At 40.8% G+C, this 215,241-nt stretch overlaps 1 protein-coding gene, 2 long non-coding RNA genes and 1 pseudogene across 17 annotated transcripts, besides 16 other annotated features; 2 read left to right on the top strand and 2 right to left on the bottom strand.

Annotated features, from left to right (window-relative positions):
* Positions 1–11,059: 11,059 nt before the first annotated feature.
* Positions 11,060–154,681, bottom strand: GNG2 (G protein subunit gamma 2). 15 transcript variants are annotated; one of them, XM_047431488.1, is made up of 7 exons: positions 120,065–120,243; positions 103,198–103,238; positions 79,825–82,576; positions 67,727–67,846; positions 40,764–41,074; positions 30,090–30,205; positions 11,060–14,296 (listed from the first exon to the last, which is right to left on the bottom strand). In XM_047431488.1, exons 6-7 carry the CDS (start codon positions 30,174–30,176, stop codon positions 14,168–14,170), a joined length of 216 nt encoding a protein of 71 aa, XP_047287444.1. In that variant the 5' UTR covers positions 30,177–30,205; positions 40,764–41,074; positions 67,727–67,846; positions 79,825–82,576; positions 103,198–103,238; positions 120,065–120,243; the 3' UTR covers positions 11,060–14,167. The 15 variants fall into 15 exon arrangements, with proteins under 15 accessions (XP_047287444.1, XP_047287442.1, XP_016876866.1 ...); XM_047431486.1 differs by lacking the exons at positions 40,764–41,074; positions 67,727–67,846; positions 79,825–82,576; positions 120,065–120,243 and adding exons at positions 106,773–106,973; positions 107,566–108,955; positions 133,477–133,692; XM_017021377.2 differs by lacking the exons at positions 67,727–67,846; positions 79,825–82,576; positions 120,065–120,243 and adding exons at positions 106,773–106,973; positions 133,477–133,692.
* On the top strand, positions 62,284–64,710 carry LOC102723604 (uncharacterized). Its single transcript, NR_126331.1, has 3 exons — positions 62,284–62,306; positions 63,379–63,521; positions 64,348–64,710. It is a non-coding gene; the product is annotated as an uncharacterized LOC102723604 (long non-coding RNA).
* Positions 95,988–96,057: an enhancer, noted in NCBI's record as "active region_8384". NCBI's record gives its function as "activates an Ori minimal core promoter by ATAC-STARR-seq in GM12878 lymphoblastoid cells {active_cell/tissue: GM12878}" and the evidence as "EXISTENCE:reporter gene assay evidence [ECO:0000049][PMID:35858748]".
* Positions 96,308–96,407: a silencer, noted in NCBI's record as "silent region_5742". NCBI's record gives its function as "represses an Ori minimal core promoter by ATAC-STARR-seq in GM12878 lymphoblastoid cells {active_cell/tissue: GM12878}" and the evidence as "EXISTENCE:reporter gene assay evidence [ECO:0000049][PMID:35858748]".
* Positions 114,214–114,433: an enhancer, noted in NCBI's record as "active region_8383". NCBI's record gives its function as "activates an Ori minimal core promoter by ATAC-STARR-seq in GM12878 lymphoblastoid cells {active_cell/tissue: GM12878}" and the evidence as "EXISTENCE:reporter gene assay evidence [ECO:0000049][PMID:35858748]".
* Positions 120,123–120,624: an enhancer, noted in NCBI's record as "H3K4me1 hESC enhancer chr14:52326949-52327450 (GRCh37/hg19 assembly coordinates)". NCBI's record gives its function as "activates a minimal SCP1, AML or CMV promoter by ChIP-STARR-seq in primed H9 embryonic stem cells {active_cell/tissue: H9 hESC(primed)}" and the evidence as "EXISTENCE:reporter gene assay evidence [ECO:0000049][PMID:30033119]".
* Positions 120,127–120,336: an enhancer, noted in NCBI's record as "active region_8382". NCBI's record gives its function as "activates an Ori minimal core promoter by ATAC-STARR-seq in GM12878 lymphoblastoid cells {active_cell/tissue: GM12878}" and the evidence as "EXISTENCE:reporter gene assay evidence [ECO:0000049][PMID:35858748]".
* Positions 120,677–120,756: a silencer, noted in NCBI's record as "silent region_5741". NCBI's record gives its function as "represses an Ori minimal core promoter by ATAC-STARR-seq in GM12878 lymphoblastoid cells {active_cell/tissue: GM12878}" and the evidence as "EXISTENCE:reporter gene assay evidence [ECO:0000049][PMID:35858748]".
* Positions 132,544–132,693: an enhancer, noted in NCBI's record as "active region_8381". NCBI's record gives its function as "activates an Ori minimal core promoter by ATAC-STARR-seq in GM12878 lymphoblastoid cells {active_cell/tissue: GM12878}" and the evidence as "EXISTENCE:reporter gene assay evidence [ECO:0000049][PMID:35858748]".
* Positions 133,255–133,314: an enhancer, noted in NCBI's record as "active region_8380". NCBI's record gives its function as "activates an Ori minimal core promoter by ATAC-STARR-seq in GM12878 lymphoblastoid cells {active_cell/tissue: GM12878}" and the evidence as "EXISTENCE:reporter gene assay evidence [ECO:0000049][PMID:35858748]".
* Positions 133,645–133,744: an enhancer, noted in NCBI's record as "active region_8379". NCBI's record gives its function as "activates an Ori minimal core promoter by ATAC-STARR-seq in GM12878 lymphoblastoid cells {active_cell/tissue: GM12878}" and the evidence as "EXISTENCE:reporter gene assay evidence [ECO:0000049][PMID:35858748]".
* Positions 136,279–136,378: an enhancer, noted in NCBI's record as "active region_8378". NCBI's record gives its function as "activates an Ori minimal core promoter by ATAC-STARR-seq in GM12878 lymphoblastoid cells {active_cell/tissue: GM12878}" and the evidence as "EXISTENCE:reporter gene assay evidence [ECO:0000049][PMID:35858748]".
* Positions 136,399–136,488: an enhancer, noted in NCBI's record as "active region_8377". NCBI's record gives its function as "activates an Ori minimal core promoter by ATAC-STARR-seq in GM12878 lymphoblastoid cells {active_cell/tissue: GM12878}" and the evidence as "EXISTENCE:reporter gene assay evidence [ECO:0000049][PMID:35858748]".
* Positions 136,529–136,668: an enhancer, noted in NCBI's record as "active region_8376". NCBI's record gives its function as "activates an Ori minimal core promoter by ATAC-STARR-seq in GM12878 lymphoblastoid cells {active_cell/tissue: GM12878}" and the evidence as "EXISTENCE:reporter gene assay evidence [ECO:0000049][PMID:35858748]".
* A 1,154-nt stretch (positions 154,682–155,835) lies between the features above and the next one.
* On the bottom strand, positions 155,836–215,039 carry LOC101927598 (uncharacterized). The gene is made up of 8 exons (XR_002957605.2): positions 213,715–215,039; positions 191,040–191,142; positions 170,575–172,234; positions 163,819–165,260; positions 162,573–162,806; positions 160,731–162,022; positions 158,472–158,551; positions 155,836–155,870 (listed from the first exon to the last, which is right to left on the bottom strand). It is a non-coding gene; the product is annotated as an uncharacterized LOC101927598 (long non-coding RNA).
* Positions 164,351–164,852: an enhancer, noted in NCBI's record as "H3K4me1 hESC enhancer chr14:52282721-52283222 (GRCh37/hg19 assembly coordinates)". NCBI's record gives its function as "activates a minimal SCP1, AML or CMV promoter by ChIP-STARR-seq in naive H9 embryonic stem cells {active_cell/tissue: H9 hESC(naive)}" and the evidence as "EXISTENCE:reporter gene assay evidence [ECO:0000049][PMID:30033119]".
* Positions 187,894–188,063: an enhancer, noted in NCBI's record as "experimental_34233 CRE fragment used in MPRA reporter constructs". NCBI's record gives its function as "activates a minimal promoter by MPRAs in K562 erythroleukemia cells, with activity observed for the introgressed 14:52259595 variant allele {active_cell/tissue: K562}" and the evidence as "EXISTENCE:reporter gene assay evidence [ECO:0000049][PMID:34662402]".
* Positions 200,766–200,835: an enhancer, noted in NCBI's record as "active region_8375". NCBI's record gives its function as "activates an Ori minimal core promoter by ATAC-STARR-seq in GM12878 lymphoblastoid cells {active_cell/tissue: GM12878}" and the evidence as "EXISTENCE:reporter gene assay evidence [ECO:0000049][PMID:35858748]".
* Positions 204,644–204,813: a silencer, noted in NCBI's record as "fragment chr14:52242760-52242929 (GRCh37/hg19 assembly coordinates)". NCBI's record gives its function as "represses an EF-1alpha promoter that drives an FKBP-Casp9 reporter gene in an ReSE screen in K562 erythroleukemia cells {active_cell/tissue: K562}" and the evidence as "EXISTENCE:reporter gene assay evidence [ECO:0000049][PMID:32094911]".
* On the top strand, positions 208,759–209,067 carry OR7E159P (olfactory receptor family 7 subfamily E member 159 pseudogene; annotated as a pseudogene).
* Positions 215,040–215,241: the final 202 nt, after the last annotated feature.

Genomic DNA, 215,241 nt, shown 5'->3' with positions numbered 1-215,241 from the left:
CACTGGGCAGGTGGCCCCGAGACGTTGGGACAAGCTCATGTCCCAAGATAGTTTTCTGGCTCCTCTGACAATCTCTGGCCCTAGAGAGAGAAGCATAGGAACATTGAAGCTGGCCAGCTTTCATCAGCCACTGATGCTGCAGCATAAGCATCACAGTTTTCCCTTGGGGGTGTGTACCTCTACTCTTGATTTATGCTCTTTCCTTTGGTTATTTTAGCTTTTCCAGGGATTTTCCATGCCTTCCTCTTTCTCCCTGCCTAAACATGAGTATAAACCCACTTGTTCAATCCCCACCTCTCAGAGAAGCTCCAATTTTGCATTTCTTGGGCTAGCCCCATTCTCTACCTCACAGCCAACATGGCTAAAAGTCAATATTTCACCCTCCACAATAAACCCCCTTGTTCTCTTGCATTTCCCTTGATCCTTTCCCAGCCTAGTGAGTTCCCATCACCCTTTGAATCTCAGTTTTGACTTCAACCATGTGCAGGTTTCCCTGACTTTTCCCCACATCCAACCAAGCCTGGGCACTGTCCACTGTGCACCTTCAGTAGCTTTTTAATGTGGGCCTCTGCAGAGCTCCTCCCCAGCTGGGGCAGGATCCCAAGGGTCTGTCTCTCATTCACTTTGCACCTTCCAGCCTAACATAGATGCTCATGTCAAACCAGTATCGTAGCAGCCTAGAAAGATCATCCCTTTTCCTAGTGGACTACCTTATAGCTGCAGAGCTGCCATGTCCAAACATACTGAAAGAGGTATAAACACACTTCCAGTCACCCCTAACAAAGCTGGAAGCCCAGAGCGGGCCCAACATTTTGTACTAAGTCACCAGGGCAATGGCTACACTCACATCCTATTCACAATTGGCCTCCTCGATGACATTCACCATCTTATGAGGCTGAGAACCCTAACCAGCTATTTACTATTTCATCACACTGAAGACCATAACTTTACTAGTCCAGAGACTCTTGCCCTGGAAGAGCCAAGTTGCAAATCTTTATGCTTCATGGGAGAACTTTCTGGAAAGTCTCAAGTCATCAACAGACAGTTTACATTCCTAGATTCACATTCCCTTGATGTGTCCACCAATCCTAAACTATTATGTCACAATCCTTACCCAATTCTAATCCAACCTCCCTCTCCTACATTAAAAGATCTCCCTTAAACCAGACGTCAGAGTCTTCATAAATAAGACCCTGTTTTCCTCCTATTGAGACTTCCTTATGGTGGAAACTATGCACTCAGCTTTGCCTTATTATCAAGTAATTTGGGGATCCAGCATGCAGCAGGGCATTGCTTACCTAGGCCTTTCCTGCTTACCTAAGGGATTATTACTTTGCATTCAAAGGTTTGCGTTCAAAGGGAGTTTTGTTCTCTCAGCGTCTTCTACAGTGAAGAAGTTCTACATCTTGACGCAGTAATGCCTATGTACTCGAATGAAAATTCGAACAGCCATGGAGACAATAGCCAAAATGCTTTCTTCTCTAGATCAAAATGACCTTCGGCTTCTGGCTGCAAAGAGCATCTGCAGACGAAAGACGCGATGATGTGGCGCCTTCTGAGAACTGACCAGCAGAGGGCGCTCTTGAGAAAGAAGAACGATGTGCAAGATTGTTCCGGTCAGGGATGGCAAATTCCACACAGGAGGCACCACTTAGCTGTAATTATTGTAAAGAATGGTAAAGGCAAGTGGATTTCCACAGAACATGAACCAGAACAGCCATGGAGTGATAGCGGTGCCAATTGCGGGAAACCTAGCGGAGAACCTTCCCAAAGTGGTATTCAGGCTAGGATTTCAAGCCTCTAGTGGGGTTTGGCCTTTTTACCAAGTCTCCTGAAATAACAGAATTTCCCCCAGTAATTCTGAGCCCTGTGGCCTTTAGGACATGCCATCTTGAAGTCGTTCTGAGCTACTTACTCTGGTGTTTCTGAGAAATTATTCTGAAACAGAAGGTCACTCTAAGCCAGAATTGGCAAACTTTTTCTGTAGAAGGCCAGATAATAGATATTTTCACTTTTGTAGGCCATACAGTATCTATGACAATCTTGCAAATAGAAGAACTATTTGGCTGAGTAGCTGGAACTGCAGACGTGCCATTTCACTTGGCTCTGAGTTATCTCATTCTGATTCTGTGGGAACTCAGTGCCTTTCCTTGTCTTTGAGCTATTTTGTAACTGTAAATTGTAGATAACTGATAGCAATGGAACAGAATTCTTGTTTTAGACATGCAACTGAATCCTGTCTAGTGGAAGCTCAACTGACTTGTCTGCCCTTCAGTAAAGAAGCCAGTTTTGCATCCATTTGGAAATTCATTTCAGTATTCCTGATCTTTAAATGTCTCTTTTTAAATTTTTGCTTTGACCAATTGTAACATCACCCTGGTTTCCAAATCTGTTTTAGAAAGCTGTCTTGCGGCATGAACCTTGTAGCTTAAAAGCAGGCACAGAAAACATGAAACTAATGGGTGTGACTGTATTCTAATGAAAATTTATAGACACTGAAATTTGAATTTCCTATAATTTTCATGTCACAAAATATTTTTAAACAATTTTCCATGATTAAAACAGTAAAACCATTATTAGCTAATAGGCCATCTAAAAACCAGCCAAATTTGGCCCATAGGCTGTGGTTTGCCAGTTCCTGCTCTGAGCCAACCCTCGGCACAACTTCTCAACTCCATCTGTAATGCCCATGTCTCTCTGAGAGAATACCTTTATAAATTCTTCTTCCTAGACCGTCTAGAAATAGTTATCCACCAAGAAAGATGAAGGAACCAAAACATCTCTTTCAGGTCCTACCATGTCTATTACTAAGCAAAGTGCTGTTAAAAATTCTGACTGAGTTAAGGGGTTTAATAAAAACACATGATTCTCAAGGGTCAAAATGACTGCCCTTTCTGGTGTGAATACTAACTGCATCATGCGTTTCTTGCCAACGAGGAGTCCCTTTGCTGACTTCGCACCAGATTAAGGGAGAGCGTGAAGGTGGAGCTGGATCTTCTGAGGTTTGGGCCCTCAAAACAACCTTACCGGTTGAGATTCTGGACATGGGACTTAACTCTCTAGCTTCTGTTTCCTATTCTGTAATGTGAGGGGATATTATTATCTGATAAGGCTTTTGGGAGGGTGTTAAGAGCCAAAACACGGTAGGCACTAAATTGATGTTAGCTTTTATTACCCAACAGATAGAGATAAGCCCTAAGAAATGCCATGTCTTTCTGTGAGAAAAGAGGTGCTCTTTAGTGTTAGTGATGGGATGTAATAGGAATGGATTGTAAGATCTTGGAGAACAGGATACAAACTAAGTTCTTCTTTTTTCTGAATTACTTAGCTTAACTCAGTGCCTGGCACCTGAAGTGGTCTCAAAAGTAAGGAAAAACCGGTACTTCAATAGAAAACAATGCATTGTTTATAGTATTACTCTTCCAAGTTATCTAATTCTTTTTTTCTTTCTCTTTTTTGTTTTTAGAAACAGGGTCTTGCTATGTTTCCCAGGCTGGACTGGGCTCAAGCGATCCTCCCGCCTCAGCCCGATCTTCCTGCCTCAGCCTTCTGAGTAGCTGGGACTACAGGCATGAGCCTCAGCACTTGACTCGGAATTATCTAATTCTGATTCTGTGGGAGCTCAGTGCCTTTCCTTGCCTTTGAGCTATTTCGTAACTGTAAATTGTAGATAACTGATAGCAATGCAAAAGAATCCTTGTTTTAGACATGCAACTGAATCATGTCTAGTGGAGGCCTAACTGACTTGTCTCCTCCTTTGTGAAAGAGGCCAATTTTGCACCCATTTGCAAATTCATTTCAGTATTCCTGATCTTTAAATCTCTTTTATTTATTTTTGCTTTGGCCACTGGTAACATCTGCCTTGTTTCCTTATTAATAATGAGTTAGAGAAAATCTTTGACGTGTTCATTTAATACCTATGTGAGAGTCATGATTTCGCTTTTGTTTTTGTGGAAAATTGTCTTTCAATATGCTGTTTAATTATGAAATTGAATTCAGGAACGTTTTCCTAGAAAACATTCGAACGTGGTCCTAGGGAATGACCTAAAACACTTCTATGCTGCCTTTTTGAATCATCTCCTCTTTCCATTTACGGTCTACTCATGACTCTGCCACTACATTTCTATATAATTTTGAATGGCACTTCAACTTTCCCATCTGGAAAGTAGGGAGTGGAACTCAAAGGCATTCTATAAGACAGCAGTTCTCAAACTTCATGGTCTAGGGACTTCTACACTTTTGAAAATTATTGAGGACCTCCTAAAATTATCAGGGCTTTGGCTTATGTGGGTTGTAGCTCTTGTTATTTGCCATATTAGAATTAAAACTGAGAAAATTTAAAAAATATGTATTTATGAGGCTGGGCATGGTGGCTCACGCCTGTAATCCCAGCACTTTGGGAAGCTGGGGTGGGTGGATCACAAGGTCAGGAGTTCGAGACCAGCCTGGCCAACATGGCGAAACCCTGTCTCTACTAAAAAAATTCAAAATAAGCTGGGCATGGTGGCCTGTGCCTGTAATCCCAGTTATTCAGGAGGCTAAGGCAGAATTGCTTGAACCCGGGAGGCAGAGGTTGCATTGAGCTGAGATCATGCCACTGCACTCCAGCCTGGGCAACAGAGCAAGACTCCATCTCAAAAAAAAATGTATTAATTCATTGAAAATAACAATAACAAGCCCATTACATGGTAACATAAATAACATATTCTTATGACAAATAACTATATTTTTCAAAACAAGAAAATATACAGTGGGAACAGTGGCATTGTTTTACATTTCTGCAAATTGCTTTATTGTCTGGCTTAAGAGAAGACAGATTCTTGTATGTGCATTTGCATTCAATTTGTTGTGACGTCAATATGTAGCCTCTAAAATATCCAATTATGTTCATGAAAGAAGGCAAGTAAAAAAGGCAAATAACATCATAATAATATTATGAAAATAGTTTTGACCTTGCAGATTCCCTGAAAGCGGCTCAAGTCCCCTCAAGAGTTACTGGAACACTCTTTGAGAACTGCTGTTATAAAGTAAACCAAGACAACCTAGAGGTGGGAGTAGTGATTTTTTTATGATGGGCATGCCAGTACATCATGCTGGTCCCTTCTTAGAGTGACAATTGGCTTTCCTAAGCATTCCGGAACAGCCTTTCCTTGGGCGCACACATACGCAAGTGTGTGCATGTGTAGCAGCATCTGTTGATCTGTGCTGGGATTCTGTGTTACAAGCTTGAGTGGGACATCGTATATCCCTGGAGTAGGAACAGGAAGTAGATTGACGGTGGGGGAAGGAGATAAGCTCCATTCTTTTTTCCCAAAGAAGCTCTGAGTGAGTCCCTGAAACTGCATTTGCAAGGGCCTTTGTCCTAGAATTCGTTCTTGATCCTTTTCTCAAATCACGGCTTGGAGAGTGAAGTCTCTGGAAGCTTCTACTCTTACTCAGATGACCCTGCTTCTGACCCTTGGAGGGTCACTGGGCTCTAAGATGACAGAAAAGCAGGTATTGGAAGAGTAGTCAGTAAAGGAAGAGAGTTTTCCTTCCTGAAAGTCCTGAAGAAAAAAAAACACTCTGTGCCTTCCCTGTTAGAATCACTCTTCTTGTTCTTCCTTGCACAGGCTCCTTGATACCAGGAAATATTTTCAGTGCAAGATGAACCTGGAAGCTACTGCTGATACTTTCTAGGTACCAAATGACCACTGTGAAGAAAATGTAAATATTGACATGAGCTCACTGATTTCTTCCTTTTAGAGAAGTAACTCAGAGATTTGAAGTTTATAAATAATCCGCTTATTCTATAAATAAGAACAGACTCAGAGCTTTTATTATCACCTCCCTTTTATGTACTTACATTCCAATTTACACCATAAGATAATGGTTAAGAATTAAATCTTTGGAATCGGGACAAACCTAGGTTTATATCCTTGGTCTGCCACTTCATGGTAATGGGAATTTAGAGAAATGTCAACCGTTCTAAACCCTAAATTCCTCATCTATAAAGTAGGGGTGAGTTACTTTGAGATCCCTGCAAAGCAGAGCCTGAGTCAAGGACCTGGATGCAGGTAGTTTATTAAAGGTAGTGTTGAGGGTGATCCCAGAAAGAAGCAATGTAGGAAGAGAGAAAATGAGGCAGATTTAAGTGAGAAAAACAATATGGCATATTATTGGGCTGGTTACTCTTGTGGCTGATTGAGGACTGGGCATCCTCTTAGGGATGCTCAGAGAAATCATATAAAATGCATCCAGAGATGTCCCTCTGAAAGGGTGGGAGCCTGAGACTTTTCTCCAGACTCGTCCCTCATTGGCTGAGGATTGCCCCAGGGGCACCAATTTTCACTGGGAAGAATGAGCTTGCAGAGAACTCTCCACTGCCGCTGTGGCTGAAATCAGCAGTGGATCGTGGATGTGTCATGAGGCACAAAGCTATCTGCTACAGGAGATAAATAATGACCGTGTCCTAGAGTTAGTGTGAAAATTAGATGAAGTGCTGTCTATAAAATGTCTAGCATTGTGCCTTGCTCAAAGGTAAGTACTAAGTAAGCATTCACTTTATTGTTGCGGCTGATGTGATCATTATGATTATTATCATTGTATGTTCATGAGTGAGAGAGATGAGTGAATATATGACTTAGAGGGTTCCAAGAATGACATGTAATCTGCAGTCTATCTCTTCTATGCCAAAGCCTGTATGATGATTTACCAGGACCAATGGCCAATTGTTGTGATTATTAGGGGTCATTACACTACTTTTACTTTCTCACCCTCTTTTTGATGTTTTGTCAAAATTTGGGCTCAAGGAGAAGGCATATTCAGTCAGTTGTTTGTGATGGAAAAAAGGTTGCCATTATGCTAGAGCAGCGCTGTCTAATAGAACCTTCCACGGTGATGGAACTGTTCTCTATATCTGTGCTGTCCAAAGACAATAGCCATTAGCTGCATGTGGCTTTGGGCACTTAAAACATGGCTGGTTCAGCTGAGGAACCAAATTTTTAATTTTATTGAAAGTTGTAGTTAATTTATATCTAAATGTAAATCGCCAAATGCACACACAGGGAAGGGCAATTAGAGATAGTGTTCCCAGTAGATAGTGGAAGGGCCCCTTCCCCTGGGGCTAAAATTAAGGTGATACAGCCAGCAATGTATTTCCTGCAGCCCCTGGGCCTGAAGCCCACGAGATCTGACTTCCAGGTTGGTGCATGGTGGTATCACCCAGGCCAAAGGGCTGCTGGCTGAAGACAATGTCCCCATGATGTTGTGAAGACACGGAGCCAGTAGAGGTTGGAGGGGGAGAGGTGACGACCTCCACTCAGCTTTGGCCCATTGTTTTGTGTGCAGAGCCAATCGCCCACCCCTTTGCAGGGGAGAGCTTCATTCTCAGCTGCCCTACAATGAGGGAAAGATTAAAGAGAAGCCCATCCACCTAGTGTTGTCTACTTCCTAAAGGTTACACTACCCTAGAGACAAGATTCTTGGACGGACGCAGTGGCTAATGACTGTAATCCCAGCATTTTGGGAGGCCGAGGCGGGCGGATCACCTGAGGTCAGGAGTTCGAGACCAGCCTGGCCAACATGGTGAAACCCTATCTCTACCAAAAATACAAAAATTAGCCAGGCGTGGTGGCAGGCACCTATAATCCCAGCTACTCAGGAGTCTGAGGCAGGAGAATCCCTTGAACCCGGGAGGCAGAGGTTGCAGTGAACTGAGATTGTGCCACTGCACTCCAGCCTGGGCAACAAGAGTGAAACTCTGCCTCAAAAAAAAAAAAAAAAGATTATCATTTAAGTATGATTAACTCCAGCATCACCTCCTCTGGCTGGTCATCACTTCTACCCTCCCTTTAGCTTCTGTGTCCTAGAATTGACCACTTTGGTAACTGACTATTCACTTGTCTATTTTCTCCATTAAACCGCAAGCTCCGGAAGGCAGGTGCCATGCCTTCTACCCTAGCACAACGCCTCAAACACAGTCAAATACTCAACAATACTGACAGCAAGGGCAACAGGAGTGGAGAGAGGAGAAAGGTTCATATTTCCTGAAGTCATTCATAGACCTCGTGGAATTCAAGCTAAACCTTGACAGAAAAGCAAGTTTAGTTACTCAAGGAGTTGTGTAATGACATTCCAGAGGGGGTAACATCAGAAGCAAAAGGGGAGACTAGCCAGGCATAGTGGTGGGTGCCTGTAATCCCAGCTACTTGGGAGGCTGATGCAGGAGAATCACTTGAATCCGAGAAGTGGAGGTTGCAGTGAGCTGAGATCACGTCACTGCTCTCCAACCTGGGCAACAGAGCGAGACTCTGTCTAAAAAAAATGTAAAAAGCAGCAGACAGGGAAGTGGGATGAACTCACAGCACACTGAAGGAGACAGGATGAACTGGAAAAGAGGGTTTGGATGGCAAGATGGGATTAGCCAAGTGGGGCCTCTCAAGGGCCTTGAGAGCCAGGTAGTTGAGATTGGACATGATGTGGTTGACAAAGAGCACCATGAACCAGAGAACCTTGGGTTTCTGAACATGGTGAAAGATGAGGTAACATCAATAAATCTGTTAAGATGTGGTTGGCATCAGTTGTTTTTTGCCTTTAACTTTCAATCCTGCCTCCTGTAGCAAAAGGACTTCAATTTCCTTAGAACCACTGTTCTGCCCACATGGCCCAGTGACTCTACCTCTATCCCTAGGTCCAGGGGTGGGCGAGCACAGGAACCAGATCTAGCCAATAGTGTCTTAGGAAGGGTTCCAGGGATATAGCCAGAGGCTTCTGCTAGAGCTGTTGTTATCTTTCTTCCTTGATTACTAAACTGTTGAGATATAAACCTGGGCCTGCTGACACCATCTTGATGCTGCGGGGCAAGAGTCTGAGAATTAAACCAGCACAGAGAATAGCCTAGCCAAGGGATGACAGGGACATTCCATGACATCCTCTAAGCATCTGGATCCAGCTGGGCTTGAAGTGGGACCTATTTTGGGGCATTAGGTTTCTGTCACTTGCAATCAAAGAAGTCCTGACTAATGAATACTCAGGGTCAACTGGGTGAAAGTGGGAGGAGATGAGCATCAGAATGCCCATACCAGCTGGTGTGATGGGAATTCAGACATGAGACACTGAGGGTCTCAACCAGGGCATTTGGGGGCTAGAGAGAAAGGAGGTGAGTTAAGAGGTGAGCAGGAGCTATCTAGCGGTTTCCTTTCTTCGAAGGTTGCCGTCAAGTAGTTTCTAATGGTTCTTTACCACCTCTGCCTTCGTGATGCCCCTTTACCTCTTTCATTTTTCTTTTCTTTTTTTTTTTTTTTTGAGATGGAATCACGCTCTGTCACCCAGGCTGGAGTGCAGTGGCGTGATCTTGGCTCACTACAACCTCTGCTTCCCCGATTCAAGCAATTCTCACGCCTCAGCCTTCCAAGTAGCTGGGATTACAGGTGCCCACCACCACACTTGGCTAATTTTTGTATTTTTAGTAGAGACAGGGTTTCACCGTGTTGGCCAGGCTGAACTTCTGACCTCAAGTGATCCACCTGCCTCAGCCTTCCAAAGCGCTGGGATTATAGGCGTGAGCACTGTGCCCATCCTCTTTCATTTGTTTTTAACCATTTTGTGAGATAAATGAATCAGGCATTCTTGTACCCACTTTAAAGCAGGAGAGGTCAAAGGACTTGCCCAAGGTCGCATGGGAGCGCTGGAGCCTAGTTCTGGTTCTCTAGTGCATGCTAATGCTCGAGCACAGTGTGGACTGAGCTCCCCAGGCCCCGTCTTTCTGTTGCTTCATTGTGGAGATGCAATACCCGGCTCCCGGCTTTTCTTATGACTTCCAGAGAGAAACAGCAGTAGTTCTTGCTGAGGAAAGGCCCAGGAGCCCATGGCCTTCTTCATTAAAATAAATTCTGCCTGAGTCTCCTGGTTCTAAATAGAAGAAAATGTAGATTTGGGGCAGAACCGAAGGGAAAGGGATTTCCCTTGGCAAATTATTTGCAATTTGTGGATTGGAGCTGACCCAGCTCCAATTCCCTCTGTCATTCTAAGTGCCATCTACAATGTGACCAGCTTATTAAAGAATGAGAACTGGAGGCAGTCCTCCCACAGGGGCTCAACAAAACAGGAGCAGAGTCACAGCCCAGCTGCGTCTTCCTCAGTGTAGCATGTCTAGTTGCTGGCTAGATTCTCACCCTTCAGTTACATGTTCATGCCTAGGCAGCCACTTCTGGGGGCTGTGGGAAGAAGAGCGAGAATATTTATGAGTTGTTTGTGCCTTTCCTTTGGCAGTATGAAAAGCTAGCTGTCATAAATACTGTAGTGGTCCTCAGACTATAGCATGTAACAGAATGCACGTTCTTGAGTCACTGCCAGGGATTCTGAGTTCGTGGGTAGCTCAGGATCCGCTTTGTAAAGAGGCATTCCAGGTATTAATACTCCTGGAGCAAGTGGTCCATGGACCACAGTCTGAGAAACACTGATGTCAGTGGAGCACTAGTGTGCAAACTCCAAGTGGCCCCCTTCATCCGTGGTTTAAAGATGCTGCTGTTGCTGGCACAAGTCCCAGGAGATCCAGTGTTTCCTTCTTTACTAACAGGGTCTGTTACTGGCATAATCTGAGGAACATTCAGAAGTCTTTCTCGACTAAGAAGATCTCCAAGGAGCAGCTGCATCTAGAGTTCTAAGGACTTAGCTTCTCCTGTACTCCTTTTAAATCACAGATAGCTACAGAGAACAGCACTTCTGTTGTTCAGTCTTTATTTTTCATAAGGGAAAAAGCCCACTGTGGCATACCTGCAGCAAGTGAAAGTGTAAATACAGCTCCTCTGTCTGCATACTCCACCCTATCAGAGCCCTGGGCTCTCCTCACAGCCCCCACCTTTCTCTGTCCCCAAAGGCTGTACCCAAGATGTACAGACCTAGTAAGAAATGCTTTTAGAGTGTCAAGTGAGTTTTTTCTTCTTTCGGACATCTCTATTAACAAAATCCTAAAGAAAATCAATGGATTCCTATTTCCTCATCCATTCATACCATCAGATCCTTCTCAAATTGACCACAGAATCAGTGGCCGTCACAATGAAATTGACTGCATATGAAATGAATCTGAAAATTCCATTTATTAAAACACATACATTGTCCATGTGGGATGAAAATGTGCACATCACATTCAGGTTTTCCTGCTTTAACATTTCTGTAGTTCTCTCTTTGAAACACACACTCCACAGATCTTATATAGGAAAAATGTGAACAACTTTTGGGCTGCAAAACATTAATGCATACATAACAATTCATCATTGCCAAGAGCAGCTAGAAGCAAATATTAAGGAAGAAAGACAAAGAAGTATAAAAATTCCTAAAGACAGCATGCTTTATTTTCTCAAAATTCCATATGTGACTATGAGCGTATGGAGAAATCGTTTGATTTTTAAATTTATTGTTTTGTCCTTGGTAGGCAATCTCCTTCAAATATTATTAGCAAAATCAAACATAGATCAAAGTATGTATTTGCATCTTCTGATTGAAATTAAACAGTACTTGGTTTCAAATGTTTTAAAAATAACACTTTTTAAACTGGAGTTGATATTGAGGATCATGTAAAATTATTCTTTATAGACTTTGCATTCTAAATATGAAGTTTATTGTTACTACTTATTAGTTAATTCCACGGCAGATTTTCATTTCTATCGAATATATTATATGTAGAAACTAGGGCCTTAAATAATTAAGCTGACTTTTCCTATTAGTTATTCCTTAAGATAAAATTATGCTGGTGAAAATGACTGTTGAATTTCTCAAGAAATTAAGCTCTATAGAGGCATAAGTAATCGAAAGACTTTTTCCCCTGAATAAGTACAAATACCAAGAAGCCAAAACTCATATAAAGATTTTCGTATTATAATTCCATACTGTAAGACATAAAATTATGAAAAAGCCAAAACATTTTCCTTAAAATGCTCCCTAGAAATTGTAATTCCATCTTAATTGCTCCAAAGATCTAGATTTACATGGAAATATAAAGAGTCCTTCTGAGAAAAGGAAATGCTGTGAATAGTGGAAATCGTCTGGGCCTTCTAATGATGCCTCAGTCACCACCAAAGAGTGTTTTATTCATTCATCCGTGTTTTCATGTGACCACATACTCAATTCATGTTTTGGCCCATGTAAAAACTGTGATATGTTTTAGCTTATTCCATAGTGTTACTAAGCTAATTGTACAATGCTGTAGTTTAATAAATACTCTGCTGTTTTTTTCACCCCTAAATCTTCATGGGCGTCCTAACTGTAACAAAAACCCCACAATTTGAACAGAAGAACAGAAGTATCTGGTTACAGAAGTGCATTCATACATTTCACAAATGTTTCAGTATCCTCTTCTCCCCGACCCCAGCATGAGCTTTAATTGGATGTATTTATTCTTTCACCAGCATGCCCATGAAGGAGCTAAGGAAAACATTTACCAAGTCTGTTTCAAAATCTGTCCTTGGCATATCAAACTTTTTCTCTTCCTTTTTCATGCTTTTTTTTTAAAAAAAAAACAGGAGAAAGCGAATAGAGAGGAAAGAGACAATAAAATTAATTGGGAGATGGAGATGATATTTGGGGATTTGAAAGCAAACAAGATGTAAGAGAGGCCCTCTTTGACTGAAAATGACACAGAAAAAGGTGATCAAGTCTTCCAGGGCCTGCTGTTACTGATGGAGACTACAGCTACAATGAAAAATTACTCTCACTACCATATCTTGGGGAAGGAGCGCTCTAGTTGCAAGGAATTTGTAAATAAAGGCCGAGAGACTCTAACAAACAAGATGGAGAACAAAAACAAAGATTCCATTAAAAAATTTGTTAAGTGAAAAACCAAGACCATCTCAGTGGACAAAAGAGCCAGAACTCTTCCTCGTAGAGCCGGCCGTGGGGACCGCACCTGCCGCCCAAAGAGTGGCGATTTGAGGTCCTTCTCCCTGGAGAGTGAATAGCTGGAGTTCTGAGAATGGTCACCTTCTCTGGAGCTGTGGGTTTATTTCTTCTGATACTTGAACAAAGGAGGGCCATGGTTTTCTTGTTAAGAGCACAAAAAAATGTTCTTTTAATCTAGAATGTCCATGATTCAGGGAAAGAGGGAATTTGCTCATACTCATGGCAAAAGCATTTCCCAGCTCATGGTGAATCCTTAACTCTCCTGCTTGGTGACAGCTGTGCTGCCCTGGGTCCTGGATAAACCAAAATGCTTTGGATTCTGGAAAACGTATTGAAGAGGCATTTATACCACTATTAACTAGGAGGTATTTTAGGTGTGGCTAAGGCTCTGAAGTAATCTCAATTTTCAAAATACTGAGATTTTCTTCCCTCTCCGGGGTCTTTTCCCTCTCATTTCCTTTCCCAGCTTTAGAGTAAAACAACAAAACTTCTGAATGGATGTAACATAGGGACATTTTCATGCAATATTACTCAAAAATTGTCACAAATATATGAAAGCACCAGTCACAACACAGGATTTACTTTTACTTGCAGAATCAAAGCTATCATGTACACATGTTAGGAATAGTGAAAAGAGAACACAGACAACCGGCATTTTTTGTCGTTGTTACCATGAGGATACACCACGGGGAACATCTCCCTAAACATTTTGTGTGATCATTCTTGGAGTTCAATCTGATAGACCAGTCCAGCCTTATCTCCACACTACTCTAATGGGGAGGGGTGGAAGGAGGGGTAGAGGAGAAGGAAGAAAGAAAAAGAAAGGCACAGTGACTATACATCAATGCCATTAAACCGAATTGCATCTACACGGGACAGCTCAGCTTATCAAAGGGTATTCTAAAGACAATATTCATTCCAAGAAGGTCACACATATCTTACCTCAGTACAGCTGTCTGTTTTAATTGTTATTTTTCAAAATATGAAGCAGAAACATGAGGATTTTGGGGGGGGGGCTGGGGGATAGCAGAAAAGAAGTGACACCAATTTTATTTTTATATATTCCCCTCCTCCAGGCAGTTCGTCAGAATCAGATCTCTTAAGTCAGGATGTGGATCGGCTTGCATTCTCATAAAGGGGACCAGATCTTTAAACATGCATAGCCTAGAGTTTCCAGAATGGTTCTCCTCGCTCTCTTCAAATGCCGTGGACTAGAAAGGTGCCCACTTCACTAAAAACTCTACATCAATGTCCCAGGAGCCCGGAGGCTCTTCAGGCCCCTCTCAAAGACTTAAAGGATGGCACAGAAAAACTTCTTCTCCCTAAACGGGTTTTCTGAAGCCGGAACAGGGGTCAGGAGGGGGTCTTCCTTGGCATGTGCTTCACAGTAGGCCATCAAATCTGCAGCTGCCTTGGACACCTGGAAAGGGAGACAAAAACAACCAACACTGGAGTCTGGTACAGTCAGTCAAGGCCCAAGGCTTTAGAGCCCAATGTCCTGGCATCAAATCCTTGCTCCATGAAGCAAGATACTCAGCCTCTAAAAGCTTCTGCTTCCTCATCTGCAAAGAAGAAAGTTGACGACACTGACCTTACAGGATTGTTGCCAGCAAGTCTGGGACTAGGTTAAGGTGAGTGAGGCACTTAGGGTGCAGAACCGAAGGAGGCACTCGCTGGCAGGGGCATGCAGGTGTCAACCCTGCACTTCCATAGCCCCGCAGGTGGCTGTCTCCTTCATTTGTTTTTTTTTTTTTTTTTTTTTTTTTTTTGAGATGCAGTCTCGCTCTGTTGCCCAGGCTGGAGTGCAGTGGCTTGATCTTGGCTCACTGCAACCTCTGCCTCCTGGGTTCAAGCAATTATCTTGCCTCAGCCACCCTAGTAGCTGGGACTACAGGTGTGTGCCATGGTGCCTGGCTAATTTTTTGTACTTTTGGTAGAGACAGGGTTTCACCACGTTGGCCAGGCTGGTCTTGAACTCCTGGACTCAAGTGATCCACCTGTCTCGGCTTCCGAAAGTGCTGGGATTACAGACGTGAGCCACTGTGCCCGGCCCTCCTTCACTTTTGTGCTCCGATATCTCATTGCCCCACCCTGGTCCCAGCCCTGGTAACAAGGGTTAAATGAAAAAATCCCTGTAAATCATTTAGTGTCTGGCACATAGCAAGCTTTCCACACAGGCTAGCCATTATTATCATTTTGTAGTCGTGACTCTCTGCTTCAGGAATTGTGCTAGGGATGCCTAAAACCATGTCAATTTCCCTTTTTAAGCAGATGCAGCAGGAGATATATCTATGTATACACACACTATATAGAACATATTTTTATACTTCATATATATTAAAATTTATACCTGTGACTTTAACCAAGCATTGTGCCCTTTAGTGATATTTCACTGGGAGGTCGTCACTGATTCTGGCGATGCTGTCATTTCTTACAACATATTTGTAGCTGCTTGTTATGAGTTCCCTGTAGTACCTTCCTTCAACCATCTTCACCAGAGGAAATTTTTACTACATTAGAGCGTGGATTTAGTTTCAGGAAATAAACTAAAAGTCATCTATAGCTACATCTGGGGACTAGGTAAATGATCAACCTGGGGAATGCCATTTGGGGTCAAATTTTTACATAAAATAACACATTTCCACATGAAAGCAACACCACTGTACTACTACGAACGCCTGTCAAGTAACTACTGAAAGGATATCAAAGCAACTACTGAAAGGATAATCTAATTTAAGATTTGGGTGAATTATATTATTACTAAAGATAGTCACTGCCCCTTCCTACAAGTGGGACATACATGCCCACATGATGACATCAGACTTGCCCAGTGACATAAGCTTGCTCTGGCCAGAGAGATGTGAGCAGAATTTATGTGGATCAATTATGGGCAGAAACTTTAGGAGCCAATGCACAGTTTGCCATGTCCCTTCCTCTATACCACTTCGTCCGACTGAAATAATTTATGAGGAACCCTCTTAATTGATGCAGAGGTTTTAACAAATGGCATAGTGGCAATATCCTTGATTTGTTTCTTGTCCCAGGGCTGAGTTGATTAAAGCTTTGTCACTCCTGCCTCAGCCTCCTGAGTAGCTGGGACTACAGGTGCATGCCACCATGCCTAGCTGGTTTTTCAAAAATGTTCTTGCTATTTTGCCCATGCTGGTCTTGAACGCCTGACCTCAAGCCATCCTCCCGCCTCACCTTCCGGAGTCCTGGGATTACAGGTGTAAGTCACTGTGCCTGGCCTTTTTTACTTAAGGCTACTTCAACTTTATGATTTACTGGTTGGGTAGAGAAATCAGTTTCCTCTTCTCATCCCATAAACCGTTGAATTTTTGGGGTCTCTGTTCCCTTTGCCACAGAACAGATAGAAGCAACATTCTGGACAGAGGCTGCTCCATCTGCCAGCATCCCTGATGAAGGTGACATGGTGTGGAGTGGCAGCTGATTTATGATTGACATATGGTAGGAGTGAGAAGTGTGACTGTGCTATTGCAAACCCCTAAGAATGAAGGGTAGGGCACCTTCTGTTACTACCACAACATCTAGCCAACCCTAATTGACACAAAGAGGTACAGGTATTGGTTTGTGTATTTGTTTCCTCTGGCTGTCTTGAACAAGTCCTCACAAACTGGGTAACTTAAAACAACAGAAATTTATTCTGTTAGAGACTAGCAGTTTGAAATCAAGGCATCAGCTTGGTTGGTCCCTTCTGGAGGGTCTGAGCGAGAATCTGTTCCATGCTTCTCTCCTAGTGCCTGGTGGTTGCTGGCAATCTTTGGTATCCCTTGGCTTATAGACATATCACTCCAATCTCTGTCTCTATTTTCACATGGAATTCTCTCCTGAGTGTCTGTGTCTTTATGTGGCATTCTCCTCTCTGTGTGACCAAATTTCCCATCTCACCAGTTAGAGTTACCCTAATCCAGTATGATTCCTCTTAATTTGATTACATCTACAAATACCCTATTTCCAAGTAAGGCCACATTCTAAGATTCCAGGTGGGCATAAATTTTAGGGGACACTAGTCAACCCAATACATGATATGTATGTAAAAATCAGTCTCACTTTTTAATAGACATTACAGTACTTACAAAAATATTTTTATTTTATCCTTATTTTGTTCCAGACATTGAGTTAAATTTCCTCTTTTGATCTTCACAGTAATCCTGAGGTAAGAATTATTATCCTCTTTTTATAGATGAAAAATTGAGGCTCAGCAGATTATATAAGTTGTTCAATATCATAGAGCAAAGCACACAGCAGAAAAAGAACTTGAACTCGAATGTGTTGCCATTAAGCCACAGCCATCTGCATATAAACTACTCAAATGTGGGCTTTGTTCCAAAGGTTGAAATTGAAATTCTTTATGAAATGCTTCTATGACAAAATGAAAGGAAACAGCCTGTTTATGTCTTAGCTCTCCCACATGAAAACAAAGGACAGACTTTCAGACTGAATTGAGATCACTTTTTTTCTTCATTCTTTCTTCTTGTTTGAGCGATAGTCATTGTTACACCAAACAGGAGCTTAGCTGTTAGGCAGTGGAGACAGTAAATCAGTGATATCTAAAACTCATTTGTTACGAGGAGAAGCAGCACCGTTCATCCCTACCCGTTTGCAACACTCACATACAACTATGTAGCATGAATATTCAAAATCTTTTTATGATACAGGAAGTACTATACTAGGAAAATTTAATAACTTAGAGCTGCTCATATCTTTATATTTGAACATTTGATTCTGAATGGTTTCCTTCTTAAAATATATTATGTGTTTTATCTTGTTTCCTCAACAAGACTGCAATCTCCTGTGGGCAATGCTCCAACAGTGTCAGAATCCCAGCAGTAATTAGAATAATTGCTAATATTTATCAGCCCTTGCTATGTGTCAGAACTGTGCTAACCACTTTACATACGGTATCTTATTTAATCCTTACAACAACATTATGGGTCACAAGCTATTATCATTCTCATCTTAAATATGTGAAGTGGAGGCTTCATTAAGTGTTTGCCCCAGGTCCCACAGCTCCTGAGCTACTGAGTTGTGAGTCTCAATGTCCCTGACTTAATCTTCATGAACATTCCTCCTTTCTAACCTGTGGCTGTCTTCCTTGTCCTGTGCCTTATAATGAGTCACAGCAATCGTGTGCCTAGCAGATCTTTCTGCTTTCTGACAATCCCTGCTAACATTTTGCACACAGCTTCTTCTACATTCGTATGCCTACTTCTTCCATGAAGATTTCCCCAATAACTCCAGAAAATCTCTCCCTTTTCTGTCCTGTTGATTCTTCCTCCAAAGATATCTCAAATTTGGCTCCCTTCCTGTTATATCTATTGCAGCTACCCCAGTTCATACTGCAGTCTTCTCTCTTTGTGATTACTAAAATAACTTTGTAAATAAAGGCAATTAATTTGGATTACCCCAGGGTTCCACAGATCGAATTCGGGGGGTGGTATGTGAACTTCAAATAATACAAAAAATTTACATCTTTATTTTTCACTAACCTCAAATGGAAATTTAACATTTCCTCTCATTATAAATATAGACAACACACTGCAGTAGCCCTAGCAGTACATGTGACTTGGCCACTGATAGATACCAGATACTTTCAATCACATTATATTCATTGCAGACACCTCAACACTGCATTTCTGTTCATCCACCTTATGATTGTAGACCTATTAGATCTTACATAATCAGTTAACAAAGGAGTACCTATGTATAACTACATCACATATATTTTTAAAAATTGATATTTTAAATAATATTATTTAAAATGTTTTACAAAAATATTCTAATGACCCTCATGTCAATATAATTAGTTTCTTTTGTAATTTAAAAACATGATTCTAAGAAGGAGACCATAGGCTTGAGCAGACAGACAAATGAGTCAAGAGCACAAAAATGTTTAATTATCTCAGTTTTAAATGATTTCCTGTGTTCATAACTATGCAGGAGTAGTATTCTCCATACTGTAGCTAGAAAGATATTTTTAAAATACAAGTGGATTCCTATCATTCTCCTATTTAAAACCTTCAATAACTTCTCATTGTAATTTGTAGAAAACCAAAACTTTGTAAAACAGCCTGTGGGTATTGCATGTTTTGGGCCTCCCCCTCTCTCCAATTTCATGTTGTAGCATTCTTCCCTCTCAAATATCTCCTTTACTTTTTGAAAGCTCCAAGTTCTTTTTTGCCTCAGAGTGTCACATATTCAGTATCCTAGAATATTGTTCTCTTCATCTCCTCAATGGGTTGGCTTATCATCTTCCTTCAGAAGTCAGCAGAAATACCACCTCCTTGCAGAACCTTCACTGATCGCCTCATCCACAGTGACTTTCCTGATTATTTTCTCTCAGAGTACTTTCTCACATTCTTCTCTTTCACAGAAATTATAAATTGCTTTCACAGTTTATAATTACGGACATCGTTTGTTTATTTGCCATTTAATATTTGCCTTTCCCTTTAGGCTCTGGGCTCCACGAAGGCAGGAACCACACCTGTGTTATTTACTACCGTATAATCAGTGCCTGACACATATTCAACACTCATAGTAATTGCTGAAGGAGTTCTCAAACATAATCTTCTTCGACAGATATTTCATGCAACGAATATTTACTGAGCATCAAATATGCCAGGTGTAGTCTGGATACTTGCAATAATCAGGGAACAAAATATACAAAGATGCTTGTCCCTGTAGAGTTTATACAGCATTCTATACTTCCAATTTTGGCTATGATGGAGTAATAAGGGCCAACTAAACTCTCCTGCCTTAAATTAAAAACTGGGCAGAATATATGAAGAAATAATTTTTAACTTTTAGACAATAGGCAGCACAGAGGAGTGATCCCTGAGAGAAGGGAGATAAGATAAATTCTACAGTTGCCCCAGCTTACTGCCTGCCACTGCACAGGGAGGGAGTACCCAGACAGAGTTCAGCAATCTCCCTGAGTTGAGGAGAGAATAGCAGAGAAGAAAGAATTACACTAGGGGAGAGAAAGCTCTTAAGGCCTCTGGAGGATTCATCTTGAGCCTTTGGCTGAATACTGATTGGCACATGCATAGGAGAAAACCACTTGAGGCTATGCAAAGAATATCAGGAAGGAGCAAGTAAAACAATCCTGGAGATCACATAGGGCCAGAGTAGAAAGGCTTCCCAGCACACAAGACATTGAGTAGAGTCCTAACAAGGTTATTACTTCATTAGTGATGCCACATAGCCCCAGGTTAAATGTTGTGGACCCACCTATCAAAGTTGAAAAGTTGAAAAGTAAGTCTTGAATAGATCAAAATGTTTCCAAGTAACTTAACTGTTAACTATTGTTAAATACTTTAACAAAAGTAACAATTGTTATTTTTAAACAATTGTTATTTTAACAATTGTTAATATCGTCCACATGATCAAGAAGGTAGAATAAATCAACACAAGATAAAAAGACATACAGAAGATATAAAAAGGCACAAATCAAATATGTAGACATGAAAAAATACAATGAGATGAAAAATACAATGAATAGAATTAGCAGATTTATAGACACGAATATTGTTAAAATAACAATTGTTAATATTGTCCACATGATCAAGAAGGTAGAATAAATCAACACATGATAAAAAGACATATGGAAGATATAAAAAGGCACAAATCAAATATGTAGAGATGAAAAAATACAATGAGGTGAAAAATACAATGAATAAAATTAGCAGATTAGCCACTGTAGAAGAAAGATTAGTGAACTTGAAGATAGCAATAGAAACTATCCAAAATGAAGTGCAGAGAGAAAATAGACTGAAAAAAAAAATGAACAAAACACACTGAGATAGGAGACAACTTCAAATGACTTAATACACATATAATTGGAGTCCCTAAAGAAGCAGAGAGATATGGGGAGTGAAAGATAAAGAAAAAATATTTGAAGATATAATGGCTGAAAAATTTCCAAATTTAATGAAAACTGCAAATCCACAGGTTCAAGTAACTCAAGAAACCCCAAATGAAGAAACATAAATCAAACGACACCAAGGCACAGCATAATCAAATTGCTTATATGGTATTTGAGTGGGAGAATGGTGAGAATAGGCAATGAAACATAGTGGTTATATAGAGAATGTTGGAAGGTAGTAAGTTCATAAGAAAATAAAAAAGTAGATCAGGGTAAAGGGGATTGAGAGAGTGTGTTGGTGATGGTAGGGAGGGGTCTGGGGAACAGGTTGCAATAGTTCAGCTTAATTAAGAAAATAATCTTTTGGTAGAAACTTACAAAATGAAAGTTACAATAAAATAAATGGTGACCCATTGACTTACATTCTAACGAAGCACTCAGAATGCTGTGTTGTGAACAGTACTCTATGGGAGTCAAGGGTAGAAGCAGAGACTACCCTGGAGGCTACTGCTTTATCAAAGTGAAGGGCAACAGGGATTCAGAATAGAGTAATAGCAGTGGAGGTGGGACAAAGTAGTCTAATTCTGGATAAATAGCATTTGAATGTAGAATCACCAGGATTTTCTAATGGATTAGATGCACAGTATGAATAAAAAAGGAAAATTAAGGATAACTCTAAGTTTTTGGACCAAGCAAATGAAAAACGAACTTGCTGTCAGTTGAGCTGGGTAGGGCTATGGCAACAGACTTTTGGGGGTGAAGATCAAGAATGCAGTTTTAGACAGATTGAAATTGAAATGTCTATTAGTGAGATGTATGATGCTGGAGTTTGAGATAAATAATCGGGCTAGAGCTATAAATTTGGTAATCAAGGTCCTAGAGATGGTACACTAAGCCTTGGGAACTAACAAGATCACCAAGAAAGTAGAGCTGAGTAATGAATGAACCCTAGGACCCTTGAATGTAATAAGTTGGAGAGCCTAAGACAAACTAGAGGAGAATTAAAAGGAGTAGCCTGTGAAAGTAGGCATTACTAAGAGGCAAATAAAGAAAGTGTTTCAAGGCACAATGAGTCATCAATCATGTCAAATGCTGCCAAGACATCAAATAAGATGAAAACTAGTAACTATTAAATTTAGCCGTCTGGAGTCATTGGTGATCTTGATGAGAGAAGCTTCAGTGGAATGGTGGGTGTGAAAGCCTCATTGGAATGGGTGTAAGAGTAAATGGGCCTTCTGCTCCTTCTTCTTCCTGGACAATTCAATCTTAAAATGATTAGGTAGGACCAAGCAAGTTAGGATTTTATATTAGCTCAGGGACTCATGATGGGATATCAGAGCTGAAGTAGGATAAGGAGAACATCTACGCAGGGTCCAACCTGGTAAGGAGTATAGGAACCTGAATGAATGTGCAAGGCATCCATGTGGGGAGAGGAGGCCATGGAGTGGAAGCTTGGTTCCCTACAAGACAGTGACCAAACAAGGATAAGGGGAGCCAGGTGTCTCACTGCAGGTGAAGGGAGTTACAAATACGGAAAGTAGAAAACTGGAATGAACCCTGCAGTGTAGGGTAGGAATTGGTGGTGTCAGTGAGAACTTATGGTTACATATACACATACATACAGATATAGAAAGAAATATAAATGGGGGGGGGGAACGGAAGAGAGAGAGACAGACTGATTGTATGACTGTATTATCTAGCTCTATCCACTGAGAGGTCCTGGGGGGCAGCAACACTTCAGCAGTGAGCACATTTGGCATCTAGATCTTGGTTTCTAAATACCATTCTCAAAGGAACCAGGAACCAGTGCTCTTTGGAAAAAAGGATGATTCCAGGACTGGGGCAGGGAAAACAAGGGGAGCTTAGAACATCTTTCTGTGCCAAAAACTGAGAAAGAGCTCAAAGAATGAGGGCAGCATGCCAAAAGGACGCAATAACCACTTTCAGTCTGTGCCAACGGAAACATCAAAATACATGATGATAGTAGCAGACTGTACACCACTGAATAAAAGAGGAAATTCCTTCCCAAATTCCAAATACTTTTTAACTTCAAAAAGAAAACAAATAGGTTTGTGTGGAGAAATCTGGAAAACACATTAGTCAGGTAGTGAAACTTAACATTACCAGTCAGTAACAATTTGAGATAATGTCCCACCAATAGAATACAATGAAATGAATACTCCATTAGTTCTATGATATTAATGCCAAAGTTTTGTTACCTGAATTTAATTATAATTATCTGAAAAACCCAAACTGAGTGACATTCTAAAAAATAAATGGCCTATAATCTCCAAAAGTGTCAAGGTCATGAAGGTCACGGAAGTCTAAAGAACTGTGCCAGACAGGACAACTCAATGCAATAAATGATTCTGAACTTGGTCCTCTCGCTAAAAGGGACATTACTGGGATGATTTGCATACTTAAATGGGATCTCAGGGTTAGAAGGTAGTAATGGGTCAGTGTTAATTTCCTGATTCTGATGATTGTATTATGAGTATGTAGAAGAATGTCCTTACTTGTAGAAAACACACATTACAGTATTCAGAGGTGACAGGACATCTTTTGACAACTTATTCTCAACTGGCTCAGGAGAAAACAAAATTGTTTGCACCACACATGCAACTCTTCTGTAACTTTGAGATTATTTCCAGAATAAAAATGACTTTGCAAAAGAAAAGGAAAAGAGAAATTAGAGATGGTGGATATAGATACTTTTTTCAAAGTCATACTGCAAAAAATGTAAACAATTGAGGCCGTTGCTAGAAGGGGAAGTGGAGGGATTGAGAAAAAAATCAAATTTTATTTAAGATGGAGAAATAACACCATGTTTGTATGATAATGGAAATGATGTAGAGAATCAAAAACTGATGATGCAGGATAGACAGAAGGTGGAAGAATAAACTGCTGGAGGAGGTTTCTTGGTTAGAGAGGTGGGATCTACTGCACAAGTGAAGGACTTCACTTTTGATCACAGCAAGGATCTCCCCAGATTAGCAATTGCTGAAATCCTACTATCCAGCATCCTCACCAAACCAGACCGGGACTGAGAACCGGGAAGTAAGGAGTTGTGGGGGTGGCGGGGTGGGGCAGGTGGTACTCTAGACAGCTTCAATGAAGGCTACCGGACTGTGAGTCTAGGCTCCAAAAAAACAGGAGAATTACTCTAGAAAGACTGCTTGACAATGCCAAGATGAAGCAGTTGTCAGTAAGGATAAAAACCAGATCCCCAAATTTAAACAGAAGGTAGAGATATAATCCATCTTCATTACATCTGAAATTGAGACACATCTTAAAATCGATGTTGCAAAATGCTTGCAAGCCATCAGGCAAAAAATAAGCACAGGCTGTCATTGCCTATACACACGGGAAATTGCCTGTGTATTAAGGGTATCAGTCATAAAATCATGGCTTTAGTTGGGTTGCCCGCATTAATGGAGCCATCTAAGGTTGACTTAACTTTAATTTGTGTTTTGAAAGGATTTCAAAGATTATACTGGATGGAGGCTTGAGATGGGAAGTGTGTATAGAAAAACAATCCAACTGTTTCCTCCTAATCTATACTCACACCACTCTACATACTTCTTTTATGATACCAGATGTGTAGGTTTTCCCACACCAAGCAATTCTCTGGCCCACCTGTGTGTCCTACAATTTAATTCAATTCTGATACTATCTATGTGGAGACAGAAACAGATCCCACAGGTAAGAGCTTAGTCTCACAAGGCTGCCCCTGCCCCATTTCAAATGCCAATAGCAAGCAGTAGGCCCCCAGGTTACTCACAAGTTCTGTCCAACTTGGCTACAAATCAGAGGTTCCCATGACTACCTCTTCAGGTTGGATAATTTGCTAGAGTAGCTCACAGAACCCAAGAAAACAGTTTACTTGCTATTTCCAACTTATTGCAAAGGATATTTTAAAGGATATAAATGAAGAGTTGGATAAAGAGATATATAGGGTGAGGTTGGAATTGGCCTAGAAGGAGGATTGTATTCCATTTTTCCTAATAAAATTGAACACAAGCATTTTAGGGAAGGGATACTCTCAGCTCAAATGCTGGAAAAATACTTAAAATGTCCTAAACCTAGAATATATGTCCTCTCTCTAGTTCCAAGGATGGCGTCTAACTGGACCATTTCTCACTACAGGGTTCCATGAAGTTCAATTTCAATCTATTATCATAATCATCATAAAGATGACTTAATCATTAGAAATGTCCATATTTGGCTCACTAATTTATACATATTTGTCCTCGTTGTGAAAGTCAGTCTGTTCTTTTTATATGTTAAAGTGTTTTAAACAGAAGGCACACTATAAATGCTAGATATTTATGATCATACAATGATATGAAACAATTTATCTTTCTTTAAAATGACTAATTCCATCCTTTTAAAAAATATTTAATTTGACTTCCCCATTACCACAGCTTTATTTGTCCAGTTACATTCATGCTTGGAATCTCCAAGTCCATAAATGTAACTGGGAATGTCATGGGGAATATAGTAATGTTTTGTTATATGACACTCTTAATACACAAATTTAAAGCTGTCTACTGAAAAAAGCTTTTACAAAATGCTTGTGTACCCCAGTACCATGAAAGATGCAAACAAGTAGACAACATGGTCTTTGAAAAGGACTATGTAGTCTAGGTGGAAAAATTTATTTGATGAAGATGAAACTAATTAGTAAATTGATTAGTAAATATGGTCAGAATAGAAAAAGAGATTCATGAACAAGTAGGAACTTGAGCTGACCCCTAAAGGAGGAATAAGATTGGGAGAGGCAAAGAAATAAGAGGGAAGGGTATTCTCAGTCAGAAACCCAGAATAACCAGAGAGGTGACACTTTGCATAGCACACTTTTAGAACGATAAAAGGAATCACTTGGAAAGGTCTGTTGGGAGTATATGGGAGAAATGAGACATTTTTCTGTGGGGTCAATTTATGGAGCAGCCAATTAGTTAAGAAGCAATCATTTTACCCATGCTCTTGCCTTGCATCTTATATCTTTTACTCTTAAATTTACATTATTTTTCATAATATTAATAGCATCTCCTGCCAAAGAGCATCTTTCCAGCTTACAATGATTCCCATTCCCATTCCCATTCCTCTACATGGGCAGGTTAATTCCTAGGGGCTATGTCTGTATAATGGAGTTCAATTTGAATGTCAGTTGATTGAAGCTGGAGAGGGCTCATTCTTGCTGGAACAGAGATGGCACTCTAGGACTACGTGCTATGGAGACTGAAAAGGATTGAATCAAGCCATCTCTTTTTTCATGGAGCTGGAACTATGAGTTGTGATCCTGGGAACCATGGGCAGCCATCTTGTGCCTGCTATATGGACCTGGCAGCTAAAAATCCCTTCTTCCCAGGAAAAGGAAGAGGCAGACACAGAGAGAGGAGCAGAGACAGGTGACGGAGCACTCGCAGTTCTCAATGGCCTTCCAGTTCTCACTTCCACTGCCTATCTAGCCACATTTCTGCTCTTGGATTGAGACATCCTGTATCTTTTATAATCAGTACCTCTTTCTGCTTCAGCTAGCTTGGTTGAGATTCCTATTATTAGAAACTCAAAGAGTCCTAATACAATGATGAATAAACAGATTTACTGAAGCCCTGCTGTCCTTTACTTTTGTGCATGTTCCCTCCTCTTGTGCTCTAAGGACAAGGTTTCTTTCATTTTGTCTTTGGTCAGTGTTAGTGTGAGTCTATTGCTGTTTCATTCATCCAGGTGTCACAGTCCACAGCCCCTCTCTCCCCCTTCCCCTAACTCTCTTCCCAATTTCCTTTTATTTCTCTTTACCCTCTGTCCTTGAATGAAATCCTAACAAAGAAATACAAAGAGGCTGAGAGTATAATTTATATATGCCCGAGGCTTATGAACAGATAATTGGTTCACTTAGCCCAAATCTCCCAGGGTCTGTGATGTAAAGGGATAGAAAACAAGAAGGCTTAAAAAACAAACATGCTATTCATGTAACTATGTTATTCATAGAGTAGGGCTACTCTATGCAGCATAATTTATTCTGGGGGTCACATGAGGGATAAGGCCACCGCCTGCTTAAGGGACCCTCAACAACTTCAATTCCAGCTGTGTCCCCAAATCCTCCTCTTAAGAGTCCTATTCTTTGCCACCTCAGTTGCAGTAGGTTCTGCCAGACGTATATAAAGCCATTTCTATCCTTTATAGCTTGAAGAGGTCACTACTCTCACTGGAAAATCACAAGCCTGGGATCTTCAGAGAGAAGCCCCTTCCTGCTGAAGGATCATGTATGGAAAGTAGGTGGGGAAGCCTGAATGCTCAAAAGCCTTGAAAAGACTTCTAAAGGCAGATAACCAAGCCCTAAACCAGCTAGCTGACAACCGTGTCAACACAGTCAACACTTTATCCAACTGCTCAACTAAAAATAATCTGTCACTTCACCACAGCAAGCCTGCCTGGCTCTGAGGTACAGAACAAATGCTGAAATACAGGATGCTGCTGTATTTCTAACAATGTAAGGTCCAATGACATCAAGTGGGATTCAGAGATTTGAATGTGAAGATCACCTAGGAAGGCAACTACTCACACCCAGTTTATCAGGTTCATGCTTTGCTTCTTTTTTAGTATTGATTTATTTGTGTCTCTTCAAAGGGCAATCAGAGTGTGGTATTGGCTTCTTTCTGATCACATTTGGTAACTATGCTTCTTGGATATCTTGTTTGCGTCAATAATAGGCCTTGTTCAATTTTTTTGTAGTCTTCAACTAGGTCAGGGATTTTTGAGAGCAAGAATCATGTTTTTGTCTATCTCCATCTCTTTAGAACCTAACAAGCCCTTGCAATTTAGAAAGCTCTCAGTAAAGTATTTATTATATAAGTAAATGAATGAACAACTGAACAAACAGCAAAAATCCAACCTTATGATGCGGGTCTAGGAAAACTTTTTAAAGGACCTAATAATTTGATCTGAATCTTTAATGAGTCAATGCAGTCAAGTGTTAAGTAAAGTAAGGTAAGTAAAGCAGCAAGGTAGAGGGGCAAAGGAGACTGGATGTTCTAGGCATTTGAAATTCCCATCAAAAGAATTAAAAGTTGTTCTATATGGCATGCAGAAAAGAGAGCAGGAATGAAGCTGAAGAGATGACAGGGGTCACAGGAACTTTGTATACACTGCTAAAGGGCCTGAATTTTATTTTACTGGTGATGGGGAATCATGAGCTGATTTTCAATAAAGAGGAATGTAATTAGATTTTCTTTTAGAACATTATATTTGGAAGGAATATGGAAGGTAATTGATGGCGGGATGGAGATGTATTGAGATGGAATTGCAGACAGCAAATAGGAGCCCCTTGCAGTCAGTAATTCAGGTGAGGGATGATAAAAGTCTAAACTATTTCTGAAAAGCTCTATTTCTATTATCTTTCTTCTGCTGTCAGTTTTCATCACCCATGAGCACATCATATCCTCCTTCAGGAACAGTAACTGGGGATGCTGAATATTAACAGAAAACATCAACCACAGTAAAGCTTCACAGACTTTTATCATAGTTGGACCACCTCAAAAGTCAAAGTGGTATTTTCCAGAAGGCCCATGGGCAGAACCTCCTCTCCCTCAAAAAGAACTGAATGACCCTTTCTGATTTGACAATCCATGGGCCACCTTACTTCTCTCAGCAGGTATTGTGCCCACCTGTTGCTTTGTGCTTTTTCAGCAAGAGAGTGAAAAAGAAGAAGCAAGAAAAGAGGAGAAGAGGAAGATGGCAAAGGAGCACGGTAAGGTCGCTTTAGTGATCTCAGTCATGAAGAAAGAAGAAGAATTAAGGCTGTTGAAAGAAGAGCAGGAGCTGATTAAATCCTGTGGTCCATTACTAGGCATCAAATTTTACAAAGGAGATTTAGGATAATGGGAAAATGTCCATGGGTATTTGCTCATCTTACTTGTAGAGAAAGAAGAGCTCTCTCTTCACTCTCTAGCACATACCTGATGAGACTTAGCAGAAGTAAACTCCTTCCCATAGGACAGTGGTTCTCAACCTTGGCTATACATCGGAATGAACTGAAAAATTCTTTTTAAAAAATACTGATGCCTGAATCATACCCCAGGAGATTCTAATTTAATTGGTTTGGGTGTGGTTCGGTAATTGGTCCTTTTATAGAGCTCTCTGGGTGTTGGGAACGCACAGATGAGCTGAGAACCATCGCTGTAGACCAGGGGTCAGTGAACTTCCTGTGAAACACCAGAGAATAAATATTTTAGCTTTGTGGGCCATATGGTCTCTGTTACAACCACCCTACTCTGCTGTTTTAGAGTGAAAGCAGCCATAGACAATATGTAAATGAGTGTGTTCTAATAAAACTTTCTTTATAAACATAGGCAGTGGGCTGGCTTTGGCCCATGAGCCAAATTTTATTGACCCTGTCAGACTCCAAAGGACAGCTGGATTGCCCAGGTGCTGAATTAGGTATGGAGAAAATAGGAAAAATATTCTAGTTTTAAAAGGGCATTTGGAAGAAGGTTGTAGTTTTAGCTTAGTACAATGAGATATGTGTCTGAGCTGCATTTCATAGAATTCTTGGGTAAGGCATTTTACTTCTGGGGCAGTAAAGTTTTGATGGTTAACAGAAATTTACTTTGCCACCGTGCCATAGCTATCTATTAATAACGACAGCATATTGGCCAAGGTTTTCATCTGAAAACTACCAACGAAGGGTTTGAATTTAAAGTCTTGGTTCCAGATGAATTAGCCCCAGCTTACAGCAAAGCTGTCAGGTTAGGTCTGGGGAGGGAGAGGAAAAAAAGAAACACATAGACTATGAACTTTCATTAAACCTCTTTGTTGTTTGACTTCTTAGGGAGGCAAGGTGTGACTTTTGTGTTTGCAGGAAAAAAATTCAATAAAGTATAAAGAAGAAAAAACTTATAACGTGCAAGGATAACTAGAAGTGTTAGACCCAAAATACGGACATTTAGCCTTAGAACCTGAACCAGGACAGAAAAAATTAAAAACCAAATAAGAAAAACGTTTCCATGAGGACAGGGAGGGGAACTAGTGCGCTGATATATTTTATGTGTTCTCTAATTTCTCTCACTGGAATTTAACCATGAGCCTGTTTTGCTTTTTTTTTTGTGTTGTGTTGTTAGGTTTTAATTCTACATGGGAAAGAGGATCTAATTCATTCTATTATTTTATGCTGGAGAAGGGAAAGACACGTTAGAAATGAACTTCTGCCTAATCTTTAAGATGCTCTCCTGTCATTACTGGTTTTATCCCTCTCTAGGAAAGAGTGGTCACATGACATGCGCCTTAGACTCACGCTAGATGAAGTGTGGGGTTAGACCATCCTCACCTTTATCCTGTCGATATTGGCTTCCATCTTAAGCTGCTCTACCAGCTTCCTGGCTTGTGCTATGCTGGCGGTGTTGTTGCTGGCCATCGGAGTGCTGGATAGATCTTTCAGAAACACTAGAAAAGAAAACAAAAAGAAGATTGTACCAGAGAATTCATGAGCCAGCAAATGTGCAAGTTCATCGTAACTAGGGGATCTCAAAGCAGTGGCTGTAGCCAGGCCTGGCTTCTCCAGCCCTCTCCATCCTTGGTCGGTATTACCTCTGACTGGCAGGCAGAGCAGAGGATGAGGTTTGATTTTCCAATTCTCCCTACTTCCCCATCCCTTCTTTAGAGAGAAAAAAAACACACACACAAAGAATATTACCAAATGTTCTCCCAGTGGGCTCAAACCCCATCCTTCTGGTTAACTGTGACCACCTCAGCGTATTATACTACAGAGACACTATAGTGGGAGGCTTGGCTTTTCAGTGTCACTTAATCCAGCATTGCTGTAAATAGCCATTCCTCCCCACTCTATTTGAAATTAAAGTTTGAGTCACAACGATCTACTTTACTCATAATTCCTCAGGGACACATCTATCATGCCAAATGGGAGGGATTGCCATGCCTAATCTCTAAATATGACAATTAGTTCACCAGTGTTATTCTAAATGAAGTACAACAAACTTATTAACTGATTTCTTTTATAAATCTGGAACATAAACATTTTGAGAGTAGAGTTCTTGGCTGGGCATGGTGGCCCACATCTGTAATCCCAGCACTCTGAAAGGTCAAGGTGGGAGGATCCCTTGAGGCCAGGGTTTGAGAGTAGAGTTCTGTTCCTAGGCAGATTGCGAGATGGTTTCTTTGTCTCTGCCATACCTCTTTCTCCATGTGTGCTCCCCTCCCCCTTCAAATCCTATCCCACATTCATTTCTCTTCTTATCCTTTCTTGACATACCATCTCACTTTATTATTATTGTTCATCTTGGAAAATACCTTATTTTATTCCCGTTGCTGATGCCCACTTCCCCCACATTCTGAACAAATCTTACTTTGTGTCAAGGTGTCATATGCAATTTTAGGACTACCTGTGTAAATATGCTCCTTGAGATCACTGATATCCTATTGGATAAAGCAAAACCTAAGTGCTTTGATTTGACTAGAGTGCATGACCCATGAAACAGAAACATTAAACACTGCCTCGTCAACACTAATGGAATCTTGTTCTGAAGATATTATATAAAAAATAATGACTTCTGCTAGCTTTGGACAATCTTTTTACCAAAGGATGAAGTAAGATCAGGTTACTTATCTTAAAAAGAAAAAGAACACACAGAAAACCTGGAAAATGAAGAATAACCCGTAACAAATTCTGTACATAGATTTTTTTTAACCTACCAACTAAAATCAACAAATAATTATTGTCTTAATGACCAAAAAGCAAAAGTCTATAAATTATCTCTTTTGGTAGTTATTTCTTGATATCCAGTTCTTCAAGACAAAAGAAGAAATTAGGTATAACTCTCTGTAACATACAAATCCCTTCATGGAGAATATTATGTTGAAGAATACTACAAAATAAGCCACCCAACATCATTTACAGAATAAATTGGAGCATAATTAATTGTTCCCTCAATTTCTTTTCTTTTTTTTTTTTTTTTGAGACGGAGTCTGCCTCTGTCGCCCAAGCTGGAGTGCAGTGGCGCGATCTCGGCTCACTGCAAGCTCCACCACCCAGGTTCATGCCATTCTCCTGCCTCAGCCTCCTGAGAAGCTGGGACTACAGGTGCCCGCCACCACACCTGGCTAATTTTTTGTATTTTTAATAGAGACGGGGTTTCACCATGTTAGCCAGGATGGTCTTGATCTCCTGACCTCGTGATCCGCCCACCTCGGCCTCCCAAAGTGCTGCGATTACAGGCATGAGCCACCACGCCCGGCCATCCCTCAATTTATTTTCAAAGAGTTTGGAGACAATAAAATGAGAGGGAAGATTGAAGGAATTTTTGAAGTCACAGAGATCTCTGAACTCTACTTTTACACATTTGGAGATCAAAGGAAGGAGAATTGCATGGAAAAACAAAATAATAAAAGGAGACTTTAACAAGTATTATTTCATTAGCATGGTTAGAGACCCAATCATCGCAGCCTCACAGGGAAATTACATGCTCCACAATTAAACAAACATCTAACAGCCTAGGAAGACTTCATAGGGCCAAGATAGAGCATTGACTTATTCAGAAGGGTAGCCTAACTCTTCTATTCATCCAATATTGGATGCAGCCACAATCTACAAGCCCCTGGATGCTGTTCTGTGAAGCGAATGTTTCTGCCAAACTGGAATTCATTCATCTGGCTGGAATGCAGACTATCACAGAATTACCAAATTCTTATTGGGACATTTGAGATTCTGGCCAGTGACTCTTCTGCCCTGAATCTACACCAGATTACAGGGTGACCTGTGGCAGAGATCACAACTTGCCTTCTAATCCCTCTTCCTTTCTTCTTCATTAGTAACGACACTTTTTTTCTTAGTGGAGACCACAAGAACCCTGAATTTTAGCTAGGTGTATTTAGCCGAAAGATACATTCCAAGCCTCTCTTGCAGCTAGGTATAGTTACATGACTAAGTTTTGGCCAATGAGATATAAGCAGAAATGTTCTTGAAGGGAAGAGGTATACGCCTTGTCTCTCCTTCCTCCTGCTACTGGCCTGGGAGGCATCTGCATTGATCACAGAAGTCCCTCTTGAACCTCTAGCATGACTGCTACACTAGGGTGAACAGGAAGGATCTGGGTCCTTACTGATTTTGTGGAGCCACCATGCCAACTGTGAGATGGTTACCTTTGATGTGACAGAGAAATAAGTGCCTATCTTATTGATGCCACCATTATTGAGGGGTTCTCTGTCATTAGCCAACAGACCTGCTATTAACTGAGTAAATGACCCATTATTGTCATTCAAGCATCAAGGAAAGTCTGTGTCTCAATGCCTTTTCATGCTCCCTGGGAAAAGCTGTGAGTGGCTTGAGGAGGCTGAGATAGAGAATATATTTGTTCTATTGCTGCTGTAATATATTACTACAAGTTTAGGGGCTTAAACAATAGAAATTTATTATCTTATAATTCTGGAGAGCATTAGTCTCAAATGGGTCTCACTGGGCTAAAGTCAAGGTACAAGCAGGGCTGTGTTCCTTTTTGAGGCTCTGAGAGTTCACTTTCTTTCATTTTCTAGCTTCTGGAGGCTGTCAGCTTTTCTTGGCTCTTGGCCCTTTCCTCCATCTTTAAAGCTGGCAAAGGTGAGTGGAGCCCTTCTCATGTCACATCACTCTGACCTCCTCTGAAGTCACATCTTCCTCTGACTGACTTCTGCCCACCCCTTCCACTTTTAAGGACCCTTGTAACTACATTGCGCCCACACAGATAATCCAGGATAATCTATTTTTAAGTCAGCTGATTAACAACCTTAATTCCATCTGCAACTTTAATTCTTCTCTGCCATGTGACATAATGTATTTCTAGGTTCTGGGAATTGGGACATGAACATCTTTGGGGGGTTGTTATTCTGCCTATCATGGAAGAAGTCCTCTGTATAGGCAGGGAAGGGAAGTAGGGAGGTGGGAAATTGAGATGGGGAAAGAAGAGGCATGGGGCAGTAGTCTAGAAATGCAGGAGGGGAAAACACATTTGAAACCTCAATGGACTTAAGAGAAAAAGTAAACCTAGGCTTTGTTTTGTGCTCCTAGTTTTAGGCAGCTACACCCTGAATGTTCTTGTTTAACTGTATGAACCAGGCAGAGTCGAGCACCACTTTTAGAATCAATTAGTGCATTTTTCCCTTTTTTTTCACATCCAGCTGATTTCTCGTAAAAGCAATGAAAAAATCCCCTCCTGAAGACTGAAAGAATTGTAAAGTACTAGGCCAGCATTCCAAAGAAGTGTTTATTTTCCTAAGAGGTGACAGTGGCATTTGGGTGAAGGGTGAGATTCATGTAAAATGGATACTGGATCCATTTTGGGTTTAGAGTCACGTAGTGGGGGATCTCCACAGGCCAGAAGCTAAAATAGGAGCAAAAGAAGGACACCAGAGAGTCGAATCAACTGGTGAGGGAGTAGGGCTGGAGGAGACACAATGGCATCTAGTGTTGGTGAGGAGGAGAGAGGAAGATGACCGCAACTGGAAACACTGGGGTGGAGCTGGAGCAGCGTGAGATTGTGAATTAAGCCATTTACACCCGTCTCTGAAACTGTACACATTTTGATGCTTCATTCCTTTCCACCCAATGGTTTTTTATTCTTTGTGATCAGTCTCTTCCTTTTTCTTTCTCTTTTAAACTGACCGCAATGTAGAATGTACATCTATATATTCATTGGAATTTGCTGAATTACCTCCTATGTTCTTAAGATATTCTCTTTCTTCCACTTTCTTCATACATCAGACAACATCTGAATATTAGTTGTTAGTTGCTTTTGATTTGCCCACATCTATTTTTCAATCCATGACCGTGGTCCACAATAGACAATCTTCCCCACCTCTACCGTGAATCACAAAATTCCAATTTTGAATACTATGTTGCTGGATCATAATTTTCTGAAGCTCATTTCCTTGTAGACTTTTTGCTCATGTTGTGACTTCTGCAGAATTTGAGGGTCAAGCAAACGAAACATTACACCCCAAGACGTTAAATGCATGCTGTTCTAGAACAAGTATTGGCTTTGTATATGTTAAAAAAGACAACACATGTGCATCCATGCTTTCTAGCTGTTTCCTGAAACGCCAAGTGATGTACCTCTATTCCTGGTTTATCTGAATTTGTTCAAACCTTATAAAGCCAACTATTGCAAACAAAACAAAGAATCTTAAACAAACAAACAAACAAACAACGCAACGTGAGAGGAAGAGGAGAAAACCCATTCCGATGTTTACCTGTGCAAATAAGAGTTTGTCTTCTAAGCTTGAGGTATTTGGACCCTGCATCACACACACACACACATACACATACACATACATGCACACACCCCTCCATTTATGCTAAAAGAAGACCTCTACACTGATTCATTTTTCTTTTTTAAAAAATTGTGATAAAATGCACAATATAAAATTACTATCTTAACCATTTTTAAGCATATAGTTCAGTGGTATTAAATACACGTATACTGTTGTGCAATCATCACCACCATCCATCTCCAGAACTCTTTTTACCTTGCAAAACTGAAACTCTATACCCATCAAACAATAACTTCCAATTCTCCCCTCAACCCCTGGCAGCCACCATTCTACTTTCTGTCTCTATAAATTTGACTACTTTAGGTATCTCATAGAAGTGGAATCATATAGTATTCATCTTTTTGTGACTGGCTTATTTCACTTAGCATAATGTCTCTAAGGTTCATCCACACTTGAGCCTATCAGAATGTCCTTCCTTTTTAAGGCTGAATAATATTCCATTGTATGTATATACCACATTTTCTTTATCCATTCACCTCTTGATGAACACTTTGGTTGGTTCCATGTTTTAGCTACTATGACTACTGTGAATAAGGTAGTCCAAACATCTTTTAAAGACCCTGCTTCCAATTTTGGGGGGTTATACCCAGAAGTTAAATTGCTGGATCATATGGTAACACTTGTTATTTTCCGTTTTTTTTGTTTGTTTGTTTTGTTTTGTTTTCATAGTAGCCATCCTAATGGGTGTGAGATAGTATCTCACTTTGGTTTTTATTTGCATTTCCCTAATGATTAATGAATTGAGCATCTTTTCATGTGTTTATTGGCCATTCATATTTCTTTGCGGAGATACCTATTCAACTCTGTTGCCCATTTTTGCATTGGTTTTTGTTGTTATTGTTGTTGAGTTTTAAGTGTCTCATATTTAGGATATTAATTCTGTATCATATAAGTGGTTTACAAATATTTACTCTTATTCTGTGGACTGTCTTTTCACTCCGTTGAACTGTCCTTTGAAGCACAAAAGTTTTACATTTTATGGAGTCCAATTTGTCTATTTTTGCTTTTGTTACCCATGTCTCTGGTGTTATATACAAATTCAATGTCATGAAGCTTTTGCCCTATGTTTTCTTTTAAGAGTTTTATAGTTTTTAGCTCTTATGTTTAGGCGTTTGATCCATTTTAAGTTCATTTTTGTTCACAGTGTTACGGCCAACTTCATTCTTTTGCCTGTGGATATCCAGTTTTTCCATCATGATTTGTTGAAAAGGTTGGCCTTTATCCACTGAATTATGGCCTGGATGTTTGTGTCCTTTCCCACATTCACATGTGAAAGCTTAACCCTCAATATAATGGTATTTGGAGGTGGAGCCCTTGGGAAGTAATTAGGTCATGAAGGTGGAGTCTGCATAAATTATATTAGTACTCTTATAAAAAGAGAAATGATTTCTTCCTCTCAGCCATGTGAGTAAACAGCAAAAAAACAGCCGTTTCCAAATTAGGAAGAGAACCCTCACCAGGACCTTATCATGCTGACATCTTGATCTTGCACATTTAGCCTTTAGAACTGTGAGAGAGAAATGCTTATTCTTTAAGCCACCTTGTCAATTGCATTTTTTTTTTGATAGCAGCCCAAATTGAGTCAGACAAATTGTCTTGGCACCCTTCTCAAAAATCATTTGACCATATATGTAAGGGTTTATTTCTGTGCTCTTTATGCTATTCCATTGGTCTCTATATATGGATTGTCTGTCTTTATGCCAGTGCTACAGTTTTGACTACCATGGCTTTGTAGTAAATTGTGAAATCAGAAAGTGTTGAGTCTTCCAACTTGTTCTGTTTCAAGAATGCTTTGGCTATTTGGGGTTCTTTGAGAATCTATATGAATTTTAAGACAGATTTTTCTATTCTTACAAAAATATTATTGGGATTTTGAAATGGATTGCAGTGAATTTGTCCATTGCTTTGGCTAGCATTGACATTTTAACACTATTGTCTTCTAATCCATGAACATGAGATGTCTTTTTCCATTTATTTATGTGTTCTTTCAGTAATTTTTTAAAAATTTTTGTTGAATAAGTCTTTTACCTTCCTGGTTAGTTCTTAACTATTTTATTCTTTTTGATGCTACTGTTAATGGAATTTTTTCTTAATTTCCTTTTCAGATTATTCATTGTTAGTGAATAAACATACTACATTCACTGATTCTTACTGGAGAAGAATGCTTTTGTCTTCTACCTTCACATGAGTTTTAAAGTAACTGCATACAAAAAGAAGTCTTCTTGAGGAAAGGATGTTGCACCTTGTGAACATAATGGGGTCAATAAAAAGGGTTGACAGAGTCCCATTAGATGCTTAGGCAGTTTCAACAGGGAAGCACAGACACACATCATATATTCTTTGCTAGTGTCCCTTTTTCATTTTACATGTAACCCAAATTGTGCGGAAGTTTTTTTAAGAGAGAATAAAGGTTTGAATTCATTAACCACTGAAATGGCTTTAAAACAAATATGCTGAGAAAATCATGTAGACAAAGCTTCAAAACATACATACCTCTTAAAGACAAATGACAACAACAACAAAAAACCTTTTGGTTAAAAAGAGGGTGATTCATTTCTACACACTACTCCCCCTCACCCCATCGGCCTAGTCTTTGGTGATGCACTGTGACTTGTGATGCCCTGGAATTTACCTTTGTAGGGCCCACACTGGCTTTGGGGCTGCCAGAGGACCACCCCAGAGGCATGCCCAGCAGTAGACTTCACTTTTTCTAGGAGTTGATGGGGCAGAGGTAAATGGAGTCAGGGTAGGTTCTCTTGGGGAAAATCGATTCCTGAAATCACTTCTGGCATCTCAGAACATTTCTGGAAATCAGCTGGGGTGATGATCAAAGGTTGGATAGTGCTAGAGTGACATTCTTTGGTACAACAAGCTGTTGTGAGCCCAGTAGTTGCCAGCACCTGCCAAGTACTGGGTCACATGGCAACCATGGTATAGCATGGAATACATGTGGTTACACTTCTTTAAATTTGAATGGGAAAATTTTCACACCAAAGGTTGATTCTTTAAGAATTCTATAGCCAAAATGTCTTTTAAAACTTCTAATAATCTAACCGGGTCTGGTGGCACATGCCTGTATCCCAGCTACTTGGGGGCGCTGAGAAGGGAGGATTGTTTGAGTCCAGGAGTTTGAATCCAGCCTGGGCAACACAGTGAGTCCCTGTCTCTAAAAAAAAAAAAAAAAAGAAAGAAAGAAAGAAAGAGAAAAAATAAATAAAATTCTAATAATCAGAAATTCTAATGGGACTCAATCTTTTCTCAAGGTCCCATACTGGACTCACTGGCAGTGGTAACCAACCAGGAAGGTACTGCCTCTTATGAGGCTTTTGGAAATGTGTGGGGTTGGTTAGGGCTATGACAATAACTGGGGGTGCTACTGGCAGTTAGTGTGCAGAAGTGGAGACTCTAACGCCTTGTAGTAGGCCAGTCAACAATGAATTGTGCTGCTCAAAGGCCCATAGTACCCCCAGTGAGAAAAATGAAAGGATACCTAAAAAAATAGCCACAAAGCCATCATGAAAAATCTGCTCAAAGAAAGCACTCCATGTGCAAACTTTCAACTAACTGGGTTTTTATATTCTTATGTCTTATAATCCCTATTATTTTCTCACTGATGATGAATAAGTGTTAAGCATTCATAATTCTCAGCAATATGCTTTATCGATATCTGGTCCCGGCTTATCTAAAACAGAGCAGAGTCTCTTTTATGCAGTCTACTGACAGAATGAGATTATTCCGGGTTATATTTGCCAGTAAGCAAAAAAGATACAAATAGCAAAAATCCCTGGAACAATTATAGGAATTGTGTATAAGAGATTGATAGAATTCTGAAAGAATGCCCTAATTATCCCACCTGAATTCCAGACTGAAGAATAATACAGAAGAAATTTTATTCTTTTCAACTGATGAGAGGATTATAGTCCCCGTCCCACCCAACCAACAAGAAACATGAAAAATAGGCCTGTTATGGAACAATAACCATTAGAGGAGATTTCATTTTCTAAAAACACATTCAGCACTTTAATTTCTTTCAGAAGGAACTTTTCTGTTAAGAAACCATACATTTTCTTGTCATTTAGGCTTAGTAATAAACACACAACCCCTTATTTCTGTGGCACAAAGATAAATAAATGGTTTGTTAATGGGTGGAGAGTGTGTAGGTTAATTGTGGAGGATTCCATCCTTTTCATACTTCAATGGTGTTTTTCAAGGGTGGCATCCAGACAGACTTCCCTAAGGCCTGTAATTTCAATTACAACTGTATGTTTCTCAGGACTGTGTTTTGGTATTTGCAGTAGGTGCTGAGAGATTTTGTTTTGTGTATTTACAAGTTAGGATTACATTGGCAATAAAACAATTTTTCTGTCTAGAATACAAATTGGAGGTTTATAGTCTCTCAGTCACTTAATATTTTTATTATTCTTGTTTGTCAGTCAGCCACATCTTTGGTGATTGTTTATAAGTTGCTTTTGAATTAGCAGACTAATTTCACGATGTTCCAATTTAGAATTTGTCAGAGCTTTTGCAATTAGTCATCTGGATAAATGTCTTTGTTAATTGCTCATACCATAACCCATGTTTAGTTTGGTCATTTTTGCCACTCACTTTTTTTGATCCTTACTCTAATTTATTCTGCAGCAAGTAAGTAATCCATCATCAAATTGATATTATATATACTAACATATGCTATATTATATACTACTAAATGATGTATATATACACACAACATAAAATTGATATTTATATACATTAATTAGATTGGTATATATACTAATATTAGATAATATATACTAAAATACTGTTAATATCCATTCCTCTAAAGGGCTTTCACAAACAGAACTCTAGTGAACTTATCAATAGTGGCTGCAATGTGAATTGTGAATCAAGTAATAATTGCAAAATATCGGCCTGCCAGGTTTCAGGGTCGTTGTTTGTCAGGCACCTTTTTCTATTGCCAGTTCATCACTTTGACCTGAAAATACTAAAATAGCACATTTCAATCTCTACTAATCAGCAAACACTAATTTCTTTTGGCTTCTCAGTCACTAAGCAGATTTTAAATCAATAAAGATTTATTGGGACACTTACTGCTTTTCTCTCAACTCTTACAAGCCCCGGAGGATCTGGGTTGGAATCCACCTTGCACACTCAGTCACTCTTTCCCAATCATGTCTTTCAACAACTGGGAAGTCACAAAGATCTTTTAGGTGTCATGATGCCCTGGTTTCCTCATTCACCTTTGTTCATTTTTGAGCAGCAGTGTGGAGGTTTGAGATGAAGAACAAAAAAGGAGATGAGAATAGAGAGGGTGCGGGCAGGTGTGTGTAGGGTAGATGTCTATACCAACAGGCATGGACTAGCTTGGAGATAAAGGGTATGGAATAATCTTGAGCCCCCCCAAGTTTGCATTTGAAGAGGGTAGGGCAGGGAAGGAACAGGAAGATATCCAACTGTGGATAGCCTCAGGGGGTTCACAGCGGGGCCAGACACAGAGAGCTGGACTCACTCCATGGCGCTGGCTAAGATGAAGAATGAATTTGTCAACAAAACAAAACAAAACAGGAGCCTTCCAAGTGCCTCCCCACTCCGTCCCCACTCCTCTTCTTTTTAGTGCTTCTCATTTCCAGAAATTAGATTTTACAGGCCAAAAGCTTTGTTCTTTCATGGAGGACCAGGAACTCACACTAATACGAAGATTTGCTTATGGACCAAGAGCTCGCCACATGCCAGGAACTGGGCCAAGGGCTTTAACGCATTATCTTGTTTCATTCTCACAACTCAAGGGAAGTGAGCGATGCATCCCTTGTTGAAGGAAATTGAGGCTTAGATTAGGTCAGCACATTCGTCAGAAGGGTGTTTCGGCTGCAGTCTCCCCAGGGAAAGATTTTCTTTCAGTTCTTCTCAATTCACATTTTCAGAGGCACCAGACTGATCCTAATCTGGGGTCTATGGTATATTTGGCCGTTTTCACATACATAACAGCAATTTTATGACCTGTATGGCACAGGGAGAGCAAATGCAAATGAGGACCAGTGTGGAAACCCCAACAACCAAACTTGCTGTGGGGGTCAAGAAGGAAGAAAATAACCCAAGGGAGCAACATATTGACAGAGCAACCTAAAATCCACTCTGGACTATTTCCATGCGGTTTCACTGGGAAGTTGCCACTTACCAAGTGGGAGAGAGACAAAACAACGTATTTCTTCCCTCAAATCAGCATGGGAGCCGTCTATGCTGTGTGGGTGGAGAGTAAGACGCAACATGGCTTCCCTGTCTCACGCAGGTGCCAGAAGCCATCATTTGAAATGACAGCTCTCTGCTTTCCAGTAAACTGCTGGTTTTGAAAACATTAACTTTACAAGATGCAGCCTTCCTCTGGGAAAGAGGGTCATTGGTTAGCTGTTTCTAACAACCCTGACAAAAAACAGAGTCCTCGAAAAATGACTTCAAAGTCATGGATTTCACAAATTTTGTAAAATGAAACGAATAGGCCATGTTGCAACTTTAAAATGACATGTAAGCTTTTAGTTTTTATCTGAGACTTGGATAAGGAAACAGCTTGTATCTATAAATGGGAGCTGGCATTCTTAGACGCTAGGTGGGCTTTGTTCACTCCACGGAAAAAAGATTAATACTTTGAACTGTGGATGTTGGATTTTTTTTTTAATACAGAAGCCCAGACCATGAACCAGTAGGGTTCCAACAAAAGAGAAATAATGAACTAGTTTCCATAAAAATAGCTCTCTTAACCTATGGATGCCTAATACTCTGCAACAGCAGGCAAGGGGGATCTGAAAGGCAGCAGCCTTCTGCCTCCTTGCAGGAAATTATCTATTGGTTAATTAATTTCTTTATTAAAACGAACCACTCACACTGCTTCCATCCTAAATCCTCAGTGTCTCTCAAACCTCAGGCAACCCCTGTAGTTCAGGGAGACTACCCTGGTGGAGCTTCCTTGCCATTGCTTAGATGGTCTCTTAGGCTTCCAAAATCATAACATGAGAAATCCTTTGGTGAACAAAGGATGCTGAGTTCCCCAAATAGGAACTGGACCTCTTCCACCCCCTTGTGTGAAATTCACTGTTTGCCATCACTGTGTTATCTGGGGATATTTCTAGTGGTACAAATGACACTAGGTATAATAGTGAGAAAACATGTGCCAGGAGACAGAAGAGCTGGATTCTAGTCTGCTCTGAAACTCCCAGCTGTTTTACAGTGAGAAAATGATTTCATCTTTTTGGGCCTCAGTTGCTCAGCCTTAAAGTGGGGATAACAACTATTGGATTGTACATGCATGCCTAATGTTTGTGACAGCACATTGTTAATTATGGAGTGCTATACAAGGAGTGGGAATGAACAGAAAACAATGACCACCACTGTTTATTGAGCAACTACTAAACACTGTGACCTAAAACATTACATGCATAATCTCCATTCCTCATAACAAAGAACATGAAGAAAGAATCATGAAATAAGAATGGCAAAGGGAAAAATCTCTGGATACAACCAACTGTGACTCTATTAAGCAAGAACTTCATGAGCAATCCTAAGCGGGGGAAATTTTTTGAGGGAGGGTTGGTGAATCCTTTTTTGGAATTTCTAACTTTCATGAAGAACCTATTAAAGAGATGGTGACTATTCTAAATTGCGGTTTAAAATTCATTAACAAGGATTTACTGCGTGCTTAATGTGTGTGACCCAGAAGTGCATGCACATGTTACAATAAGTTTCTAAAGAAACCAGCCACTGAACGAATGTGAGAGCCTGTGCGTTACCTCACTAATTCTGGAAGACACTTTTCGTTGTTCGTTAAGGCTTCCTGTGGCCACAGAATAAACTTGCAAGCCTAGCACCTGAGGCTTCCATAATTGGCTGCTCCCTTCTCCCCTTCAGGCCTGTATCTTATATGGAAAGACTCAGCAGAGCACCTGTCTCCTTTTATCAGCTTAGTACAAGGAGGGCTGGTAACACACTTGTTTCCCAATTCACTTTTAAAAAATATTATTTCCCAATTCACTTTTTAAAATTATGTATTAGATGACACATTAGTGGGTGCAGCGCACCAGCATGGCACATGTATACATATGTAACTAACCTGCACAATGTGCACATGTACCCTAAAACTTAGAGTATAATAAAAAAAAAAAAAAATTATGTATTTCTTTTGTAAAGAAATACATAGCCATTTTCGGAAAACTGAAAAGCATAGAGATTCAGAAAACAGAAATCTTCTACAACCCTAGCACCTATAGACAACCCAGTTAATCTTTGCAACCATTTTTCAAGTGCTTTTTCCCACCTTGGAGTGCTTACATTTTTGTGTCTGATATCATGCAGGGAAGGAAATATTAACTAATATACATAATCATCTGTGGGGCCCTGCATAAATGCTGACCTTTTGGGAAGATTTCTCATGATCTACACTGCAAGATTTACCATCCTGCTCCATTTCCTTTAGAGAATGAAGTTATTTTAATTTTTCCTCATTATTCAAGTGTCAAACTTTATTTTCCATCTTTTAAGGCTATTATACATCTCTGATAATGTATAGCACAGAGCCACTTTTTAGTCTTTCAATCAATACTGTTTTTAAAATGACTTCTCTAGGTACTTAAAATAAATTGCTATGCCAATATCCCTTTGACAATAAGGAGTAGAGGGAAAATGTAAGACATTAAAGATAAAGGGACAAGCAACCTTTCCTTTTACTTGCTCACCAAGGGCATAGACAGCTATTGCCCATGCTGATAGAGAAATACCCTGGGTTGTGGGGAGGAGAACCAAGAAAAGGGCCCTTTTTACAGAATGGCTGTTTATTTGGGTGAAAGGAGCTTGTTTGAAAAGTTGACTTGATGACCAGGAGTTTATCTTACAGATATTATTTTTTAAAGTCAGTTTTATCAAGATATAATTTATATACATTAAAATTCACAGCTAGGTGTGGTGACTCACGCCTACAATCCCAGCACTTTGGGAGGCTGAGATGAGAGGATCCCTTGTAGCCAGGTGTTCAAGACCAGCCTGGGCAAAAAGACCAACCTGTCTCTACAAAAAAAATTAGCCAGGCATGGTGGCATGCACCCTATAGTCCCAGCTACTCCAGAGGCTGAGACAGAAGGATCGCTGGAGCCAGAAGTCTGAGGCTGCAATGAGCTGTGATCATGCCACTGCGCTCCAGCCTGGGCCACAGAGTGAGGCACTATCTCTAAAAAAATAAGAACTAAAAAAAAAAAATCAATGGAGTAAAAAAAAAAAAAAAGTTAGTGTGCCAATGGAAGAGGTTGACAACTGTGTATATATAGTTCCTAAGCTACCATGATTGCAGAAGCTATTTTAAGAAGCTATTTAGCCACCTCTGCTGCTCACCTTCTTCCTTTTCTAGCGTACCCTCATAGAATGAACATTTTTGAGACCGGTCCCCAGGTACCAAGAGCACTTCCAAGAAAGGAAAGGCTGTGAACTTGACTGACCTTACTTAATGTATACCATGGAGTACACAGAGTTCTTAAATCTAAGTGTTTAGCAGGACCCAGAAGTATCTTGCAGAACCATCTATCCAAAACAGAAATCCCTTTTATAACCACTGATTTAATACACTTTAATCACTTGTGATACAGGTTTAGAAAATTCCTCCCAAAGCATGGAGCCCAGAGTGGCACTGTGTTTTATTTAACAAGTTTGGTCCAGTTCTGGCGGTCCCTGGAGACTCATGAGAGGAAGGACTCTCCAGGATGGGGCTTGATGATTTTTCTAGGAATTAGCAAGTTAGAAAAATGGCTCCTCTGCAAATTTATGCCACTGAGCCTTAAGGAGAGATTAAATATGAGGCATTTAAAAACCCACTGAACCATGACTCTGATTTTGCAAATAAAAAACTTAAGGGACAGAGTGATTATATGAATTGCCTCAGAAAACATCGCTCTCTCTCTCCTGCTCTCTCTCTGGCCATGTGACTTGCCTGCTCCCACTTCACCTTCCGCCATGAGTAAAAGCTCCCTGCAACCTCCCCAAAAACCGAGCAGATGCCGGTGCCAGGCTTCCTACAACGGCCTGCAGAACTGTGAGCCAATTAAACCTCAAAGAAAAGAAAAGAAAGAAAAAGAAAAGAAAGGAGAAAGAAAACATAGCCATAACACAGTGTCAGAACAAAGGACTTAAACCCAGGTTTAAGACACCTGGCTAGATGCACTTTTCACCGTCTTGAATGTTTCTAACATTTTGCCATCCCCCCAAATTGGGAGCATTATTAAGGTTTAGGTTTCTCACTAAGTTGCTTTTCTTCCCTTCCAAATGTAGGGTCACTACTAGAGAAACTCTGTTAGGAGAATGGATGGGTGGGAGTGTGTGAAATAAAAGTAATATCCTACTGTCCCTGTTGACCCCTCCCCTCCCTATGGTGATCACTACTGATGAGGCATTCTGATGCAGTAAGCTTAAAGAAACTGGGCTGGGCTGGGCGTGGTGGCTCACGCCTGTAATCCCAGCACTTTGGGAGGCCGAGGCGGCCGGATCAGGAGGTCAGGAGATCGAGACTATCCTGACTAACACAGTGAAACCCCGTCTCTACTGAAAATACAAAAAAATTAGCGGGGCGTGGTGGCAGGCACCTGTAGTCCCAGCTACTTGGGAGGCGGAGGTAGGAGAACGGCGTGAACTCGGGAGGCAGAGCTTACAGTGAGCCGAGATTGCGCCACTGCACTGCGGCCTGGGCAACAGAGCGAGACTCCGTCTCCAAAAAAAAAAAAAAAAGAAAGAAACTGGGCTGGAATTTCCACCTATTATTTTTGTGCACTGTTTTACAGAGACTAAAAAGCCTGCAAATTTGACTACAAAGGCTCCCTGATTAGTGTGTGAATAGTATTTGCTAAGAACGTCTCTGCACTTTAATAAAATAGGTTTAATGTTGTACAAAGGGAGAAACAGATAATTGTGTGGATCTCCAGGGAGTTTTTTAGAGGACAGCTCTTTTTTATAAATGTGGTATCTTGTGATGAAAATGTGAAGGGAAAGACAGAGGGGCATGGAAGTAGCAGAGACATGAAGATGCTTAATGAACTGACCGGCACCCCGAGGTCTGAACCAATGTTCACATAGAGAACGTGGGAGTCAGTGTGGGGTAACATGGAGGGTACTGAATGCTGAGGCTGAAGGTCTGGCTTTGACTTTCAACTTTGCTGAGTGATCACGGATGAGTCATTTCCCCCCGGGCCTCAGTTTCCCCCTCTGTAAAGTGAGAGTGCTGAGATAAATGACTGCTTGATTCCTTTCTAGTTCTTTGTGCCAGTTCAAGAGGCCGATTGTAGTTTTATTCCTATCACTGCATCAGTGAGTTCCACAGCTCTGGGACTCTCTCAGTAGAGTGAAGTTTCAGCCCATATTCCAAAATGAAATGTACAAGGAAAGTGGATGAATATGCAGAAAAGCTCGAAGACCCCAGTTGGTTGGAAAGGGGATTTTAAGCTTTTCATTCTTGGGTGTCCATTTCCTGGCTTTCAGGATCACTCTCACTGTGACCTGACACTAGTGATTCTTTGACTCTAGCAGGACTTCCATCTACGGAGCTTACTGCCTTTTCTCCGGCCCTCAAAACCCTCATGCCCTCACGTGCTGCTTTACCAGGCCTGGAGTCCGTGGCCTATCATGGAACCACTCCCTTTAAACTCAGCAATCCTGCCTCTTTCTCCATCATACTGGCTGATAAAATCCCCAATCCTGGTCGGATCCAACTCTAAACCTATTCCGGAGCAACTACAGTGCAAAATAAACACACATCATGAAAGCTGGTCTCATTTAAAATTCACAGATATTAACTTCAAGTGGATCCTCAGTGCTATCCAGCTTTCCTTCCACATTTCCTGAGTCACCTTCTCATGATTTTCACACCTTCCCTTCTCAGACCTCTGATACCTCCTTTCTCCTCATCCTCATTCTCAGCTGGTGAGCTCGCTGCTTCTTTCACTATAAAAATGGCAGCAACAAGAAGAGAACGCCCATATTCTCCCATGACCAACTTACCTGCATCTGCATTTCTGTCTGCATAAGCTCTGCCTTCTCTTCCCTTGTGGTAAATGAACACTCCTGCCCCTGTCTTAGGGCAGCCCCTTCACTCGAGCAGCGGCTCTCATTTTCTTTCACTCACCAAAGGACTCGATTCTTGCAGTTTTTTCCTGGTCCTTTCTGGCATCATTAATTTTGTCTCCACCTTACTAAAGCAATGCCATTGGCATATAAACAACTAAAATATCTCCCATCTTAAAAAAATAAAAAGCAACAACAACAAAAATAAAACCTGTCCCTTGATTCTGCTTCCCTGTCCTGGCCAGTATCCTATTTTTCTGCTTTCCTTTATAGACAACTTGAAAGAGTTGCCTATCGTTGCTGTGTCCACTTCCTCTTCTTCAATTTTTCTTATATCCACTATAAATAGTTTCCCCCAGCGCCTTTCCTGCAACGACATTTGTCCAAGTCACCAGCAAATCCAACTTCCAGTTGGCCAAATCCAATGATCACTTCTCAGTCCTAATCTTATTTGACCCCTGTCTTGGTTTGCTGTGGCTGCTGTAACAAATTCCCACAAGCTGATGGCTTCAAACAATGTAAGTTTATTCTATAACAGTTCTAGAAGCTAGAGTTTGAAATCAGCTTCACTGAGCCAAAATCAAGGTGCCAGCAGAGCCATGCTCCTGCCAGAGGCTCTAGGGAAGAGTCCATTTCTTGCCTCTTCCAGCTTCTGATGGCTACTGGCATTCTTTGACTTCTGGCCAATTCACTCCAATCTCTGCTTCTGTGGTCACGTGGCCTTTTCCTTGCCTTTTGTCATCTCCCTCTGTCCTCTCTTATGAGGATACTTAGGACTGGATTTAGGCGCCCCCACCCCACCCCCCAGGATAATCTAGAATAACTGTTCCATATCCAGAGCTTTAACTTAATCACATCTGCAAACATCCTTTTTCCTTATAATTAACATTTATGGATTCTAAGGATTAGGACCCGATACTTTAGAGATTTATTCAGGCCACTACAACCTCCCAGCAGTATTTAACACAATGGATGGCTTCCTTTCTCTTAAACAATTTCTTCACTTGACTTCGGTGATCTGCTCTTTCTTATTTTACCAACCACAATTATTTTTATTTTATTAATTTATTTTAGAGACAGAGTCTCCCTCTGTCCCCCAGGCTGGAGTGCAGTGGTACAATTATGGCTAACTGCAGCCTTGACCTACTGGGCTCAAGTGATCCTCCCACCTCCCAAGTAGCGGGGACCACAGGTGAAAGCCACTACACCCAGCCCAGTCACAATTTTATTTCCTGTTTCTATGAGTTGTTTGACTATTTTAGATAACTCATAAAAGTGGAATCATACAGTATTTATCTTTTTCTGACTGGCTTATTTCACTTAGCGTAATGTCTTCAAGGTTCACCCATGCTGTAGCATGTGAGAGGATTTCCTTCTTTTTAGGGCTAATAATCCATTGTGCATATATACCATATTTTCTTTTCTTTTTTTTTTTTTTTTTTTTTTTTTTGAGACAGAGTCTTGCTCTGTTGCCCAGGCTGGAGTGCAGTGGTGTGATCTTGGCTCACTGCAAGCTCCACCTCCCCGGTTCATGCCATTCTCCTGCCTCAGCCTCCCAAGTAGCTGGGACTATAGGCGCCTGCTACCATGCCCAGCTAATTTTTTCTATTTTTTAGTAGAGACGGGGTTTCACCATGTTAGCCAGGATGGTCTCGATCTCCTGACCTCGTGATCCACCCACCTCGGCTTCCCAAAGTGCTGGGATTACAGGCGTGAGCCACCGCGCCCGGCCCACATTTTCTTTATTCATCCACTGATGGACATTTGGGTTGGTTCCACCTCCTGGCTATAGTGAACAGTGGTGCCGTGAACATGGCTATACAACTATCTCTTTGAGATCCTGCTTTCAATTCTTTTGATACATACCCAGAAGAGGCATTGCTGAATCATATGTTCTATTTTTAACTTTTTTGAGGAACCTCCATACTGTTTTCCAAAGCAGTTGAACCATTTTACGTTCTCACCAGCAGTTCCAATTTATCTACATCCTCACCAATACTTGGTATTTTTTTCTGTTTTTGGATTCTTGTCTTGCTTTCCTGTCATTTCTTTCTCAGTCTCTCTTCTTGGTTTGATTCATCTCCCTGATCCCCAGGTCTCAGAGTGTTTGCACTTTATTCTTGTATGTTGACACTCACCCACCTCAGTGATCTCATTCACTCTCATTGCTGTAAACACTCTTTCCTTGCTTACATCTCCCGATTTTGTATCTTAGTTACACATCCTGGCTCTCACCTCTAGGCCCATATATCCACTGCCTACTCACCCTCTCTATGTGAATGAGCGCCTCTCACTTGACATGTCCCAAACCAAACTCTTCTTTTCCAGACCTGCTCTTCTTACAGTCTTTCCCATATAGCAGTCAATGGCAGCTCAATTTCTTCTGATTGCTCAGATTAAAAACTTTGACAGTCTTCTTACTGCTTCCTTTTGCTTCACATCTCACCTCCAACCTACCAGCAAACCCCTGGACTCTTCCTTCAAAATATAATCAGAATCCAACCCCTTATCCTCGTTCTACTGCTATCACACTAGCCTGGCCACCTATATTTCTGTATTTCTTTTTCTCTCTCTTTCCTGTTCTTTTGTTTTTGTTTTTGAGACAGAGTCTTGCTCTATCACCCAGGTTGGAGTGCACTGGCATGATCTCAGCTCACTGAAACCTCCTGGGATCCCGGGCTCAAGCAATCCTCCCACCTCAGCCTCTCTAGCAGGTGGGACTATAGGCGCATGCCACCACCATGGGTTGGTGCCATCCTCGCACTAATGAGTAAGTTCTCACTCTGAGTTCAGGTGAGATCTGGTTGTTTAAAAGAGTGTGGGGCCTCCTCTCTGTCTTCTCTCTTCTCCTCTTTCTCTCTCTCTCTCTGATGGGCCTGCTCCCCCTTCACCTTCCACCATGATTGGAAGCTTCCTGAGCCCCTCACAAGAAGCAGATACTGGCACCATGCTTCCTTACAGCCTGCAGAACCATAAGCCAATTAAACCTCTTCTCTGTATAAATCACCCCCACTCATGTACTTCTTTACAGCAATGCAAGAATGGAACAACACAAGTGATACATTTAATAGTGAAAGGTCGCCTTCAAGGACTCATATTGTATCTTTCTGTTTTGGAGAGACACTTCTAAGGCAAACAAGAAACCGATTTTGCAGATGAAGAGACAATAGAGAGATCAGGTGACGTGACCAAGGTCAAAGATGATGACCAGGAAGCCGAGTTTTGTGTCTCTGAGAACAAGAGCTTGCACTAAGAAACCCTAGGAAACAAAGTCCTTTTTCACGCTAGTTATTTCCTGTGAAAATGACTAGTTTCCTCTGTAAAGTAGGGCCAAGGATAGAGCTCTCATCTGAAATCATTTTGCTTTGATAGTGAGTATGGATTAGTCAGGCTGCTGGTTACTATGTCCCTCCTCACCAAGAAATGTGGATGGGCCGGACAAGGCTTTTTTGTCACTGGAATAAAGCAAAGCTGATGCTACTAAGAGAAATTAGCATGTTCAGACTATATTTGCACAGTGCATTAACCAAATATGCCAAAAGCAGCACACACAAAGGAATTGGAAGACCAGCTCATGCCTGCTTAGGGCATCGTTTGCTTGGCTGAGAGTTATTCAGTGTCACATGGCTTGAGGCTAACATGAATGGGCCACCTTACAGAGAGGGAGTGGTGATTGGTACTCTGCATAGAAACATTATGGAATTTCTAGAGATAGATGTTTTTATTACCGGTGAACTTAAAATTAAGGTGATATATTTTCTTTTGGCTGACAGGGACAGATAATATCATCCTAGCAAATAGTTTTCTAGAGGCACTGAGCCTCCTATAAACATTTTCATTTATCTGTCTAACTGGCATCAGAGCAGCCTGCGCCACAACTGTTGCCAGCCTCTTCTCTCGACGCCAGCCTCATATTGTCCTTGTGTGTTCCACCCTACCAAGGGTAGAGGGATCAAGAAAGCTCCTGTGGCAAACGGATTCAGTTTTATTTCATCCTTAAAAAAATACTGTAATGTCATGAAAAATCAAGCCAAAACTGAGGAGGAAGGAGAGATAGGCATGACTTTTAGTTTTAACACTTGTCTATTCATTAACCCCACCCACCTCCAATCACTTTTGGCTCTGGGTACATACGGCTTATATTTATGACTAATGCCTGGTATTCTTTCTTTACCTTGGGCCTTGCTTGGAGGAGCAAATCCTGCTGGAGCTGCTAGAGGGTTCTGTGATTTATGGATACCCATTTCAGAAACCCTGTGTGTCCTGAAAGGCTGCTTAGTGCCTCTTGATTCTCAGCATCCTCGCATTCTTTTCACTTCTGCAGCAAATGTTAGATGAGTCATGCAGATATGAACTGCATCCACCATCGGGGGTAGATAGGAATGGGATGAACAGAAACAGTCCGTGGCCCCATTTCAGCAGCTATTTAAAATAGCTGGAAAGGAAACAACAAGCAGCACTGTATCTAAGCCAGGTTACTTGCTGGCTGGCCCTTTAACTGAGGTGACTCCTGATTAAGCAAATGAGTCTGATTCATTTTACAGAGGTCTAATTAATACTTTACCATTAGAGAGTCACTTCAAATTCCCAGGATTTGGTCCTACAAACCCAAAGATCAGTAACCTCGGTTGCTTGGGAAATACTTCTTATTCCTGAGCTTCACATATAGATAAACGACAGAACAGAATCTTTAATAAAAGTCTTTAAAAATGCTTAAAGTTATAGTTCGGTGAGAACAACGAAAGCACATCATTTATTATAGACTACGGCTTAGTTCTCACTAGTTCTTGTGATGGTATGGAGGCTAGAAAATGGCAAACACCCGGCCAGGCGCGGTGGCTCACGCCTGTAAATCACAGAACCCTCTAGGCAGCTCCAGCAGGATTTGCTCCTCCAAGGAAGGCCCAAGGTAAAGAAAGAATACCAGGCATTAGTCATAAATATAAGCCGTATGTACCCGGAGCCAAAAGTGATTGGAGGTGGGTGGGGTTAATGAATAGACAAGTGTTAAAACTAAAAGTCACGTCTCTCTCTCCTTCCTCCTCAGTTTTGGCTTGATTTTTCATGACATTACAGTGTTTTTTTAGGATGAGATAAAACTGAATCCGTTTGCCACAGGAGCTTCCTTGATCCCTCTATCCTTGGTAGGGTGGAACACACAAGGACGATATGAGGTTGGTGTTGAGAGAAGAGGCTGGCAACAGTTGTGGCGCAGGCTGCTCTGATGCCAGTTAGATAAATGAAAATGTTTATAGGAGGCTCAGTGCCTCTAGAAAACTATTTGCTGGGATGATATTATCTGTTCTTGTCAGCCAGAAGAAAATATATCACCTTAATTTTAAGTTCACCGGTAATAAAAACATGAAATTACAGGCGTGAGCCACCGCGCCTGTAATTTCCAGCACTTTGGGAGACCAGGTGGGTGGATCACGAGGTCAGGAGTTCGAGACCAGCTTGGCCAGCATGGTGAAACCCCGTCTCTACTAAAAATACAAAAAAATTAGCCGGGCGTGGTGTTGCACGCCTGTAATCCCAGCTATTGAGAGGCTGAGGCAGGAGAATTGCTTGATTCCAGGAGGTGGAGGTTGCAGTGAGCCACGATCTTGCCACTGCAGTCGAGCCTGGATGACGGAGCGAGACTCAGTCTCCAAAAAAAAAAAAAAAAAAAAAGAGAGAGAGAGAGAAAGGCAAATACCCAATTGAGACTTCAGAGGAGACTTGGTATTTCTAGGAAGTGTTTTGGGGTCATGACAAAAACCTCAGGATTCTAAGTACACAAGGGGATCAGCTCATGTTTTCTTCTCATTTGCCAAACAACAACAACAACAACAACAACAAACCACCAGAAGACTTTATTTTAAAAATTTTCAGCCTTCCTTTACATAACAGAGCACTGTTTCTAAACATCTAGGTAGCCTTATTTAATCTAACTGGGCAATTGAACAGAAATCCTGCCAGCCCTCTGGGCCTACTTTCTTTTCAAATCTCAGTGTCATCAAACGATTTCAGGCTTGCCTATTTAATGTACCAGGCAGTGCTTGGAGCTAGGGATAAAACAGGGAACCAGGCACAGCCCCTATTTTTAGGAAGCTTACACTCCAAAGGTAAAAACAGACCCATAAATAGGGAATTTCAACATGGTGTGATTTGTACTAAGATAGGAGAAAGCCCAGGGTATGGTGGAAACACCTAGAAGAGGCATTTTTTTGTTTTTCAGAGAGAAAGAAAATTTTAGTTTATAGTACTAATGTGAAATATAGCAATCTGTTATATTGAATAAGAATTTTTCTCCAGCTAATAAATACAAAGCTCAGTGCACTCCCTCAGTTAGCAAGGAAGTGATATAAATTGATTTTCGATCCTTGGCAATCTGATGAAGATAAACGGGAATCAGAATTTGAAGCAATGACATCAAGAACCAGACCTGCCTGACTTTTGAGGTCTCCTGTTATTTACTGTTATTCACCCAATGAGTCTTAATTGAAGTAGACCCACTGGCCAAATAACAGTAAATAACAGGAGACCTCAAAAGACCTGACTTTTGAGTAAATAACAGTAAATAACATGAGATCTTGACTTACAAAAGAAAACGTGAATTGGAAGAATTTTAGTACTACTAAATGAGAGAATGGGATCAGAGTAAAGAAGTGTGATGACTGTAATTCAAAATGACATCAGCTTCGGATAAGTAATAGAAATTTGATCCCAGACAAAACTATTTATCATGTTGCTGGACTGACTGTCCACTTAAATGAAATTATCTTACCAAATGGAACTGCTAATGGCGAGGAAAGACAAAACATTGTTGTAGGGCTTTCTCCTTAGTTCAGCTAAAAACGGGGTCCTTGTCACACAACCATGAAAAATTAGGCTTGCAGACACTTTGAAGGGTGAGAAGGACAGGGTGTGTTGGGTGGAAAGAAAAAAAAGGGAAACAGGGACCCTTAGCAAAGCCACAGTCCTGCTAAGACGCTTCCATTCTCACAGACTGAATCCCAGGTTCCACACCGGAAAAGGAAGAGGCCAGGCTCCTCCCCTCTGCAAAATGGCGCCAACTTCCTGAGGCTCCACCCCAGCGTGCACTCTGCCCAGTGCGCAGGCCGGTAGGGAGTCTCTTTATGCTTGGCTGTCTCAACATGAGAAGGCAAGTGCATGTATCAGTGGTCATTTTGGGTTTCTCACCACGTGCTGAGCACCAAAAAGGTGGCCTAGGTTCCTGGCCTTCCTACTCTGACTCCTGAAAAAAATTAGTCCAAAACTCATTCTACAGTCAGATATAAACTCTTTGTTTTTTCTTACACACGAGTCTACTTTTGTCCATAGTTTCTATGACTTGTTTAGAAGGGAAGAGATGGAATATTTGTGAAAGTTAAGATCTAAAATCTGCTTTTTGCTTTGTTCTTCATGACTTTTTTTCCCTAAATAAGCTTAAATGTGCCTTGGTGAAGCTTGGTGTTAGAAGCAAACATAAAGTCAAACTGATGATTTCAGAAGACTTCGGAAGACAGAAAAATGACATCATCAGATTGAGAACTTATTAAATACTGTTTCTTTAAAAATTAAAGTGGACAATTTTTTTAAAAATTGGACACTTTACCGTCTCAATGTCTCTAGAACTCTGTTTTCTCAGTCATTTGCTCAGCTTAAAAAAAAAAGAAAAAAGAAAGAAAGAAAAGAAAACAAATTAAACACAAAAACAACTGATCACTTCCTTGGAGCCTTTTTCTCTTTGGCCCTACTTCATCCTCACCTCTCCAAGTATATTTAAGACTTCAGGCCAGGTGCGGTGGCTCACACCTGTAATCCTAGCACTTAGGGAGGCAGAGGTTGGTGAATCACTTGAGGCCAGGAGTTTGGGACCAGCCTGGCCAACATGGTGAAACCCCATTTCTACTAAAAAAAAAAAAAATTACAAAAATTAGCCGGGCATAGTGGTGCATGCCTATAATCCCAGCTGCTCAGGAGGCTGAGGCAAGAGAGTCACTTGAACCTGGGAGGCGGAGGTTGCAGTAAGCTGAGATGATGCCACTGCACTCCAGCCTGGGTGATAGAGTGAGACCCTGTCTCAAAAAATAATATAAAAGAAAAGACTTCAATGTCAGGTCTTGCATAAGAGAATTTGAGGAGCAGGCCCTCAAGAAGGCAGTATCCTCCGATTTTCAGAGGAGCAGATTCTGAGCGCTTCCTAATTTGTGCACATTTTAATTATCTTTACCTACAATGGCTATACCATGGGTTGGGAAGAGGTTGGCCTCAAAGAGGCCCAGAATCTATTCAGGTCTATTGTCACCTGAATCCTCTGCCATATACTAAGTGGTCAAGTTACTTAAACATCCAGTCTCAGTTTTTCAACTGTAAAATGGGAACATTTTTGAAAAATTTTAACTGACATATATGTTATATTGTATATGTTAATTGTATTATGTGTTATATTATTAATTACATGATTGGATATAATAATTCATGGGGTACACAGTGATATTTTCATACATGTATACAACATGCAATGATCAAATCAAGGTAATTAGCATATCCATCACCTCAAACGTTTATCATTTCTTTGCATTGTGAACATTCAAAAATCCTCTCTTGTAGCTGTTTGAAAATACAAAATCAATCATTGTGAACTTTAGTTACCCTACAGTGCTATGGAACACTGGAACTTATCCCTCCTATGTAGCTGTGATTTTGAATCCTTTATAAAATGAGAGTTAAAGAATATACTTCTTAGGGTTACTGTGGGGATAAAAGAAGATGGTTCATGTCCAGTGCTTAGAATAGTGCCCTGTACACAGCGCAAGCTTAACAACTGCTGTGTGTTATTAGGATGATGAACACAAGAGCAGAGATGACAGGCAGCATTGTCAGACGTGCACGAGGACAGGATGTTTTCTAGATGCTAAGTGAGACCAGTGTTTACCTCCAATTATTTACACTTTCAGTAGGTCCTGGCTTTGGAAAATACCATGCTCAGAACTGTAATATAGTAGTACTGTGTCTCAGTCTATGTATTGCGGCTTGCCTAACAAGTTAAGATGAATCTCATCATGGAATTTTCTCCTTAGAGCAACTTAGCTTGTCAAGGGCTGTTTCTTCCTCAAGGTTCCTCTGCTGAATCTCAGAGCAGAAGTTTGTTGTGGCATTGACTCTCTTCCTCTTCCTTCTTGCCTCTGACCTGCTGTATTATACCTTCAAATAGCAAAGACTCTCACTGAGGTAACACATATTGGCCCAATCTTCCTAAATGTTTTATATTTCAAAACTACCTCTCCCATCCCATTCTTCTCTATTAACTAATCTCAACTCAAATGAATAAGCCTGATGATGTACTACTAATTTCAGGTAAAATGATTGGTAGTGATGACTGATATATAAATAGTACTTCACAATTTAATAGGGGTCTTCCATGTATAGTATGCCATTTTGACTTCATAGCTATTCTGTGATATTTAGGTGGGTGTTATCATTCCTATTTTCAGATTAAGAAACCGGGCTCAAGTGAATTAGCTGGCTTGCTCTAGTCTACAAAACTGTTAAGGGACCTCAGTTAGGAACCCAAAGCTGCTTCTGTGGTCTGTGAAGCCAATCTCAATATGATGTTAGTGGCTTAATTTATAAGGTATGAATGACCAATAGCTTAAGCCTATCAATAAATATGCACATTTAAAGAGAGACCTGAAAAGGATCATAATTTTATAACTACAGAATGAAGACTGGGGTAGGAAGTACAAATTCCAACATCTCTGAGCAGAGAATCTTTCTGAGTTTTGTTGCCCGTTCCTGCTGACCCGCATGATCAGCCCTAGGCAGAGGTGTCCCAGAGTCTGTTGAAGCTAAAGCTGAGTCCACCCCTACCCCAGGGAATCTGGGATCCTTTCCTGTCACAAGCAAGGGTTGTATTCCATTTGTATCTTAAATTCATATACATTTTACATTCTATTCCATGTCTATATACATAGTTTTAAATAAAATAAAGTGAAACTTTTACCATATTAATCTTGGCACATGGTTGCAATTTCTCCATTTAAGAAAGTGCTAAGATAGCATGAAATCCATTTAAGGTCAGCCAAACAAATATTTATTCATTAAATCAAATGAAGAACATATGTCTGTGTGTGTGTGTGTGTGTATTGTGTGTTTGTATATATATGTGTATATGTGTATATATATACACATATATATACACATACACACACACATACATATATTTGCCAATACAGAATATAAAATGTAAACATGTATATATATATATATTTGTGTATGTATGGGGAAAAGTGAACACTAACCATCCAATTTCACAGTTTCAAAAAATGTGAATCTCTACACCAACCCTCTCTTAACCTCTACAGTTCAAATCCAAATCTCAAACTTTCTGATTTGAATTTGCTTATCCCTATGTAATTCTAACTTAAGACCTAAGACCAAAAGGGAATCCTCTTTGAAATGCTCCCTCTCACTCTGGGCACCATCCTGAAGGTTCCAACAGAAAGGGCAACACATCAGCTTATCATGGCAGCAATTCGCCAGTCCACAACAGAAAAAAGCCTTAGACAGGCTCCAAGCATTTCCTGCTTAATGCCTATTTTCTCTGCTCAGTTGTCATTTTTAAATAACGGTATTTTGTGAAAAACAAAACCACCCTGTACGTGGGAAACCATAAAGAAAGTTATTTGCTAGAAAGAACTGCCTTGCTAACAAAACGTATGTTGGCACGTTTAAAGACAGAGCTCCTGGGGCTGCCTTGAGTAAGTCTTGCTGAAAGTGTCTGCATGGCATTATACACAAGGCTTTCCCTTCTCCTCTGCCCCCACCCTGCAGCCTTGGAAATTTGCAGTTGCAATCTTTGACTGGACTCTATTGAGACTTTCCACCCCCGGCTGCTCAGGAAACACATACCAGCAAACAGAATGAAAGGGCCTTTTATAAGCACGAGTCCGTTATGTCTTAAACAGACTCCCACAGAAAGGCTTTTTTGTTTCTTACTCTTTAGGAAAAACTGAGCTCCTTCTGAAAAGTCTTTGGAGAGAGAGAAGAAACCGAAGACAGGGAGAAGGCTCAAGGGAGGAAGATAGGCTAGGGACAAAGGAGGGGCAATGGAAATTGTCAGAGAGGTTGAACTCTACTTTTCTAAGGTAAAAGCGACAGTGTTGGATAGCCTCTGGTAGGGGTAGGGGTCAGGGTGTGGTTGTCAGGGCTAAGAGGGGAGTTGGCTGCTACTACCCCTTGGAGTCTTCCCCCTCGCCAACTACCACCATCCCCAAAAGAGGGAGTCATCCATAGCAAAAAACACTGAGAGACTCTAGTGCTCTGGTCTCCAGAAAAGTTTCAGGAAACTAGATTTTTGCTAAGTAAACTTAATTTCTTGTCTTCTTCTTCTCCTTTTCCTTTTATCTAAAAAGCTACATTTTCTGTTTTACAAGATCCACAAGCAATTTCTTTCCCATGATAGCATCCTAGTTTCTCACAGAAAAAGTAGTTTCTCTCTCTTTTATAAGAAAGCATAATCTCCATTATTTCAGACATCCCCAAATCACAATAGTCTGAATTGTCAGAGTTTTAGCTGTCAGAAGATTACACAAACACGCATATACACACAGAAAGTGGAAGAAATGTAAAAGTCTTATTAGTTCATTCTTTATTAAACATTTAATAACCACTTATAATATAACAGAGTCCAGGTGGTATCATTTATGAAGAAAATGCTAAAGAAAATAGTGCAAAGGAACAAAATGATAGTTTCAGAGATTTGGGTGTATTAAGAAATGAAGAGAAAATGATGCTGTTTATTGCAAATCTGTATGGGTTTAATTAAAACAGAATCTCTGTGATACACTAAGTCAGCTGAAGTTAATGCTTATACATTTTTAATGAATTTTTTCATAATTTGAAAAATCCTTTTCAAGTTTAATTTATGAGGTCTCATGTTGCTTAAGTAGAGCAAAAACCCATTGGCATAAGAGCATCCACCTCTCAGCCTCTGAAGTAATGGCATTGATTTCTCCTGCTTTGTTGTCCTGGCCGCAGGTGTGAAAGCATTATGAAGTAAGCACTAGTTCAATATCCTGTGTGCACCCCATCCTCAGGGGCTTAATTACCTGCCTGTGTCCCAAGGAAGAAGAGAGTCCCTGTGGGCATGAAATAAAGCATTCTATGGTTTGGGCCTTCTTCCAACAATAAAAAGTTGTGCTTTAAAACATGCCTAACACAAAGCAGGTTTGGTAAGAATTGTGGAAATGTCAATTATTGGTTCCCAAACACTATTTTGTTTATATGTTCACTCCAGGGTCTCGAGTATTCTGCCTCTTCTGGAGTCCAGGCTTTAGAAGAGGTGACCTTCTTTCAGGGAATAGTAATAGCAGTTAACACTTCTTACATACCATAATGCAGGCCCTAAGTACTTTACTAGATTAATTCACTGAATTCTCACAACACTATGCGGTGCATACTATCTTATCTCCCATCTTACAGTTTTGGAACGGGAGGCACAGAGAAGTTAAGAAATGTACTTAGTCACATAGCTGGTAGGTGACAGAGCTGGGATTTCAACCCTCACAATCTGGTTCCCAAGTCTGTACCTTTTTTCACTATACAATACAGCCTTTTAGGACACTGAATATGAAAGGACCTCAGAGATGACCTCATCTTAATTCTCTAATTTTATAGGAGAAAGAATGAGATTCAATGAAATTAAGTGACTTATCCAGAGGAATATGATGAGTTCTTGGCAATGTTTGCAGCAGAACCAAAATCACTCTAATCCTAATGAAATGTGTAAACACCACACCCTTCACCCCACCCAAAGAACTCAGGTTCTCCTAAGCAGCCCAGCTCCCATGTTTCCATGGCCCCAACAGTTGCAATTTATTGGGGCTATGGAAATTCATGATGTCTTGGTTGAGAAAGATCAACATCTGTACTGGCAGTAACACAGGTAAAATTCATGGTGAAGGCATCTTCCACTGCCTACATAGAATGAAATGGAAAGAGGGAATAAGAACCATTCAAGGAACATTATTCTAAGAGCTCAAAATCTCCGATGCTCACCTAGACCTTTCCATTTATAAATTCTCTCCAAAGTCAGTCTTTCCAATTGTATCTCATAGTTTCATGGCATTCTGTTCCTATTGTTCAGAGTACTTCTGTATCATAATTTGTAATTATATTCTGCCTTCTGTATCCGTAAAGTCAACCAACCATAGATTGAAAATATTTGGAAAAAATGGATGGTTACGTCTGTACTGAATATGTACAGACTTTTTTCTTGTAATTATTTTCTAAAAATATAGTATAATAACTATTTACTTATATTGTATTAGGTATTATAATTATTATAATTATTATATTGTATTAGGTATTATAAATAATCTAGAGATGATTTAAAGTATAGGGGAGGGTTTGTATAAGTTACATGCAAATACCGTTGTCCCTTGATATCTTCAGGGGATTGGTTTCAGGACCCCTGTGGATACCAAAATCTGAGGATGCTCAAGTCTTGCAGTCAGTCCTGCGTTAGTTCCAGATATGGTCCTCAGTATCTGCAGGTTCTACATCCCACAAATACCATATTTTTGATCCAACATTGGTTGAATTCTCAGATGCAGAACCCTCAGATACAAAGGGCCAGCTCTACAATATCATTTTATACAGGGACTTGAGTATCCATGGATTTTGGTCTCCAAGGGGGTTCCTAGAATCAATCCCCAACAGATACAGAGGGACAACGGTTTATATCTAATTGTGTATGTGTTTAGTTCTGCTCCCCAGCTAGACAGTACACTCCATGACAGGGGCCATATCTATTTTTATTTGCCTATAAATACCTAGAATCTGGTACATAAACAGGTGTTTGGTTAAAATTTGTTAAATAAACTTATACCAAAGCCTCAGCAACAGAGTGTTAAAAGATGATCTCCGTTTTGCCTGATAAACATCTGTTGTTCAGTGCTCATTATCTTTATTCAGTTACTGGACCATATCCATTACTAGGGCGGAACATGTTCAAACAAACAAGTCTCAATCAGCCAAAGCTCAGCTGCCTTACAAATCTACCTTTCATTCAGGGTCCAGGAACCCACTAGCTGGGACTGGTTATGTTGTCAAACCGTAATCATCAAACTAAGGAAAAAGACCAGTCTAAAACATCAAAATTGGGGATACATGTATTACTTTTAAATTCTGAGGGTAACTCATAGTATGTGAGCTGGATTTGCTACAAAACACTTCTTCTGGGGACCTGCTTGAAAGGCTAGATAAAACAATTTTTGTTTGGCATGTGCAAAATTTATATGTAAAGAGCTATGTTTAAAGACTTTAAAGATGTTCAAAAACAAATTATTCTTTTAACATTTTAAGCACTATTCTTACAATCTTGTTTTCACATTATTGCATTAAACACTTCCATTATTATCCACAAAGAAAAGATTTTTTGAGTAATATTAAACACCACTCCAGTTACTTCTGAAATAAAGCAAAGTGTGAATTAATAGAGTTTAAATTAATGAAGACTTTCTCTAAGTTATAAAATTTAGAGTAAAATTATAAAATTTAGAGTAAAATCATTAAAAGTTTTCTAGGCCGGACGCGGTGGCTCATGCCTGTAATGCCAGCACTTTGGGAGGCTGAGGCGGGCAGATCATCTGATGTCAGGAGTTCGAGACCAGCCTGACCAACATGGAGAAACCCCATCTCTACTAAAAATACAAAATTAGCCTGGCGTGGTGGCACATGCCTGTAATCCCAGCTACTCAGGAAGGCTGAGGCAGGAGAATTGCTTGAACCTGGTAGGGGGAGGTTGCGGTGAGCTGAGATCGTACCACTGTACTCTAGCGTGGGCGACAAGAGCAAAACTCAGTCTCAAAACAAAACAAAACAAAATTTTCTAAATTCTATTTCCTTGATGATGATACACAAGAATTTCTCCAAAAACAGTAACACCTTGTTTATTTCAACCCTTTTACAATGAAGGCAGTAAGAAAACAGATGCAAGTTCGTAGTTTATTTTGTGCCTAAGTAATAAATCTGCTTTAGTTTCTATTCTGTAGCTGATCTCCAAGTATAAATTGTCTTATTTTTGTGTTATATAAGTTAGTTTATTTTTTTACTTATTTTCACAGCATTAATTATTGGAAAGAAGGCCTGCAAACACAAGGCAAGTATTCTCTCATGGAGGTCACACCATAGATGTACAACTGTTCTTTTATTTTTAGAAAATATCTTTGTGTAAGTTGGGATAATTTGAAAATGTGGATTCAACCCTTTGCCGTATTTTATCAAGACACAACTGCAAAATCTGCTTTTTTTTTTTCAAATGAAGGAGGTAAAAGTTGACTTTATTTTTTGGAAAAATGCTCTCAGCTGGGACTCATGTCTACATGAGGACAACCAGGAAGCAAAATTGGCCAGAAGCAGCTCTTTGCAGAGTGGAGACAGTGCAGCTCTTTACCACGGGCATGAAGACAGCGTGGTAACATGGTCAAAGCTTGTTAGGTCAGGTCACCACCTCCGCAGGTGTCTTTGACACTGTCTAATAAAAATGCTTTTGGGATGGCTTTCAGCCCACTGTTTTGCCCCTGTTGCTTCTGGTTTATTATCCTGTAGCTTTTGTCTTCACTTTTGAGGGATGTAGTGAGGCTTCTTTATCAGTTTTTTTTTTTTTTTTTGGTTTGTTTTTTGAGATGGAGTCTCTCTCTCTTGCCCAGACTAGAGTGCAGTGACACGATCTCGGCGCAGTGCAACCTCCACTTTCCAAGTTCAAGCAATTCTCCTGCCTCAGCCTCCCGAGTAGCTGGGACTACAGGCGCCCGCCACCATGCCCGGCTAATTTTTGTGTTTTTAGTAGAGACAGGATTTCAACGTGTTGGCCAGGCTGGTCTCAAACCCCTCAGGTGATCCGCCCACCTTGGCCTTCCAAGGTTCTGGGATTACAGGCGTGAGCCACCACACTCAGCCATTTATCAGTTTTTAATACAGTGTTTCTGATGCTTAATAAGAAAATGATCCAAAGTTCAGATTTTCCTTTGTGATTAAAATAATCATGACCTAATATCTCAAAGGAATGATTAAAAAAAAGTCTGATTTTTACTTTCAGGGAACAACACATCTCCCTTGATTAATCCTAAATACCTTTAATCAGAGGTAATTCAGTGTGTGCAAGATTTATGCTATTTGCTGGAAGTTAAGTGATTTAAAAAAAGACATGGTTTTAATAAACTCTGCACTAGGCTAAGGTTCCAACTCACTCCCTGGAGGATGCTACGTCTCACAGGAAGATTACAGAGGCGATTGCAGTATGAAGGCAACCAGCCATGTCGTTGCTGTCTGACAAATGGGATGCGATTTTCTTGTGCTTTACACTTGGGGCTCAGTAAGTACAGCTATGGAAAAATTGTTTCTTCCCTATCCCTCTTCGTGGCAGCGGCTGGGATTCACTGGGAAGTGTGCTGACTGGTGGATATTTTGACTCCAGAACATTTGGGGACTTTTCACTATGATGGAAGAAATTTCAGAAATGAGATATCATTTTGAAAGAGTAGCTTAGGATGTACTTACATGCCTAAGGGCTACCAAAAGTTTAGGGAAAGTCCATTAAATCGCGTTTTTCCTAACTCCTACATCCTCCCCTCTAGCCACAGTCATGCTTTCACCAGGCTCTGCCCACCAGTGCCCAAGCCAGCCCTGAACATGCCTGGCAGTGTAGATAAAATCAGATCTCCATCAATGGGTGAGGTCTGAAATAGATTTTGCTTCCTTAAGTCTCATAGCCAGGGACCTAGGAAACACCTGATCACCCAGATAATGCTACCTTCATCCCACTGTTTTGGCTGGCTCTTCTGCCAGGCCTCAATCTCCAGTGGCCAGACCTTCTTCTCTGAATTTTAATAAATGCTATTAGATGGGAGGCTGCTTCAAAGCTGGCAAATGGCCCTGGAACCCTCACACTATCCACTACCTGACATACCCTGTCCATCACACTGCACCCCTGGATACCTACACCAACCTGGGTATGGTCCACAGCAGCCTGGCACTGCTCCACCACACCGCAGGCAGGTAGGCCTCCCAGCACCTGGCTCTTCTTCTACTTCTGGCTTCCTCCCCCTCAATGGCCACTGTTGAAGCTGCGCCAGCTGCAAATCCGCTGTCCCAGGAGAGAAGTTTAATTGGATTAATTTCCATTTCTTTTTTTTTTTCAGGATTATTTTCGTGGAAAATTTTTAGCACTTTGAGATGTTATAACACTGGCATCCTAGAGACCGAAATATGAAATAACTTAGTACAAAATAGGTCCTCGTGGGAAGCCAATGTGCACGTTTTCCCACCATATTCTGCCAACGGTGCACTATTCTCAACTACTCCATTTATCTCTACGGGGCAAATAATGGATGTGTTCCAGCACCCACTCAATTTCTGTGTTTTCGTCTAGCTGAAATAATAATAGATGTAAAATATGGCTCTCTGTCTAAAATTAGCCTCTGGTTAGACACTATCAGCTACCACTCAACACAAGGAAATTTTACACAGAAATAAAATGATTACATAGGTAGAATGATGCATGATTTCATTTACTCAATCAATAATTCTTTATTCTTTTGGTGCCTACTCTATGTAGTATGTTGTACAGTAAGGGATAAAGAAACAAACAGGAATAGGCTCCTGTTCTCAAGGAGTTTATCTTTGAGGTTGACTTTTTTATTCTTTTATAGTTTTACTGTATAACTGTAATGCCTCCCGTCCTGAAAATGACAGTTATTACAGGTTTAACTCACAGCAAATATTGTTACCTGAAACCTACCACCACAGTCTCAGGAGAACCCACAAACCTGGATGTAGCATTCTGCAGTGTGTCTTTGTCTGGGAACAGAGTACAGCAGCTGTTTCCTAAGTTCTAAACACAGACCCATAATTCACATATGTAGGCAAAAGTGATTCAGGCTAAGTATGTGTTCCTTTCAAAGCACTAATTTAAAGAAATACCACTTTTTTTTCCAAATAGCATTTAGTCACAAAATATTTTAGAAAAATACCAATTTTCTGTTGTGGGGAAATCGTTTAAGGGCTGGGCTGAAATTCAGAGGAAGACTTTTGTTTCTTCTTTTAAATAAAAAGTCACTTTATAAAAGAGAACGGATGGCTTCTAACGTATCATATTTACCCATTTCCCCTCCCTAATTTTCCATTTACCCCAAATTCGATTTGTTTCCTTGCTGCCTCTTTAAGTCCCTCCCATATCCTCAGAGCAGCTTAGGTGTCTTTTGTGAATTCATTTATGCTCTTTGTTCCATTCATCCTATTTAGGGCAGTAACAGTTTACAAGAAGCAAAACACATTATAAGTTAGTCATAATTATTACACTGAAATGCATCCTCTCCCTCATAATGTAGCAGAGGTGTAATATGACAAAATAGAAGTTTCTCAATCCAAAGCTGCCATCCTTATCTATGAACCAGTAAACTGCCCTTCACAGAAGGCCTTGGCTTTTTACCTTTAAGGATGATGCCCTTATTCTAAGAAAAGAACAAAGAAGGTTAGTGGGAGTACAGGGAAGAGACAACTGAATTGATTCATACACTTAAGCTCTAAACGTGGCCAACATCTCTTAGTAGCTGAAGTGAAATGGTAAATACTTTGGGTTACATAGTTTTCTGATAAAGTAAAGGCAAAGCAAATGCCTAAGTAGAAAGAAATGACCCTGAACTTTTAAACTCAAGCAAGCAGTCATGGAGTGACAGGCTTTTTGGCCTTGCCTGATGACAGTGTACATGACAGAAAGGCATGATGGCAGGGCATGTATCATCTTTGTCCATTTCCCCCCAATTGAGACCCCAATCGTACCATCTTCAGGTTTCTTCCAAAGTTATGCGTAAGTGAGTGACTCTCGTCAGCATCAAAGACCAGTATTTGGTCTGTATTACATTTGAAAACACAAAAAAACATAAAGAACTCTTCAAATGAAATCTGATGAAGCTAATAGCCCATGAGGATCAGTTCAACAAGTTGCATCAGCAAAGACCTCTCTTTGTTACCGGATCTACCAGATCCAGGCCGCAAAGGAGCTCCCTTAGACTGCTTTAATTAGGTATTTCACTTACAAATGAATTAATTAATTAGAGATAAGCACCTGAAAGCACATTACTCATGTGGTCTAGTTAAAGCTTTAAATAGATACAAAACTGCCGACACCTCATTACTATTAGGTAATTCTACACGGGACTTAACACCCAAGATGATTTACCAAACCTCGTGCCAAAACAGCATTCATTCTAATCCCTCCCGCACCTTGGGAACCTTAGCACAAGGATCCTTCAAGAAGATTCAGGGAGAAAGGATTAGAGCAGGAGCTATGGTTACTGTGGCCTGTGTTTCTTCATCAGTTTTTCTTTCAGACATAATGAAATGGCCTGAGACGGCAGTCCTTTTCCATTCTACCTTGGTCTGGCTTGTCCGTTTTATGTTGCCTAATAACTCCATTCAATGGCACAGTCATTTCTGGCAGCCTCCAGCTAGAATCAGAGTGGTGGCAGACATACTCAAGAGCCAATATGGAATGACTCCATTCCCCCAAAAACAAGATGATTGCAATTTCAATATCTTCTGCAAAAGTAGATAAAAAGGCAAGCAAGCAAACAAAACACCTTGAACTTTATATTGGATACAGTGACTCCCAGTTTTAAGCACACATGGAAATTCTTACCTACAGATAAAATTTTAGTGATATTCTTCCCATTGTTTTTCATATATATGAAATGAAACATATGTATGAAAAAGGTATTTGGATATATGTAACTTTTATGCATACATTATATATGCAACATATGCATAAATTATATACATGCAACATTTTCATTGTTGGTGGTCAGTTTTAAGGGAGAATATAGAGTACTTTAATCCTAATAATAGAACTTGTAAATGTAACTTAAAGGATGTCACCTCCACTCCCACAGTAACTTCTAGTTTTACAGCAGTACTAAGAGCTCTGTGCTTATTCCTTTATCTAGAGCACAGCTTTTTGATCAGTTGCTCCTCCATACAACCTCTAGACCTCCTCTCTACATCTCTGCTTCTTCCCTGATCTCAAAGGTGATGACAATGGGGGAAAGGACCATTCATCCTGTACTGCCCTCTCATCCTATGATCCCATGGCACCTGTTCTTTCCGCTCTCCCCCATAAACTTATTTGTTTATTTTTAGAGACAGGGTCTCACTCTGTCACCCAGACTGGAGTGCAGTGATACGACCTTAACTCACTGTAACCTCTAACTCCCGGGCTCAAGCAAGCTTTCTGCCTCATCCTCCCAAGTAGTTGGGACTACAGGCACAAGCCACCACACTGGCTAATTTTCTTTTTTAAAAATTTTTGAGAAAGGAGGTCTTGCCATGTTTCCTGTGCTGGTCTCAAACTCCTGGCCCCAAGGGAGCTTACTGCCTCAGTTTCCCAAAGTGTTGGTATTACAGGCATGAGCCACCATACCCGGCCTACTTTTTAATGCTTCTATCATCCTCCAACTTATTAACTTTTAAAAAACATAAACATACATTACAGGTGAAAGAATAAAACAAGGAACACCCACTTACCAACCACCTAGAGTTAACAATGGTCACTTTTGCTTCCCCATCCCTCTGTCTCTCCTGCCATTTGAAACTAGGTAGCAGACATCACGAGACTTCATTCCTGAACACTTCACAGTATCATCCCTTTGAAAGCAGAAACATAAGCTTACAGGTTCAATTAATTAATTTCTAGCCGATTTAGTGAGCTTCAGCAGTTTTACTTAAACATTTGTTTTCATTTTTCTTGGGCTATCTTCCACCTCAAAGAAACAAAACACACACATACACACACACACCCCCACCCCCACCCCCAAAACCAAGCCAGTAGCTGAAATACACGTTGCAGCATAATATCTGATGTAAGGTTTTTATAAGGACTGCCCACACAATGTTGTTCACCTGTGTGGGGCCTTTGGCCTCATATTAGAATCACTGACATCTTAGAAGAAAGCATCCAGGCTGGTAACCTTGTAGGGAATAGCTCTCTCGAGAATGTCAGACTTGGTCAATTATGCAATTGTTTTGGGAATTTTACCCCTGGGCACTTCTGGTTTGTCTGAAGAAGCCCAGCAGTAATGAAAGTGGACAGGACTCCACCCACAGAGGAGTTTTGTCCTGGAGATGGTGTTAGGCATCTCTGGAAAGACCTCTGCTCAACCTTCACCAACCAGGGCAGCCGTAGCAACAGCAGGAAGTGACAGTCTCTTCCTCACCTAACTGGAATCAGTGAGGGTGTAACATTATCAGGACACATTCAGTATTTAGGCTGAGCCACTGGAATTAAGGGATTTTGGGGGTTGGGGTGTGGGGATAGAAGATGGGAGCAGCTCACAGTCCTGCCTAAGGTACAAGGGAATCTTAGTGCTCTCTTCCTTTTCTGGCCATTCTTACTATATCTCCCCCATTCTTTCTTCCCCATCTCCCAAGAATAATGAAAGCTAACATTTATATATGGCTGAGAGGCAGTGCAGCAAAGTGGTCAAGAGCTTGGGCTCTGGGCCACACTGCCCAAGTTTGAGTCTCAGTTCTGCCATTTACTCAATAGGTGATGCTGGGCAAGTTACTTAACCTGTGTGCCTCCATTTCCTCATCTTGAAAGTGGGGATGATAACACCACCACATATTTCCTGGGAGCTTGTGAAGAGTAAATAATATATGTAAAGTACCTAGAACAGTGCCTGACACTATTAGCTATACTTTTTTTCATTTACTAAGCAATTACTTTATATAAAGCCCTTTTCATGATTCAACTCCTTTAATCTAACAATAACAACAAAAAAAAAAAACATAAGAAAAGGCTATCAGGATGGGCATGGTGGCTCACGCCTGTAATCCCAGTGCTTTGGGAGGCCAAAGTAGGCAGATCACTGGAGGCTAGGAGTTTGGAGACCGGTCTGGGAAATATAGTGAGACCCTGTCTCTATAAATGTTTTTTTAAAAAATTAGCCAGGCTTGGTGGCATACACCTGTAGTCTTAGCTACCCAGGAGGCTGAGGTGGGAGGATTACATGAGCCCAAGAGTTAGAGGTTACAGTGAACTATGATAGCACCACTGTACCCCAGCTTGGGTAATAGAGCAAGACTCTGTCTCTTAAAAAAAAAAAAAAGCTATCATTATTCTCATTCCACAGATGAGGAAAATTAAGTTCAGATGAAGTTCACTAAATTTCCAAGATTTCCCAGTCAGTAAGTGGAGGGGCCACGATTTGAACTCAGGCAATGGGTCTCCAAGGTCACATCTTTGGCCATTCAGCTCTGTGGCTTCCCAAGTCAGGACACAAGAACTCCAAGTTACTGGTTAGGGACTATTTCATTCTCATAGGCCTTGATAACCATTCCCTTCCCTACCCCGTAACAGAATTTATTCATATTTTCCCACCCCAAGCACACACATACATACACATGTACATAGGGTATTTATAAGGCTTATTCCATTAAAGCATGGCACCAAGCCACTTTACACTTTGTTTTGCATTGCTGCACATGCCAAAGCCGACCAATGGTACTGACAAGCCCCTGCCCCAGCTTCCAGGGCCCTGACCACACTCCCCTCTCACCCGCCAAGTGCACCACTAGACAAATTCTGAGCTAGGAGCACAGTTCCCAACTGTACACCTCTTTGTTAAATAATGGCTCAAAACTGACGTGAGTAGCAGTGATGCATTTTGGAAGTTCAAAAACTAAAGACAAACGGGAGGAAAGTAGGTTGTTCTGGAAGCTCTGTCAGCTAATTCCATGTAGACAGGTGACCCATATTATGTCAATTAAGTGCTGTTCTAGAGGCATTCTGCCATGGGCTTTTTACATTGAACATTTTAGGGTAATGGGGAGACAGATTAAGGTTTGCTGAATGCACCAGGGCCTTTCCTTTGTAATTCAATTAACAGAACAAGACATGGACTTTTGTTGAAATCCTCCCAGGTGGATGAAAGGCAAAGTGGGGCACAGACTTTTAAGTCCATGAGGGTAAAAGTAGGCTCAGACAAGGCTGTTCAGCTTCTGGAGTGTGTGCCATGTGCAAAGATGGGGCACAGCAGTGTTTGCCCATGAAGCCCAGGTAGACAATGAGGAGCAAAAGGTACATGGCTAATAGAGTCTTGAGACCTCCTGCCCCAGCTGAGATCTCTCGCTTCCTGCCCAGTGGCTGTCACTTTCCCCCTTCCTTCCATCCTGGGCTTTTGAACACTTCCATATCCTGAATTCCTTTTCTCAAAATGCTTCCAGGAAAATGTATCGGTCCTTTATGATTTGGCTTCCAGCTCCTTCTTCAGCCTCATTTCTTGCTGTGACTCCCTCTGACCACATTGGCCTTTTTCAGTTCCTTAGCTAGCCCCCCTCTTTCCTGCCTCAGGGCCTTTGCACACATGCCATTTGTTCATTTGTTTTCTGCCTGTCATGACTCTACCAGCAACTCTCTTAATGACCTCAAATTCATCCTGCAGATCTCCGTTTTCCTGGCTTCCTGGAATACTGCTAATTTCTAGACATAAATACAGTTTCCAAATCTATATTTGTGATTATATTATTGTATATCTTCCCCACTAGACAGGAACCTCCATGTTGGTGCCTGTCTTGGTTCACAATTACATACATAGGGCTTATCATAGCTTCCGCCCCACGCTGGGTACTAAATATTTATTCATTGTTGAATGAATCCATGAATGAATGGATCAATTCCATTCTTTCAGAGTCCTGGTCTCTCAATGCATTTCTTTTCTCAGTTTGTATGCTGCTTAAAGGATCTTGAGTCTGAGGCATCAACCAAAGCAACAGTGGGATTTTCAGAAAGGAATGGTTGTAGGCTGTTGGGAAGAACTGCAAGAAGCCAGGTTTCCACAATCCATTTCTCTTCATTTCTGGCTTTAGTGCCTTCATCAATGCACAGACAGATGTCTGAAGATGTCAGAGTTTAGCTTATTAACAAATGAGCTACACAAACTTCCTCAGTATTCATACTCAAGGGGGAGAAGTCAAATTTGGGCCCTGGAGTTACATGCAGCTCTGAAGTGGGTGCCTCTGCCTACGAATCAGTCACTCACGGGGTCCTTTATGCAATCCCTGATGGTTGCTATGATCTTACAGCAGGCCCTTTATTTTCCTTTTTGGTCTTAAACTCCTCTGCCAAGTACAACACCATGCCTTCCTCAAAATCATAGTAAGGTATACCCAAGTCAAATGAGGCTGATTTTAGAAGGAAGAGGTTATTGGCACTTTTGTCACCATTGGAAAGAGTGTAATTAGGTACAACATTTTTAGCAGATAATTCAGCAATATCTGTTGAATTTTTAATGTTATACCCTTTCACTTGAAAATTCACCTTCTGAAGATTTGCCCTGAAGAATTCTCACACAGCACAAAAAGATCAAAAAGACTTATGCACAAACACGATTCATATTTTATTAAAAGCTGAAGGAAAAAGCTCAATTATCCAACAGTAGAGACTGGCTAGATAATTCTGGTAAAGTTATTCTATTTGCCAGAGTCACTCAATGGAATATTACGTAGCCAGAAAACAGAATGAATTCTATATACTGACATTGAAAGATATCCATAATATACTGTTAAGTGAAAACAATGAGATTCAGAATAGTGCAGTTCTTTATTTTATAATGATAGGTAAATATCTGTTAATAACTATGGTTATATAAGAAGTTTACATGAAAATTTTGATTTCTATATTGTACCCTAGTATTATTTATACTTTATAAGTGTATTTTACTTAAATATAACAATCAAATTTACATTATAAAAGCAAAGGTAAAAAATTGTCTTTAGGCTGGGTGCGGTGGCTCATGCCTTAAAATCCCAGCACTTTGGGAGGCTGAGATGGATAGACCACTGGGTCAGGAGTTCGAGGCCAGCCTGGCCAACATGGTGAAACCCCATCTCTACTAAAAAAAAAAAAAAAAAAAAAAATTAGCTGGGTGTGGTGGCGCACGCCTGTAATCCTAGCCACTAAGGAAGCTGAGGCAGGAGAATTGCTTGAACCCAGGAGGCGGAGGCTGCAGTGAGCCGAGATCGCGCCACTGCCCTCCAGCCTGGGTGACAGAGCGAGACACTCTCTTCTCTCTCTCTCTCTCTATATATATGGATAGATAGATAGATAGATAGATAGATAGATAGATCTTTAAAATATGACAGATCATTTTTATTAACTTGACCAAGAGTCTGTCCTTAGACATAGCACCAGACTTAAAAGAATGCAGCTCTCCATGGTTTCTAGAAAAACTAGGCATTTGGGCCTGTGGTAGCCAGCCTCCAAGATGACCTGCAATAAACCCTGCCCTGGTATTCACATCCTGTGTGACCAACAGAATAGTATAGAAATGATGATATGGTTCTTCTAAAATGACATTACAAAAGACTGTGGCTTCCGTCTTGGGCCCTCTTTCTTGGATCGCTTGCTCTGGGAAAAGCCAGGTCATGAGCAGTCTATGGAGAGGCCCCGACCAAGAGAAACTGAGGCCTCCTGCCTACAGCCATATGAATGAGCTTAGAACCAGATCCTCCAGGCCCACTTAAGCCTCAGATGACAGCTGCCCTGGCTAATACCTTAACTGCATCTTTGTGAGGGCGCCTGAGCCAGAACCATCCTGGATTCCAGATCCACAAAACTATTAGAAGATAGATGTTTGTTGTTTTAAGACATTAAGTTTGGGTTAATGTGTTAAGTAGCTATAGATAACTAATACAGGATCCAGTCAACTCTATAATTTTTAGTGCCTATTTCCCAACCTGCACATATTAACTTTATACTCTAAGCCTAGTCTCACATTGGTTCTGTCTTTATACCAACCTAAATCGGTAAAGACCAGCAACTAAAGTTAGTGTAGGGTATTCTGTTCTCTCCTCAGGAGGATACCACTAATGATGAGGAGAGGGGGACTGAATCCAAGGGACATCACCGGGATCATAGGATCCAGAAATCAAATTTGGTTATCAAACCTTCAAATGAAAATCCTTTGGTTTAAAAAAGACTTCTACCTTTTCTATCTGACCCAATCAAATTGTTACATTATTGAGACAGGCAGTGGTTCAAATTAAATGTCACAGAAGAACACCCTGACAATGAGAAAAGGAGAGAACACTGGGAAAAGCTGTCCATTGTTTCCTTGCTAAAGGCAATCTCTGATGAAAGAGGAATGGACTCCTTTTCAATACAGGTTTAGTTTTGCTGAACACCAAATGCAGAGAGGGAAATGAATTCTCACTGCAGAAATTCTTCTGCTATTACCGTTGTTATACTTCTACTTAAGACCCTTAATTTCAATGCTTTTGAATCCAGCCATAAATATCTGTTCAAATAGTTGTAGGATGATTTATTTTCTGTTTAAAATGGTTTGTACATGTATTTTTATATAACTAAAAAATGTCTGAATGAATCAGCACTTCACAAATCAATGACAGGTCAGAGGAGCATGGCCAGCATGTCTGGAAGGAACCAATTTCTCCCATAGCACCATCAATTCATTGCTAGCTCGGTCCAAGGAGACTTGGCAGTGGCTGTCAGCCTGAATAAAATCCAGGAGCCGTCATGCCTGTGCTGCCAGCGTGGCTTAGTGATAAAGTCACGGAGTCCCTGTAAAAGATTCTCCAGCGGCCGGGCACGGTGGCTCATGCCTGTAATCCCAGCACTTTGGGAGGCCAAGGCAGGCGGATCACGAGGTCAGGAGATCGAGACCATCCTGGCTAACACGGTGAAACCCCGTCTCTACTAAAAATACAAAAAATTAGCCGGGTGTGGTGGCGGGCACCTGTAGTCCCAGCTACTCGGGAGGCTGAGGCAGGAGAATGGCGTGAACTCTGGAGGCGGAGCTTGTAGTAAGCCGAGATTGCGCCACTGCACTCCAGCCTGGGCGAAAGAGCAAGACTCCGTCTCAAAAAAAAAAAAAAAAGAGATTCTCCAGCAGGCTGCATGCAAAATATATTCTACACACATATGTTCTATTTTCGTGATTATAGGGAGATGCCAGTGTGACAGATCAATTGCAAATTCATTTAAAAATACTGTACAATTAATAGCTTTCTCAACCAATGGATATTAAAAGTACATCTCTTATCCTATAATGTATTGAGATTTATAAAATGCTTTTAAAAAGAAATCTTTTCCAATTCAAAGTGTTGGGAATTATTGTTCTAGAGATGCCAATGCAAGGTTAAAAAATTCTTATTCTTCACTAAGATATAATGGCATTCTAATCCAGTTTTACCACTCTGTAAAAGTAAAAACTCAGTAAATTGATTAAACCAAATCATGCTTCAGGAATAAATTTACATTTACAGAATACTAATTTTAAACAAAAAAAGAGAATAGGCTCATTATATATCAGTAAGTATGGTACATAAAATGTATCACAATGTCTTCATTCCTAGTAGGTTTTTTAAAAAAACAAAGCTTAATATGAAATAGTTAAATAAAGAAGGAGGCAGGAGGAAAGGGGCAGGGCCCCTGAGGGTCAGGTGGTAGGAAAGGCAGAGAGTAAAAATTCTTGCCTCATTTGGGAAGCCCAGATTCTAGCAACTTCTGTGCAATAAAGTGATAGCAATAGTCCCCTGAGTTTATTAGCTGAGAAGGGTGAAGAAGGAAAATGCTATCTGTTTCAGTTCTCTGTTGTACCGAAGGGTACCCTGTGTATTAGTCTGTTCTCATGCTGCTAATAAAGACATACCCAAGACTGAGTAATTTATAAAGGAAATGACTCACAGTTCTGCACGGCTGGGGAGGCCTCAGGAAATTTACAATAACGGCATAAGTGGAAGCAAACACATCCTTCTTCACATGGCAGCAGCAAGGAAAAGTGCCGAGTAAAATTGGGGAAAGCCCCTTATAAAACCATCAGATCTTGTGAGAACTCACTAGCTATCATAACAACAGGATGGGGGAAACTTCCCCGATGATTCAATTATTTCCACCTGGTCCCTCCCACAACACGTGGGGATTATGGGAACTACAACTCAAGATGAGATTTGGGTGGGGACACAGCCAAACCATATCACCCTGCCAAAGAATATCCCCTCTGTTGCCATGGTTGACTTCTATGGCAAATTCAGCTTCTGCTCTTTTGGAACTTGTCTTGTCATTCAGACTGAAAGAGTAAAGGTAACTAAGGTGGATCTAAGGTGCCTAAATTTATTTTTATTTTTTCACTGTTAATCTAAAGGTATGGTCAGAAAAGCTCAGCCAAACCATGTAGTGAGGTATTTAGGATGAAAATTTTATTGCAATTTTAACACAGATGATCATTTTTATTTTCAAGATACTTATCTACTGTAGTTTTCGTTTATATGGTAAACAGAAAATATAAACCCCCTTAAAGATTGAAAACCACAGCTATCTCACAATAAAAACGTAAAACAAATATACTTCCACAAATAATTCTTTCAAATATTATTGAATCTTAAGTGTCTAGGAAGCAAGAATAGACTTTTCTCAAGATTGGAGCCACAGTGAAAGGTAAATAGTTATTTGGGACAAACTATTTCCAATCCCTGAGTGATGGGGTGATTCAGGAGCATGGATGCAGCGAGCCAACCAAGTCAGAAGTTGCAGAGAATATAAACTCCTCCATCTCCCACAATTCCTCACACTCACATAACAAGAAACTGACACTAAAAAATATTCAATACAATGGCAAAAGAAAAAATATTTTTAAGTGTAGATATATTTCCATTTACATTTATCTGTCAAGATCTGTCAGAACCTACATATCCAAACCGTAATGTCCTGTGTGTCCCCAGCTGACTGGGCAATCAGGCAGACGTAGCGACTGTTTGAAGATGTCTCATATATCAATGGGCACAAAGTGCTTTCCGAAGAATAATTTTTTAAAGAAATGAAGCTGATCGACAACTTGCTAAGACACAAATATGACACCGAAAACTCAACTTGAATCTCACAATGGGTGTGGACACAAACACCTTTAGTCTTGATGTTGCGCTTGTTTTTGGAGCATGAGTGAGTCAAAAAGCTTGAAGTTTGGTATTAAAATATTTTTAATCATTGCATCTAGTTTCCCTCTTTCTCAACACTAGAGTGAAAGGGGTATATATACAGAGCAGTTACATCAGTCTGTGAAGCCCAGGCCCCTGCACAGATCATGCTGCAGCTGCCTTAGCTGGGAGTGGGTGGGCCAGGGCAGTTCATCCCAACAACATCTCCGTATGGTGCTCTGAGTAACCCCAAGTGAATCCCTCTCTGTAAAGAATTCTAACACATCCTATGCAAGATGGTAAGGCACTTTTACTATTCTTTGCCCCTCCTTTCTCTCTCTTCCTAGGTTCTGAGGCAGAGGCTAAAATTCATTTCCCAGGCTCCCTTGCAGCTACGGTACAGGTACACACTCAGGCTCCTGCCAGACCCTGAACTGGAAGCTGGTAATGTGGAGAATCAGTGATGGTACATGTGGGTGTGATGGCAGCTACTCTGGGCTTTCAGAGACAGCTGTGGCAGCAATTCCAGTGGCAGTTTTTGAGCACCCAGGGTCAGGTGTCGGCTGTGTGAGCTGTGGTGTTTGCATCCAATAGAGGCAGGCGAGGTACCTTCTTAGGATCAGCTCTGTGGTGTGATTTGAGTGTTATTCTGTCTACCCATCCTGCATGTCTGAAGATTCTCTAGCTCTCCTGAGATTCTCTGAGCATTGCATGCCTTTTGAGAAATTCCTTCTATGGTAAAGTTCACCAAAGCTGCTGACTACTGCTTTTATAAGAATGCCCATGGTGGATACAGCTTGGGAACAGAACAAAATTCTCTGAGGTTGGAGTCCTTGTTATTTGCAGCAAAGGTTATTTGATTAGGATTTGGGTCACAGCTACCCTGTCACTGTCTGAGTTCTTCCCAAACCATAGAGTTGGTGGTGGTTTTCATTTTCTGACCTTGCAGGGACACAAGGGAAAATATTGAGTACATCTGTGAAAGTCCCTGCCATCTTCTAAGGATTTATCGTGCAGGTCTATGCTACTCAAATAATGATATTCTTCTTGATCTTAGAGGAAAAAAAGAGAATTGAAAAACTCCAGAAAAGACTGGAAATCGTAGAGGTCTGGAACTGTGTGTGTTCACTGCCATAGGGAAAGTATTTTTTTAAAATAATACAATAACCCAAAAACAGATTTCTTTCTGCCTTGCCCAAGATTTTGAACATCACCAATAATATTTGAGCAGCTGTGAGCACATAAGTCCACGCCCTTGCTCAAACCACATATTAAATATAATCAATTCTTGTTATTCATGGTAGTTATGTTCTATAAATTGCCAAAAACACAGAGCATTGCATCTAGCAAAAATATGGGGTTAGGTTGCTTGGAGCCTCTGTTAAACATTTTGGTCAACCAATCAACATATAACCTTGTTTTCTGTGTGCTTCTGTTTAAAAGACATCTTATTTAATATCTATTGTTGATTCATTAACATTAAACTGGAGGTAAATATAATCACTTGAAATGATTACATATGAAATATATCATTTCAAATATAAAGCATTATATTTCACTGAACTATTGGGTATGTAAATTGCTTGTAGTTTTTACTATTATAAATAGCTCTACTGTAAACAATTTTAAAGAAAGTTTTCATTTTCTTTACCATCATTTCCTGAGGATAAATACCCCAAACAGGTTGAAGAAAGTAAGTATCCCTGATTGCTTATAATAAACTAAGTAGGTCCTTTCAGAAAGTGATGACTAGCTTTCCTGTTTCCACAATAGTTCTCCTGCATTGAATTTTTCTTTCTCCTGCATTGGATTTTATTTTATTTTTCCTTCTTTTTGAGATGAGGTCTCCCTCTGTTACCCAGGTTGGAGTACAGTGGTGCAATCATGGCTCACTGCAGCCTCGACCTGCCAGACTCAAATGATCCTCTGACCTCAGCCTCCAGGGTAGCTGAGACTACAGTTGTGCACTGCCCGGCTAATTTTTTAAATTTTTTGTACAGACAGTGTCTCTCTATGTTGTCCAGGCTGGTCTTGAACTCTTGGATTCAAGCAATCTCCCACCTTCGCCTCCCAAAGTGCTAGGATTATAGGCATGAGCCACCATGCCTAGCCTATTTCTTTAATTTTAATAAATTAATAGATATGACTATATCTCATTTTTGTTTTCGTTTGCATTTACTTAATTACTGGTGAGGTTGAAGAGTTGTTCATACATTGACTCAGTTATTCATTCAATTAATTAACATTTATCAAGCTCCTACTAGGCAGACCAGGAAACCAGGCCTGTGTCAGACACTGTCCCTGCCTTTGGGGGAACCTCTCCTCCACCTGTCTTTACTTTTATACAAACTGCCTGTTAAAATTCAACTATCTGCTTATAGGAGGCTTGTGCCATCTTTTTAGCTTGAATAAGCACTTTATGTAATATAGAAAACAAATATGTACCTATTATATTTTCAATATCTTCCCAATTTACTCTTTTCTTAGTTTTGATGGTTTGGTTAAATAACTATAATTTTTATATAGCCAGAAATAACAGTCATACTCAAAATAAAAATATTTAATAATTAGAAAGATAAAATATCAATATGTGATAAAATCAAAAATATTTAATCAAAATCTATTTAAAATTTCTTTTGTTTGCTGAATTAACTATATCCTAAAATATACATGCTACATTATGGAGAAAATAATTTCCAAAATATTCTGGAAATTTCCAAATCATTGGTCTTTTTTTTTTTTTTTTTTTTTTTTTTTTTACAGATTGTTATTGTGATCTTAGTTGATGTAGCTATCACCTAGCTAAGTGATGCTCCTGTTCAAACCATGTAATAACCACATCAATAACTTCACTGTTATACTGACAGTCTGCTCCTGGGCATACTGCAGGCTCTGCACTACTGGGTTATTATATACCTGGATGCTAATGCCTCCCAGAGGGCCTATGCTCCAACTGACTCTGCCCCTGCACCCCCATTCTCCCCAACCCCCACTTCCAAAACACTGCCACCAATGCCACCTGCTCCACTGCCTGCTTTGTCATCCCTGACAACGTAGAGCAGAGGGAGGGCACTATGCACACCTCCACTCTCACCTCCCGGACCACTCAGTGGCTACTGGGGCTGTCAATATCTATGCTGGCCGTCCTCCCATGTCCACTACCCCGCCATGGTCACTGATGGGTGGCATGATAAGATGCCTTATAATCTCAATAAAGAGATACTTTCTCAGCTGGGCGTGGTGGCTCACATCTGTAATCTCAGCACTTTGGGAGGCCTAGGCAGGCCGACTGCTTGAGCCCAGGAGTTTTGAGATCAGTCTGGGCAACAAAGTGAGACTGCTTCACTACAAAAAATAGAAAAAAAAAAATTAGCTGGGCATGGTGGTGCACACCTGTGGTCCCAGCTACTTTGGGAGGCCGAGCTGGGAGGATTGCTTGAGCCTGGGAGGTTGAGGCTCTGGTAAACCATGATCACACTGCACTCCAGCCTGGGCAACTTTTTTTGTCTCCAAAAACAAGAAAAGAAAAAAAAAAAGAAATACTTTCTCTTTACCAACTGGTATGAAAACATTTCAGTATGTTAACACCCAATATAGCTCTAATGGTGCATGCCAACTCTGGATATCCCAAAACAAATGCTTTATATAAAATGATAATTCAGAAACATAATTCTGGCAGATTTAACACTTACTTAGATAGCAAATCCTAAGCATTCTCAAATATTTTAGATGGTCAATATGGCAGGGTGTGGGAACACACTGGTATCATCCTCAAATTCTCCACATTTGAGCTTTGCATGCATAGACTGAATATCTAACCTAAATAAACAAAACCCAAAGTCAGCTGATGAAAGCATATAAAGGATGGATACATTTACACCATTACTTTTATTCAATCATGACTGTTGAGCTACTCTTTCTGGCAATTAGACGACCAATAGATCCAAAATCTCACTAAGGCCAGCTGGAAAGAACTTTAGGAAAGCAAAGTTTCTCTCTGCTCTGCCCCAGGCCCATTTCTACCCTCTTGCAGAGAACATGGAAAGAAGACACAGAACTGGTTTCTGGGAGTAAAAGTATTGAGTCTGTTAAGAAAAATGTTCCAAAGCTCAGAAAGAAGGCAGAAAGATTACTGTGTGCCCTTCAATGTCATACTAGATCCTAGGTTCATCTGACACTGTAGGAGGACACTTATTTGAATGAAAAAATAACCCCAAAGCTTATGGTTTTATTGCCCTGTGGGACATTAACCAGTGTTGAATATAACTTGGCAATCTCATTTCCACATTTCTTCTTTCATTGATTATATATAATTCAGTCTCGTGTATTCCTGAAACCAGGTTTTTTCACTCAGTGTTTCCTTCAGTGAGTTAATCAAATCTTTTACATGTGCTTGTTACATATTTGTATGAGATTTCATGTTCTTAACTTTTTCAATAAGTATATAAAAATGCTCCAAGTCACTAATCATTAGGGAAATGCAAATAAAAATGGCAATGAGCTATCACCTCACACCTTTCAGAATTAGAATTTAAAAAACAGAAAATAACAAGTACTGGTGAGGATATGGAGAAATTGGAGCCCTTGGGTACTGTTGGGGGGAATGTAAAATGGTTCAGCTGCCATGGAAAACAGTATGATGCTTCCTTAAAAAATTAAAAATACAACTATCATATGATCCAACAATTTCATTTCTGAGTATATACATGAAAGAATTAAAATCAGGGTCTTGAAGACATATTTGTACACTGGTGTTCATAGCAGCATTATTTACATTAGGTAAAAGGTGGAAGCAACCCAAGTGTCCATTGATGGGTGAATGGGGAAACAAAACATGACAAATACTTCCAATGGAATATTATTGCACTGTGAAAAGAATGGAAATTCTGACACATGCTACCATGTGGATGAACTTTAAAGACGTTATGCTAAGTGAAATAAGCCAGTCATAAAAATACAAATACTGTGTGATTCCACTTATATGTATGTAGTCAAATTCATAGAGACAGAAAGCAGAATGCTGACTGCCAGGGACTGGGGGGAGGGCAGAATAGGGAGCTATTGTTTATTTAAAACAGAGTGTCAGGTTTTAAATTTTTAAAAATTTTTTGATAGAGATGGGGGTTTCACTGTGTTGGATTTTCAGTGTTGCCAGACGAAGAGCTCTGTAGATGGATGATGATCATGGTTGAACAACAATGTGAATGCATTTAATGCCACTGAACTGTAGTCTTAAAAATGGTTATGATGGTAAGTTTTATGCTACAGGTATTTTACCATACTTTAAAAAGTTTATTTTCCTTTCTCTATCCTCAATTTTGAACACAAGTCCTAATTCTGTTTAATGTCGGAACTATTATTACTTCAGTTCCATCCCAGCTAGGGATGGCCTAACCCTCAAGGGAGTAGGGCTGGCTCAGAGACTGTGGCATCAGTTAGAGAGTGGCTGGAACCTGGTGGAGGCAAAGCCAGTCAAGAGCTGATGGAGGTAGGGGCGGGGGCTGAAACAGGCAGGGAGAGGGGAAAGGATCAAGTTCTCCAAACAAGCCTTAGAGCAAACTGTTTGTCAGAAAGGGGTCAGGACAAGAAATATGCTGTAGAGACAGGGTGGTGTTAAAAGGGAGAGAATCATACACCAGGACATAGGTCCTTGAAGATCAGGTCAATTCCAGAGTAGAGATGGGGGTCCCAGAAAGCTCAACAAGGCACTATCAGATACAGAGATCTTCTCACAGCTGCTCTTTCTTTCCACTTTTTCCATCTTTCCTCACTGCTGCTGAAGGGAAATACACCAGAATCTTATGGTCTTTATTAATGAGTGGTCTGGATTACCTCAGCATTTGATTTCCACCAAATCCTCATGGTATTGCAGTAGGAGCACTGAAGGGAGAATTGACAATACCCAAGTGCTGTAGCTAGCTGTCAAAGAAAGGGGACAGTGCCTTGGTTCCAGGAGCAGTTGGCCGGGAAGCTCTTCCCTATGGATGGCAGAGACATTCCTCATCTCAGAGGTTGGAACGTTACAGAGTTCGAGGGCTCTGCAATGAGTTGCACATTTGCGTTCAGTGCACATTGTACCATTTTTAGTTATTTTTAATTCAGACAAAGAGCCTTCCCTGGTCCTTTGTGGCTGTTTGTTTGTTCCATTGGGCTTTTGCTGGAGCTGTTATTTAACAGTTTCCTCTTTCTTTCTTTAATAAGTGATCTTTTTTAGCTTTGTTTCATGTTACTTGCTTGTATCTTTCACTTTTTATTAAACAGGGATGAGGAAGCAAGGGAAGAGCTCTGAGAACCATCCCATCATTTCTCCTGGCCAGGTCTGTGGTGTGCCTTCCTACATCCATCCCAATGCTCATCAGAACCATATGTCAGATCCAGCAAAATCAAAATGCAGGGGCTACTTCTACCCTTAAAATTGTTCTTGCAAGTCATTCAAAAGAACCACTAAGAAAGGAAAAAAATAATTCTCTGTCATTTCCTGTATAATTTAAATATCTCATAATCATTTTTAAGCAATAATATTAGCCTCAAAGGCAGCTTGGGGACATGGTTGGAATAATGCCACTCCAAAATTTTTAGAAAATGAGATCTGTAAACTAGTATTCATGTTCTCTAACATATGTAACCACAGGACACAGGCAATTCACTTGAGAAGCCCAGGCCATAGATGGAAAGTAAAATAAATGGGAAACAATACCCAGAGAGCATGAACCCTCTAGAGAACAGTTACGGGGTGTTAAATACATAGCCAGAGGGTTTCTCTGCTGATAGAGCCCCTTTCATACTAGCAGGCCTCCCAGTCATCTCATTTTAAGGCAGAACTTGAAAAGAATGTTAGTACTATGCAGATATTTCCCACTAACTTGCTGTAAAACATTATTCCCTCAAAACATTGTGGGGCACACAGCTGTTATGCCCCTATGGGACCCTGGCTCCAACATGGCAGAGCCAATGACAGTCTGTCTACTTGGCCATCACGTAAGTTCACGTAGCCTCCCATCACATAAGTTCCTTGCCCTCCCAGAACCAGGTGAGAAGGGACCCTACACTACTTGGTAATCTACTAGGAAATGAAGGCAACATTAAACATGGGCTTATGTCCCTGGAAAGCAAATTTGATCATGGATTCACCCATTTAATAACTTTTTCATCAAACTCCTCAACTTATCTCTCCTTTTTTGAAGTTACTGCTAGAATACCAGTTCAACTGGAAATTTGGTTCCATCTGTGGGGCCTACCAAGTGACACTTCTTCATTTTAACATTATCCTTTTTACGTCACAGGTTTACTCCCATGATGCCCCCACCCCGGAATTGTCCAAGATGACAACCTGCCTCCTTAGTTATGGGGGCCATCACTTCTACAGCTGCCTGACATTACAAAGTCTCATTCTTCACCTAGATGATCAAACTAAGGAAACCCATACATTTCCTAACTGTAAGTGAATGACTTGACTCTACCGTATTCAGCCTAGATTGACCTGGACTGTCCAACTCTAGTTAGTGCTAACAAAGCAGGCAGTATACAACATATATTCCTAAATTTCCAAAGGCCAAAGTTCTTCTTCAGCCCTGAGGGCTCTTGGAATATACTCCATGGTAAGTCAACATTCACTCCTGGATTGTGGCTAAAAGGACGCCACCCAAAGAGACTGGCATCTACTCTAATATGATTCTACTGCATAGTAGCATTATTCACTTGTTCCTTTTGTTTCAACACTATTCCTCCTTTACTCACTTTATTATTTGTGATGGCTGTCATCATTATATAATTCATATATTCATCTTTTTTGGCTTTATGTTATGTTCAATAATGACACATTATTCTATTTCCTTATGATTTTAGTTCATGTATTATAATCCTGCCTTATATTCTAGTGTATGACTTTTTGTTTAAAGTGCGTATCTTTTATGTGGCATTTTAAAGTTTATGGCTATAATGATTGTTATATTTTGGCCATCTATCTTTCTTATTTTCGCTATTCCTTATTTTCACTTTATAAATGCCATAGTTATTAATTAAGCACCTTAAATATACTCCCTTCTAAGTAAAATTATTTCTATGTAAATCAAATCTGCACACAAACACATACAAACACAAGTCACTAAAATTATCAAATTCATATTTTGGTGATTTCTAGTTACAGCAATAATAAAACCCAAAGCTCTTAGGCTTCTTTCTATGGGTAAAAAAGAACATTTAGGCTATTGGTTTTAGTTCTTCCTCATCTTATCTCATTCTCAATTTTTGGACTGTTATTTGGAAACTTATACTTTTCTTGGGAGTCAGAAAGACACCTATTCAATTCTGACTCTACAACTTAACAAAGCAAGTCACTTAACCTCTTTGAGACTATTTTCTCATCTGAAACAAGAGGACAATACCACCAGGGTTTTTGAAGACTGAATGAAATAATGTGTTATAAAAAAACTTGATAATTATAGATGTTCTCTAAATATTAGTTCCCTTCCTCTCTTCCTTTTACGTTTTAGATCACAATTTTATTCTGCAACGGGTCTATGGTCTATGCATTGATCCTCCTAGTTAATGTTTTTAGTATCCCATCTTGACAGCAGGACTTCATAAGGTGGCCACAGTGTGAAGAAATTCCTGTTCTGAATCCAAAGTGTAAGGTCATTGACTATTTAGGGTTAGTGGGTATATTAGTCTGTTTTCACACCGCTGATCAAGACATATCCGAGACTGGGCAATTTACAAGAGAAAGAGGTTTAATTGGACTTACAGTTCCACATAGCTGGGGAAGCCTCACAGTCATGGTGGAAGACCAGGATGAGTAAGTCACGTCTTACGTGGATGGCAGCAGGCAAAGAGAGCATGTGCAGGACAACTCCCATTTTTAAGACCATCAGATCTTGTGGGACCCATTCACTATCGCAAGAACAGCACAGGAAAGACCCGCCCCATAATTCAATCATCTCCCACTGGGTCCCTCCCACAACATGTGGGAATTATGGGAGCTACAAGATGAGATTTGGGTGGGGACACATAGCCAAACCATATCAGTGGGATATGTGAAAATCTTTCTCTAGCTTTTCCAAATGAATGACATCTTGCCTGGATAATTTTTTTCCATAAAAAGAGCTGCAGATGTTGTTTCATTTCCTTGGGGAGTTCATGGTCTTAATTTCAGCTACATCTGAAATCAGTACTTGGAATATTATCTGGCCTTTTTTCCAGATGTTTAGGATTTCTTCCTCACTGAAGTTTGAAAATGTTATAAGTAAACATCTTGGCATCTTTCTCTGGATGTAAATTTCCAGATTAACTTCCTAATACATAGGCCACATCTTTAATGAATTCTGGAAATATTGTCTACCTTAAATTGTTGATTCGTTAACATTTATTTATTCTATTAGCTCAAGTACTTTCACCTATTATTTTTAAGTTAAAACACTGTGTTCCATTCTAGAAGTGGATCATTTTGGCCTGGCATTATTTATACATGTTTATTTAAGCTATCCAATTTTTTATTTGATTCTGTAGTTAATAAATATGCTTCCCTAATTAACTATTTAGTAGTTCTCCATGTAAACTCTTCTCTTTACTAGTTCTGGAAATATTCTTAATTGTATGTAATACTGTAATTTTCACTAAATGGCTTTTTATTTCCTGGCTTTAGTTATGTCAGGCAATTTTAAAGTTCATTGTTTTTTTTTTCCTATTCTTTTATAGTTTTGTTATTTGGAATTACAACTTTTAAAAATTAGCTGAATTATTTTAAAAGTTCTTCTTTGTTTTTTGGATACTGAGGCTATGTTATTGAAGATTTTTGTTTGAGAAAATGTCATTGGCATTTGAATGGGTTTACTATGAAGAAGGCTATCTATACTGCTACTTAGGCCATTAATTTCCCAGAAGCAACAGTATTTTTACTTTAAATTCTAGTTTTTAGAAATAAGTACAGAAGTACTGTAGGTTTTGTTAAACTAACGATAAAATTCTTCCAATAAGTGAGACTCCTCTATGTACTTTTATGTACCAATAAGCTTATATCTTGAGGTTTTATCTTCAAATGAGCCTCTGTCCAACAGATAAAATTATACTTAAAAAAAAACTGAAATGTAAATAATTAGTTTCCTCTGTTAGGATTTTACTCTTAACATCATGACTGATCTAGAACTAAAAGAAGAAACATCCTGCCTAACCACACAGAGCTCAAAGTACTGTTTTCCTCCATAATAATAATCCACAATAATATGATCCATTGTAGCAAAGTTGGAATTAAGTCAAGTGGCGCAAAGCTCTGCTTTAACATTTCTTAAGTCAAGCTTATGACATCTGTCCCTGGAGATCTGAATTAGGAACTCCTCAGTATGTTAGTCTGAGAACAAGTTTTAGCATTAAGAAAAGAGAAGCTATTTATTTTTATATTTATCACACACCCAGCCATTTTACCAAATTTCCAACTCCAAACGAAGCAAAAATCTTTATATATCGAGAAATGCACTTTAAAATAAAACTACGATATATTTGAATTGAGAAGCATGTTTTCCAGATGGAAACCGCAAAATATAAAAAAGTCCTTTCCAATAATACATGATTTTAATGCAGTTGTAATTGGAATCTCAATGGTTGTTTTCCCCTTTTTGCAATATAACAAAATGAGTTTAAATTTTATATGGAAAAAATGTCAAACAATAGCAATAAATGTTTAAAAAGAAGAATAAAATGGGACCCAGTTACTTTTCTAGATATTAAAACCTGAAATCAAACTATTATAATGAAGATGGCATCATTGACATTGGAATAGAAAATAAATCCAGGAAATATAATAAAAAGTACAGAAATTGATCCAAATTGATCCAAGTATATGTGGAAACAATATATGACTAAAGTAGTGTTCCAATTCAGTAGATAAAAGAGGGTTTTTAAAGTAAATGATGTCATGGAGTTGGCTGTTTGGAGGAACATATTTATAGCTCACATCATATACAAAATATATTCTAGATGGATTTAATACATAACATGGAGAAATGTTTTTTAAAATATTAGAAGAAGAATAAGGAGGATATTTATATTACCTTGGATAGAGGAAATATGCCTAAGCAAGACAAGAAGCCAAAAAACTATAAAGGAAAACACAGACATATGTGAATAAATACTTTTTAAAAAAAGAAAGAAAAAGAAAAAGTATGACAAAGGATACTATAAGCAAAACAGACAAATGATGGGCTGGGAAAGAAATAACTGCAGCATATAAAGCGGACAAAGTATTACTATCACTAATAAACTAAGGATTCTGTATAAATTGAGGGAAGAGTCAAATAACCTTATAAAAACATGGGCAAAGGATTCAAAACGACATTCACAGAAGAGAAAATGCAAAAGATCAATGAAAACATATGAAAATATGCTCAACTTCACCAGAATTCAAGGGAATGCAAATTAAAATAGAATACCATTCCTCACCCATTAGAGTGGTAATTTCCAGTGATGACTAGGAGATAGAAAACAGGCAGGCTCATATTTACTAATGGGCATCCAAATTGCTACAACCTTTTAAGAAAGAAATCTAGTAATATATATTAAAATGTAAGAGACCTAAGTGCTTTTACTCAACAATCCCCCTGTTTGGGATTCCACCACAGTAAAGCATGGATGTATGACAGGTTAGTTAGAAGAAACACAACCACAACCAAGGAAGACAAAACTAATATCACTCCACAGGCGACAGTGGAGTGAAGATGATATAATCATTAACATGAATCTGTTAGATCCACAACTACAAGCTAGGTGAATTCTGTGACATTTGTCACATAAAAGATAGCTGCACATTAACTTTTATATTTGAAAAATTTCCAGACAACTACCTAATATGCATGCATGTGATTGAACTGTATGCAGTTGCTGATTTCAACTACTTTGGCCTAATAAAATAACAATTTCATAAATTGCAACCCAACATATGTTTATTACACATTTATGAGCATGAAGAAAAACGTGGAATAATACACCCCAAAGCATTAACATTGGTTACATGGGGGAGGAGGGAGGCAAGGGAGAAAGGGGGAAATGAGCTTCTTCCTATATCTTTTTACTTGTAAAAACAAGAGCGTGTTACATTTGTAAATTAAAAATACCTGATAAAGAAAATAAAGAAGCCCAGGCCTGGTGGCTCATGCCTGTAATCCTGGCACTTTGGGAGTAGGCTGAGATTGGAGGATCACTTGAAGTGAGGAGTTCGAGACCAGCCTGGCCAACATGGCAAAACCGTCTCTATAAAAAATTACAAAAATTAGCCAGGCATGATGGCACATGCCTGTAGTCCCAGCAGAGGCAGGAGAACCGCTTGAACCCAGGAGGCAAAGGTTGTAGTGCGCCAAGATCGCGCCATAGCTCTCTACCCTGAGGGACAAAGTGAGACTCTATTTCAAAAAAAAAATAAAATAAAATAAATAAAAGAAAGAAAAAAGACTCTCAGGCTCGATATTGCTTGAAAACATATATCTACATATGTCTACGGTAATGGCCCACTTTATCAAACATAATAAAAAACAATTTACGTCCTTGTCTCTTTCACCAAGATGGTTAAAAATGAGTTGTTTAAAAAAATAGACTTCCAGAATATATTTGCAATGAAACTAGCAAAAATTAAAATTCAGAGAACTGAATGACTGTTCTGTCCAACACTTAACTGTTGACAAGTGGAGCAAGAGGAACTCTTATACTGCTAATGAAGAATAAATTGGTATAACCACTAATGGTCAACCTAATAAGGTGAATATTTGCAATGTTCTATGCCTTAGCAACTGAACTCCAAAGTATACGTCCTAGAAAAACTCCTGAATGTGAACCAGGAGACATGAACAGAATGCACACAGCAGCATCGTGCATCAGAGCAAAAAGGTGGACACAACCCAAATGCCCAACATGTGTAGAATGAATAAAGTGTGTGATATTTCACACAGTGGAAGAATGATACACTAATTATTGCTAGATAGCAGTAAAAATGGGTAAACTACAGCTATGTACATCCACCTGGATGAATCTCAAAACATAATGTTGGTTAAAAATCCAAGCCAAAGAAGAAGCATGATGTCATTTATTTAAAGTTCTAAAACAGGTGAAACTAAACCATATGCAGGGAAGTGATAAATAAAATGTCCAGATTATGGCTTTCTGGGAAGGAAGAAAAAGGAGGATGGAATTGGAGAGAAGCATACAGGAGTTTTTAAAGGTGGTACTTAAAAGATGGGGAATGTATGTGGGTTTGTTCTACTAACAGTCTTTAATATATATATGTATGCACATGTATTCATTATTTTGATGTGTGATATTTTACATATACACACATACATACACATATAGACACAGAAAGAATGCCTTTAGGTCTATGTCTAGCTTTCACAGCTTTATGCCTATGAAGCTACGAAAGACCAGAATATGCAACCCCCAAATGGGAAGGAATTGTTGATCTGAAGGCTACCAAGAAGCAGATGCAAGAAAATTCTTTACCTCCTTCTATTTGCCTTAAAGTAGGACACAGATTTATTAAAGACAAAAAGGTATCCCGCCCCGCACTCCCCTCCTTCTCTACCGGGGAGAACGAAGGCTAATCATTGAGGACAACTTAAGACCCTTATTGGCCTGGAGATGGTATGAGAGGAATCTACATGAACAAGGATTACTAACTTGCCTTTATCTGCCATTTATTTGCCTTCCCCAAAATTGACCCACTTAGAGACTGAAAGTTATTTTCCATTGTCTTGTCACTTCTCTAAAGAATGTACTGTTCTTTGCTGAAGATGCTCTATAAGCTGGAATTCAAAGCCATCTCTTTAGGAACTACTCAATTTCATATACCATGTGTATATGAAATAAACATGTTAATAAACTTGTTTGTTTTTTGCTTTTTAATCTGTCTTTTGTTACAGGGGGCCATTCCAACTAAGAACCTATAAATATTGAAGAAAAACTTATTTTTATTCCCCTACAAAGCCCATCCGCTTATTGAAGAAGCCACTTAACCATCTTCCAGGTATACTTTGTGTTGTAGATTCTTAATACATAACTGAATAAATATATTTCTAGAGTAATACTCAAAGGAATATTGCTGAGAGCCATATTCTTCCAGTGCCAAAGTAAAATGGAAAGTTATCTTATGGAATTTTTTGTTGTATGCCAGAACTGGAGAGAATATAACAGAAAACCCAAGCTAAACACACACTGTGACATAAATATTTCCAAGTCACCTTGGGAAAATAATTTGCCAAGTTATAGCAAAAAGCAAAGGTAATATTTCTGAGTAGAGTTACATTGGTTTTACTTTTACCCTGGGTTAAGAATACCTTTCTTTCACTTTAAGATTTAAACTAAATGACACCAAAACTCCAACCTTGGCTAGTAAGATTTTTGAGGGCAGGGGAAAAAAATGCCTTTTCTCAACCACAAATCTCGTGTACTCAGGAAACACTGATTTGTTGGGAATAGACCAGGTGGAGCTCTATTTCCAGATATTACAATGTTGGTCCTGATTCACAGCAGTTGAGCGGCTAAAAGCATTCTAAATAAGGCAGTGTTTCACCAGGTGAAGGAAGACAATTAGAAAGGGAGGAAGTCTGTCCTTATTCCCATCCTCCACAGCTGCCTGAAACCAAAGTTGTACCCATGACTGAATCACTACTCATTTTGATCTCCCGGCTTCTTTTCCTTTCCAAGGATTATTTTGAGTACTTGGACTTCTATTTTACTCACTCAGTTGTATCTACTGTGGTTAGGAGTTTGATAAATAATCTGATTTAGCTAAGATGCTTTACTGACAGGATATCCTGTATCTAGTTAACTAAGTAAGGCTAGAGGAAAGAGTGATTAGATAATCTGAATGCATGTTATTTTTAAAAAGTAAAGGAAAAGACAAAAAAGCCAAAGTAGCTACAGGGCCTTTATTATCTCCAATAAACCAAAACAGTACGGCACTGAACTACCTTGTATCTGCGAACACAATTTATCTCTAGATGTCACATTTTTATTTTCTAATGCTAGAAAGTTCTACATTGTGCTCAACACCTGGAAATATAGGTGCAGTACAACCAATGAGTTAAAAAGCTTTAAGTTTTCCCTTTAGCAAACAAAAAAAGGGAAATTAAATTAATGGCTGCTCTTGAATATTTATTTTTCCCAAAGTTTTTCAGACTGCTTTTATAAAATAACAGTTTTACTGATATATAATGAAATACCATAAAATTCACTTTGAAGGTATACAATTCAGTGTTTTTAGTATAGTCACAGATTAGACTGTGAATTCTGTACCCATCACCACTATCAAATATCAGAATATTTTCATCACCCCAAAAAAGCAAACCCAAGGACCGGGCATGGTGGCTCACTTTGTGAGGCCGAGGCAGGCGGATCACTTGAGGTCAGGAGTTTGTGACCATCCTGGCCAACATGGTGAAACCCCGTCTCTACTAAAAATACAAAAATTAGCCGGGCGTGGTGGCACACACCTGTAGTCCCAGCTACTTGGGAGGCTGAGGCAGGAGAATTGCTTGAACTCAGGAGTCGGAGGTTGCAGTGAGCAGAGATCGCTCCAATGTACTCCAGCCTAGGCGACAGAGCGAGACTCCATCTCAAAAAAAAAAAAAAAAAAAAAGCGCAAACCCATACCCATTAGCAGTCACTTCTCCTTCCCCTCTTCCCTCTCCCCCAGTCTGAAACCACTAATCTACCTCCTGTCTCTATGGATTTGTCTATTCTGGACATTTCAGTGCCTGGGATCATATAATATGTAGCCTGTTGTGTCTAGTTTCTTTCACCTAGCATAGTGTTTTCAGGGTTCATCCATGTTGTAGCATGTATCAGTACCTTGTTCCTTTTCATGGCTGAATAATCCATTGTATAGATACACCACATTTATGTTGTTTCCTCCAGGTTGCTTGTTTATGATAAGAAACAAAAGCAAGCCTAGGAAGCAGAAAGAACCAGATTCCAGCTGCGTACTCAACCTAAACCAGGGATTAACAAACACAATTACTATTATATCTGCATTTATACCCAATTCTTGTAAACTGCACTACTCCTGGAGGATGTTAATGGAGACGTCAGCTGTGGTAACATGGAATTCTAAAAATTTCTCTTACACTATTAATGAGGAAAGAAGAAAGAAAATGGAATTTTAAAAAATTGAGGCTGAGGTAGGAAGATTACTTGAGCCCAGGTATTCAAGACCAGCCCAGGTAACATAACGAGACCCTATCTCTTCAAAAACATTTAAAAATTAGCCAGGCGTGGTGGTGTGCACCTGTGGTCCTAGCTACTGGGGAGGCTGAGGTGGGAGGATCGCTCAAGCCCAGGAGGTCAAGGCTGCAGTGAGCTATGATCATGTCACTGTACTCCAGCCTGGGTGACAAAGGAAGTCCTTGTCTCAAAACAACAACAACAACAAAAACAAACAAACAAAACGATAATTGAGTAATTGCTACTATAGGTAAGCAGATAAACATATTGTGGTATACCAATACAATAGAATACTACCCAAGAATAAAAAGAATAAATAGTTGATGCATACAGCATGGATGTATCTCAATGTAATTACATTGAGATGGAGATAGAAGGGAGAGATGATCATGGAGCATGAGGAAACTTTTGAATGAATACGTTCATTATCTTGTTGGTGATGATGGTTTCATGGGTGTATGCAGTCAAAATTCATCAAATCATACACTTTGAATATGTGTTATTTATTGTATATCAACTATACCTAAATAAAGCTGCTAAGAAATAATTTTTTAAAGGAGCATAGGCATACTCATCAAATTACATACATCAAATATGTGCAGCTTTTTAAAATCTCAATTATACTTCCATATGGTTGTTTTCAACACGTGTATACATCCTAAAAAGGTATTTGCATGACTACTGTGTGGAAAACACTGCCTTCATTTTGCATATATAATTTCAATTAATTTTATAGCAAGTAAAGTTATTCTCATTTTTCATACTAGGAGACTTAAGGTTGAGAAAGTTCAGTAATTTGCCAAGGTGGTCACAGTCAGTATTACGCTAACTTCAGTTCATTTTAACCCCACAGCCCCAGCTCTTTTCTCTACACCACACTGCCTCTCACTGCTCCTATTATAGACCCAACCCGTCCCAGAACTTCCCAAGTCAGGGAATTTTCCCATCCACAGAAGAGGTTGATGCTTTAGGATAGCATTCCACATTTGTTTTGTCCATCATTTTGTGCTGCCACAAATACCTCCCCAACCAATTTATCTGATTCAGTGGATTTATTCATTTTCAGTGGATCAGAGTGGTTAATCTAGATTAGATCAAGGCAAGTAATCCTGGTCCCTGGGTCAAAGAAATGAAAATAATTCACTTGAGATTCAAAGTAAGCTGCAAAAACACCAAAAATTGGCCACTCAACCCACTAGCCAGGTATTACATTTCTTTGGGATAATAGTCATTTCCTTTGATGTCGGGAGGCCCAAGAAGGTGGCTATCTAAAGCTGCTCTGAGGGGTCCAGCTAGTTTTTGTAGCAAACTTGAACCGTAAGTTGAGGTTGACATCCTGTCTCTGAATAAGGAAAGCATAGGGTGGTTTTCTCTCTCTGTGTAGCTCCTCCAGATCATCTTTCACCACACAAACAACTGAACTCTGTCCAAATACTACCATTGTATCTGGGTCCATTTGAACATGGGCTATAACCTTGACTAAGTAAAATTAATAAAAATGTGAAAGCTGGTTTAAACAAGTTTTTGTAAGTTATCTACGCTTTTTGGAAATACTGCCATTCCTTCATGCAAGACTTCCGTGATGAAGGTTAACTGTGCTGTATATCTTCCATTTGCCTCTCCAAATCCATTCTCCATCCTATTCCACCTGGCTTATACCCCAGGAAACTAAACCGCATGAACTCAGTGGCAGACTTCCTTGCTCTTTGCCTCCCAGTTGGGTTTGGCCAATGAGGAGCATGAGCAGGCGATCAGAATAAGTGGAAGAATCAGTTCAGGTTATTTGTTTCCTGGGGTCTCTGCCTGCAGGATCATTATAATCTGGCTATATCCCTTTCCTGGAGGCCACAGCTCCACTAAGGAGGTCCTCTCCCCACTGTCCTCATACCTCAGGCCAAAGGATAATATAGGAGCCCTGGAAAACTGCATTCTCCCTTGCAGTTTTCCTATACTCTGCCCTTATCCTTGGAAATATTCTTTTTACTAAGTACTCTTGAAATTAACCAGTTTGAGGATGCCAATTGTTTCCAATACAGCTGGCATTTTCTGAGGGCTGAGTATGCCCTATTCAGAATATGAACTTATTCAAAGTTCTCAGTTTATATGAAAACACTGACATTCATGGGATTAATAACAAGCCCAGGCAAAGATTAACAATGGCTAGATGAGGAGTAGAGTGGTCAGACAGCATCCATTCAGCCTCACACCAGTGCTCACTGGCAATTGTGTAAGGTGAAGGCATAGTCACAGAACTTATGAGAACAGTGAATGTGGTAGATACATTACACAGATTTTAAAATGTGAGGAAAGCAAAACATTTTCAGGTTGATATGTCATGCTTCTTCATGCTTATAAATTATATTTCCATGGTGACATCAACCTTTTTTGCATATGGTATTCCACTTCGATTGAAGCTTTAAGCCATTTTTTGGTTGTAATTATAAAATATAAAGAAAGAGATGCTTGCTACAATAAAAACTGCCTAAATGGCAAATCTAAGCTTTCAGAGAGGTACCATCTGTTTTTCCTCATTGAGAGGTATTATCATATATAGTGAAAAATGCTATAAAAGTGAAGTGATGCTTTTTCTGTCATGAATAAATTATAATCCCAAGTAGATTTTGATTACTTAGAGCTTATAGCAAAGACATAAGTCCATTAAGGAAAAGATGGATCTTGATCCTATCTGAGCCCAAAACAAATACTTCCTATCTCCAGAATCACCTCAACTATATCATTCCCATGAAGTGTATCTAAAATAGCTGCTTTAAGATTTATTTTCCTTGATGATTTTTCTTTAATGAAGCCAAAATGTTATTAATATTTAACATGAATCTGTAAAGGTCTTTTAAGTAAAAAGGCTAAAATGTTGAAATATTAATAATGACATTTTGTTTTTTTGTTTGGGGGCGGGGGTGTGTGTGTGTGTGTGTGTTATAGAATACGGCAGGGGATAGAAAACAGAAACCCACTGAATAAATCTAGGCCAGCAAGGTAAAAGCTCTATCCTTGTATTCATTATGGGTATTGATTAGAACTTAAAAGAGTATTTGAAAGAAGGTCTCAAAAGAAAATCTGGAGGACCCTGGCAGCTTTCATTTAATTCTGTATAACATCAGATGGCTCTTAGAAAGCACTCACTTATTTTCCAAATAAGTGGTAATTTCACTCTTTCAACTTTTCCTAACTCAGTGTGACATATCAGTGAATACCATCCTACATTTGTGTCATATTTTACAATTTATACAGTATATTCCTATTCATTATCTCAATTGATATTTACATAGTTCAGATATAGTCAGGGTGAATATTATAACCTCCATTTTACAGATGGGGAAACTAAGGCCTGGAGGTATAAGTCAAAACTCTTTTAGTCACAACTTGAATTAGCTTGGGCAAAACATGGGAATGTATTGGCTCACATGGACTGGATTCATGGACTCCAATTATGACTGGGCTCTCTCCTTCTTTCCCTTCTCTCTCTGACTCTCTCCGCCTCCCCTCTGTGCATTGGACCTGATTCTGTCCACAGACTGAAACACAGCTTTCCATGATTCTTACTGCCTTGGGACCAGAAAGGATGAGACCTCTCCTCTCAACTCGAGTTGGAAAATTCCAGAGGAAGAACCTACTGGCCCCTGCTGATGGCAGGCCCACCCTCTGAACCAACTATCGTGGTCTGGTGATGAAATACTGAGGCTTCCTCAGCATGGGTCAAGTCTCCTCCCCTGTGGTCAGTATTACCTAAACAACCTAAGAAAATCGGAACAGAATAGCCACTGAGGAGACTAGGAGGACAGAGGCAGCCACCTTAACTTGTTTCTACTGCCTTAAATAACTTGTCCAAGGGGCAGAATCAAAACAACTGCCCAGATCTTCGGTCTGCACCCGTCTCCTTCACTTCATAGCCTTTACTGCAGGAGCCACAGAGGTGTAACTGTGCCTCTCTCTTCCTCACAGTTACCATGTGGTCTGGCTCAAGACTAATTGGAAAAGACTTGATTCTGTCACTTTTCAGCTGTGTGACCCTAAGCACATTACTTAACCTCTGGGAACCACAGCTTCCTCCTTTGTAAAATAAACAGTTCCTGCGTTGCAGGGTCATCTAAAGGATAAAGGGAGATAATATACCCCAGATGACTTTGAAAATCATAAAAGAACTACATTAAGGTTTATTACTTAAGTTCCGCATATAAATGTTAACAGAGGCTAAAACTACACATTAACATCCTTCAGCTGTAGTTCTCACTACCACCAGCCCTCTCTGCTAGCATCACTTTGGTTCTGACATTTTTTTTCTTTCAGTTTTAAAAGGCACATTTTAAAAATAAGCATAATAGTGTCTCAAAATGTAAAACTTAGCTCAGAAGAAAAGCTTATGAACAGATGGTTCAATGGCACTTATATTCACCTTTTTGATACAGATTAACCAGGAGATGAAAAAATCTCTGGAAGAGACACAAGAAACTCTCCACAGTGGTTACCTCTAGGCACTGAGGCTACAAGTTGGTGGGAAAAAAACGCTTTTATTTTTCATTTATGCCTGTCCCTACTACTTGAATTTTTAAATATTTCACATATATTGTTTTTTTCTGCATGAATTTCTTTCATGATTAAAAAAACCTAACTAAAATCATAATTGTCACAAAAAAGGATCATATACCAGTTATAGTACACAGTATATAGTGTATGCTAGTTATAGTATACAGTATATAGCAGTTATAGTATATAACTGATATAGTGTCTGGTACATAAAAAGCTTTCAATAAGTTTGTGCTTATTGATCAAACTAGATATCCCTAGTTACCACCTAATCAGCTAAAATAAAATCTAGTTTTCATCTCTACGAATGTATATTTTTCCATGAATCATATTGTAAGAAATGCTCATTACCATCTGCCAAGGATATGATTTTAAACTCATAAATTCACACACCAAACATGAAACCTCCTTTTTAAATTCTCAATTTTAAACACAGTACATGTGGCTACCTCTCAACGCTGTTACTGCTCTTCTTATAAGCTGACTTCCTTATTAACATTGGAGGATGCTGGGCTTCTAGGAAGCATACCATTTTACAGCTGCGGGTTTGCATGATATTTTCTAAGAAATTAAAGGTTACATGGCAGCATATGCCAAAGCTAACAGAGATATTTAAATAGTATTTTTTAAAAATGATGTAAATGGCTAGGAAGTTTGAATGCTATGCACTGGTTAAGTGCTATACTGGTTGCCTAGTTACATCTCTGCAGAAAGGTTAAAATGGTTGTCTCTAAACCTAGAAGAAATTTAAAGTCCTAAAGTTTCATAGTTAAGCCAAGGATTACCTGCAAACCCCTATGCAGTCATGCCTTGAAACAAATCCCCGTCAGGTAATGGTGCTTGGGGATGTCTTAAGGAGACTGTTAATAAAAAGTATTTATATATATGAAATTTGTTACCTTGCTCTCATTTCATTAAAGTTATTACTTCTGGACTGTTCTTTTTTTTCTTTTTTTTTTTCTTTTTTTTTTTTTGAGATGGAGTCTCGCTCTGTCACCCAGGCTGGAGTGCAGTGGCACGATCTCTGCTCACTGCAAGCTCCGCCTCCTGGGTTCAAGCCATTCTCCTGCCTCAGCCTCCCAAGTAGCTGGGACTACAGGCATGTGCCACCATGTCCAGCTAATTTTTTTGTATTTTTAGTAAAGACTGGGTTTCACCGTGTTAGCCAGGATGGTCCCGATCTCCTGACCTCGTGATCCGCCTGCCTCGGCCTCCCAAATGGACTCTCCATTTTATCACTACCAATTGCAGTCTGCTACTATAGGCTATTAAAAAACTTTCCAACCTAGCTGATGCAAATTCTGTCCCACGATAGGTGGAAGAAAGTCCAGTATTTTAAATTTTTAAACTTAAAAACAAATTTTTACTGTGACCAGCTCTGCAAAGTACAGGCCAGTCTACAACGTAGTAACAAAAACTACACATCTTAAGAATAAACAACTAGTATCTTAACTCTCAGAGATGTTCCCCTTTTACCCTTCAAGGGTTTCCTAATTAATTCTACCTTGCAGACACTATGACATCCAAATATCTGTTCCCAGTAATGGAACAGAATAGAACAATTTTATAACAATTTTGGTGTAGAAATTTAACATGAGTGTATTAAAACGGATTCACACTTTTTCCAGAATTTGAAGGTAGGAGGAAACAGTCCTTTTCTTTTTTCCTCTTGAAGTTCAATCGGCATTTTGTTTTAAATTGAGGTAAAATTCACATATAAAATTAACCATCAGCCATTGTAAAGTGTACAATTCAATGGTATTTAGTACATTCACGGTGTTGTGCAGCTATCACTGCTAACTAGTTCCAAGATATTCCATCACCCCGGAAGGAAACCCTGTACCCAGATAAGTAGTTATTTTGATCCTTATTTACATTTACTCTCTAATTTCTCTTTGAAAAAGAATAAAAGAACCTAAGTTTAAATTACAGCATAAGAACTTGATGTGTTTTCATTTCTTCTGCAACTTGTTGATTCACAAAAATTGGTAAAGATTTGAAGCTGAAATGAGGCGAGTCTTAGCAAAATGAAACCAGGATTGAAAGTCCTGGAAGGAAGAAACCCAAAAAGAGATTGAGGAAAAAATCAAAATAATTCACAATTCTGTCCAGGCCCCATCCTTGTCAGAAAGCCAGATTCTACTTCAATGACTGATAGTGCTGAATCTTTTTTGGAAAGAAAAAAAAAAGAATTGAAATAGAATGCTTTGGATCTACCAAGTAGGAAATTTTGGAAGACAGGAAACTATTAAATACGTTAAAAAAAAAAAAAAAAAAAAAAAGTCTTCCAGCTCCTAAAAGTCAAATGCCTATTCTAGGGAAGCTAATTTATTGTTCTTTCAAGTACAATTACAGCTCTCTTTGCTTAGTCCTAATGATTTAGAGAATAAAATTCTCAAAATAAAAGCCACAGAAATGTAAGGGATGAGGCCCCAGGACCTTCAGCTTCCCTGATTTCTCAGTGTGGTTTTGCTACGGATGATGCTGGCAGAGTACTGCAGAAGTAGTGGGGAAAGGCCCAGCAAGCGTCTTTACCCAGATGTAGCAACTTTACATGGGGGTAAGTGGCTCATGCTCCACCGCTGGGAGTCAGGAAGCGCCATGTTCTTAGAACCAAATGAGACTCCAAGACATGATCCACTCCAATCCCCTCCCACTGGGCATTCCAGATAGTCTTCCTAATATTTACCTCTTCTTGAACAGTCTGTGCTGTCTCTTAGGGGGGAAAAGTTCGATTTTGCTCTATGAAAGGCAAGATTAAAGCTAAGAGAGCTCTGTGCTGCATTGGCAAACTTGGATTTTATAACTTCCATGCAGGCTGACTGCTGAAAAAGATTCAGCGAGGTCCTGTGGTCACCTCAGTAACAAAGTTATTAAAGCTTCCATCATCAGAGGCAAAGTGCAGGAGCCTGCTGGTAACACAGGAGAACTGAAAGGGCAGCTAGGGCTTGTGACTATAAACGTGGCTGCTGCTTCTCAGTTCTGAATCTCAGGGTTTTTTTTTTTTTTTTTTTTTCTTTTTTTTTGTCTTTTTAAGCTGGTCTGAACAAACATGCATATATGGCTACAGATTTTCCAAGAGTTGGATTAACCCCCATTTTCAACCCAAATATTATGGGATATGGTCATTATTTGGTTCACTCAAAATTTATATTTTAACAATGCATCAATGTGACAGCTACTTTCTATTAAGAGTCATTTTGTTAGACATCTGGAGTGACCAACTGTCCTGATTTGCCCCGGATTCTCCCAGTTTTAGCACCGATAGTCTTATGTCCCAGGAAAGCCCTGTCTTGGCAAATAAGGGCAGTTTGTTGCCCTGCTGCTAGCTCTAGGTTTGGACTTCAGGTCTGTATTGCTGAAGTGTCTAAAAGTGGATTTTAAGAGGACTTGCTACAACAAAAAAAAGCTGAAAATTTTTAAATCTTCACCATAAATTTCCAGCCATATTCTACTCAAAAGATGATTTTTAAAAAATAACCCAGTGATCTATTTCATACACCCGGCAAGAAATGGTTTCTTACTTTGTGGGGATAACTTAATGTATGGAGGAAATTATACCATACCTAGAAATTGGCTATAATAAATACCACTCTAGTGAGGTTCTGTATTATTATGTTATTTTTTCCTCCAATTTCCACATTTTAAAGCCTAATAAATAATACATAAAATAACAGCCAGACATAACAGCATAAAATAAAAACCTCACATTTCTTTGGTTCTGTTCAAGACCTTGTAATCTGTACACTGTAGGCAAACCCTCCAGAGTTGGAGAAATGACAAAAGCAGCATACTCTCTAGGGGCCATACCTATAGTACCCAAAAGTCTGGGCAAGAAAGGAGCCATTGGACTTCAACCAGTCCCCTTGATCCAATGCCAGACACTTCAAGAAAACCAAAAGTCTTCAGTACCTGGACCTACAAAATGAGAACTGTAGAGTCAAGATGAGAATTGGCTTCATCAAAGTTGGAAACCTTAATGTTTTAATCCTATATAATTAGACATTAGATGGTCTGCTACCTGAAGCATTTCTACCTTTCTGAAGGATTAGTCTCTTTGACTTTGTAGTAGGCAGAATAATAGGCCCCAAATATGTTCAGTCCTAATCCCAGGAACCTGTAAATACATAACCTTACAGATAAAGAGACTTCAAAGATGTGATTAAATGGAGGCCCTGGTGATGAGGAGATTAGCCTGGCTTATCCAGGTATGTTCAATCTTATCACACAGATACTTAAAAAATCAGAGAACCTTTCCTGGCTAAAAATTAAGAAGATGGGACTATGGTAGAAAGACGCATGGAGAGGCAATGCTACTGGCTTTGAAGATGGAGGAAGCTCTAGAAGCTGTAAAAGGCAAGGAAATAAATCCAACCCAGAGAGCCTTCAGAAAGGAACACAGTCTTGTTGATATTTTGCTTTTAGCCCAGTGAAATCCCTATAGAACCTAACCTATAGAATGGTAAGATAATACATTTGTGTTGTTCTAAGCCACTAGGTTTGTAATAATTTGTTACAGCAGCCATAGAAAACTAATACACCTTTAATCACAGTTGCTGTTCAATAATGCCTTGCTGGTATTTTGCTTCTAACCTCAATATTTGACCATTACCTCATGTTTAATTTTTTTCCATGTATATACTTTGAAAACTAAATTTAGCCCTAGACCAAATATACTCAAAATCCCCCTGACAGTACAGAACAATACTTCCTTTTACTTGTCTACTTTGTTTAGCTTCTTGCGTTTGTTAGCACAGAGACTACTTACATAAGGAACTACTGAGCATAACTGAAACCACTGATTTTGTATGAAGGAAAAATGCTTTTAGATGAGTGGAATATGCCAAATAACCTCTTTAAATTTGTGTGCAAAGACACGGTAGTTCACAATGTTCACAACGTCTCCCTAGAGTGCTCTGGATGTCACAATGACTGGAAGATGCCACAGCCTTTTGTGAACCAAGGACAGGGATACCAAAGATGATAATGAAGAATTGTCCCATTGGACGTGCCAGCAAACCCCATTGACAAACTCTGCTTGGATTGATTTGAAAAATTTAAGCATACTTATTAGCATGACAGAAATCAACTCAAAGAACATCAGATGCTTATAAAAGAGTCATTATTAGTAACATTTGATAGAATATGGGATGTCTCAGCCCTCACCTGAAAGACATTAGGTACTTAAATTCAAAAGAACTTGACTATAGGGCAGCAAAAGCTATACATGTATAGGTCAGTACATCTCTGACAGATCACCTCATTTGGAGATATCCAAAGTCCAAATTTGCAGACCTTATAAATATGAGTTGAGGAAAATCGATCCTCTTATCCTAAGGAAGGACTGATACCTAGTAAACATGAAATAAATACCTGCTGAATGCGTAAATGGATGGATGACTAGCTCCAGTAAAGCAAGTCAGGTTATGAGTAGGTTTTATTTTTTTTTAGCATTTGCTGTATCCCCTAAACAGTTATGTAAATAAACAATTAAAAGCCCAACAATTCAGCAAGCACCCATAATCCAATGGGGAAAGAAGAGAAGTAGGTAGAGGTAGAAATGAAACAATCCCAGCCACGAGTTGACAACCATTGAAATTGGGTGATGGGGATGTAGGCGTTCATTATATTATTCTCTCTACTTTGGTACACACTTGGCATTTTTCATAATGAAGTTACATTTTAAAATGGTGGGGGAGGGGAATCTAAGTCATTGACTAGAGAAAACTGTGTATCTTGGAGTGGGCAAACACGTTATCACCTGTCTAGGATTATGGTTATCTTTCAAGTCTAGAACAAGATTCAAATGCTATAGCTAGTTCCAAAAGCTAAGTAAGCTTCTTCAAGATGAAACCCCAATAGCATTAGATTGACCTCTTGTTGTTGTTGTTGCTGCTGCTGCTGCTGGAAAAGCCCTTACAATGTTTACAACCATCTGTTAAGAACAGGGTTTACCTTTCCCTGACCTAATCAGCCTCATCTGAGGCTTTATCTTGCACAGGGTATGCCCTCAATGTCTGCCACCTATTAATCATGTTTGTGCCGTGAGGATACATTCTGTTAAGACAGCAGCCTCAAAGGCTCTCCAACTCAGGTTTTTAGAAGAAAATGAAAAAATTCTGGATGAAAATCAATTTTAACTATCATTAAAGACAGCCATTTTTTCTTTAAATTCTGAAGTCATGTCAATATTGATAAGGACTCTATGACTGTTTCTTTCAATAAAACATCACATGCTTTCATCTATAGACCACTTAACATTTTTTTTCCTCTTTAAGTTCTGGTTAAATTCAAGATTCTAGAAGAAAATATTTTGGAATTCTTACCTCTTCAGTTCCTAAAGCCTGAGGCTCACTGGCAGATCTGGCTGTTGAGAAAGCAGAGAGAAAAACGAATTTTTTAAAAGGAAAAATAACATGATACACAAGAGCTGGATAAGTAGAATGAATGAAGTTTCTGAAACGGGGGTGGGTGGTAATGGCAATATAGTTATAAGGGCAGGAGGTCTCACAGGTTTACATTTCAGAGCCTAGAAATGAACTTTTATTAACTCTCTTTCTTTTAAGAAATAGATTTGTGAAATTGGAGTCCCTTTCTTTGTGAAATCTCCTAGCATGCAAGAAAACATGAAAACACAAAGGCCACTTAGGAACCTAGAGGAAGCAGAGTCCTTGGTGGGAGAGGCTGTATACCGATGGAATGAATAAGAACAATCTTTCCTCCTGACCTAATCTAATTTGCTCCGAGCATGACCAAAGCAGCAGAGACCAACACACTCTTGCTCCAGGTATTAGGGACAGAGTTTGAGTGCATACAGTTTGTGTGTATCTGGCCCTTTAGGAGGGTGGAGGACACGTTGGTGGTTATAAGAGTATCTTTGGCACCCACAGCTTCTATAGGCTGTTTAGAAGTAGAAGACACCTATGCCCTTAGCCACTAATGACCTCTGTGGCTATCAGGCAGAGTGGCCTACGTTTGTCCAGTGCCGAGTGTGGTTCCTACGGGAGAAAGTTCCTGTGTAGATGAGCTTCTTTATTCCTGAAAAGCTTTAGAGCACTCAGCTCAAAGGGAATTGCTAAAGCCTCAAGGAACACTTTCCCATTCCTATTTTGCAGTGTCTGAGAACAAAGAGATATCTCACATCTAGAATAGTATGAATGAGGGTGGAACTCAAATTCGCAAGGGGTTCTAGGGCCAAACGAACATCAGTGTCTCCAGAGGCCTCACATTACTTGAGACTGGCCTGTGTGCTACAATCTCAACCCAACCAATTATATTCCCAGACTACCATAGGGGCCATATGTTTTTAAATGGGCTAAAGTTATTAGAAAACCATTATCTCATGATTAATGACAGCAAAAAGAAAAAAAAAAGCCAAGGGCTAAAAACAACTTATTTTCGGAGAATGAACCCTTGGGTAACAAAGACTAGGTGGGACAGGCAAAATAAGCCTGTTCAAGGGGGTTCTGGGCCCGGCACTCATTTGTTATTGGTGATAGTGGAAGCTGGCACAACTACTCTGGAAAGCCGTCTGGTCCTGTTTATCAAGGGACCCAAATATGTTCTCAGTCATTGTTTTAGTGATGCCACTCCATGACTTTAACCAAAACAAACCCACAATGTGGACAAAGAAGAATTATCAAGGTGTTAAGAAATAGCCTAAATATCAATAATTCAACCTATTAAGTAAAACAGAAACTCCACATGATAAAATTTTAAAACAATGAATACAAGAAATTTAAACGGGCCAGGTGCAGTGGCTCATGTCTGTAATCCCAGCACTTTGGGAAGCCAAGGAGGGAGGAACACTTGTGTCCAGGAGTTTGAGACCAGCCTGGGCAACAGAGCGAGACATATTCTCTACAATAAAAGTCAAAAGTTAGCCAGGCATGGTGATGCACACCTGTGGTCCCATCTACTTGGAAGGCTGAGGTGGGAGGATAGCTTGAGCCCAGGAGAGTGAGGCTATAGTGAGCCATAATCATGCTACTGTACTCTAGCCTGGGTGACAGAGTGAGAGTCTGTCTCGGAAAAAAGAAAAAAATGTTTAAATGATGAAAAAATGCATTTTATATTCTCTTTTTACTTAACTTTATTTTAAAATTAATAAATATTGTTACTTTAAAAAGTAACTTAAAATAAGGTTATTTTATTATAAAGTAAAAAGAATGTAAAATGCATTGTCATTTAAATTTTAAAGTAAAAAATATAAAATATTATATATAGTGTGAACTCAACAATTTTCTAATATACATATTTACATATGTTTTTTCTAATATATATTTTCTATGTCTTAATATATTTTTCTAATATATATGCACTAACATGTATTATATACATAATATAAGTTGTATTATATAACACATTTTCTAGTATAATTATACATAGTATCTTTCTGATACATAAAGACTGGAAGAAAATACATCAAAATCTAAACAATATATTTCCTCTGTTCAACAGAATAACAAAAGTGGCAGAAATTGCTAGATATACCCCAACATCTGCTCTCGTCTTCTTCCATGGTTTTAATAGAATTCTAAGCTAAGCACCTACATATCAATAATAGCTACTTTCCCCAACCTCCCTTGCTGCTAGGTATGCAGTCATGTGACAAAATTCAATGGTACAGCATCAAAAGTGGTATGTGTAACTTCTGGGTCAGGGCCTCCCCTTCCAACTTCTTCCATCCTGCCGGTTATAGCAGAGCCTTTGTGACAAGCCACCTTAGACAATGAAAGCAAGAGAAACCTCATAGGAATGATAGAAAAACAGGATAGAAGGAGCCTGGCTCCCTGCATGATCTTGTGGAGCACAGCTACCTTACCAGTCCTGGGCCATCCACGTCCGGATTGTTACATTAAAAAGAAGTAACTTCTAACTTATGTTAGCCACTGTGAAATCAGGCCACTGTTACATGCAGTTCAACTAACAATTTAATTAACAGATGGAGCCATTTTTATTTTTTCTTTCAAATTTTCAATAATTTCCACATTTTTCAATAATCAGTATGAATTACTTTGATGATCAGAAAAAAACTAAGTTAAGTTTTGTTTACTAATGTTAAGAAAATTAAATATAGAATAAAGTTTGGGAAACATGTATCTTCTTTCCACATATGAGAGGAAAAACGAAATCTATAGTTTAAAAAGTTCTGCTTTAAAATCTGATTGAGGCATATTCTAAGCAGTAAAACTTTAGTCAATGCATTATAATTATTCATTTCAGAGGATACCCGACTTTTTTTTTTTTGAGACAGAGTCTTGCTCTGTCACCCACGCTAGAATGCAGTGGTGTGAACGTGGCTCACTGCAGCCTCAATTTCCTGGGCTCAAGCAATCCTCCTGCATCAGCCTCCCAAGTAGTAGCTGGGACCACAGGTGTGCACCACAACGCCCAGCTAATTTTTTTTATTTTCTGTAGAGACAGGGTGTCTCTACGTTGCCCAAGCTGGTCTCAAACTCAGGGGTCAAGCAATCCTTCTGCCTCAACCTCCTAAAGTGCTGAGATTACAGGCGTAAGCCAAATACACCCAGCCAGACTGTTTTTTTTTTTTTTTTTTGAGACAGAGTCTCGCTCTGTCACCCAGGCTGGAGTGCAGTGGCACAATCTTGGCTAACTGCAACCTCCTCCTCACGGGTTCACGCCATTCTCCTGCCTCAGCTTCCCAAGTAGCTGGGAGTACAGGCGCCCACCACCACGCCCGGCTAATTTTTTGTATTTTTAGTAGAGAAGGGGTTTCACCGTTAGCCAGGATGGTCTTGATCTCCTGACCTCGTGATCCGCCCCACCTCAGCCTTCCAAAGTGCTGGGATTACAGGCGTGAGCCACTGTGCCTGGCCCCAGGCTTCTTAAAGTGAATTTAGAAACAGTCTTAAAAACAGATTTGTGTGTACACTCATACCTTTAATTTAAGGGTGCTATTGGTTCTTCACATGGAATCATACTGGATTTCTCCTACAGTAATTCCACTAGCCCAAGAATTTGGTTTTATTTTCCCCTGGAGTAGTAATAGATTTGGCAGAGCTCACATAACCTCCCTGGTCTCCTTTGTATCCCACAGGCCTGCATTACAAGATGACTGTCCAAGATAAAGGAGTCGTACCTAGTCCATAAAACAGAGAAAAGATATCTTGCTTACTTGGGAATCAGATCTGAAACAATGGCCTCATTAAAACTAGCCTCTAACCAGATTAGAATAATATGCTGAGATCATTTAAACCTGCAATAATGTTCATCAGCAGCATTTGGTGCCTTTTAGAGGATCATTAAAACCTTGTGCATAGGCACACAAGACACTCCACAAGGTTGACCTTAGAGACTTACATGAAGTCATATATCAGAGAAAGAAACTATTTTTCCCCTTTTTCCCAAGAGAATGCCAAATGATCCTTTTCTCCCTTGTGAACCACAATATCCAACACTAATATGGCTAACCTATATTCAATAACAAAGGCAGGATGCCAGGGTTTCTTCACTTCCCTCTCAGAATGACTGTGCCAGTGCATTCTTGAGAAACCCCTTCACTCTCTCCTGCAGTAGGCAAATTGAAGCTAATAGTCAAAGCTCTGAATTCTCAGTTTCTCTCCCCCTCTTGCTTTTGCAGGAACATAAGCAAGCCAACTCAACAGGCCTAATTACCATGGTAACAACATGCACCGTGATTATGAGTGTGTTTGTTTTTTAAAATGACTCACAGATTGTTCCCCCAGAAGCCCCAGACACACAGGTTTCTGGCTGGTTTATAAAATCCATCTGAAGTTTTCTTGCAAATATCTTGTGCCTAGTATCATAACTGGTGTGATGAAGAGAGACTCATCAAATCAAATATGCCTTTCTCCTTAAGGATGAAGAAAAACCCATTTTATTCCTTAAACACTCCAAGATTAATCAATTTAAACTTCAGGTTTATAATGAAATTAATTTGAGTTTGTACACTGGAGATAATTAATCTGTTCCTAATTTAAATAATTAAGGTATTTCATAATGTGATTTTAGAGACCCAAATGAAATAATCAGGTGAAATAAACTGTAGTGAAAACTATAAAATAAAACAGCCTAAATCTGTGGGTACATGACCACATGTAAAGTGTTATAAAAGAATAGATGTCAGTCTTAATACCAAGATGTTTTTAAACAAATCTACAAAACAACAGCATCTATTTTTAAAATGCAAACATGAAAGAGTCCAGACATTTGGAGAACAGTGCACTGCTTCCACTCATCTATTCAATAAATATCATTTTAGACCTTCTATGTACTAAGCACCATTGTTTATAACTGGAACATCACAATAGGGCTTAGGGAAGACTATTTTCTCATGGGAGGCAAAGGCCATGGGCATGGCTCAGCGCGTTATCTTCTCTTAGGAAGCTCCTTTGCTTCACAAGGCACCATTCTGGGTAAGGCTGTCAGTGAGAGGGAACATTACCTAATGATTATACCAGGCCTGCAGTTCAGAGTCCTAACATCGGCATCACAGTGGACTCCCTCAAACAACAACAAAAAATAAAACATATATATGCTAGTAATTTTGATATGTTGATTTCTTCTGTGTGAAGTGGAAATAAACCCTATTTTAAAAGAAATGTAAGTGGAATTTATATAAATCTATTTCGCTTAAATCCCTCGATGCTAACATATAATACATTACACACACACACACACACACACACAAAATAGTCATTTAAAATTATTGTATCCAAATAGCTACTGCACTGTAACCAAGAATATATTTTTTCTCTAGAGTTTGAAGGGAAAACCAGAGAGTTTCAATCCATATAGGCTAGGTTATACTGTGGCAACAACTCAAAAACTCTCTGGCTTATTTGAGCAAAGCTTATCTCTCACTTTCTCTCCATGTCCACTGCGGTTTAGCAGAGATGCTCTTTGTGTTGTCTTGACAGTATGACCCAGGCTTAAGAGTGCAGAGAACACTTCTATCCTTCAACCACTGCACTCACCTGCCGGTTCTTATGGCTTCTTCCAGGAAGTGATGCACCTCACTTCTGTTCACTTCACTGGCCAAGGCAAGGCATGTGGCCACACCTAACCAAAGCAGACTGGGAAGTGGAAGCCTATCCTGAGCTGGAAAGGAAAACTGGAGATATTGATGGCTAAGCACATGGATTCCTGAACAAACAGCACAAACCCAGACTATTACTTCATGAAGTCAAAACGACATCCGACAATAATAGGCTTCCTTAGGGGATGCCTTATTCCAAGGTCTGAGCACCTATGATTAATGTTGGGCCATAACAATCACTTCTGCAGAATTTGGTGCAAATCCCTTGGATAGAATAAAAGATACTCTACTGCAGATTTGTGATAACAATAAGTTATACTAATAATATATTTATTTTGAATAATTACACTACAATTCAGGCACCTTGCTAAATAAACATTTCACATTTATTATGTATTTTTCTCCTGTCAGTTTTGTGAAGTAGATATTATCTTATTTCCCATTATAGATGAAGAAACTGAGGCATAGAAAGCTTAAGCAATTTGCCCAAGTAATTCTGACTCTAAACCAATGTCCTTTAACTGCTACACTCTCCTACATGTTATCTTTGAATGTTACTTTTCTACACTTCAGTATTTTATGATTATTTTAAGATGAATAAGAAAAGACTAGTTGGACCTTTTTTTTTTTGCCTAGGAATTTTCACCTCTACTTAAATTTTTCTTATTTTAATTTTAAAAGACATAGAACTGTTTAATATCAACTTTTTTCCAAAGAAAAAATAAAAATGTCAATGAAATGCCTTAATGCCTATACACAGCAATGTTCCCTAAACACAACCGTCATTCATGAGGTTTAAAAAAACGGCAAAGGACCAATTTAATTCTCCCAAATAAAGCCTTTAAAATGAAAGTGAGGGTTTCGGTTTAAATTTTTTCACAATTTTTCTTATATGGTTCTAACATAGATCAGATAAATACTCTCCTTAAACAGAGCTCTGTTGGCAAAGTCTAGAATTAACTTACTTTCCTGTTTAAAAATGCAAATCTAAGAGTAGGAAGCACTCCATCATTTATTTTAAAAAGTACTCCTACCATTAATGCTTAGTCTGTTATGATGAACATGCACAGAAATACACCTTAGAGACAAGTAGTCAAAACACTGTAATAACAGCAATTCCACTGAAATTTCCCTTTTTCACTATTGCTGCCTCATGTGCATAGCCTCTGAAATATAATGCCAAAGTAGGAAGCAGCAACCATAAAGAGAATGCGACAGTAATGGAACTGTATATGCTGCCTCCGGAGCTGGAAAGTGGAAACTATTTTCTAAATAACTCATAATCAGAAATTCCAGAGATGATCCATTCTTCTTTACAGGTACTGTAATCAACAAAATACCTACCTCTCTAGAGAAAACAAGGTTTTCATTTAAGTCTGACAGATACTATACACAGAATGCTTGGCGTCTCTAGCTCATTACTTGGCCCAGGGTAGATTTTTATATAGACCAAATTGATTTAAATGACCAGTCAGGAAAATGCAATTTAATTATATATATATTTTACAATGCAGAAATGCAGGGCTGGTTGTCTAAATTAAATGCCATTCTTATTGCTTTATAGGACCTGATGTATTTCCTTCTGGAATATTTTGTTTAGAAGGTTATTCTTTACTTTGCCTAGCTTTCTCCAGTCTGTGTTTTTCGCCAGGATTCTTCCTCTGGCCTACCTAGATCATTGCTAACAACAAAAACAAGTTGTTTTTTTTTTCTTAATATTTTCTTTTAGGTTCAGGGGTACACGTGCAGGTTTGTTATATAGCCAAAAACAAGGCTTTTGTTCGTGTTTTTCTCAAAGGGAAATGCATGGAAACTTTGTTCAATTCAATGTTGTATGATATTGCTCAGTTATTTAACCTTTTTAGTCTGGATATCTTCACTTATAAAATGGGAATAATAATAGTGGCCAACTCTATTGACTGCCTACCCACTAACCCCCTCTTCCTTGCTAATAGAACCAGACCCTTTTGCTGGGGTCTGATGACTTTGTTCTTCAGCGAGCCTGGGCTGCTCCATGGCCTCGGGAGGAAACTCTTAAATTAGCCAATCACAGTGGTTCTGTCTGCCTACTTACTCATACATATAGCATGTGAGTTGTGAGTGGAAATTCCACTGGACACAGATTTTCTGTGACTTTAAAAAGAGCCGCGGCAGGGCAAGGTAGCTCAGGCCTGTAATCCCAGCACTTTGGGAGGCCGAGGTGGGTGGATCTATTGTGCTCAGGAGTTCAAGACCAGTCTGGGTAACACGGTGAAACCCCATCTTTACTCAAATACAAAAATTAGCTGGGCATGGTGGCACACACTTGTGGTCCCAGCTACTCAGGAGGCTGAGGTGAAAGGATCAGCCTCCCACCTGCAGGCTGAGGCTGCAATGAGTCATGATCATGCCACTGCACCCCAGCCTGGGTGACAGACCGAGGCCCTGTTTCAACAAACCAGAAAGAGCCACATAAGAAATCTGCTGCACCTTGATATGCCTCTACGTATTGAAATATGCCTATAATTCCAAAATTGTAGACGCCATGTCCACACAGTGAGGGGAAATCAACCTGCTGAAGGTGTCACAGTGGGAGGAAGGGAAGAATCCAGGTTGCTAAGGACATTATCCAGCTACCACATAAGTAACTCTGAAGCTACCCTCCTATCAGAGGTCTTGCGATCAATTTCCTATTGCTTACGCCATTTTAGTAGGACATTCCTTTATCAGCAGCCAGAAATATCCTGATAGAAAAATATTGTCCTTATTTCGTAGGGTTATTTTTAAAACTAGCTAAAGTATCCAGCACAAACTGAATGCCTAACAAATGTTCATTCTCAACTTAATTCTTGACATATGTTAGTCTTCACTTATTCAAATTAGTTAGTGCTTTCTTTACTCTGTGTGGTCTGAATGACTCCTCTAGGAGGCTTTCCCTGGTTCCCCAAAACAGGAATAAGGGCAGAAGTCATTGCTTTCTCCTCTTTATTCAAATAAAGATAATATCAAGTACCTAAGGTTATTTTAAACAATAAGAATGGTATTTAATTCAGACAAGTAGTGTAGTGCTGATTGCAGTGTAGAGAAAAAAATGTAATCAAACAGAGTAGTCTTCCTGACTGTGTAAATCAATTTGAACTAAATAAAATCCAACCCAGATCAAGTAATCAACACAGCAGCCAAGTGTTCTGCATTTGGAGTCTACAAAGTTTATCGAAAAGCTGCTTTCTGTAGGGAAAAAGACATAGTTTGTAGATTACAGAACATGTATGTGAAGAAGGACACATTTCCTCTGAAATCTCACCTCATTCTTATTTCAGAAAGGCACCTGCACCTTCTGCTCAAAACCTTCTCCACAAGCCCCCTTCGCCCCAATATCTTTACATGGCTGAATCCTCAGCATCATTTTGGTCTCAACTCAAATGTCACCTCTTCAGAGAGGCCTTCAGGGATTACTCAACAAAGTAATCTCCCAATTACCCCTGCCAGCATAGGCACAGTCCCACCATTCACCCTGTTTCTACTTCAATCCATCAAAGCACTCACTACTACTTGACATTTTCTTTTATTGTAAGTCATTTCTGTCAATGGTTCCAATCCTGGTTGATTCTGATTTAATTACTCTGAGGTGAGGTTGGGACATGATATTTTTTTCAAACTACCCTCTCAGTGATTTCTAATGTGCAGTTAGACCTAAAAACCACTGGTTTATGTGTTTACTGAGTCTCTCTCAATACTCGAATGTAAGTTTCAAGAAAACAACCGACCAGTTTTGTTCATCCTAGTCTCCCTGGCATCTTGACGAGCACATGGCACATTGCAGACATTAGGACTTTGAACACATCGATTAATTCTATTGTAATTATATTTCTGTATTTGTCTGTTTTCCCCATGAGTTTGTGAGCTCTTAGAGGACAAGTACTATGTCTAGCCCACTCTGCATCAAAAAATGAGTCACTCAAGAATGTTCATTAAATAAATGAATGATAAACAAACTGCATTGTGTGGTATAAGGAAGACAAAGATGAAACCAGATGTGACCGCTGTCCTCAAAGAGCTTGGAGTGTGGTCAAAAAAAAAAATTATGCAGATTGCTGTTATACACACTAGAATGAGCTAGATGCTGTGATGAAAGAACAAAAGATTTCAGAGGAGCATTGTTTTTTTATTGGGGAAAAAAGGGAAGAAACCAAGGGAGGCTTCATGAAAGAGGCAGCATTTGAACTGAGCTTTACAGGACAGATGGAATTTGGTTATTCAGAGAAGTAAGACTGTGGGGACAAAGTGTGGAAGGGGAAGCAGGAACTAACTTATCCTAGGCGGAGAGAAAAGAACTCAAAAAACAAGTCAGCCCAGCTGGAGGTTAGGAGGGCCTCAACTAAGACACCGGCTATAAACATGGAAAAGAGTCAGTATCAAGATATTTTCCCAATCACAATTGCAAGGAGCCATGCAACTTCCTGCAACTAGAGGTGCTTGGTGAGGAAGACAGTGAAGTTGAATTGTCATAACTGAGGTAATGATAAATGGGGTGTCATTAACAATTATGAAATCAGGTGAGGAGCTGGTTTTGAGGAGTGGGAAAGGTGATGGTGAGCACAGTTTTGGACATGTGAGTTTCATTTTCTGTGGGTTGGATGTTCTGGTGAATTTGCAGGCAGCTTGCTGTACAAGCTGAGAGAGGAGGTGAATGATTAGGATGCTTCATCAGATTTGGGACTGACCCACACAGCAACAGTGACTAAAATCACAGGACAGAATTTGATTAGGGAGAGGGAGAAATTAAATGGCCAAAGACTCGTATCTTGAGAACACTCATATTTGGGGAGCAGGAACTGAAGTTAGTGAAGTTGGAGCCCGCAGAGAGGTAGGAGGAGATTTGTTTCATCTACTTCTTAATTACTTTGTGTGCGTATGGAAAAACTAAGCATGTTTACAGGGAAAGAGGAAAGGACCAAGAAAGAGAAGAAACTAAATATGTAGGAAAGACAGAATTATTGTCACAACATAATCCCTTAGAAAGTAAAAGGGAATGGGATAGAGAGTCCAAGTAGAGGGTTTATTCTTGGCTTAAAGGAAAGATGATGTTAATTTGACTTAGGAGGAAGAGGAGAATGAATGATGTGAATGACGCAGATCTTTCTGTCCCCCTACATACCCATATGTTGGAACCTGATCCCCAGTGCAATGGTATTAGGACATGAGGCCACCTTTGGAGGTGATTGGGTCATGAGTATGGAGTCCCATGAATGGGATTAGTGCCCTTATAAGAGAGACTGGAGAGAGCCAGCTGGCCCCTTCTGTCATGTGGGGACACACAGAAAGTGCTGTCCACGGCCTTTGCCAGACATCAAATCTGCCAGTACCTTGATCTTGGACTTTCCAGCCCATAGAAGTGTAAAAAAAAAAAAAGATTTCTGTTGTTTCTGGGTTACCTCATCTTTGGTAATTTGTGACAGCAATTCAAATGATCTAAAATAAAGGAAGACGTGGGGAAATTCTAAGGTGGTAAGAATGAGGTTGAGGAAGTCTGTAATATGTGCCTTCTCAGAAAGACAGAAAGTGAGGTCACTTCTAACGCACAAAGGCAGTAGGGACTTGGTTGAATGGTTTCCATTGAAAATGCACAGGACAGAGTGAAAAGTGAAATAAAAAAGGAAGAAGGAAAGAATTTTGAAAGAACAGCAATGGCCCTGCGGAGATGCAGTGAATCTAGAGTAGAACCAGTCAGCCCAGTTTTCAGCCCCTCTCCTCTACCTCTGAGTGCTGGGTTCCTGGGAAGAGGATCAGGGGAATGCCTGACCCCACACCCGGGCTGGCCAGGGAGCAAGGGAAGGCCAGGGAACAGGGAAGAAGTGGTCAAGAGACTGGTTTTTCAAAGCTTTTTCATTAACAGCTTGACTGTTTACACATATTTGCCAAGAGATAAAGGGGCTGATCCTGTCTTATCTCCAGCCTCTGTATACAGTAGTACCACTTCTAAGAAACATGTTATCACTAAAGTTTGAGAATTGAGCTCCCTTTTTTTTTTTTCAGTGTTTAATGAAGTCCTCTAGAGATTGTCTGAACACTGACTCCCACTAAATACAACTTGTTGTCTTTAACATAAGAATTTTCAAGAACCATATATTTACAGATATCTCTAATACTCTTACCTGAAAATTTAAATCTCTATTCCACAGTGGCATCTTTCACACCTGAACAAGTTTGTACACAGAAACTCCATATTTACATAGGGTACTAAATGTAAACCGTCTACTCTTTTTTTTTAAACAAAATATTTTAGTCTTACAAACAATTTTAAATGTGACAACATATAAAGACTTTGCCCTAATATGAGGTAAGTGAAATGGAGTTGTAACTGGGAGGTGAGGAATTAATGAACTGTTTAACTCTAAATTCCAGGCCTATTTTATTATCCCTTATGAAGAGGTCAATATAGGCTAGGTCACCCCCCAGATCATTTTTAGCTCTACCATTCTAGCATGTCCTAGGCCAGGGACTAAGTCCTTTATAAATTTTTTATTATATTTTTAATTGAAAAATAAAAATTGTGTATATTTATGGGGTACAATGTGATGTTTTGATACATGTATACATTGTGATGATCAAATCAGGCTAATTAACATAGTCATCATCTTGGAGGTGAGGGTGGGAGGGTGGAGACTAAATCTCGACACAGCTCTGCAACTCTCCTCTCCCACCCAGATCTAGTAAAGACAGGCACCTGGCTTCTCCCAGTAATTGTAGAATGAATAGATGTGCACATTAAATAAAATTAGGGGTCATTATTTGCAAACTTCCCTCCACCCCTGGCCCCCAGCACATGGACAAAGTGCATTACAGAAAGTTAACATTAATTATTCAGGAGCTCTTCAAACCATTCAAGGTCAACGTCTGACCCCACATCGTAAAGCTCAGATACTGTTGCTATTCAATAGGGTCCCTGCTAATTGTTCTGCCCAGCTCTCCTCAGCCTCACCATACCCTGCCTCACCAGTTTAAGGATTAGGAGTAAAATCTGTCGTGGAAAAGGAAACAGAGGATTCATTATTTTTAAAAGTGAAATTTTGGTTAGGATCACACTTCATTAGTAGAAACTTGTTGTCTCAGAAACTTGTTGTATTGTTTAACTACTGTAGCCCCTCCCCACAAGTTACTGCTCCCCCTTATAAAGGATTTCAGAGCAATTTAGTACTTTAGTTTCTCCCCTCCCTTTCTGGCCATGATACCTACTGAGCATTTTTCTCTAATGAGGGGACCAGAAAAGCACTGAAGAAACAGCTCTCCAGTGCCTCCGTAGTGGTAGCCTGGTCTGAGATTTGACCAGCAGAATCACTGGTGTGACTGTCTACAATAAAGGTTTGAATTTCACTATCAGGTTCTGGACATCACCAACTAGCAGAAGCTATGCACATTTTCTTACTCTGTCCTTTTGATTTCAAATGTTACTTTTGAGAGGAGTATTTTATTTACGCAGGGATAATACTGTTGTATAAAGGAGGTTAAATACGAAGATTATGATTATTATCTAATGACACATTATGTTAAAAGATCCTGCCATTTGCAAATGTCTCTTCAAAAATTTGATTAAAAATTTGCAAATATTCTCAACACAGTATTTCTGGGGAAAAACATCAGCAAGGAATATGAATAGACATTTTTCTAAGAAGATATACAAATGGCCAATGAGCACAAGAAAAGATGCTCAACATCACTAGTGATTAGGAAAATGCTCATCAAAACCATAAAGAGATACCACTTCATACCTCTTAAAATGGCTATTATCAAAAACATAAATAAAAAACAAAATAAATATTGATGAGAATGTGGAGAAGTTGGAATCCTTGTTCATTGCTGGTGGGAATGTAAAATAGTGCAGCTGCTATGGAAAACAGTATGGCAATTCTTCAAAAATTAAATATATAATTACTGTGTTCCATCATTTTCACTTCTGGGTTCCCAAAAGAAGTAAAAGCAGGGACTCTAACAGATATTTGTACACCCGTGTTCATAGCAGTATTATTTACAATAGCCAAAACATGGCCCGAGTGTCCATCAAAAGAGAATAAACAAAGTATAGTCTATACATTCAATGGAATATTATTCAGCTTAAACAGGAAGGAAATTCTAGCACATGCTACAACATTGATGAATCTTAAAGACATTATGCTAAGTGTATTAAGCCAGTCACAAAAGGACAAATATTGTATGACTTCACATATATGGGATACTTGGTCACATTCATAGAGACAGAAGTAAAATGGGGGTTTCCAGGAGCTGAGAGAAGGAGGGAAAGAGGAGGTATTGATTAATGGGTATAGAATTTCAGTTTTGCAAGATAAAGACAGTTCTATGGATGGACGGTGGTGATGACAGCACATCAATGTACTCGCTACCACAGAACTGCATACTTAAAAAAATAGTTAAAATGGGAAATGTTATGTTATGTATATTTTATCACTATAAAAAAAGTCTCCCTAAACCTGTGAGGCAGTGGTAAAGACCAAGAATATGCTAACTTTTCCTTATGCCACCAAGGAAGAAAAAAATAACATTTCAGTACCTTCTATGTAGAAATCACTCACTTATCCGCACACAAAAGCAAAAACAAAGCAAAACAACAACTTTGATTATGTATTACTAGCCCTTCTTTACAATGAGGAAACTGAGGTTCCTAAGTTAATGTACCAAGGTAAGTAGTAAGAACCAGTAATAGGTTTCAAAGGCAGATCTGCCTGGCTCCAAAGCCTGCGTTCTTTTCACTCCACAGTGTTTTCTCCTACCCACAGAAGTCTTTTATGAACAGGCTTTCTACTTTGACTATACAGCTTTTAGACTTAAAAGTTGGGCCTGCTTTCTGAAGCAGGCTAAACAAAGTCAGTCAAACAAACACATTCACTACATGTCCACCATATGAGGCCCAAGGCTGGCAATGAAATAATGGAGTCATGTTTCCATTCAGCCATTGGCCATATGGCAGAAAAAAAAAAAAAAAGCACAATTAAAATTTCTGTGTTGGTCTACTCCTCAAAAGCCAGTGAATACCCCAGGAAAAATCATTAAGTCTTTCAATATTCCATATGGCCAGAATAAGTGGAAATAGTTTCATTTTACAATGTAGAAGCATATTCATCTTTTTCCTAAACATTCTACCATCATAGTTACTGATCTGCTGTTACTCACTAATGTTCTGCTTCAAGCTGGAATTTAACGATTAAGAAATGTTTTGTGCTGTGCAGAAAATAGGCACCTCTTAGTTGTTTTCAGAAAGATAGCAAGGCCCTCTTGACTCTACTATGCCCGTCGGGCAAGGTTTCATTTTCTTACTCATGTGTGAAACACACACAGAAGACTAATGCAGATTGTCTGTGCCTCCCCAAACAAAGTAGGGTGTTGGCATTATCTAGTGAATACAGCCTGCAGAGGAGTAAGTACCAAAGGGTAAGCCTGTCCTTATCCATGCAGCTCAGGTTGCCAACTTTTTACTTCATTTCATGATGCACAGCTTGATTCTAGAACTCCACTGGGTCATTCTGGATCGAAGATCTATCCTAGGTCTCTTCTCTAAGAAGATGATCTTTACATACTTCCCTTTAAGATGCAAATAGGAAGTGGAACTGCAAAATCCATGTCACGACTTGTTTTGCCCACAAGTTTGATTAAATTCAGTGAATCCTTCAAGGAGTTCCATGGTTTCAATACTAGCAGTACTTTGTCTCTTAGGCATGGTGCAGGTTTACTTTAATGAGCAAAAAACCTCTGAGAAATAGACTTTTTTTTTCTTTAGTAGCTATAAAAGCTTCCCATCTCTCAAAATGTGCTGCTACTCCACAGATTTTGAGAAGCCATATCGATTTCATAAAGATAGCATTAAAAATAGCCCTATAGCTCTTAACAAGTGAGAACGATGATAAAGGAGGAGGCATATACATACATACACTCTCAACTAGCATATTTGGTATCTAAGAACCTATGTTTCAAGAATCTGTGAGTGTCAAAATATTGACTTTTTTTAAATTTTTACTCCACTATAAGCAGTTTTTTCTCTTTCTTTTGAAAAATTATCTCCTTTCATTATAGAAACTCTAGAAGAAAAACCCTTTTATCAATGACTACTTACTGCTTAACTGTACTTTCTGTTGAAGATTAAAAAAGCTTAATTCTTTAAATCGTGCTGCATGAGGGTATTAAACTCCCTAATATATCCTGTCAGAGGAATCTCACAATCTCAGTTCTCATCTGCTAGACCTATTTAGTGTACTTTTACATATCATTCATAAATATGAACAAGTCATAGACCCAGGCTCTCATTAAGAACATCCTTTGCTCAAGAAAATCAAAGAATAAAAATCATGTTCTGGTTTTACTACTTCAGTCTATCTACCAGATATTCGCGTAAGGAAACAACCCAGCTGCACTTTTTTATTTTGTCCCTCACCGAGGCTAACATGCACCTTGACCTAGAGGTGAATAAAATGCATATAAACATAAAATCCATGCATATGCTAGTATCTGATTCTGGACAAGTTACTGGCCTTAAACCCGCCACGCTCCTTTGAACAAGGATGCAACTTTAGGATAAGACCTACTGGCAAATGATAGCTGTGTCTGAGGTTATCCTGAAAGCAGCTGCACAAGCTGAGGGAGGAAGACACTGTTTTTTAATGGTAAATACTGCCCCTCACATACGCAATTCAAGCCTTTGTTGGCAAAATCTAAGTACAAAAGAATTTAACTCCCCCAAAAGCCAAATCACAGCCATTATTTTTGCAAAACAGAAGATATCCCAGTGCAATGTGTAAGAAAGAGAATGCAATTAATATTTTACACCACTCACTCCCCTAAAACAAGGGGACTGCCGGGCTCCGATGACCAGACCACAGCTTCACAGCCCCAGATGGATTTCGACTCAGCCCTGGTTTTCCTCCGAGAGAACTATACAAACAGCTTCTTGTATTTAGCATGTTGGCCTGTTTAGTCATCAAATCTAAGCACTGATGATGAGGTTTTTTTAAATCAAATGTGTCATAAATGTGGTTATTCTCAAAGACCCTTCCAAAAGAATCTAATCATTTCCCCTAGTCCTGAAGCGATGTCTCTATCATCCCTTAGAAATCGGACCTTAAAACCACAAGCGACGGTCGTTTTTCTCAATTAAAAACGAGCAACATGGAAAACGTTTCATTTACCTTAGCTCCCGAGGCTTGGTCCGAGGAGCGTGGTTTTCCCCTCTCCGGAGCTGATCTGTGCAGGCGAGCTCCGGCGCAGCCCAGCCCAGCCCAGCCCAGCCCAGCAGTAGTAGGAGTTGCCCACGGAGCGCGGCGGCAGCGTTGTGAGTATGTGTAGCAGCGGCTGCAGCCCAGGGACTAGTCCCCACCCAGCTTTGTCTTCAATCAACGTTCTTTCTACAGGAAGCAGCGCATCTCCCACTTCCTCCTCTTCTTGGTAGCTGTTAGCGGCTTGCTTCTTTTCCCTCTCATTTCCATTTCAGGGCTTACTCTGGTGGTTTTGTCTGCTCCTGGGCTGCTGACAGTGATTTGACTTTAATCCCCCTTCTCCCTTTGTTCAAGTCCCTCTGGTGCTGTCTGTTCCTTCCTTCCCCTTTTCTCATCCCCCCACGGTCACCTCCACGACAGCTTCCACACACTGCTCAGTCGGCCCCCTTCCTGGCACACTGCCTGCTTTTTTAGCCTGAACCTGGCTTGTTGCTATTGTTGTTCTTGCTGTTGTTGTTTCTACTGCTGCTGCTGTTTTTTTTTGGGTCAACATCCCCTGGCCAGGTTCTGGCCCCCGAGATCCCACACCAGCCTCCACTGTTCCTCCTGATTTACTGTGGTCCCCATCAAGCCAGCTAGCTGGGAGCTTGCAGCTTGCAGCTTGCAGCTTCTCACTGCAGCATTTTTCTCTGTGGCCAACATTTCAGAGGCTTCATTTCTCCAAGGTCCCACTACCACTGAGATCTTACTTAACCCACATGCTCAGAAAAGAATGGCCCTGATAAGTATTCTTATGGGGCACGGGAACTAAACCAAGTTGGCAATGCTACCTATAGGCCTAATAGTGAGGACTATTCCCAAAAGATTCTCATAGATGGGAAGGAATGAGGTGGTGCTGAATGCTGCACATTCCCAACAGAGAAACTGAATACTCCTCTCCCCATTCCACACACACTAGTAGGGCTGAAGGACCCTCATGATCCTCCAGTCCCTTCCCTTCATCTTAGGAGGTAATATCGTAGAACCCACCAGGGTAGAGCCTGCAAGCTGTCTCTGTCTGCCAGAATTTCAATCCAAATTGCCATTAATGACTGTATGAACTTGGGCAAATTATTTAACATCTATGTGCCTCAGTTTCCTCATCTGCAAAACATAGTTGATGATAGTCATGCTCTACATTGGAAATATGAGGATTAAATGAGATGGTATACAAGGTGCTAATAATAGTTCTGGGGATATAGGACGTATTCGGCACATATTAACTCTTATTATTTTTAGAGGATGTTGGGCCTCACATTCAGCAAGTGATTTCGCCAGTCAGCAGCCGAACCCTCACCAGTACTTGGTTTTCCAATTCCTCACTATTAGTATGTTCACAATTGAGCCCAGATGCTTTAATAACAATTTATTCAACGTGTGAGTCATTCTCCCCCTAGTACTAACACAAGGTACTTTGGGGAAGCTACAGATTAAACATGAGATGGGGGAAGGGGAATCCTGTTCTAGTGTCCAGGCAACATTATGGAGTTAAAAACAAAAACAACAACAACAAAAAACACCTCTTCTCAGGAATCAGTGCCTGGAAAGCTAATCTTGCCAGGAAACAGTTAATTCCCCAACTCCTCCTTTTTAATCCAGTTTTGCCTTAATCCTCCAGCAAGTAAACTAACAGGAAATGTTAGAAATCTAGGACTGATGGAGAATAACTCTCCAGTTGAGCCTTCCAAACACATCGTGAGGACCACAGCACGTTAACCTAGAAGGTACAGAATTTAATTTCTATGAAATGTTCTGAGACAGTCCCAAAACACCCTTTGTTTTGATTTGAACAGTTTGCTTATTTTTTCAAGGAAATCTTTCATCAAAAAGGACCCTGATGTCAACTCACTCACACCTGAAAATTACAAAATGGATTGATTTAAGATTGAAAATGAGCAACTAGCTTTGATCCACCAGCAGATAGAAATGCAGTAGTGAGAGGGATTGGGCATGAATCCACCAACATGTGAGTTATCTCCAAACCAGGAACCCTTGTGCCAAAGGTTACCAGGAACTTTTAAATGTAAATTTAAATATGCATGATGCCAAGTCTAAGAAAAATGAGAAGCATGTTATTAATGGTTGGAAACAAGACTATGGTTAATTTTAGACAAGTAGGTTCTGGCATAAACTCTAGATTCAAGTACAGTAATTTTTTGTGTCTTTTTGTTTCTAACTCTCTCTCAACCATCCTCCGATGGTTGGTATTTATATTTAAGCCTATATAGGTTGGTATTTATACTTAAGCCTATATAGGAAAACCTCTTTCAAACAATAAAATCTCTAGGAATTTTGCCTGCTGCCTTTTAATTAGTTCTTCCATCTCTGGCCCTTATAAAACTCACAGTAGGTTAATCGCCAGTGTTGGGAGGTGCCAACAAAACTCTATACAAAGCTAAAAACTAGATTTTAAGACCTCTCTTTCATTAATACCTCATTGCTTTTCAACTGGTCCTAATAGCCTCTTTTTCAGGAGAGAAAAGTAAAGTGTGGGGGTATAGCTTGGCCAGGATAGATTAATCCAGTTTAGAGCTCTTAACACAAGTTTGCATACCAAGTTTGCAAAGTGTTAATTTCTTAGGAAAATGACATCTCGCCATTAATAGTTTATGCATCAATTGCTAACCATGAGCCTATCCCAGTACATTTTATCACTGGGTAAAACAAAGTCTGTAAAATACTCTAACATTCATGCATGGCCTATTTGCAGGCATTAATACCTTGTATTTCTTACATCTACTGGTAGCGGAGGTTGGGTAATGAGGAGGACATAATTTTGGCCTGATGTCTCTCCTATGTTATTGAGCTTTCTAGCTGGATGTTCCTTGGAGTTATGTTTAATAATCCCCAAATTATGTACTATACCTTCATCCAAAGCCTGTTCCTCTTTCTATATTCTCCATTTCATTTAATGAGGAATACAAACCAGTTGCCCACATCAGGAATATAAGAATAATCCCAAAACCTTTTATCTTTGTTATCCCAATCTGATTTAAAGTTCCTCTTCCTTTCCTTCTCACCACCAAACTATCTCCTTGCCCAAACCCCTCCTCTCTCTTCCTCTTGCCACTGTCTTATTTTACAAATGCTTTGGTTTTTTCTGTGCAATTACAATACTTTCTACTTTGTCCTCCTACCTCCAGTCTCTCTTCGAAGCCATCCCCATCAGAAGTACATTGCTGAGATGGAGAGTTGATCAAGTCACTTTCCTACTATAATTCTTCAGTATCTTCCCCTCCAGGTTGCTTACAGGATATATGCCTTAATTCCTCTGCATGGCATACAAAGCCTTCTGTGATGTCACCTGTCCACATTCTCACCTTAGGGCCTGTCGCAGCCTTATATCCTACAACCTTCACAACAGGTTCCTGATGGGACTGTGCTGCTTTCTCCCTGCATCTTGGCACATGCTATTTCTGTTGCCAGAAATGCCCTATCCCTTCCTCTATTTTGCCTGCTAGTAAACCCCTACTTATCCTTTAGGACTCAGCTTTTCTCAGAAGCCTTCCCTGGCCGTGGAAACTAGGCAGGTGCTTCCTTTTCTGTGAGTATGACTGGTGCCTTGCCTCTACTTCCATTTCAGCACTAAAGCCATTATTTTCAGGTTTTGTTAGATGTGCATCTCACCCATTAGCATTTGGGTCCATTAAGGTTAGGTCCACATTTGCTTGTCACACAGCAGAGTCAACAGATGTTTGTATAATGAAAAGGCATCATTGGCAGAAATTCCATTCCTTTGAGTGAGGGGAGGAAAAGGAAGTCTCAAAAATGAGAAGTTGGTCATGGGGTAAGAAATAAAATCCCTCCCTCTCTATATATATATTTTGCAAATTTTCTATAGAAATCCATGGCACATGCACACAAAATTCTGAATATTTGTTATATGGGCAAGCCTAAAAAATTCTGGGACAACTCCTAGTTCCATTTCTGCATTGAACTTCTTATAAAGAAGCATAGTCTGGCAACAAAAAAGTAATTAGAAAATAAATATTAAGGCTGGGCTCAGTGGCCTATGCCTGTAATCCCAGCAATTTGGGAGGCCAAGGCAGGCAGATCACTAGGTCAGGAGTTCAAGACCAGCCTGGCCAACACAGTGAAACCCCATCTCTACTAAAAATACAAAAATAAGCCGGGTGTAGTGGTGCACGCCTGTAGTCCCAACTACTCAGGAGGCTGAGGCAGGAGAATCACTTGAACCCAGGAGGCAGAGGTTGCAGTGAGCCAAGATTTTGCCATTGCACTCTACCTGGGCAACAGAGCAAGACTCCGTCTCGAACAACAACAACAAAAAAGAAAAGAAATATTAAAAAGAAAGCTATTCTTTATTTGTATCTCTGTAGGAACTTTAAAGAGACTGATGAATAAGCTAGAAACACTTCTCACATCCCCTTCTGCACTCTCAAATCTTTGCCACATTCCAACTGTCCCAGAGCATCTCATATGCCAAATCCCCAAACTCTTTAATCTCTCTGCAATGCTGTACACCTCCTTCTCTCTCCTCCCCCGCCATGCCCAGCTAGTTCTTTATTTTTTCATTTTTTATTTTTTTGAGACTGTCTTGCTCTGTTACCCAGGGTGTAGTGCAGTGGCACAATCTCAGCTCACTGCAACCTCCACCTCCCAGGTTCAAGTGATTCTCCTGCCTCAGCTTCCCGAGTAGCTGGGATTACAGGCGTGTGCCAACCCACCATGCCCAGCTAATTTTTGTATTTTTTGTACAGATGGCATTTTGCTATGTTGCCCAGGCTGGTCTTGAACTTCTGACCTCAGGTGATCCACCTGCCTCAGCCTCCCAAAGTGCTGGGATTACAGCCTAGTTCTTTATTTTTTGATTGACTTGCCTTCTGTGGCTGAGCCCTCCCTACTTTTTCTTCCCTGTCTCAGCTTTGATAGGTAGGTCTGTTGGTCAGTCTCTCTCTCTCTCTCTCTGTTTCCTATCAGAAAGGAGCCATCAGCTGTGCCAGCAAAGCCAGCCCTTGAGTGCATGTGTGGGCTGCAGGGAAGAAGGAAGAGTAAAATGGGAACAAAAAGGTAAATCCATGTAGTCATAAATCTTGTCCACTCTTACACATTGATGGTACATTTAATGGCTTGCTTAATTGTTCAGCTGAATAGTAATCAAGAATAAATAAATTACTGAGCTGTTATTTTATCACAGAAAAGCTAGAATTCCAGGCATTTCTTGGATCAGCTAAAGGGAATAGAAGCCTCTTTAAAGAGTTCTTCAAAAAGATATAATCATGATCTGATCTGTGTGTCACAGGATCATTCTCTCCCTCCAGACATCTGAGCCTAAGCCCAGCTGTTAGGAGCCAAGAAGACTGAATCATATTTGGCTCGAAGAGAGTCAGGGGGTGGGTGGGCAGAACTAATCTTTCTGGAGAGAGAGTGCCTGGCCTTCACTAATGAAAAATGCCAGTCTCTGTCTCACGGCCCAGCACGAAAGCTAGTGGGACAAGGGACATGAAGAGTGATAGCCAACTCTTTCATCAGAGAGAAATGTGTTGGAACCATGAGTTCTCTCCTTTTGCTCTGGGCACAGCCAGTAGTGCGAAGCCCCCCAGATCCTTCTCTGATATTGCCTGAAATGTCACACATATATGTATACATGTGTGTGTTGCATATATACATACACTCCTGGGGAGGCTATCGGTGATGAATGAGTTAAAGATGCTTGCTTTCCTAACCCCTCACGAGAAAACAAACATAAATGTTGATGAGGAGAGGAAGGGGATGGGTAAGGAGGCCAAGAGTAGATGGAGATTGAAGAAGGCGGCTGGAGGAGGGCTAACCATGAAGCCTGAGGTCTTACTGAAGAGGACAGTAGCACAGAGGGACACAGGCAGGGAGAAGGCAAAAGACGGGAGGGAGGCATAGCCAGAGCCGGAAGTAGGTAAGAAAGAGCCACGGCCGGCCGGGTGCGGTGGCTCACGCCTGTAATCCCAGCACCTTGGGAGGCCAAGGTAGGAGGATCACTTGAGGTCAGGGGTTTGAGAGCAGCCTGGCCAACATGGCAAAACCCCATCTCTACTAAAAATACAAAAATTAGCCAGGCGTGGTGGCGGGTACCTGTAATCCCAGCTACTCGGGGGGAGCTGAGGCAGGAAAATTGCTTGCAACCCTGGAGGAGGAGGTTGCAGTGAGCCAAGATAGCACCACTGCACTCCAGCCTGGGCAACAAAGCAAGACTCTACCTAAAAAATAAAAATAAAAACAAAGAAAAAATTTAAAAAAGAGCCATGGAGGCCTTGCTGTGGATACCAACAGTTGTGCCCAGAGAGAGTTTGACCAGGCTACTAGGAACAAGGGCTCCACACTCCCCAGACCAGGGCTGCCTTGTATGTTTCTGAAGTTCTGGTCTTCCCATAAGCAGAAACTGTTCCAAACCCTTCCTCCACCAGCAGAAGTTGGAGCTGGGCTATTGACTGGGGTCAGGTGAAAGAATTTAAACCAAATGTGTTACTACCATAAAAACAGAAACACTGATTCTGCGAAGTAAAACTTGTTGCTTCCACAAAGTCCCTGAAGATCAATATAGACATTCAGGGATAGGCCGGGCATGGTGGCTCACGTCTGTAATCCCAGCACTTTGGGAGGCCAAGGCAGGCAGATCACCTGAGGTCAGGAGTTTGAGACCAGCCTGGCCAACACAGTGAAACCACATCTCTACTAAAAATACAAAAATTAGCCTGGTGGTGCACGCCTACTTGGGAGGCTGGGGCAGGAGAATCACTTGAACCTGGGAGGCAGAGGATGCAGTAAGCCAAGATAGTGCCACTGCACTCCAGCCTGGGCAACAGAGCGAGACTCTGTCCCAAAAAAAAAAGAAAAAAAAAAGAAATTCAGGGACAACAGGAAACGGGCAACAAGATCAAGAAGAGGGAGTTAGCAGCAAAGTGTGACAGAGGTTAGAGAACACTGTGCACCCACAAAGCCTTGGAAAAATAGTCCTTTAAAAGGAATGTCAGAATTAAAGGATACAAATCTGCAAGATTAATATCACACATGTAAGTCATTTTGAAGTATCTTGAAAGAAAAGCTATACAATAATAACTCCAATAATTTATAGGCAAGGCAGAAAGGCAAGACTTAGTTTTTCTGTGCCAAAAATGTAGACCAGACAGTGTGATCTATTTTGTCAGTAAATAGGTTGGCAAAAGAGGATAGGAAATTAAAGGAGCTGTTTGAAGGCATTTTTCTTTATGTCTTTGTTGATTTCCCTACTGGAAGGGGTTTTCATAAATTTACTTGTGACCTTCCTTGGCTCCTCTGGCTCTATTCTGTACCTAAGTTTTCAGGTTCTCATTTTGAATTTTCTATGACAGAATTTCACGAACAGAACCATAGCAGTGGAGGGAACTATGGCTTGTGAATGTGTCCCTTTCATCAGAGTCCACTAGAGTGTGATAACTAGACCTGCCACTCCCTGAGGGCAAGGGCTAGGTCTCGCATCTCTTCATCTTCAGCACCCACCTCGCACAGCACTTTGTACATTGCGTGCACTCAGTATTTGTTTGTTAACTTTAACTGAATATAAACAATTAGGTCCTATGGAAGAAAGTTATGACCACTACTGACCATTTTGAAAATACCAGAACATTTTATAAAATCAGCTAAAAATTTAAGAGAATGAGTGAACAACTACTAAGGCTGCTTAAAATATTACCAAAAATGTCCCCAGAAATCAAAAAATGAGAAGAGGATGTAGCAAGGGGGGAAATGTGATAGTGATTTTGGAAAAGGAAAGACCCTGAAGTTACCGACCAAGTAATAACATTAAACCAGCAGGAAAAAAAAATCTGTTCTTGACTTAGATGATAATGAAGTCCCACTATATGTAGAAAGCTCTTATGAAGGAAAGCGTTGTCAATTGATTGCTCTTCTGGCAAATCTGTGAACTCTGAAGGTACATTTGCAGTGATGCAAAACACTTCTCATGAAATGTTGCTAAAATGATTTCCGTTACTTTAGTAAGAAGCTGTTCAACATTCTTTAAGTATTACTTGTATGATTACACAGGGAAATTTCAACAGAGAAGAATTATGTAGTATAGAGTACAATTGTAAGTCTCAAATTATTGACTTGGCAAAAATAATCTATAATTAAGATTCCTTAGCGAATTACTATTTTTGTGCAGTTTTATAAAGGAAAATGACTAAGCTAGGGACCCCTCCCCTGCCCCGACAAATTACCACTTCTTCATCCTGGTTATAGCTCTTATCACATTGTATTATCATTGCACATTTACCTCTATCTTCAACCACATGTGAAATCCTAGAATTCATAGGTAATGTCTTACTCAGTCTTGTATCTCTGGTGCCTTGCACAGTGCTCAGTGCATAGGACACAGTAGGTGTGCAATAAATCTTATTTGCATATATGAATAAAGGCAAAAACATGACAAGTAAGGTCCAGAGATTCATTTTAGGAGGAGGAAGATAAGTCAAGTTTCTGTAGGGCTCTTTTTAATTTTTAAAATGTTAACAAAGTCCTATAGTATCTGTTAGTATGGCAAGTTTGTTCATTATACATTATTGTTTATGATTTTATTTTCCAATGAAAAGAGTGAGTTACAGGCTCAAGATCAGTTATGGTCATTGATTCCTTCCTAGTTCAGAATACTGAAATTTACCCAGACCACAGCCAAGTCATTTATTTACCGTTAAAATATTTACGTACACCCTCACTGCTAAATTTTTACATCTAGAAAGTAGATTTGCATAAACTGAAAATTAACAGCATAATATGACTTCAGTAAATCCTGCCAAAATTCCAGCAACACACTTGGTGCAGAGCTGATGTAAAAGTGGAAAAATGACATTACCTGCACCTTTATTTAAGGATTACATACATCAATGGTTTTATATCTGAAGGACGTGGCAGCAATAACCACAAATACTATAGGCAAGAGAGAAGAAAGTTGTTCATGCCCCACAGCTGAGAAGGCACCACTAGAGAAAAGATAAGATTTTAAAGAAGAAATTAAAGTGTTCAGAATGGACATATTTGCTTAATCTATTTATTAGTGAGACAGACTCCCATTTCATTATGGAATAACTGTCTAAGGAAACTCTTCAAAGACTCACCATCTATGACAGTCATCAGATGGGAAAATAAAAACATCTTTCTACCCTTAAGTCTGTAGGAAAAGAACAATTGTGTTCTTGATCAGGCAGGGTCTTGATGGTGCCTGATATACAGTAAGCACTCACTAAATCTTTGTCAAATGAGTAAATGAACTCCACAAGAACAATAGAAACTCACTGTTCCCATTTATGATATAAGTAAATGATGAGGTTAGTATGTACTCTTAGTATAAGAGTCAAAACTGCTGCTCCAGTACCATTGGGTCAAAAGCTGATGGTGATACGAAGTGCATCTTATGATCAAAGCATTTACAATGAAGATTTCTGTGTAGATTTTGTGTAGAATGATGAGTATGCATATGGGGAGCCAAGTTATATCTTTTGACACCAGATTATCTCCCCGCTCCAAGGGAACCTGTTTTATAAGCTAAGGGGCTGGTTTCTCCCACTTGGTATCTGGAAATGTGTTAATTTGTCATCAGTTTCTAGGGCTGATGGAGGACAAAAATCATCCTTCCACCCTCTCTAGATTTGGGTGCAAATGTTCCTGAGGCTGCCTTTTCTTATAATCAATTAACTGGGATAACATTGTGTACATAAGCTCCACGGTGGGTTGGCATTGCCTATGCAGGTGATATGCTTTGGATATTTGTCCCCACCCAAATCTCATGTTGAACTGTAATTCCCAGTGTTGGAGGTGGGGCCTGGTGGGAGGTGTTTTGATCATGGGGGTGGATCCCCCATGAATGGCTTGGGACATTCCCTTAGTGATAAGTGAGCTCTCACTCTGAGTTCACAGGAGATCTGATCACTTAAAAGTGGGTGGCACCCCCCTCCCACTCTCTCTCTCTTGCTCCTGCTTTTGCCATGTGATGTGCCTGAACCCTCTTCACCTTCTACCATGATTGTAAGCTTCCTCAGGCCTCCCTAGAAGCTGAGCAGATGTCAGCACCATGCTTCCTGTTCAGACTGCAGAATGGAGAGCCAATTAAACCTCTTTTCTTTATAAATTATCCAGTCTCAGATATTTCTTTATAGCAATGCAAGAACAGCCTAATACAATGGACTCTACATGTTCCCCAGTGCCCAGAAGAAATGTTTTTCTGCTTGTAATCTGTTCTTTTCCTCCGACTGTCAGTAACCATAGGTCAGCAATTTTTTAGCCTCATATGTGCCACAGAAGACAAGAAATTTTCACTGGTACACTTGGTAGATTTCAGGAATAAACAGAAGAAAGAGAATAAGGAAGAAGATTAGGAGGGAGGGGTTTATTTTTTTCATGAGAGCTGTTTTTTAAATAAGATTGCCGCAAAGAGAACTCAAATGGGAGCCACATAAACAGGCAATTTTAACAGCCACATAAGAGGCAACTTACTTTAAGAGGAAGAAATATGAAAACTTGCTTCTAAAATTAAGGGTGGGAGTGCAAAAAACAAAAATAAAATCTCCAAGGAACAGCCAAATGAAAACAACAGAAGCTGAAGAAAGAGAAAGGACCAAGAGGCAACTATGCTGCTTTCAAAACTCCCAGAAACAAAGTTTTAATTCCGTGATTAGTATTAGTCTTTTTAGGGATGGAGTTGGGTTGGGAGGAACAACTTTTTGGTTTAAAAAGGATGGGGATATTACTGGAATTGGCCATTTAAAAGCATTTATTTTTTATTAGGCAGGCATGGTGGTACCCGCCTATAGTCCCAACTACTTGGGAGGCTAAAGTGGGAGGATCACCTGAGCCCAAAAGATAGAGGCTGCAATGAGCTGCAACAATCATGACACTGCACTCCATCATGGGCAACAGAGTGAAACCTTGTCTCAAAAAAAAAAAAAAAAAAAGCATTTGCTTTGTATCTAAAATTAGGTATAATTTATACATTTGAATATACAAATATTTATTGGAAGTTTACTAGGTGCCAGAAGGAAACAAAACAGTGTTTCTGATCGCATGGATTTTACATGATAGTGAGGGAATGCAAAAATAAAATCATTAACAAATAAATATGTCAGGTAGCATTAAATTTTGAGAAGAAAAATAAAGCAGTGAAGGGGAACAGAGCAGCAGGAATGTACCCAGTATTTTAAATTGAATGATCAAGGAAGGGTGCTGGTTATTCTCTGATCGCCATCTCCTCCCTCACCCTTTTCAATTCATTCTCCACTTTGCTTTGCTCTCCAAGATGGCCCTCAATTATTTCTTGGCTTCTACTGTTCATACTCTGGTATAGTCTCTTCCCACACTGAGTCAGAACTGATCTGTGTGACTAATAGAATGTGGCTGAAGTGACAATGTGTGATTTTTCAAGGCTAGGTCATAACAGGCCCTGTAGCTTCCACCTTGGCCTCCTTGAGCATTTGCTCTGGGGGAAACCAGGTGCCATGTTGTGAGGTCACTCAAGTTGCCCTGTGGAGAGGTCGATGTGGGGAGGATCTTAGGTCTCCTGTCAACAACCAGCACCAACTTGCCAGCCATGTAAGCGAGCCACCTTGGAAATGGATCCTCCACCCCAGACAAGCCTTCAAACAACTGACATTTTGACTGTAACCTCAAGTTAGACTGAGGGCCAGAAATGTTAAGATAAGCTGCTCCCAAATTCCTGACCCACAGAAACTATAAGAGAAAAAAAGTATATATTGTATGAAACCGCTGTTTTGGGGATCATTTGTTATATACCAGTAGATAACTTGTATAGTACCCAGTACTTCATTACTCCAACTCCCTCGATCTCTGATTTCCATCTGTGTTAGACCAGCGGGTAGAAAGTGAGGTCAGTGTGTCTATTCCTCAGCATTCTTCTCTGGTCCTGGTTTCCTTCCTCAAGAACCACAACTTCTTCTGGGCAGCCCCACAGGTGTCCAGGACTGCAAATCTCTGCATTCCTCCAACACTAGCCCATTCGAGCCTAGGTGTGGCATCAGATCTTGCTGTTGGTTTCCTGATCCCCACACATACCTCTGTAAATACTCCCTTCATTCTCCTAAAAATGGTGTGCCTTCTATTTCCTAATATACCCAGGCTGATACAAACATCCTCCTGCAGGAGAAGACATTTAGACAGAGACCTGAAGGAAGTGAGAGGAGGCCTCCTAACATCTAGGGAAGAATATTTCAACAAGTGCACAGTACTCTCCCCTGAGACTGCAGAAGTTGGGTGTGTTCAGAAGCATCAAGGAGGGGTCAGCATGGATAGAGCAGAATGCACACATAGGGTATAAGGATGGGGCAGTAGTCGGGGGCTATACTTCATAGAGTTTTGTTGGTCACGGTTGTATTCTGAGTGTGATGTACAGCCACGGGGTGGGAAATGGTCTGAACAAGGGCATGACATGATCTGACTTGCATTGTGAGACCAGAATGACGCTAGCCAAAATAGAAACTAGAACAATGAGGAGGGCCTTTTGGAATTTAGAAAGATGATGTTGGCTTGGCTTAGGATGACAAATAGTAAAGGCAAGGGGGAGAGATTGGATTCAGGCTCTATTTTGAAACTAGGGCTATAAGAATTTGCTGCTGACTTGGATGTGAGGGAAGGAGAGTAAGGGTGAGGAAGACTCCAAAGTGAATGGTGACTGGTGGAGCTATTTACTAGGATGGACTCAAGAGAGTGGAGGGGGCAGTGTGGAGTGAAGAGGGAAGGAAATCAAGAATTTGTTCATCTCAATTTCCAAAGAGGAAAAAGGAAAAGCCTAATCTTCCACTGTTAAAAAGGAAGATGAGAGGTAATTTTTCATTTTACAAAAAAAAAAAAAAAAAAAAAAAAAAAGAAAAAGGACCTGTATTCATAGAGTAACATCCCTATGTCCTGGCCTATTAGAATATCGCCATTAGAAGACTTTTTAAAATCAAGGAGCACATTCTCAATTTTAGTTGGAAGTGCGATCACCTCTTGGTAATTTGACTCTCCAAAGGTCAGACTAAATAAATCCAGGAGCTAAGGCCTTCTGAGGGTCCATGGCCCCTCTCGTCTGTGATAAAACTCAACCCGCCTGTAGGTGGAAGATTCTACACCACTGAGGATTCTAATTATCCTGCCTGTAAAAGATAATCTCACTGGTTAACTTCACATGACTTTCTTTTTTTTAAATTTGAAATGTGACTACCTTCAGCTCCAGGATGTGACAGGAAACAAGACTCAACAGATACTTCCGCTTTTCTTGGGACAGCACCCTTCAGCCCACTTCCGTAGTCAGGGCTACTCTTACCATAAAAGTAGAGCTGTGCCCCCACCCAAACCAAGAGGCTCACTTCTTACACAACGTCGGTTACCTGCTTTTCCTTTGCAGACTTGAAGTGTCAGAGAATCTGCCAATTGGGGTTGACACTCCCGCTTACAGACTTCCCTCTACAGACGCTGCAGAGACCAAGTGGCATTCGTCACCTCTCCTCTGTGCTGAGGGGAGAAGGCGACGCCCTGTGCCTCATGGTGGGGTCAGCTGCATGCTCACTCCCACCCTCCCAGTCTGCAGCCTGCCTGGGGATGCCAGTTCACAGGCCTGTCTTGATGCCAACGGGCGTTTGTTGTTGTTGTTGATTTCATAATGACCTCTGTCTAAAAATTCTGTAGGCTTCCAGGAAGGGACACAGCATACCGTGATAAAATGGATTTTTCCACCCCTCCCCCCCTCTGGTTACCATGGAAACTCTGAATGACTGATTTCCTGGTTGCCATGTAGATGCAGTGGGATCCCAGCCGCTGCACCACACAAAGACGTCAGTAAGAATAGCGAGAAAACAAAACAAAACCAAAAGAATCATGTTTGAAAAGACAAAGGATTGCATCTCAAGCTTTCTTCTCTCACACAAAAGTGGAGGGAAGGAAGCAATTGTAATTAGGAATGGTGCCCTTCCTGGAGTAGGGGTGCATGCACCTGTCCCACATGGGAGGGAAGACTGGAAAAAGGGGAAATCCCTTTTTTGTAGCCAGGGGTGTTGGCATGGTGACGGGCAGGCAGATGCCATTCTCAGGTGACTAGAGCCCTTCAGCACTCAGCCTGCGTTCCACCAAGGAAACCTGAAATATTCAGCTGGGTGGCAGAATTAAGTTAGGTAGAAAACAAAGCAAAAAACAGGTCGCACACACATTTTTTTAGAATGTTCTTCTTTTTATAGTTCTAAATTTTAGAATTAAGATTCCAAATGCTTGAATTTAATATGGGGTTGAGGTTGAATTTTTACTTCTATCCAACAACTTCAGAGAATTAACAACAAATTTAGCTGCTTTCCTGTCTTTTTAAAATTGATTTGTAACAGCCTGATAAAACCACATAAGAAAAATTGATTAATCCAGGTTTATATGGTTTTCATAACCTAGGTATTATCCATCTTTAGTAATATGTATGATGAGAACTTGTGTGTGAAAAAAATTGTATGTAAAAAATATTCTATATTACTCCAAATATATACAAAAACTAAAATGGTTGATAACTCACCTCCTTGATTTTTCATGATTATATCTGAGTCAAGTAGTTTAAAATTAATCTGTTTTTCCTTTTCCAATATCCACCTTTCTGCCTTTTGACAAATGGTTTATACATTTTAAAAACTGAATCTAGTAGGATTCACAGAGTTACTGGTGCTTTACTGTTAATTTTTGGCAGCTGAATCACAAGGTCATTTTGTAATACCTATCTTGTCAAAGGTGGAAGCTGCAATGAACTGGAGTGTCCCATGTTTTATAGATGCTGGAGCAGTGATGTCGAGACAAAACTCTGTGCCCGGGGGACTACAGAGCACAAAGAGGATGGATCCAGCCCTGTAACTACCATTTCTTAATATTATTTCCAGCATATACCACTGACTCATCACTCAGGCCAGCACGTCCCAAACTGGATCAATAGGTGGCACGCAGGGTAAAAAGTGCAGATGGGGAATTCAGAGCTCAAATCATTTTGCAAAATCTTAGGTTCAAGAACATTGACCAGGTTTATTTACCATGGGACTTCTCGGGGCTTTTGATATTCTGACATCTGGGATGACTCTCTGAGAGGGAGTTCTACAGAATAAGAATGGCATTTCCCAAACGTATTTGGCCACTGAGTACTGCCTTCACAGAATCTCTCGTAGTTCTTCAGAGCATACTTTGAGAAATGCTGGGCAAGATTGCCTCTAAGATCTAATTATAGTTTAAAGATCCATGGATATTTATTTATTTATTGAGACAGGTCTCACTGTCACCCAGGTTGGAGTGCAGTGGTATGATCTCAGCTCACTGCAGCCTTGACCTCCTGGGTTCAGTCAATCCTCCCACCTCAGCCTCCTGAGTAACTGGGACCACACAGATGCGCACCACCATGCCTGACTAATTTTGGTATTTTTTTGTAGATATAGGGCTTCGCCGTGTTGCTCGGGTTGGTCTCAAACTCCTGGGCTCAAGCAATCCACCTGCCTTGGTCTCCCAAAGTGCTGGCATGAGCCACTGCACCAGCCTTTATTTATGATTGAAAATTACCTATTTTTAAAAAGTGATTTGGCCCATATGATACACTAATTTAGCCCATAGAGAAACAGATTTTTAAGAGAGCCAAGAGAAAAAAAACAATTCACAATAAATTCAGTGTTTTTTATCTATTTTAAATCAAAGCAAGAGCACCAAGTTGTTTCAATAAAAATTGTGGCAGGAGGGCTGGGCATGGTGGCTAACGCCTGTAATCCCAGCACTTTGGGAGGCCGAGGTGGAAGGATCACGAGGTCAAGAGTTTGAGACCAGCCTGCCCAACATGGTGAAACCCCATCCCTACTAAAAATACAAAAAATTAGCTGGGCCTGGTGGCGTGCGCCTGTAATCCCAGCTACTCAGGAGGCTGAGGCAAGAGAATCACTTGAACCTGGGAGGCAGAGGTTGCAGTGAGCCAAGATCATGCCATTGCACTACAGCCTGGGTGACAGTGTGAGACTCTGCCTCAAAAAAAGAAATTGTGGCAGGAGGTAAAGAGGAACAGATACCAAGGCCATGGTGTGGTGCCTCCAGCTGGGAGTCAGCTGGAAACTATGGTAGGTTCTCCCGGGAAGGAACCACCAATGCTCAGGGGACCTTCTTGGAACTGAGTCCTCTTCCGTGGAGGTTTTGGGGCTTCCATCTGACCATATTAACTCTTTATATAACACTCCTCTCCACCCACACACACACACACAGGGCTGTCAACAACAGCAGAGTCACCAGCAACTTCAGCTCCACTGAAGCCAATGAAGAAAACAATGACTTAGAGAAACTCCTCCTCCTCTTCACTGTGACATCATGAGTCAGAAGGGGACAGTCTCAGACATAAGATCTGCCCCCTACCCAGCCTAGTCCAGCTTACCCTGGGGAGAGAGAGTTTGAACCATATATGAGATGGGAAACCAGACCAGATTGTTTTAATAAACACAAGTGACGACTTATGAGTTATGACAGAGAATCAAATATTGTTAAGGGGACTGGGTCCCTAGAGGGAAAGGAGAGCCAGTGACAGGAACACACAGCTGGTAGCAGCCATTTGCAAGATAAAACTGCTCCATGTTTCTGCCTCAACAAATTGAATGTCTTCAATCAAACTGGTTGAATATCTGGGACAGCCACGAGAACAAAGTAGGAAGGAGCAGAGCGAACTGAGAAGAGAACACACAGCCAGGAGATGCACAGAAAGGAGATACATTTCCTTTGCCTGAGTCACCAGAAGAGTCTTTAGAGCCACGGTGGAAACCAAGGTGGTGACCAAGGGGTGGGGAGGAGAAAGGGGGCCTTGCAGGCTGAGGCCACTGGCTGCTTGGAAGCATGAGTTGGGGCAGAGCATGGCTTATTCTGTGAGCCATGAATAGCTTGGCATAGTGGGACCAAAAGGCCAGGCTGTGTGGGTGGGGTGGACTGAAGAGGTGGGCTGGGGTTAATTGAGGAAATACCTTCCATGGCAATTCAATCAAAATGGAAACATGAGGAACCATTAAAACTGTTAGTCAAGAGGACTGATGTGACTGGGTTTGCATGTTGGAAAGACTGCCCCATAACAGTGTGGGATAGGCATTGAAAGAAAGTAGGGTTGAGGGCAGGAGCAGAGTGGACACACTCAAAATATTTGAGTTTTTTTTTTTTTTAACTTTAAGTTCTGGGATGCGTGTGCAGATCGTGCAGGTTACATAGGTATACATATGCCATGTGGTTTGCTGCACCCACCAACCTGTCATCCAGGTTTTAAGCCCTACATGCATCAAGTGTTTGTCCTAATGCTCTCCCTCCCCTCACCCCCGACAGGCCCCAGTGTGTGATGCTCCCATCCCTGTGTCCATGTGTTCTCATTGTTCTATATGAGGGGTTTCTATAGCAGTTGGCAGTCAGGTGTCTGGGTATGTCTGTGAGGAGGTAAGAGAGAGAGAAGAGCAAGAAAGAGGAGGTCAGCATTAATTCCAAGAGTAAGACAACCAAGTAGATGTTTGTGCCTTCATCCAGCCCTTCAACAAGTGTATATTTGCATTAATATAGAAGCATCATTTCTTCCCTCTCCCCTGAAGACCTTTCCTATGATTTACGGAAAGGAGAGCATTGATTAAAAACACCTGAAATAGTTCAGCTAATTATAACTTAATTGGGTTGTTAGTCTCTTCTGCGGTCTTTAGCTGCAACATCTCAGCCTGCTACCTTAGTGGCAACAAGATTAACAGCAGAGTTCTCCAGAGGGAGAAGAAAATTTTCCTTCAATTCTGGCAAATAGGCCAGGCGTGGTGGCTCACGCCTGTAATCCCAGCACTTCTGGAAACCGAGGCGGGCAGATCACTTGGGGTCAGGAGTTCGGGACCAGCCTAGACAACACGGCAAAACCCTATCTCTACTAAAAATACAAAAATTAGCTGGGTGTGGTGGTGTGTGCCTGTAATCCCAGCTACTGGTGAGGCTGAGGCACGAGAATTGCTTGAATCCAGCAGGTGGAGGTTGCAGTGAGCCGAGATTGTGCCACTGCACTCCAGCCTGGGCAACAGAGTGAGAATCTGTCTCAAAAAAAAAAAAAAAATTCTGGCAAATAACTGTACTCTGAAAAAGGGTCACACACAGGCCATTTGTGGTAACATAGGCCAACCAACCATCTTGTTAAATAAATTTTGAGCCCTGAGTAGGTCTGTGACCACTGGGGTGGGACCTCAGGAAAAGCTACTCTGGCACTGGGACAGTGGGTGTCCCAGCTGCTGAGCACTTCCGTTTGCGTGTGCGGAGCCCTGCGGCTGCTGCAAAAGAAATTCTGCCTGCCAGTCATAGGTTCCATTATTGCTGAGCACAACTTGGACAGCTCTACAGGCTGTAGAAAGAAGAAACAAATGAACTGTTCTGGTGAAGACCTGGGGAAGATGCTTCCTTGTTCTCTCTACAAAATAACATGTATTAAAATTGAATTTTTTAGAAAATGTATTTCAAGACATCAACGCCAGACTAAAAGATTCTAATTGTACCTTCTTGCATGAATCCCTATGTCTAGACTAGATATTATCAGGACAATAGTCTCATATCTGAATAAGCTTTTAGTGTTCTGGCTCTGAATAGGAGGATTTTTGAAGGATCTCAATTTTATTATGATTTAGGTCAGGATAGAGCAAATAAGCATGACATCATGGTAACCAACTAGGAGAGCTAAAAAGGAGGCCCTCTTGACAATAGGAAAATAACATACAGTGACTTAGAAACTTCATTAGACAGAATGTTCAGAGACCAGCCTGTATTCCTTGATGGGATTTTCTGGGTAGCTGTGTGTAAACAGTTAACTTATATTAAACATCTTTCTTAAATATATTAATAATATAATTTTCATGCAGTCTATTGGACACAATTTATTCTTCTTTCTTGATGGAGTCTGCATTGCCTGGAACTGTCATTAAGATCACAGTTGTCATCGTATGGCCCCAAAGAAAAGCATTTCCTTGTATCTATACCTACCTCTATATGCTGGAAGTCATGTCTATTTCACAATAATTTCCTATTTCCTACAAAGTGATTTTTCTCATCTGCCTCCATCCTACCCTTCCCTTTTCATGTGCCTTAATGTTTTGCTTGCTTGTTTTCTTTCCTTTTAATGGTTCTGTTGAAATATTACTGTGGACTTCAAAGCCAGATTACCTGGGTTCAAATCCGGGCTCCAACACTTAATTAGCTGTGTGACTTTTCTATGCTCTGGGATTCTTGTCTGTAAAATGGAGAGAAAAATAGTATCTACCTTAGAGGATTACAGTGAGGATTATATGAATTCATACAGAACAAACAGTGCCAGGCTTTTTGTTTGTTTGTTTGTTTGGTGCAGCCTCTAAACATAGGGTTCCCAAACCTGGTCAAATATTCAGAATCACCTGGGGAGAAATTTTAAAGTCTAGATTCCTGGACTCCCTGCCATAGATTCTAACTCAGTCAGTCTGGAGAGGGGCCTGTTGCAGCTGATTCACAGAGTAACATTTGGGAACCATTACTTAAAATGTGGGGGTCTCCTGTGGTGCTATCCTTGTTTTTCCCTCCTATTCTCTTGCATTTTCCTCCATTTGTAAGTTTGGAGTTTTCTTTGCCTGCCAGTTATGGACCTATGTATAAATAACTACCCATCTTCTTACTTGCTAAACTGACCAATCATAGTATTTTATTGATCTTGGGTTTCATATTATGCATTTGTGGTCACTCCTCCTGGTATGATTGTGACTTCTGCTCTCGGAAAAAAATTACCAGATATGTGAAGACTCCAATTAATCTAGATTCGCTGTGGTAAAAGGTAGTACATTGTTGTAGCATTATACATGAGGGACTGAACCTAGCTTTAGGGCTCAGGATATTGTAAGGTAGGAGAAGCTTCAGGGATTTGCTTATCTAACATAACTAACTGATATAAAAGAAAGAAGGGGGTTGTCTTCTGGCATATAAGAATAGCAGATGTGCTAAAAGGCAGTCATTTACAGAGCTCTGAAAGGTCTGGCTACTGTCCTGGTTGCTTGACCTATGGGCAGATTGACAGAAGTACATTCTTTCTCTCTTTATCCATTCACTGAGTCCAAAACCACCTTACACTCTACCTCAGGAAATATTTGGAGGCAACAGAATGAATGACAATCCAGGCACAAGGCTGAGAAGCAAAATTTAAGATGCAGAGAGTTTGAGATTGGGGCACCAGTGGAAGAGGGAGAACAGAAATGAGGTATTTACAGAGGAGAGAAGTCTGTCAGTAAACTGGGAACTGGGCAACTTTGGGGACTGCATCCAGAGTGGAGAACCAAGACTCTGCCCAATAAAGAGGGAGGAAGACAAATGGGCTCAAGGAGCTACTTTGGATTCTCTGTTGGTGGTAGATTTTGTGTGGAACATTTTATAGATGTCACAGGGGACATGATTGACAGAAAGATGCAACAGACACTGTACAGGAACATAAAGCTTCTTAATGATAAAATAAGGGATGAAGAAAGTTCTGGGAGTAAAGGAGAAGACAAAGTGTCATGCTCCCAGACCGAGGTACAGGCTTCCATATTCCCAGCTCCTACGATGACATCTAGCTACTGATGGAGCTACCCAGGTGGAGCAGTGATTTCACCAGACATGAGAAACTCACCTCTGCCATTCTTACAGGTACTCTTATACCTTCTGGAGTCCTTCACAGTACCCTGGTTGCCAGATGCAAGTAATTGATACAAAACTATAACACATTTCTAATGCTTATTGCAAGACAGTCAGTCAAAGACCAATTCCCCAGGAGCATCCTACAACTCGCTGAAGTTGCAAGACTGTTGGAGATCTACCCCTAGAGTTGTAATAACATGAAGTTAGACATGGTTCTGCATATATTCCAGGACTCCATATTTATATTGAATGACTAAAAGTAAAGCTGTTTAAAAAATTAAAAATGTTGTGGTACATCTTGCTCTTTTTCCATTTAAAAAAATTAAAGCATAATTTGCATATAGCAAAATTTACCCTTTTTAAAGTAGTTATGTGAGTTTGACAAACACACACAATCATGTAACCACCACCACGATCAAGATATAGAACAGCTGCATCACCCCTAAAATTCTCTCATACTCCTTTGCAGTTAACTCCTCCAACCCCTGGCGTCTGACAACCATTGATCTGTTTTTATCTTGTGAAAGGAAAATAAATCTTGGGAACCCAAAATCACTAAGCCAAACAGAAAAGGCAAGCTGGGAACTGTGTAGGGCAAACCCACCTCACATTCTATTCCCAAAAAAGATAGCTACTAAGACAAAAAAGGTAGATACCTCCCTCACAAGGAATTTCCTTGAGGACAAAGGGCAGACAGAACTCGAAGTCATCCCTCTGCTCATTTTGTAAACGCTAATCAGAAACTCAAAAGAATGCAACCATTTGTCTCTTAGCTACTTATGACCTGGAAGCCTCCTCCCTGCTTCAAGTTGACCCACCTTTCCAGACTGAACCAATGTTCATCTTACATGTGTTGATTGATGTCTCATGTCTCCCTAAAATGTATAAAGCCAAGCTATGCCCTGACCACCGTGGACATATGTCATCAGGGCCTTCTCAGGCTGTGTCACAGGTGTGTTCTTAACTTAGGCAAAATAAACTTCCTAAATTGACTAAGACCTGTCTCAGATATTTCGGGCTCACAATCTGTATAGTTTTGCTTTTCCCAGATGTCAAATACATGGAATCATGACAATAGGTAGTCTTATGGGCTTGAGTTATTTGACTTAGCACACTGTAATGGAGATTCATCCATGGGGTGTACATACTATGGGGTCACTTATTGCTGAGTGTCTTGCATTTTTATTTTTTTTGAGACAGGGTCTCACTCTATTGTCCAGGCTGCAGTGCAGTGGTAGCACAATCACAGCTCACTGCAGCCTTGATCTCCCAGGCTCAACCAATCCTCTCACCTTAGCCTCTTGAGTACCTGGGACTAAAGATGTGCACTACCAAGCTGGCTAATTTTTTATATTTTTTGTAGAGATGGAGTCTGTATTAGCTAGAGTTCTCTAGAGGGACATACGATAGATGTATATATAAACGGGAGTTTATTAGGGAGTATTGTGCTTTAACATATGAATGCTGTATCTCAATAAAAAATTTAAAACATTTTTCTTTTTGTCAATATATAATTTGTAGCAAGTGGAACAAGGACTTCCTAAGTAAACAGATCTGGGTAATCATTTGTTATGTCGGATTTGGACACATTTCTTGATCTCCTTGATTTTCAGTTTATCTGTGTAAATGGGATTAATAACCCCCCCTTTTTTTTTTGAGACAGAGTCTCGCTCTGTTGCCCAGGCTGGAGAGCAGTGGTGCAATCTCGGCTCATTGCAACCTTTGCCTCCTGGGTTCAAGCGATTCTCCTGCCTCAGCCTCCTGAGCAGCTGTGATTACAGGTGCACGCCACCACGCCTGGCTAATTTTTGGATTTTTAGTAGAGATGGGGTTTCACCATGCTGGCCAGGCTTGTCTCAAACTCCTGACCTCAGGTGGTCTGCCCACCTCAGCCTCCCAAAGTGCTGGGATTACAGGCATTAATAAACACTTTTCAGAATTGTGTAGATCTCATAAAATAATGAATATTAAGTTCTGCCATATAATATGCATAAGGTACTGTTAACAATTATCCAAAACTTGGAAATTAGCAAGTCTTTTCAGTGTCAGTGGGGCTTGTGTGTAGACCTGAGGGGGTGATTATCTGATTCTCCAGGTGGGTACTTTTGTTTGACTTCCTATTTACTACTGACGAGGATATTTTACAACTCTCAGTATAAAAGTTAACTCATAGGAGCAATGCAAATAATTCTCGTCAAAGAGCAATACAGAGGGATAAAAATATCTTGGTTGGAAATATCACTCCAAGGTTACACTATTATTGCCCTCTGGACATGAACCAATTTTGTATCTAAATTATGAATCTTATTCAAACATTCTTCTTTTTCAGCCTCTATAAATACTTCAGTTTTTCCTATTTCAACTGCCTGCTGGTTCCCTCATTAACAAGTTAAAAAACCTTTGACTTGTGCTCCCTTTATATTTGAATGAGTCATACTTTTTTTTTTTTTTTTGAAACGGAGTCTCACCCTGTCACCCAGGCTGGTATGCAGTGGTGCAATCTCAGCTCACTGCGGCCTCTGCGTCCTGGGTTCAAGAGATTCTGCTGCCTCAGCCTCCCAAGTAGCTGAAACTACAGGCATGCGACCCCACACATGGCTAATATTTTTGTATTTTTAATAGAGACAGTGTTTCACCATGTTGGCAAGACTGGTCTCCAAATCCTGACCTCAGGTGATCCACCCGCCTCAGCCTCCCAAAGTGCTGGGATTACAGGCATGAGCCACCACCCCTGGCCGAGTTATATTTTAATTTTGTATCTGGCAATAATTAACAGAGTGCTTTGCTCATAATAAGTGTTTGATAAACTTTAGCTTTTATTCTCATCCCAACTTTTTTTCTCCCTATATCTAGGTATGGGAAACAATATTAAATGAGGTATGTTTCTTTCATAACTGATTTTCCAGTTTATTTTTATTTCATCAACGTTAAGTTGAGATCAGGCCGGGTGCGGTGGCTTATGCCTATAATCCCAGCACTTTGGGAGGCCAAGGCGGGTGGATCACCTGAGGTCAGGAGTTTGAGACCAGCCTGGCCAACATGGTGAAGCCCCGTCTCTACTAAAAACTACAAAAATTAGCCAGGTGTGGTGGCAGGTGCCTATAATCCTAGCTACTTTGGAGGCTGAGGCAGGAGAATCGCTTGAACCCGGGAGGCAGAGGTTACAATGAGCCGAGATCATGCCACTGCACTCTGGCCTGGGCAACAGAGGAAATCTCTGTCTCAAAAAAAAAAAAAAAAAAAGATGAAGTCACTTAAAATCATAATATTGAAAATATTTTATTGTTTATAAAAACAAACTTTTAGTGATAGGTTAGCATTAAGGTTTTTTTATTGTAATGAGCAGGAATAGAGAATCCTATAAATTTGCCTTATGATTTTTTTTTTCCAGGCACATTTAAGGGTGTGTAGAGGAGAATGGAGTAGGGGAAGGAGAAGTACATTAGACTTAATAGATTTTGGTTAGGTTTTGCAAAACCAGTGGTAAATGGCATACTGGTGCTTGCTGGAGTTGTGGTGAGGGGAGAGGACACTAATGAGGCAGGCAGTATATTAAAAATTAACAATAAAACTTCATGTGACTTTTTATATTTTTAAAAGCATTTTCATATACATTATTTTATTTAACCCTCAAAGCAACATCATAATATATATTCTTATGTTGCATATAGAATACTGGCACAAAGAGTTCAAGGTGACTCAATGAATTAGTGACTTTTATAGAACAGAGACCACTTCCAAATCTAGTGCTTTCCCTGTGATACTGCATGACTACTACCCTAGCTACTGCTATGCATTGGGTGTTTTCATTCCCCCACTAATTCATATGTTGAAGCCTAAACCCCCAGTGTGATGGCATTTGGAGGTGAGGTCTTTGCGAGATAATCAGGTCATGAGGGTGGACGCTTCCTGAATGGGATTCATGCCCTTATAAGAGACAGGAGAGAGATGATCATGATCTCTCCTCTGCCAAATGAAGGTACAATGAGAAGACAGCCTTCCGCAAACTAGGAAGAGAACCCGAACCAAACACTAGATCTGCCAGTGCCATGATACTAGATACCTCAGCCTTCAAAACTGTGAGAAATAAATTTCTATTGTTTAAGTCACCCAGTCTATAGTGTTCTGTATAGCATCCCGAACTAAGACACCTACCAAATCTATTTATAATATATGTTTCCCTGTAAAGCCCTTATCCTGAAACTTCTAAGACTGGACATTTAAAGCTTCCTTAAAGCATCTCCCAGCAAAAGACCTGAAAATTAGTAATAAGACTAATATTTACAATGGAGGAGAAAAAGAAAAATATAGTTTTTGCTAAAGTTTTCTACTTTGTTAAATGTTTACATTTGTTCTCAATTCTAAAAGGAAGACACTTTGGGCTTTGGGAGCCTCAAAAATTTGGGTCTTTTCTTTATTGAGAAGTTGTAGGTCAGGGGAGCAGTGGATGATCCTGTAAGTTTACCTTAAAATGGCTTTCTAGATGCATCTGAGTGTTTGCAGAGACACACAGAACATGGGATTCAGGAGTGGGTTAGACTTTGACGTGCTGGGTCAGCATATCTCAAATCAAAGGTAGGGGGTGGTGTGGGTTTTTGCTGAAGTTGAGAGGTGGGGAGAGGCAACTGGGGAAGACAGTTTGCAAACAGCTATCTTATTTATCTGTATAGCCTTGGACCTCTGAAACATTACAGCTAAAGACAGCTGGGAGAACTGAGGTCTGAACATAAATAGTAATGTTTCTCCTACTCAGGATGAAACAAATGAAGTTAGAATGTAGGTTTAGATGCTAAAAGAGTCAAAAGCCTAGATGCCCAGTCTTTCTCTTCATCTCCTACTTTCTGGCCCTTTATGCCTCTTCTGTGATTCAATTAGTTCACTGCTGCTTCTTGCTTCTTACAGTAATTGTTGACTCTCAGCTTCACTCTTCACCTCAACTGAGCTGGGGGCCATTCATAAACATCAGGTTAACCTAGAAGCTTTCTTTTGTCTCCTCTTTTGCTAGTTCCTCAGAGAGGGCATGAAAGGAGCTGAGCCACTCTCTGGAGCCTAATTCTACATCCTTCACCTTCTATTAAGTTACATTCTGCTACCTTGGTTAAGACTCTGCTGACTTTTAGAGCCCTCGGCTCTTTTAGCACTGAATTTTTGTCCTTATTCATTTATATAGAAGCGGGGTAGACATTTAGGGTAACTTTAAACCAGGTATATAATAAAGTATTCTAACTCAGAGCAGGATATAGCACAAATAAATCGAATGCCCCGAAGGGAATGGAAAAGAAAATCTATTTCCAGAATATTTGCATTCTATTAACAAGCACTTCAGGTCAGGTACTCAACAACTTTGCATGCATTATAGCGCTAGATGTGTTCCCAAATTCACTTAGGTGACATCTCCAGTGCTTTCCTTCTTACTCATGGAAAGGATTCTCCTGGAAAGTAAAAATGGCTTTAGCAATCTCAATATTGAGAGGGCAAGTGCCTATCCTTACCCAGGACCCAGTGGCATTGGTATCCACGCAACACAGGAGCGTAAGACAGAGGCAGCTGTCTTCTGACTTGTCATTCTCTGGAGGGAATAACATTAGCACCTTGCCAGCCTTTCATCTGCCACCTGGACCCAGCACTTGACACTTGTCTCCCAGCTGGTCGACAAGCTCTGTTTTCTGTCACCAAGGAAGGCCTCATTTCCATGTGGCTCTGACCTCGGCAGGGGAGTCCGTGGCAGGCAGAAGCCAGGCAAGTGCAGGGATGGAAGCCATCACAGTGCTGGTATCCAGCCACCACAGCTCGGGAGCCAAGTGCTGAATGCCTTGGGGCGTTCTGGGGGAACTTCAATGTATAGGTAAGGAGGCGTTTGCATCGCACTAGTTAATAGACAGGAATCCTCTGAGACAATTCCAGCTCTTCTCCTGCCAGCCTTTAAAATGCCCTTCTTCCCCCATCTCCAAAAGCTTCAATGTGTTATATATTTCAAAGGCAGTTACTGAATGAAGGCAACATCCCACCAATCATTTTGTCTGCCTTTGTTTTTTTTGGTCTTTTCTAGAAATTGTCCAGAGAGCAGGGGCCATGTTTACTAATTCAGTTGGTATTGCATGATGAGGCTGTCTCAAGGCAGTCTGATGCTATTGTTGAATGGATCTCAAGACACCTACTGTAAGCTATGGAAACACTGTATGACCCCTACCACTCATATGGCCACCAATATCACTGTAAAGGAGAAAGCAAGTGGCAAAGATAGTTGGTGGTTCTTATGTGAAAGTAATTTCATTCATCATTGCAGCAGATGGCACACAGCAATACTGCTGTGATGAACTGGTTATAGTGACAGGTGAGTGATAGTCTATAGAATGTGGACTCCCAGGAGCTTTTCTAAAAATCAGTATTATCATTTCTATGCCCCTCAAGTAATCACATCCTTCTATTATATCTGTTACTCCACAAATTATAATCCCTTTAAGACTTCTTGAGCACTGTTAAAAATTCCTTAGGATGGTCCACATTAAGTTTTATCTGGCATCTCCACCTTTTGAAGAGGCATCTGGACTTCTCCTAAAGAGTAAGTGTAATGGAGCAAATGTTATTATTATATATTTGTATTCACAGTCTTACCCTACTCCAGGTTCTAAGGAGGACTGTTTGCCTTCTCCTGAAAAGATAATGGGTTGCCAAGAACTAGATGAACTAGCAGACACCTAGAGAGGGTAAAGTGATCTACATTAGAAGAAATTCATGAACAAAGAGGGACTGGAAAAAAGTTGAAAAAGGAAAGAGCCCATTAAAGATGAAGATTTTCATAGAATGTTTAGAAGACAGATTTGGGGGTGGTGTGAAAATTGCTATGAAGAGGTACCGGAGGTAGATTTTCCATGAAATTCTCACTGGTACTGACTCCCTCCAAGTCCCTCAGACCTGAATAATGTGTTTACATATTCATTATCTATCTTTCTTCTTTTCAGAGCACCTGCCTCCCCCATCCCCTGCCCCTGACAAATTGTATAAGCTTCAGGCCCCATAAGCTTTAATCTTGACTGGATCTATAGAGAAATGAGTTGTAAGGTTGAGAAAATTTTTCCAATCTCTGAAAGGCAAAATAGATGATTGTGTACCTTCCTTGTTGCGAAGACCTTGTCTAGTAGGCCTAAGAGTCATCTGAATTCAGAAGTGTGTAAAATTCTCTGACTTACTAACAGGTATTTTTTAGACCATTTTTGCCTATTGCTATGCTCTGTGTCTAAAACCCCTTAATTTGTATATTGAAGCCCTCATCTTCAATGTGATGGTAACTGGAGATGGAATCTTTCAGAGGTAATTAAATTTACATGAGGTCATGAGGGTGAGGCCCTTATAATGGAATTAGTGCCCTTATAAGAAGAGACACTAGAGAGCTTGGTTTCCCTGCCTGCCTTGTGAGGACACAGGGAGAAGGCAGCCATCCAAAATCCAGAAAGAGAACCCTCAATGGAAACTGATCATGCTAGCACCTTGATCTTGGACCTCTCAACCTTCAGAACTGTGAGAGAATAAATTTCTGTTGTTTAAACAACCCAGTCTATGATATTTTGTTATGGAAGCCCAGCTAAGACACTGAGAGAGAATAATTTTTGCTCTATAGTGATGCAAATTATTTCTAAAGTAGAAAAGATAACCCCAAAGATAGCAGTTTATTGCCCTGTAATAGTTTTGTATCTAATTAGCAATCATATTTCTCCATTTATTTTTGCTTTCACTGACTATATATATACACACATTAAATTCTCTTATCATCATTTGAAATAGCTTTGCCATCTTTTTCTTTTCTTTTTTTTTTTTCTCCCTGTAACAGGGTCTCACTGTTGGCTAGGCTGGAGTGTCAGTGGCACAATCATGGCTTACTGCAGCCTTGAACTCCTGGGGTCAAGTGATCCTCCCACTACAGCTCCCTGAGTAGCTGAAACCATATGTGTGTGCCACCATGCCCGACTAATTTTTGTATTTTTTGTACAGACAGGGTCTCGCCATGTTGTCCAAGCTGGTCTCGTACTCCTGGGCTCAAGCGATCCTCCCACCTTGGCCTCTTAAAGTGCTTGGATTACAGGTATAAGCTGCCAGCCCAGCCTCCCCATCATTTTAATGAGTTAAAATAAAACTTTGATACATGTTCACTATGTATTTGTATAGGAATTCTCTTTTTAAATTTTGAAAATAATACTTTTGACAGTGAGAAGAGAATCTTTAGGAATTATGCTGCATATTTTATAATGTATTTCACTTTGGTATCACTTTATGAGACTTCATCAAAAATTTTATATTACTTTTTAAATGTTAGACTGCGATTTATTTTTCAAAATAACACTATGCTGGCATTGGTCATGAAGTAATTCAGTTATAGTAGAGCTTCTCTAGTGATATCAAGTGTGTTTTGTTTTGAAGTCCACTTCCTTACAGACCATGAGATGAGAAGGAAAAAGTGCCAGATAATTTCTAACTACTACAAAGAAATGAGCTTTTCCCTTCCTTCTCTCAGAATTGGTTGCTCAAACATATAGCTCTTTCATGACCCCTTTTTATTACCATAGTTCTCCCTATTGCTTGTGGTTTCTGATACCGACAGTCTAGATTTTATGGATCAAGGCTGTCCCCCTTGCTGTCCTTTTCATTTATATCATCCTTTCATGTGAAAAATATGTATTGAGCACAGTACATGTGCCAGACATTGTTCTAAGTACTGGGGACTATGCAGTGATCTATACAGGCAATAATTCCTGTCCCATCCTCCTGCAGATTATATACTACTGGGGGAGACATGTAATAAACAAACAAATACAGTATGTTAGATAATAATTAGATGTTGGCAAAAAATGTTTTTAAAGGGAAGGAGGCTAGAATGTGCTAACACAAAGGAGGAGGAGGTTTATAGTAATATTAAACGCAGGGGCCTCTGGGAATGTGACATTAAAACTGTTGGAGTTAAATAATTTTTGGAGTTGGGGAACTAGCAAAGCAGAGATCTGGAGGAGGAGCATTTCAGTTAGAGAACATGGCAAGTATACAAAGGACTTGAGGCTGGAGCATGCCTGGTGCATTTGTGGGTTAGCAAGGAGGCCATCATGTGGCATGAGCAAAGGAGAGAGAGGCAGGACAGAAGGTTGGAGACAAATAGGGTGGAGAAACAGCTCGTGCTGTCAGGTCTTGTCAGCCATTTTAACTATTTAGCTTTTGAACTGAAATTTTGAGTGAAATGGACAACTTTTGGAGGACTTTAGAGGAGCAACTACATAATCTCATGTTAGAAAAGGTGCACTTTTGCTGCAGTAACGAGAGTTGACTGGAATGGGGACAATGATGAAAGCAAGGAGGCTTATTAAGAAGCTATCTCAGTAATTCAGGTCAAAAACATTGGCAGCTTGGACCACAGTCGAAGTGGTAATGAGAAGTGGTTAGCGGCTGAATACATATTGAAAGTTGAGCCAACAAAGTTTGCTATGGATTCAATGTAGAGTCTGCAAGTGAAAAGAAGACATGAATTGACTCTGCTTTTTGGCTTAATTAGAAGGATATAGAGCATTTTTATTTGCTGAGCCAGGAGACATGCAGGAGAAGCAGATTGAAGGTAAGATCAGGAGCTCCACTCTGGACGTGATAAATATGAACCATCCAGTGGAGATGTCCAATAGGCAATTGGCATTTGAGACTGGAGTCCAGGTGAGGAGTCTTTGCTAGAAATATAATCTTGGGAGTTATGAGGACAAAGATGGTACTAAAAGCCATGAGAGGAGATGAGCTCAATAAGGGGGTATGGATAGAGAAGAGGTCCAAAGACTGAGTTCTGAGGCACTCCAGTATTTTGAAATCAGTAAGATGAAAAAGAACCAGAAAAAAACTACAAAGGAATGGCTAATCGTAGAGAAGGAAACCCAGGAGAGTTAGGAATCCTGGAAGTCAAAAGAATCAAGCACTTCAAGAAGTAGGGAGTGAGCTGGGCATGGTGGCCCACGCCTGTTATCCCAACACTTTGGGAAGCTGAGGTGGGCGGATCACGAGGTCAGGAATTCAAGACCAGCCTGGCCAATATGGTGAAACCCCATCTTTACTAAAAATACAAAAATTAGCCAGGCATGGTGGTGCACGCCTGTTGTCCCAGCTACTAGGGAGGCTGAGGTAGAAGAATCCTTTGAACCCAGGAGGCGGAAGTTGCAGGGAGCTGAGATCGTGCCACTGCATTCCAACCTGGGTGACAGAGTGAGACTCTGTCTCAAAAAAAAAAAAAAAGAAGAAGTAGGGAGTGATCAACTAGGAGCATAGGTCAAATATGATAAACACTGAGAACTGAACATTAGGTTTAGCAGTGGATGTCTCTGGTGGTCTTGATGAGAGCAGAATTGGAGTGGTGGAGGTGAAATCCTGACAGGAGTGAGTTTAATGGAGAATGACAGGGAAGGAATTGGGGACAGTGTAGATTGATACTTCTTTTTAAGGGATTTACTCTAAAAGAGAGCAAGGGAATGGGTCAGTGGAGGGCAATATGGGATCAAGATAGGGTTTTTATTTATAAGGATGGTAGGAAATAGCAGTTATGCAAATGCAGGTCTGTAGTAGGAGATGAGTTGGGTTTAGCCAGGATGGGGGTTGACACGTGAGTACCCTGGAGCAAAAGAAAGACAAGTAAGATGAGGACATAATGATGATGAGCTCTGGAATCTGAGCTAGGTAAGGAGGGAGTAAGTGTTTGGGGGCCTTGTAACAGATAGTGAAAAGGTGGTATGATCAATAGCTTGCAGGTGTGTCCAAGCACTGTTGAATTTAAAGAACTTTTGGGAGTTGGGGAGATAAGCTGGAAAGCCAGCAGATGATGACTGAGAAGGTGCTGCTGTGGATGGTAACAAGTCTAGGCTATACACCTGGGAGTGGACAGCTGAGGCACAGGAGGACCAGGTCACTGGAGGACTGAAAGGCTAGGTGGATAGGAGGATGCAGCTATTTGGCCAGCATGTGCCTTGCTGCCTTACTGAGGTGTTCACAGCTGGTGTCTGTTCTACCTATCAGTGCCTTTGCTCACTTGTTAAATATTGTGACTATCATTCCTGAGCAACAAAGAATCAAAGTATCATCACTGTGGACCTTGGCATTCCCAAGAATGGTGACAAGAGGGTTTGGGGAGTGTGATGGTGGAAGAGAGCTAATATCTTGAGACAGAGGGCCTGTCACGTCTGCACATCAAACTGCCAGGCAGCGGGGAGGTAGTGGGGCTAAGCCTCTGCCGTCCCCAGCCCTGAGCCCCTGGGGTGTTCCTGAAGGGTGAGGGCAGGGCTATAGGGGCAGGAGAAACCAAGGAGAAGGGTTTCTGGGGAGGAGAAGAGGCCTGAAAATAGCAGAGTCAGAAACAAATTTCACCAGCTTCACAGTCCAGCCTTAGACCAACCCAAGCAGCTTGATGGGTCTGTAAACTAAGCTACATCTTGTGGCCGTTAGGATGCCTACTTCATACCTGGGTAGAATGCATTCCAGAATCCTCAGTGTGGCCGTGAGTCAGACAGATATCATAAGCCAACCACAGCCCAGTGAAAACAACATGTTTTCTTCTGCTTTTGTGATTATCTCCTTGTTGTTTTGTGATTATCTCCTTGATTTATTCCTTCCCTCCTTTTTTCCTCCTGCCCCCTTATCAGTCAGAGCTAGGATAAGCAATATCAAAAAGTTGTCAAGGTTCTTCTGGTCCTGCTTTCCTTTATGATAACAATTGTGCCCTGGAACCATTTTCAGGCAGGCACAGCTCCCTGCTGGGGGAAACAATCCGGAGCTCAGGCAAGTAGGAAAACTTCCCTACTGTGTGAAAGCGCTCACCGCAGACCAGGCTCTGCCACCTCCTGTTCACCTTGAGGTGGCTTCCCCAGTCCCTGCAGCTTCCCTGCCCAGCACAAAGCAGCCTTGCCGGAGACTGTGGCTTTCACCACACAGTGACTCAGCTCCCCTGGGGATGATGGCAGGACTGTCTGCACAATCAGCCACAGTGGCACCAAATAACTCATGTTGAGGAAGCTAGTCAGTTCTACCGAGGCCTCTCATCCCGAGAATCCATGGCCACTGCCCCCAAGGCATATGGTGCTTGCCTTCCCCCAACCGTCTACAACCCAAACATCTATCCTGGGTTATTCTCTCATCTTCCGCAGCTTTATGCTCCCTCCTGAGTCCTCCCACTCTCAGACTCTCTCTCCAAGCTCTTTACTCTTTCCACCATTCCCTCAGAGAATAAACACTTCAACGTTTTCCTCTTTGCAGTATCCTTCCATCACCATTTGTTGAAGCCTACCTTTGCCTGAAGGTACACCATCTCTTGCTTCTCTTTCCATTGGAGGTTGCAATTTCCCCTGCATGCCCCTAGACCAGAGGCACAGGTTGGGCTCAGGAATCACCCAGCTCCACGGTGCTGCTTTTCCACTGCGTGTAATTCTGGGATATGTAAACATATACGTGGATGAACATCCAACACACTAATCACAGCTTTAATTATTTGACCTCAAGTCTCAAAGCTGAGCTAGTTATAGTCTGGAACTGTATGACATCAAAAAATACCACTCCTAGCTTTCTCACTACATCTGTTCTCAGAGGGATCACCGGGACCAGGATTTCTTCTTTTCCTCCTAATTCAGTGATTGTCCAACTTTAGCAGGTATCAGGATCACCTGGAAGGCTTGTTAAGGCAGATTGCGGAATCCCTGCTCCCAGAATTTCTGGTTTGATAAGCCTGGAGTAGAGCTCAAGAGTTTGCAATTCTAACAAGTTCCCAGGTGATATTGATACTGCCAGTTTGAGGACTACACTTCGAGAAGCACTGTTCTAGTGTATGTGCCCAATATTTTTCAAACTTGTCTTCATGTTAGAATTACCTGGAAGGCTTTAAAGAGTATTGACATCTGTGCCCGTGCCCTTCTCCTAGGGATTGTGATTTAATTCACCTGGGATGTGGCTTGGGCTTTGGAACTTTTAAAAGATCCCCAGATTATTCTACATACAGGTAAGTTTGGGAACTGCTGCTGTCACCGTCTAGCCTCCCTTCCTTACCTGCCCACCTTGAAGGGTGTGGTGAATTACCTGAACTACACCTCTCACCTTGTGTCAGCCTCGCTCCTTCCCCCAGGAAACCTCGGATCTGTGTCAACTTATCTTCTCATTGCTCCTAAGTGCTAGACATCAAGCATGGCTGGAGAAAACCTCATAGCCATCTCATTCTGTGCCTAATCCCAGCTGTGCTTATTTATGGGTCTTTTAACTTATCCTTGGTTTCTCTTTTCTCTCCTTCACTGATAATTCCAAAACTTCACCATTCTAATTCACCCTTTTGAACTCTTCAGCTGACCTCATCTCCTACTTCAGCAAGTAACGTTGGTCCCATCAAGTGTGATTTCTTTCTATATTTTACTCCATCCAAATAACTAGTTTATCTGTAGCCACACCCTTGCTTCCCTCTTATCCCTTCATCTCAGAGAATGAGGTGTTCCTGTTTCAGGTCAATGCCTCCATTCCGCCACCCACATCACTGCACTCAGCATGATTAATGGCATGTATACAGTTGTTCTCAATACTCACGAGGTGGGGTATTGGTTCTGGAGACCACCCCTGCCTCCCAACCACCAATACCAAAATCTGCAGATGCTCAAGTCCCTGATGGAAACTGACTTAAAATTTGCATATAATCTATGCACATCCTCCAACGACTTTAAATAATCTCTAGATTACTTATAATACCTAATGCAAAGTAAATCTTATGTAAATAGTTGTTATATTTTCTTTTCAAAATTTGTATTTTTAAAATTGTTGTCATTTATTTATTTAATATATATTTTTGATCCCTGTCTGGGAACCCACAGATAGGAAGGGCCACAGTACCTTCAGCCATCCGCTCTTGCTGGCTCTGCATGCTCTCCTGCAACCCTCAGCCTCACTAGACTCTAACTCTCCCCCTTTTCCTATCACCCTCTCATATACATGACAGCATCATTTCTCAGTTCTTGCTGCCCACTGATGGCTGATTCAGAAGGAGGAGTAAATCCTTCCAGATGCCTCTTTTAAAGGCTTTTTAATTTGGTATTCAGAATTAAGATCTTTCTCTCTCTCTTTCTTGCCATGTAAAAAGGGGACTCTGCTCATGCTGTCAACAGCTCACTTCTATTTATTTCTGGAACCCAGCTTCTTTGCTCAGTATGCTAGGCACTAATGAGAAAGTTGCCTCAGTAGCATAAAGCATTATATTAGTGATGCTTTTGCTTCCAACACGTATTTACCACTCAACAAAGGCAGGCACATAGCTCTTGTCAGAACAATGAAAAAGCAACAAATCCAGCAACCCTTTGGGAAACCAGTTGTCTGGGGATTTGAGGGTCTCCCATCCACATGGTGACAGCTCCAGCAAAGGCAGGAAAGAAAATCACACATACACACATAAAGGAAAATGACAAAAACACAAACAGGAAACAGAGTACAAGAAGGAACAAGGCAGAGAGAAGAGTGTCTGTGTAGTTTTGTCTGCTCAACTAATACAGTTTAATAAAATTTTGTATAGGAATTGTGCTCACATTATTAGTACTGTGGCCCACCTGTCAGATTAGATCTCCAGTTCTAGGTGATATGTAGTGGATTTCTTCCACTGTGGCTTTGAGAACATTAACATTAGTTTAAAACAGAGTGCTACCATTGCTTCTTTTTAAAAACATTTCAACTTTTATTTTAGATACAGAGGATACATGTGCAGATTTGCTGCATGGGAATGTTGTGTGACGCTGAGGTTTGGAGTACGAATCCCATCACTGCTGTTGCTTCTATTCAAAATACAAAGTAGGGCTTGGTGCGGTGGCTCACGCCTATAATCCCAGCACTTTGGGAGGCTGAGATGGGCAGATCACTTGAGCCCAGGAGTTAGAGACCAGCCTGACCAACATGATGAAACCCCATCTCTACCAAAAATACAAAAAAAAAAAAAATTGCTGTGTGTGGTGGCACACCTGTAAGTCCCAGTTCCTCAGGAGGCTGAGGCCAGAGGATGGGTTGAGCCCAGGAGGTGAAGGTTACAGGAGGTGAAGGTTACAGGAGCCGAGATTGCACCACTGCAATCCAGCCTGGGTAACAGAGCCAGACCCTGTCTCAAAAAACAAAAACAAAATACAAAGTATGTCAGGAGGAATAATTGAGGTAGCTTAGGTATTAATTTTCCTCATAGTATATTTAATAGTAAATATATTCATATAAAATTATATATTATACATATTATAATATTAAATATTGTATTTATATAAAATTTCTTATTTTGACATAATATAGAAACAGTATCAAAAGCATGATGCATAAAAGAAATAATAAATTGGACCTTATCAAAGTTAAAAGACTTTTGTGCTTCAAAGGACACCATTAAGAAAATGAAAGGATGGACCATAGACTGAGAGAAAACATTTTCAAATCATAATCTGATACAGAACTTGTATTCAGAATATATAAAGAACTCTTACAACTCAATAATTTAAAAAAAACCTTTTTTAAGTGGGCAAGAGATATGAACAGACATTTCATCAAAAAAGATATAGGAATGGAAGTAAAAGCATGAAAATATGTTCAATATCATCAGTCATTAGGATAATGCAAACAAAAACCACGATGAGATGCCATTCTACACCCAGTAGAATGGCTATAATCAAAAAGACAGACAATACCACATGTTGATGAGGATGTGGAGGAATTGGATGCTTTGTGCATTGCTGGTAGGAATGTAAAATGATACAGCTTCTTTGAAAAACAGTTTGGTGGTTTCTTATTTTTTTTGTCTTTTTTTCTTTTTTTTTTTTTTTGAGACAGAGTTTTGCTCTGTCACCCAGGCTGGAGTGCAATGGCAAGATCTCGGCTCACTGTAACCTCCGCCTCCTGGGTTCAAGTGATTCTTCTGCCTCAGTCTCCCAAGCAGCTGGGACTACAGGTGTGCACCACCACACCTGGCTTTTTGTATTTTTAGCAGAGACGGGGTTTCACCATATTGGCCAGGCTGGTCTTGAACTCCTGACCTCGTGATCTGCCTGCCTCGGCCTCCCAAAGTGCTAGGATTACAGGCGTGACCCACTGCACCCGGCCTGGTGGTTTCTTAAAAAGTTAAACAAACTTATTGTATGACCCAGCAATTCCACTCCCAGGAATTTTTACAAGAGAAAAAAAACACCTGTACAACATAAAGACACAGATGTGAATGTTCATGGGAGGATGATTCATCATAGACCAAACTGGAAACTTTCCAAATATCCATCAGCTGGAGAATTGACCAACAAAATATGGTAAATCCATACAGCAGAATAATATTCAACAATTGAAATGAAAAAACTACGGATTCAGACTACAACAGAGGTGAAGGTCAAAAACATTGTGCTACGTGAAGGAGGCCAGATATACAAAACAGCATATCGTATGTATGATTCCACTTACATGAAGTGTTCAGGAAAGGCAATTTGTAGAGACAGAAACAGGTCAGCGTTTGCCCAGGGCTGGGGGTGGGAGCCAGGATTTACTACACACAGGCGTGAGGATACATTTTGAGGTGACAGAAATGCTCTAAAGCTGGATTATTTTATTTATACCTCAATAAAAACTATTTTAAAAAGTTAACAGCTCACAGTTCTTTAAATCGCCAGTGAACAAAATTTCCATTTGTAATCACTATTTTAAAAACATGGGTAAAGACAACACTCTGAGAGAAGAGGCTCTTGGGGGCTTTGAGTAGTTCATGCCAGTGGTCAAACTGTGCTTGACCAGACTGCTACAAGAAACTGGCTTTAACACCCAGATTGAGAAGTCTGCATTTCTCTGTTCTCACTTCTTCCCAAGGTGAGAAAAGCCAGGGACCTGGACAAGCCACAAATCAAAACAACATTCTTGAAAAACAAGGCAGCTAACTCATTTTTTGCCTGGTGCCAGTTCATTTTGCCAGCATATATGTTATTATAATTCAAGCTTGCCTCATTCATCCTTAAGGGTCATCAGACAACCCAGAATGAATGCAGTTGCAGTATTTTCTTGTCAGGGATTGTACTGAAAGGTGCGTGTGCAGCACCAACACCATCCTCTGCACGAGCATCTCTCATGTGCAAGGCAATGAGCCAGGCTTGTGGGCGTGAGGAGGTGACACAGGCTCTGTGCTCAAGGAATTTGTAACCTGGCTGGAAAAGCAAGCTGAGAAATAGTCATTAGGAAACAACTAGTAAATGATAAGAAAACGTTGTAAAATCAAGTTGAAAACCTCAAAATGTAACACAAAGGAGTTGCACTACAATATGGTTTGAGTTGCTACCAGCTTGAATATTCTACTGTTTTTTTGGAGAAAAATCTTGGTTGTTTGTATAGGCTGTGTAGCCACATAGGCTGTGGCTGGGTAACTTAAGGATTTGTTATGTTTCTGTGACAACTACTTATTTAGTGATGCTTTTTGGTCTGTTTCATAAATTGCATGAATTACAAGATTGTTTCATTTCTAAGTCAAGATCTCATCAGTAAAGCTGAGCCAAGGTGTGTGTGTGTGTGTGTGTGTGTGTATGTGTGTGTGTGTGCAGCTGCAATATATTCCGTCTCCCTCTCTCTTTTCTTTTTTTCTTGTATGCCCTCGGTTATGCATGGCAATGCTGATATTATGAGAAATAAAGTCATTATGTTATAACTAAAAAGGGAACAAGGTAAATTTCCCAGGACCGTGCATACGGTAGCTTACCTTGGCCTACCAAAGCAAAGCAGAGGTCCTTGGCAAGTGGTGCTAGGTCTTATACTTGAGTTTCCAGACAAAATCCAGATCTGTTAACCAAAGGCAGACAAACGTCACATGTCCTGACACTCTTGGTCTACACCCGTGGTGAAGGAAATGGCCTCATTAGTGATTCCTCTCCTATTGAAAAGTCACCCCAACTTTTGAGTAAACTTATGAACTGCACACATTAATAAGGCAGCCTAGGATTTTGCAGACAAACTTGCATTCCATTTATAAAAAGTTTTTATATTCTTTAAAACATTTAGCAATTTGCAGAGAAATGAGTCATTGTTTAACACAGGGTCAGGATTGAGGTCTGGGTATGAAATGATGCAAATTAAAATCACATCTTCCCCATCTGCTCTCTCTCATTCCCATCTCATTGTATTTATAGACCTCCAAAGAAATGTAAGTGGCAACATCATATCTAGGCATTGGTAAATCAGTCTTTCATATGTGTGAATGCTCCTGGGCCTGAGAGATTCCATAACCTCACTCCTGCTTTTTCTATTTGTACCTGCACCCACCAAAGATATTTCCAGAAATATAACTCATTCCTGCCACCAAGGCCTAACTCATACTTGGCCCACCCTCTCCCCACCTCCTGGGATGCCATAGCCTTCACTCACGTTCTAAATTACATTATAAGGTTTACTTCATCAGAAACATTATTCTGGCTTCCTTTTAGCAATCTTGTCTTGAAATGCAATTCAATGCAAGATATTATAATGTTATAAAAATGATGCTCACCCAACTGCTCAACTCTCAGGAAAAAAAAATCAAGTTAGATCTTTTTTTCACATGGCATGCCAAAATAAACTCAAGTGGATAAAAGCTTTAAATGTAAAAGTACAACAAAACATAAAAATAGTAGAAGGAAAGGTAGCTAAATATTTGATTTATGGATGGAGAGGCCTTTTCTAAGGTTAAAATCAATAGAAGAGATTTATGGATAGAGAGGCACTTTCTAAGGTTAAAATCAATAGAAGAAACCATAAAGGAAAATATTGGGTTGACTACATAACCATTAAAATCTCCTATATATAAAAATAATCATTAAGAAAATTAAAGAGTAAACACTAAGCTAAGAAAACATTTGCGAAAAATATTAATAAAAGTTAATGTTCCAATATTGAGAACTTATATAAATCATTATGGAAAATGCTTAACAGTTCTATAAAAAGTAATATCCCAAAGGGCATAAATAATTTATTATATAAAGCCAATTTATAAATGACAATTTAAAAATGCTGAAGTCTTCAATCACATTTTAAGTGAAAAACAAAAATTAAAGCAATGGTCAGATGGGATTTTTTTTTTAAAGATTTGTAAGTCGGATAGTAACTTCCTAGTGTTGGGGGAGAGAGTTCAGTGAGAAATACCTTCTTCTATGCGGTGGGAGGACAAACTGATAAAAACTTTCTGGAAGGCATCCATCTATTTTGACAATATATATCAAATGTCTTTTAAATATTCACATAATTTGACAGATTAATTCCACTACCAGAAATTTACATTATGAAACACAGACATGTATACATAAGGATGTTATTTGCAACAACTTGTAACAAATTGGAAACAGCCTGAAAGTCCAACGTTTGAGGAGTAGTTGAATAAACTATGGAATAACCATAAAATGGAGTTTTATGCAATTATTACAAGTTATTTGGGAAATATTTTAAATTGCACAAGAAAATGTTTCTAATTTCATAATGCCTGAAGGAATCTGCAGCAGTATAAAATGTAGTTCAGTTATGGAAAATGCATTTTAGAGAGTATAATAAACTTGTAAAATATTAATAACGGTACTTCTGAGGAGTGGGATTATAATTGTTATTTACTCTTTATGCTTTCTGTATTTATCAAATTATCTCCCATCCATAGCCATCTGTTGTTTAAGAAGGAACAAAAACATTTTTCATAATAATACAATAAATATTTAACAATATAAAAAAATTAGGATATTCTTAGCAGAAAAGCAGGATTCAAAATAAGCGTAGACCAGGCACAGTGGCTCCTGCCTGTAACCCCGGCACTTTGGGAAGCTAAGGCAGGAGGATTGCTTGAGGCTAGAAGTTGGTGGCTGCAATGATTGTGTCACTGCATTCCAGCCTGGCCAACAGAGCAAGACCCTGTCTCAAACTAATAATAATAACTAATGATAATAATAATTGCAGTATGACTGACACATGCAATCTATACATGGGGGATTCTGGGATGACTCACTGGCTTCTGGCTTATGAATGCTGGTTTCCTTTAAAAAGAGAGAAATTCCATTTTGGGGTGAGAGACTGTCTCCTGTATTGACCATGTTGAGTTCGGTGTACCTGCAGGATATGTGAGTGAAGATGTCTCAAGTTGTGTAAGGTTTGAAAGACAGAGAGAGAGAGAGAGAGAGAGAGAGAGAGAGAGATCTGGGCTAGAGGCAAAAGCAGAGATGTGAGCTGTAAATTTGAATGAAGGACCAGATAGAACGTAGAAAGTGGAAAATGGAACCTAGAGCTTTGGACAGGGCTCAAAGGAAAACAAGCATTTAAAGAAGAGGCGCCTGATAAGAAACCCCCAAAGAAAAAACACACAGGGGAGAGTGGGGTGCAGATGTCAAGGCAGAGAGAGCTGCAGTTAATGGTGCCAAGTGCCATGGCGAGTGCAGAGAATAGAACTGAAGTGCACTGCGGGGCTCAGAGCATCTGTTAAATCTATGTGAGGAGAAAACAAGGCAGGAAGCCAGCTGGAGAGATGGGGAAGAAGACAGGGTTGCGGGGAAGGTGGGGTGTTGGGATTGTTAAGGTCCAGGCACGTTCCACTAAAGTCAAGAGGAAACCCACCATGTGCCAGGGATTAGGGTAATGGTATAAAGGAAAGACATATATATTTTCTGCCCTGACTGAATTTAAAATGTTATGAGAAACACAGGAACACCCAAATAATGACCTACTTGTCTATCAACTTCTTCCAAAGTTAATTTATGGTCACAAAATGTAAAATGTCAACAGAATGGCGGCCAGCAACAGATGCCTGGCCATCTGAAACCTGAGCTGAGAGCCCACCCAAACTCACATAATGTCATTGTCAAAGAGGTGCTGTCCTCTGTCACATCCAGTCACACCTCAACTGTTCTGCACCAGACCCATTTAATATTCTCTATCCCCAGCCGCTCTGGATCCCTGCCAGGACAATATTGTCATCCAAGAGCTCTGTCTGACACATTGATCTGTGCTCTGAACAGAAAAGTGGTGTCCACTTAAAGGACAAGTAGACACAGATCTGCTCACTGCAGGTGTGCCTGCCATGATTTCTGGAAGCTTTCTTGGAACTGAAGTGAGCCCAGTAATGCAGCCAGGCTGTGACGCAGCAGGCAGGTAGACAAGATGTGGGTGTGGGTATAGGCAGCTGCAACTTCCCTTCCATTGTGATGCTTCTGAGCGCCCGTAATAGTCGTTTGCATACTGCTCTTGGTACTGACATCAGGTTGTAGTTGCGGGGTATGTTTTTCCTTCCCATGTAAATAGTTGACCCTTGTAAGGAAGAGAAATTAAATCTACTTTTGCATATGCCCCTCAGATTCCAGCACATTTTACGTAGCGTTGTATACAGCCCATACCCCTTTTCCCCTTTTTCCTGCTTTGAATCCAGACATGATGTATGAACTTGAAGCCCACCTTGGAACCACAAGGTCACAAGCATGAGGGAAAGGTCAAGAGCCTCACCACGTTGCTGACCATGACATCATCAAGCCACTGAATCTGTGCCAGCAGCGAGCTAGGGCAATAATTTATATTATGAGAGAGAAATAATTTTTTGGCTTAAGCCACTTGTAAGTCAGGTTTTCTGTTTCCTGCAACTAAATGTAAGCTACCCAGCCAGCATCCACTCCCCTGACTTCCACACTAGAAGAACCCCAATTTGTTCAGCACTCCATGCCTTCTTCACTCAGCTAGGTGCCTCAGGTGACACTGACCCCATCTCTAGCTTGGGGGTGGCATTGATGGCCAAGGGTAATTTAATTTCATTTTCCTTGCCAGTATCCAATTAAGGAACCAATGAAGCATGGAGGGAGGGTGAAACCTGATGGGCATCGGGGACAAGGTTCCCACGATACAGCAGCAATAAGAGTCTCTTTCGTCTTCCTGTGAGTATTGTCGTGTCCAGCTGGAACTGTTGCATCCTACTTCCCTGAGGACGAGGCTGACATAAAAGATGGTGGGGTGAAGAGGCAAAAATAAGCTGGATCCTTGTTGACATTCTTGCTCTGTGGAATCAGCCAGCCTTGATGCCTGTGTAGCCCCTGCATGTCCTGTTCTGCAACAATGTAAATTTATTTTTATTTACTTCTTTTTGAGACAGGGTCTTACTCTGCCTGGAGTGCAGTAGTATGATCACGGCTTACTGCAGCGTCAACCTCTTGGGCTCAGCCGAAACTCCCACCTCAGCCTCCCAAGTAGCTGGGATCACAGATGTGCACCACCACACACAGATAATTTTTCAATTTTTTGCAGGGATGGTGGTCTCCCTATGTTGCCCAGGCTGGTCCCGAACTCCTAGGCTCAAGCAGTCCTCCCACCTCGGCCTCCCAAAGTGCTGGGATTACAAGCATGAGCCACCACACCCTGCCAAATTCTTTATTTTTTAATCCAGTTCAAGTTGAAGTTTTTGTTACTCACCCCTGAAAGTATATTTACAGAAAACGAAGATACAGAGAATGGTTTAGCCTAAAATGTGTCCTGAAGCAAATGTTCATTTTACCCTGGCCAATCTGACCCAACTAGAAAAATGCTCTGATTTATTAAACTTGTGTCCCTAAGTAGGGTACAGAGATCAAGCCAATAATCACAGATTATCTTCCCTCTCATGGGACCTTAGGGTAAATGAGCCAATGAAAAATAATATTCTTGCTTCCGATAAGACTTGAGGAAGAGAGAACAGTGGATTGTTTCATAATAGGAGCTGGGGCTGCTGCAGTTGGTATTTCATAGGCTGATATCCTCCATGCCCTCCAACCCTCTCCCAGTCCCTTCTGGGACTATAAAGGTAAAGACCCCTGTGCATGCTGTGCATGGTCTGTGGTTGGCAGGAGCCATTGTTTCTGTGTCTCTGAATAACTTTGTCCCAATGAGATGTGGCGGTTTTATTTAGCTGTAAAAAGGACTCAAAACTATGTGTTTAATGGATAAGGCCGTGGCCGGGGGGAGGGGGAGGGGGGGCTCAGCAAGTGGCTTAACCCATTGTCTTAGAAATGGCTAAGTACCATTTCTATCTCTTCTTCTGTCCTCCCTCCCCAGTTATATCCAATAAATTGTCCTCTTTTTCTTACCTAAGTGCTCACTGTAGAATATGGCTGAACTACGCAGGTGGTCCAGGGAGACTTGGAGCAGCCTGTCTGAGGTCACTGAATAATCCCAGAAACACATCCACAAAACTGAGCCAATACTATAAGCACAGAACATTTTTAGAAGCTGTGGGACAGAGGAAGGCCCTTCCCAAGATATTGCTTCGGGACCCAGAATTTAAACATTCACCATTGGCTCCGGTCATGCAGGCTGTCACATGCTCCTGAAAAGATGGCTGCGTGAGTCCTTCATCATTGCTATTGATACGGGAGGGGGCAGGGAGGTGCTGGGTAGAGAAGGATGGGGTCCCTGGCCAGGGCTCCACCCTCAGGCCTGTGCCCACGGACCTAAGTGAGGACAGGCATTCCTGTTTTCACGCCCAAAAGTTGCATTTTCCAAGACCACCCTGGCCCGCCACAACCCCCCGCCATCCCATGCCCATAGAAACCCGAGAGACCCTAGTGGGCACATGTACAAGCAGCTGGGCGTCGAGAGGAACACACTCGCAGAAAAACACTAGCAGGCCATCGACGGTGGAACCACGCAGACGCTGAGGGAAATTTGGCAGAGGGCAGTCAGAAGCAAGCCCAGCCACTGAGCGGCCTGACTCCAGGGGAAGACCCCTTCCCACTCCATCCCTCTTCCGGCTTCCCATCCATCTGCTAAGAGCTACTTCCACCACTCAATAAAACCTTGCACTCATTCTCCAAGCCCATGTATGATCAGATTTTTCCAGTACACTAGGCAAGAACCCCAGGATACAAAAAGCCCTCTGTCCTTGCGATAAGGCAGAGGGTCTAATTGAGCTGATTAATACAAGCCGCCTGCGGATGGCTAAGCTGAAAAAGCACGCTGCAACACACGCTCACCGGGGCTTCGAAAACTGTAAACACTCAACCCTAGACGCTGCGGTGGGGTTGGAGCCCACGCTCCCTACTACCTGCCCGACTGCATGCTCTCCCTAGGGGTTTAGGCTGCAGGGCGCGGAAGAAGGGAGCCACTCCCCTTGTCACGCCCTGTAAGGGGGATAAGGGAACTTTTTCTGTTTTACTATGACAAATCCTTCAAAAATGAACTTGCAGCATTTCAGAGGTGTAGCCATGTCTCTCACCTGCTCACGGTGAACCTGGAGTGCATGTTCCCAGATAAAACCATCAAATGCCCACCTTGCCTTTAAGGCTCTCTGGAAGATCTGTCTTCTTAAAGGGCTGATATTTACTCTAATTTTCTACTTGCTTAATAAGCAGTATTATAACCAAACATGTATTCTTTCAACCCTGAATGTTCTTTATCCCAGGTGATTTAAACATTTTCACCTTTTGTGAGATGTGTTCATCTTCTGTGAATGTCCAGAGTCCAACATCGTGAAGCATCGCCAAACGCTTAACACATGCTTGAGGAATAAATGGATGAATTGCGTGGATACCTGTAGTGGGAACAGACAGGAGATTCTTTTTTAATATGTATGTTCTGCACATTTAAGGCAATGTATCTAATGGAGATTCTAGCTTAGAAATTTAATAAGAAACAACATAATGATGGGCAGCGGGGGGGTCTGAATGCTGAAACTAGAAAGATTTTCAGTCTCAACTATATCATCATAAATAAACACTACTGTTTGTTGTTTGTCCTGCATATAGGACTGGGAGGCATGGTGTTAGGTGCTACATATATGACATTGTGTTTGTTCTTACAATGACCTTATACTATATATATATGACCTTATACTATATTCTTACAATGACCCTTATATTATATATATACTATATACATATATATAAAATAATAATACATATAATAATGACCTTATACTATATATATACTATATATGTATATATACTTGTAATTCTTATTCTAAATAATGAAGGAAGTTAAGTAATTTTTCTGCAGTCACACAGCTAGGAGTGGCATATATACATGCTTGACACTTTATAACCGTCTTAGTGTGCCCAGGGTACCTTTAAGAAATTTATCAGATCTGGTTCAGGCACAGTGGTTTATGCCTGTAATCCCAGCACTTTGGAAGGCTGAGATGGGAGGATCACTTAAGCTCAGGAGTTTGAGACCAGCCTGGGCAACATAGCAAGATCCCATCTCTACAAAAAATAAAAAATGAGCCAGGCATGATGGGTCACACCTGTAGTCCCAGTCTACTTGGAAGGCTGAGGCAGGAAGATCACTTGAGTCCAGGAGGTCAAGGCTGCAGTGAGCTATGATCTCACCACTGCACTCCAGCCTGGGAGACACAGTGGACCCTGTCTCTAAGAATAAATCAATACATAAAATAAAAACTAAATTTATCAGCTCTGAAAGAAGACGCAGAGTAGGGAGGCTTTGAAACCAGGTAGATGCGATCCTCCCACCTCAGCCTCCTGAGTATCTGGGACTACAGGCGCATGCCATCACACCTGGCTAATTTTTATATTTTTAGTAGAAATGGAGTTTTGCCATATCGGCCAGTCTGGTATCGAACTCCCTGCCTCAAGTGTAAGCCACCATGCCTGGCCAAGAGTAATTTTTTTTTTTTTTTTTTTGAGACGTCTTGCTCTGTCACCCAGGCTGGAGTGTGGTGGCGTGATCATGGCTCACTGCAGCCTTGACCTCCTGGGCTCAAGTGATCCTCCCACCTCAGCCTCCCAAAATCCTGGGATTATAGGCATGACACCATACCCAGCCATGACAGCAATTTTATTTAATCTTCATAACTCTGGTTCAACAGGTTTGCTCAATAGACCTTGTGCTATGATTTTTTCTTTCTCTCAGAATGCCCCTCTATCTCCCCACCATAAGCCTAAATCCTCCTCTCCCATTTATGTTAGCTCAAATCCTACTCACCATTCTGAACTGACATGATAATTCTAATAGTATGATTGAGACCTTACTATGTGATAGACTCTGTAATAAACACTTTATTACTTAATTTAATTGCCAAAACAATGCTATGTAGGAGAAACTACTATTAATCTCATCTTATAGTTGAGAAAAGTAAGTTACGAGCAGTTAAATAGCATTCCCATGCTCACCTAGCAAGGAAGAATTAGAAGAGGAGAAATTTCTTTTTTTTTTTTTAATAGAAAAAAGCCTGGAAATAAGTATACTAAATTAAGAGAGGCTAGCTCTAAATGCTAGAGAAATATATGGTTTTTATTGTCTTCTTTATATTTTTCTTTATGTTCTATTTTTCTACAATAAGCGTGTATTACTTTTATAATAAGAAAACCAAAAAAGCATTCTCCACTAAAAGGTATTAAGGCTTTTTGGCGGAAATGGCTAGGTTCAAGTCTAGAGCAGATAGAGTACAGGTGAACCTTGACATCTTGTTGTTCCAGAAATTAAGGAAATACTCAAGAACTAATGGGATCATGTCAAAAGTTTACAGGAAGCAGCCTGAAGGGCTCCCATTAGCCAAATTTGGAACAATTAAAGCATCAAAAATAATAATGAGTATAACTAATGCCAACATATTGACATAACAGAAAAAAAGAAAAGAAAGAAAACATGCTGGATAAGAAATGTGAACTTAGATAGAAAAATAACCATTTGCAACCCCAATGTAATAACTGATTAAGGCAAGAAGGGATCAATGAATGCCATGAATAAAACTACTTACCAGGTAACAGGTGACAGGCTGCAGAGGGACCAAATAATATTATTGTGCAGAATACTTATTTATTGCAAAGAGAAAGACTTTCCTATAACAAGGAAGAGATGTGACAGATCCTGTCTTTGCCAAATGTCTAAAAGTGATAAATTAAAAAATACACATTTTTTTTATTCTGAGGCAGGGTCTCACTCTGTCACCCAGGCTGGAGTGCAGTGGTGTGATCAAGGCTCACTGCAGCCTCGACCTGCCAGGCTCAATCGATCCTCCCACCTCAGCCTACCAAGGAGCTGGGACTACAGGCATACACCATCACACCCAACTAATTTTTGTATCTTTTGTAGAGGTGAGGTTTCACCATGTGGCCCAGGCTGGTCTCTAACTCCTGGGTTCAAGCGATCCTCCTGCCATGGCCTCCCAAAGTGCTGGAATTATGGGCATAAGCCACCACACCCCAGCCAAAAAATAAAAAGAATATTATTCACTTAAATATTGGAAGAAAAAGGTAAAGAGTGGAAAGCAGTTGTCATTGGGGAACAGGCATCAGGAGAGGTAAGGAGGGGAAAATGACCTTTGGGTTTTTTTCATTTATAAGTCTCTAAATACAAATCAATTTTAAGCATGTGCATATGGTATTTCTTTTTTAAAAGGTAATAATAAAAGAGCAAGTGAGAAGTATTCTGTAAATCAAGAGAACACAGCTTTTGGAGAATAAGGTAAAGTTAGCTGAGGCCTTGCATTGAACACTGGGTTTCTCAAAGGGCAGGTTGTCAGACCTTGGTAAGCGCAAGCTTGGAGGAAATTCAAGAAAGAATGGGATAAGAGAAAATTGATATTGCTTATGTTTTCAGTTTTGATGAGCTTTAGATGCACAGAAGTTCTAATTCCAGGATAGTGAAGTGTATCCATTTCCTCTGTGGTTTGTACTCATTTTGCTTCCTCTTTAAGAAAGCATTCCTGCATTTTCTTCTGGAAGTTATTGTCAGCACTTTGCTATTAGTTTAAGGACAAATAAATTTGTTAAAATGAAAAAATTTGGTTTAAAATTTTAAAAAATGATGACGCAGACTTTCTCTGCCTACAGTTTTCTAACTTCCTTGGACAAAAGATCAAGCCATTTTTCCTCAAAGAGAGGATATCTGTCGAAAACAGCTGGCCCTGTTTCCACCAGTTTCACATTTGTGGAGTCAATCAACTGCAGATCTAAAATATCTGGGAAAAAATAATAACACAACAATAAAAAATAATACAAACAAAATACAGTGTGACAACTATTTATATAGCACTTACATTGTATTAGGCATTTTAAGTAATCTGGAGATTATTTAAAGTATACAGGACAATGTGTATAGATTATATGCAAATATTACACCATTTTATATCCAGGACTTGAGCATCTGTGGATTTTGGTATCCATGGAGGTCCTGGAACCAATTCCCCTTGGGTACTGAGAGAGGACTATTTCTTTTTTGAGATGTCTCATGGGGTAATTTGAAACAGCCCTCTAGACAGCTTGAAATATGCAAGTATTTATTACATTTTTATGGGATGATAGTTCCCTTGAAGGAAAGAACAAGAAAGTATATTCCTCACTGATTATCAAACATTTTTATTCATGTAACTAACTGCTAAATTGTAACTTAGAGTTACAGAACTCCTTATGGTAGCTTAACCCCTTGCTACTCAAAGTGTGGACCATGTATTAGTAGGCCAGCTTCCCCTGGGAGCTTGTTAGAAATGCAGAATCTCAGGTGCCACCCTAGACCTACTGAATCAGAGTCTGTGTTTTAACAAGGACCCCAGAAAATTCCTATACTCATTGCAGTTTGAGAAGTGCAGTCTCTTTTTTTTTTTTTTTTTTTTTGGACAGGGTCTTGCTCTGTCATGAGGTCATGGCTCACTGCAGCCTCTATCTCCCAGGCTCAAGAGATCCTCCTGCCTGAGCCTCCTGAGTAGCTGGGACTGTAGGTGTGTGCCACCACACCTGGCTGATTTTTAAAATTTTTAGTAGAGATGAGGTCTGAATATGTTGTCTAGGCCAGTCTTGAACTCCCAAACAAAAGGAATCCCCTTGTCTTGGTCCCCTAAAGTGTTGGGATTACAGGCATGAGCCACTGTGCCAGGCTGAGAAGTGCAGTCTTAACCCATAAGACAGAGAGGTGTGCAGGAGGTAAGTCTCAACAATGTAACCATTTTTTGAGCACGGTGGTTCCTAAACTTGTCTGCACATCAGAATCACCTGGAAAGCTTTAACAACTACAGATGTTTGAGTCCCACCCCTAGAAACTCTGATATGATTGGTCTGGAGTACAGCCTGGGCATTGAAGTTTGTTTGTTTGTTTGTTTAGGGCTTGGGTCTTGCTCTGTTGCCCAGGCTGGAGTACAGTGGTGTGATCACGGCTCACTGCAGCCTCAACCTTCTGGCTGATCCTCCTGTATCAGCCTCCCAAATATCATGTCTGCTAATTAAAAAAATTTTTTTTGAAGAGATGAGGGTCTCACTGTGTTCCCTAGGCTGGTCTTGAACTCTTGGTCTCATCCAATCCTCCCACCTTAGCCTGCCAAAGTGCTGAAATTACAGCAGTAATACCAACATTACTGGCCCACCATGCATGGCCTGCCACTAAAATGTTTTGTGTTTGTTTGTTTTGAGGCAAGAACTTGCTCTATCCCCCAGGCTGGACTGCAGTAGCGTGATCATGGCTCACCGCAGCCTCAACCTCCTGGTCTCAACAATCCTCTCCCTTTGGCTTCCCAAGTAGCTAGGACTACAGGCACACCACCATACCAGGCTAATTTTTAAATTTTTTGTTGAGATGTGGTTTCACCCTGCTGCCCAGGCTTGAAATGTTTTTAAACCTTTCCAGGTGATTCTAATGTTCAGGCAAGGCTGAGAAGCACCTCCCCTGAAAACCTATAAGTTAGAAATGATTTCAGCTGCAAGCCATAGAAAAACCAAGTAATGGTGGCTTAAGCCAGTGGTTCTTAAACTTTGCTGCGCATTAGAGTCACTTCAGGAGATTTTAAAAATTGTGATGTCCAGGCTGGATCCCAAAGGGTGATGATTGAACTGGGATGGTGTGTGGTCTGGTGGTAGATATGTGCAATCAGGTTGGTTTAGCAATTCTGTGACACTTACCAATACCCTGCTCTTCTCTCCCCTCTGTCTTCTATTGGATGGAATTCTAGCTGGGATTCCCTATCCCCGTGGGCAGCTGGTGTGCCGTGTGTTCTTGCCAATGGAATGCAAGTAGAAGCATGTGCCATTTCTGAGAAGCCAGATAAAACATGTTAGGCGGGCTCCTTCATGCTCTCTTCTCCTCTTCTTTCTGGAATGGCGATGGCCAAAAGAACCTTGGAAGGCATAAACTGAAGACAGCTTTTACCACGAATTCTTTCAAGAAGATGTGAAAAAGATCCACCCCTCAACCTGACACTCCCAACCTGGACTGTTACGTGAAAGAGAAATAATCATGTATTTGTGTTGCTTGAGCATTTAGCCATTTAGTAAAAGTAAATGCATGAGACATAATCCGTTTTTATCTTTGCATTACTCCTGTGAGACAAATATCATTATATCCATTTTACAAATGAAGAAGCTGCGATACAGCAAGGTTCAGTAACTTGCCCAGAGTTACACAGCTAGAAGGTGAGAGAAGGGGTTTAAAGCTAAGGCTTTCTTATTTCAAATCCCAGGCTTTTAACGACATACCATGTATTCTCCCATGGATTTTTGAAAGTAAAAACATCATAGTTGGAAAAAATGAAGAGTTGATACAGAGAAGGCTGATACAGAGAAAGCAGCTTACATCTGTGTCTTGAAGACTGAATGTTCAATTCTGTATTCAGTAGCTTGTTGCTCCATAATTGTCAGCTGCATCTTTTTGCCTCAGCAATCAGGTCTCCATGCCTCCTTCTCTCTCACATCTGCTCTGTGTGCCCACGTGTCTGATCTACATGCTGCTGCAGTGTGGGTCTTCCTAAAAAACTATCTTCTCATGTCACTTCCTCCTGGGACAGCTTCAGAACCTACCAGTTAAAGCTCAAATTCCTTATCGTGGCACGGAAAGCCTTCCTCACCTTGCCCTGCCCTTACCTTCTGATCTTTTCCTACACCATCTCTCTGTTTCAGTCAAATGTGCTTAATTCACTTTACTAAGCCATAAACTTTCAGGGTAAGAAGGAACTTTAAAGTCAAGTAATTCAAACCATCTGTATCAGTTAGCTATTGCTGTGTAACAAACTACCCCAAAACTTAGTGCTTTGCATTTCTAACAATTCTCAGGGTGACTGGGTCGTTCTTTTGTAGATGTCACTTGCGGTCACACATATGGCTCCATTTGGCTCTAGCTGGGCTGGACGGGAAGTTCATGAAGGCCTCTCTCACACCATGGGATCTTTGTGTTATCAGCCGCTGAGTTCCAGGGTTCTTCCACATGGCCTCTCACTCCACGAGGCATCTCGCTTCACGAGGCATCTCGCTTCGTGAGGCATCTCACTCCCAGGACTTCTGCGTGTGACCTCTTGCTCCACAAGGTGTCTAACCCTCTGGGGCTTCTCCATTCGGCCTCTTGCTCCATAAGGTGTCTCCTCCTCTAGGCCTTCTCCACGTGGCCTCTCACTTCACAGGGCGTCTCATCCTCCAGGCCTTCTGCATGTGGCCTCTTGTTCCATGAGGCATTTTACTTCTAGGCCTTCTCCACATGGCCTCTTGCTCTGTGAGCTGTCTCATTTTCCAGGGTTCTTCCGCATGGCCTCTCTCTCCAGCAGGATAATCTTAATGTTCTTATCCTTGGTTTCTAAAAGGGAAAAAGCAGAAGCTATTGTACTTCTTAAAGCTTAGGCCTCTAACATATACAATGTCACTTCTGCCACATTCTATTGGTCAAAGCAAGTCACGGAGCCAGCCCATATGGACTCCATCTTTGGAAGCGAGGAGTGGCAACGGGAAGCTGTGGCAATCTTCTCCCTCTCCCTCTACATACCTCTGCCTCTGACTCTTCTGACATCTCTACCTACTGTTCTTTCTTAGCATAGCCATATTACAGAGTTTAAAGAGTGGGCTCCAGGGCTACCCTTATCTAGGTTTGAATCTCAACTCTTACCTACTCTTTGAGCTTGAGCAAGTTACCAAACTTCTTTGTGCTTCCATTTGTTCAACCATAAATTACAGGGAAATATAAATCCTACCTTAGAGAGTTGTTGTGAGAATTAAATAAGCTAATACAAAGGTCTGGAACAGTGTCTGGCTTTAGTAAGTGCTTCATAAATGTTAATTAGTAGTAGTATTTGGTGGCTCTAGCTCTCAGTTTGGTGCAAAACACAAAGAAGTCAGGTGAGGCCTAGGGTTTAAGCTCCAGGGCAGGGGAGATTAGAAGTAATATATACATAATCCCTAAGGAGTCACCGTTGCACCAAAATGCCTTGATTTAATTGATTAATGAGAAATATTTCAGGGGAGGGTGTCTAAGTGCTTCTTCAGCTTCTGAAGTGCTCCTCCTATCATAGAACCCCTGTTTCTGTAAGGTGGAAACGCACAACCCATGCCCTGTAAGGTAATCTCACAGTCATCTGAGGTTCCATTTACCTAGTCATGTTGCAACCCTCATCTTATCAAACCTTGGACTCCCAATACTGAAATTCCCTTTTTACAAGGGCACTTTTCAGATCCAAAGGAGAAGTCTACGGCAGAAGCTTGTCCGCAGGATTCTGGATACTAGCAATTCCAATCTTGGCATGCAACACTCAGCTCTGAGGAGCAATGATTTACAGCAGCAGAGTCTGGGCAGGAGACCCAGCAGCTCCTGCTACACGTGACGGAGCACAGATCCCCGAGTGAGGGCAAGTGGGGATGAGCTAAGGGAATGAATTGTGAGCTGAGGGCAGACCTCTGCGGATATTGCTAGCCTCTCTCCCTCTGATCATTAGTCATATATTCTGTGGCTTGTGAGTCTTATTTTTCCAGTTCCATTTGTTTTGTTTCATGAACAGGTTAATCATTGCTCTTACTAACAGAGAGAAAGAAAAGCATGATTTAAATTCACTCAAAGGCTGAGAGTAATCATACTAATGCATTAGATCAGATGATGCTTTGGGGCAAGATTGCTATTAGTCTGCCATAACTCATCTGATAGTTCTGTAATAAGCCTTCCTGCCATTATTTATTATTTGTTTTGTAGCATGAAATATACAAAATATAGTTACAGAAATGAAAGTGGTATGTAGAACTTATGCCTAAAATTCTGAAATACATTTGTGTCCTTACTGTCTTCGATTCATGTAATATTTTTGGAGTACCAAGTATGTGCTAGGCACTGGGAGCAAAAGGGAATATGGGAAAGGGAATCAGGTGTTTATTGAACCCATACTCTTGTCAAGGCAGCCTGACAATATCAGATTCCTAGTGGGTCCTGGAAGTCATAGTCTCTGTCCTCAACAGCTTATGATGGTGCGGAGATGGCAGGCACACAGACATGAATAGATACAAATAAAAATCAAAGACAACATACTACCATCAAATACTTTGAGGCTAAGTGAGAGTATGGATTGTAAGTGTGAGCTCCTGTGGTCATGCAAGTCTTTCTTCAGCCCCAGGGCCCTGGACAGCTACAGTCTGGAGGGCTGTCTTTGTAGTCCAGAGCCCTGTTTCTGGAGGAAGGTTCCATGGAGCTCACACTTAACAATCTCAGCATGGGCTTGGAGTCCAGGATAAGGTTCTGGGCCTACCATATACCAGCTGTGAGAATCTGGCAAGCTACTTGACTCCTCTATGCTTTGGTTTCTTCATCTATAGCTTGTACATGAGTTAAATCCAGCTCAGAGGGCGGCGATGAAAATTAAATGAAGATAAAATACTCAGACTAATCACATCATCAGTACACTCTAAGCTCCAGATCTTAGAGTTTTTATTGTTTTGGTGAATGGAGAGAAAGGGGGAGGAACAACATCAGAGGTTTACAGTAGAGGCTGATCTAAGCCATCTGTTACAGGACAAGACTAATTAGCCTGGGGTCATCGCAGCCTCTCCCACTCTCTATCCAGAGTGTGTGGGAGATAGAGAGAAATGGAGGAGGATGGGATTTGCTGCAGCCAATCTCTTGTATTTCCTTTGACATTCTCCCAGAGGATCCAGTAGGGTTTCAATTGCTTTTCCATCATTCTTGCCCTCTAACTGCTCTTTATGTAAATATGGCATGGGCAGAGACTGGCAAGGGGGGGTTCTGGTTATTTCCTCCTAATTGGAAGTGATCTCAGCCACTCTGAACCCTCAGGCCACGTTGTTTGAACTCCCTTAAAAAAAATCTTGATATAGTTTGTACCATAATATGTTTCCTTTTGCAGATGTCATACGTCCCTGATAAATCTCATTAGGATAAAAGCTGGACCTTAACTTGCTTTGAAATCTTGCTTTGCACAGAGTAGCTTGTGATGATTATTGTCAAAATAAAGAGAAGGGTATTTTCTAGGGTTAGAGATAAACCCACTACTGGAAAAAGAAGGCTCCAACCGTAAATAGTGGAAATCTTAAGAATTTTATAATGTCAATCTTGAATGGGATTTTAATTCATTCTAGGAACTGGATGGGAATCTTCAATCTGAAGGGAAGATTTAACTACTTGTTTTTATTTCAGATACTGGCATTGGGCAGGGCTGAGAAGCCTCTGCCAGCCTTGGGCCAGGAGGGGCAGCCGCACTTTTGTTCCCTGCTGAGGTATAGCACTCTATTAAGATGTGCTGGAGTGGGGGCTGTAATGTAATTGGCTTCCCAGTCAGATAGCTGTGACCATCATTTGAAGGCAGGAGAGATATTTTAAAATGAATTTCACTTTCAGCCTAGGATGCCAAGGAGCTTCTTCACTGTACAATATGAGAAAAAAGCAACATATCATCCATATTACAGTTTAGAAAATATCACAGGAAAGGAAGATACACAGATAAATTTTGGATTTATCTTTTCCAGTGGTATCATTGCATAAGACATTCTTATAAGCAAAAATGGAAGTTTACAAGTAGTTTAATATTTAGAGCATTTAATTCACTCCTTCCCATTGCCCCCAGGCTGGGGGGCACGAATGACACAGGAAGGCCAGTCTTCATGGCGTCCCATTGAAAGAAGGACTTCAGGGAAATAAGAGGGACAAGGTACGTTCTATAAACCAAGCAGAGCGTGACCTATTGTTAAATGCCCTTTTGAGGCTGGAGGCTCTTGAACAAGGCTCTTCAACTCTGGATGCACATTCCTGTCATTTTTTTTTCCTGTTTGATTTTTACTTTTTATTGAGATATGACATATATCTGGTAAAGTGCCCTAGTCTTACGTGTAAAGCTTGATGAATTTTACAAGGATTTTTTACAATTTATAAGTAGTTTGTACTTTTATATTATATATAAATATATAATAAATACTGTGTAATATTTTATCAAATGCATATACAACAATTTATTCATTCTACTATTGATGGACATTTGGATTTTCCCATTTTTTGGTTATTATAAATAAAGCTTCTGTGAACAATCTTGCACATGTCATATCCACTCAATTCTAGGAGTGGAACTGCTGAGCCATAAGGAAGGCATATGTTTAGCTTCAGTAAATACCGCCAAACGTTTCTAAAATGTCTATATCAATTTCTATTTCTACCAGCTATGTAGGAGAGTTCCAGTTGCTCTCATATAACTTCTCCAACAGTTGGTATTATCCAATTTTTAAAACGTTAACCTGCAAAGCTTTGATAAGGTACTACTCTTCGAAGTCTTATGAAATTCTTCTGGGGCAGGATCTATTTTTGGAAGCTCTGTGAGTGTCTTTGCTTTCCCAGGCAATGCTAACATGCAGCCAGGGTTGAGAATCATGCCATAGAGAGATGTCCTAATTTGGCTAGTTATTGGAATCAACTGGAGAACTTCAAAAACTATAGGTTCTTGGGTTCTCTTCAGACCTGCCAAATCAGATCCTCCAGGAGAGGTTTTCCCAGAGAATCTGCCTATATAGTATTTCTTTTATAACCCTTTATGTTGCAAGTGATAGAAAATTTATATCCTGGGTTAAATTTTAAAAAGAAAACATTAAAATAATTGATTTATATAACTGAATAGTCCAGATTGAGCCCTGACTCCAGGTACAGTTTGATCCAGGAATCAAATGGTAAGTCTTGATCATAACTCTTAGTGCTTTCTTTCCATCAGGCCCATTCCCTTCATGGCAGCAACATGTCTGCCACAGTTCTCAACCTCAGAACTTCACTCAGCACCACCTAGGTTGCTACCACATTCTGAGCAATCCTCATCTTCTCAACAATTCCTAGTATTTATTGTGTCTCATTGCACTGGGCAACACACTCATCTCTGAACTAATCACTGTGGCCAGAGAAGATGGAAGGTGCTGATTGACTTAAGGCAATCCCTTAGAGCTGAAGACTAGGTCATTTAACCAAAATATGTGACCAAAACGTGTGGATGAATTTCCCAAAGGAAAATCAAATGGATGTTGTCCAGGGACATAAATAATGTCCACATTTACTATGTGACAGTACACTCTGTAGTCATCAAAAACCCATTTTGGAAAGCAACTTACAGCCTTCTGGTCAAGAGAGTTTCTCTAGGGAGTCTGGGCTAAGCCCCACAAGGTTGTCAAGATGTTTGTTTTATTGTCTTCTTTCCCCTTATCTCAACAGTAGAGAAATGGAGGATATTCTTGAGGACAGAAACTAGAAGGTATTTTTGGAGGTGAGGGAGGGTTGGTTTTGAGATGTTCTCAGGGCTAAGTACTGACTCCTGTGTCCAACTCTTAGGCTTCATTCCCCCAGCCTAGAAATAAATTTGCTAAATTGTAGTTAGTTCTTGATTAATAGGTATCCACTCTCTTTTTAAATTATTATTATTATACTTTAAGTTCTAGGGTACATGTGCACAACAAGCAGGTTTGATACATAGGTATACATGTGCCATGTTGGTTTGCTGCACCCATCAACTCATCATTTGCCTTAGGTATTTATCCTAATGCTATCCCTCCCCCAGCCCCCAACCCCTGACAGGCCCTGGTGTGTGATGTTCCCTGCCCTGTGTCCAAGTGGTCTTATTGTTCAATTCCCACCTATGAGTGAGAACATGCAGTGTTTGGTTTTCTGTCCTTGTGATAGTTTGCTGAGAATGATGGTTTCCAGCTTCATCCATGTCCTGCAAAGGACATGAATTCATCCTTTTTTATGACTGCATAGTATTTCATGGTGTATATGTGCCACATTTTCTTAATCCAGTCTATCACTGATGGACATTTGGGTTGGTTCCAAGTCTTTGCTATGGTGAATAGTGCCGCAATAAACATACGTGTGCATGTGTCTTTAGAGTAGCATAATTTATAATCCTTTGGGTTCTACCTAATGGATATATCCCAGTAATGGGTCAAATTACCATTTGATTGCTGGATCCAATGGTAATTCTAGTTCTAGATCCTTGAGGAATCACCACACTATCTTCCACAATGGTTGAACCAATTTACACTCCCACCAACAGCGTAAAAGTGTTCCTGTTTCTCCACATCCTCTCCAGCATCTGTTGTTTCCTGACTTTTTAATGATCGCCATTCTAACTGGTATGAGATGGTATCTCATTGTGGTTTTGATTTGCATTTCCCTGATGACCAGTGATGATGAGCATTTTTTCATATGTCTGTTGGCTACATAATTGTCTTCTTTGGAGAAGTGTCTGTTCATATCCTTTGCCCACTTTTTGATGGGGTTGTTTGTTTTTTTCTTATAAATTTGTTTGAGTTCTTTGTAGATTCTGGATATTAGCCCTTTTTCAGATGGGTAGATTGCAAAAATTTTCTCCCATTCTGTAGGTTTAGGCATCTACTTTCTGAAGCTGTGGAATTGGACTTGCTTCCTTAACAGCTGTCCTTTCATACACATACTCTAGAATAACCTGAACAGGCGGTTGCATGCCTGGCATCTAGTAGATAGAGGAATATACAGAACAGTCCCTACCACAAAGAATTATTCATCTCCAAATGGATAAGTGAGGGTGAGAAATGTGCCTATGAGCAATGGAGCATGTTTCATGGAGCATTAGCTCATGTTGATACTTTCAACCACCTGCTCTGGGTCCTTCTCTCTGTTTTTAAAATATCTTGTTACATAGGTAAGTTTCCAACTCTTTCATACATACTTATATATATATATAGAAATAGTGTGTACACACCCCTACCTAATTTGACATTTGCTGTTACATATTATCACACCAAATCCTGTATTCAAATTACAATGCTGCCCAGAACTGCAGACATTAACCCCACCCCATAAAAGAGCATTTGTTGTGCACTGGTGGCTTCATTCTAGGTTACAGGCTGATTCATATGATTTATAAACAATATACCCATTAGGTAGAATTTTCACAGGAGAGTGTGGTGGTCATGATTTTCTTTTTTCTTCTTTCTTCCTTCCTTCTCTACCCTCAGTTCAGGTGTCCTGGAATAAAATCCAAATAGTGCAGAGAGGTCTATGATATATTGGTTGGTACTATCAGAGAGTAGCACCAGCTGTCAGAAAAGAAAAACAAGGCCAGGTGTGGTGGTGCACCCCTGTAGTCCCAGCTACTTGGGAGGTTGAGGCAGGAGGATCACTTGAGCCTAGAAGTTTGAGGCTGCAGTGAGCTGTGATTGCACCACTGCAGTCCAGGCTGGGAGAGAGTGAGACCCTGTGAAAGAAAGAAAGAAGAAAGAGAAAGAGAGAGAAGAAGAGAAAAGAAACAAAAAGAATGAAAAAAAGAAAAGAAAAAAGAAAGAAAGCCCAACCTTCTTCCAAAAGGTCATGAGAATCTTGAGCACTTATGGTTCTTAGCATGACCGCTTGACCTGCAGAGCCCCTGTTATAGAACTCATTTTTATATTTTCCTTAATATAACAGTTAATATAATAGTGTCATTTTTGTTAGTAGTGTCTTTTTGTCATTTTACTTTTTAAAACATTTTATTGAAATACACATACAGGGAAGTGCATGTGTCATAAGCCTGCAAATTGATGAATTCTAAAATTTTGATTGCACCTGTTTAACACCTAGATTGAGACACTGAACATAACTAACAATGAGAAATCTCCTTGAACTCCCTTCCTGTTACTACCCCTCCTCCTGACCAAATCACTCTCTTCTAACAGCAAAACTTTGTGTGACTAATTTTTTTAATTTAAAAGAATGAAATCATACAGCATGTATTCATTTGCACCTGGTTTCTAGCACCCAACATTATATTTGTGAGATTCATTCGTACAGTTGCATATTAGTTTGCAGATCCCTCACTCTCGTTTCTGTATAATATTATATCGCATAAATATACCATACTTTACCCATCCTACTGTTAAACATTTGTGCAGTTTCCACTTGGGGGCGATTTCAAATAGTGCTGCTATCAACATTCTTGTAAATGTCTTTTGGTGAACATATGCAACACATATATGCATTGTTTTTGGTTCCCAGGAGTGGAATTCCTGAGTCATAAACAATGCATGCGTTCAGGTTTAGTATAGTATAATGCCAAACAGGTTTCCAAAGTGTTTGTGCCACTTTATATACTCACCATTATTGAAAAAGAGTTCTATTTGCTCCACATTGTCACCAATACTTGATATTTTCTGTTTTTTTTTTCTTTTTAACCATACTAGTAGGTGTGTAGTGATATTACAATGTGGTTTTAATTTGCATCTTCCTTATGACAAATTAACCTTAATTTGATTACTGTAAGGCACTTGGAAATGTGATTTAAATTCATATAAAGATACAGTAGTGATTATTCCGGGGAGGAGCCAAGATGGCCGAATAGGAACAGCTCCGGTCTACAGCTCCCAGCGTGAGCGACGCAGAAGACGGGTGATTTCTGCATTTCCATCTGAGGTACCAGGTGCATCTCACTAGGGAGTGCCAGACAGTGGGCGCAGGCCAGTGTGTGTGCGCACCGTGCGCGAGCCGAAGCAGGGCGAGGCATTGCCTGCCCTGGGAAGCGCAAGGGGTCAGGGAGTTCCCTTTCCGAGTCAAAGAAAGGGGTGACGGACGCACCTGGAAAATCGGGTCACTCCCACCCGAATATTGCGCTTTTCAGACCGGCTTAAAAAACGGCGCACCACGAGACTATATCCCACACCTGGCTCAGAGGGTCCTACGCCCACGGAATCTCACTGATTGCTAGCACAGCAGTCTGAGATCAAACTGCAAGGCGGCAACGAGGCTGGGGGAGGGGCGCCCGCCATTGCCCAGGCTTGCTTAGGTAAACAAAGCAGCCGGGAAGCTCGAACTGGATGGAGCCCACCACAGCTCAAGGAGGCCTGCCTGCCTCTGTAGGCTCCACCTCTGGGGGCAGGGCACAGACAAACAAAAAGACAGCAGTAACCTCTGCACACTTAAGTGTCCCTGTCTGACAGCTTTGAAGAGAGCAGTGGTTCTCCCAGCACGCAGCTGGAGATCTGAGAACGGGCAGACTGCCTCCTTAAGTGGGTCCCTGACCCCTGACCCCTGAGCAGCCTAACTGGGAGGCACCCCCCAGCAGGGGCACACTGACACCTCACACAGCAGGGTATTCCAACAGACCTGCAGCTGAGGGTCCTGTCTGTTAGAAGGAAAACTAACAACCAGAAAGGACATCTACACCGAAAACCCATCTGTACATCACCATCATCAAAGACCAAAAGTAGATAAAACCACAAAGATGGGGAAAAAACAGAACAGAAAAACTAGAAACTCTAAAACGCAAAGCACCTCTCCTCCTCCAAAGGAACGCAGTTCCTCACCAGCAACGGAACAAAGCTGGATGGAGAATGATTTTGACGAGCTGAGAGAAGAAGGCTTCAGACGATCAAATTACTCTGAGCTACGGGAGGACATTCAAACCAAAGGCAAAGAAGTTGAAAACTTTGAAAAAAATTTAGAAGAATGTATAACTAGAATAACCAATACAGAGAAGTGCTTAAAGGAGCTGATGGAGCTGAAAACCAAGGCTCGAGAACTACGTGAAGAATGCAGAAGCCTCAGGAGCCGATGCGATCAACTGGAAGAAAGGGTATCAGCAATGGAAGATGAAATGAATGAAATGAAGCGAGAAGGGAAGTTTAGAGAAAAAAGAATAAAAAGAAATGAGCAAAGCCTCCAAGAAATATGGGACTATGTGAAAAGACCAAATCTACGTCTGATTGGTGTACTTGAAAGTGATGTGGAGAATGGAACCAAGTTGGAAAACACTCTGCAGGATATTATCCAGGAGAACTTCCCCAATCTAGCAAGGCAGGCCAATGTTCAGATTCAGGAAATACAGAGAACACCACAAAGATACTCCTCGAGAAGAGCAATTCCAAGACACATAATTGTCAGATTCACCAAAGTTGAAATGAAGGAAAAAATGTTAAGGGCAGCCAGAGAGAAAGGTCGGGTTACCCTCAAAGGAAAGCCCATCAGACTAACAGCGGATCTCTCGGCAGAAACCCTACAAGCCAGAAGAGAGTGGGGACCAATATCCAACATTCTTAAAGAAAAGAATTTTCAACCCAGAATTTCATATCCAGCCAAACTAAGCTTCATAAGTGAAGGAGAAATAAAATACTTTATAGACAAGCAAATGCTGAGAGATTTTGTCACCACCAGGCCTGCCCTAAAAGAGCTCCTGAAGGAAGCGCTAAACATAGAAAGGAACAACCGGTACCAGCCGCTGCAAAATCATGCCAAAATGTAAAGACCATCGAGACTAGGAAGAAACTGCATCAACTAACGAGCAAAATCACCAGCTAACATCATAATGACAGGATCAAATTCACACATAACAATATTAACTTTAAATATAAATGGACTAAATTCTGCAATTAAAAGACACAGACTGGCAAGTTGGATAAAGAGTCAAGACCCATCAGTGTGCTGTATTCAGGAAACACATCTCACGTGCAGAGACACACATAGGCTCAAAATAAAAGGATGGAGGAAGATCTACCAAGCCAATGGAAAACAAAAAAAGGCAGGGGTTGCAATCCTAGTCTCTGATAAAACAGACTTTAAACCAACAAAGATCAAAAGAGACAAAGAAGGCCATTACATAATGGTAAAGGGATCAATTCAACAAGAGGAGCTAACTATCCTAAATATTTATGCACCCAATACAGGAGCACCCAGATTCATAAAGCAAGTCCTGAGTGACCTACAAAGAGACTTAGGCTCCCACACATTAATAATGGGAGACTTTAACACCCCACTGTCAACATTAGACAGATCAACGAGACAGAAAGTCAACAAGGATACCCAGGAATTGAACTCAGCTCTGCACCAAGCGGACCTAATAGACATCTACAGAACTCTCCACCCCAAATCAACAGAATATACATTTTTTTCAGCACCACACCACACCTATTCCAAAATTGACCACATAGTTGGAAGTAAAGCTCTCCTCAGCAAATGTAAAAGAACAGAAATTATAACAAACTATCTCTCAGACCACAGTGCAATCAAACTAGAACTCAGGATTAAGAATCTCACTCAAAGCCGCTCAACTACATGGAAACTGAACAACCTGCTCCTGAATGACTACTGGGTACATAACGAAATGAAGGCAGAAATAAAGATGTTCTTTGAAACCAACGAGAACAAAAACACCACATACCAGAATCTCTGGGACGCATTCAAAGCAGTGTGTAGAGGGAAATTTATAGCACTAAATGCCTACAAGAGAAAGCAGGAAAGATCCAAAATTGACACCCTAACATCACAATTAAAAGAACTAGAAAAGCAAGAGCAAACACATTCAAAAGCTAGCAGAAGGCAAGAAATAACTAAAATCAGAGCAGAACTGAAGGAAATAGAGACACAAAAAACCCTTCAAAAAATCAATGAATCCAGGAGCTGGTTTTTTGAAAGGATCAACAAAATTGATAGACCGCTAGCAAGACTAATAAAGAAAAAAAGAGAGAAGAATCAAATAGACACAATAAAAAATGATAAAGGGGATATCACCACCGATCCCACAGAAATACAAACTACCATCAGAGAATACTACAAACACCTCTACGCAAATAAACTAGAAAATCTAGAAGAAATGGATACATTCCTCGACACATACACTCTCCCAAGACTAAACCAGGAAGAAGTTGAATCTCTGAATAGACCAATAACAGGCTCTGAAATTGTGGCAATAATCAATAGTTTACCAACCAAAAAGAGTCCAGGATCAGATGGATTCACAGCCGAATTCTACCAGAGGTACAAGGAGGAACTGGTACCATTCCTTCTGAAACTATTCCAATCAATAGAAAAAGAGGGAATCCTCCCTAACTCATTTCATGAGGCCAGCATCATCTTGATACCAAAGCCTGGCAGAGACACAACCAAAAAAGAGAATTTTAGACCAATATCCTTGATGAACATTGATGCAAAAATCCTCAATAAAATACTGGCAAACCGAATCCAGCAGCACATCAAAAAGCTTATCCACCATGATCAAGTGGGCTTCATCCCTGGGATGCAAGGCTGGTTCAATATACGCAAATCAATAAATGTAATCCAGCATATAAACAGAGCCAAAGACAAAAACCACATGATTATCTCAATAGATGCAGAAAAAGCCTTTGACAAAATTCAACAACCCTTCATGCTAAAAACTCTCAATAAATTAGGTATTGATGGGACGTATTTCAAAATAATAAGAGCTATCTATGACAAACCCACAGCCAATATCATACTGAATGGGCAAAAACTGGAAGCATTCCCTTTGAAAACTGGCACAAGACAGGGATGCTCTCTCTCACCACTCCTATTCAACATAGTGTTGGAAGTTCTGGCCAGGGCAATCAGGCAGGAGAAGGAAATAAAGGGTATTCAATTAGGAAAAGAGGAAGTCAAATTGTCCCTGTTTGCAGACGACATGATTGTTTATCTAGAAAACCCCATTGTCTCAGCCCAAAATCTCCTTAAGCTGATAAGCAACTTCAGCAAAGTCTCAGGATACAAAATCAATGTACAAAAATCACAAGCATTCTTATACACCAACAACAGACAAACAGAGAGCCAAATCATGAGTGAACTCCCATTCACAATTGCTTCAAAGAGAATAAAATACCTAGGAATCCAACTTACAAGGGATGTGAAGGACCTCTTCAAGGAGAACTACAAACCACTGCTCAAAGAAATAAAAGAGGACACAAACAAATGGAAGAACATTCCATGCTCATAGGTAGGAAGAATCAATATCGTGAAAATGGCCATACTGCCCAAGGTAATTTACAGATTCAATGCCATCCCCATCAAGCTACCAATGACTTTCTTCACAGAATTGGAAAAAACTACTTTAAAGTTCATATGGAACCAAAAAAGAGCCCGCATCGCCAAGTCAATCCTAAGCCAAAAGAACAAAGCTGGAGGCATCACACTACCTGACTTCAAACTATACTACAAGGCTACAGTAACCAAAACAGCATGGTACTGGTACCAAAACAGAGATATAGATCAATGGAACAGAACAGAGCCCTCAGAAATAATGCCGCATATCTACAACTATCTGATCTTTGACAAACCTGAGAAAAACAAGCAATGGGGAAAGGATTCCCTATTTAATAAATGGTGCTGGGAAAACTGGCTAGCCATATGTAGAAAGCTGAAACTGGATCCCTTCCTTACACCTTATACAAAAATCAATTCAAGATGGATTAAAGATTTAAACGTTAGACCTAAAACCATAAAAACCCTAGAAGAAAACCTAGGCATTACCATTCAGGACATAGGCGTGGGCAAGGACTTCATGTCCAAAACACCAAAAGCAATGGCAACAAAAGCCAAAATTGACAAATGGGATCTAATTAAAGTAAAGAGCTTCTGCACAGCAAAAGAAACTACCATCAGAGTGAACAGGCAACCTACAACATGGGAGAAAATTTTCGCAACCTACTCATCTGACAAAGGGCTAATATCCAGAATCTACAATGAACTCAAACAAATTTACAAGAAAAAAACAAACAACCCCATCAAAAAGTGGGCGAAGGACATGAACAGACACTTCTCAAAAGAAGACATTTATGCAGCCAAAAAACACATGAAAAAATGCTCATCATCACTGGCCATCAGAGAAATGCAAATCAAAACCACTATGAGATATCATCTCACACCAGTTAGAATGGCAATCATTAAAAAGTCAGGAAACAACAGGTGCTGGAGAGGATGTGGAGAAATAGGAACACTTTTACACTGTTGGTGGGACTGTAAACTAGTTCAACCATTGTGGAAGTCAGTGTGGCGATTCCTCAGGGATCTAGAACTAGAAATACCATTTGACCCAGCCATCCCATTACTGGGTATATACCCAAAGGACTATAAATCATGCTGCTATAAAGACACATGCACACGTATGTTTATTGCGGCACTACTCACAATAGCAAAGACTTGGAACCAACCCAAATGTCCAACAATGATAGACTAGATTAAGAAAATGTGGCACATATACACCATGGAATACTATGCAGCCATAAAAAATGATGAGTTCATGTCCTTTGTAGGGACATGGGTGAAATTGGAAACCATCATTCTCAGTAAACTATTGCAAGAACAAAAAACCAAACACCGCATATTCTCACTCATAGGTGGGAATTGAACAATGAGATCACATGGACACAGGAAGGGGAATATCACACTCTGGGGACTGTGGTGGGGTTGGGGGAGGGGGGAGGGATAGCATTGGGAGATATACCTAATGCTAGATGACACGTTAGTGGGTGCAGCGCACCAGCATGGCACATGTATACATATGTAACTAACCTGCACAATGTGCACATGTACCCTAAAACTTAAAATATAATTAAAAAAAACAAAACAAAAAAAAAAAGATACAGTAGTAAAACACATATGTTACTTTCATATTTGGAAAGTTTATATAGCATGATTTCTATGTAAGCTTTTATAGTGTAGTCTGAGTCCGTAAATATTGATTACAAAAAACACATCTGTAGATGAGTTACAATACCTCACGTATAATTCCCCATTCGTGTTATATTAGCTCAATATTTTTCAAATATATTTTTGCATACAATTTTCACCTTCTTTTTGAGTAGTCTCAGATATTTTATATGGTTCCAACACAGTGAGTTAGGTTGCCATTGTTTGGAAGCACACATCCACGTATCTGCACCATGATGATATGACATGCCCATACCCCCCATTTCGTATTTTGTCAGAAGTGCATAGCTATCACTGACAAACTTCACCAGTAGAAATTTACTCCCAATTTCAAATGGACTTGTCTTGAATAATCTCTCCACTGAAGCATAACAGGTTTTGAATTCAGTTAGAATAGTTGTTTTTACTATCTTTTAATTTTATAAAAATTTCAAAGTTACTTAATACTTTTATTTAAAAAGTGAAACAAAGCTTTTCCTCTCCCTTACCCACTTTATAGCCCAGCAGAGGGGAAAAGCATTGGCCCCAGGCCAAAATCATAAAAGCTTCCAATTAACTAATAATAATTGCTGGCATGTTGCCATTTAAATATCCTTGTGTCTCGTTATCTCTGGTTGCTTTATCAAACCCATAGGTCACTAAAGCCCACTTTTGAGACAAAGACTATTTCTCCCCCAAAAGTCAAGGGAAATATAAAAAATGAAATTAGTGATTAAGGATAGAAGTTAATTAATACAATTATTTTGGCTTAATTATTTAAAGTCCAGTTTTTTTCCTCCAGCAAACCTGAAAATACACTATCCTCCAGCTATCAGAATTATATTGAGATTTATCATTTTTCATTGATGAATTTATAGCTCTCACATATACAAAGGGAAGAAATAGAAAATCTTGAAGGTAATCCACACAAAAATGGTTATGTGCTGACACGTATACATCAATTTTCACATACACATACCTCTGTACTTTTTTAAAAAGGCAGCTTCTTTCATGTTAATGTAATTTTTGTTTCCAGCTAAGCAATCTTAATAATTCTTTCAGAGACATCATTGCCTAATGAGCAATCTTTCTTAATTGTATAATCTTTGATCGCCATTTCAAAAGCCATTTTATCCATTTTAAGTGTACAATTCAGTGACATTACATTCACAATGTTGTACAGCCACTACCACCATCCATTTCCAGAACTTTTTCATCTTCCTAAACTGAAACGCTGTACCTAGTAACAATAACTTCTCATTACCCACCCTCCCGCTACCCGTGGCAACTAGCATTCTATTTCCTGGCTCTATGAAAATGAATTTGTCTAACCTATGTACCACACGTCTGTGAAATCATACAGTATTTGTCCTTTGGTGTCTGGCTTAATTCACTTAGCATAATGTCTTCAAGGTTCATCTACGTTGTAGTATGTGTCAGAATTTCCTTTCCTTTTAAGGCTGAATAATTTTTCATTGTATAAATATACCATGTTTTGTTTATCCATTCATCTGTTACTAGACATTTGGGTTGCTTCCATGTTTTGGCTGTTGTGAATAATGCTGCTGTGAACATGGGTATACAAGTATCTCTTCAAGGCTCTGCTTTCCCTTTTTTTGGCTACATACCCAGAAATGGAATAGTTGGATTGTGTGGTAATACCATGGCTAATTTTTTGAGGAGCTGCCCTACTGTTTTTCTCAACAATGGCACTGTTTTACATTCCTACCAGCAATGCACAAGGCAAATATTAAATTTTAAACCCATCAATTCTGAATAGCTTTTATACAAATTGTATAAACTTCAGGACCAGCATTTATCTATTTTTCTATGTCTATCTATCTATCTATCTATCTATCTATCTATCTATCTATCTATCATCTATCTGTCTACCTACCTACCTATCCATTTCCAGAGATACTTAGAATGAAAACTATAATTTGCAATTGGTGAAAATGCCCTGAATCAGGAGGCAGTTGTGATTGGCACGTACCTAATTGGTCCCTCTTTTGCTGTGAGTCTCTTATTCTTCTAAGCAGCCATGTATTCTAGAGAAAGTCCCCAAACAGAACTGCCCAAAATGGCCCTCTATTTGTAAGTTACTCATTTTTTATAATCTAGTTGGATTCTCCTGTTTTTCGTCCTCTTGCTGTCCCCGGATTAATTTTGTCTTTAGTCTTTTAGTACTTTTGCCAACACCCCCTCCAAGAATTTATCCTCTGGCTTTCCTTGTACTCAGACATTTTCACACCCTGGGAGGTAAGTTGCTTTCTAAGGACCTTCCAGAAAATGATGAGCATTTGATTAGGATTTGTTAGTGATAATTGTTGTGGCCAGTTGAAAGACAAGAGGTTTTTTAATACCTCAAATAACTGGGCTGACAGACTTGATCATGTTTGGTTTGGAGAACTGACCATTTTGTCACTTGGAGTGAGGAAGAGGAGGTGGAAGAGGTGGGGGTAGTTCAGGGGTTCATTCTCATTGTGGATGGGGCTCTCTAGAGTTGAGCCCTCATGTTTATTTGAATTGATGCTATAGTAGGAGTTTCCTGTGGGTCCTTCCCTAGCTTCCCCCATGCCTTCTGACAGATTCCTCTTCCTAAGAAGGCTGTGGCAAGAACTGGGAGTTGGAGTCAGAACTGATGTGATTTCCTTCTGTCCTCACTGCCACCTCCTCCTGAGCCTCCTGCACTGGATCCCCTTCCCCACAGCTTCTCAAGGTTGGAGGGCCCTGGAATTCTGTCCCAAGACCTCTTCTATGGTCTAGCTGACCTCATTTCCCAGGTAATTTCTACCAGTCCCATGCATTAAATAAACCTGTATGCTAATAACTCCCAAATGTATGTCTCCTGTCTTCTTTTTCTGATTCTAAATTTGTTGATCCAACTGCCTACACACTATCTCAAATCGGATGCTTGAGAAGAATGTTAGAGTCAATATGTCTAAAATCAAACTTTTGATTCTTTTCTACCTAAGTAAATGTTTACCTTTTCCTCTCTTTCTAGCTCAGTAAATGGCTCCACCATTTATCTAGTACCTCAGGCCAAAATTCTTATTGTCATCTTGGATTCCTTTTTTTCCACTCTTATGTCTAATTCAATCTGCAAGTCCTGTCACTTTTACCTTCAAAATACAGCCTAAAGCCTCAACCATTTCTCACCTCCTTCACTGCTAACAACCTTCCCATGTCACTATCAGATCTTTCCTGGATTCCTGCACTGGTCCCATAAATGGTTGCAGGGCTTCCTCACTGGGTCCTTTGTAGTCTCATCTCCACAGGCTTTCCAGGATTTGAGAATATTAATCCAGTCAAATCACCCCTGTCCTCATCTCTCTAAGGGCTTCTCATTTTATTCCCAGAAAAAAACCTGAAGTCTTTGTCATGACCTGCAGGTCACGTAAGGCCCTCTGGACCTGTTCCTGGCAGCCACTCTTGTCTCACCTCCTACACTTCTTTGTCCCAGTCCCTCTACTGTATCCATGCTGGACCTCTGGATGTTCCTCACATACACCCAGCATTCCCATCCCACATTCCTGAAACTTGCTTTCCCCTAATACTGTATCACGCTTCCCACAGTTTGCATGTGCCTCATTCCCTCACTTTATTTGGGTCTCTGCTCATATGCCACTCTCTGAGAGGTCGCCTCTCACTCCTTGTGTCAAATCTCACCCTTCTAACAATATAGTAAGTTGTATCAAATGAAATTGCCATTTAAGGCCAGGCTCGGTGGCTCATGACTGTAATCCCAGCAGTTTGGGAGCCCGAGGCAGGTGGATCACCTGAGGTCAGGCGTTCGAGACCAGCCTGACCAATATGGTAAAACCCCGTCTCTACTAAAAATACAAAAATTAGCTGGGCATGGTGGTGGGTGCCTATAATCCCAGCTACTTGGGAGGCTGAGGCAGGAGAATCATTTGAACCAGGAGGCGGAGGTTGCAGTGAGCCAAGATTGTACCATTGCCCTCCAGCCTGGGTGACAAGAGTAAAACTCCATCTCAAAAAAAAAAAAAAAAAAAGAAAAAAGAAATTGCCATTTAAAAAAAAATAGAGATGAGGTCTCTCTATGTTGCCCAGGCTGGTCTTGAACTCCTGGGCTCAAGCAGTCCTCCCACCTCAGCCTTCTGAACTGCTGAGATTACAGGCGTGAACTATGGCGCCTGGCCTGAAATTGCCATTTTTGTAGGTAAAAAAAGGGTAAATATTGTCAATTTCAATTGGTTCAACACACACATATCATGTTATTGTGCTTACCACTGCCTGTCATACTTCCTATATGTATTGGTTTGTTGCTTATTTATTGGTTTATTGTCTGTCTCCTCCACTACAGTATAAGCAGCTTGGGTTGTTCACTTCTAGAGAGCTCCTGGAACAAAGAGACATTCACAGATTATCTGCCGTAAACTTCTTCCATTTATTGCCCAGTCCTTTGACAAATTAAACTCATTAAATTGCTCTCTGCTAGTCACACTGGTATTTTTGAAGCCAAACTCTTTTACTTCTTATCAAGATTCATACTCTTTTGTTCTCGGGATTTCATTTTGGAGATCCTCCCATCCCTCTCATTCTGTCTTCTCTTTCAGATTATTTGATTATGGGATCAAACTGTAATTTCCTCTGACCTTCTGAGAACTGTGTACCCATTTAGAACCCACATCAGAGCCTTTCCAGAAAGGTTTTCATTGGGCATTTTAATCCCTGCTGTGAAAGACATTCTCTGACTCACTAGCTCCAGAGACTCCAGTACTTCTGCTTCAACAATCCAGTTCTTCCTGGTAGGTCAGAATTAAATCTAAGAGAGAAGTTCCTTTTGTTTCTTCCTCTTCCTTCTGCAAAATAAAATGATTAGTAAGACAAGGTCAAAAATGCATGTTCTGCTTTTAGAGAAATTAGATTTCCAGCAGAAATGCAGAGAGCTAAGTTCCCATTACATCTTTGACTTGCAAATATGTCAATTTTGTGATTTTTAAAAATGTGCGCCCCATGTTTATTGCAGTGCTGTTCACAATAGCCAAGACATGGAATCAACCCAAGTATTCATCAACAGACAAATGGATAAAAGAGAATGTGGTATATATACAAAATGGAATACCATTCGGCCATTAAAAAGAATGAAATCCTGTCATTCACAGCAATACGGATGGAACTGGAGGACATTATGTTAAGTGAAATAAGCCAGGCACGGAAAGTTAAACACCTCATGTTCTTACTCATATGTAGAAATTTTAAAAAGTTTACTCAGATATGAAAAGCAGAACAGAGGTTACTAGAGGCTGGGAGGGGTAGGGGAAAGGCAGGATAGGGAGACATTTGTTAAAGGACACAAAATTACAGCTAGATAGGAGGAACAAATTCTAGTGTTTTATAGCACCACAGGATGACTAGAGTTAACAATGTATTATATACCTTATTTTTTTTTATTTTTATTTTTGAGACAGAGTCTTGCTCTGTTGCCCAGGCTGCAGTGCCATGGTGCACTCTCAGCTCACTGCAACCTCTGCCACCTGGATTCAAGCGATTCTCCTGCCTCACCTTCCCAAGTGGCTGGGCTTACAGGTGCGTGCCACCACATCCAGCTAATTTTTGTATTTTTAGTAGAGACAGGGTTTCAGCATCTTGGCCAGGCTGGTCTTGAACTCCTGACCTCATGATCCACCCACCTCGGCCCCCCAAAGTGCTGGGATTACAGGCATGATCTGGCTATATACTTTCAAATAGCTAGTAGAGACGGAACTGAATGTTCCCAAGAGAAAGAAGCAATAAATGTTTGAGATGATGGATATGTCCTCATCTGATCACTACACATTGTATGTATCGAAACATCAGTATGTACCCCCTAAATATGTATAATTATTATGTGTCAATTGAAAATAATTTTTAAAGAATCAGTATAATACCATCATAGAGTTTTAAAAACAGGAAAAACTCTGGCTATATACTTTCAAATAGCTAGCAGAGACAGAACTGAATGTTCCCAAGAGAAAGAAGCAATAAATGTTTGAGATGATGGATATGTCCTCATCTGATCACTACACATAGTATGTATTGAAACATCAGTATGTATCCCCTAAATCTGTATAATTATTATGTGTCAATTGGAAATAATTTTTAAAGAATCAGTATAATACCATCATAGAGTTTTAAAAACAGGAAAAAAAATTGTCCATCATTTCCCTTTCACCCTAGCACAATTTCTATCATTTCTGTATTTTTCTACATAAATGTAGAATTTTGCAGTTGAAAATAGTATAGCATACAATTTTGTATCTTGTTGTATTCACTTATCATCATAAGGTTTTCTTCATGTTACCACATGGGTTCCTAACTACGCAATGGCTGCAGAATATTCTGTCAAGTGGTTGGACCCTAATTTGATAAACTAGTCCCCTAAAGTTATTGTTTCTCATTTTTGATCACTATAGCGTTCCTTTTTGCATTTGGCTTTTTTCCTGCCTTTGGATTATTTTATTAGGATAAAGTCCCAGACCTGAGATTATTGAGTTCAAAGATAGAAACATAGAGCGGACAAGGCTCCTAACACTGGGTGGCAGGCTGCTTCCCACAAACTGAACTCTATGCCTACTGCACCACTATTCACAATAGCCAAGATATACAATCAATCACAGTGTCCATCAACAGATGAATGGATAAGAAAATGTGGTACATAGATGCAATGGGGTACTCTTTATCAATTACAAAGAAAAGTTCTGTTATTCGTGGCAGCACGGGTGGAGCTGGAGGACACTGTGTTAAGTGGAATAACACCACGACAGTGACCAGAAGTGAGCCCAGGCTCATCCTCTTCACAGCTCCTTCCCCGACACAGCTCAGCTGCCTCACTTCTGTTATCAGCTCCTCACAGGGCAGCCCAAGTGAGCGGTTTTTGACTCTGTCCTATCCTGAAGTGGCCACAGGGACAGTGCCTGGCATCTGCCATGGACCATCAAGAGGCAATGAAGAAGTGGTCAGGGCAGAGGTAGAACCACTCATCCATGAGGGCCATGGCCAGCAGCAGCCTGGCCGCCAGGGGCACCTCTCGGCAGGTGAGGCCTCTCCTGCTGTCCTGGGGCTTCTGTTCCATGTTGATTTCCTCTGTAATTTCCTTCCAGGTGCCCCTTCTCCCAGCTAAGGTCTCCACCCAGGTACCTGGTCAGTCTGTGCTCTGGTTGGCCCCCAGGGACTGGTTTGGAAGCATCCTGGGATTCTGCAACAGTTTTCCATGCAGACTCCCACTTCTTCCTCTTTTCCAATCTACTCTCCACACAGCAAACATGATTGTTTTTCTGCTGCCTCACAGCCTATAGCCACGCTGGCTCTGCACCCACCTGCTGCTCCAGGCCTGCATGCACCCTCTGTGATCTTTCTAGGAATATGTTAATCAGAGTTCCATCTTACTTGGCTGATGCTACTTCTGTCATGTCAGGTCTTTCAAAGCCATTTGACAGTGGATAGAATGTTTATCACCAATATGACAATGCTTAAGGCTTTCCCCAAGGAATGCACGCAAAGAACATAACTTTGAGTTCCTAATTATACTTGATTTAAAGTGTTGTTTGAGTGCCAGGCTGCAAATTGGGGGAAGAGTAGGAATTTAGGGCCTGGATTTGGAGTCAGACATATTCATTTTTTAATCCTACTTCTCCTGTGTGTTATTAGTCAGAAAAACAGAAATCAAGCCAGTAATTTCACAGAAAAGACCTTCATAGAGGGAATTGGTTAAATTGGTATTGGAGACAAAAAGGGGACCATGGGCCACCAAAGAGATCATAACTTCAGGAAGCAGCTACTGCCCCTAGGGTGTTGGAATAACTAAGTTCTTCTTCAAAGACTCAACTTCCTGGTCATAATTTACAAGGTTGTAAATCCCTACCCTCTTCTTCTCTTGCCTCCTTTTTTTTCCTCCTTTTCCTGCAAATTGTGCATTTACCCTGTTTGGAAAAGTTCAAGTCTTAGCCAATCATGATCAGCTTACATTGTGCGGTCCAGCCCCAGCCAATAGGGGGAAGGACACAGAAACAGGAACTGCTTTAGGGATACAAATCCCTTCTCTCCTTTGTTCGGTGTGCTCTTGCAATTGTGATGGATGTAAGCAGCACCCTTCTGCAGAAGTAAAGTTGCCTTGCTGAGAAACTCTGAGTGCTGGTTCTTCTTTGTGGTGCCGAGCACTTGTTTCCAACAAAGGCAAGGGGAAAGAGAAGAGGATGAAGTTATTAGAACCTAGAGGCTTGGAGTAGAAACCCTTCATAATTGGGACCTGGATTTCTGGGGAGTAGGTGCCAGTGGACTGGTGCTGGTATTTCTGAGGAGTTCATTCCAGGAGGGTAGAAAATGATTGCTGATTGGATAAAGAAAATGTAGTACATATACACAATGGAATACTATGCCGCCTTAAAAAATAATGAGATCACATCTTTTGCAGGAACATGGATGGATTAATTTCCTTAGGAAACTAATGCAGTAATACAAAACCAAATACCACATGTTCTCCCTTATAAGTGGGAGCTAAATGATGAGTACTCATGGACACAAAGAAGAGAACAACAGATACTGGGGCTTCCTTGAGGGTAGAAGGTGGGAGGATGGAGAAGAGCAGATAAAGGAACTATTGCATACTAGGTTTAGTACCTGGATAATGAAATAATCTGTACAACAAGCCCTCTAACATGAGTTTACCTATATAACAAACCTGCACATGTACCCTCAAACATAAAAGTTTAAAAAGAAAGAAAACGGCTGTTGCTGAGGTGAAAAACCATTATTGAGATGATGCAGGCAGAAACAGGAGGCAAATAGGAGGGAGCAAGTCTCCTCTCCCTCATCCAGCCTCACTGTCCTTCTGGCATGCCAACAAAACACCAGCCAGCTGACCATACAGAAATGTGGTTTGCAGAATCCCCACCTCGGCATCACAAAGCAGAGTACAAAAGGGCAGGTTTGAAACGGAAAGAAAATGGCTTAATAACCAGTACAATGACCTTAGGTAAATTACATAGCCTCACTAAGCTTCAATTCCTATACCTGTATAAGGGGGAGAAATACCTTGTCTCAAGGTTATTGTAAGGATTAAGTGAGATAATGGATACAGATTGCTCAATAAGAACATTGAAAGTAGCTGTAGATCTATGTCCCTGATACACCATCTTTAGCCTCAACATGGCAGCCAGAGGGGGACAAGGATAGGGAGAAAGATGGAAAGAGGAGAGAAGAGCAAGTAGGAGAAGGAGGAGGGAAGAATGGAAAGAGTGCAAGAGGTATTTGGGAACACCATCAGAGAGAAGGGCAAAAGCCCTGTGGACCAGTCCTGTCTCTTTGGGAAGGCTTTTCCCATTTTGAACAAATTATATGCTCTGGGTGCTTTTAATGACTTCTGGGGTTGTTGTGATTTCTGCAAAATCAAGAGAACTAATAAGAGTAGCTGGAGGTATGTGATCATTTTCTAAAAAATTGAAGGCTCAGTAGTTTGGCAAAAGATGACAGCAGGAGGTCTTAATGAGTTAGACCAGAAATTAATCTTGTCTTGTTTCTCCTTTAACTGTTTTTTCCCCCTGTGTCTTTGGCTGATTCTAGCAGCTGTTCAATTGTGTAATTAAGTCACTTCTAAGAGATCCGAGAAGCTGGGTCAGTACTATATGTTCTAGTGATCACTGGCTATCAAGATAAAGCTTGAATTGATATTTTGAGCAGTTATAAAACTCATGCTGCCCCATTTTCATGGAAACTGGCAACTGAAAATGCTAATGGTATTCAGAACCCTACTGCCATCAACAACTCCAAGGAGGGATAAAATCCAGAGCTAGCCTGATGCCTCCAACAATATTTCTCAAACAGTAATTAGTCATTAGGAAAAAAACATAAAGCAAGAAATGCACATTAAAATGATGTATAACATAACCACATTTAAGAATGTATTCCAATACCAAATGTCAAATTTCAACAATGCAAAAACCACAATTACATTTGCATCAGCCTAATAGCTAGGAATGAGAAAAACAGACAGGATAAAATATAGTCTAAGAAATGGAAAATGTTACTGTTCACTCTATTCCACCTGCACAGGAAGAATCTTCACATCCCACTTGGAGGTGTGCCCCTTTGCCTTTATCCTTATTTCCTTCCTGGAGATTGTACATAAATTCCTTATAAATGAAAAAGAGTCACTTTCTGAAAGTGTAAATTGAAATGTGCTGGCTGTATAAACTTATCAAATTAGTTTTGCTGTTGGAGGAAATCTTAATTAAAAGGCTGCTTTGAAATAAGGAAGTGTAATAAAACATTTTTCATTTTGTTTGCTTTCACGCCAGCCACATTCACTTTTATGATTTAATTTTTATTTTTCTTATTTAATGGATGACATTAGATTTGTCTTCCCAGCAGGTTCATTTTCAAAAAGTTAATGAAGTCAAGCTAAGCATATATGGTAGATCATTAGGGTTTCTGCTTACAACCACCAATATCCCATAGTCTTTGATTCCACTTTCTGTTTGGGGACACGATGGGATTTATCAGAAAAATGAATTCCTCTGTCTAAATACAGAGGACATAGCCACGTCCTCTGATTCATGTATTACGAAATCACTTGGGAACTATCAGAATTACAGAGGAAACAGCACCCCGTCCATCTTCTCCAAATGAGTAAATTTGCCATGAGATCACATTTTTTGTGGCTTTACACAATAAAGAATTGAACAAAAGTAAGATTTGATCTATGAGAATCAAAACTTGAGAATTTTTAAATTGGTGTGTAGTAACCCAGTGTTATTAGGGGTTAGGGATCAGTGTTTTAAGCATTTGTTGAAGGCTGGTGTCACTTAACTTTTTATAAAATCTTTTTCTTTGTTTAAAGGTGAGACTCGACCCTTCTTTTCCCACGTGAGGCTTCTTATGGAAAGAGCACAGGTATCTGGGGTCTAAAGGCCTTGGTTAGTCTGCTATTTCCAGCCAAGATGGAATAACAGGAATGGGATTTAAAATTCCTACCTGAAACAACCACAAAACTAGGGGTAAAAAAAATGAAAGAATGTTTTTCAAAACATGGAAAATAGGAAACAGTTCTGTGACACTTGAGAGATGGTAAAAAAAATGAGGTGAGCCTTACAATCTGTAGAGTCAGTGCGATTCTAAGTAAAATCTCAGAAATTTTTAAATAGAAATTGACAAGATTTGTACAGAAATGCAAAGGACCAAAAATAGTCAAAACAACTTTGAAAAAGAACAGCAAATTTGGAGGGCTTATCTACCTGATTTCAAAACTACTTATTATAATGCTATAGTAATCAGTATGGTATCGGCATAAAAATAAACAAATAGATCAATGGAACAGAATAGAGATTATAATAATGGAGTTACATATATCTGGTCAATTGACAGTTAACAACGGTGCAAAGGAAATTCAGGGGAGAAAGGATAGTCTTTTCAATAAGGGGTGCTGAAAAAAATAGATATCCGTTTGCAAAAAAAGTAAATAAATTTTAAAAACTCCAATACACATCTCACATCATATAAAAAATTAATCAGAATAAATCATAGACCTAAAAGCAAAACCAAAACTACAAAACCTTTAGAAGAGCATATAGGAGAAAATCCCTATGACCTTGGGTTACAAAGACTTGTTAGATACAGAACTAAAAACATGATCTAAAAAAATTTTTTGGTAAATTGGACATCATTAAAATTTGAAACGTCCATCCTCAAAAGACATTATTAAAAGAATGAAAAGGAAATCTACAGAATGAGAAGAAATATTTGAAAAATCACATATCCGATAAAATATTTATATATGAATATATAAGGAATTCACAAAACTCAATAATATGCCAACGAACAACCCAATTTTTGTAAGTGGGCAAAAGATCTGAACAGACACTTCACTAAAGAAGATATTTGAATGACTAATAGGCACATGAAAATATGTTCAACATCATTAGTCATTATGGAAATGCAAATTAAAATCACAATGAGATGTTACTACCTATTACAGTGTCCAAAATGGAAAAGACTAACCATACCAAGTATTGGCAAGGATGTGGAGTATCCACGTATGAAATTCTCATACATGCTGGTATGACCATTTCGGGAAGACAGTTTAGCTGTTTGTGAAAAATCTAAACATATACTGATCAAATAATGCAGACATTCCATTTTTAGATTTTTACCCCAAAGAAATGAAAACTTAGGTCTGCTGCAAATATTTTCACGTCAGTGTTTATAGAAGCTTTATTCATTATAGCCCCAAAGTAGAAATAATCTAAATGTCCATCATCAAAAGAATGAATAGTGGCATACCCATCTAAAGACACATTCCCTAACAATAAAATGGAATAATACACAAAACAACAGGAATGAATCTCATGATAATTATGCCAATAACGCTAGACAAAAAAGCATATACACTATATGTTTCCATTTATGTAAAATTTGTATAAAATGAAAACTATAGTGACAGCAGATCAACGGTTGCCTGGGGATGGCAGTGTGGGGGTGGAGACTGGGGGATTCCAAAGGGGCATGAGGAAATGGATGGGATAAAGGATATGTTCATTATCTTGATTGTGGTACTGGTCTCATGGGTTTATACTGTCAAACTGATCAAAGATCAAATTTTGTATTTTAAATATGTGCATGCAGTCTATTGTATGTCAATCATACTTCAATAAAGTTGTTTAAGAAAAAGGCCTGTCTTCAAGTCACAGTTGTGTAATCTCAAACAAGTGTTTTCACCTCTCTGCACCTGAATTCCCTCAAGGGTCAAATGAGGAGAATAACACACACCTCACAAGGTTGCTGTGCCGGGCGAGATTCTGTAGCAACAGCCCTGAAAAAAGCACTAAATCAACGCCATGGAGAGCATCTTGTCTTCCCTGTAAGGAAGTTAATTTTCCGATTGATCCCTCAGCAGAATGGCAGTGTTCCCTCTCTAGGTCGTCCCTTTTATCTTCAGAAATCAAAGAACATGACTTTTGAAGCTAGAGTCGTTAGATCTCTTAAATGCCTTTAGAAACAACGTTAGATGGGGAAAAATGAGAACACACAGGAAATTAAAAAGCAACAGCATAAGCATCTGCAGCTTTGTTGAGCACTTGTGAAAATTGGGCTTGCCCTACCATCAAAGGACACAATAAATTTAAGCCATCTGACCTATGTGTAACCCCTGCACACACACAAATGAATATATGTATCATATTCATATGATACACAATTATGAAAGGAAAATAAATTTAAAAAAAATAAACCACAGCCAGGCACGGTGGCTGATGCCTGTAATCCCAGCACTTTGGGAGGCCGAGGCGGACGGATCACGAGGTCAGGAGTTCAAGACCAGCCTGGCCAACATAGTGAAACCCCGTCTCCACTAAAAATACAAAAATTAGCCAGGCATGGTGGTGCATGCCTGTAGTCCCAGCTACTCCGGAGGCTGAGGCAGAAGAATCGCTTGAACCTGGGAGGTGGAGATTGCAGTGAGCCAAGATTGCCCCTCTACATTCCAGTTTGGGCAACAGAGTGAGACTTCGTCTCAAATAAATAACAAATAAATAAACCGCATATGCTTTAGAGTCAGACTTTGAATCAGATCCTGACTCACTGGCTCCGTGACACCTTGGACAGCTCCCTCAATCGTGCTAAGCCTCAGTTTTCTCACTTGTAGAACACTATCCTGGAGTAAGAAACTGGAAAAACAAACAAACAAACAAACAAAACCATGTAAAATACCTAGGACAGTATCTGGCACAGGATGGAGCTCAGTGAAACAGCTTCCCTAAGGTAACACACCAGACTGATCACACTTGAATTCAAACCTCCTGGTCCCAGGTCAATAATTTTTCTATTATCCTCTGTTGCTAGTTTACCTGGGTAGTCTGTGGCAGAGGGGCAATTAGATACCGGGTGTCTTAACTCTCAGTCTGGTGTTGTTGCCATTGCACAAGGTCATTTTTAAGAAATCACCACTAATGAGAATCTATTAATTAGGGGGAAAACGGCACCTAGAGATGGAATCATACTGGTTGAGGGACCAGGGAAAATCCCTTTGGATCCTATTCCAATGCTACTAATTACTACCAGGTCAGTCCCCAGTGTGACACCTGTCCTTCCACTGGTCATTCCCTGTTTGCCATTGTCCCTGCAGCGGAACCCTTTCCAGAGCTTTCTACCTGGAAGCCGCATCACCCCCGCCACTCGCGCCCCTCGCCTCCGCCACCCCAGCACTGGACTGGGCGGGATGTTGGGAGTACATAATTGTTGTTGTGGCGGCTCTCAACCACAAGATGGCAGCACATGACTCTCTTTCAGAAAAGAAACCTGCAGCAGGGGAATTTTGCAACCTGGCACGTTTCAATTAAGATGAAAATATATTTTTAGAAGTTGCCTCCGTCACCCTTCAAATGGTAAGCATAAACCAAAGAACACAAAAGGAGACTGCTAAGGCATGAGGATTAGGGATGAAGGGAAGACTAAAGTAGACAGTCCCTGTAGAGGTGCTTGGAAGCTGTAGGATTTGCCTTCTTGGTGTTTGCACTAGGTCTTGTTGCTGCTCTCTTCTTTGTTCACATTCTTGCCAGAGCTCATAACTCCAAAATTAACTATCCTAGGGGTCTCTGTCCTTGATCGAGTCTATCTGAGCCTTGACCAGGCTTTAAAATTCTGAATTCCTCTATTTCCATTAAGATGTGAGTGTATTCCTTATTTCTTTTCCCATAATATCAAGGGCACGGGGTTTTTTTTGTTGTTGATGTTGTTGTTTTTTACATTTCTCTGCCTGTTCTCTGCTGCTGCACGTCCACTTCAGACATCATTTATTGTTGTGATTATGCCGGTATCAGGAGATGGAGTGGATTTCAATCTCCATCCCACCTCAGACACACCAAGGTCTGAGCTAAAGTAGTCCTAGCTACCTCAGCACCTCGGCCCCAGGTAGCCCTCTGCGGATGGGTTCTCATCTTCTTTCCAAGTTCTTCCTTCTCACCTGGAATGTAAACACCTGTGAAGGGCAGAGTGTGGCACCTAGGGCATTTTAAACTCCTCCTTGGGAGCTCATAAATCCTTTTTTTTTTTTTTTTTTTTTTTTGAGATGGAGTCTCACTCTGTTACCCAGGCTGGAGTGCAGTGGTGTGATCTCGGCTCAATGCAACCTCCGCCTCCTGGGTTCAAGCAATTCTCCTTCCTCAGCCTCCCGAGTAGCTAGGATTGCAGGCATGAACCACCATGTCTGGCTAATTTATTATTATTATTTTTTAGTAGAGATGGGGTTTCGCCATGTTGGCCAGGCTGGTTTCGAACTCCTGACCTAAGGGGATCTGCCCGCCTTGGCCTCCCAAAGTGCTGGGATTACAGACGTGCACCAACACACTTCGCTGATTTTTGTATTTTTAGTAAAGACGGGGTTTTACCATGTTGGCCAGGCTGGTCTCAAACTTCCAACCTCAAGTGATCCACCAGCTTGGCCTCCCAAATGCTGGGATTTCATAAACCTCATGTTTCAAGCAAGAGAATATTTTGATTACCTAAAGTAATTAGAAGCCCTGCGCTTAAATTGGGAATCATCATCTTTCCTATTAGGTCTTGAGGAAATGTGATACAGACGCATAGACAAATAATCGGAATATAAACTCCTGAGGGAGTGGAGAGAGTTGGTTAGTGATGATTCCTAATGAAGAAGTGAGCAGGGGTTAGCTAGGCTTATCTGGAGGCGGGGCGCTGGGGTGAGGAAAGGCATTCTCTTTAGAGAGCAGTACCTAAGGGGTGGAAGTGAGAAACAGCAAAATGCAAGCAAGCAACCATGGGCAGCTCTGTCCTGTGAGAGAGTAAAGCACGGAGAGTCAGTAATGGATAGGCTCTTGCCATAGGCAGTATAGATCATAGGGTGCCTTTGTATAGATCATAGGGTGCCTTGTACGCCATACAAAAGGGCTGGGTCTCCTGCTCTAGGTGGTGGATGGTCGCTCAAGGGTTTGATGAAGACAGTTCATATTTCAAATAGATTGCTGAACCCTTAAGGTGGAGGAGATATTTAGGAAGGCTATTCCTGTAAGTAGGGACCCAATGGGGGCATGGTTGCAGTAATGCAGGAAAGAGACAAAAGGGGTCAGAGTCGGGATATGGGACAAGATACAGAGGGGCATTTAGGAGCCCACTCAGGAAGACCCCATCAACTGGTTGGATGTAAAGCTGAGGAAGTAGAGACGGGTACAGCGATTACATTCTGTAATGTAATGGGCGCTGGATGGGAAGAGGAGAGAGGTGGGTGATGGGGTGGGGCTGGTGAAGTGGAGCTAGTGGGGTGGGGACTAGGTAGGGCTGAGCTGGGTATGGGGAAAAGGAAGCTCTTGTTTTGTTGTATTTTGGGGATTGTTTAGAACAGGAGGGCGCTTGACACATTTAGGGACTGAGCGGGGAAGAAACAAGTAGAGTGTGATAAATTGAAGGTGCAGGAGAAAGATGAAGAGGCACGATCCTAAGAGGACTGGAGGAGGCTCAGGTGAGGAGCATGGGCTTTGCAGGAGGGTGTGTGTCTTTTTCCCTGAGACTGGAGGGAAGACCATCAGGCTGGGTGGATGGGCAGAGATGACTTTGTTAAGTGAGAGGGCAGGAAGTGGACTCTGCAAAAGAGCAGCAGAAAAAAGATTAGAGGTGGGAGATCTTGGAGAACCGTGTAGCCTGGTGGCCACCAGCACAGGCTCTGGAGTCAGGCTGACTTAGATTGCAGTGCCAGCTCCACCACTTACTGGCCATTTGGCCTTGGGCAAACTCTCTGATCTTTCTAAGGACTCAGTTTCCTTATAAAAGGGGATGATAAGACCTCCCTCATAGGATTATTGCGAGAACGAAATGAGATTCCATGCATTCTCTGAAGGAGATTGACAATGATGAAGACCATGCAGCAAATCGAGGAGCTAAATATGCCAGACAGATTTCATGGTCTAAACAGTTTATATGTCTTTTGATTGCCTCCCACAAGACTGAAAATAACTTGGGGGTAGGGGTCATATGTCTTGCTTTTCTTGGTCTTCCTGGCATTCAGTGCAATGCCTGCTTCATCAAGGGCTCTCAGTCAAGTTTGTTAAATGACTGAATAAATCAATTGCCCAGTCAACCCAACCATAGCTCCAGCTTCCAACTGCCAGACTGTGCACTTCCCATTCTACCGCACTACCTTTCTTGGTCCAGCCTTAACGTCTCTGTTTACCAACATTGTTACACTATTTGTGATTACTAAAGAGTAACAGTTCCTTGAATTGGGCACTATATTTTGGTTCTGGAAATGCAAAAGCACATTATTGTTTATCATGGAAGTCAGGTGATCTAGTTCTGCTAGTTAATTGACTAATTAACTACTAATTAATTAGCTAATAATTAAGTTAATTAATTCCTAAGAATTAAAAAGGAAAGGAGAGGGCGATTTATTGCCAGAGAGGCTTCTCTAAGTGTTTTTATGGCCACTTTCATCCTGTGTGTGACTGAGCTTTAGCACGTTGACCAGGTTAAGGATCTGGATGCCAGAAAAGCCACACCTGGGCCTGGTGGGGCAGAGAAAGGGCTGCTGCAGCCATGGAGCCAGCGCTCTCAGGCCTCAGCGGTTTCAGGTGCCCCAGCCAAGTGAGAGGCAGAGTGGGCGCTTGGCCGCTGAGAGAAGGTCAAGACATGAATAATGGAGGCCACAGGCACACCTTCCAGAGCTGTGTCTGCTTGCTAGGCTTTTCAACCTTGGCCACCCCACCTTTAAAAAAAAAGAAAACCTTTAAAAACATGAAAAGACCCAACATCTCCTTCCTTGCCCATCTCTCTCTCTCTCCTCTGCCCCCTCAGATGAAAGGCAGCAATGCAGCTAAAATGTTCCCACAAACGTTCAGGTACAGGGGAGCTGTCAAGATCAGCGTGCCACGGAGGCAAAACAAGGAACTTGGAAGAGCCATAAACTGCACACCACCCCCTCCTCAAATAACCCCAGGCTTAGCAAAGGAGCCTCTGCAAGCAGAGATGGAGTTTGTAAGGATTAAATTTCCTCCTCCCACAAGCCCCCAATTGCAAAAAGCCAAACTTTCTGGGTTCTTCCTACCAAACGACTCCCTTCTGACCACCAGAGGTCAGGCTGCAGTTAGGAACAGGCAGTAGGTCCCCAAAGGAGAGATCTGACCTAGTTCCTCCCAGGCCCTCCGGGGCACGTCTGGAGCTCCCCCAGACTCACCCAAGCTCGCCCAGCAGGGGCCTGTGGATTCCTTTCTCCTCTGTAATGGACAGGGGCAGGCACACCAGAAGCTGCCTGGAGTGTGATAAACCGAAGGTACGAAGAAAGATGAAGAGACAACATTTAAGAGGGCTGGAGGAGGCGCAGCGGAGGAGAATGAGCCTCCTGAATGAGTCATCCCCCACTTCAACTTATTAGGTTTGAGAACCACTCACCTAAGAATCCCGCGAAGCAGGGAGCTGATTAAAAAGCAGATTTGGCTGGGCACGGTGGCTCACGCCTGTAATCTCAGCACTTTGGGAGGCCGAGACGGGTGGATCACGAGGTCGGGAGATCGAGACCATCCTGGCTAACACGGTGAAACCCCATCTCTACTAAAAATACAAAAAAATTGGCCAGGCGTGGCGGCGGGCGCCTGTAGCTCCAGCTACTCGGGAGGCTGAGGCAGGAGAATGGCGTGAACCCGGGAGGCGGAGCTTGCAGTGAGCCGAGATGGCGCCACTGCACTCCAGCCTGGGCGACAGAGCGAGACTCCGTCTCAAAATAAATAAATAAATAAATAAATAAATAAATAAATAAATAAATAAATTAAAAAGCAGATTCCTGGGCTCTGTTTGTGAAGGCCAGTTCTGCAGGTTGGGAATTGGGCCCAATGCCCTGCGTTTTATGCAAGCTCTTTGAGAGGTCCTGACGTTGGTGGTGCACTGCTGTACTTTGAGCAGATAATGCTTTAAGCAGTTGCTCAAACCTGGGGGCAGTCGCTAAGCACAGACTTTGGTTTTGTGCAATACCTGAGACTCAAGCAGGCAGATGGGATTAGGCCTACGTACCCTGCTACCTCAGGCCTGTAGGCCATTGAATGCATGCTTGCTGGAACACCTGAAGTGAGGCAGCTACTCCTGGCCCCATCCACTCCCAAGCTGGGAGGAAGGAAAATTCGTACTGCTCTGTGCAGGATGAAGACCATTGCAGGCTGGCCTGCCATCTCCGGATGCCTTCCTACTCCACGTTCCTTCTCATCATTTCTGAGCACTGGTTTCCTTATTCTGTCCCCTTTGATGTGCCTCCATCCTCCTCATTGCTCAGAAAAAGCATCCTGGATTTAGAGGTAGTTAAGCTCCCTTCCCAGGATAATCCTTGCTTGTTGTCCTTCCTTGGTGCTAAGACACAATCTACCACATGAGCACCTCGATGTACTAGGAACTTTTCAGAGAGGAGTGGGAATGAAATATGACATTAAATATCCATATCCAATGGAAGATGCAGCCCCCTTCCAGAATCGATAAAAAGTGCATTTTAGCGTTGAGGAAGTTTTCTCTCCTTTTCTAATGATCCAGTGTTACTGTATTCATTCGACCCCAATTCATTGAGTGCCTGCTGAGCCAAGGACCTGCCGTAAGTGCTAGCGTATGTTAAGCTAGATTAAGCTAGATGGACAAGGGTCTCACCTTCACAGGTCCACATTATGGTATAGGACGCAGGCAAAGAATAATCAATAAGTGAATTAGTGAATCAGAGTTGTGATTGCTGGTATTAACAAATAAACAGGGTTCTGTGATAGAGACACAGTGGAGAACCAATTTTGGAATGAGTGGTCATGGAAGAACTTTCTGGGGAGGGGAGGTGGAGCTGAGGTCAGAATGAAGAGTACAGGTAAGGCACCCCGCGATGTGGGGAGTAAGAGCCACCCCCTCGCCCCCCCCCCCGGCTCTTACGTTCCACATGGCAGGGGGGTGAGTCACCCCCCGCGATGTGGGGAGTAAGAGCCACCCCCTTGCCCCCCATGGCTCTCATGAACCACATGGCAGGGGGGTGAGTCGCCCCTCGCGATGTGGGGAGTAAGAGCCACCCCCTCGCCCCCCCTGGCTCTCAAGACGCACATGGCAGGGGGGTGAGGCACTCCCTGCGGTGTGGGGAGTAAAAGCCACGCCCTCGCCGCCCCTGGCTCTCATGACCCAGATGGCAGGGGGATGAGGCCCCCCCGCGATGTGGGGAGTAAGAGCCACGCCCTCGCCGCCCCTGGTTTTTACGATCCACGGTGGACCCACAGCCTGTTTACGATATTGTGAGTAATATCATCTCCCCCTCTGGAAATTATGAAGTATTTCACAGACGGGTGTACACCCGTCTGCATTGGGAGTAATATCATCCTCTTTCTCCCTGAATATGAAGAACAGTATCACAGGGGTGTTTCTACTCCCTGCGATATTGGGTGTCATATCCTCTCCCACGCGGAAATTAGAAACAATATCAGTGGGGGCGTGTCCACCTTCTGTGATATTTAAAGTAATATCATCCTCTTCCCTCCAGGATCATGGGAACAATATCCCTGGGGGTCGTACACTTTCTGCGATATATGAAGTAAGATCACCCTCTCCGCCTTGGAATATTATTAAGGACCATCTCACACAGGGTTGTACACTTCCTGCGATATTGGGAGTAATATCAACCTCTTGGCCTCTGAATATTAGGAAGAATATCACAGGGTGGGTGTACACCTCCTGCTCTATTATGGGGAGTAATATCTATCTATTATGGGGAGTAATATCATCCTCTCCCTTTGAGGATATTAATAACAATATCACAGGGTGAGTGAACACAGCCTGCGATGCTGGAATTATCCTCTCTCCCTCGGGATACTAGGAACAATATCACAGAAGAGGTGTACACTCCCTGTGATATTGGGAGTAATATCATACGCTTCTTCCGTGAATATTAGGAGCAATATCACCGGGTGGCTGTACATTCATTGCTATGTTGGGAGTCATGTCATACTCTACCCCCTGGATATTAGGATCGGTGTCACAGGGTGAGTGTACACCTACTGCGATATGAAAACTAATATCATGCTCTCCATCCCTGGATATTAGGAAAAATATCACAGGTAGGTGTACACCCCCTGCGGTATTAGCAGTAATATTATGAATTATTAAACATCGGTCTTATTAATAATTGTCAATGGTAATATTAATTAACAGTATAACATTATTAATCATTAATGATTATTTTCAAGATATGATTATGCATGATTAAAATTAAATATTAATATTAATGTCACTTTTAATATTAGTTATTAATCTTAATAGTAATTATTGTTTTATTACCAACATCAATTATGATTGATTGAAGTAACATTAGTGATATCATTATTTTATTATTAATAGTGATATTGCTATTAATTATTAATAGTAACCGTTAATATTTTTCATCCTTACTAAGTTTTACTGTCTCTACTGTAATTATTAATATCGGTGATTACTATTAATTGTTATTATATTTATTAATATTAATAATTACTATAACTTCCCGATATCCGTAGGGGAGAGGATAGTACTCCCAATATCGCAGAAAGTGTACACCCCTCTACGATGTTACTCCTAATAGTCAGGGGGTAGAGGATGACATTATTGAAAATAGCGCAGTGGGTGTACATCCCTTCGGTCATCTTGTTCCTAATATCCTGGGTGGGAGCGGATGATAGGACTCCCAATATCACAGGGGGTGGAGACCTCCCCGTGATACCGTCCCTAACATCCAAAGGTGGAGAGGATGATATTTCTTCCAATTTCGCCGGGGGTGCACACCACCCTTGTGATATTGATCCTAATCTCCAGGCGGCGAGAGGATGATATTAGTCTGAATACTGCAGGAGGTGTACACTCCCTAGGGATATTGTTCCTAATATCCAGAGACGGAGAGGATGATATCACTCCCAATATAGCAGGGGGTGTACACCCCTTGTGTGACATTGCTCCTAAAGGGCAGCGAGGGAGAGGAAGATATTACAGCCAATATCGCAGGGGGTGTACACTCCCTTGTGACATTCTTCCTTATATCCTGGGAGGGAGAGGAAGATACTAGCAGCAATGTCGCAGGGGCTGTACACACCCACTGTGATATTGTTCCGAATATCCCGAGGGGGAGAAAATGATGTTACTTCCAATATCTCAGGGGGTGTACATCCTCCTGTGATATTGTTTCTTATATTCAGGGGGAGAGGATGATATTACTCCCATTATCGCAGGGGTTGTACATACCTCCTGCGATACGGGGAGTAAGAGCCAGCCCCTTTTCCCCCCTGGCTCTTAGGAGCCCCATCACAGGGCGGTGAGCCCCCCCCCGCCCCTCAGTACGAGGCGTAAGAGCCAGCTCCTATCCCCCCCTGGCTCTTAGGACCCCCATCACAAGGGGGTGAGGCCCCCGCGATGCGGGGAGTCATATCACCCCCCTCTCCCCCCTGGATATGACGATCCACATCGCAGTGGGGCGGGCGCCCCTCCATTCTAAGGATTTCATCGTCAGATGGGAAGTATAAAGCCTTCGCTACCTGTGGCTCTCACCTGGCAGTTGTTTGCTTATTTTATGGACAGACATTGGCGTGTACCTGACTTCAGCTGTGGCAGCACCCCCCAGGAATGGTGTCGTGGCGTCAGTGATGTACGCTGTGGTCACCCCCATGCTGAACCTTTTCATCTACAGCCAGAGAAACAGGGACATTCAAAGCGCCCTGCGGAGGCTGCGCAGCAGAACAGTCGAATCTCATGATCTCTTGCATCCTTTTTCTTGTGTGGGTAAGAAAGGGCAACCACATTACATACCTACATCTGCAAATCCTGCCCCTTAGTCACATTATTTTTGTGGCGTGATGGCTTTTATTCCTTTCCGCATTTCCTTTGTGAATATTGCTTTCTTCGTTATGCCTTTAACTGGAATGGGTGAGTATTCTGGGATCCTTTGTTTAGCAGAAACCTCATGACTGAATCCTCTATACCTAGGCGGCCTCCTTTAGTTTCTGAGCAATAACCCTGTCATCCAGGTGGAATCACAACCATCTTTTTATATACGTGAAGTCCTCACTTCATTTTGGAATTCCCTGAAAATTGACTTTATGGAAACAATGTACAGCAGGTCCTCCAACACCATTTGTGCGTTCAAAGTTGTGTAGTTATAATGTTGGTGAGGAATAAGTGGTTTCACTTAACCTAATTTTGCTTCAAGGTGAAGTTTCCAAGAGACTTTCAAAGATGTTAAGTGAGGACATACTGTACATCAAATTCATATCCTCTTCCACAGTTCATGTGGAATTTCTTTATAAACTGCTTCTAGAGAATCTATTTAGGCAGGTTATGTGTAAGATCCATGTCACCGGTCCTCAATCTTGGCTTTGAGTCAAATCACCTGGCGAGCTTACAAATGATGAGGCCTAGGTCTCAATACCTGAGATTCTGATTTCCTTGCACCTGTGTGAGTATGTGGATTTTTTTTTTTTTTTTTTTAAGTACAAGAGGTGGTTGCAGTGACGAAGTTTTCAGAGGCATCAAGCTCCAATGAGTAAGAACAGAAGTTAATTGTAATATGATTTCTTCAAATATTATCTTCAAATGCATTGTCCATCAACACCATACAAATGTTTATTATGCTGTTGTTTCTTACCATTTAGCATTTTCTATTTTTTTCTTTTTCTTTTTTTTTTTTTTTTTTCTTTTTGAGGCAGAGTTTCACTCTTGTTGCCCAGGCTGGAGTGCAATGGCACGATCTCGGCTCACTACAACCTCTGCCTCCCGTATTCAAGCGATTCTCCTGTCTCAGCCTTCCAAGTAGCTGGGATTACAGGCATGTGCTACCATGCCCCGCTAATTTTTTCTTTTTCTTTTTTTTTTTTTTTTGGTATTTTTAGTACAGACAGTGGTTCTGCATATTGGTCAGGATGGTCTTGAACTCACAGGTTCAGGTCATCCGCCCGCTTCCGCCTCCCAATATTCTGGGATTACAGGCGTGAGCAACCACACCCAGCCACCACTTAGAATTTTCATTTTACATTTGTTGAAATTATAGATTTATACACGCTTTGATTGCCGCTTTGTTATACACTTGCGTATACATAAGACGGGAAATAGAAAAGAATAAAATGGGCACAGTATCCCTCAAGTTTCACCTTCCGAGACATGTTAAAAATATTTGTTTTTTAGAAATTTGTTTCAATTGAGTAACTGTGGTATACACACACAATGAAGTATTATTCAGCCTAAAAAGGAAGAAAATCCTCTCCGCTGCAGACAAAATGGATGAGATTGCAGGTCTGTATATTAAATGAAATAAGCCAGGCACAGAATGACAAATATTTCATATCCTCACTTCTATGTAGGAACAAAAAAGAAAATCTTGGCCAGGTGTGGTGGCTCAGGCCTGTAATCCCAGCACTTTGGGAGGCCGAGTCGCACGGATCACTTGAGGCCAGGAGTTTGAGACCTGCCTCGCCAACATGGTGAAACCCTGTCTCTACTGAAAACACAAATAATTAGCCGGGCGTGGTGACGCGTGCCTGTAGTCTCAGCTTCTCGGAGGGCTGAGGCCCAAGAAGCGCTTGAACTTGGGAGGCGGAGATTGCAGTGAGCCCAGATTGTGCCTGTATACTCCAACCTGGGCAACAGAAAGAGACTCCATCACACACCTACACACAAAAGGAATCTCAGGAAGGTGGAAAGTATAAAGGTGGTTAGCAGACGCTAGGAAGAAAAGGGGTGGGATGGGGAATGAAGAGAAGTGGATAATTGGGTCCCAAAATACAGAAAGATGGAACAAGTGACTTCTAGTGTTTGAAAGCACAGTATGAAAATTTTAGTTCACAAGAATTTCTTGCATATTTCCAGATGCTTTGGTAAGAAGCTTCCTAACTGTCTCATTATGCTCGTTTTTCAGCTATTCTCTTTCTGCTCTCGAAATCATGCTGGATTTTTTGTTTTTGGTTTTTTGTTTTGAGACAGAGTTTCGCTCTTGTTTCCCAGGCTGGAGTGTAATGGTGCAATCTTGGCTCACCACAACCTCTGCCTCCTGGGTTCAAGCGATTCTCCTGCCTCCATCTCCTGAGCAGCTGGGATTACAGGCATGCCCCAGCACGCCCAGCTAATGTTGTATTTGTAGTAGAGACAGCAGTTTCTTCCTGTCTGTCAGGCTGGTCTTGAACTTCTGACCTCAGGTGATCCAAACACCTCGGCCTCCCAAAGGGCTGGGATGACAGGTGTGAGCAACCGCGCCTGGCCCATGCTGTATCCTTATCTGTTGTCTGTTGTTTATTTGTTTTTGAGCCCAGAAATAACTTCTCCCCTATATGTTCAAATGATTTTTAACATGAGTGCTAAGAAAGTCCATTGGTGGAAAAGCAGCCTTTTCAAGAAATGGTGTTGGAGAAACTTGATTTCCACATGCAGAAGAATGAAGGTGGACTCTATGTCACACCAGGTGCAAAAATTAACACAAACTGGATCAAAGACCTCACCCCAAGTGCTGAAAGTATAATATGCCTCAAAGAAAACATTGGCCACACTTTCATGACATCAGATTGGGCAATGCTTTCTGGGATACGACACCAAAAGCATAGGCAACAAAAGAAAATTAGATTCCTTGGATGACATCTAAATGACAGACACTTTTGTGCATCAGCAAACACTGTGAACTGAGTGAAAAGATAACCCATGGATTAGGAAAAAGATTTGCAAATCTTATCTCTGAAAAGAGGCTGATATGCATCATATACAAAGAACAGCTAGAACTGAACAACAAGAAACCCAAAGCACCCCATTAACAATGGTCAGAAGACTCGAGTACACGTGTCCCTAAACAAGATATAACAATGGCCAATAAGCGTCTAAAATGATGTTCAAAATCACGAACCACAGGGAAGCGCAAATCAAACCAAGAATGTGATACCACACATTAGGAGGGATATGATAAAGAAACAAGCATTGGTGAAACTAAAGGGAAGTAGGAATGCTCGAATCTGATTGGAGGGAATGTAAAACCGTGAAGGAATGGGGAAAATACTATGGCATGTACTGGAAAAAGTAGAAACAGGATTATCAGATGTTCCCACAGTTGCACTTGTGGGTACCTGCCAAAAAGAATTAGAAGCCAGGAGTGGAAGAGAGATTTGTACACCCATATTCATAGCAGCGTTACTCAAAACAGCCAAAATGTGGAAGCAACCCAAGGGTTCATGGGCAGGTGAATGAAAAAGCACAGTGCAGTTCATTCATACAACGGAAGACTATTCAGCCATAAAAATGCAGGCACTTCTGGCCGGTGCGGTGGCTCACGCCTGTAATCCCAGCATCTTGGAAGACCGAGGTGGGCGGATCACCTGAGGTCAGGAATTCAAGACCAGCCTGGCCATCTTGGTGAAACCCTGTCTCTACTGAAAATGCACAAAATTAGACGAGCGTGGTGGCGTGTGCCTATAGTCCCAGCTACTTGGGAGGCTGAGGTACAAGAATCGCTGGAACCCGGGAGGCGGAGGTTGCAGTGAGCCCAGATTGTGCCACTGCACTCCAGCCTGTGCAACAGAGTGAGACTCCATGTAAACACAAAACAAAACAAAACAAAAAAACACCCAAACAACCAGACAGGCACTTCTGACACAGGCTGCAACACGGATGAACCTTGAAGACATTCTCCTCAGTGAAATAAATAAATCCCAAAAGGATAAACATGACCAGGCTCAGTGGCTCGCACCTGTCACCCCAGCACTTTGGGAGGCCGAGGCAGGCGGATCACTTAAGGTCAGGAGTTCGAGACCAGCCTGGCCAATATGGTGAAAGCTCGTCTCTATTAAAAATACAAAAATTAGCTGGGCGTGGTGGCGCATGCCTGTAATCCCAGCTACTCGGGAGACTGAGACACAAGAATCGCTTGAACCCACGATGTGGAGGTTGCAGTCAGCCGAGACCACACCACTGCACTCCAGCCTGGGTGACAGAGAAAGACTCTGTCTCCAAAACAAACAAACCAAAAAAATTAAACACGGTATGATTCCACTTATATCACGTGTCTAGAGTAGTTAAACTTATAGAGCTGCAAAATAGAATGGTGGCCCCCAGGGGTGGGTGAGAGGGAGAGGAATGGAGAGTTTGGTTAATGGGTGCAATTTCCATTTTCAAGGATAAAACTGTTCTGGAGATGATGGCGGTGATGGTTGCTAAACAATGTGAATGTACCTAATGTGATTAAACTCTAAACTGAAAAATAGTGGAAATTATAAATGTTCATACTGGCCATTCTATATGAAATAATCTATATTTATAATTTTTAGGATTTATACGTGGTATATTTTCCCATAATAAAAGATGAAAATTAAAGCACTTGGATCTTGTAAAAGAAAAAAGCAAATAATACACACAAGCTCTCTCCTGATTAGAGGAAGAGCCCCAAAGCTTCTATGGACACTTACTTTTCTATTCTTCTTCTTGCATGATGATGAGGAAATCCTTAGAGCATGGGGAACATGGGCGACTCTGGCTAATGAGGAGCTCTGTGCCTTGAGCCCCCCAGGCCATAGAATAGGAAATACTCAGTCTGTGCCTCCAGCCCTGCAGTGTGAGGTTGCAGTCCTGTGGGCTCCACACCCGTCACCTGTATCAGGAGGCTCATGTCTCACCCTGTCTTCTTACCAGCCTTGAGGACGGAGTCTGAGCCTCCCATGTGCACCACTCAGGGAGGACAGTGGACCTGTTCTCCGTGGTCATGGCCCAGCAGAGGGGAAGGGCCGTTCAGTGAGTGCTGAGGGACGGTCGGGAGCCTTGTTTGTTTCCTCATCTTCAGGACAAACGGGAGAGTGCCGTGGGCAGATGGGAGGAGACCAATGTGCAAACTGTCAGCTCAGCAGACTGTGGAGTTTCTGTTCTTGGTTGTGGTGGGGGATCTCTCTCAGGAATCTTCTTCAAAATTTTGCTTCCCTCCCCCACTGGTTGTCCTCTTCATAGACATCTCACCCATGAGAGCAGGGAATGAGTCCCTCTAAAGTATGCCCTCAGAACAACAAAAAGATGATGAAGGTGATGATGAGGATAAAGAGGATGATGACAGACACCATGGCATCATGAACCCTTACTGAGGGCTTCCTAAAGGCCAGGCTCTGAGCTCTGTGTTCTATGCAGCTTGTTTCATTTCATCTGCATAGTCTCCCAGTTATTAGTGCACATTTCCTTATGATTTTACAGACTAGAAAAGGAGCAACACATTTTCATATAACTTGTACCAGATCACGAAGTCAAAAATGGTGAAGCCCAATTTGAACAAGGTAGTCTAAGCCAGACACATGGCATTTGGCCAGTCCTCTCCCTGCATCCAACCTGCCCCCTCCAATCCTTGTCACTCAGGCCGATGCCCCTGCTCACTGTGCCCTTCCCTTTGGGGGTTCCTTGTAGACCACAGCTAGACCAGTGGGTGCCACAATCACTGTGTCAAGTATGGAAAGGGCAGCGGAGATCACATCAAAGATTCCAGAAAGAATTGGCACAGGATCATTCGGGATGCATCTCTCCCTTGCCCCTGTTCCTGGCTTTCCTTACAGCTCTCGACTTCCTCCAAGGAGCCATCAGTTCCGGGTTTGGCTTCCATTCCTATTGAGGAAGCTGGAAACCATTTCAAAAATGCTCCTCGGATGTGCCTGTGGTTAAGACCTCTGAGCTCTGTTGAAAACTTTTGAAGCTGGGCGTGGTGGCTCACGCCTGTTATCCCAGCACTTTGGGAGGCTGAGGCAGGCAAATCACAAGGTCAGGTGTTCGAGACCAGCCTAGCCAACACGGTGAAACCCCGTCTCTCCTAAAAAGAGAAAAAAATAAGCCAGGCGTAGTGGCGGGCGCCTGAAATCTCAGCTACTCGGCAGGCTGAGGCAAGAGAATAGCTTGAACCTGGGATGCGGAGGTTGCAGTGAGCCGAGATCGCTCCACTGCACTCCAGCCTGGGAAACAGAATG

The sequence above is a fragment of the Homo sapiens genome, chromosome 14 (assembly GCF_000001405.40).
Source record: "Homo sapiens chromosome 14, GRCh38.p14 Primary Assembly".
NCBI classification, from domain to species: Eukaryota; Metazoa; Chordata; class Mammalia; order Primates; family Hominidae; genus Homo; species Homo sapiens.
This window is presented reverse-complemented; position numbering and strand designations above follow the sequence as displayed.

Excerpts from the sequence above, each read along its gene's own strand:
- GNG2 (XM_047431485.1), bottom strand. Across the intron at positions 14,297-30,089 it reads CCAATATCGACAGGATAAAG|GTGTCCAAGGCAGCTGCAGA; the intron begins GTGAGGATGGTC and ends CTCCCTTTCCAG.